The sequence below is a fragment of the Oenanthe melanoleuca genome, chromosome Z (assembly GCF_029582105.1).
Source record: "Oenanthe melanoleuca isolate GR-GAL-2019-014 chromosome Z, OMel1.0, whole genome shotgun sequence".
In the NCBI taxonomy this organism is placed as follows: domain Eukaryota; kingdom Metazoa; phylum Chordata; class Aves; order Passeriformes; family Muscicapidae; genus Oenanthe; species Oenanthe melanoleuca.
In genome coordinates, this window is record NC_079362.1 from 67,425,352 (window position 1) to 67,664,388 (window position 239,037).

Here is a 239,037-nt window from a genome sequence, read left to right on the forward strand (position 1 = left end):
CCTCTGCTCTGCTCTGTGAGACCCACCTGGAGCACTGCAGCCAGAGCTGGGGTCCCTGCACAGGAGGGACAGGGACCTGCTGGAGCCAGCACAGAGGAGACACCAAGATGATCAGAGGGATGGAGCATCTCTGCTGTGGAGACAGGCTGAGAGAGTGGGGGTTGTTCAGCCTGGACAGGAGAAGGCTTCAGGGTGAACCAAATGAGGCCTTCCACTTCATGAAGGGATCCCACAAGGAAAATAGGGAGACTTTGTGCAAGAGCATATAATAACAAAGGAGAATGGCTTCAAACTGAAAGAGAGTAGGCTCATATTAGATATTAGGAAAAAATTCTTTACTGAGGGTGGTGAGGCACTGGCACAGGTTGCCTAGAGAGGCTGTGGATGTCCCATCCCTGGAAGTGTTCAAGGCCAGGCTGGATGGGGGTCTGAGCAACCTGATCTAGTGAAAGGTGTTCCTGCCCATGGCAGGGGAGCTGGAACAGGATGATCTTTAAGACCCCTTTCAACCCAAACCATTATATAAATCTATGATCTGACTCATTGACATTAAAGCAATGTCTGCACAAGATAGTGACAACTAGTGATCTCTGGTTATGTCTGCTTAAAGCCATTGTCACACACAAAGGCTTTCAAATTCTCTTTCTCTTTTTCTGAATATATCTTTTCAGCCACTGAGTTCAAAGCAGGGTCTCACAAAGGCACAGTCACAATCCACGTCAAATGAGCTGTGGTGCTGGGGTTAGGCAGAGATTAACTCCTTAAACCAGCATTATGGCAGAAACCAGTGTGTCATGGGAGGGTGCCTTCACATATGTCAGAAATAACAGCAATAGAAATCTCCCAGTGGTGCCTACAACATGAGACAGAGAGTGGATGCTATTGAAATGAGAGAGGAACAAAATGTCTGCTGTTGAATATTCAGCCTGACCATGTACTCTGAACCCTATTCTATGAAGAGTATTTGCAATAAGGCAGCATTAACTTGCCTTCAAAGACATGACTTAAATCTCTGGAGGGAACTCCCATGTATATTCAGGACAGCTACACAAACTCACTTGCAGAATTTAGAAGTCTCCTACTGAGAAAATATGTCAGCAGATGCTTCCTGACATTTAATGCTAAACATGTTATAATGGGGCTATAAACAGCCTTTCACTCTGAAACATGTGAAGGAATAGCATAAGACCCCGGGGAGGGACAGCTCTGTAGAAATGGGTTTGTTGCTCCTGATTAGGATTCAGACAGCCCTCCGTGGTGCTGTTAGTACTGGGTTGATTTGTTCTAAGGCATGTCGGATGTTTATTGCACAAACAGACTCCCTGGTGCTTTCATCATGATGGAAAATTAAAAATAAGAGGTGTTAAGCAAAGAATGGATACCACAATCTGAGTCTAAGAGCAGCACATGGTCATGTAGTCACTACAACCCACTGCTGTCATGAGAACTTCTGACCAAGGTTTCCATTTTAACTTTTGCTATAGTGTGGTTGTCACCTTCCTGTGAATTTCAAGAAGATTCATGTTCCTACTTCCCTATGGCTGCTGTGAAAATCTCAGTTTCCCAGAAGTTTCTGAGAATACCAGTGACACAACCTTCAAAGCAACAACTTCTAAGGCTTTCAGAAAACTGAGATTTTCAGTCACGGCTGAATAGAAAGAGAAACCTTTAGGCTCTCTGACTAACTAAATGTAGAGAACATTACAAGAAAAGGACACTAAAAGTAATGTGAGGCTTCTGTATAAAATAGCAGCTAGAGAACAGTAACTGAATAAAATCTGTTCCAAATAAAGGTGAAACATAACCTCAGGTAGGGGTCAACAGCCTGTTCAGAGCTGATTTTGTTAGAAGCAAGTAAAGACTTGTGCAAGGTTTCTGCTTGGGTTCAACTCACTTTTTCTGTGATTGGAATTAATATCATTAACATGGTCTGCAATTAACAACATCAATGTAGTTCACAGGCAACATCATTAATGTAACAGGACTTTGAATTTACTGCAGGATCATAAATTAGAATTTGACTCTACATGCAAACAAGCAAACAATCACAACACTGTTAAGCTTGAAATTGTTTAATACACGTGAACTTCTACAATGAGAATATTTAAAAAATTATTGCAAGTGATGGCTGACATATGTCTGGCATCATCCATCCTGAGCTGTTCAGGGAACTCTAAAACATCACAAAATACTTTTATTTAACGTATCCCATATGCAATCACAACGTGTTCATAAAGAACAACATAGTGCATACAGTTTTTATCCCCCACAAAAGCAGACATACCAAAACCCATTATGCCAGAGGAGAAATTTTGGTGAAGGACTTGTAGAGGCTTAATGACTAAAATGTTTATAATAGAACTTAAAGTTAAAACACTCCCTCAGCATGACAGATGAAGCAGAGTACATGAGACTCAGTTTCCCTTTGTGGAACAAGTTACTAAGGGCCATTTTCTGTCCCACTTAAGCCAGAAATGAAGCTAACATACTATGTGCTAACTGAGGACTGGCCAAAGGTTTTGTATTTTCCAGGCCAGGTGGCTGTTTCCATCCTTCAGTATTAGGCAGTCAGTGCCAAGGGCCCTCAGTGAAACTGACCTGCAGCATCCACCATATGAGAATGCATCCCACTGCTCAAATTTCCCAAGTTTGCTTTACTGAAAACCTCATGCAGATTTTGGCTTTTCATTATTTGATGTGTCCCAAGAGGTGCTTGAAGATGCCAAGATTCTGGAATAGGTTTGGGGAGGAAAAACTAGGCAGGAATTATATTTTTCTAAGACTTTTCACTATTCCCATGTTCTGAGTATGTGAAGAGCTTTCCATCTCTTCCTAGGACAATGTGAGTTAAGGCAGTATCACAGACATACCTAAAAGCTTCTGTTTAACCCAGCAATATTATTTAGGCTTCTGAAAAATGTCATCTGACAAGTAAGAGCAAGAGAAATAATTGCAACATTGACAAATCCAAGCAAAGTTTAAACCATCAAGGGAATAAATTAAATAATGATGTTACCTTTTTAGTGTAGTTTCCCCTTTTCCCTACATGTTTTTGGAGTGCCTGAGTATGTTCCTTGCATGCTGGGAATGTCAAATGTTGAGACATGCAAATTCAAAACCACTGTGAAGACGTCTCTGATATCCCCCAGCTACAGAAACAAACTTTTGGTTTAGGTTTGCAAAATCATCAAACTTCCTGCTCTCTCCCATCTCCTCTGAAGAAAAGATAAATGCTGGCTGTAATAGGTGCCCTACTTACCTAAGGCTTTGATCTCTCTCAGCTCTCTGCTGGCAGATTTCTGGAGGAGCCCCGGCGTACGTGAATTTGCAGCGCAGGAGCCGCTGTGCTTTCCCAGAGAGCTGGTTCAGCACCGCATCTGCAAGACTTCAAAGGAGAGGGGAAAGTTATTTTTCTACTTATCTCTCCAATTTCCCTCTCCGCTGCCTCTGGACACTGTCAGTCCTGGGAGATCATAGAATGGCTTGGGTTGGATGTGACGTTTTTTGGGACATGCTGAACTCCAATGAGTCATATCCAAGGAGAAATCCGCTTGTGAGATGCTTTGGGGGATTTTTTTATTTCCTTACAGGAGTCAGAATGTGAAATAATGCCACTAGATATACTGCCCTTTGCTTCAGACACACAAACACACGTTTATGTGTTATCTTTCACTTTTAAACAGCTACCTGAACCAGTAGGTGACTAAGCCAGCACTCTCCTGCAATCTCATGGGAAAGGTGCTCAGACCTTGGCAAAGCATGGACAATATTCTGAGGGCTTGGATTCCTGCCCCCTTATTTAACTACAGTGACCAGTTCACAGAGATTATGTCTGTTGGTCACCTGGGAGCCTTTCCAGGTCTCCAGACATAAATCATGGCTGCACACCAGCTCCTGCCCTGCTGGGTATTGCACACAGCTCCAATCTCTCACCATCCTGAAAAACTGTGGATACTTCACGCCTGGAAATGTTCAAGGCCAGACTGGATGGGGCTCTGAGCAACCTGGTCTAGTGGCAGGTGTCCCTGGCCATGGCAGGGGGGTGGAACAAGATGGTTTTAAGGCCCCTTCCAACCCAAACTGGCCTGTGATTCTGTGATGACAGAGCTGCCCTTCCCGTTGTGCCTTCAGTTCTGGTGGTTGGTTTCATGCCCAGCATTCAACACAGGGATACACGGTGTGATTGCACAGCCTTTGGCACCACTGCAGGCTGCCATGAAGAGACAGAAGAGCCAGCTTGCCTGACCGAGTGAAAAAAATTACCCAAAGTTTGTACTATTCTTCTGTTAAAATAGCACTTTATGCTAGCTTAACAATTACTATTTTACCAATGATTATATTTATGTAGCAACATTCTGTCATTTTATTTTTCACAGACTATCGTGACTTCTCATGATTTCTATCATGTCTCATGAGTCTTTGTTCCAAGTTCTTTATTAATGAACTCATTGTGATGTACTGGAGCAATGCCCCTGCCAGACCTGGGTCCAAAGGAAAGCAATACAACTAACCTGGCAGGGAGAAGCCTGTGGCTGGCTGGAGTGGCAGTGGGCCAGCAAAACCACAGCACTCTCAGGATCTCATCTTTGTGTGTCTGCACAGCCCTGGATTGTGCAGTATCAGCCTGCCCAGGGTAGGATCCTAAGAGAGGCAGAACCTCTCTTAGGACCAGAAATGAAAGCAAAATTTCTGCTGTAGGAGGTTTTGATTCCCAGATTTGTAGACTACTGACTTTTTTTTTTTTTTTTGTGGGGGGCGGGGGTGGCGGGGAACACTTGAAAAAAAAAAAGGGAAATGAAATAGTTTCTGCCCAGGTTTCCTACTCTCCAGAACTCTCTAGTCAAGTCAGATGCTCTGAGGTACAGGCTGGGTGTAGATGAGAAAGTGGTAAGAGCCCAAACTACAAATTGACAAAAATACCCCAGTTCTCAGAGGGCTGACCTGATCTTTACAGGCAGCAGGATTAATTGAGAGGCCCCCACAGGCAGGGCCTTTTCATGGAGAGAGCTTCACCTGGGACAGTAAGGCAGCTTGTCTCCAGCCTGACTTGAAGACAAGCTGGGTGGAAGCCCCCTGCATCTCCAGTCAGCACGACCTGAAAGAACACTTCTGCTTGATCACAAATCCATTAACCTGTATGATCCTGGGAATTTGAGTGAGATGCCCAAGTCTGGTTCCAACAGGGATCAGAGGGAGGGAGCATGGCCAAGGCATTTTGGAATTTGATACCTCCTCTGTCATTGCCAGGGGTGGGGAAAAGGGACACTCACTTCCAGGAAGAAGGATGCTCCTTTCCAACAGGGAGAAAGCCTTGGGTGGTGGGGAACACACAGTTGCTATTTTGCCATGGGCTTTCCATGTAAATAGCTTCTTTGTGTTTTGTGTTTTCAGCTGGACAGGGAGTGGAAGTGAGTGGTAGTGGGTTTCTTGTTGTGTGGGTTGTTATTTTTTTTTTATTTGTTTGGTTTTGTTTGGGGTTCTGCCATTTGTTTGTTTGTTTGTTTGTTTGTTTGTTTGTTTGAAATAGGACTATTAAATTGTGGAATACCATTTCTAAACCATGACATGCAGCAAACAAACATTACAGAAAAGGGAACTTCAAGGTGCCTATGGGGGAGTATGTAAAATCAACTCTGGTGCTTAAAGGAAAGGTAGGAGAAAGAAACCTGAATTTAGTTTTAGCTTATTTCTAACCAGCTGTTCAGTGAGATGGAGATGGGTGGGATACTGGCTAATCCTTCCAGGAGGTTTCTGAAGTACCAAAATACATGGCCTGGCAATGTTACCTCATGGCATTTCTTTCTTTGTTCTGGACCAGTTGGGCCCATTTGGGTTCATTCCAACAATTTCCAGCATGCTCTGGAAAACATGGAGAAAGACAGCACCAGTTAAACTCTCCCACTTGTTTGCTCTGAACACCTGACCTCCTGCCACAAGTGTATAATAAAGAAAGAACCAGTGTCCCAATATCTCAAACCAAGTAAATGAGTATTAGAAAATTAAAACTCCCAAACCATTAACTAACAGGGCAAAACACCAAAAGCTGATCTCAATTTCTCAGAGTTTTAGCAGCAAGATAAAGAGTATTTTTCTGGGAGAGTTGTCAAGTGTGTCCAAAGGCACTGAGCTCAATACAGAGTTCACTGGTGGTGCACTATGGCCAGGGCAGTGCAGCAGCAGAGGTGAAATGACCTGCTGGTCCTTCCCTGGCTCTGATTTTATGGACATTATATAGAGAATCACAGAATGGTTTGGGTTGGAAGAGACCCTAAAGATCATCTCATTCCAATTCCCCTGCTGTGGACAAGGATGCCACACACTAGGCCAGGCCTTGAACATCTCCAGGGATGGACATCCTGCAGTCACCACTGCTTTGGTGAATATAAAGGAGAGCCTGCAGTGACTTGGGCAGATGTTGCAGTGGTAAATGATGAGAGAACTGCTGGGCTCTTCTCTTACAGGAGTTGGTGGCCTTTATTAAAACTCATGCTAGCAGCACTTTCTGCCAAGTCCCACTTCTGTGTCAGTGCCCTCAAACCACATGACAAGACTCAGGAAACCCACAGCATGGGCAAAACTGGCTGCAGCATCATTAACTCTTGGTTTACTGGTGCTCATGAAGGTGGTGCTCTGCAGGACAGATGTGAACTCTTGCCAAGGAGAGCAGTTACTGCTTTGACACCAGACAGACACTGGAGACTGAGATGTATCCTGGCAAAAAATAAACCCCATTTCTTTATTTGCCATTTCACCATCCCACGCTGTGCAGGGAAATCTAAAGGTGGATGTCCTCAAGTCACATTACCTTCTTGTCCCTATTTCCCATTAGCTCAAACCTCATACATATCAGGTAAAAATTTTGAAATCTCAGCAAAATGGCAGATTGCTACAGTTAGTCCAGATGGCATGGAAGAATACTGCTGACTTTTTAAAGTCAAAATCAAAAGATTGAACACAGGTACAACTCACCTTGGCTATCTGGACAAGAAAAAATGATGTGACATACAAGATAAAGCCAGTAAATAACTAGTCAAGGGCAGAGAGGAAAAAGACTTCTCAAGAAAATGTATCAGGCTCCAAATTGTTTATTAGAAAAGCATTTGTTGACATTAGTGCAATTATGAAATTTAAGGGTTGCATATTGTTTTTATTGTGGTAGGGACCAAATCTGACTAGGGAGGGGTGATCTCCAAGTGCCATCATGTCAATAATCAGATGGCTGCTGGGAAGAGTGGCTTGTACCTGCTGGCTTATGGGAATTGTGCTTTTACTAGCACAGGAATTTAAGAACTGTTTGAGCATACGAGGTTGTGATCTGACCCAGTGGGAGGGGTTTGGTTTGTTAACCTGGGGTTGGCACACTTGTGTTTTCCCTTTTTCAAGAGTGCTCCCCCTCAAAAAAAGTCACAGGGCTACAAATCTGTGAGGCAAAACTCCTTCTGACAGAGATTTTGCTTTAATTTCTTTCATAACTTGTCTCTTTCAGATTTGATAATGTGCAGCATTCACATGGTGACTGAAGCCTTCACAGCCTCCTTCACTTGGGGCATAATGGCAGGAGTTTAGCTCATTTGGGCTCCAGTTGAAAGAACAAGGTATTGTTTTTCTTGCTTCCAGTGTCAAGGCTGGAATACAGCTCCCCTCTGCAGAGAAATGTGCAAGGGCTGCTCTGCAGTGCTATCAGCTGTTGTCAGCAAAGGGTGGCTGGCAGGAACCAGCTGTAATGCAGTAGCTTCATACCCAGCACTGGCCACAGTTTCCCACTTCTGCTCATGGCTTTTTTGCTACTTCCAGTGGGGAGAGGAAAGGCAAGGAGGAAAATGCCCCAAAAATTTCACATCTGCAGCACGTGGCATTGAGGTTATTGTAAAAGGCTGTGTGGGTTTGTTGGAAAATGTTTTAAAAGTGAGCAAGGAACTTTCTTGAAACACGGAGGGTATTTATGTCTTCAAACTACACTCACACACGCACACAAATAGGCACACACAGGGGAATAAGCTATTGCTGCTGCCAAGCTTTGAGAGAAAACCTTGGTTTCTATTGTGTTTTTATTGCATCTGTGATGGTCATCCTCAGAAACTTCCTCCTTTGATGAAACTGATGACCTAGGCTTGACTCCAGGCACATGAAAATAATTCCAAATAAGGACCTGCAGCCTGACAAGCTGCTGTGCTCCAGAGAAGGATAAACTGACCGTGTTTATCAGCAACTTGAATTAAAGGAGGCATTTTGACTTCATCACCCCTTCCAGCTGCCAAAGCCATACACCTCTCTGCACCTCTAGCTGTGATTAGGAAGGAGGCAAATCACTCTAAATTGTATTTTCTTGTTCTGGAGACGCTGACAGACAAGGTTTATGTTCCTCAGTTTGCTGAACACCAGTGGGTCACGAGGGAGCCTTGAGAAAGAGCATCTCAAGGGCAGAGGGCAGTGGGGAAAGAGAAAAAAAGATTCCCAGCAGGCAGTGAGAGTAATTCTCTCTGTGCAGAATTCAGTCAGTTCAGATGCACCTCCCTCTAGGTTCATTCACAGTGTTGGTGTTCTCACATTATAAGAATTATGGAAAATAGATGAAAATCTTTTTGGCTGACAGTTGTCATTACAGGAAAACAGCATCTCAGCAATTGGTGAATAGCTTCTATTAATCATGGCACTACCAGATGTGACAGCTGACAGGTTTTGTCACTACACAGTCACAGAGATGATAAAAGGAGGTGTTATTCTGGGTTTAATTCCAATAAGATGCAAAAATACTAGAAAGAGTAACTTATAAGAGCACTATTGTCTAGTGAATAGTTACCTGTAGTTGATATGCAAAGATAAGTAAAGGGGTTTTATTTCTGAAACAGCAACAAAAGACATCACAAAGCAAAATCAAGTAAATGTAAATAAGATCAGGTTAAAGTCCATCTGACTTAATCCTGCCAAGGAAACAGAGAAAAATATAAAGGTTCTTTGAGGTGCATAGATTGAGAGTACTGAGCACTAGGTACTTTGTCATGGCAGAACTTGGAGCTAATGCCTTTGTCTCAAAGTGAAATAATTACTGGACTGGAAGAAGTCTTTGACAGTTTGTGATGAGTACTGCAGGCCTGTGGACATCCTGAGTGCCTGGAGGTCCAAATGTTATGTGGTATTCATTGAAGCTTCAATATGCTTATATTATTTGTCACATAGTGTTTTATATTGTATTGCAATAATCAATGTTACACTCCCAGACTTCTCCCTGTCACCTGCTGGCTGCCAAAAAACATAGTTCTTCTTTCCCAGAGCAACTGCTCTGATTCTCAGTGTCTTGCAATACACAAAATGTGCAAAGGAATCAGCTCAAGCATCTCACAAACTTGCTGTTGCTCAGTGTTATGCAGGATTGTGGTGATAGAGGTCCCCAGGTGAGACTGACAGATGTCAGCAGAGTCTGGATTAGAGGCACAGCTCACCTGCCTGCTCCTCTGCCCCTCTCTGCCTTGGACACATCTAGGAGAGAGGAATTTGCAAAAGTGGTTGCAGTGCTGTGGTTCTGGTTTGCTCTCTCCTCATAAATCATCATGGTTTCTTGAGATTTTGAGCTTGCTGGTGTGAAGCTGGAGGGTTTCCCTGGAGTTTTGGTGTGAGGCAGTTCCTGGGGACTCTGCTGAGTCTAAATCCCATTTTGTGGTCATGGTGTCTAAGGGACAGGTCTCAATGGGAACCTGGTATTCTTTCTGTCACATGCTCTTGGTCAGGAAGAAGGTGGGCAAGGACAGGCAGATGAAAAAAGTTCAACAAAAGGACTTGGCCTCAGACATCACCCACAGAGAAAGAAACTGCCTGAAACAGAAAACAAGGAAATAGAATACACTGTGTTATGGTCACTAGAAGTTCAGAGGACTCAAATTGCCCTAATCCACAGGAAAGGATCACTTCCATGCTCCACTTCTGGTAACACTGACACGTGAAACTGAAGGCAGAGAGGATCTATTCATCTGTGAAGGTGGAGCTCTTGTGCAAAATATATGCTATATCCAAGTGACTTCTGAATTTGCAGGTGACTTCAGCAGCATTCAAGGCTTTAGAAGTCTTGAAGAACAGTAAAAGGAAGGATGGAAAGAGAATGGAGATGCAATATGGATTTGGCAGAACTAGAATGTGCAGAACCAGCTTAATCCTGGCTCTGATCAGTGATTTCTCAACCCTAACCTGTTTCATTTCTGAAAATTGGCTCCATTATTTCTGAGATGACGTGGGAGAAGTGGCTGCTTGCAGGAATAAATACATGATAGTAAGAGGCATTCAGTGTCATTTGTGAGCCAGCTGAATCTTCCCACACATTGTGGGTGAGCAAACTTAATTTCTAGGTACCTGTCTGAAAGCTCAAATCTAGATGGACTCAAAAAAAAACCCCATTGAATACAATGTGAAATGATGAAAGGACTATGGGGTAGAATAATAGAAATTGGCAAAGAAATATTAGAAGTCCACAAAGGCAGGGACAGATAATGAGAAGTACTTCCTAAAGCTAGAGGAAGGTGATGCTAGAGAGGCTGTACATGAGAGAAACAAAAAGAACTTATGCACATGGGACTGGAAATGGAGAGAACAGCTTATGGGCAAAAACCCAGCTCTTGTCTGATGTAGCAGAACAAAGTCTAGTGAAGAATGACAATGTTATCCAAGCACCAGGAGAATCTGCTGTGATAAAAAACACTGGTGCAAGAACAAATATTTCCACATTGGACATAATCTCAGGCAACAACTGTGAAGATAAAATACCAGAGAAATGAGATCCTGAAAAAAATCCTCTAGCATCCACACTCCTAGTTCAAAAGAGGAGTCTGAGGGATTATACACCACAACCCCCAGGAAGGGCTCAGACCCACAGTGGATGCTCCACCAAGCTCTAGGGAACACTGCCAGCCTTGTCAGGCTGTTGCAGATGTTCACAGAGCCACGTCCAAAGATTTCTCTAGAAGAGAGGAAATGAGAGCATAAGAGCAGAAAAGGAGGAAGATGACAAGTCTGGAGGAAATTCCAAGAACAGCCTGACTTATCCACTGCCACTCCACTGCCTACTCCCTCCCAGATGCCATCCAGAAACTGAATCCCACATTTCAAGTGCTTTCTGCCTTCTCAGTGTCTATGCTAGTCACTCCCAGTCTTCTTATCTCCATCCATCAACTTGCTCATCTCTTCCAGGAAGGCTGATAAACCACCCTTCCCACTCCTGCCCCTGGGTCTCTGCTCTCATCCATCACACACCCAGAAACACAACATCCTTTCCTACATGGACCTTTTATCCTTATGTGCACACAAGCACACATCATGCCTTTCAGCCCAGTTATTTCACTCCTTCAGGAAAGTTTTCTGATGATGTCACAGATCCACAGCTTTGAAGATGATTTCCCACAGATCAAAAAGTCTCTAAAATCCAAAAACCAGGCTTGTTTTCTTTCTCTCTATTCCTCCAAAATTATTTAATATTTAAAAATATTAGAAGTCTAGAAATTAAAGGATTGTCAAAAGATCTCAACCATTCACCAATTCTCATCAGGATAACTTCTTTCTTTCTCAGGCAGACTTCCCAAGTTGAAGCAACCTCCTGAACTTCCCCTTTTGGGATCCTACAAAAGATCTCTGTGTCACTTGGAAGGTCTGGCACCATCTCTGCTTCTCCCAGCAGCCCGACAGCATCCTCTGCTGAAAAGCAAAAGTGTTTTTTGAGCCACTGATCACTGCTCTTAAGATCAGGAGCAAACTCTTACCCTCAAAAGGCTTCCTCCTGGAAGCTGGTCCACATTTTGCATGCTGGATGCTGTTCTGGTCCTCACATTCCTGGTCCTGACTGCTCAGAAATTATCCACTTAAATGGGAAAAGTTCCAAGAAAGACAAAGACTATCACAGGTTTAGGGGAAAAGAAACCAGGACACTTCCACCCCAAAGAGCAATGACTAGGGTGGGATGAGATAGAGATACAGCACTTTAGCAAGATAAGATAGGATAAGATAGAGCACTTCAGCATCTCTTTGAAAAAAATAATGGAGGATATCAAATTAATTAGTTAGAATCAATTTGAAAAATGAAAGAATACAGGTCACATTCTAGAAGAACTTGTAAATCCATGGAGCTACACAAGGAGGAACAGGAAAAGAAAGTTTAGACTTTATTAGAGAGGAATCACAGAGTCAGGAACAGCCCTCTAGTTAAAAATCAGCAGCAGCACAAAGCACACCAGAAGGAGACATCATTAAGTTTATATTGTTCTCACAGTTCTCTGGACAGTAACCACTCCAAGAGGCAAAGTTCCTGGTCTGAAACCAGTCACAGGCCTCCTGAAAAGCTCCTGGGCAAGAACTGTGAGAACATTGGCAGAATTCACCCACATGCTTCCAGCATGCAGCTCTCACCTCCCTCCTGCGCTGCTCTAAGTTGGTGTCACTGCATTCTGCAGATGATTCCTGGATGGGGCAGCAGGTCACTTACCCCTCCCTGTCATCTTTGTCACAGTGCTCTTGGAACAGTCTTTTCCAACTCAAGGCAGCCATTTCCACCCCAGGTATACCAGCATACAGATATTCGTAAAATAAGTATTCTATTTGTTCATTTATTTATTATTACATTTATGATACTTACAGTGTATGTCCTATATCCAGCTGTTATTTTGGGGAATGCTCAGAGTAAAGACATTCATGTGCACACCACAGTATTGTTGCTATAGGTACCAGCAGAAGCCTGAGTGTTTGTAGCTCAGATCTGCAAGGTTTTTTGGGCAGAAAGGAAAATTTCGAATCACAATTACTGTAAACCCAAGAAATGAAGCAAGATGGGCCAACAATTTTTGGCAAACATGTTACAAAACAACGTTTGTGGAAACTGTGGAAATGCTATGATTAAAATCTCTCAAGCTTGGATAGCAAGAAAAGTGCTAGACTGGTGGATGAGCAATACCTTCAGCAGAGTCGTGCTCTGTTGTAAAAGCCAGTCCTCTTGCCCTGCCCAGGTCTCTTCTCCATGGTTACAGGCAGCACTTTTTTCCTTTGAATTGCTCTGTATTGGTCTCTTTCCACTGCAGCACTAGCTGAAGCAATGACAAGCAGGAATTCTGATGAGTGAAAAACCTGTGAACCACCTGACCAGGTACTGAATTGGGGCTTTAAAATCATGCTTTAAACTACACACCTTGCAGGATATGGCAGAGCCAGGACTTTGAGTTGTACTTGAGTTAGCTCAGTTACTCACGTAAGAACTGTAGAACAACAGAATCATTTAAGTTGGAAAAGACCTCTAAGATCATCAGGTCCAATCACTCACCCAGCCTTGCCAACTCCACCATTAAACCATGTCCCCAGGGGCCAAATCTATACATCTTTTAAATACCTACAGGGATGTTCACTCCACCCGTCCCTGGAAAACCTGTTCCAGTGCTTGACAACCCTTTCAGTGACAATTTTTTTTTCTTAGTATCCACCCTAAACGTTCCCTTGTGACAACAAGCCCCTAAATTTGGGGCAACTTGATGCCATTCCCTTGTTACTTGGCAGAAGAGACCAACCCCCCACCTGTCCACTACCCTCCTTTCAGGTCATTGTGGAGAGGTGTAAGGTGCTCCCTGACCCTCCAGGGTAAATACCCCCAGCTCCCTCAGCCACATCTCACAGGATCTGTGCTCCAGACTCTTCCCCAGGTCCACTGCCCTTCTCTGGACTCGCTCCAGCACCCTAGGGTCTTTCCTGTAATAACTGGCCAAATACTCAGCCCAGGATTTGGGTGTGGCCTCCCCAGTGCCCAGCACAGAGGGGCAGTCACTGCGCTGGTCCTGCTGGCCACACCATTGCTGATACACTCAGGATGTCCTTGGCCTTCTTGGCCACCTGGGCACACCCTGGCTCATGTTCAGCTGCTGCTGATCAGCATCCCCAGGGCCTTTCCCTCTCAGCAGCTTTCCAGCCACCCTGCCCAGCCTGGACCTGCAGGGGGTTGCTGTGATCCAGGTACAGGACCCAGAAATCGGCCTTGTTGAACTTGACACCATTGGCCCTGGCCCCATGGATCCAGCCTGTGCAGATCCCCCTGCAGAGCCTTCCTGCCCCCAGCAGATCAGCACTCCCACCCAGCTTGGTGTCATCTGCAAACAGCCTGAGGGTGCTCCCCATCTTCACCCAGATCATCAACAAAGATAAACAGGGCAGGGCTCAGCTCTGACCCCTGGAGACAGCTCTGGTGACCGAGCACCAGCTGGGAGCAGCAACACGAACCATCACTCACCATGACCATCACCCACCATCACCCACCATCACCCACCATCACTTACCATCACTCACCATCACCCACCATCACTCACCATCACCATCACTCACCATCACTCACCATCACCCATCATCACCATCACCCACCATCTCTCACCCTCACTCACCATCACTCACCATCACTTACCATCACTCACCATCACTCACCATCACCCACCATCACTCACCATCACTCACCATCACCCACCATCACTCACCATCACTCACCATCACCCACCATCACCCACCATCACTCACCATCACTCACCATCACCCATCACCCACCATCACCATCACCCACCATCACCCATCACTCACCATCACCCATCACTCACCATCACCCACCATCACTCACCATCACTCACCATCACCCATCACTCACCATCACTCACCATCACTCACCATCACCATCACCCACCATCACCATCACCCACCATCACCATCACCATCACTCACCATCACCCACCATCACTCACCATCACCCATCACCCACCATCACTCACCATCACCCACCATCACCATCACCATCACTCACCATCACCCACCATCTCTCACCATCACCCATCACTCACCATCACCCACCATCACTCACCATCACCATCACTCACCATCACTCACCATCACTCACCATTACTCACCATCACTCACCATCATCCATCACTCACCATCACCCACCATCACTCACCATCACCCACCATCACCCACCATCACTCACCATCACCATCACCCACCATCACTCACCATCACTCACCATCACCCACCATCACTCACCATCACCCACCATCACTCACCATCACTCACCATCACCCACCATCACTCACCATCACCCACCATCACCATCACTCACCATCACCCACCATCACCATCACTCACCATCACCCACCATCACTCACCATCACTCACCATCACCCACCATCTCTCACCATCACCCCTGGCCTTGCCCACCCAGTCCCTTTCCCCCATGAACACTGCAGCCATGAGCAGCCAGTCTTTCTCAGGAGCTGCTGTGGGAAATGGTGTCAAAGGCTTTGCTGAACTCCAAGCAGACACATTCCCAGCCCTTCCCTCTCCCCCCACCTGGTCACCTTGTCACAGGAGGAGGTCAGTGGGTCAAGCAGGACCTTCCTTTCACAAATCCCTGGTTTCCTGCATGTGTCCATGATGGCACTCAGGATATCTGCTCCATCACCTTCCATGGCCCTGAGGTCAGGCTGCCAGGCCTGCTGCTCCCTGGATCTTTCTTTTGGCCCTGCTGGTAGATGGGTGTTGTTTTGCCAACCTCCAGTCAGCTGGAACCTCCCTGGTGAGCCAGGGCTCCTGGTAAATGATGGAACAGGTCTGGTAGCACTTCCACCAGCTCCCTCCATGCCCCTGGGTAGATCCCACTCACCTGTGTGCATCCCAGTGGTGCAGCAGTCACTGACCATTTCCCTTTGGATCACAGGGGCTTCATTCTGCTCCCACCCCTGAATTCCAGATCACAGGGCTGTGTGCCCTGACAACAATGGTGTTACTATTACAGACTGAGCCACAGAAGACATACAGCACCTCAGCCTTTCTTGGCCTTTGTTGCTGTTTCCCACCACGCCCAGTATAGGATGGAGCTTGCCCTTAGCCATCCTTTTGTTGCTGATGTATTTATAGAAACTGTTTTACATGGCAGCAGCCAGATTAAGTTCTAGGTGGGCTCTTTCAATGTTCTCCCTGCATAATCCCAGAATTACAAGTCCTTGTTGTCATCCCACATTGGCCCTTCTTCCAGAGGTCATGAAACTTCCCTTTCTTCTCCAAGTTCCAGCCCAAACTCTCGTTCAGCCAGGCTGGTCTTCTTCACTGCTGGCTCATCTTTTGGCATGTGGGGATGCCCTACTCCTGTGCCTTGTGCCTTCAGATTTACTTCTTGCAGAATATCCTATGTTCCCCAACTCCTTTGCTCTTCAGGACTGCCTCCCAAGTGACTCTGTTGCTAAGCACATGCTAACCAAGGAAAAAATGGCATCTCAGATCACAGAAATTCAGAGACCCATGTTATCATGAAATATGAGTCTCTGAGTTATCTGACCTTGTCTACTGGAAATTGGCAGAATCCCCAAAAAATGAGGAGGGGGAGTAGTTTACTTGACATCAAGAAGGCTTATTCTTTCATCTCTTGTGCACACCATCTACAGAGTATTAATGTTCATAAGAGACTGAAATTTAGGAATCAAGTTATTATTATTATTATTTTTCTTCATCTGTTATCTGCAAAGTATCCAACTGCCTTGTCTGAGTCTTTCCATTCAGCACCTTCAGGAGACTACCCTGAATACAAAGGAAATGTGACTTAAAGGCCAGACAGGAGAAAAAAAAGTAAATAAGCTATTTTTTATGCTTTTCCGTGATGTCTCACAGTATTATCAGAAGCCAAGGACTTCAGGGAAAGATGTCCCAGACAGAGGCACCGTGGAGGAGGGGGGAACTGTCTGACTCATACTCCTTGCTAGGCATCTAAAGCACTAAAGAAATCTATGTACTAAACCTGAATAACTTTCAAAGATGCAGCAGTGGTACTCCCTCCATGATTTAGGAAACCCAATCACAGTTACACTCCAACAGACAAGTCTAAATGCTGCTAAAAGAGTTTATTAAAGACCATACTAACAGTTCTCATAACAATGGCACGTACAATGATTCAAAATCATGACAAATAGTGTGGAGTTTTGAAGAGCATTATTGTAACACAACATGGACAAGAACAAAGCAGATGTGCTGTCTCAGAACTCTACAAGCAGGCCCATGAAATACAGGAGTCACATCATACAGCTACACAAGTGTCAGAGAAAATAGAAAGAAAAAAAAAGTCATTCAATATGCAGTCCTTGAATTTATTGACAGTATTACAGTACTTTATGGGCAAGGACTGGCTTGTTCCAGCTGCACTTTCCAGAGCACAAGGGCAGCTGGAAAAGCAAAAATATCCCCAATAAAAACCCTCCAACAAACATGCCTCAGGTGCAATCACCACTCCAGACCTTCCTGCTTATAAATTTTCAGTCAGAAATTCTGACCTCCCTGCAATTACTTTGCTCAGGACAGTGTTTTGTTTTTTAAGAAAACAAAAGCAGGATGCTTCTTTAAGACAGTGCAAAAAATATTTCAATGGTATCATCAATGGTATTGTAAGATAAATGACAATCAGCATGGATCAACCACAGCACGGCCAACAGCATCTCCAAGATCAGAAGCAAGTGGACGTGCTGCCCCTTGACCAGCACTCCAGGCTGAGGGCTTGCAGAGGGGAGGTGTGTTCCTCTCTCCCAAGCAACCCAAAGTTTCTGGGCTCATAGTGAGGAATGGTCTTAGCTACTCCAGGGTAATAAAATGCTACAGAAAGCCTGCAATATTAAACTATCCAATCCTCTGTCAAACACTAACAAAAGAATATTGAAGTGGAAAAAGCACATAGCAGCCATGTGATTGGTAATGGCTCTAACTCTACGGCTCTAACGCTGACTCCACCCCGACCGTGTGGGCCACGGCAGCCCGAGCGTGCCCTGCGGAGCTGAGCAGCTTGCATCACCCCACGGCCAGCAGGACTCCCAGCAGCACGTGGGGATTCCATATTCTCCGAGACACACCAGCTAATTACAGCTGCAGCCTGCTCCTGCTGCGCTGCCTTTGCAGCTTTTGGCTACGTGATCTCCGGCCCCACCCTGGGCTCGTGGCCCTGGCCTGGCCCGTGCCCACAGCACATCCTGGACATACATTCATTTGGTGTGCATCCTCAGAGCCATCTGCAACCTCTTCTTCGAGCAGATGTTGAGGTGTCTGTATATCACGTTGGCATAATCTGTGTCAGAAGATCCCCAGGCAGCTCCACAGTATGTGAATTCAATGAGAGTATAACTGTGCTTTGTCAACCCCCCCACAAATCATCTCCTCCCAATTTCCACACAGTTGTGTTTGCATCGTAGTGTGATTACGCAGAACCTTTTTAATGCCTGCCAAGTTCAGAGGATAAAATCACAGTGCTGCATATCAACAAAACCCAGCAATTCCAGCCTCCAATATAAAATAATTTATATACATAAAGCAGAATTTACATGTTAAATAAGAAGAGATTGTCTCATTCTCTACGGTGTCTTACCCAGCTACTAAAAAATAAATAATTCACATCAGATTGATGGATTTTTTCCTATACAGCACACGTGCGCTATCGGAGCTGACAAAGACAACATGAAAAAAACCTTTTGCAATTAATAAAAGAATTGTTGAACACTTGCACATATTGGCACAAGGCAGAAGAGGAAAGGGAACATTACACAGCTCAGCTCAGGTGCCTTCTTCTGTGGAGCGGGACTCAGATTTCAGCTTCACAAACTCCTTGGCAACTTCATCATTGGTTCTCTGAGAGAGAATCCTCAGGATTGTGAGTCCAGTCTCATCCATGTGAATCCTGCGCCCGAGGGGGCACCAGCAAGCACAGCTTCCTTTGTCTGCTATGTCTCTGAGCTGCATCACTGCTATCCCCAGAACCCGGTCCTCCCGGGCAAAGCAGTAATCCTTCACACAGACTTGGAGCTCGTAGGCATCGGGGCCATCTTCATTCCCCAGGATGCTGAAAAACACACACCAGTTCACTTACAGTGTCTGGAGTCAAAAGCAAAGGTGCCAGCCAACAGCTGACTGGAGAGCCCTGACACATCACAGAGAACCCCTCTCTACAGAAAAGCCTGGTCAGAAAGAGAGAAGTAAAATCTACAGCATGTGGTCATTTTTGCCAGTTTATAGCAGATAAAGAAAACCTGGTTGTGAAGAAAGAAAAACAAGCAACCCCTTTCAAGCTGCCTTTGCATCTTGTGTGCGTTTGTGTGTGTGTTAAACTGTGAAATGAGAGGAGCGGGAAACATTAAAGCCATGCTAATAGATTTTCAACTCAGATGACTTTAAACATTTCTGCTTCTGCTAAGGGTGGCTTCATTTCAGAATCACTATTTTAATTAGATGAAGTCTTTGTTAAAGATTCAGGACCTTCCATTAATGTGAAAGCTAATAAAAATAAATCCCCAACCCTTCTGATGTTTCTAAAAGTAAAATAATAAAAGGAACAAAATCTCTTCACTTAGAGGAAGCCTGCCTTTCCTCAAAGAATGAAACAATGAAACACTCCCTTCTCTCCTTCTCCCCCAGATGTTTACAGCCTTTTGCTGGTCAGTTCTCCTCATCTCATTTTTACATGTACAGCTGAGAGAGCTCAATCCTGCAGCTCCCTCTGTTAAGCCTCCTAAGAAGTAATACGTCCTTCTAATAGTGAAAGAAAATGAAATAAGAAGAGATCAATACTCGATGCTGAGAAACACAGCAATTTTAGCAGTGCAACTTGCTACCAATTCCAAGGGCTGTATCCTTGGAAACGAGTTCCGAAAGCATGTCCCAGAGGTCAAGTTGGGATAAGAGCACACATTAAGATTAAGAAATAAATAAAAATGAACTTTTAGCCTCAACTCTACCAATAAAAAATACAAAGTTCATTAAACTGACAGAGCACAGTAAAATGTGTTCATAGGACACACAGAGCATTTCAAAGGTAACCAAAGGACACTGCTGGTATAGAACAAACCTCTGCGCCCCACCCACAGCAAAAACCTCCATAATCCAACTTTTCTGCCAAGACACCAAAGAGAGGACTAAGCTACTGGTTCATGTACTCTTCTTGGCCCTAAGCAGGCTTGATGCCTTAAGTTTTCTGTTCTGCTTGGGTGTGCTTTTCCATTGTGCTTAGGATGATGAAGACAAAATAGTCCAATTTCAGCTATGGACTCAAGGACAGTTTCTTCAAACTCCAGGCCCTAAACATAAACAATATGAAAGGAGGGCAGGCCAGCAAGCAAGGAAGGGGGATGAAACTTTACAATTTGAGACTATTAATTGGATGGTTGATTCCTGTATGCAAATGGACTAAAGTCTATAAAGACGTGAGATCATATGAGCAAGCCCTCTTTTAATTCCATCTTGGAGCCATCCTGGCAGGGGCCACATTGTGGCACTGGTACTGCCAGGGTGTGGTCTTTGAAGGCCTTTCAATAAATATCCATTTCATACCCCTTTTATACCCCTGTGTAGTCTCTGTTCCAGCTCCTCAAGGCATCAGGCTGTCTGGGGACACTGGAAAACCCTATCTGCCCCTCTGCATCTGCACTTGCCATGCCAGAACCTCAGGATAATTTTTACACTTACAAATGAAAGGTTTCATTGTATTTTGGAGCCCAGTTGTTGCTCTTTGACTTGGTTGTGAACTTCCTCTTCTTGTCACTCTGGTGGGGCCCAATCATGGTGATTTCAACAAATGGACGGAACATGCCAGACGTCTGCCACTTCAGATCGTTGGCTGCCACAACTGGAAAAGAGAATCACAACCTGGTTTACAGCAAATACTCATTTGTACTCATTGCTCTGGATATCCTGCAGCTCTGCCCTGCTTTTAACTTCTTGTTTCTAACTCAAAACGTGACAGTGTCACAACACACATGGGCAGGACTTTTTTTAGAGTGCAAGAATAAGCTTTTTTGATCTAGTTTAACTTCTGTGAAGGGAATTTAATGTTTGGGACAGTATGTAACTTCTGCCATACAGACTGTCAAGAAATAAGCCCAAGAAAACAGGCATTCCTCCAGCTCGGGGCAGGCTGCCCTGACGGTTCCATGCTTACACTACCATTATGTGTGGGATAAAACAAAAAAACAGGGCATTTTGGAGGCCAATATTAAGGTCTATGTTGAAAAGGAAAATGGGACTGCAGGTAAGAAAAACAAAGCTCATGAGCTGCGGGTGGTTCCAGGACCCAGAATTATTAGCTTTTAATTCTCATTCTGCAGGTCATTGCAGGGAACAGACTGAAGCAGAGGAAATAGCTCTGAAAATCAGCTTTTGCACTTCAGTGTAGATTTAACCAGAAGAGAGGCCTGAAGAACTGTTTATATAAATCTTCAGAGGAAATTGAAGTAGTTAAGTATTCAAGCAAAGGAGATGAAGGAGGAAAAGGAACCCTGTGATGAATCACTGCTTTGGCTATATCCAGAGTGGCTGTTCAGGGACCAGTGTCACCTTCAGGATGGGGGAGAGGAGCCTCTGAACTCTCACTGGCTCTGTGATCTCTGGGTGTACACTGAGCAGTTTCGCAAGATCAGCCTGCCCCGTTCTCTGCAGCACAGACTAAACTGTGGCGCCTGGGAGAGCCATCATCTGATTTTTGTTTACTTGCATGCACCGCTGCCAATAAACAACTGGGCTGTGCACTGCCATGTCACTGCCTGGACAAGCTCATTTGCTGCTTCTCTACGTGTCCCTGATGTGAGACAGAGAAAACTGCTCTGGCCTGAGATCCCACGAGCTAGCACAGAAATATCCTGGCTGCCAGCTGGAGATGGCCCCGGCCAGCCTGAGCAGCAGCACGTGCTTTGCTGTACCTTTCACCGTGACCTTGTGCTCCCCAGTTCCTGGGTGGGTGTACAGGTCGATCTGGATGGACACTTCTCCCACAGGATCATCCACACCGGAGCCTGTTGGAAGAAAATGGACAGACCCCCATGCACACATGGATTACTGGTCACTGGTGCAAGGCTTTATGGCCTCAGGAGGACAATGTGGTGTTTTCACAGCACACCTCCCAGAGCCAGACTTTCAGTCAGCACCCAGAATGTCACAGTAGTGCAAGATAACATCAGGCTCACATGCCTAACACACATAAACACCAACACTTCTTCCATTCCATCAAAGATTGCATCCTGTTAAAAACCACCAGTGAAGATCTTTAAAGAATTAAAAAGACCTAATGCTCAACAGTGGACCTCCACAGGGAGCAAGGATTTTTCAGAGGTTCCTGCCAAGCTACTGTGAATACATGCAGGCATTCCAGTGGTGGGCATTGGCATTCCTGTCTGCTCAGGAAAGAAGGGAGGCCAAAAACAACCAACAACAAAAGAAAAAGGAGGCGAGGACATTACACAACAGAGGAAATATAGGGGAAAAAATACATAGGTATTAGTGATTTGCACAGAGCTACAGTGCAGTCTCACCCTCCAATGACCTTTTGCATGTTGTATATCATCTAAAAGTTGTCATCCTGACTCTTTATCTGCTTCCCTTTCGAGGATGATGAGAACCCCTTCTTTGTTGTGCATCAAAAATGATGAGAGAGAAGCACTCTTATTTTGCATATATTGCATATATATTTTGGAAATAACCAAATTTGCATACTTATTTACATTTATCAATTACCCACAGAGAAAACAAGATGGAACTTCTTAAGAAAAAGACAATATGTTTGTAAAAGAGGGAGATCTCATGAACCTTATAATTCATATATTATGATTTTTTTCAACTTTTTAACTTTTGATCATAATTCTCATCATGTAATATGTGGAAATTACATTTATCTGAGTAATTAAGATGTCATGTAAATTACAGAAAATGACTACTCTGCTAAATGAAAATCAAGTTTTCATAAGAGAGTGAGATTGATTTTACTTTCTCTTTGATAACTGCCTGACCTCAGATTGACAATTAGCAATGCTGTTGTAATTGAGATACTCAATTACCCTCTAGGTATCTATGAACAGCAGTTATTTTGTCAAATTTGAGGGTAAGATACATGTGAGGGAAGGTGAAAAACTGGCCTGTTTGAAATTCTAGATAAGGAGACTGAAGGATATCATTACACAAACATTTTGATTAGACTGATCTAACATGTCAACTTTCACAACAATGGTCTGCAGGCAGCAGAAACACTAATTTAAAAACCAAGAGGTTGAGTGCCAACCTGTGCAATTCTCTGAGGAAAATTACATGCCACAGAACTGTAGGCAGTGAAACTCACAGTAATATACCAGTAAAAGTGTCTGAGCAACCAAAACAGAACCTCATAATATTACCTCAGGGCAGGGTCTCATTCTTGACCTGAGTACATTAAACAATCTTTATGCTGCAACAAATATGGTCTTGGTACTGTTTCCTCCCCCCTTAGAAGGGCAATTCTGTTTTGGTTTTTTTTTTTTTTTTTTCTGTATATAAGCACAGAGTTTTAAAATTGGTAGGCTTAATTATTGATCTGATCCATCTGAGGGTGTGGGTCTGTCACAGTGTTGGCATTTTCCACAGGAACAGGCAGAATTACCAACAGTGTGTAATGGCCATGTGCACAGAAACATCAGCCACCAAACATTCAGATCTTTATTAATCTTTAGTGTAACTAGATGGTTATAAAGGAGATGCTGATGCCTCAAAAGAATGAGAGCAAATCACCCCAATATCTTTGAAGAAGACAAAACTCATATTACAGCTTTTTTCCTACCTTCATTCTTGTCTTTTCATATAAAAATCTTGTTCTATGAACTGAAATTTTCATAGGCAAAAAACTGCTCTAAAGATGGCCAACAAAAAATATTCTGAGCATGTATAACTGGATGCATACACACACGTGTACATTTAGTGACAAGCAGATTTAATTCTTGACATGAAAGCCTCATTGGTATTGCAATGCTGAAAGGTGAAACTGCAGAACTGAGCTCGTGCAATGGGTTATAGATGCGTTTCACCTGAGATAATAAAACAACTTTGGACAGCAACGAAAAATTAAGAGATGAAACACTGCAAGACTTAATGTTCAGGGGTCTCCTGGGCAACCAGACCTTTAGATAACCCCCTCTTTCAAGCCAGATGGTTCAAGCTTGGCCATAACCTTGAGTGCATATCCAACATTCCCATGTATTACAGTAGCCCTTCTCAGCAGACCACACACATGCAAGCCCAGGACTTGAAACACACACCCCATGGTAAAGGGCAGGGGAACAAATCTGCAGTATCTCCCAAAAATCAGTCCATTTTCAAGACAGCTTTCACATCCCATGAATAAATCTCAAGCTTGCAACAGGCTCTCAGGCAAGGTACAGACTTCTAAACCACACAACCTGTGGCTCAGTCTGTGGGACGAAAGCATTCGGTGGAAGCTCACTTCTACAAGGGAACTACAGGGAATAGGACTCTGGAAAAGGTTTCTGAGCATGGGCAAGATGACTTCAAAAGCAAGGCAGCTGGGTAATGTTGTTATGGTAACAACATTAATCTTGAACATACCCTTATCAGGAAGAATGTCCTCATTAGCGGTAAACCTTATACCTTTCCCATCATGCACTGAGACATGAATTCAAAAGGCAAGAAAGCAAGCAGGATAAAGAGAGAAGAGTATGAATTACAACACAATTAGCAATGTCACTTAAACACAAGGCAAATATTCTAGCTCTTAACACACAAAATATCCTCCTAGGTCTTCTGCACCAGGATTTGGAGAGCGAGGCTGTCTGCAAGTAAGGCATAGTCTGGGTTAAAACAGAATTTGTGCTGACATAAATAAACTGCAGCCCTGACCCAAACTTGCAGAGCAAACATTTAGCAGCATAGTGACACAGAATTCTACTCAGTAATGAAATGAAAGCAAGTAGGTACCTCACAAACTGGAAGGTGCAACCCCTGAGCAGAAAAGTAAGAGAAACAAACAGCATTTAAATTATACTGCATAAAGCCATGTCCTCCCATGAGCTTGTGGCACTCGTGCAAATGGAAACCTCAGTGACAGAGCTCTGGTAAGCAGATGTCAGCTGTAAATAGTGGTGCTGTCGCTTCTGCCCCTCCAAATTGTGTGCAGCTCTCCAAACCCATCTACGAGCTGTGGTTAATGAGAAGGGTAAGCAAGTAATATCCTTCTTGAGACCCAGTCCTGGGAGGGAGTCACAGGATCACAGAATATGCAGAGTTGGAAGTGATCCACAAGGGTCATTGAGTCCAACTGCTGGCCCTGCAAAGGACCATCATAAGAGTCACAGCTTCTACCTGAGTGCACTGTCCAAACACATCTTGAACTCTGTCAGGCTTGGTGCTGTGACCACTTCCCTGGGAAGCCTGTTCCAGTGTCCAGCCACCCTCTGGGGAAGAACCTTTTCCTGATATCCAACCTAAACCTCCCCTGACACAACTTCAGGCTGTTCCCTCAGGTCCTGTTACTGGTCAGCAAAGAGAAGAGATCAGAGTCATGACTTTCTCAGAGACATCCCAACACTGATTCTGCAGATGCTAGATGGCATAGCTCAAGTCTTTCATTCCCCAGTCAGGGTCCAAAATTATCAAGCCTACTAATGCACAAATACTGATTTGGACTAGTGGCCTAGCACACAAAGTACTTGTTCCCTACAGTGGCTTGGACTAAGCCACAAAGAAATGTCCTCAGTCAGCTTAGAGATTTAATTGATGACCTTGTAACTTGTGCATATGATGTCCTAAACCAGAGCTTTACTATTCCTAAGATTCTTAAAAAATACATAAATAAAAAATACATAAATACCCATGCACCTACTTCAGTGGTAGTCCCTTATATTCCTGCTTCTGAGAGGTAATGATAATGTTCCATTATCTTTGTGTTTCAGTTAAATACTTGCCCCCAGTGAAGTTTCACAATCAAATAATGCATTGCATTAAGCTACTTTCTCATTTCAGCTTTAAATTTGTCACTTTCGTGACTTCAATGAACTTTTCTTTTTGATTTTAAGTACTTCTGACAGTAATATGGATTGCAGAGTATCAGTGTTGCACACTTTCTTGTATTTTAGCTCAGCATGACAATTTAACAGTATCCACATAAAAAACTAGCTTCAATTAATTCATAGTTTGGATATATAATGGGAAATATGTACGCATAACACCAAAGATCGTAAACACTCAAGACTGCACTCAAGTTCCTTAATAAAAACGTGGCTTGTGAGAGTGATGGCAACAGCCAGGTTCCTGGAGTGCCTAGTGGATGTAGGAGTCTTTGACCTATCTGGCCACTGGATGTCATCATTGCTCTGCTGGGACACAGCTTCCCAAAGGTTCTCTCAAAGGTACTGATTTTTTATTTAATTTCAGTGTTTAAATGCAGTACGTTTCAACAAAAGGAAGATTAGACTGTGCTGCTATAGGCAGGGATCACAGAATCACAGAGCCATGACAGCTGGAAGAGACCTGCGAGGCCATCTAGTTCCACTGTTAATCTAGCACCACCAAAATCATCCCTAAGTTGTCCCCAAATGCTACATTCAATGTCTCTTGTACACTTCTAGAGATAGCATACTTATCCACCACCTCCCTGGGCAACTTATTCCAACGTCCAGCCACCTTTTCAATGAAAAAAAATATTTTAGTATCTAACCTGAACCTCCCCAGGCACAACTTCATGCCATCTTCTCTCATCTTTTCACCTGAGACATGACAAAAAAGACCAACTTGCACCTCACAACCTCCTTTCAGGTAGTTTCGGTCCCCTCTGAGCCTCCTCTTCTGATGATTCAATCCACTAAAACTAAACCAAACCAAACCTCCTTAGAAACATTTGACCAGCAAATTTGCTCACAAATCTCTGAACTCTACATTGCTACGGCAATGTCAGTATCAAGCAGACTCATTTGCACACAAGGGCAAGTAAGTGAGCTAGGGAGGGCTTTCCCCTTGATCCTGGGCTTGGTGTGATGACATGCTGGCGGAGTTAGCACAGTCTGTAGGGTTACCAGCTCTCCTGGGCTTAGAAGGATTGAAAGAAAAAGGATCCCATGCAAAAAGACTGCAGAAAGATATGCCATGGAGTTGTATGACTTCACTGCTGGATTGAAGTAACTTAATGCAAGGCTTTTAATTAAACAGCCTGAAAAAACAAAAACACCAGTTTTTGTTTAGACTCAACCTTTGGTAGCATCTGTCTCCTCTTACTGAGAATAGTCACATTCACAGTCAACCAGTGAAGGTCCTTGACTAGAGACTAAATTATTATGTACAATAATATGGAGATGTTCACATGAAAGCAGTGAAATTACCTGTTTACCCCTCCAAATTCAATGAAATAGCACTGCTAAAGACTGTAAGGCTTCTCAGAGAGTCACCAAGACCCATCCCAGCTTATTAATAAGTTGTGTTGATCTGTAATCATCTGGCTCCCACATGCCCTGTCCTGGCTGCAGACAAAACAGTGCATTTGTTGCTCTCCTGAGAGACTTCTCCCTTTGCAGCCTGTAGCTCTGTGACTCATCACATCCCTGTCACTCATCCTTAGTCAGGCCACATGGGCTGTGACAGCAGCTGGCCTGTGACACAAGCACTGACTGGTTTCTGCAGTGGTGTCTTGCTGAAATGGTGCCTCACACCACCACATAAGCCTCAGTACAGTAACTTCAAATTTTGCTGAAGCCACCCACCCACATTCATTCATGAAACGTGACTGGTGAGGACTGCAGAAAAAAAAAGACCACAAACACCCCAGGCCTTATGTTTCACATATTTCTGCTCTCTCCAAATGTAGTCATGGAGTGGCAAATAACCCCCTTTCCCTCTTTCCCAGTTTCAAAAGCTCTGAACTGTCACACTTTCAGAAATGTTACTGCCAAAAGCGCTCTACAAACAGGCAGTATAAGGGAGCAAAATCATAAGCAGAGCCAAGAGCTCCATTGAACTCTGCCAACACAAAAGAATCTTACCCTGAGCTGTCTGAGACTGGACAAATGTTTTGATGAGAGTGTCCGTGGTCTGAGTGTAGAGGGAGAGAGCGTATCGAAGTGACTGTAGGTCTGGACTCTTCTCCAAGAAGGTTTTCTTCAGACCATTCCCACCAGCATGGAAATATTGCTTAGAGTAAAAAGAAACAGGAAAGGTATTGAGCAAGAATTGCAACCAGCAACCAATATGTATGTGCAGTTGTGTGTACAGATAGGAAACAGCTTCAATACTGGAAAGTCAGCTCTCAGACCAGCTGATACTAGCTGCTCATAGCATTCCTCTTCCAAAGAACTTAAGTATGAATAGGTTGCCTCCCAGCACACCAGTCCCTTAACCTCTTCAGGTGTACACAAACATGGCAGCATTCTCTTAGAGCCCTTATCACTGTGACAACAGGCACAAACTCCTGCCATCTCCTGAACCAGGACAGGCACTGTCCTTCCAAAGAGGATTTGAGGATGGAGTTGGGAACAGCAGAAACAGAATAGGAATCACTTACTTTGATTGTATCCAGTGCCAGGTCCAGAACAGCACACTGCTTTGGAGTGAGGCTCCTGGTTTCTTCTCTCACCATATGATCCTGCAAACAACCATTGTATTTGACATGAGTGTGCTGTCAGAAGCTAAAGGAAAAGGAGTCCCCAGTATCACCAGTTTCTCTGGATTCATGCTGTATCTATGTGGCGGCAGCATTAATTCAGCTGTTCAAGGAATGTTTAATGGAGTCTCAGAGTCATTTATTACAGCTTAACTTGGAAATAAACTAATTTTCTCTCTTTCTTGCAGGCACATAAGACATAAATAAGGAAAGAACTGGACAAAGGTAAGTGACAATTTAAAATCACAGTTTGTCTCTCAAGAAAACCCAAACAGAAGCCTGCCTGCGACCACTGTCATTCTAGAAAAGCCACAACAAAACTCTCCAAATACCACTTAAATCAAGAACTCTGAGAACCAGGCGTTAGTCAAAGTTGTTATATGTGTGTTGTTTGTGGATTTTTTTAACTCTTCCAACTACAAAGGTCACTAATTCATTCCATCATTTGTATAAAAGAAGAAAAACAAAAGAAAGTAAGTTTGCTAAAAGAAGACATTGTTCCCATTAAGACCCACCAACTCTAACAGCAAAAAGCTAGTAATCACTTGGGAAAGAATTCCCTTTTCTGCAGTGGAAGCACATTCTTGTTAGACTCCTGGCTGACTAGAAGGATGTGCCATCCCTTGGCATTTCACTAAGCTCCTTCTTTCTGATGCTTAGTCTAGGTCTCAGGGGAAAACAGCGTATTCTAGGAAGTCAAAGCTTTGCACAAACCTATATTCTACCTGAGCAGCTGGAGGGTCAGGCCAGTTACTTCAGGTTGGCTTCTAAAGCATTCATAAAAAAGATGCAGGCAAATCAGGCAAAGACTCTTTATCCCTACTTTAAACATGCCATAGACCCCCTAGCCACTTCCCAGGAGACACATCTGCTAAACTGCCTCTCTGTAAAGCACACCTAGTGTGTGGCACCGTGTGTATGTACTTCACAGGGACAGACCTGCTGGCTATCTGGCAGCTTGCTGATTCTTCACACTGCCTGATGCTGTCCCCCATTCATTATCCACTGCAATCCATCTCCTGCCTGATGGAGACAGGGCTCTCTGTAGTCTAGGGGCAGCACAAGGCATTTGCCACACTCTCACAGGCATCTGGCTATCAACTTTACAGCCTTGAACTGCACACAAGATGCCTCTCACGTTGTCAGTTTCTCATACAAGTTCACACCCTGCTTTCTTGAGCAGCAGAGATGTGCCTCAACATGCCTCTTCCCCCACAAAGGATGTCCCTGGTCCGGGGACTGTGTGCAGGGCACAGCACTTGGTGAGCTGCAGTGTGCCTTATGTTGTGATATACTGCCCTGAGGGGAGCAATAGCTCTCCTCCTTCTTCTTTCTGAGCTGGGGGTAATTAAATTGAAGATGATGTGGCTTCACACTTCAGTACACAGAGACATCAGTACACAGAGGGTAAAGCGTTCTTTTCTCTGTCTGACAGACAGATTAAGTTCAAAATCAGCCAGAGCCCAAGGCCATGTTCATGGGAGAGGCCAGTTTAGTCAGGGTAGCTGTGCTCCCAAGGCAGAGCTACTTTCACATCTGCTAAAATTACTTTCTAGGTGTGCCTGCCAGATCGCCCCAACTGCCACAGAAACCAGGTGGTCAGCACTTTTCTCTCTAACACCTACAGAGCTCATTCAGCCCCACTGAGAGGCCACCCCGTCCGTGCCCATGCTGTCAATGCACAGCAACACATCACTGCTTTCTCTGAGTTTCCCAGTGTCATTTTCTTCAACACATAATGTAAAAATAACCCAGAGACTGGACTGATAATACTTGCACCTACTCAGAGAGGAGCCCACGACTGTCATTCCTGTGCATACCTGCCCTCTGCAAATCCCACACTGTTCCTATAAAGAACTGTGCACACTGCTACCTTGCACTTCCCAGATTGTCAGCCAGGAGCAAGAAACAAATATTTACATCAAATAATTACGCAAGTTCAAGCAGAAGAAGTAAAAGAATAAAAGACCACAATGCCAAACAACCCAACAAACTTTTCCTGATCTCTCAGACTCATCCTTGTATTCTCCACAGGTATTTTCAGAAGAAATTCTGTGGTCAGAGCCTGGCTGTTAACTCTGGGCAGTGCAAGGGAGAGGAGACAGCTGCTCCCTGCTCCAGTTGCTGGCTATTCAGCAAACTGAGCAGAAAGAGCTTGATAATAAGTGGGAGGCAGATATGTGGCACCAAGGAGCCAGGTTTATGGTTGGCTTTCTGAGAATTTTAAAATACACTGTGAAATTGATTTGTCATCAGGACGAGAGCCTGTGCTTGTCAGGTCTGTCAGTCTCAGTTTTCAGCTGAGTTATCTGATTCACTAGGGCTCTGTTCTCCCTGTTCTATTTAAGACTAATAAAGCTTAAAATCCATCCCATAATTTTCTCAGGCTTTTAGAGGAACTGAAAAATGCAGAGGAGGGCGAGGTCTGAAGAACCATGCCTTCCCTGTTAGCCTGTGTGTGCCTACAAAAACAAAAGGACAAAAAAATATCCACCATTCTTACACAGACTCCAACAATTTATACTCTTGTAACACTCCTATTCTACTGGGAATTTTTGGACACAATGTCATTTCCTTTATGGTCTCCAAAATTCAGGTGCTTTCACACTTGAGCATGGCTCTCTTGTGACATATAAAATCCTATGTACCTGTACTGCTGCAGTTCTATATGCAGATATGCAAATAAAGGCTTAAACACATACCAGGGCTTGCCTGATTTGCATGATTACGTGCATTTCTAAAAATGCAGTCCAGAGTCACCAAAGTTAAGCTTTACAGTAACGGAAGATGGGTTGCTGCTGAGGCACAGCCTTCACCTGAGCAATGCAAATGGAAACCAGCAAAGCTTCCAACCCTGGCAAAAGACACCCTATATATGCTTAGAAATTCCAGTTGTGAGAAAATACGGAACTAGTAGAAGACAACAGTGAATTTCAGTGGCCATGCCCAAGAATGCAAGCAAGCCACAGGAACTCACAGAGTGTCCTTGTGACCTGGGGGAAGAAGGAGCAATTTCAGAGCTCTGCCCTCAGACACCAGCAGTACATGTAAAAGGCAGGGATGGTTTCTTGTCCACCACATGATGAGTCCTTGCTGATGCTTTTGCAAGAGAAAGGCGAAACTCACAGGAAAGAGGAGACACATTTAGATGCTGTGGTTCAGCTGCCACTCCCCCAGGCTGGCTACAAAGCTCCTTTCTCCCTATTTTTCTCATGGAAGCACAGGAAGCAGGGAAGGAGATGCAATCCTCATGAGCCACCATGTCACCAGGGATGACAGCCTGACCGTGGGAGTGCATGAGGCCATCACTCAGCACAAGTGACAGCTATTCCCCCGGGAAGCCACACTTGGAGGTTTATGCTAGGTGACTATTAACTGCTATGTACCAGATTCAAAATGTAGCTGGACAACAGGTGCACATCTAATGACACACCTTCATGCCCTGATCACTTGCTAGGACTGCTAATAAGCACTGCCTTAAATGAGCTGTGTACTGGCCACAAAAACATGTTTGGAAAATGTATTTGGTGGGCAAGGGACATAGGTATATGAAGACAGCATTATTAGTGTGCAAGACAAAAGCAGAAAACTACAGGAAGGGACAAATACATTTTGAAACTACAGTAATCACATAGGAGAATGCCCATTGCACTGGGAAGATTTCCCTGATCATGCTCTGACACAGAGTTCAGGTCCAGCTCCAGCCCCCTTGCAGCAGACGGTGCACTGTGACACTTCAAATTCAGACCTCCTCCTCTTGCACAATACTGGTCTCGTAGCACAAGTGCCACCACAGCACAGTGCAATCTGAGTGCTGTAAGGCGTCACTATTTCCACACCATTCCTGTCGTGATGAGTGAATTAGTGCTTGATTCGCTTATGATGAGGTGGCGTGCACTTCGTAATGCTCATGTCATGCACTGTCACGTCATGCACTGTCAAAACACATCAACAGAACCTTCATGCTAAATGCCAGCTTGCCTGTGAAGGGAGCCCACGCAGAAGGAATTTACAGACACAGGCTCTCTTCCATAAGCAACAGTTATTTTTTTAACAGTCCACGTAATTCATCCACAGCTAACACAAGTGTCTTTCCAACCATTAGGGACTCCCTTTTATAAATGGGGATACGGAGGAGCTGATGAGATATTGAGAAATCTACTTACTTTTTTTCATTTTCAATCAATGTACCAGACTTATCACCATGTACACAGAAGAGAAAAACTACTTTGATGATTAAACGCACAGTAAGATTTAATGTTAAGCACTATGCTAATGTTAGTAGAATGCATTTAAAAGCACATTTCATGCATTTAAAGGCATTTCTCTACAACTGCATTCAGCGACAAACCACTGGAAGCACAAGACATGCTATGCACTACCACACTTCCATGCTTACACACAGGGACATTAATGCAAGCCATGCAGGACAATACCTTCAACTTTGACAAGTGTCCCAGTTCCTTAGCAGCACTGAAAATCAACTGTGTGCCCTATGGTTGCAGAAGTGAGAAAAGAAAGGAGGGGGGAAAAAAAGATTATAAACAAGTTCCACTTTTTTTTTTTTTTTTTTTGAGCAGGTCAAGTCAGTTCACAGCAGCTATACGTAATCAACCCAAGGTCAGGTGCAACAACTGGACTTCTTGCCAGTTTATTACGTAGTACAAACCCTGGCATTTCTGTGGATACCACACCAAGAGCTATTTCAGAGCACAATCTTTTGCTAACCAGCTCACTCTTGTTTACAGCAGCCTCTCACTTATACAGGATAAACCTTCAAATGGATTGCACAGGGTTGGGGTGAAGCCCATATCCAAACACTTCTTTAGATTTCACATGAAGACCACAAAGACTGGCCACAGCAAAAGATCACACAATCCCAAGATGATGAGAATCTCTCCATAGAGCTAGGGTCCAGTCATCATGGTGGGGGTAAGCACAGATCAGATCATAAATAAAACTAGAGCTCAGCTGTTCAGGGGTGAGAGATTGCCCGAGTCTAGTGAATACTACAGCATCACCTCCAAATGCCCTAGAGCTTGGCCAATGGCTCTTCCCCCACTGTGCCTTACTGAAGCTGTATAACCAATGAAGAAACATAAAGGGAAGATGAACTCCAGTGACAGGAAACCTTGCTTCAAGGCACTTCACCACTCTCACTGTAAAAAATGTCTTCCTTTTACCTAGCCTAAATCTACCCTCTTTTGGTTTAAAAGCATGCTAGCTACTTGATACCTAGGTACCACCTGGTTATTTAGGCATTTGGAAAATAAATGTTAACAACTAAAATGTGTTTCAACTAGCTCAGGCTGCTCAGAGCCCTATCTAACCTGGCCTTGAATGTTTCTAGAGATGGGGTATGTTGTATAAAGACTGTTGGTTTCACGAATTAAAGGTCTCCAGTAAATCAAATTCTCCTTCCCTCTCCACTACTACACTTTCTTATCTTAACAGACTTTAACCCTCCCACTGAACTACAACACCATTGACCACGCTCCACCTCAAAATACCCCAAACTGTAATGAAGCAAGATGTACACCCAGAATTATTATATTGCCCTTTTCCCCTTCCAATGTCACTCAGTTTTCCTTTGCTGCCCTCCCTGGTACTTGTTCATTACCCTTTAGGTCAGTACTCTGTGGAACAAGAACTATCCCAAACAGAGATTTGCAGAGAAGATCCTGGCAACTGGCTACTGCTGCAAAGGTCACAGCTGAAATAATTTTTTTTTTCTTAAAAGATAAAAATGAACATCAGCCCCTCTAAAAGGCTGCCCTCAGTGAAAAGTCTCTATACCTGTTGCCTGGGGTAGCAGAAGAAAAACAGGCAGCTTATAGATATAACACTGGAAAACTCGACACCTGCCCTAGGGCAACTGGACACACTCTGCTCATTACAACAGAAGCCCAGAACTGAATTTTTAAGGTGAGGAGGCATTTTATTCATATGTTCCAGCTTTGGAAAATTTCTTCAAGCTGAAAGACACTGTGCCTGAAACCACAGATCACCTCTGATTTGCTCTACTTGTAACCACCAGCTAACCCTCAGTGTTCCTCAGCCTTTTATGTTTGTTGAATACAAACGGACACAGAATGAACATTATTGATTTTGTAGCTAAACAGAAGCTCTTGATAAATGATTAAATTTACAACTTTTGGCAGGGGTGGAGGGGAAAGTGCAGGCAAGCACAACAAATCTCTAAAGGAAAGCTCCTGAAACAAGACTAAGAGCTTGCCTTGCTGTCAGTACCAATGGGTAGTGTTGAAGAGCACAGCTCTCTAATCTGAAACAGCACGAATTTCCATGTATTTCCAGCAAGGAGAGCTGAACATGGCTGCACACCAGCAGCAACAGAGAGATTTCACTATGGACCATGCCAAATAACCAACCAGAATTCAAGTTTTCACCAGCCTCTGCTACCCAAAAGATGTGTCTGCTGTTCTGTACAGTCTGCCATGAAATTCTGTTGACTTATGGGTCTTAAAAGTTAAGATTTTCGAGTCCATTGACCAAGCAGGAAACAGAAAACCAAAACATTTTTATAACTGGAACTTTGAAAAAGGGAGCAATCTCAAAACATAGTGATATCAACCTTTCTTAACTCAGTATTTTCAGCATTCACTGGACACTTTTTTTAATATACATTTGAAAACATCATTAACCAGCCCAGGCACGAAGTCTTCAAGTCTTCTCAGGCTTCTAAGGAGGGTAGGTCAGTAACACTGAGCAATAGCCAGTGACTGGATACGCTTCATGGAACAAAGCTGCTCAGATAACTCCCAGTTCCTGCATGCTAAGAAAATCCTTGTCAATCAGTGACAATCTCTGCCAATGAGTCTGCAAGGAGAAATTATTTTGCTGTTACACTGAGCTTGTCATCAATGCTGTCATCAACATCTAATAAAATCTGGACAGCTCCTTCCTCTGCCAAATGGCATTCTTGTAAACAAGATGCAATACTCCTCAGAAAAGTTATTTACGCATGGAAAACACACCACAAAGCTCTATGGACAGCACTTATTCCAGCTGTGCCAGAGAGTGAGAACAACTGAACTTAAATTATCAAGTAGCTTTGAGAAAAGCTGCCCACAATGGAATTGATTAAAATGTCAAGGATAGAATATGAGGACAAATTAAATCCTTATAATGAATCATGCCTAGCTCTGCGGCAAACACAGCTGGAAAGGGGATGTGCCTTCATGCTGGTTTTTCTGGCTCTTCTGTAATGTTAGTTTTACTTTTCTAAACTCTTCAGAAACAAGAAACACACCTACACTCTACAACACAGAGATTCTAAATTCCTTGTTAATGGTCTGATGCTTTTGTGTCTCTTCAGTGAAAGCATGTAGAGAAGGATCATCAGCTGCCTCCAGTCTAATTGTTGAAAGCCAACAGAACTGCACTGATTTATACTCCCAAGTGACTCAAACCCTTAAAGCTTAACTGTTCTACTGCTCAGCTCACAAAGTTAGGAAACAAATGTCTACAGCAAGTTTTTTTTATTCCAATCCTTCTTTGGAAACCATATTATATGCAATGCTCATTTATCTAGGACATAATAGTGAAAGGAAGTTTCATCTCCCATTGTACATTTATTTCCCGTATTTTTTAAATTCCTATGTTCAACAATGAGATTTGAAAATTTAACAGCATTTAAGTTCATTTTAAAAATGCTACTGTAACTGTTATGTTAGTGTTTGCTACACATAGATACACACAGATGAACACATAGAAAAACACATTAGATAAAACTAATATTTAGTTGTGGTGTATTAAACCACAAAACTGGACAAAATAAACTTAAAAGTGGGGATGAAAAGAGGAAAATAACTACTTGTCAGTACAGAGAACTAGGCACATATGCAGTTCACAGACCATAATTTTATTCAAGGCTAAGAAAGCTTTTTCTCCTCATCACAGAGGCAGCCTTGAACTTTCCTGCTCCAAGCTAGCACCAGGGAGAGGATTCATTTAAACTAACAGAGGTTAAGAAAGATCTCAGAAAACCTCTTAAAGCCTCACTCTCCTCCACCAGAGTAGATCTGGAGCAGCTCAGGCAGATGAGCCTGAAAAACAGACAGACTAAAAGTCAAATGCAAATTCTGTCCTCAGCTTAAAGAAAATTTTGTTCACATTCTGGACTATATTCTCATTTAGCGAAGAGAAGTCTGACAAGTAGAAAAAAGCACAGCAGGAGCAAGCACAAATGGAACCTCATGTGAATGGCTGCAGTGTACTGTGTGAAACAAATAAAGGAGAGGCTCCAGAGGAATCACCTGAGTGCAAACTAAGCACTTCTCTCATCTGACTAGTCACTGATGGCATGGTACAGTTTCACTGTAAGCAGTTGAGACAGAAATGTATAACTAATCCATTAATATCACCCAGTGTTATGCACTAAACCCCAAAATACAGATTCCCAGAGTGTATATCCACTCAACCAAGACAGAAGGTGTTTAATTACATGCTGGATCTTAAAATTAGTGAGGTGTGAATTACTCGGTGAGTTACTGGAAATCATGTTGTTGCTAATCTCACAAGCCACAGGCAGAGAGTGCTCAGAGAAGTTGAAGTCACCCATCTGAAAGTCATGAAGGAGCCACAGATCAGGTCATCAGAGTGGGAGGTTGCAAAATTGCCCTATCCCCTCACAGTGATAACAGCTTCTCATCTGAGCCCCACACAGCAGAATCTTCCAGAAGCCAATATAAGTAGAATTGTTAAGTCTGGAGAGGAGTATTTAAGCACTGAGCACTGGCAGGGTCACACCAGTGACAGGCAAGGCAAACTGCAGGGTGACAGGAACCTTCTCCCCAAGTACACTTTCCACAATCTCCATCAAAAAGACTCTTGCACCTTCAGTGGTTTTGCAGAAAGAAGATAAAACATTCCATAAAAAAGATTCTTTTCTACCACAAACATCTCCTACTTTTTAAGGGTTGCACATGAGTTTTAGGACAGAAATCCCCATCAGTGGCCCTTCAAACACAGAGAGGGACAGCTAGGGCTAGGGCTTTCTGCTGGGGAGAAAAGTGTGTTACAGTGCCCAAAGCTATTTGTGTCTGATGTGCTTAAAAAAAAAAAACACACAAAAAAACCAAAAAAAAAAAAAAAAAACAAAACAAAAAAAACCCCAAAACACAAAAAAAACCAAAAAAACAAAAAAAAACAAAAAAAATAACAAAACCACAAAAAAATAACCAACCCAAAAAAAACAAAACAAAAAAAAAAAAACAAACCAACCAACAACAACAACAAAAAAAACAAACCAAAACAAAAAAACCCAAAACAACAAAAAAAACCATGATGGCAAGGCAAATTTGATATGAGCGGCTTGGCAAAGAAGTAGAATAGCAAAGAGAAAGTACTGCTTCCACTCATGCTGGCAGCTCCATATTTTGCCTTGCCTTGCCCTGCTAGCCTTCACTGCTGGGAATGATGAAAATCTGGTGGTGATGGAATAAATTGCTGTGCCCCAGAGAACATGAAAGCAGCTCTTCGTTCTTGCAGCTCATCCAACCTCACCACCAGCTCCCTGCTCAAGAACTGAAGACAAGGCCATTTTAATAATTCCATTGTTCATAACCATCCTCATTTTCAGTTTAGACTGGTTCAGCCTTCTTGCTACCATACAACTAATTAGACACCAAAAAAAAATCCAGCTATGAACATTTTGCATTATCTCAGACATGAAAGTATATGCTTCAATTTGCTTCTCAATTTGAAACTGAAATGATGGCCACAAGAAACTATGAAAAAAACTTTAAGTGGCTCTTAGCACATCCTGCAGGTTGGAAGAATTGGCTGATCAGAGTTATTGCCTCCTTCATGATACAAGTACTGAATCACTCTCCTACTCTGCCTTTGAAATCCAAAACCAGCAAGTATAAAGCTCAAACAGCCCTTTCTTAGCTCTCTCTGAGGCCCTTGATCTCACTGATTCCATTCCAAATGGATCATGCTAATGCTGTTCCTACATGAGGATTTTTGCACCTGTCCCCAAAGACTCCTTTTTAAAAGCAATTCAACCAAGACAAAGAAATTTCATCTCCCTAAACTTATTTTCTTTTCCTTCTTTATAAATCATAAAAGCAAGCAGAAATGATTACTCCAAATCTGAGCTTGGAGAAAGCAGTCTTTAAGAAATTACAGCTCATGCTGATTTCATGGGTGTAGGTATGACAGCGCACTTCATCCCAATAGTTTTATTTAAAATCATCATCATCAAGGCCACAGACATGGGCCTTTTCTCTCAGAGAAAGAAATACCTATAAAAGAGGCAGGTTTGCATCACTTCCCTGGACAATGCTACCCAAGAAACCCAATCCAAATATGTGAGAGAACTGAATAGTGAAAAACACTATTGTTCTACCCACCATTGGGAAAAAATGTAAGGCTGCATAACTGAGCTACAGACTGCAAGCTCACTCTGACAGCAAAATGGAAAGTAGTTCTGGATCATTTGTAAATAATGAGGTTACAGTCCAAACTTCACACTGCCTCCAACTGAGTGTCATCCCCCAGAGCAGCTGGGCATGCATGACTGACATTTAATCAGTTTCTCTGGTTTCTCAGAACTGGGGAGGAGTTAATCTTCCATTGTTAAGAGCATCACTACATTCACGATACACATTCATCCAGCATGTCCACACAGCTGAACAATTTTACAAAAGACTGCCTTTGAAGGAAAACTATCTGGACTTGCTTCCAACTCCCCAGCATGACAGATAGAGAAATCCTGCCAGCCAATGCTGGTGTTAAAGCCTTTTGTAGGGGGTAAAACAGGGGATGGGTGATTAAAAATCAAGCTCAAATCAACCACATCTACATAGAGAGACACTCTGGCTAATAGATAATAGGGCAAAAATGGTTACAGGTCATAACCAAAGGCCATGAAGCCTAACTGTTCCATAGTTCCCATGTACACAGACAGCTCTCCTTAGAGGATTGCAAAACACTAACCAGTGTAAACTGATATACTAGACAGAAACTCCTTTTGGATAATGGATTTTGAATTGTGTTTTTTTTCTAGAGCGTGCTCTGTATCTTGCAACCCTACCATAAATAGGGATGCTCTCTTTCTTTACCAAGTTACAGACATTACAGGCAGGCTACATGCAGACAAATTTACCTGGATGGATGACTCACTAGGTCAGTGGATGAGTTACACAGGCAATGGCAACACTTTCTGGTATGAGTCAGGAAGGATAAAATGCTTTACCGTATGGTCTGTAAGAGGAGGCAGCACAATCAACTTCTCCATGGTGTTCATTACCACCCTCCAGAGCTCTTTCAGCACCCGTTTCAACACTGTCTTTTCACACACTGTTGCAAACAATGTCAGGCTGCAGGGAGAGAGCAAGAGCTGAGTAAGTTCAAAGAGCACAATATGCAGCGAAAAAGGAGCTGCATGTGGAAGATTCAGTGCCCTATCCAAAGCAGCTTGTCATAACAATCGCTTTAAGGGTAAAAACCCTTTTCTAAAGCATAGCCTGTGCTCACCCTTGGAGTTTTAGCACTTAAACACTGGCCAAAATTAATGACTGACATTTCTGATCTCAATAATTTCTGTTTATTGACCTGGGGATTATAGAAGGTGTCACTTGGTGACAGGCTATTTGGAATAATACATTTAATCCAAATAAGACCAGGTACCATTGATCCCTTTAAGAAGATGTATTTGGTTTATAGAGTACATTAAAAAAAATTATAGCTATAGAATAATAGATTTTAAGCTTCAAGGGGTTACTATAATGGTTTTTGATGAATAGTAAATTAATGCTTCCCGGTGTGTTGTGCAGAAATTCCTGCACAGCTTCTGAAAGCTGCTGAAGTACCTAACTCTTTCACCTTAAAAACCACCCCAAAAATATTTACTGGACAACTCCATGTTTTGTTGTGATTGCATTCACCAATCACCTGCCACATGTTTATCTGCTCTAACACAAGGAGCTTTATTTCTTCTCCTAGGTTTTCTTCCTTTATTATTGTATAAGCTATAAAAAAGGCCAAGAAACACTAGAATCTTCTTTGAAACATTTGTTGAATTTCAGCATTTACTGATCCCACTGTGAGAGCTACAGTGAACTCTGTGGCCAGCAGCACTCAGCCACCTGACTCTTCATCATGTAACATCCTCTCCCAGCTTCCCTTCTTCCCACATTTGGTTACACAGTAAATGAACAAAACCAAACAGGGACAGGACTGATGTGGGTGGAATGCAGGAGGCATTAAAAAAATACTTTCCTCCTGTAAAGGAGGGAAGAAAATAATCCAAGCATGGATTATCATAATCAAAGTTACTTGCTCCACAGCTGGATGGCAAGCCTGTAGCATACCACATTCCCAAAGGTACAAAGTAATATGGCTTTTCAGGATTTATGAAGGCATTCATGGAAAATGACCAAATGAGAAGGCTCCTAGATGCAGTGACTTCTGCACAGTACTTAGTGCACAGTGATCCAAAAGAAAGATGGGATAATCAACACTAAGAGCAATCAAACCCCTTATGTTTTACACTTGTAAAGCTTCCCATGTCTTGCAGCATTTATTATGAAAGTTGCTGGCCATCCTTTATTAAATGAAGAACTGATGTGCATCAGCATTAAGTTTAACTTGTACACAGATTAAAAACTATTTCTCTTTGCTGTTCAAGACTTGGCTTGAACATTTAACTGTTCTTGTCCTGTTCTTGTCAGGTGAATCATGCTGCATGGTACTAATGCAACAGTTAATTAAAGCAATGGATCAACCACATGCACATCCCATGGTTCAGAAGCTTATTTGCTAGTCAGAACAGCAGCAGCAAGTGTGACTAGAACACACATTTGACAGGATGTGATACTGAGTAGAATATGCATCAAGTACAAAAGCATTGTTTGTGATACGCTTTCTAATTGACTACAGTAAAATCTCGAGGAAAAAAATATGGCTAGAAAGTTTACAATTTCAGTCTTTTTCACTACTTGATCAGAAGTGTGTTTTGCTGATTGCTATAATTGCCAGAGGTAAGGAGAAGAACTGAGCGTGCTTTTGCACTGAATAAAGGCTCAAGAGCCCATCCATGGCTTGTGAGAGGCAGGTATGAGAAGAAAAGCTATTAATTCTTCTTGAAAATGTCGAGACTGGAAATCTCAGTGACAATCCACGAACATGAAGCTATTTTCCCCTCTGCCTCATTCTTGTTCCAATCCAATGAACTATACGTGTAGTATATATTTGAACACTTTCTTACTTTCCATCCAGGAAGTCCATCAGTGGCCTCAGGACATTATCTGCATCTTGTGCAACTGTGTTTCTGGCATTAGCAGCAGAATTTGCTGTCCCTTTCACTTGACAGAGGATATCAGACATTTGCTTGACACACTCATCAATCCGAGTCTGAAAGCTGCACAGATAGGAGAGAGGCAAAAACAATACTATCAGTGGCAGAAATACAAGGTAAAAAACTTCAAGTTCACTCAGTTCCACACTTTTCTTTCATGAGACTTGCTGCTCTTTTCTTTAGTGTATTTGTTACCAAAGGGCATGCTCTCCGGTTCCTTATGCCCACCACCCACACACAGCTGATCACCTCTGAACACAAGACAGGAGCATGTTTGAGAGGACTTTGCTCATTCATCTTGCAGCAAGAAATGATCCTTTCCTGACTTCAAGAAATGCTGTTATTCTTGGCTCAAAGCACCCTGCTGTACCCTTTGCTTTCTCCATCACAGAGACTGGGATATCACATGGAGCAATGACACAATGCATGCCCCACTCTGAGCACCCAGGAGTCCATCAGCAGAAAACCAGTTATGACCCATCACAGCTTAAGTCTTTAAAATAACAGAGAGAGCCTGAAGGCAGGCACCAGCTTAAACCAGTCCACTGCCATACAGTCCATGCCAAGTGTCAAATTGGGATGTGGGGCTCAGCTGTGCAAAGTGCAGTCTCCCTGTAATGAAGTGACACATAAGGCATTAAAGAACAATTACTTTTCCACCTCTTCCTGCTAAGAGGAGATTCAAAATTAAATAATGCAGTGATTAAAAATTATGAATAGATCAGCAGAGTTGACAACTAATCAATTCAGCAAATAAAGGAAAATGCTTTGACATTTAAAAGAACAGTTACTAACAACAAGCACTACAAGTGACATTTAACTATCCATTAATGGCACAGAGGTTTGGAACTAGGAAGAGAAGCCAGTGTTAGGAGCTAGGGTAAAGATTTAAGACAAGGTATGAAAGTTTGGAAGCAGCTTTACGTCTGCATCTGAACTTTTATGTGCAAGCCACCGGGACACCTGTGGGTCCAGAGTGAGTGTCCCATGGCTCTCACCTTCCTTCTCCACCTGGCCACCTTTCCTGCTCTGCCACCTATATCCTCATGGTCCTTCTTGCTCAATTCTAGCCTGCCTCTCACTGGACAATTCCAGAGCTGTCTCCCACCTGCCCTACTTCTAGCAGAAAGAGTCCTGCAGCACTCAGTCGTGGCTGCAATGTCAGCTTAATCAGAGACCTAAGCCTCATCAAATCAAAGAACATGAAAAATTTCCTGTGCCATTAGTAATCCCTGTTCCGGCATAGGCCAATCCCACCCCACAGCTCTCCCATCACTTCATCAGTTGCAGGACGTTGCTTCAAGATGCTTTAAACTCCCCAGGTCAAGGATGGAAAATAACAATGCCTTCATAGATGAAAAGTAATATGAGTCAAAATGGTTGCCAATTTTATAAAAAATAATAGATCAGTTACTGTGGCAACAGGTTCATCTGAAACTGAAGTTTGTGTAGATGCACAGCTTAACAGGAGCCCTTGCAGTAGCAAGCTAAAAAATAACTTCACCTATGCTGTCAGATAGTGCCTGCTGCTCCCTAGTTCCTCCAGGAATTCCTTCCTTCACTCCTACAGCCTCTAAGAACAAAATAGTAGCTAGACTTGCATGAAGAATAAAGCCTTCCAAGAGTTATCTGCTCTCAAAGTAGAAAATGCTTCTGTGTCCAGACAAAATCCTCTCTCAGCACAAGGATAGTGAGGCTCTCTGGACGTGCGCTGCCTTCTCATCAAATGCAATTAATCTCACACAGATGAAAAAGAGTTAAGATCTGCAGTGTCAGGTGTGCACAGAGGTGAAAGAACAACTGTTTACAGACTGCACAGAATATTGTGGATATCTGCCTTATCTCCTAAATTTATATCCTTTAAGAGATCATGCTTATATAGTAAACTGTAGCTCTGCTTTTTACTCCCTAAAACTGTTAAGAAATAAATAAAGCACCTCAGACATCTGACTGGCTGGATCTCTGGCTGGTTCATCTCTTTAAAACACTCACCAGTATGTATGCTGACATTAGAAAATCTCTTTAGATCATATTATCATTCGTCAAGATTGTCCCCTAATTGTTTTGTAGCAATGAGACCATGGAGACAATATTCAGATAAAAAAATTCACCTCCCTAGTCACTGTTTCTCAGTCACTCTCTGTCTAATTATGAATCTACTGATTCCATTCAGTTACAGTTTGAGTCTTTCCATTTATTTCTGTAGCATCCATTACTGGCCATGGGAACTGCACACTTATCTCCCTGCTTAGCTTTGTGTGCTGAAATCCAGTCTTTGACAAATTTCACTATGATCTTTTAGCCATAAGAATTGCAAACCTGTCAGCCCTGGGAGTACAAGTTGGTACAATTTGCTCTGCCTTGCCCATGTTCAAGCTACACTACAGTTCATGCCTGCATTAATCTTGTTATGCAGCACAACATGAAATGAATGGGGTTTCTAATGAGAAATGGTTGTTTTCAAAGATCACTCAGGAGCTGTGTATTTTTAGATTTCAAAGATCACTCAGGAGCTGTGTGTTTTTAGATTTCACTTAATTGACATGCTCTATAGCTCGCTACAAAAGTCTTGTGAAGTTGAGTACATTTTTATCCTCAGGTAAATGATAACATGATTTGCAATAAAACATAATTGCCATCAATTACTCTGGCAATACTTTAAAGAGCTCCTTGAAACACTAGATAACATTTGCAGAAGCCTTAGAACAAGTCTATCTCAAATTCTAAACCTGTTTCCTTCTTATTTCAGTATTCATTTAACAATCAGAAATCAGTCAGCTGTTTCATACATTTAGAGCAGAATGTTTAAACAAGAATGTTGCTTCATAAACGCTAAGCTGCAAACTGCTTTTTGAGCAGTAAAGGAGCAGGCAATTCTGTTACTGACAAGCACTACTTACTGAAAAAAAAATAAATCACTCTGTGTAATTCAAATACATTTCACAGTTGAGAGATCTCCGTGTTACATTTCCAAGCAGAGAAATACAGAAGAGAAAGACTTTCTCACTTCTTTAGATGGTCTCTGTATCTGAAAGGCCATGAATTTGGGACAATAAGAAAAATATAATGCAGTTCACAGGAGTTTCTTTTCATTTGTAACCTGACTAAATGAGATTAGACAAAAGAAAAGAATGCTTCAAGGACAAGGACCTAACAGTACTGACCTGTTACCAAACACTGCACTGAGCTCATCCAAAACATTGTTCAGCTTCACCTGGAGCTCTTTGAGATGGTCACTTGCTTCTGCATCCAACTGTGGATGAAAAGAAGAACATTTAGTTTGAACCCAGAGGGCAGTCTGCTGTCCTTTGCAGTGCTTCTCTTCACTGTTGAGGCTACACTTAATAAGCAGGTGAACTATCCCCACTGGACTCTGCCAGGTAGGATGTTCTCCTCCACTGCCTGCTGCTGCTGCTACAGAAGCTGTGAAATCATCAGCAGGTATTTGCCTAAAAAGCAGCAAGTAATTTCCCCAGACTCCTATACCCTTTAATATCCTTCCTGATGTTTGTGAAGTTGAGGAAGAAAGGGAATGTGAACTCCCTGTGTCCAAGAGTGCATCTAGGCAGAGAAGCCATCAAGTACTGCACTTTACAGATCATTTCATCCCTCTGAGTCTAGAAGGACACAGGATTTTTCAGACTGGCTGCATTTCATGCATGATCTTAAGAGAGGCTGTTTCACCTTGCACCCTGCTGTCAAGTATTTCAATTGAAGATTGACCCAGTCACTGCTCTCAGCAGGTTGAATCCCACATGTTTTGAAAATCTCACCAAAATATCATGGCAGGAGCTGTTGTGCACTTTTGTTGATCATTTTTGGAAAGTAAAATTTTAGCTACTGGTATTGAGCAAACATAGCTCTACTCTCACATGGAACCAGACAGCTTTTAGTATACAAGTGTTCAGAGAAAAACAAAAAACAGGTTCTCCAAGCACTACATGAATGCTGTTGACATCTTGGCAGATACTGTAAGGAAGTGCTTCCTCCATTATTATCAGTCAAAAGGTAAGAATTGTTTCTAAATTGAACATGATTTACAGTGTCTTGTATTCCAGCTGCCGTCACCCCTCCAGCATCAAAAGAGCCACTTCTGAGCAGCATACCTGTGTGTACAAATAGCAACACAGGATGAATGCTTTGGGATCATTTGCTCATAAAAAGTAACTTGTAAAACAGATTTGCCTGTGTATGCAGGCAGGCAAGATGTTTGCAAAACAAAAAGCTTCCTCTAAGGCAGACTATCTCTTCAGGAATGTAATGAGCCAGGTACCATTAACCGTGGTTAAAAATCAGTTTAGATTTTTATGGTATATCCATCTATACAGGATTTGAATATGATGGGAGTTCCCACCTCTAAAATCAGTGCTGAAGCCCTCTTCATATTGCTTCAGCATCTGTCAGAGAAAGCCAAGCCTCAGGGGATTTGGAATCTGATCTGCTCATTTTCCTGTTGTAAGCTGGCATGGAAAATTGACTCTATTAAGCATTTGAACCTGTACTAATGAAACTTCTGGATAAGAATTTTAAAAGTAATTAAAGTAAGAGCCAACAACCAAGCAAACGATGATTACTTAGGCCTTGTAACTTTAGGCATTGCTGCCTCTGATTATTTTCCCCTTATTAAAGTAAATTTCTTTTCCTATTATCTTTGTAACACTCTTGCTCTGTGACGGCAGAAGGAAGCTAATGTCATGCCAATCAGCATTCATTCTAGCCAAGCTTGTAGGTAACAAAATAAAAACAGCATTTGGTGGTGGTGGTTTCTCTTGCCCCTGCATTAATCCTTTCCTCCTACTACGTAAAGGCACAATGAGTCAGAAGCTGCCTGATTTGCTCTCTGATATTAATGGCATCAAACTGCCCTCTGATTTCAGCCATTTCTGACCAGTTCATGATTCATCAAAACACTTCAACTAACTGCTTTTTCCAGTCATGAAAAAAAAAAAAAAGAAAAAGCAACCAAAAAACCCCCAGAAGAATTTGGCACAAGACAATTATTCTTTATGATTTACTTATACTTCTTTATAAGCTATCAGATGCCCAGCCTAGAGGATGTGTGAGGTCCAGATCAACAACATGTTGCCCTGGTTCATGAACTGTGCAATCAATGATTTATTTTACTGTGAGGTGGCCTGGAGAGCTCACTGGTTACCTCTAAGCTTTCACTCACTGTTGTATTTTAGTGCAAATGGATTTTCCTCCTAGTAGATGCACTGTTGTCCCAGTACTGTGAGACACCTGACACAATGTTTTGCCAAGGGGATGAGCTCCATTATCTGTTGTAAAGAACTCTCATTCTTCCAGAACACCAGCTCACAGTTCTCTGGGTACAACTGGCAAGACAGCTGCCTGGATTTAACTTTGAGGTGCCCAGCCTCATCCTCAGGAAGCCAAACTCTGGTAGTAAGCATTCTGGTTCAGCATCCACAAAGTCCCCTGTCATGCTAGAAAAGCTGTTCTTTTCTGAGCAACTGCTACTAGGGAACAAGGACTCCACATAACACATTACTTATGGTTAATGCTTAGGCATTGGCCTGCTTTGGCTCAAAAGCAAAGTTTGGGGAATTATCTGAGTGTGATAGAAGTTCATTAGCAAGGTGCTGGTAGGTGTGTACTGCTGTTTCCCACACATAAATCACACATCAGTTACAGAGACTGCAGCATGTGGTATTAACTACAAACTTGGCCAATGTGGTGAAGCACTGATAAGAGTGCTCAACTGAACCCACAACAGTGTTGCTGTTGCTGCTCAGTAAATGAATTTTAAGCATATCAGCTATCACTGATAGCAGGAAATGCTGCTTGGACTGCATGATAAATCTGGCTGGTATAGCAGAAAACAGGATTAGGCAGCTGGGTCACTGCCACATGTCACATCCACACCATTTTTCTCAGCAGGCTCATGATCTCCATTCTGTGGGCGTATGACAGATAATTTGGAGGAAGAATGAAAAGTTCTCTGTGCAAAACATGGGACAGGAGCCACAGTGAGGTGGCTTCTGATCTCTGAGCAAGTATTTCAATTCCAGTGGAAATACTGGCGCAGCCATAGTTCTGTGTCTGAGGCTAAATGTGTGATGCTGAAACTGAGGTGAAAAGACGGAAAAGCTAATCCCGTATTTAAATTTCAGGAGAGAAATCAAGTCTCTGTTAATTTTCTGAAAATATCTGGGACTTGGCTTTTGAGAGAATCTGGGCCTCAAAGCCTCATCTGAACCCACTTAGGGTTGGAACCTCAAGTCCTCTGCTAATCTGAATGGTGGCATTTAAACTGAACTGCTATCAACTTGAATTTAGGATGATCTTTTTCTTCTTTCCTCATGCAAGAAACAGAACCCCTGAGCCTAAGAATTTGCAGTGATGGGCTTCCAAGTTTTCCAGGAGACATAATTAGTTCTTTGGTTTCCACACACTGGTGAAGCGTGAGTGGCCAGAACTGGAAGACTTCTCTGTAGGTGGTGTAGGTGGAGAGACATGACTCTTGCCTTCTAGAAAGCTGAAGATGTTAATCAATTCCCATCTATAAAAGGCAGAGACTTTGTGAAATCATCAGGTCTGATTTGGCATATCAGCAGCTAAAGAATTATGCCCTGCTAACATATTCTAGCTTTAGAAAAGTTACGGAGTTCATCTGACTCCAGTTTGAAGCTGCTGATTTTTTGTCCTGCCTCCCTCCATCAACCCCTGGGAACTCAGCAGATTCAACCCCTCCCTTTAGGGACATGCACTGAATTTTCAGGCATCTCCCCCACTTTCTTATAGGATTCAAGGGTAAGAAACATGGAGCACTGAATCCAAACAATAGCTGTCAACTTCTCAAATACTAGGACAGCCTTAGCTACGGCATGTGGGATGCTTAAGTGGAGCAAACACTAGATATCACAAATCCTTTGAGAATATTCCTATTTAAGTCTTGGCTGCTTCTAAGCTGTCCTGCAATTTGTTATTCAGGTGGCCAATTTAGGATTTAAAATGTAGGCTAACCTTGGTTAAGCATGAAGAGGAAAGCTTCCTGAAGATTTAATAATGAAGATTAGCTGGAAACCAAAGGCATTAAAATTGTATGACAATATGCTGCTACACAGCAGCTAATTCCCTGTGTTCCCCAGGCAGTGCTTGTCTCTGATACTCACCTCACAACTTCCTCACAACAACCTAACAACAGGGTATACTCCCTCTCCCTTGGGGTAAAAGGTGTAGAAATGTTTTAAACTAGTCTTTCACACTACATCTAGATTCCAGCAGTGTGCAATGCAGTATAACACCTTTTAATTCCACTGCCATAAGTTCATTACTCATGAAAAGATAAGCAAAATAATAGACAGCAGGCTGAAGTCTTTTGGAAAACCACTGAGGTGGGCAGAAAATGCAAGCCATGTTAGGTTTATTAGGTAAAGTATGAATAATTAAATAAAAGGGGCCAAGTTCAGGCAAACACTAGCACTGAATGTGTGTAGCCCATCCCAGCAGAGAGCTAATCTCTGCTCTGCTGGTGCAGAGGAGATCATTCAGAGGAATTAAAGGTTTTTAAAGGTATTCATGACCCAGTTTTTATCCAGGAGTCATCTTTCACTATTCATTATGCTTTTAATGCTATCTGCCACCTCATAAACACTGCTTTTCCAAACCATACTTTAGGGATGTCTGAGAATGCTCCTGAGTCATGAAGCTGTTTTCATCCCATGACATCAATACACTTCAGAAGGGAAATAAAAGTATTAATCATAATTCCTAAAACTTATTTTAGGTACTGTTCTCTGTGTATGCACGTGTGCTTACGAATTTGTGTGTGTATATATATCTATTTGCTCTGACCCAAGGGAATCCCTCCAAACAGAGCTCTCTAAAGCTCTGCTGCTGCCCTTATTGTTTCTGACTAGTAATGTTCAGAGACCACATGATGTCAACACATTAAGCCCAAAGATGTTGGGCAATTTTTGCCCTGTTTTGAGTACTACAGTCCAGAAAAGAATAAGGAAAGTGAGGGGAAAAGGTACCGTAACTCACTGGGGGCAGTGGGTGGAGGAGAGAGTAGAGAAAGGTACTAAACCCAGGAGTTCAATCTCGATAAATAATATTGGGCAAGAACTTCTGTTCCATATTACGCCACTACACTGTGGGGTGACTTCATCTCCCTCGCTGCAAAAGGGAATAAGTGACCTGAACTTCCCTAGGGATCTGCTCTGGACAAACACCACATAGCAGCAGTATTTCAGAGCTTCCCAGAGTTGTGCAGTGCTACAGCTGCAGATCGAGATGGATCTGGGAATCAGAAGCAGATGAAGATGCAAGCACACAGTAACTGAGACCAGTCACACATGGCACAAGTAACCTGTCACAGGAACAATGGAATATTTGGTACCTGGCTCTCAAGAACAACTCTGAGAACTCAAGAAGTTGAACAGTTCAAGACCAGGGCATACCATTATGCTAGTTTCTTACTCTCCCAAGGAAGTTCTTTTTTGGATAGAGTAGTCAGGATAATGCTTATTTTTGTGCAAGCTACTGTGTCATGGATAGATGACCATAGAATAGAACTGCCACAGAAAGTAAGAACTGTCCTTCCTGAAGGAGGATAGAACCCACAGATGTATTTATTTCCAGTAACTTCTGTTGTCAAAACTGTTGTCTAACCTATTGATACCCAATTGTCATGTTCAATCTGCAGCCAAAAGACTATTAAAACTAGGACAAAAACCTTGTTCAGTCTAGCAAAACAGAGAACCTGGCAGTTTTCGAGTCAAGAAGCGATGTACTACACAGTCACCAAGCGGGAAACCCCTGGGGACAGCAGATAATGCAGGCACCTAACAGAACATGATTTATTTCTGGTGATCAGTGGCAGCCCCATGAAGTGCAATAAGCACCATTTGAAAAGAAAATAAAAAAAAAACCCACTTCCAAAAACCAGCTTCCTAGTGTGTTTGCCACATTTCTTCCTGTTTTACTCCTTGCTGTCTGGGTTTCTCTCCCCTTCCAGTCTTTTGGTTGCACAGTACAGGGGAAATAGCAGGTTAATTACCCCCTTTTTACCTTATTTACACGTCGTGTGGAAGATTTTAAAGGGCAGAATGCAGAGAAGAGATCTAGTCTAGCGAAAGTGGCCAACAATCTCAAGAAACACTTTTTTTTCTCCATTTATTTAATACAGTATCAGGAGATATTTTCAATTTTATATATAGGGAAACCATACTTAATGGCTACCACTACAGAAAGTAGTAGTAAATTGATTCCTTAAGGGAAATTAAATCACAAGCATTAAACTTTTATAAGCCACTTCACAGAAATTTCATTGCAAGTTTGTTTTTTCCCAAAAATGAACGTTTAGCTACTGCTGCCATTACAGCAGGAAGCATATAATGCTAGTTCTTGAGGCAGGACTCTGAAATCAGGAGTACTGAGGTGACCTCTGAAAGAATGACAACAAATTTCCTTGCCTCATGGGGCAAATCTATTTGTTGAGATTTTTGCCACTTCACAGAATTCCGCCACTGAGCACAAGAAAGATTTAGAAAAGCAGTACAGGCAAAAACTGAGCTGTCCATCAGCAAAGCTGACTTTCCTCTTGCCACACAGGTCATAGCACAGATTCTATCACAACACAACCAAAAAAAATGCACTTGAAAATAATTTTTCCTAACATCAGCATCAGCAGGCTTTTCTCCATCTTCTTGAATCTTGAAAAGCAATGAAAAAAGAAGAGAAAAAAAAAGATACATATATTACATCGGCACAAAAACAGTGACCTGGATGAGAAAAACATTATTTCTGTAACAATTACCATGTCATAACAAATGGTCATCTCTGAATATACCTCAAAACATGAGTAGAGAACTCATGTGCATGTCTGTAATGTATTAGATATTGGACATTTCACACTAAAGGCACTGTCCCACATTTATATGCCATATAAAATGATTCAGTGTCCACCAGCCACACCGATGTGAGCAAAACAGGAAAACTTTTCTTTCCTTTCCTACACCATTCTGTGCTCCAAAACATTTTCCCCTGCATTTGATGACAGATTTAGCTGGGAAGCCTTCAGTCATGGCTGTCTCTCCACACTTACAGTGCCAAGTGTCACAAGGCACTCCTCACGACTGCAGTCTTCAAGAACCAATATGATGCAAACAGCCCAGCAACAATAGTGCAGAAAGAATGAGGAGTAACACCCAGTCTTTGAGCTTTCTTACCTCTTTACCACCCATGGCTTCAAACATCTTCTCCAGCTGCACCCGCAGTTGTTGGATGTTGTTCATCAGGATGCAGGGCTGAAGAGACAAAAGCAGGTGACTTTTACTGCTCAGGACGCCAACACACTGTCACCAGTGGGAGACCTTGTGCCTCAACACCCTTCCCTAAGTACCACCAGATCCAACATTACATAGAAGGCAGGATATGCTCAGATTTCAGCACTCAAATATTAAAAAAAATATTTAAAAATCCATTTTTCTCCAGCTTGAAATGGTATGGTCAGTTCCCTGCTGCAGAATACCCAGATGAACAGATCTCTCTAAGTACCAGATCTACAGAGCAATCTGTGCCCACTTTTATTATTTTAAATCAAACAACACAGGCCATGTGGTTTCAAGGAGACCTGACAGCCTCCAAACCCTGCATACTATCTTCAGGAAGCTGTTTTCATTTTAGGTCCAAGCCAGAATTTAAACTTCAAAAGCATCCAAATGATGATAAAAACAACACTGAAAATATTTACATCACCACCATGGTCAGGTGCAATGTGAGACTGGTTTCATCAGGGCAATTACATGATTCTTTCGGGGAAAAGAGAATCTCAGCATAACTTACCAGTTTTTCCTTGGAACAATAGGACTCAAAGCTCTTGGAGAGTATGTCAGCATACTGCATCAGCACTTTCCCAATAGTCTGTGAAGACAAGATGTGAGCACTGTTACTTGTCCTCTACCACTGCAGAAGAACTCCAGGAAGCAGAACACAAAAAATCATCCTGTCTTACACCCCACTAAGAAAAGATAGACATCTGGATGCTGGGGGTATTACCTTAGCAAATCTCCTGTTATAGTGGGCAACAATGACAGGGTCTGGGCACTCCAGCTTCTTAATGATCTCAAAGCTCTGGTTGAGCTGGGTGAACACATCCACCACTGAGCAAGAGAAGAGAGCGTGCTCAGATGTTTGCTGGAACTAAAACAGAAGTACAAAGAGTCATTGTCAAATGAAAGATCTGAAATATACCCACCCATGGGCGTTTCCATCATCACATTGAAGCAGGGTGACTTTACCAAAACCTACATATTCCTCAGAATTAGCCAAAAACTCTTCAAAAGGCCTAGAGGAGATAAATAGCCTTTTTTGGTTGGATTATAAATTTACTGTCCTTCATTAGCTATGATCATGACAAGCACCAGGGAAATGTACCATGATGTTGAGATCCTTAATGTAATGCATGGTTTGCCTGTCAGTTAATGAGGGAAGGAGAGTAAAGAGCTATTTTAATTTTTTTTTTTAGATTTAGCTTTTAAACAGAATGTTGCATGAATATCACAGACTACAGTGCCAACAGTCACTGAATAACAGGAAAGCTCTTCTCTCCATTGGCAATACTCAGCAAATTAAGAGTAAGATTTGTCTGTCAGTGGATTAAGGTCACATTCTCATTGCATGACTAAGTACATGCAAAGTGCCTCAATTTTCAATTTCAATTACTTCTCCCAAATGGAGACAGTCAAGAGAGCGCCAAGCCACTGGCTGACAGATTAACAGCAGCAGAACAGACAAAAAAGAATGATATGCACCTTGCTATTAAGAAGTTCCCTGTGACCTGTAAAGTACTAAAATAAATGAGTTTCTCACTTGTTTAGCAAGTGAAAAGGACCACATCCTCCATTTGTAAGACAACTGAATTTATAGTGCTTTATTTAGTTCTGTGCACTGAATGATGTAACACCAAGTCATGCACTCAGAGTGACCTACATACCCCATCTTTTTTATCTCTCTCCAGAGCACCATGCAGGAAATCTAAGGAAACATCTTCATTTTCGTCCAGCCATTGCATCACAAACTGCTCAAACCACCTGCAGGGGAGCAAAGACAGCAAGTCACAGCAGGAAAAGGAGGACCTCAACCCTAGCAAGCCTTGTGAAAGCTGTCAGATGTCTGAATGCTGCTGTCCTTGTGTGCAGCCCAAGTTCCCAAACATACCTGCACCTCTACACAAGCTAACAGTGCCAGTACCATCACTTGGGCTGGTTCTGACCCGTTTTTGTCCTTCTTCCTGTCTTTTCTTGGTACCTTCCCCTTTACCCCGCATTGAGAGCCACCTTTAACTTCGCTTCACCTCAAAACACTTTGTCTTTTTTTCTCCCTTCCATCCACGTGCCATGGAGCACAAGGAAGACCTCTACACCCACAGGCACCTGTCCTGTTGCTCACTTGGGTATACCAAACAGGCAATGTGAAAATAGGCAAGCTGAGAAGCAGCTTCAGTGATGGGATCTGACAGCTGGTCCCTCTGTCCTCTGCTCCAAGGGACATACACAGTACAAAAGGGGGCGTGTGTGTTTTTCTTGTGTTTAAGCAGTAACAAAGCCCTTACAGCCTTATTTAAATGTCTATCTAGAGTTTGTTGTATGCAAGTGCCAACACAGCACAGCTGAAGCAAATCTTAATTTCAAATATTACTAAACAGCATTCACAAACAGGAGAAATTATTGTCCACGTGTAATTTAGTCCATACAAAAGATTATTATTACATGAGCTTAACAGAGTACAGCCTTCTCTACACAGACAGCTGTGTTCATAGAGATTGTGCTAATTGTGGGCTGAGTTTGCAAAGAACATGAAAGCATGTGCCAGACATGAGAGGGAGATCAAGAGCAAATTCGCAGGCAGAGCATACTAGATAGCCTTAAATAATCTCTACACTTTGAAATATAAAGCACATCAATGCTAATATTGGAAATTGTAACTGACACAGCGCTAAAATGCCAACAGCAACCTGTCTATGCAGCCCTATTTATTATAGACAGCAAGAGTGGAATACTGTCAAAGACATATGGACTTCCTGTATTCTGGAAAAATTCCTTTTGAATGGCACTTCAGGCTCCTAAAAGTCAGCATATGTTGGAGTCTGCTGCAAGTTTCTCAAGATTTCAACGTTTTCTTTTAAACTGCAATAGTGTATTTTAAACAGCTTAAGCCTTAGAAAGGAACTCAGGCAGTTTACAAGGAAGTAACTATACATCTTCCACCTGTTTCACAGCTCCCAGGCTGTGAGTTGCTGACTGCTGCACATGTCACAGGTCAGTGTGCAGGGAAGATTACTTGTTTGTGCCAGAAGCCACAGTTTTCACTCTCAGAAGGAGAGCAACTTCCTGATTATCATTCATCCTTAGTTACTGCACCACATTCACAAGAAAGGGCCATTTGCTGTTGAGAACACTGCCCATTTTTATGGATACCATATGTTGCTACACAAAATCAAGCGTCAAGGTATACCTAACTGTCTTGCCAAATTGTCTAAGCAAAGGTGGCAGAGAAAATGGTACTGTTGGGTGGGTGGGAGTGGTGTATTTGCCCCGTCCCCCCCGCCCCAATAAAAAAAAAGCATTACCTTCAGGAGGAGGTTTACTATGAATATTGAATAAACCACTTAGATCAGGAAATTCTGTAAAATTCTGCAAAGCCAGCCTCAATTTTGTCCTCTGGTTGACAGAAAATTCTGAGACATGCAAATAATTTATAAATACTCCAGTCCAGGTATACATTCAGAGCCAAACTATGTTTTGAGCTGTAACACAAACCTAGAACTATCTTAGCCCAAATACCTCTTACAATATTTTACTATCAGTCAGGTCTTGGGCTGCTGAGCAAGTCAGAGTAGACTCTAAGGACTACGAAGGCAACATAGCCACAGCAATATGCAAAATTATGTAGTACAAAAATGAATAACAATAATGTGATTCCATGCAGAAATAGCTTCAAAATGTTGTTATACGGTAAATATCTTCTCCCTCATCTGCTTCAATTATTGGCCAGGAAGCAAACGCTGTAATGACTCACACACCAGCACACACGGCAGTGGCTCACAGTGCTGCTTCAGAGACATTCTGTGCTCACAGGGGTCAGCACAGCCTGGCTCCAGATGGCACAGCCAAACTCACCAAACAAGGTCTGCACAGAGTACACTTCATTCCTACCTGCTGGAAAAAGCAGCGGCGCTTCACGACTAAATATAAGTTCACCTCTGTTGGCTGCACAACAGTGAGGCAACACAAAAGGCTACCACTTCAGCTTGGCCATGAGCCTGGCTCCCTCAGGGTCATACTCTGCAGGTGAATTAATCTTGTTCATTTGCTGTGGTTATCTAAGGAACAATCTCTGTGCCTTGGCAAAAGCCAAGGCAAGAAGGCAGGCAGGGTTCCAACGAGTAAAAGAATAAACACTGTGTATGATGAAGAGAGCCAGAATAAGTCGACAGGATCTCAAAGGAAGGAGTATCTTTCTCCACCAGAGAGGAGGTAGGCTCCAGTACAGCTACAATGCTACCTGTATGCTAAGATCAGTATTTAAACAAAGCATAGAACATGTATATACACACCTAAAAAGCTGGAGTTTTTCAGGAACTGACACCTCACAGCTTTTAGCTGGCAGAGAAGTTTTGAAGATTCACTCCCAGTTACATAGTTACTTCCATTTCAGAAAATGTTTCTGAGTTTCAGAAAATAAAGGGAGTACAAAATTCAGCTTCAAGACTTTGGACTCTGCACTTTGTTCAGTCATATCTCAAGGCTACCAGGAACGTGGCTTCTCAGAGTTTATAATCTGGAAGAGTGAATTTGTGGATAGCCTTTTTCCTGACAAGCAGACAGACAGCCCAACCATTGCCTGGACAGCAGGAATTTAGTTTCATCTAACGAGTTTACCAATGTGCAAACCTGATGTGTGGAGTCCTTTGTTTAAATAAGTTTTGAGGCTAAAAATACTTGTGATGAAACAAATCAAAAGACAACTCATATCAAGGGGATATTTTGTGACAGGTGAAGGTTACGGTTGAGATAAACATCACCTGTGTCTGACAATGTGGCTATTGTACTGAAATAGGAAGGTGAAGTAACAAAGCCAGTGGCTGCAAATGCACATGAGCACTAAAGCTGTACACAAAGGCCAGCAGAGCAGAACAGACCGAAGAACAAAACCCAACATCATTATCCTGATTACACAGGAGAAAAAGAGAGATTAAGAACATCTGATGGCTTGCATGAAACTGCCCTGACTCAGAGGCACAGCAAAAAGAATGGGGCTTCTGAGACTGTCACTCCAGCACCCTGCTCACTGAGCATCTCATGCCTCTTGCTGACCTGATTTCTTAATCAGGCCCACAGCCCACACCGAGCAATTATGCCCAACTGGCTCAAGTCTGATTAGTATGCAGCTAGCACCAGGCTTGAGGGACTGCATGCACAACAGAATGGCAAAAGAATTCAAAGTGCCAAACTAGAAACACAGTCCAGGAAAAACGTGTTTGTCAAGAGGGGCTAAGGGCTGCATTTAGACAGCACAGAACAGTCACGTATGGGTGGGAACAGCAGTGTGGTGTGACACAATTCTGAGGGTGCCTGCAGACCAGCCAGTGACCCACTGGGAGCACCACCAGTCAGCAAAATCTCTGAATAAAAGAAAAAAAAAAAGGTTGCTGCCAACAAAGCACATGAGAGCAGCAGCACAGCCTGGAAGGCAATGCATGGCAAGGTCTAGATGAAACATCAATATTTAAGGCCAAGTGTTACATTTAGACACCAATTGTCTGGAAAGAGGTGAGTAAACCTTACTTACAAGGAAAGCTAGGAACAAACAAGAACCAGCGGAAGACCATAAAGAAGCATGAGCAAAGCATTTTACTCTTGGAAAGCAGGAACAATTTATTCTCTAATAAACTGCAGCCTACAACAAGCTCAAACTGAAGCAAGAAAGATTTGGGGGGGGTGAAAAGGAGTGTATGTTAAATCCCCAAAACCCGGTGGAGGAGTAACAGCAAAGCACAAAAGTAGCAGTCTCACAGTGTTATCTCCTGGTTGCTCAAACACCCTTTTGGTCTCACACACCTTCTCACAACCTTTTGGTCTCACACACCTTCTCACAATCTTTTGGTCTCACACACCTGCTCACAACCTTTTGGTCTCATACACCTTCTCCAGGTCTATTGCTGCTCTTTTAAAGTTAGGAATTGCAAATAATTGCTTAGATCTCAAGAGCAACAGCTTATCTGATATTTCCAACTAAGCCACCCAGTCTTACTAAGAAAGAGAAAACATTATCTTTACTTACAACTCCTGTGGTGTGTGTCTGCATATGACATCCATGTACAGTATATATACATAAAGCCTATCTGTAGGCACACATCTTCTATTCAAGAACTGCCCACACTGCAGGCACAGAGTAGCTTAAAGTCTGTCTATGCCATTGCTAAGCTTTGGAAATGTTGGGAGATAGTGTACAATAATGGATTGAGTCAGGTGAGGGGAACACCAGAGAGGACACACATGCACATAAACACAGAAAACTGGGAGGTAAGAAATGATGTATCTTGAAAGAGGCCACAGGAGGCTACCCTACTGCCAAGGCAACAAAAGGAAGCAGATAGTGGGGATTTACTACAGGAGACACAGAACACTCACGCTGGATATTCAGGCACTTTTCCCTTGAAGGCAGGCAAATCACGAACGTATTCGTTGTACAGCCACTTCACTTTGAAGTGTAAATTCATATAGTCCGCACTTTTACACAGCCTGTGCTTCTCATGCTCTGTAAAGTAAGGGAAAAAAAAGCAGTTAGGTCTGAATTCACCCCCGTCACCACACCAGGCATGGGAAGGACTTATGAAGCATGTCTGCAGAATGCAGGGGTTGAGAATGAAGCATCTACAGACTCGCAAAATCTTCACAACACAGGATTTTGGCAGCAGGCAAGAGTTCTTGGAGGTTGGGACCATTGGGGCTCTGGAGTATTTTTCTGTAGCTCTAATTAATACTTCCATTTGTTGAACTTTTTTTGTTGTCAAAGCAATAAAAGCAGAGCAATCTCTTCATGGCCTTTTCATTTAACATATCACAGTTGAGACTCCATCTTTGCAGGGGCAAAATCAAGGCAAACAAATCTGTTCATTCTTGGATATAAACAAAGGCAATACCAACATGTTACACTGCATTCCCTGTGAGACAAGAGTAGAAAGCACCAAGACTCTGACAGTGTCACTCAAGCAAGATCAAACAAGCTACACAGGAACTGGAGCCTTTCCTGCTCCCGCTTGGCAAAATTAGTGTTTCTCTTCCCCAAACAGGGTCTGCTGCTGAGCCGCTCCCTCCTGCCAGGTTTCTTTATGTTTTTGTGCCTAGGCAATGATGAGAAAATGCAATTTCTCCCTGTACAATGCCCATACCTTCACAACAGAACTCTTTCCACACACCTACACCACTAAAGCACTGGCCATAATCAGACATATGCTCCTGCAGAGATCATCTCCACAGACCACTGCTCCCCTTCCTCATCAGGAGAAATTATGGTCCATGCCTTCACTCTCAAGGCCCTTCACAGCCTATGTCCATACTACCATCTTTCAGCAACTGACTCCCACCTCTGATCAACCCACAATTATGTATTTAAAAGACTTGCTAAATTCTCCCAAAAAAAGCTCAACACTTTCTCCCAAGCTACCACTCATATGCTTATGCAGGCAGATCCTTCTACTGCACTGCTTTTCTTCAAAATCTTCCTTGAAGAGATTAAAACTGATTCCTTTTTCATGATATGAGGACTTAGCAGCTGGCTTTTGCCTGCACTGTGACCCTGCATCATCAGGTGATAAATCCTGCACTCCTGCTCCCAGTGCCTCCTTTTTTCCCAGTGCATCTCTTTCTTCTGCCACAGCAGGAATACACTTCGTGCCAAGCTTTTTGTTCACTCTAGCATTACAGCAAGCTGCTAGTCCTTGACTACAATGTGAGATACTATACTAAAACATACATGATTTTGGCTTAGTATCAGGTTTTCATCCCAGTATTTGACTTTAGACTCTTCCTTCTACCTTTAATATGGAAACCTCCTCACTGATCTAATTTTCCAAGGGTATCACTGCTCATGTGCAGACAGCTTTCAGCTGTGTTAAAAAGAGGGAATATTTTTCTCAACTTTGAATGGCTTATTAGCTGATAGGCATGCTTATCTTACAACATTATCTACTTTCAGGTAAAAGTGAATTCTTGCAATTAATTCAAAACATTGAGAAACTTCCACATCTCTCCTGAACCTTCATCAACATGCACAAGAATAAAGTCCAAATCAAGTGCGAATCATCCAACTGAAAACACAAAATCCAGAGTAATCTTCATGCAAAATTTTTCCATAAACCTTGTCAACTGTCAAGCAGTTGAATGTTCCAGTGGTTCGCTGGCAAGCTTTTGAACAGTGTAATACACATTTCCTTCTTGTTCATGTGCCACAGACCCACACAGATACAATCTCAAAAACGAAAAAAACAAAAAACAAAACAAAAAACAAACAAACAAAAAAACCCCAAACAAACAAACAAAAAAAGAAAAAGAATGAAAGAAAAAAGGAGAAACCCAATCTTTGTTTTAAAGAGATTAAAATGCCCCATATCTGAGAAACATAATCCTCAGAGGTCATGGTTCAATGGACAAATTACACGTACTATGGTCCATTTCACTCTACAGGGAACTGTGTAAAGTCCATTCCTGTTTTACATTAATAACCTCATATCCTTCTTGAGCACTAAGAAAGCAGGAGTACACTCAGTGTCTGAACTGCTGACCCTCTGCTATCCCTCAAGCAACAGCAGAAGAAAATGAGAACTCCCTCTGCAGATCTGAAACTGGAAACAAACAGAGCAATAACTGTGCCTGCTCTGCTCCCTGTGAGTGAGGAAACCGATGGACAATTATAACTTCATTAACTCAGACGTGTGCTGCCGCCAGCTGCTGCTCTCGCATGTGGAAAATGCTGCTCCTGCCAAGGAAAGGTCTGACTTGGATGTAAAAAGGACTTTAATCAGATTTAGCTCCTCAAAACTAAACAATGCACTAAAAGCAAGCATTCCAAGCCTCTTCCTGTTTTCTAGGACATCTAAAATACATCTAAGTTGCAGAAGAAGAAGATTCAAAGCAGCCACAGAAGTATTAACCCAGTGCAGCTACTAGGACTACCTGGCCATCTAGACACTAAAGGAGACACTTGACACTAAGGGATAAAACACAAGAAAATAAAAGAAAGGAGAGGTCTTACCGCCATAAAAGAGAACTTTACGTATTCGAAAGAAAGGAGGGGCTTGTGACAGAGAAAAGACAAGAATGAACAGCTCAAACATTCTGGACAATAAAGAAAGCCAATGAAGACCCAAACCCCCCTCCATCCCCAGCTTGCACCATCTGCCCTTCCCTCTTCAATGGACCCCACATAGTTTTGATCAGTTGCTTCCCTTCTAAGTGGACATGTTTAAGACCACTTGAAGGTGACATGGAAACACATCTGTCAGAGGCATACATTGAAAACCCATTTTAGAAAAAGTAAAGTGAAGATCCTGGCAGCCATCAGTCTTAGAACATTCCTATTTTGCTTTATAACCTGCTGGCTTTTAAGGAGTTCAGCAGCAGCAGTAGCAGCAGAATAGCATACAGATATTGCGCAGCAACTGCTGCATTTTATCCTGAAAAGACCACAGAGTTCTGTAAGTCTCCCACACTTCCTTAGCAGATTTCAGCTGCAAACAGCCTCCTACAGAGAAAACCTTTTGAAGTCACCAAGGCCATATTATTAAGACATTAATAGGGAGCTGCTACCTAGCAGCACACTCTATAGTATTATGTCCAGTTGTCCTTTTCAGACAGAAAACAGGACTTCTACCACACTCTTCAATCACAGGTTTTTTTATTTCATTGTTATTTTCATGGGTTAACTTTCCAGCAAATTATGCCAAATTTTTGTAAAGAAACTCTCAAAGGTACCACGGCTGTTGAAGTGTCAACACTTTAGATAGCTGGCATCTGTGTGTGCCTCTGATCCTCTTCTCCTTATTAGAAGTGAGAAAGTGGCAGAATGATTTATTTCAATCCTGCCTGCCAATTCTACTCAGTCTCTTTTCCTATCAGAAATGTTTCCAATTTGCAGCTCTCCTAATACTGATGTGTCCAAACTAAGGTGAAATTCTGCTGTCAAGGATGACGTTGATTTTCTATTACTGTCTTTTCAGGTGCTCCTAGCAAAGGAAGAGCAGAAGCCTCTTCGCTCGGGGTCTTTGTGCTTTCTGGGTGACAGAGGTTTCAGGGTGCACAGCGACAAAACTACTAACTACAGGCAGTGTGCTAACAGAGAGGCAATCCAGCTGCTTGAGCACCAGGCAGTGTCCCAGGGCTGGAGCCTATTGTATGGCTTGGAAAATCACCCTCTACCCTACCGTGACTCCAGGGACATGCATATATGATCTGTTTTACTCTTGGGCTGATGGGGTACAAGGGACACTTCTCAAAGACACAACAAACAGGGAAGTGCTGGATCTGCTGTGCCTGGTGCCTTGAGTACTCACTATTTTGAGGGAGAGAGAAAACAAGTGGGGTAGATTCTGGAGCTTGTGCTGTGTCTCAGACACTGAATCTCTTTTGACAAAGGCGTAAGATCCAGCAGTCAAACACTGCTGCCGTGACTACTGCTACCAGCTGCTGATTTATACAGAGAATAGTGTTTCATTTTTATAATTCAACACTTTACACAATAGCAATCTAGCTCTTCAGAAGGTGCCCAAAGGACACATTGCTGCAGCATCTATAGGATGGCATGAATTCCGGATCTGAAGCCCTTAACATTCTAGGTATAAATTAGGATTTATGCATTATCCTGAACAGGTTACACAGTGTATATGGGGGTAAGCTCCAGCTGGGAGAGGCATGATGGGGAAAAAGGAAAACAACTCAGGCACTGCTTTCCAGTTGAGAGAAGCCATTTCCCACTTATACCTCCCAATGCTCTTCCACACTGCCTACTGGAGAGCAATGTGCAACCATCAGGCTGGAAGAAAGGAGGAGGCAGTTTCACACAGCCAGGTCTAAACTCTTTCTACTCCAAAGTCTCCTTACAGCACATGCCCTCCATTTCTATGGTAGCAGTATGGTCTTTCAAGTCTTCTTTGCAGGTCTGTTTATTGGTGGCATAAAAATTAGAGAACACTAAAGCTACTGTTACACATTACATCCAAAGTGCTAAAACTATGGGTAACAGATGAAAGTCTTTGTCTACTCACAGCTACAAGCTCCATCAAGGAGCATGAACTTACCACTTGGTGAGGTGAATGAGCTCATGTTATCCAGAACTTAGGAACAGAAGGGAAAACACCAAGAAGAAAATTAGGGGCAAGTATTACACTCTGTGCTCATGTGCACATATCTCAAAAAAATAGATCAACTTTTGTTGCAGAGAGCTCCTGATCTCAGAGCAGACAAGAAATGTACCAAGGGATTATGTCACAAACTGGGAAAAGGAATATGAAACTCTTGGTGCAGGTTAACTGGTAGAAAAACCAGCAACTGAACCTGAGAAATGACAGAGCCAAGAGCTGAGGCTGGCAAATCTAATTATCATCCTACACATCATTTAATCAGTTTCCTTTAATCCCTTTTTCCCTAGTTTAAAAAAAAAAATGCAGTGAGCTAACACAATCATCTGTATTTAAAATATATGTAGTAAGGCCCGCAATTGAATTATTGTAGAGCTTGTTCTAAAGGTTATCTTCACAAGTTTCTGGAGAGCAAAGTAGTGTGAGGAATCACACTTGCCTCAAATAGAATTCTGCACCCTAAGCATTTCTTGAATATATATTTGGAAGAGACACATCCTAACACAGATTCTATCACTACTCAACCCTCCTGCAGAACTTCAACAGTTAGACTGCAAATAAATAACCAGACAGTTTTTACATTTTTGTTCAAAATGCAAAATCCCTGTCCACCAGCTGCATTTGTATCAACTTTTGCCACCAAAAAATATTTTGAAGAATATTTTGCTCTTTTCAGCAAGTATTTACTACGCACTGAGGAACTCATGGGTGATACCAATGCTTGTCTTAAGAAGCTCACAAGCGACCAGAAGGATGTCTGGAAAAGGTAAAATAAGCCCAGAGTCATCAGTGGGGACATGGTATGAGACATGAACAGAGAAAACATGGGAGACCAAGCTAATCTGGGCACCGGCAATCAAATAAAGCAAAAAAAAAAAAATAAATTATTCATGTCTTCTTTGACAGTCACCTGCAACTTTTTTACAGCAGGATGCAACAGGGAACAGGAGTCTTAGGAAGATGAGCAACTAGATCTGGAGACACGCAACTCTCACTGCTGCAGATAAATGAGGAAGATAGGGTGCTTCTAACATGCAGGAGAGCAAATTGATTACAAATTCTCAAAGGAGACCACACAGGAGTAGAAAGAACCATAGAGTGGGTTGGAAGAGACTATAGAGATCATCTCACTTCAACTCCCCTGTGACAGGCAGGGACACCTTCCACTTAGACCAGGCTGCTCCAAGCCCCATGCAGCCTGTCCTTGAACACTGCCAGGGATGGGGCATCCACAGCTTCTCCGGGCAATCTGTGTCAGTGCCTCACCACCCTCACAGGGAAGAATTTTTTCCTAATGCCTAATTTCAACCTATTCTCTGTCAGTTTGAAGCCATTTCCCCTTGTCCTGTCACTACACACTCTTGTAAAAAGCCCCTCTTCATTGTTCCCATGAGGTACCCCAGTGAGGTCACCCCAAAGGCTGAACACAATTCTTTCAGTCTTTCTTCATAGAAGAGGTGCTCCATCCCTCCTGCATAAATAAGGACAAAATTGAAAGGGGAGCTAAAGTGGTTTGCAGGAGCAAACAGTTTTTAGGGAAAGAGTACGTGAAATGATCACCATTGTGTTATCTCTAACACATGATCAAGCAGTGACAATCACTATAAAAGAGACTCTGCAACATAGTTAGTAGGTCATAGTCCTTCTTCCCGGTGTCTGTTCTTACATGAGCTTGACCTCACAAGACAAAGGCACTTTGGGGTACAAGCATACCAAAAAAGTTCCTAACACAGAACTGAGAACATTTCATCCAGCCCTGCAGTGTATCAGATTCAAGCCTACACTTGGCAAAGAGTGTCCCCCCACAGCACAGTCTCGACATTTGTTGCACTGGCAAAGATTAATAAAATAAATGGAATCAATCTTTTTCACATACAGAGCAACCCCACAGACCGTTTCCAACAAACAAAATACAGGCAGCTCTCTTTCTGGCAGCATTTTTCTTTCCTAACAATCTGAAGAGTCTAACTGGCTGTCACTCCTGTAAGGGAGTTCAGACCAAAACGGGGACAAGTGGATGAAGCAAAATTTTGTGAGTGGCCAAAAGCAGTAGCTTGACTTGGGTGTGGAATATAAATACAGCTAGCATGCCACAAGACAGCACTGGCACTTCACTTTTATCCCAGTCTCACCTTATGAATGATCATAAAACCCAACCCTGCAAGAGACAGTGGGAGTTGGATGCTCTCTGAAATTTGCGAAAAGTTGGTGAGATTGTGAAAATCAGTGTATAGAACTAAAACTGAGCTAAAAAACCAATCATCAGACATTTGGTCTGGACATTTGCTGGGTTCTGCATGCCTAACTAATTTTCAGAAACAGTAAAATTTCTGCCTTACTAGAAGGTGGAACTATGCAAAGACAAATTCAAAATGAAGATGCCTGCAGCAGGAATTGTTCTAACAGCATCTTTCTGCCAATGGGTTAGACAGGGAACTAGAGCCATGGCACAACCCAGAGCCCACCAATTTCTCCAATCCTTTCTATGACAGTACAATGGAGTATGAAGCTGATGCTGACTTTTGATCCAAGCCATCATAACTTCCATGCCAAAGGGAACTTCTGATGTCAAACCAACTGGAATGTCAATAAACAACCAGCAATACAGCCTCACATGGAGGTATACAGCTCATGCAGATCTCAGCCTCACTTCTGACCCATAAACCAACCGTGCACAAACAAACAAATCACTAGAAATCCCTGCTCCAATCAATGATGCTACTCATGAGTTTAAGCCTCATTTTCACCAAATGGATGGAGAACAGGAGACCAGAAGTAAGTCAGCTAACAGCAGTGAGACACTGTCTTACCTTCCATGGCATATTTCATATCCTGGGCAAAAAGACTCCACATCACCTCTGCGCTGATCTTCCCAACTGCAAGCTCCTGAGGAAACCTGAGGGGACATTTGGAAAAGGCTTTGGCATGTGTCAAAGCAAAGGGCACTTCTTTATTTAGCTCTGAGCTACACTACAAGGTGAAAAGCTCAGCGTTACAGATGCTTCCTTCACCCTAGGTAAAGGACCACGTGAAAATCAGAGATCATGGACTGTACTTTGTGGCACAGATTAAGTAAACGCAAAAATTCATTTCAACTCAAAAAGAGGTCCTGCACGTCTTTCCTAGAAGAGGGGCACAGAGACATTCTGGGAATGTGCTATCAATGCACCTTTCTCCCCTTCCCTGTCCATTTTTTTCTTTCTCGTTTTTGAGGGTTATTAGGCTGACAGACAATTGCTTATCATGTTAGATCAATGATGATTAGGGTACATTCCAGGTCTTTGTGTGCAGTACCTTGTAGGACCTCTGTCTCTCTCTGCCCTGTGAGACTGTAGGAGGGGTATTCACCAGGTAAACAGACCCATTTCAGGGTCCTTTCAGGGCTATGTAAACTCCACCCAATGCAATCTCCCAGTGCTGCACACCACATTCCTAAACCACAGTATAAGGCACCACAGCACTACTGTGTGGGAGTCTTTGTATGCATTAATGTGCACCCCTGAACTGCTCAACAGAAAAAACCAAAAGATCTCTCACCCCAGTTTCAGGTGCCTCCCTGAGTTCAGGATTGTAATAATCAGGGTGTTTGTGCTCGAACGCCATCGTAACTGAACCTTTTGAAACTCTTCCATCCCAATCAAAAAGTTATTTATATAGACAGAGACAGATAAGACAGAAAGACAGACAGACAAGATAAGTACTTCTATAAATGCACAAGTGACAGAAGAGATAGAAAGCAGTTTAAGAAATACAGCAGAGCACACACAGACTAGCATAAGCCATATGTGACATGAAGGATTCTTACTGATTCAGGACTGGGGTATAAGAATTCTTGTCCTCTTCTATGATGGAAACTATCAAAGTGATGAGCTTGGGCCAGAAATCAAGGTTTCTGATGCTGGGGCCCTGTTCCTCGGCAGGAAGGTCCTGAGTTTTGTTCTGAGAAGGAAGCCATTGGAAAACAAGCATAAAATGTAAGGGCAAAGAAAAAGCTGGAAAATGCAGATCACCATGCAAACTCCAAGCACACCTGTGGAACCTTTCTTCCAAAGAGCTTTAAATTATTAATGACTGCTGGCAACTTGTCTGATCTAATGCGAAACACAGTAACGTGCCAACTGGTAGCTAACTGGTGGCATCAAACCCAACTAATCTCTGTTTTGTCATCTACCATGCCAGGAGCAGGCCAGGCTCCAGCAGAGCTGCTGAGACATCATTTTCCCTAACCCTATTTCAAATACTTGCTCTTTAGGCACCTGGTTGGTGACATGTTGACATGTTGTGTGTGCATCACTACAGAGAGGCCACTGGAGCTCTCACACACTTGAGAAGAGTTTGTGTCTAGAGGTACCTCCTAAACCCAGTGCAGGATACTGGGTGCCTGAAAACAAGGAAAAATCTCACTGCTTGAGGTTTACATATGCTAATGACAGCTTCCCTGATCAGTCTACATTTGCTGTAATTTGCTTTTGCTCACTCAAAGCTACATCAAACCTTCCCTTCACAAATAACTGCTGAGGCTGGCAAAACACATCGTAATTAGTTAGTGTAAAACAATTATCATCCTTCCCCTTACTAATTAGTGCTCATTAATTGATTACAAATTTTGTGCATTCGGAAGATAACAAGTCACGCCACTTTGTTTGTGCTGGTTTTTTGAATCAATTAGTGCTCTTGTTATTATCTTAAAAAATCAGAAAATTTGGATTTCTGCCTGCTTATCAGCTACTCACAGGATCTGTCTGGTACTCCCGACTGTACAGCTCATGACAGTTGTTGAAAATGTACTCATAGGTGGAGTTGAGGCAAGCTTTTACACAGTCTTTCACCACCTGGCTAGCTCGGGGTGGACTCTGCAGCTCTTGGACCTGGCAGGGGGACAACAAAGAGCACAGTTCATAAATCAAACATGGAAATGACACATTACAATTTTGGAAACCCCTCAGGGCTTGGTGGATCTGCTTCCAGCAACTTGTGACCTGAAACCACAAATGGGTCACACTCCTCAGGCATAAAAAAACACTTATCTCCCTACAGTGACAACACTTATCTCCCTACAGGACCATTTGAAGCTTAAAAGAGATCTCGATGTGCCAAGGAAGATTCCCCAGAACAGACAGATCATGTGGCTTGATACGTGTATCACCTGAGCCAAACACACAATTTCTGCTGAATTTATAGGACTTTGTTACAAAAGCCTGCAGGCAATCATCCCCAACATTGGAAGAACATGCAACAGACCAGCAAAATAGTTTACATCTGATCTGTAAAGTCTTGCCAAAGACTCTCGTCTGCCTTCAACTACAAAAAAACTCCATTAAGTACATCTTTCATCAAAGCTTTATTGAATTTTAAAGCAATTAGAATCCTTATGGACATGCCAACTGATACACCTTCTCCTCTTGCAATTGCAGCTGTTTTCATTGTTTTCATTTTCATTTCATTATTTCAATGCTACATTGTTTTATAAAAATGCTGCAGAGGTACTTTAAACAGACAGGTAATAGTCACCCTGCAAACAGAACTATAACCTGACAGTTTTGATATTTTCAGTACCTCTAAACTTTTCAGAGTATTCCTATAAATCCAGCTTCCAATACAGACAGACTGTCTGAATGAATGTTCTTAAAATAAAGTTATCAATCACCATTTACACTAGGGCTTAGGAGTAAAATTTTAAGCACTTCCTTAAGTAGCTCAAATTACCAATTTGCTATTTTTTTTTAATAAGATAAAAATTTTTAAGTGACACATACTAACCAACAATAATAGGTTGTAATATTTTTAAAAAGTTTAGAAGCCAAAAATTAGGAAAATAAAATAATCTCATTACACAGTGCTAGGACAATAAACTGAACTATGAAACCAGCACATTAGCATTCATAACAACCCTCCTGGATCTCTATTGAGAGAGAGTATCCCACTTTAGTATCTCATCCTCCACAAGAGAAACTCTAAAATATTTACTAGATAGTGAAAATCCTTCCTAATGTTATTAAAAAAGCAAATTATCTTCCTAAAACTAGACAATTTCCTTTATTCTTCCTCCTCCACTCTTTTTTTCTTTTTACTTTTTCATGTTTTTGTGAGAGAGGGTGGGGGAGGGTTGTGCCATCCTTCTGACTGAAGAATAATAGGGGAAAAGCAATTTACATCTTCATAATGCAAAATACAGAGAAGTAAAGGCAAAATGTGGATATTTATACATGGTCAGCAGATTATTTCCATTTACCTTAAGTGTCTAAAACACAACAACATGAAACAATGGTTTGAAAACAGGAAATCAACCCCTGGGGGGAAAAAACTGCAGAGATGCAACTCCCATCCCTACCCATATCCCTACCTTCATCCTGAAAAAAGTGATGCTGGTCAGCAAATCCACTGTAGACTTCAGGTCCTGCAGCCGTTCACGGCTGCTGGCTGGGAAGTTATTCTGTTGACAGAAAAGGGAAATCCTGTTGGAAAGCACAGTCAGATCCATGCAAGGCTTCAAGCATGTGCTAAATAAGGAAACTGTCTTGGAAACACTTCCTGCTCAAGAAGCTTGTACCAGTCAAAACAATGCTCAATAAATAAGGCCTTTTTGCTGCAGAAGCTTATCTATTTGCTTAATTAAATAGCTTCTCATAAAAATGTAAAGAATGTGGATGCCAGGAGACTGACAGCCCTAGGTGGCAGGAATGGTGTCCTTGGCTGCAGAAGGAGCAGGCAGGGAACAGTTTCACCACTGGCAGCCCCGGCCTTTTGTCTGAGGTTATGTGAGCCCTTTCCATTCTGCACTCAATGCTTGGTTTTTTGGCATCTCTTCTGAGATATCAAGGGGTGTGGCATATTCAACACCTCTCCAGAGACATAAACAAGACCAAGAAGGAAAAATTAGCACTGCTCCCATAAGACGGTGCTGGAACCAGCCAGAACCCTGTGAGATGCCAAATGTAAATACATATGCAGAATGCAGCTAGCTTTGCTTCTTCCACAAAACTCTTCTCTTTCTGACCTCAGGCACTGGGCCCTTTCCTACATTCCCACTGTCTCCTGTGGACCTGTGTCCTTTAACAGCATTCCTATTCCTCAGCAAGTTCTTACATTCAAGCTGATGTGATTGGTTTTGCTGCAAGTAAAACAGCAGGGGCAATCTTCTCTTCACATTTGCACGTTCAAAAATGATTAGATATGAAGGTGAAAAGGGCAGAAGGGAACAGTTTTCACTTTTTACTGAGGACCTGCAGAAAAATATGCTGTCTCTTGACAGTGGTAATTGAGTATTACTGCAGTTCAGCTAACCACTGCAGGCAATTTGATGCTTTTTGCAGTCATTTGTAGATGGTCCTTCTGAGACAACTCTCCTTTTAAGAGTTAAGCTGTCCACATATGGGCTCTCTGGAACTCAGAGTACTTATCTAAATCAAAGACTTCCATGGGTCAAGACCTAAATACAAACCATTTGATGAATATAAATTTCCATCTCCTGTCTGGAAAGTTGCAAACTAACACCTTTTCTTTCAGAACTTAACCTGCCCCTTAGGGGCCTTAAAATAATTACTAAATGCTCTCATAATGCTTCAGCCATATCTCTAAATATAATGGCACCTAAATTATTTAAACTACACAAATCTTTGCTGGTCTTTAATGTATGATCGTTCTTGTTTGTGCACATTTCAGCTGCATTAGCCACCAAAAAGCAGCTTTTACTGAAAACCAAGCAAACAAAAACGGCAGCACTGCTACAGATTCCTATTGTCATGGGTTGATAATTTTCTCTCTGCTACTCTGTGGATCAGTTGGCTCTACTTAGACCTTCTCTTTCTAGTAATGTAGCTTTAGAACAGCTCTTCACACAATATTCCTTTTATCTTCTTTTTCACCTTGCCCCTTTTCCTTTTTGTTTTGTCTTCCTAATGCATCTCTCTTAATCTGCTTGTGTTTTTCTCCTCTGTATGTTTTTCCATGTGTCAGGAAAATGCTAAAATCAGAGGTGGATAATAAATAAAATCAAAGCTCACATTTTGCCAGCATTTTCAAGATTTTCAAGGAATTAGTCACTGAGTTAAATAATATAGCAAGGAATTTAAGGGAAAAAACCCAGCCAAGTCACATTATAAGACAACATTGACTCAGGAGGGGTAAAGAAACAAAGTGGAAGGTTTATGAAGCCTGTTGGACCAATGCTAACATATTCATCTCTTCATAATCTGCTGAAGTGGGGGGATCTGAAACCTGACCATACATCATGATTGAAGTTTGCCAAACCTAAAATAAGTGACAACATGGTCCTCTAAAATATTTCTGTCATAATAGGGGACAACAAGTCTATTTTCCCTTTTAATTGATACCCAAAGCAGCGGATAAGAGTAATCCAAATTATTTAATCCAATCCAACTTGGATTGGAAACCTCCAGGAAAGTATCAGAGATGAGCACCGTTCACAATGCTCAAATTATTTCAGAAATCTTGAGGAAGTTACAATGGAAGAAAAAAACAAGGTCTAAATTCTATCCATGAGGAAAACAAAACAGTACATTTGAGCAACAAGCTTGTCATGACAATTCCTTAGACACAAACTATATAAGAAGTTAAAAATGTAAGAGAAATCCAAAGGGTGTTTTTCCCTTCTGCACACCAGAATACCTGAAAGGATTCTGTTTATTCCCACTCACCCTGTACATTGAGAGATCAATCCGAAGTGAATTATGAAGCTGATCCAGAAGCTTCACAAATCGTTCTTTCTGTTGAGCAGAAAACACCAATAAACATTCACATATCACCACTGTCCAATCCATGTTCAGAGTAAGCAGCAAAATATCAGGTAATTGGTGTAAGATCTCATGAAAACAGGAGAAAGTAGTATGGATATATGGCATTGTGCAAAGAGCATTTTCTTTCTGTTCTTGGATTTACTTTTAAACTGTAATTATTTCTAAAGTCTGTGAAACATCAGAATTGTCAGACAAAACACTCCATTACCACTCTTAAGTACAGGCAGAACAGAACCATTCTGACTTTCCATCTGAAATTTACACCAAACTTGTATTTGAGGGAAAATATTTATTCAGAGATGAATAAATTACAGGCAGAAAAGGGTCTATTTCAGAGCAATGATACAGCTCTATGATCTTATCTAGATAAGTGACAAGTACTACAGGCTTCTTATGACATAACTTCTAAAGGTCAGGTCTCTCCACTGAATTGTGATTTGGCATTGTGAACACCTCCTCAATCTATTAATAAATTCTCAATCTGATGGGAAGCATAAGCTTTTTCAAATACTTTTCCAGCATGCTCAACTCCACAACTTACATACAAAACATTTTAACCATTAACGGGATAAGACTTCTTTTGTTGGTGGCGCTTTTTTTTTCTTACAGCAGCTGCTGTTTTTAAAAACAAAGTTCTGAAAATACCAGATCACACGGTATATTTTACCAAAAGCACCAACATGCAGAGTTAGTATTGTTTGCTCATTCCATACCATCTGTGCTCCATTATAATGTGAACACACAAAGAATAAACATCACAATACGTTACACTGATTGATATCTGAAATGTGTGATGATGAAGACAATAAACCCATGCTCTTTGTCTGGTGTAAAAGAGTTCCAACTCCTCACAAATTTAATGTTCCTTAAACAGAACAATTTATTTGCTGAAGGGGAGAAGCACCGTAGGCAAATTAAAGAAGTCCAATTGCAACATCACTAAACGTGCAAACCTACCCCAAAATTGGAGGCTGAAAAGCGGTCCGAAGCAGACACATTTGTGGAGGCAGTGGTGTGTGCATAATAAGCATTGATATTGGCAAGTAAGGTGCTCATCACAGCTGGCACGCCTGGGCACATGTATTTAGAGGAGAGACATGCAAAATGCCTGCAAAAGGACAGTGATGTTAAGCCATTCTGGTCTCTTTTGTGCAGTTTGACTTTACCCCTTTAATAGACTCTTTTGCTGGCGGGCACCATGAACAGATGGAAGTTACATTTCATCACTTTATGGAACTTCATCTCTGAGTTTTTATTCAGAAGGACGCCATCTAGGCAACAGCTCAAAACAAAGAGAAATCCCTTCACTGCCGCCATTTCCAGATCATAAAACAGTTTCTCAACCATTTGTGGCTGGCAGTACGTGACTTCATCTTGCCCTGGGTCCTGATGCCAATTCCTAGAACCAAGCCTGACACCAGGAAATTGACACGATTTGCTGCTGCTTGAGGCAGACACAGGTTCTGAGGTGAATGAAGTGTCATGAGGCAGCAGCAGCTGGAAAGCATTAATGCCCAGTCAGAGTACACACTAGTATTTCTGTGCTGCACTGATATGTGATTCCCTATGGCTAACCCCTTCAGCCTGCAAGGAGTGTGCACACTAATTTGAATTTTCCCATTCCCTCATTAAATGCAAGGAACCCTCCTCCAGGAAATCTCAAAATTATGCTAGGAGAATCCAGGCTTGTGAAATGATTAAAAAAAACTTAAAAAAATCTGTTAGACCTAAAAAAAAAATAATTCAGAGCTTAAGAGGTCTTCTATCATGGGAAATGGCAAGTAAAATTCATTCCAAGAGGCAAAAAAGATGAGCCATTTTTATGCAGAAATACCCACTGAGTTCCCAGATTAGATCTTTCTCCCTGAAGGACTCAGAATCACAGAATAGTTTGGGTTGGAGGAGACCTTTAAAGGTCATCTAGTCCAACCTCTGCAGTGATCAGGGACATCTTCAACCACACCAGGTTGCTCAAAATCCCACTCAACATTACCTTGAACACTTCCAGGGATAGGACATCCACCATCTCTCTGGGCAGCCTGTTTCACCACCCTCCCTGTATAAGACTTTGTCCTTTTATCTATCCCAAATCTAACCTCTTCAAGTTTAAAACCACACTTCTTACATGGTACTTACGTACCAATTGGTCATTTAGGCACTGGGTAAATATAAGCACATGAAATGGCTTTGTTCAGCATTAAGAAGAGAAGCTATGGAGAGCGGGGATCTAAAAAGCAAGGCAGTAGACCTTCATCCTTGGAAATTTTTCACATCCCTGAGCAGCCCAGTCCAACTTTCAAGTTAGCCTTGGTATATGCAGTCACTAGATCTCCAGAGAAACCTGCCAATTCTTTTCCATTCTGGCTTAAACCAATAGGCAGGAAAGCTGCTTGCAAGGTGACGTAAGTATAGTTCATAACTCATCTAAGGACTCATAACCCAAAACTTTCAGCTTCTAATGTGAAAAAGTTCACTGTTGTCTGCTGCATTTTATATTATATTTGAAATAAGAAATGAGCTAAGCATAGCAATACTAGTCTTTAAGAAAGAATGACTAATCCCAAATCCAAGTAAAAGTATAGTGACAAGGAAAAGGTTCTTTGAAGATACAAAACTGCATAAGCCTAGCTCCAAAGAAGACAAATCAGTGGCACCATTACTCTAACTTTCTGTAAGTGCTTTCAGCAGCAACTGGAAAATTAGTCACTTCAAAGGACTGTAACACTTGCCACAACAGACATACAGGACAAGTGCTTCCACAAAACCTCATCCCTTCCTGTATCATCAGAAATCTTCAGTGGGAACCTTGAGCAGAACCTTTTTAACAGAAGAGATTTGAGAGTCTCAGAACAGAAATGGCAGACAATAATTTCTAAACTTTGAGGACACCAGTGATGCAAAGACAGGAAGTCTCTTCCCATTCACAGTGAGCCCCATAAGGATCAGCTGTCACTGCCAAGCTTTCCATTATCAATATACTTAATCTGCTAAACAGTGAGAGTTACATCAATTAATTACAGCATTAGTTAATTATCTGCACTAAGGAACACAGGAAATGCATCTTACGTCATGGCCTGGTATATTGACTCAATGCCATAACGCATTGCAAATTCATCCACGATCTCTTGGGCTGTCTCATCAAAATACACCTTCCATGCATCATCTCCTTTGGCATCAGGGATCTTCACCACCCCATTCCCTTGCACATCTGTGAGATGGTGAAAGAGGTTCTGAAAAACAAAACAGGAACAAGTTTGTATGTGAGGCTGCTGAAGCTGCTAAGTAAGGTTCATGAAGAGCGTGGAACTGCTGAGGTGGTGGCACTAACACAAATTTCTTTGTTCTCCTCCTCTTTTTTCTCCCTGTCCACTCTGTATTGTCTGGTTTATCTTCTTTTCTTCTTGAAAGAATCTCATAGCTGAATTTTTCACATGCATACCTATGACTTTACCCAGTAGACAATGTGAATGATGCAGAAGAGTGCTTCAGTGCACTGAAAGCATACTCTAATTAGTTTTCCTGAAACCTACGCATTTCTGTCCTCAGAATGAAAATGCCTTAATATGGACAAGCTATTTAAACTAGCTGACGTTACAGTTCTGTATCAGCTTTGTAATTATTACATGGAACAGTCCAAACAGATTTCTTTTCCTGAAAAGGATACCCCTAAGATCACCCCTAACAACTAGATACTTTCATTATTATTCAACATAACCTTTCACTTTATCTAGTGCAGTTTTCAGCTATCATTGCTATGCAGAAATTGCACATTCAGCTCAGTGGGTTTCTCAGTAATCCTCAAATTCATGTCACTTAGAGATTCATCAGCCTTTCAGACAGCTGGCTCCCTACAGTAAGCAATGCAAAAGTCTAATGATCTCATTAGTAGGTAGAGGACTGTGCTTTACAGTACTATTTTTCCTGATTATATTATTCTTGCTGCAAATCATCTTCATTTTAAAATACACAAAAGAAAAAAAGGTGATAGTTAAGAAGATACCTATTTGCAAAAAAATGAACAGCAAGTGATCACGCATGTTCAAAGGATGAAACCAAAACAGCTTACTAAATAGTAGCCATCACTGAAATAAAAAAAACCCAACAAATATGTACTGAAGGATACAACACAGCCTACTAAAGAAGACTGCTTTCTGAGCTTTGTATTCATCTTACAGAGAGCTCCCTGGTAAGGCCAGAAGACACCAGAAGGCTCATCCAGCTCAGTGCCTGGGTAAATATGCTGTTCCTGTAGATGATCATTCCTCTCTGTGATACAACTGTCCTTCTCTGTGCTTAACCTTCACTGACCTCAGGATATTCTTGTATACAGGGCTCTGACTACTCTTCCTTTTTCAGGCACTTTTGAGACTGACCCTGCTGCCTGCCTTTTCTTTGACACAGATAGACTGAGCATCTCTCCAAGACAGGGTTTTCCCTTTAGTTTTTCTCACAAGTCTTCTTTGGATTTCTCCCAACTTCTGCAGCACTGCCTGTCCATCTCAGTCCACCCTGAGACAGGTCAGTACTCAGAAACCTCAGCTTAATCTTCTGCTCCCCATCAGTTTTTCGTAACTATCACTGCAGAAGCACAGAAGAATTTAGACCACCAATACCTGCATCAATCAACAGCCCAAGACAAGCCTCCTCAATCAGAATTTAGTCATAATGCCTCCTCTAAAGAAGGAGGTACAGTACACATTGAAAACATCACTCAAGAAAATTCAGAGGTTTCTCCACCTTAAACTCATCATGGGGTCTGAGTGGAACCAAAGCCTGATGACTGCTTGACAGTAGCACAGCTGTGACAGTGGGACAGACTGAGCCAGCCAGTCCCCAGTGTGGGAGAGACAGCTTAGAGCTGCCTTTGCCTCCTTGACAAATGTGTGTTTGATGAGTCAGTGTATTACCGGGCCTGCATGGCAGCAAAAATAAAGCTCACCCAGGGCAAAGAGGCACATTTCAAGGAAATAAAGGTGAGAAAACTGCTTTTTCAATAGTAAGAATGAACAGATGTTCCCACTTCTTACCTCATGAAGGCAAGTGTACTGAACATGATATGGAGCCACTTTCTCCTCGCCTTTGATCTCCACACTGATTTGCAGGCGAATAGCCCCGGACACTGCAGACTTATCTGTTCGCTTCTCTGGAAGGCAAAACCATCAGCAATTATATGCACTGTTCATGATCAGAGCACAGCCATCTCAGGGTGACAGCACTGGCAAAAGAAACTGATGGAATCTCAGGCTGAGTCACCAGAGAGAAAACTTTTTCTTTCAAATCATTGAATAATACTAAGTAGATATCAGCAAAACGACTGCCATGATACACCCTCAATATGACACATTTAATTAGAACTATGTACATTTTTAAACATAAGGCTGCCTTTTTGCCAGCAAATGTGCTACAGGGTCTTGGATTCAGTCAGCTGAACTAGAACCACCAAGGACAGATTCCTTTCCTGAGAACAGGGCTGACTGATGTGGAATTTGCCCCTAACTTCACCACAGCCCTGAACTCCCGGGAACTGCTGGAGGATTTTGGATCTCCTAGGAGATGACAGCTCCACAGTGCCTGTCAACTCAGCACCATCTGGTTGCTTGCTGGCACTTTCTACAACAGTTACTGGATAAGGTCTCAACAACTTGCCAGCTCAGTGCAGTGCACCTGATACTCTTACAGACTGGTAAAACACTTGTGTTGATACCAAAAAAAGGAATGCAGGACAGCATGCCTCCAGCAGAGGTGGAATAGAGTCTTACTCTGAGAATTTCTCCCATTGTACTTTTCAATGGCTGACAGAGAAAAACCATCAACTTTCTGAAACGTTACACACCATTTTAACTGGGATCAGCTTTGCAGCTGCTCTGCAGCAGCATCATTTGCCCTTGAAACCACGTAAACTTTCCTTCCCTTTCTTGCAAATTGCCTACATGCACCAAATGCTCTCAAACATTCCCAAACCAACACATGACACATTTTCAGTCCCAAGGCCCTGCTCACCAAGGTTGTACCACACATCCATTTCCCCGCTCAGAGTGCGGACTTCAATGATTGTTTGCCCCAGGAAATCATCTGACTCGCGCTTCAGCCTCTGCTTGACACGAGACTTGATGTCATCATCTTCATCCCACACTCGCACCTTGATCCGGTCAGAGGAATTATGGCACTCACTGCAAACAAGAGAAAATGTAATTTTAAGAGGGCACAATGCAGCCAACATTATTTGCTACATGCTCTGTATTCCTCTTGACCCATTCCTCCAACATCAGAGAGATGTATTAGCAAAGTGTAAACAATGTGCATTTATTCAAAAGTAGAGTGTCTGATATGAACCACATAACAACTTGTTGGTGCACACTAAATGCTCCTGTGACATGGCAGACACTGCACTCCAAATGCATGCTGAATGACCACCCTGCCCTGATCTCAGCCACCAGTGTCTGACTTCCCAAGTGGCTGTGGCTCTGCTGCTTGCCCTCACTCTCAGCAGCTGCTCACAGAACCTGGGAATTCTTTTTACAGCTGTTGGTTTTGCTGTAAAGCCCACAGAAACCTGGGGATAGCTAGGTTGGTTAATGCTAGCATACACCCCCACCAAAAATGACAATCAGCATCTAACTGGTTTCAACAGCTCTCTCCATCAACGACCTCTTATTCAGCTGTAGGCTATAAGGGCTACCTGCCTTTATGCAGTTTCTAGGTTAGCACAGTGAAGACCTGTGATGAACATCCTTTGTTCTGGTTTGTAACAAAGGATAAATAGCTCAGGTGGAGGTAGATCTCTTACTTCAAGACAGTCACAAAGCAGTAGTGTATCAATGCAGAATATATTACAATCAGATGACATACCACACTGCCTGAGGGGAACGGGTGTGATGCAGTAGTTAAAGCATTGGTATTTAATTACTATAATTGATTCTGCCTATTATTCCCAGCTTAGACTGATACTTTGTGCTCTGGGCAGATCAATAAGGACATTTCCATTAAAAGAAACAGTTTACTGTTTGATGAATCAGCACCCTCCAGTTTAATGCACATACAGGATTTACAGGTGTCTGTTACACCTCTTTTTCAGGTGTTTCAGATACTTTTTGTAGATCCAAACAGGCTCTTGGATGTCAGAAGTGGGTAGAACTGTATTATAACAGCTCTGCTCATTTACAGAGCATGCAATAAAGCAATTTGAATGCTCACATGAGACCATGACAAGGGTGATTACTCACCATAACCACTACAAATGTCTACCCTCAAGCAAATAAAACCTATGAAAACAGGCAACTGCTGCTGAAGGCCTGTTTTCCAGCCTTTTTAACATTAACATGCTGCATCTGTTGCTAAGCAACAGGGAGAATGAAGAAATGGGTCACAAGAGCTCTGCTAAGCCTGGTCAATAGGATGTGGCAGTGGCTGGTTATGAGCATGCTCTCTGCCAAGAAACCATTTGGGCTCTTATTGCCACCATTGTGATTCGGGACAACATTTAACAGACATCCATGCAGCTCCCACTGATTTTTCCAGTAGAGAGGAATAGCTGGGAATTATATAGACCAGGTTAGAAGCAATTCCATTCAGCTCAAATCAGAGGCAGAACACATGGCTGCTCCCTGTCTTTGCTGTGCAATCAATCTGTATTTAAGAGTTCAGAATAAAAGAGGTTCAATATTTGTCTCCCATCTTCACTCTCCTCTCCCTCCTCCTTTACTTCAAGAATGTCTTCCAAACAAAACCATGCAAACAAGCATTCACAAGAAGGGAATGGTTGGAATTGCTGCCCTTTGTAGCTCTCAAATTTATCTGAGTGCTTTGCCATGTCTGCCAGCAATACAGCCTAAGCATGTAAAAGAAATCCTCTGTTCCTGACACGGTGCACTGCTGTACAGCCTGGCAGTATTGTAGAGGCTCAGTGTTCAGAAATGCACAGCTGCCTCAAAACACAACTGGCACACAGAGCCATTTACCAAGCATCAGTAAGTTAACTCCTGACTTCTTCAGACATCACCTTCGGGCTGATGGGTCTTTGCTAGGACCACTTTGGTCTTCTTTCTTTGCTTCCAATGGTCTTTCCTTAAGGAAAACATTCACTGTTCAAACATAAATCTAACTTATGCAGTCCCACACACATCATCTCTCACTCCTGAGGTGGCTGGCTATCATCCTTCACTCAAAGACAGCAGCATCATCTCACTCACTGCAACATCCTACAGGAAGCCTTCTGATAGCATTTACTGAGCTACAAAAGCTTCTATTTTACCACACCCTTTTTTGTTGTTTTTAAGAGACTGCTCAACTTGCTTTCTTTGCGCGGGTCCCATGGCAGAGAGGAGTGAGCTTTATCACTTGCTCACTGCAGCTGAAAGCCTTGAGCTGGTGGATTACCATCAAACATCTAAGTCTGTAGAACCACAGTTCTTGATCTGGTGAAGCAACACAATTGTGTCAAAACCAGTTCACTTTTCAGTGAGCACCCCAAAACGGAATAATGAACACTGGAATACTTGGGCTTGCTGATGCGTAAGAATTTTCTAACTAATGAGAAACAGCTTCCAATTTGTGACAGTGACACGACTCCGTAGGACTGTGGCTAACAAGCTCTGCTGCTAGAAGCTCTCCCCCTCATTAAAACAGGAGCTGGCACATTTCTAAAGAGGCCTGCCCCACTTCTTGCTATGTTTTTATGAAGCTTGATTTCACCGTGTGCACACATGTGTCTGTCCACCCTCCCACAGCTGAGCTCCAACAGCTTTTCCAAAGACGATGCAGAGAAAAGAAATATTCTGTGACCCTGCCAAAAGGAAGAAATTACCAAATACTTTCAGATCCATTTCAGAGACCAAGAGACTTGAAATCAGGTTTGCTATGTACATGGCATAAACCCTTTATTTTTTATCCATATTGTCTCAGTGTTTGGAGTGGTGCCACTTTTATAAAAGAACTTACTTTTACACTTCAAGCTACCAAATGAAGTAACATTTTCCAGAAACAGCATACAAAATCTAAAAGAAAAACTAAGAGCAGAGTTTTTTTCCATTAAGATTTTCTCCCTGAAGCCAGTCGTTGCTGCACTGGAAGCAGCTGAGCCTGTTTCTGCTGACTTGCTCACTATCCCACTCTCTAACTCCATCTATTTTGCCACATTCCCCTTTAGTCTTACACAGCGCTGAAGCCCCAGCACCCACACACGTCCCCTGCACTGTCAATATTTGAGTCTCTTCCCATGCCCAGCTGAGGGGAAGCACAAGAGCACACGAAGCTGTGGTTAATTCTGGTCTGCTCACACAGTGACATGCCCACACACACAGTAATTAGTATATTGGTGGCTAAACAGAACAAGCAACTGTTGAATTTACACTGTAGTTCCTCCCACAATGAAGTTAGAAATTTGTATCCCTCCAATCTAGCTCGAACTTCTGAAAAAAAAAGTAGGAATTGATTCTTAGCTCTGAGACCTCTGCCCATCTGTAAAGGCTGGGCCAGATGGGCTTTGATGATATGACGTTAGGGATGTGGGACAGGTCATTGGCTATGCCTCATCTCCTTCAAAATGTGGCGAGAAAGAAAAAGGAGAAGTGTCCAAAAATGACCAGAATACTACTTCTGAGCCAATGATTCATCATTTGAAACAAAAACCACATCAGCATTTGTGCTGAATTTGCTCATTTCACCCTGTATAGTTAACAGGCTAATAAAGACAAAACACAACACTAGATTTAAACAAGAACAGACAAAGAAAGTAAAGGACCAAAGGAAGCAACAACATTTTCCAGATTTTAAAGTAGGTCAGTCGAGCCCAGAATTGAGTAGTTTTATTGTATTTTTGTATTGAACCAAAAATATTTATGGTTCAAAGAGTCTAGTGAATCTCTGTGTGTCCAATATTCCTTTCTGCTGACACAGTTCTCAAGAAGGACCTGTAAAGTTCCACAGTCCATTGCAGGGGACATTTCATACAATGGTAGAGAAAGAGAAAGAAAGAAAGTGTAGAGCTGCTTGCAGAAATTATGGATGAGAGAACAGGAGGCAGAAAAATGCAATGGAGATTTTAGGACCTGTGATCCTCAAATGCTCTACAGTTCTGCTTCTGTAGAGCAAAGCCAAAGAAAAAGAAGTGATTTTGTGGAAAATTAGAAAGGAAGGATTAGTTGTAGCAACCAGTAAGAGAAAGACCCACAAACATACAGAGGAGGAGCAGAAAAAAAGATGTTTGGGGAAATGGTGCAGCTGAAAAAGCTGGAGGATTCCAACGGGTTCAAATGAAATGTCAAAACATTGCAGGGTCCAATTGTCAGCTCAGTTGTGGCCAACTGCAGTGGGAATGGAAGGCAAAAAAACATCTCAGAAGAGGCTCATTTTTAAATGATGGCAAGACTCCTCTTTTAGGAAGAAAAAAAGGACAGTGGAGAAAACACCGAAGGCAAAGTCAGAGTGGAAAGAGAACGAAGGAAAATCCTCAGTACTTTATAAGTTAAGCACGACAGCACAATAATATGCCCTCTGAGTCCACTGTTGCTGTCTAAGAACAAAGAAATGAGTTTTCACTTCTTACTAGCATGAAGTTCTTTTCTTAGGAGAACAAGTGCAATCATTTGCTGTTACCCAATGTTACAACACCAACTGACAAATTAATGGTGCAGCTGTTCTAACTACAAAGAGCAGATAAAGTGATTCTGCATTTTACATCACTAACTACATTAACTCAGCTTTCCAACTGGTGCTTGCCACGAGGGCATCAGGTCTGCACTCAGATTCAAGTCCCACGTTGGTAACTGAGCAGAGAAACAAGTGAGATTTACCAGAGTGCCAGTATCTGCAGTACCTGGGAGATTAAAGAAACTGAGACAAATTGGATGGTCCCTGCCACAGAGCAAAGGGAGTCTCAGGGGGGAGAGCTACAATGGTTATAAACAGTGATCTCAGAAGAGAAGTCTAAAATACAGCTCTGGAACAGCACACAGAATCACAGAGATAACTGAGATGTTGACCTTGATAACACAGTCAGCAGCTAAAAGGAAAACTGCATAGCCAAGCAGAAGCCTTTGAGTAACTAGCCAGTGGTTAGTTGAGCACCATCCTGAAGGATTAACAGGTATGTATATCATGTAGGCTCTGCAGGTCCCAGTAATATACTTGCTGTCTACTAGCACAAGGCCCTGTATTCATTTTAACTCGGTTATTCTTCTGCAGTGAGAAAGAATAAACATGCCTCCTGCAACCTGTTCAGTGACAATGTAATCTGCTCCAGGCAATGACTTCACACCCACCATTCAAGCTTCAGACACAGCTGTACTCAGACCATACAACTTCAAGGGGATATTACTGTAAAATGAACAAGTAATTTTGCACCTACGCCAGGAAGAACAGTAACATTTAGTGTTCACAGTCTTTAAAGACTATGGCATTCCCTGAACAAAAGATATGGACAAGCAGCCTCCAAACAACCCCAGAGCTCTCCCTTTAAAACTGAAATTGCCCTGTGGTCAGGTTTATCTCCTAAGCACTGTCTGCTATTGTAACCCATGCAAATGCATGCTCAGTTTCAACCTTCACAGAAAAAAAAGATTCCAGGAACCCTGTAATTTCCACTGACAGTCTAAAACATGTCTAAATGGGGAATTACTGTCTTGCTCTAATTGTACTGAATATGGCAAAAATAGCTTCCTTCTAATATTACTGGACTGCTTCATAAGGAAACGAGAGTTATGCAGACTTGTTATGAAAGCTTCTATGTTCTAACAGGTTTTGTGAAAAAATGACAGCTAGATGGAGAAGAGAAACCCACACCAGCTGCTGTCCCTGGAAAGCCTGCATCCAGCTGGCTCTCATGTACCAACCACTACAGACAACTTGGAACCCAGCTGCAGGCAGGACACACACTACCTTCTGTCCACACAGAGCTAAGGGCCAGGAAAGAGAGCTGAGGGCACAGGGGATAAAAGTACACAGCAAATGGAGGAGGACATCTGTAAGCCTGCTCATCACAACTAGAGGAAAGAAATTGGGATTTACTGCAGGAGGGAAGGGGATGTAAACCCAAGAGAAGTAGGATTTCCTTTAGTGCATGTTCACAGAACACTGTGCTGCAGCAGTGGCTGGAGTCCCCCAGTTCCTGCTGCCAAGAACCACATATGCAGAGCCTGCATCAAGCCTGCAATACTTTGAACAGAGCAGAAAAATCAACACCTTGTGTTTTCAAAGGTTTTCAAATGCTGATGAAATATAAAAAAATCTCTTCATAACAACCTATTTCCTAAAGCTATAGATGTAAATATACAAAGAGAGAATTTTCAGAAAGAAACAGCCTGCAAATCTCTTGCTCAGGCAACATGAATACACTGCAAGAACTGGTGATTAATCTAAGCAAATGCCTACACTTACACAGGCTAGTAATGACCTAAAAAGCACTTATAATGGAAACCCAAAACATTTTCAACCTTGCCTTTTCTAAAAGTTGATTCTAAATCTGGACTTTACAATTGGGTCAAACCTACCACATAGTTTTTTTCTGAAAATATATAGAAAATTAACAAAGCCATTTTTAGGGAGAGAAATTTAAGTTTATATACTTTTCTATCTATCACCGTAAATAAGCACAACCCCCCCTATTTAAAATAAGCTACCAGCGAGACAAAAATTTTCAAACTTATTTAAGCTGCTTTTAATAAACTTTACTGAGCTTGTAGAAAGAATTGTATCACTCATCTGTACAATGTGTGCCTCTTCTTTCATGCCATGGTTATAATATCAGTGCTACAATTCTAATGACTGATGCACACTGATGTCTGGCTCCACATTCAACCTTTGAAAACAAACTGGAATTGTGATCATATGGAAGGCACTAGGCACCAACTGAACATCAGCTGCAAACAAGTCCACCAAACCAGCAATGGTGACACACACATTAGCAACTGATCTGACCTCTCTACTTAGACACCTTGCTCATTTTGAACTGTTTAACCCTTTTGAGCACCAAAGCTTTCATATGTCTACTGTAAGGCTTTCACAGTAACTACCAGCACACCTTTCTCTCACTATACGAAATTAGCCTCATTCTAAGAATCAAAGATACCTCCCCATCCAACCCTTTAAAAAATTTGACAATCTCTTGATTGACCTGACAATCTCTTCTAAAAATGACTGGTATGTAATGGGTATTTTGGGCCTGAATGTGTTGATTTAAATTTCCATTTGATTATGGATTAGAATATTTTAGAACTTCAAGAGCTGTAAGCTGCAAAAAGATCCATAAATGCAAAATAGAAACATGAGTGTGCAGAAAACCAGAGCTGCAAACACTTCTAAATTACTCCTCATCCAGCAGAAGGGGAGCTGTGATTCCTACTAATGAAACAACACACTGATTGCAGTTCTGAATGCTCTCCAACCATCAGTGTGGACACTGTGCTCATTCCCTTCACCTCCTCGTGCTGCTCCAAGGCAAGGAAGGCAACCACCACAGAAAAGACAGAAAGCCGCATCAACTCTAATGCCCAAGAGCATGTTATCTGCTGAATCACAGACATGGCGATTAAGTCTAAACAGTGTCACTGTTGAAACAGTGGCATTTATCACACTCTGTTATCTATCTTTAAACAGAGTATTTGCTGAAGCTCCTAAAATTAGAAGGGAGCACACTGCAAACACCATGGTAACTGCTTGGCATGGTAAATCAAGGTCCTTAAGGCTCCCACACAGACTTGCTGCTATTGTGACTACATTTACCCAAACGGCACCTAAGCATTCTTACTACTTACCAAGCAGAAATGTTACCTTGGATTAAACTAAGAATAAAGCCATGGGCTTACTCACTCAAAATAGCAGTAGGATTTTTCTGACGTTAATGAGTAGCTCAAAACTGCTTAAAAATAATTTTGTTTCTACTGTACATTGTAAAAATAAAAGCTGGATTGATAGGAAACTGATTCTAAAACGCAAACAAATCGCACTTTGCAGAGAGAGGCGCCCCCCCCCCCCCCCAAGCAGTTTAAGAAAGAACAGGGAGGAAAAGAAAGGAAGGAGAGAGATAGTACAATTGAAGACCTTAAATATTAAAAGAAATAAAGATTGTTGATGTTGAATGAGATCATCCAGAATCTTCAGAAAACAGTTGTTGTATTTCATGTCTCCATTCTGGTTTATAACATCTTCAATGACAAATTGAGGGTATTGATTACTTATTCAATAAAAGCAGGATGGAAATGCACATTTTGAATGTAGCTGTTATCGTCAGAATTTTGCCTTCAGTCTTTGCATTCAATTCAGATCTCAATACATTGGTCATCTTGTAGGTCTCTCATATCAGTAACTCCTTTGAGTTACTGTTACATCGATGTTCCAAAACTGAAAGAAGAGGCTTCTGGTGTCACAGACCACTCAAAACTAACTGCCTTTAAATTGAGTTGCCAAACAACAGTAGCAGATGCCAGAAATAGGTCACAGAAGTTTCCTTAGTCTTTTACACAAGTTTTACTCTCATGTTACAAGGAATTTTTTTAGCCAGGAAAAATAGCTGCTGATTTAAATATTTTTCTTTCTCTTTAGCATTCGCTAGGAACATCAGTATAGAAGTGTTCATAAAGCAGACAATTTGCATATACACAAGGAAGACAGATGGGATAAATAGGTGCGCACTACCTACATTGTTAAAGATGTCAACCCTCCACACACACACAATGCTGAGCAAAAATAGAACCATCCCAAATTACAGCTGATGTGGGAATGCATACTGAGAGAGAAGACACAAATGTCAAAGCACAGATCATACAAGCAGGTGACATGGAGCTGAGAGTCCTTGTCAGAGCACTTACAAGTAAAACTTCTCTTCCCATACAGGGTTCAGATTCCCAAAGATTGTTTTTGTCCTCTTCTTTGTTTTACCCACTTGAACAGTTACATATGGATCACTGGAACCCGTCTTGTCTTTGGCCTGCAGACCCTGAGCACACACCACTGAAAGGAAAAGAGAAGGGTTACCACCACCCTGCAACAAGATAACGTGTCTGACCACCACGTGAAGCAGCAGCTCATAATGGCCAGAGAAACAGGAATATCCCTCATGACAACATTTCTGATGAGCCTCAGCTCATGGTGCACTGCAGTGCCCGCAACAGGGCTATCTGCACCTGCTAGCTGTATGTCCACTCAGCAGAAAGACACAGAGGTTACAGAAGCCCTTCCTCTCTGTCCTAATTTCACACCAACTCTCTTACTTGAGGCTCCCATGTGAGACCAAGAGAGCCCGTGACTCTCCCACTCACCAGTGATCGTGATCTTTGCTGACCATTTTGAGGTACCATCAAGCACACTCTGTTTCACTGTCTTCATCTGCTGAGCATGTGTCATTTTGCTCTCACAAAACACATCTCTGATCAAGTCAAAGATCTCAGGCTTGTTCCGCTCCCGGATCTTCATGCGATCCTTCATGGCCATGATGAAATTCTGGGTCCGGTCTTCAGCTCCATGCTTCGAGCTCTTCTCTGCTGCTCCTGTGCACCAGAAAATACACAATGCTCATCAGGAACAAACACACACAGAATCATGTCTCACTGAATCTGGACAGAGGGGATCGAAGATTCAAGTTATTCTTCACATGATGATACTGAAATTTATACTTCATCCCCCCTGTTCCAACATACACAGAGAACCTGGACCATTTGGAGGCAGACATAGCAGTTAATCTGGGGTCAGACTGCCCTCCCAACATGAGGTTGATTTAATATCCTTACAGCTGAGAAACACCCAGGAATGAGGTTCTTAAACTACTAGCAAGCATCAGCATGGCCTCTGCTATCATCACCTTGCTATGAATAAATAAATCCTTGCTTAGGCAAGTGCTAAGAAGAGGACATAGAACTCCATTACAAACAGTACCAATGAGCTTGCCTCAGTGATGCACTTTAGCACCACAGAAGTTCAGATGGATCCAAACTGTCGGCATTTTCTACCCACGTGTATCACAAAGCTCCCTGCTGAGCTCAGAATCACTGCAAACCTATGTCTCCTTCTGCCTGGAACCATCCTGCTTGGATGAGACATCAAGCTGCAGAAACAGGGAGTGCCTCTCTGGATGCCACTCTATTTTATCAGTTCACACAGAGACAACTCAAATAATCACTTTCTAGAACTGCACAGGTATATTAACTATAATAAATCCCTATAAGATAACAAACTCAATAGCTCAAAACTTGGGCTATTATAAGCATGCAGTGCTACCACAGTGTACAGCAGCTGGAAACACAAGAGCCAGGCACATAGTCTATAACTGCAGAGGCAGTAAACTCCATCTGACAAAAGAGAAGCCTCTGGTCGCTTGCATACCTCTTAAAAAAATTCAAAGTTCATATAATTATGAGATAAGACTACTCCCACCACCAAATACTTCCTATTCAATTCTGACAATCATTTTTACTGTCAAAATTTAAAAACTGACTGCTATGTCAGATGTGAGACATGCATCAATAAAAGCACCAATGTGAGCTAACAGGGCAGATAACTCAGGTGTGAAATGAAAAGCAGAAACTCAGGATTGCACACAGTCTCTCTGTACACTGTCTGCAGCAATTTCAAATTATGATCTTAAGTTAGATTAAGTTAAACCAGCACAAAAGTCCTCATTCAATCATACCCTTTCTGTTTAATGCAATATACTTCTGTTTGTTTTTCTTCTCCAGGATAGTTTAATTAAAGTAAGCTTAGTTCTAGGAAAAATGTCCCCATTCAGGTATTCACAAAATATTAAATTACCTTAAAAATATGTATTAAAGCAGGTGCAAGGTGTGTGTAAAGGAGGCATCAATCACCAAGACACATGAAACTGTTTTCTTCCAGAAGTGGACAAATATGATATCTGAAGTACCCTTGCTATAGGGAATTACAGTTTTGTGTAAGAAACTGTTTCAACAAGTAGTGACTAAATATGAAAAATGCCCTTTCAACACATACACAGACACAGGAGCCCAGCAGCACACAAACAAAGAGAATAAAACCAGTTTGCAATAGACTGTAACCACCGAAGTGTCAGTTCATTAAGGACACTGTATACCAAGGCATGTTATTAAAGACCTGGGTGTGAAAGAAGCTATAATTTTACATTACCTGAGTACTTTTCCATTTTTCTTGCTAGAGGCTTGATGTTCAGCATTTCATTTAGTACAATAAAAAGTACATGCCCCAGAGTTTCCTGTTGTTGGCTTAAGATGAAATGAAATCAAAAATACTGGAATTAATTACACAATCCCCGCTGTTTCTACTCACCAGTGATGCACCTAGCATTTATTAAAGGAATATGAAACTGAAATGATACCAGGGGCTATGCTTTGAACTTCAGATAAGAAGTGCTATTCAGCTTTAACAGAACTAGGTCTACTGAGGATGGAGATGGACTCTATGCCATATATGCAGAACTACAGAAAATTACTGGGAAATTGGGAAAGGCCAAACTGAACAATTTGTCTTCTCTAGCTGGAATTCTGAGATCTGTCATCATCCAAATAAATCAACTCTGCCCTGATCTTTCTCACTTCAAGGAAATTAAGAACCAAATTAACACTCTCCTTAATGGAAGCATTGCAGGACCATCAAATGAGGCTTTAAAATGCAAATTCGGACAAATGGAGGAATTCTTATTAAAAAAATGTTTAACATTCCCATAATCTCCAGAGACCCTGCACAGTAGATTTATCCCTCTGGAAGCCTAGCAGCAGTCCAGGGCACCCAGGGTTGCAGGATATTCAAGCCATGACACACAGAGCCCTACAGCCCTCGAGTCACCTCCTGCCTTGTGACTCCAGAGGAAACCCTCCAACTCCATCCACACTGCTTCCCCACTATGCCTAGACAGTTTGCCCAGGCAGCTCCACTGTTCCTTCCCTAGAAAATATCTCCCTCTGCCTGCAGAAACTGTGCCTGAACTGCAGGGCAAAAGCCTGAATCAGACACATACCATATTTAACAATACAGACTAACAACAGACAATGTCTGTTCTGCTGTCTCAACAATACACACTTTCCTAATTCTGACACCTGCTTCTTGGTACAAAACCAAGAGGGATTCTACACCAACCATCAGGAGGCTAATTAACAATGATGTGTGTGTTTTAGATGCAAAATATGTCACTGTACTGAATGGCAGAGAGTGCTTTTTCTGCTCTTGGACTGGGATTGTGTTTCTTTAAGCTGCAAAGAGGTTTTTTGTCAGTGGATCAGCTTTTCAAATCCTGTGAATGGCAACAGAAAGGCATTGGAATATGGAAGTAATGTGTACAGGTTCTGGCTTTCCTTCTTCCTCTCTAGGACTGAATTATTATTCAATTTATGACTGGAAACAGAAAGCAAATATATCTATATTGGGAATTGTATTGATACAGCTATTAGTAAACTACCAGTGCTGTTATTCTATGCTTTAAGAATTCATGAGAGCAGCACAGTCAGGATAGAAGGCAGCTGTTCAGTAGGCGGATAATGCTTAGAAATTATATATTCCTGAAACTTAAAATAGATATTCAAGTTTCAAATAAAGGTATCCTTCTTCCTTCTGTGCAAATATTTTCCTACACAGGACTCTGGGAGCAAACAACTGTTCATCACCATGGTATCTAACCATCATTCAACTCAGAAGCCAAGATGATTAGCACACGACTTAATTGGTCTGACTAATCCCCCACTCACTGACTTGGTCTCAGAACTGCAGCCTCTGAACTCAAGAGTACAATGCACACAAGTTTCTCATCCAAAAAGCAACAATCACACCTGCCTCGCAGTCCTGAGTCAAAATGCATCGAGCAAAAAAGCTAGCCCTGAACTGTACCTCTGAAGGGTCTCTTACCAGGCTCTTGATCACATAATGTCCTTCCTTTCCACCCTCTTGGTAATTACTTCTCTGCATTTGTTTCTTGGTCTCCTACACATCCAGCCCCAGATTTACTCCTTCTTTGATACCAGAATTGCCCAACCCACTGTAATTCAGTCACTACTACACCAATGCTCAAGGCAAGAGATAAAAGCTCAGTTTCCAAAAGCTTTACATGCCATAGAGATGTTAAGAACATCCTTATATCCACTCTCAGTCAAGTAAGAAAAGAAAGGTACCCATTCAGCAAAGATTTCTACTACTTCCAAGAATAACAGATGGCTACAAAGAGAGCACTGTCCCTTGAGCAGGTATTTATAAGCTTCTGATAAAAAGTTAAGTGCCCTATCAACAGAATAATAACTTCTAAATACCTACAAAACTACAAACCAGGAGGCTGCAGTACACATGCTACAACTGATTCTAGGTTATTGCACTTCAGACACCACCAATTCATGGAACAGCCCTGCTGAAGCAGTCTGCAAATGGGTTTTGATTCAAATTGCAACAAAGCATTGCTGAATTTTTCACCAGTGCAGTCCCACACAGATGATAAATTTGTTGAGTGTATCAGATAGTAAATTTCTTCAAAACATAGACACAAAGAAAAATACCCTCAGAAGAGATAACCAAACTTAATTCTAAAAGACTTGGAGAATTATTTTCCCCAGAAAGGTATGAAGGATGGAAAATGGATAAACAGCACATTCTAAATCTAAGGAATAAACCCCCAGGTATCTACCCAAAATTTTAAGGCATAAACAATGGAAAAGTATTTGTGACCAGCCTGAACATTCATTTGACTCCAGTGCAACATTTTCTGGAAGACTTACACAGATTGAAGTGAATATATATCCTGAGGCATCAAGGTATAATCAATAGAATTGTATTTGCTACCAGTCTGAAAATTCATTTTACTCCACAGTTACACTTTCTGGAAGCCCTAAACAGACATAAGTGAAGATATGTCCTGAGAATGTTTTGGGCTTTTTGCCGACAGCAACAATAAAGCTTCTGTTAGGAAAAAATCCCTCCTGAGTTCAATATACAAGAAAGTTCAGTCTTGAATTTATGGGAACTCTAAACTGTTGTTTGTCACCCAGACACCCTGTTTCTCATTCCTCAAGCACAGACCATGTTCTTCAAACATAAGAATAAAAAGAAATTTAACTTCTCCATTTTCTTCTGGCTTGTTGGGTTCCAGTTAGAAGAATTTTAACATGAACACACCAAAGCAAAGAACACAGTTGCCTGAAATTGCCTTCTGATACATTTCTAGTATTAATAACAGTTGTTTACCCATTCCAGAGGGACACTCATCCCCTTCTCCAACTCCCACCCTTCTCCTCTGTCTTTTCTACCTTTTCATCACACCATTACCATCTCCAGCTTCCTCTACATCTTACTCCAGCTAATGACATCTTCCATATTCAGAGTGGGTAACCTTGCAGACTGCTCAGTCTCTCTTCCTTGATTCTGGACACAAGTAACTCAGTAAATGAAATTTTTGTTTGGTTGGCTTTTACCTTTCTACACACTTCACACATTTTAAGCCTGTTGTACTGTCAGTTGTTTCCTCTCTGTTTCTGTAACTCGGCATGATGAAGTAGCCTGAGTTTACACTTTGAAACAAAATGTGAAAACATCTGCAACCCCCTGAATAAAATAACAAGTTCATACTTAATGCTTTGCCATATATGAGAAGCAATTTTCAGTTGTTTCTTCTTTCTATGGAAAAACACACAGTATTGCCATCATCACATCCCACAGCCCACTGCATAAGATTATGTAATTATAACTAGAGTCCAGAAAACTTTCCCCCATGGTTATTCTTCAGAGTCTCAGCTCTAGAGACACCCTGTTCTCGGAGAGTCTGAATCATTTAAGTTCTCTCCTACTTCTGCCTTTAATTTTCTCACAATAAATTCAGCCCTTCTCTTTTGTAAACAATAAGCTTAAAAAGATCATCTTTCTCCCTGTGGTCTATCTCCCTCTTCCCCAACATGGTGAAAGCATAAAAACGACTAAAACAATTCACAGAGCCACTGCTCCCAGCTATGAAACAGAATCTACTGCCCAGAAAGGCTTTAAGACATGGATATCAGTAAACTGTAAGAGTAAGCTGGAGCTGCAGCAGGTGCACTGCATGCAGATGTCCTACACCTCTGCCCTGGGCTCCACAACATTCCTTTAGAAACAATCTATTAGGACAGACCTAGTATAGCTATTTTTATTTTTTTGAAATGGCATGATTCCTGCCCTCCTGTTCCAGACTGACAAGTCTCTCTTTTGAAAGATTAACAATCTTGTATCATCCTCTCTCAAGACATTCTCATATTTCTCCCATTACTATTGAACCCTCTCCAGTACCCACTCCTATCTTCATGTTCCTCCTCCTTATGAATCCTCCCTTCCTGAGCAAGAATAGCCACAAACCTCTTCTGCAGGAACATACTCCCTCTTAGTCATTAGCTATTTCTTTAATACAGAGGTTTTTCTCTGTTGTTTGCAACTTCAGGACCACTGCTCTGTAGAACAGCTTTGTGCCTGTTTCATCTCCAGTGCTGGTGCAAACCTAATCCTCCTCACTTCTCCACAGATTTCTCCCTTTCTGAGATATCACAACTCCCTTGCAACATTACAGCATCATGGGTATGCATCTGAATCAAGCCTGGATGCTTTGAGCTTTTCCCCTCAAATAGTGAAAATTGCCAGTAAGCAGAGAGTTCTGGTGAAGTACAGAAATAAAAAGGTTATTCTCAGGAAGTGATCCTGTGCATCAATCAGACTGTGACAGAAAACTGAGCTATGACCAAACTATATTCTCCTGGACCAAATGCAACACCACAGATCTTTGCTTATTCACAGAAAGGTCTCAAAAAGCCAAGGTGCCAATGATGAAACGCTTCAAATCCTATAAACTCAATTCCCAACCCTCAAAGACAAATCTAGAACCACTAAGCAGCTGGGGAACAGAGGTGTTTGGCCAGGATCATATGTCTCACAAATAGGCCATTGCAAATAGCCCTAGACCTAACTATGACAAATTTAAGACTCTTCACACATCAAAAATACAAGTATAAACAATATCCATTTGGAGTGTTAAGAAGAGTCTTAAGAAAAAGCAAATTACCTATGATTCACTGGTTTCCCTTCCTGAATCACTTAGCTCGGCTTTCCCAAACTACAGCCTAAGGTAGATCCAAGATCTGACTTTTTATATTCCTAGAATTGCTGAGAGGAATTTGTAATAGGTTCCTTCATACTTCACAAACTTTTCTGATTCCTTAGAATTAGTCCATCAGGCTACAATGACAAGAAAAGTAAGAGTGAACAGAAACAGCCACACCTTCCTACTCAACACTTAACACACATAGAAGAAATTTCTATTCTATTTAGACTGAAATATTCTGCTCTCAAGAGGAATATAAATTTGACACTAAATAAGAAATGGTATTTCAAGCAATAAAAACAACTCAACTAAGGCAGATGCCTAAATTAATAATTTTTCTCTTTTTTCCTCTTTAACCAAATTCCTTTTAAATTTCTCCGTTGTTTGTATAAGGTGTCCTTTATCCTGAAAAGTTACAGAGTTCCTTGAAGAAATGACTTAGTTTTTTACACCAACAAAATAATCAGAAATTCTAGTAGGAAGATGAAATAGCACGTATACTCAAACAACACCTTTGTATCTGACTCACCATCTCTGCTAACTCCGCTCTAAGTCTCTAAAGTGGTTCAGCAAGGCAGGCCTATTGTTGAAAAGGCAAAATGCCTTCCCAAGGCTCCTGCCTTGGGATAATCCAGGCTAAATCCTAGGACTCTATATCCTGAGCAGGAACCCAGAGTTGCTCTAAAAAGCTTAAAACAGTAGCACAGGCTGACTAGATGAAACAAGCAACCTGACTGCAATACCAGAGAAGGGAGGACAGAACAAAATATCAGAATATTCAGCCTCATTCCCTATTCATCCAACCCACACTTCAATGCAGGATATGCTGGCAAATACACAACCTGAGCTGACACAAAGAGAGCAAGCAAAGCAAAAAACCAAACCAATAAACAAAAAAAATCAACCAAAACCAACAAACAGACGTGAAAGACTAAAGAATAAAAAGTTCTTTTAAAGGACATCAAGCACAATGCTGCAAAGTTCTTCTGCACCAGTGGAGCTGCCTGTGCCCAAGGAGGTGGGTTTAGCCCAATGGCACCTTTTCAGAAAACGCACAATCACTGCAGCTTCACTGATCTCTGAAACACCAGCAGTACATTTAGGAAGGCTCTGGGAGCCAGAGCCTTTCTGGAACAGCTACACTCCACTGGCCCCTACTCACTTTGCAGGCAGTCAGCATTGAGCAAGTCTTGGCACTTCTCGTGGCACTTGACCCCGCACTCCCCGCAGCGCATTCCCTGCCGTGCGATGCCCCACAGCAGCCCCTCACACTCGTAGCAGTAGGTAGGAGTTGTGGCTGTCCACACTTCAAAGTTGTGTGGGGTTGTACAAGAGATGGGGTAAATTAAGGCTTGCAAGGTCTTCTTATAGACATGGGATTTCTGAAAGGCAAGAGCACATGTAAACCAATATCAGGAAGGTGACTGAGCCTACTTTTGCTGGTTTACACAAGAGTTTTACAGGAAAAGGCATGACCAGTGCAATAAAGCTACGCATCTGAGGTGGGAAAATGCATCTGATTTTTGCATGCAGTGTCAAAGGACACCCCTCCACATTCCAAAAATGTCTCCCCCCGGAATTAAAAAAATTGGAAGATTAATGTTTGTGGACGGGAAATATCTTGACTAAAGCAAGCACTGTCCCTTATGGTAGATAGCATAGAAGGAAATGGTAGGATTACTGAGATCAGGAAGTGTTTGGACAACCATCAAGGCAGATGATGTCTCTTGGGGTGTTCCACCAGGAGTTGAATTCAATGATTCTGATGGGTGGCTTTCCAACTCAGCATATTCTGTGATTCTGTGTTTCTACATTTCTCAGGATTGCATTGGTACATTAAATATTATTTTTACATGTTTAGTTTCTTTAAACAAATGATACAAGAAGCTTTGCATCTATATTTTTAGACATCTGTGAGGCTGGCTCTGAATCTCAGAGAGCCAAATCCCTTTAATTTGCTTACTAAGAACTAACAGAAGTCAAGTAACCCTCCCACTTACCAGCTCTTCATCTTTGAGAGATGTTCTAGTAGCCATTGCTGAGGTAATTCCAGCTTTTCGGGACTGAACCAGTGACTAGGGAGGAAGAAAGTTTGTTATTCACCACCAACATTTACAAGTGCAATGGCATTAAATGCCCAGAGATGTGAACAAGGGGACTCTCTCATGCCAGACACCAAATCAGCAATCTACTGCATTTAAGTAGGCTTCTTAAATGAGTGCTCACATCTCAGAGAAGTCAAACATATACTCTGAAAGGTCTTCAAATTGTTTCCATCTGTCCATAATCAGTCTCATTATAGCAAATTTCTATTTGTTTCTCTGAAAGAATTGAAACCTGGGTTCGCATCTTCACTTTTGCATTCTGGTAGCAACAGTAGCCCTTCTAATGTCTGAGGTCACTACAACAGACTCACTTTTCTAGATCTAACTTCATTCATCCAAAAGGAGATTATTTAATCAGCTTTACAAAACATACAGCACCCCAAAATGTGACAGTAAAGAAGTGGCAAGTAACAAGGATAAAGGAAAGAGGAGTGAGTTGGGAGTAAAGGTTTGAATGTGATGGTGTATCACATTCATCAGCCATCACTGAACACAATGAACTGCATTTAACCCTCAAAGAACTTCCTTTCACATCATGGAAACACTGCTCTGCAGCTGTGGACAGCACAGGGCATTGTCTTTGCAGCACCTCACAGTGGCATAAAAGGGATTTCTGCAGCCACTTCAGTAACATGAAACAGAGAAGGATATTTAAAGATAGCAGCATTTGCTCTGAAATCATCCAACTCTATCAGTTTTGTACCATTTATGTTCTGCTTTATGCTGTTTCAAGAGAAACTGAAAAAGTTCATTCCAACAGTGATGGAGCAGGACAGAGTGCTGGATACGCATTCACTGCAATACTGCAGGTACAAAACAAAAAGCAAAGAAGTAGAGAGGGAAATAACATAAAGTAAGGGGATTTTTTTCTGGTGAAAACTTGATGGATAGTCTTCACCTCCACTTACCATGGCCTGTGAAGAGAGAGAATGAATGCATTCAAGGGAAGTAACACAAGTTAATGCCATTATTGCAAAGATTTAAGATACAAGCAGTTAGCTAGACACATACCAAGCTGCCCATGCATAAACTGGCAGACAAAATTGTATGCATTTTTCACATGAATTACAGGATATAGAAACTTTGGTCTTTCAGCTGTTACAGCATTTCTTTCAAGTATGAAATCACTACGTGTACTGAATACAACCTACAGAAAACCATTTGTCCTGCAGAAGCCTTATTTCACCATATCATACAAGCATATGAAAGTTGTCCTCATTACTCACTTGGTTCTCATGCTTCCTCAGTGCAGAAGTCTACTGGCAATATTGCAAATAGCTTTTAAAATCCAAGCACATATGCTCGTTTATCTATCCTCTAAAATTCCAGCCTTTTGGTAAGCTGCCAAACCTCACATGGACATTATAACTTTCCCTAAGGTATGTGATATTCAGCAAAACATTTTAAAATTATGTAGGTCTAAAAACAATCAAATATTTTGTGTAAAATAAAAAGGATAAAGAACATGAAAAATACCCTGATTCTGTCAAATGAATGAAATTGTCTACAAAACCATAGCTTCTCACTGAGATTTCTCAAGCAGTACTCCTAACCCTTTAGCATAAGAATTAATTTAACAAAATGCTTGAGCTTCTTGAAGTGACAATGAATGTGCCCATATATCAAGAAAGTAAAGCCAGCTGGGTAAATGCTGTGTGGCAGAAGAGAAACAAACAAATCTCTTACCAGATCACTGACAAGTGGAATTGGCTTTTTTTTGCGCAGATCAGGCATGCTATCGATGCCATAGAGACCACCTGCAGGCCTGGAAATTCAGGAGGAAGGAAAAAATAACCTAATTAATTTAGGGTTGGGAGGGGTGAAGAGGGGGATGCTTTACTGGAGGAAGAAAAACAGCCAGAAGATTATACTTAAAGTGTAAAGTTAATGCTAAAAACGATTAAGTGTTTATCTTCAGACACAACAATCCAGATGTTCCTGCCTGGTGTTGGTGATTAGGAAGGAGCATGTCAAAGACGATCAGCACAGGGGCTGGATGCTGCTACCTGTTTTCAGATTCTAGTGTAGAACGCACTTAATACTGGCCCTTAAGGTCCATCTAATTATTAGGAGAAACCTGACACTGGAGAAGAAATATATTATTTTTAATTCCATAAAAGAGACCATTCACGGTGCTCAGCATTTCAAGGCACGCAGATCTGTACACACAAGAGATGGCATTTGCTGGCAGAAGTGGCAATGGAGCAAAAGGGTGATTCCCCCAGCAACAGTCATGGCCTGATGAAATAAAACACTCTAACCTACTTCCCTCCAGATGAGACCAGCCTGGATAATTGTACCTGGATCCTGCCACTTACTGGTAATACCACATGGATGCAACCCTGTACTTGAAGATGGTCTACTAACCCAGATTAAAGACCCCCAGTAAATGCATCCATCTCTAAGGACTTTAGATAATGCTTTTCCCTAAAGCTGGAAACTGAGCACACATCTCTCTGCTGTGGCTTCCTCCTTGCAATGAACACCCAGCCCAGCAGGCAAAATCTGCAGCACCTCTCAATGTCTGTCTCACCCTCCTCATTTCCACTCTGCTCTCAGGCCTTGCTGACACTAAGAATTTTATTCCTGAGGTCTTCTTGATTACAGAGACTGCAAAGGAACCCTCTGCCTCTCCATCTTTAGCCATTTGTCTTCACTCCCTGCCACTCTGGCTTACACGTTCTGGTATTTGTGTGACAATCTGGCTGACAATTACAGCCTGGTTATTTTGTTGATTTGGTACAATATACCCAGTCAAAATGCTCTGCAGGAAAATTACAAGAAAAAGGAGTATGAGACAAACAGTTTTTACAGCCATAAAAAACTACCTTTCAAAATAATCTAGAAAATCAAACTGCCATTACAAATTCGCACATGCCATGCAAATTGTGAGGTTGATAAATGAGAAGAGGCAGCCTGCAGCCATTAGAGAGCAGGGCCTACTCAAGCCCCCTTAAATACAGCTAAAGGCAAAAAAAAACCCAAACAAAAAAATATCCAGCATGACCGAACCTATACTATAGCTTATGGATGGACAAGGATGTCACAACACAGCCTAGCATGAGGTTGTGACAAAGAGGAAAACAGTCCATTATTACAGAAACATGTGACAGAATTGTAAGAGTAAAATTGACTTTTTTGATGAGGCGTAGGAGGGTGACGTGTCCAAGCCATGGCTGAGCTGACAGCTGCTGCTGGCTGAACAAGCCTGGTGGGGAGGTGAGCAGTCATGTGGAACTGCAAGAGTTGTGTCAGTTCCACAGTTTTCCAGCAGTGCAGTTTTCCTACACTGGAAATCCTCACCGCGAGGCTATAATAATTTCCAATAAGGAATTCCAGGAAAACTTTTTGGCCAAGTCCTGCTACAAAAATCCTTTCTGACTTATTACAGAAAAATCTCATCTACTTCAAGAAGTACGAAATATGTTTATATTGCCACATTTGTCTGCTGCCTTTATGTTACAAAACCTTTCCGATACTGGTGATACTGTTTTGGAGTAAAATAGGTGTCATGATAAACTACTCAGAGGATGCAAAAAATCCCAAGATTACTTAAACCACAACACAGCTTTATTGATAGATAAGCTCTGCGTCAAGGATTGGTGTAAATCCCTTGAATTATGAAAGCATATATAAAATCGAAAGGAAGAGTGTATAACCTGAAAAGATTCAATAAAATGATCACAAGTAAAACTCAAGAGTTAATGCTCCTGCTAATAGCTTTTTCCTACATGATTTCAAATTTTTTCTCTAATTTAACTGAAAGGAAACTGTGATACTCTGACATTTCCCAGGAAAGAAGAAGAACATTAAAATTGCATGCTTTATAAATTCAAGATGAGCCTATATAGATTATTGTGCTTGAGTAACACGTCTAGTTACAACTTGGTTTGTTGCAAAGTACTTTTGATAGATTGAGGTTTATGAGAGAACCAGTGGTAAGCCAGGATGACAAACATATTTGAAAGATGCTTGTATTTGTCACTGAAGAGAGGTGTCCTAGCACCTACATAGTTACACCCAGATGACCTGCTTTTAGTTTGTTAATATTTATTTTAAGAATTCAACAATTCCTAATTTTCAAAAGTGTTGTGTTTTCAGCTATCTCAGTCCCTTTATTCAAGCACAACTGCTACCTCACTTAATAAAATTTGTGTTTGTACAGACAGAAGAATTGACAGTGCCTCAAATATCACAGTTTAGTGTCATATGTAATAGGGTAACTCTCTTCTGCAGTGGATGTAATATTTATAGCATTATTATGGAGAGCTGTATTGAGGAATGAATAGCATTTCTGTATGAGAAGATAATTTGCACTAATAAATGGAAGATATAGATATGAGATACTACACCCAGAGATTGATCCATAATACCAATTGTACCTTTTTTTTTGAAGTGATATCTCCAAAGCCAGTGATAACAGACAGGGAGTGCCTGCTGCATTATACTGTAAATGAAAATTTCTTGAAGCATGTGTTCATCTTTTAATACAACTTGTACTACACAGAGGCTTCCACTAAATATTGACAATCTAAGCAAGCTATGGTTTGCAATGCCAGAGGATGAGTACTTTCTTCAAAGGACACCACAACTCTAATCTTTCCATTGAAAAAAACAACATAAATGCTTTATTATACTTTGAGGCTAATAAGCCAAAATGCGGCTAAGGGTGGAATTAAACGTTTACGATTCATAATCACCTTCTCTGGGAAACCCTTGCATGGGATGAGTGAGTCTGACAAACTTTTGTCAAAACTACATTAGCCAGACTGTTTAGTTGCATCTTGCATTGAAAAGAAAAAGAATTACAGACTAGAGCAAACAACACCATAAATTGACAACACATGTTTAAGTAATTCAGGACTTGTAGGTGTATTCACCTTTCAGGCTAGGAAATAATTTGGTGTGCATGAACCAATAAACCAAGTACATTGTCTCCTTGCTAAAGCAGGAGAAGGTGCTGTTTACAGTTACAATAAATCACTGCCTCCTGCTCCTGCAAATTGCCAATTCTCCAGCAGCCCCCTCACTAAGTCTCAGGTTCCTTGGGAAAAGCAGGGGGTTGCTAGGCAGCTCCAGGCATCCGCAGGTGACGCTTCATGGGAATATCAACACCACAGAACAATGTCTCCAAAAGCAGAAAACCATATAATGAAGCCTCCAATTTAACTTCATGTTTTACTAGGGAAGCTTCCTTCAGTAGTATGAGAATTAACTTAAGCGTGGAGCAAGCCAACATCTGGCTGAGATTTCAGGACAAATCTTGCTGCTGCTGACTGACAGCTCCTAATGGGTGCCCCACCACCAAACCAAATCACCCTGCTTATGTGCCAGGCACATAACCTGCAAAACGTGTCACTGTCTTTTCCCTGCCAGAGGATCCCAGGGAAGCTGCCATGCTGGCACCTATTACCACAGCATGTTGTGCTGAAATTACAATCAGAATTTGTCTGCTTCATTTGCTGCAAGTAGCGTGCTGTGGAGAGAACGCATGACCTGCTCACTCTCATCTGTACCAAACAGGCATGATGAGAAATGCTTTAAAATACAAATTGCAATAACAGTAGAGCAGTTTGCTCTACTACAAGGAATCGTTGCAAATACAGAAAACTTCCCCAAACCTTTCTTCTTCTTTTAAGTGCAAAAGACATAGTACTCTTTCAGAGCTACTCTTTTTCCTCTCTGCTGCCACCAATGACTGATCCAGGACAAAGGATTTCATCCAGATCACTCTGAGGTGCCATAAGCACTTGCCACCAACACATTATAGATTATACATTTGCAACTACAGCCTTGATCTTAACCACAGGTCTGAAAGAACTGCACATCCCACCTCCAGCTGCTTAAGAAGAGACTGAAATACAGCAGCAACCTGGCCTTCAGTGAGGTTTGGTCACTTGATTATTTCATCAAAAACATGCTATTTTTATTTAGACTGAACTGCAGACCTCTAAAGTGTACCCTAATTATAAAGACAGGGATAAAAGATCTCAAAATACCACTTACCCTCCTTTAAGCCAGGGTGGTTTTGATGGATCAGCCTCATCTTGGCCCTGAAGTGGGAGAAGGATAAAAAAAACAACATGAAATAGTTTCCAGAAACACCAGAAAAAGTATTTGTATTGTGTTCTGCAGAAAGGGTAACAGACCACACTGCATGCAGGCAAATGCATACAGAAACTCGTTCAAGCACCTCCAGTGACCAAGATGCCAGGGTAAGTCATACAGACACAGACAGATGATGCAATTTCATTGAACAGCAAAGGACTGGAATCTGAAGAGCCTGTTCAGTGCAACTCGTCATTCAAAAGGCAATCTTGAAGACAAACCTTTTATTTTTTTTCAACTCCAGTTATTGAAGAGGTCCTGCTACTACAGGTCACCACTTAACATGAATGTGGTCATAATGAAGATGTTATAAATTAAAAGCCCTTGTATGAAATGCACAAATGACAGACTAACATGAACCTCTGTACAAACATTTGTGAGCTTTGCTCATGCCCAAATGCAAAGACTCTTCAGTCTCCTAAGCAGAGAAGTCCCATTTCAGCTTCACCCATTTATTTGAAAGTATTTGATTTTTAACAGGCATGAAACAAGGGCCACCACCTGCAGGTCAACTGGGATCCCACAGTGTGATGGAAAACACCACAGACTGCAAATGTGGGGATTCATATTTATAAATTCAAACCATGTTCTTATGATCATATTTAGACTACATTTATAGAGTGATGTTCTGTTTCTCTGAAGATCTTGAGTGGACTAATTAGAAGTGATAAGTATTTGAACACTTGCAATGTACCTGGAAGAAACAATAGGTTCTGGATAAGGGTAAAATAGTTACCTGTAACTGGAAACCTCTTTGTTTCAGCTCACAGGTCATATGTTCTCCTGCACTCCCTGAAAGAAATGCTGCTTTCACACAGGACTAAGCAGGTCACGATGCTAATAGCTAAAACTCCAACCTCCGATAACCACATTTGCCAAGAGAAAAAGGAGGTTGCAACCTGCACACATTGAAAAAGAAAGTATTTCCAGCCATGGAACTTAAAACCTGAGAGTCAACAAAGTAAAGGAGTTTGAGTCAGGAAATAAGATCCAACTTTATGCAAGATAAAAGAACACAGCCCCAGATGAAAGTTCTTTTCTCTTTTCATTTTATTTTCCTAACCTTTGCTCTGTGTGAGCTGTGCAACCCCACATTGTTCACAGGTGACAAAGACTCCCAAAGAAGAGCAGGAATAACCAAGGAAAAGGAGCTCTCTTTGAGGTATCAACTTGAACCGAAGAAAATGTCCAAACTTCATATTTTTGAGTCCTACAAACTAGGGAATTTCCAGATATGAAGACTACATGTTAGTAATGTTTATTATTTTATATTTAAACAGGGTGACCATTATGATGTTATCCATAATGGAATGCACAGAATCAGACAGGCCTGCAGAGCAGAAAGGGGTCCAGACCCACATTCCAGTATCATGCACATTTCCCCACAGCTGCAGCAGCACACCAGGCTCCAACAAGCTTTGCAACCAAAACCCCTCAGCCTGAAATCTGTATTTTTTCCAGAGGGATCTGGACCAATTACTGGTCAAGAGAGATTTCATGAAATAAATACAACCAGATCCTTCTGAGCACACATCTCTACCTTTGCACGTGAACAAGTGTTCAGAGTGTGGTTAGAAAGCCAACACCAAAATGGACAAAGGTTTCATACTGGACTGAGCTTGACACCGATGGCTCAGCTGTGCTGAGTGACAGAGAATGGCAAACACAAACGTGGCAACATTGACTGGAAGGAGGAGTCAGTAATAATTTTCAATCATTTTATGTGAGAATGAAATATAAGTTTAATAATATAATATAATATAATAATAATAATAATATAATATAATATAATATAATATAATATAATATAATATAATATAATATAATATAATATAATATAATATAATATAATATAATATAATAATAATAATAATATAATAATATATAATATAATAATATAAGACCATAAGACAGCGTATTCACTGCAGACTGGAGAGCATAAGAGCATCAAGAATCTGGGAAAAAGGGAGAAGGAAAGATACAGAGAAAGCTGTTACCTAGATAAGCAATTTTCTATAGGCAGCCACGAGCCAACAGAGAATAGCCAGTAATGTAGATGTGGGGAGGGCAGAAACTATGATCAGGAAACAAACCTACATCATGTTCCAGATGTGTGATGTGCAAAGTAAAATTTGCCAGGAGTTCCAGATATTAAAATAAATGAACAAAATTGTAATTCATTTTTACCAAGACTTTCAGACATGCAAATAAAAACAAAAGGCAGAGCTTCTCTAGGGTCAAGATTGAAAATCATCTGGGCATAACAGCACAAAACAAAAGAAAGAGCTTTCAGGAAGTGGCAATATTGATGCAGGGCCAAAGCAGGTGATGGCTGTGTGAAAGCAGGAGTTATCACCTGCTGAAAGCAAAGTAAAGAGCTAATTTGCTCCAGGCAGCCTTCTCTCTGAGAAAATGCCAAGAGAATCAGCACCTGACATCCATCAAATAAGGGCTGATGCCTTGAGACTGTAGAAGAGCCAGTGAAGTACCCACAGTTAGAGTGTGTGTGTGTGGAGGAGGGAAATGTGATCCAGATTAGTGTAGGACCATTACTGGCTTCAAAAGTTTGAAAGGGTTCTGAGCAAACATGAAGGAAATAATTAAGTTGGAGGCTATTGAAAAACAGGAATAAATATAACAGAGGCACAACCAATTTTGCAAACATTCTGGTTCTGTTTCACAAAGCAACTATTTTTCTCTAACCATAAAATGAATTATGAACTGAGTTTTAATTTTAAAAAACCCTTTTGAAGCAGTGCCATGTGACGTTAATAAAGGCCAGATAAGCTGAGGAGGAGGAAGGAGGTTTCAGGTGGATAAACAAGTAACTGTAACTGAGCCAGCCATGGACAACGCAATAAGGAAGCTAGTGGGAGTAAGTAGGATCTGCTGATAAAATCTGGAAACGACAAACCCAGGAGAATTATTGACACTGAACCCATAGGTCCAGTAGAAAGAACTGACAGCAGTAAATACTGAAACAATGGAGGATTAAACATGGAAAAAATGGCAAGGTAGAAGTCCCAAAGGCTGCCATGAATTTGACTGCAAACAAGGCGTTCCTCAGTGGAGAAAAGTATGAAACAATGGATTTAAGTTCTAGTCATCACACTGACCATATGACTCTGTGATACAGCCAGGTAGAAAGAGAACATAATCCATAAAATATGCCCAATGAAATGTCTCCACAGAAGTAAAAGCATAAATACCTTTGTACTATGTTGGCAAGATTCCTTCAGAAAAGCATATGAAATCTTTTTATTCTGCATCAAAGTTAAAAAAAAATCAGAAAGGAAAATGGCAAAAGCAGCTGGAGGATGCAAACACAATCCTATAAGGAGGAGAACAAAAGATCTTGCTTACTCCGGCTAAAAGAACTTTTTCTGTGTTTGTTCAGCAGCCAGGTGAATGGGAGAACTGCAGCTGAACAGAGGATGAAAATTCAAAAGGTGTCTCACGACACCTTCTGTAGAAGCCTTTCAAAAGGAGAAGCAGACACCAAACCACAACAGTTCTGGATAATGAAATTGGGAGGTTTATATAAAAGGAAATGCCATAATATCACACAATGGCAGTCACTATGAAGTCCTCTGAAGTCCCTTCTTGTACTGACACATGTAGTCAAAGAACAAGAGGCTGTATTAGCTACATATACTGGCATGAGGGTTTGTGACACCTCCAGCAATATCAGCTAAACGAAGTGATCCACAGTTTGCACCCCTCTTAGGAGTAGGAAGTCTTCACATATTCCTCCTCACTTAAAGAAAGCAAACACCAATATTGTCCATCCAGATGTATTTGCTGCAGGTGGGGAGTTTCCAACTCTCCAGAGGCAGCACTCCTGTGTGCCAGGACACAGCAGGGCTCCAGCAGCTGCCCTGGGCTTGTCACTAGCCGTGGGTTTCCTCAGGTTCAGCCCAGGGCAGCAGCCTGAGCTGCAGAGAACCTGGGCAAGCAGCAGAAACAACAAGCAGGTGAGAAGAGCACAGCAACAACTGTGAGAGTTTTTTAGCACTGTCCTTCCCAAGGATAAATGGGAAGGCAAAGGGAAAGCAGACACATTTAACACCCTGTCATCCATCCACATGCTGCATGTCACAGAAAGTGTTTTGCTGGCTTATGGCCTTCTTTGCACAGCTCTGTCACTCAATCTTTACTTGAAAGCAGCCACATTAGACTGAATCTGAATTAATTTTTTTTTTTGATCACCAGTAAGCACATAGGGGAGTGCTGAAACAATGAAGAAACAAATATGTACATAAAACAGGCCAACACATCATTTTTTAAAATTTATTTTTTAGATTTCTGATGCCGGTGGATGATACTCTCAAATGGGGAAGTGCTTGTAACTCCTAGCACTGCAGTATATTCACTCACAGTAAAGCATATCATAACCAGCTGCTGAAAGGTCTTCTCCAAGTAATTAAAGTTTCTTACAAAGCAAGAACCAGTTAGAAAAACAATGTCAGCGACAGAGTGGCATAAATTTAAGGCCCTGGATTAAACAAGGCAACAGACATGATCACTTAAAGCAAAGTATTCAGTCATAGGGAAGGCAGTGTTTGGTGAAGCCTAAAAAGGAAATAACAGGAATTTTGCGTATTCAGAAAAAGCAGCAGCTTGGCTTAAAAATAACTTGAGAAGTTACTTAATAAAGATGCAATTTTAAAATTTTTCAAATTCTCTCATACACAAGAAGATACTTCAATGGACGAACAAACAATTATGCACTGCTCTAGAAGTGAAAGTCCATAAAATGGACAGAGGGGCAAAAAAAGAAATAAAACAAGAAATCACGAAGTCTGGAGCAGCACAAGGGAAAGGAAGAACATCCACAAATCTCCATCTAAATCTAGCTCTCCACATAAAAGGTTTCCTAAGAGTGTAATTTTCCATCCACATTTAAGTATTATATCTGGCACATTATCCTCTTAAAATATAAAACAGATGTAAAACATGTAAAGCTGCTTTATTTAAACAGATAAAAAAATCAATAATGACTTCTTATTTGTTTTGAAAATCACCCTAACTTGTTTTCAAATACCATGTTTCATCATTAAACCTCAAAACCTTCAGTTAGATACAGGTTAATCTCAATCAGGCTAAAACAAAGAGCAACTGTTTCACTGACTAAATTAAACTTCTGGTCATGCTTAATTAGAGCATTTCTTCAGTGGTATTAACAGAGTCAGACTGAACTAAATCTTCCCAATTAAACAAGTCAGTCTCGTGGTTCAATGTCTTCATTCACTCAAGTATGCTGCATTTTACGTGGAATCCAAAACTTCAACAAGCCAAGGGATTACTTTAAATTCATTCTGTATTCTGCAACAGCATCCATTTAATTAAGGGCTGAAGAGCCCCAAAGGAAGTTCCTTCCAACTGATGTATCATCCAGTACCACTCTTCCAGCTGTCAGATGAACAGTTTAAAGGAGATTACAGTGGTTTTGTACCAAAGCCAAAAGGGGACTGAATTTAACACCGGTATTTGACACCAGGTATCTCTGCTTTCCTGAAAAAGCATTAATTGACAGATATTTACCAGTAAGAAGGAAACAAAACTTCTAATATATGAGCCAATAAAGCTTAGGAACACAAATTCATCAGACTCAAGGGATGACATTCTGCGTTGAGGCCCAAAATCCATGCAAGGTTCAGCTTCTCCTGGAAGCCAGTTTTGCCTCATTTATACAGCTGCAGGAGAGAGGGAAGCACAGCAGGCACTGAATACACATAGCAGAGAGTCATGAAAATAAAACAGCTGAGAAGCCAAAAGCCAGTAATTTCTCTACGTGAGATACTGTTGCTAGCACAACTGTTGACAAAGCACACAGCAGTCAACAAGATAATTCTGCAGATCCTCCCAGGAGGAAAGAGCTACTGTTGCCCACAGGATAATGGGCAGAGAGGTAGCCAGTCCACGACTAGAAAGACAGTAAGTGTATGTATTAAGGAAAAAGTTCTGCCCTTCCCATGGGGCACAGGGCCCTGCTCAAAGCAAAGTGACCACCTAAAAAGGCATGGGGCCTGCAACAGACATCTTTCAGCACCCAGGTTTGATTAAGCTCACTACTACAGCCCACAAACATACTTTTGACTTCTAATGGATGAAAGTGGACGAGCCAGACAGAGATGAAATGAAATAATATAACCGAAGAAAAATTAGGAAATACTTGGTTTAAACAAGATTCATAAAGAGGAAGACTGGAAAATACAAGATGAACAACCTGTCCCCTGCTAACGCGGTGCCTGTGCACATCACACACACCCCACAGAGCACCCAAGAGAGGAGATCACTCCAAGCATTCATCTTTTGCCCTTTGTACAAGGTCATAGGCACTGAACAGACTCTTAACTCACACACAGTGTTAACAATGACTCAGATAACCATGATATGCTAAACAATCCCAGCGCCTCAGCAGAAGCAAGTGGCTACAGGAAGACGAGACATGCACACACAGGGATTTCAGAAAGAGATGCTGGTTACAAGGGACAACATGTACAACCTGGAGCTCTCCTCTACCTCCTTCTGCAAAGAAAGAAAAAAAAAAAAAAGAAGAAGGAGAGGAACAAAAGTTAGTAGACCAGATTTCTGCCATGAGTTCTGTAAAATGATTTTTACAGAAATTGGGATAAAGGTTTGCCACAAGTTGATAATACATTTGTGCAGCAGTTTTCCCATGTGCTTCCTGGGAGATGCACAGACAATTAATCTCTAACAGACAACCACAAGTGAAACTCATTAAATTTCATCCATAACTGCACATGAATTGAAACATATGCTTTCAAGAGCTCTTTTTAGAGTTACTGTTCCTATTTCATTAACTGAAGAATTTTAAATAATCTTAACGCAGAATTGGAGCCCCTGTTTATCATACAGAAAAAACCCCAATATTTATTATAAGGAGTAACAAATTTGTTCTCCTCTTCCCCAGACTGCATCCACTGCCTGCATCCCTGCATCTGAAACATCTCCCCTGCTCCCTTCCTCACTCCCTGTACATTTTGCCCAGTATGAGGAAACTGGCAGCTCCCACGGAACACATTTTGCTTTTGCAAATATCATAATGCAGAGAGATATTTTCTGAGTTTATACATCTAGGCAATTTTCCTCTGAGAAAAAAAAAAAAAAAACAAAATCCAGAAGCCTCCTACACTAAATCTCATGTTTATGGATAGGCAATTTCAAGGCTAGTAAAGTTATATGAGAATCATACTCAAAACTTCCGGTACAGACATGATATTTTTTAAGTCTTCCAATCAGATAATTCTCTATCTGCACAGAAGAATCCTATTACTCATTTGTGTATGAAAGATGGAGAGGAAAGAATATCTTCATGGCAACAGGAGACACTCAAATTGGTTTAAAAGCAAAAATAGTTTTTGAAGTTACTGTCTATATGGGTGTAATTACAGACATGCAATCAACTAAGACAGGAAAATAGAGAAGCTATTTTAACTCAATCGCTAAGGAGAAGTCAAATTACTTCAGCAAACGAAGTGCTGGATTGTACCTAAAATAAAAATCCCATTTTCCACCTTAAGACATGCCTGCATGGGATGCTCATTAGGGAAGAAAGCCTCTAGTCCACCCTGCAGGCTTTCCTTTTGGAGCTAATGGAGAAGACATCACAAGCAGCAGGATGCTGCAACCACCGGTGTGGCTCAAGTGCTGTGTTTTGGCATTCTGCCCTGCACAGACCAGCTGACCTGGAGAAACTGAGGAAACCTGGGGTCCCTTCCAGACCCAGATGTAGATGTATTTTGTTGAGCATTGACCCTTCTGACTGTTCTCCTCTGAAGTAATTTTTTATACCTTATTCCTGCCTGTCCTGTTCAATTAAGCGAAACCATCTCACCTAGACAGACACAGTTCCACTTCACGTTCCTTTGGTTTTGTCCATTTTAACAATCACCCCAAGCCCTCCCAACACAAGCCAAATCTCTCCTGACTTGGTCCCTGGGGTGGTTTCAGTGTGTCTCAGGGAGATCCAGGCATCCCTCACTCCTGGGTTTTTAATACCCTTGCATTTGAACTCTATTCCTTCCTGGCCTCTTCTGTGGAGTCCTGAAGTGCAGAAGATACGGGAGGCCTGGACTCGTGTCCCCTCTCAGGTCTGCTGTGGCTCTCAGTCACGTGGAGCAGGGAAACCCTGCTTTTAGCCCCCGGCTGGAAAACACTGAGGACAGATGGAGTCTCTGGCAATGCAACAGCTCAACAGTAGCAAGCTACCAGTGAGCATATGCAAACTAAACATTTTTCAAAAGTGTATTCACTCCACTCATTTGAGGTTGATTTTCCACAGAAAATTCCTTGACACAGGCTACCACTGCCAAATTTTAAGACCTCAGGGCACTAGAGCTTCTCAAATATAGGTCAAACTTATTTTTGTACAAACAAAAGCAATAAATCTTGCATCAGACTAATGTTTGGACATTTTAAAAAACAAAAAAAAAAAAAGCTCACAAAATACCATTTTGGCTTAAAATCCATATACATCTTTGATTTCTGAGCCCCATCAGTTTAAAGCTGTTAGGGACACTTTCAGGCCAAATGTAAAATTTGGCAAAGCTCTGAGTAACTGCAGATACAGATTTAAAACCTTGTGTCTCACTACAGCATGTGCACTCACAGCTTCACCAATAGTGACTAACTTGGCTAAACCCTGATCACAGAATTCTTTCACCACTTCACTTTTGAGCAGACACCTTAAATCTCATAAAATCTCTAGCATTTCAAGGCTTTACTTTAAACTAATTCAAACTATCCTCATCTTCACTTCCACTAGTTTTTTGCTTTTTTTAAATTTAAACTTTAATGTCTTCCTCAGATTTTCAGGAGGTTTTTAATTTGTTTTCTTTTGATTTCCAATTAAACACAACAATTACTTATATGCATCTGCCAAGTTCCAAGTTCTTCCGGTAATTTGCATCTGTGTTCAACTATAAATAATTTAAACCTTTATGCCAGTGCATCATCTCTGATTCACCAAAACAAGCATTTACCAACACCTTCAAACTTCTCTTCCATTCCTTTGCTGGAGGCTGCTGCCAAACACATTTAAGAAAATACCTTGAACTGAACTTTTGAGCAAATGTGAGGTTCACGTTCAGAGCCAAAAAATAGCTGCAGATCTGGGTTTTCAGTGGACCTTATCAGGGAACTGAAAAAGCTATTAGCAACAAATTACATTTTTAAAGTAAGACACAAATACTCATCTACAGCTGAGAAAAAAAGCAAATCAACAACATTTCATTACATTCCAGGTATGATGCTTTTTCCAAATGAAGAAAATAAAATCTTGGCTCAAACCTGAGAACATTGAAACAGGACATAAAACTGCAGCTTCTCTTTCTTGCAAAATGTATGCCAAAACAACACTATTTCTGAGAGTCACAGAATCACAGAATATTTGTGTTGGAAGAGACCTCAAAGATCATTTGGTTCCAACTCTTTCCCTGTCTAGCTGTCAGGGTCTGACCTTCTTTTCTTCTTGGCATCTCTGGGGTTTTTTTCCCCAAGGTCTTGATTTTCTTATCCTTCATCTACTTTTTTCCACTACCTTTGACTCCTCCTGTCTCTAAGAGCACATTTCCTACATTGTGACTTCATCACACACTTATTTTTATGGCTTCAACTGCCAAATCTACCTTATAGATATACCTTTATGGGAGTGGCACACAAGTGCCACGAACTTTTTGTCATTGGATCATGTTCAGGAGAACTGAATTGAGGTTGAGAAATTCCAAGTCACCCTGGAACCAGATCTAAGGTACAAAGCTCAGCTCTGTTCATCCTCCTCAATTGCTTTGACTACTTCTTCTCTTGTGAACATGCCTGTGCTGCTCAAACTCCACTGAGATGAGCAGCCTCCTCTCACATTCAGAAACAGGCTGTTTCAGTACTTCTGCTGTACTGTGGCACATGCTAATCCAAACCACTGTCTGTTCCCTCAGGTTCTAAAATAAGGACATATGTCCAGGACTTAAGCACCACACAAACATCACAAAAAAAAAAAAACTATCTGTGCCAAGCCCACTAACAAATCCCAGTGTTTCCTTCATTAAAAACTTACTGTTTGAGCCCCTCTATACTAAAGACCTTGTATGAAATAAGAAAGCAGAGAGCTGATTACCAGCTTTATGATCTTTGTAACTGAGAAGATGACTGGTACAGAAATCAAATATAGGTTGACAGATTGCTTCTTCACAATGAAAGCAGAGTCACTGAAAAAGTACTCCTTCATTAGATGACTCCTTTAGTGGGGAGAGGAGCACCTGACCATTCTGGTTGCACATGCAGGGGGAGGGGTGGAGCTGCCTGAGGGAAAGCAGCCCCAGGCCGGGAACGGAGGGGCTGTCCCGTCTCTGGGGGCCTCCCCTGTGAGCTGCGGGGACCAATCGGAGAGCTGGTTTGGTGATGGACAGCTCGCGAAACCAATTGAAAGTTATTTCGCGTTCACAAATCACAGTGCATGGGGCTGGCTAACTCTCTTTCGGCTTCCAGCCTCCGGAGGTGCGGTGCCTCTGGCTGGGGCCCTGGCCCGGCTCCAGGCTCTGCCGGGGGCCTGGCTCGGCACCCCGGCCCCGGCTTGGTGGGGGGCCCGGCCTGGCCTGGCCGCAAGGTCCCGGCCCCAGGCCCCGGCTCCCGACATCATGGCTCCGGGCGGCCCCGGCTCGGCGGGGCTCGGCTCTGCTCGACTCTTCGTGTGACATGGCCGAGCCGGGGGCAGCCGCCAAAGGCTCTCCCTTCCCCCTCCCCACACCGATCTGAGAGAAGAGGCCTCCAGCTCCCCACTTGGCTCCTTTACGATCTGGATACAATTTTAATTCTTTTTATGCCTGGATAAGATTCTCGATCTCCTGAGTTCCCCTGAATGAGAAGCATGGAGTCTACAGAAGTCAGCGGAATGAAGAAAGTTCCTGATGGGAAGAGATTGAAAAGATGCAGCTGATGAGTAGCTGAAAACCTTTTTTGTGGGGCTGTAAGGGGAATGTGACTACACTAAAATTCCTTTAAACTGTGAAATATACTTGGGGAGGTTTGGTTGCTTGAGAAGAAGACTTTTTGCCTTGGGGAAATGGAGCTCTCTGTTTTGGGACTGGAATATGAACAGAGACATTTGATGGAGATGAAGAGAATTTTGTTTTTCAGCAATCTGCCTTTAAAAGTAGTAACCCATGTGTGCATCATAACCCATAGCACAGATCTGGAAAGACTGTGAAAAATGGGAGGAAGTCATAGTCTGCAGTATTTCCCGGGTGGATGCAGACTGTAAAGGTGAAGACACCCCCTAAGCCTAAACCAAAAAAGAAACCTTTCTCTCTAAAGTGAACTGAAATGATTATTTAAGTAGATAACTGACTGAAGTATTCTCTGTATGATGTTGTTAAGGAATGTGGAATGAGGGGAGGAGGGAATAATCTAGAAATCTTACTCTGAATAGTTTTTGTGTTATTAATAAATCTCTTCTTATATCCTTTTAAGTTTTCAGCCTGCATTGTCTTTATTCCTAAATCCTATCTCTAAAATAAATTAAATATATTAAAATTGGCAAAACCCAAGCCACACTGTGACACCAGCTTTCATGAGTGCAAGAAGAGTGAACAGAGTATTTGATACAAGGAAGTTCACAAGTGAAGATTCCAAGCTGTATTTAAAATAACTTCCATTCTTGAACCAAAGCCTCTTCCCTTAACTGTATAGTGACTTGGCAGAGATGACACTGGGAAGGCTTTCTCACTGCCTGGAGAGGAAGGGGGAAGATGGACCTACACTTCCACTTTGGTTCAGTTCTACCAAATTGAATCTGTCAAAACATGTCCCATCAAAAGATGTCAGTCAGCTCTATCTCCCACATCCTCAGGAAATGGTTTAGGAACTGCTCCACCACAGATCACATCTGCTGTGGTCATACATTTCAAATTATGCACTGGAAATAAGGGATGTTGTTCCTCAGAAACAAAATTCCATCTTATGGGCAAGCTATTATAATTATTACTATTTATTATTTTTAAAAGTCTCTACTAGGATAACATCTAGCAGTGATTAAACACAGAACTCCCACTTTGTGACAGAGTCACTTAAAGTCTAGATCCACTCAACTCACAAAACTGCAGATCTGGCTACTTATAGCTCAAATGCACACTTTGTTATCACATGTTTTAGCTATTATATTTAACAAGAAACCAAGTCACGAATTATGACGAAAGACCTTAACACCTGCTATTTTGAAGAAGCACTGCAAATCTCCCTCTCTCAAAGAAGAAAAAAAGGTGAAGCTTGCTAACTAGCATTTCAGTGTGTTACACAGTAAATTTTAGAGAGTTTTGTCAGTACTGTTGTAGAGTGCATGTACTGGTCTTTATAACTATTTGCTCACAACTTTTAATAAACTCACAGAATGTTCACAGTTCACCCACAGAATGAAGTGTTGGCCTCTGGCTGCACAAATACCAGATTTTGACATGTCCTTAAAAACATTTTTTTTCATTTTACCTGAATTTGTCTCCTCAGCAGAAATCCAGTTTCCTTCCTGTGCTAATTCTTTTAAGAGTCTCCTACGCATTTGTCTCTTTTCCCTCAGCACATTTTTGAAATTGTTGATGCATTTGTTCAGGTAGATGGTCTCTGCGCACACCTTGTCAAGGCTCATGGGCCTGCACTCCTTTGCTGGCTCAGGTGGATGGTTCGCATCTTCTCCAAGCTCCCCAGGAGGTAACTGCTGCCCAGCAGGGATTGCACAGTCAGATGATGGCATCACACTGGAAACGGGATGCTCATGCGAAACAGAGGAAAGACTGGAAGGAGCAACCTGCATCTGAGCAGATGCTTCACTGTTGACATTTGCGTTTGCCTGGCTCTCAGAGGACTGACTAGGAGGGGTTTCTGCAAAGTAGTCAGAGCTGCCACCCATACCTGAACTGGTCAGCATAAGCGTGTTGTCATCATCCATCTGTAAGCCACTATCATTTTCCAAAAGGATCTCAGAATCACTTGTCTCCAGTTTATGGAACACCACCTGCAGAGCAGACCTGAAGTGGTGAATAGCTTTCCCAAGCTTATTAGTGTAAAACTTCATGTCTACAAGATCAATGTTGTCCCGGGAGTGGTCAAGGAAATACTGGGAATTTTCCAGGACATCCCTGAAGACCTGATCAGTTGGATCTTGATCATTCAGGTCCATTTGGATCATATCTTTCAAGCTGTCACTACTGTCAGCCATTTCATCTGTTATATGATCATAGCTAATGGTTGTCACCCCACTAGAAACATCTTCTCTTTGAACATCACCTTTCTCTGCACTGGTAAGTTTGCAAGAGTTATCATAGTCAGTTTCAATTTCTTCTGTGGTTATCCCCTCATCTTTTTCTAGAAGAGAAGAAGAATTCTCAGTGACGCTTTTAGTGTCAAGCCTCTGCTCACTACCATTACTTGAAGCACACATCTGGCTTGCATGGCCCGAAGAGTCAGATGAGCAGCAGTGATTTCCATCACCTGACTTAGGTGAAACGATCACCTCTGGAGGTTCAGCAAGGGCCTGGCAAATGTCCCTGTCATCTGAAGGCTGCTCACTGCAGCTTATTGTTTGTGCTTCCTTTCCAGTTTCAGGTATCAAGGTGTCTTTCTTGGTTGAGGCTGACTTCTGCACAGAATCAAGTCTCTCCCCTGCACACTGTGCTTTCCTACTCGTGCTTTTATACTTAACCTGGCATGAGTCTGTCTGAAGGTGCCCAATTGCATCAGTTCTCTGAGCTCCATCAGGATTCATCAAGTTCTGATTATTTTTCTTGAAGCCAGACTGCAAAGAGACTGAGTCTGTTTTCTGGCCCCTCTGGCCATTCTGCTGCTTTTGCTCCTCACTGGTAGCAACTCGGACCCCTGAGCTCTGCAGAAGGATAGACTTCTGTAAAATAAAGTCTCTCTGTTCACAACTAACAAGTTTCACAACTGCTGGTCTCGGCATTAATGGCTTGCCTGTACCAATATCTGACCTATAAGCATCTTTTATATACTTACTGCACTGAATACCATTGAAACAGTGATATTCAGACAAAAAGCTGCAGATTAGCTCTACTGTGTTTTCACCATCTTTCTCTGGGATGCCATAAAAATACAACACTGGTTCTTCCTTTTGTACTTCCCTTCTCGGCTCTCGAGCATGCGTACCCTGGGTTTTGCCACCAGAGCCACCTTGCAGGCCTTCTATCTCACTCAAAACTGTGTCCACACAGCTGGAGACTTCATCCACAGAGCCTTTTATCAAGGTGAGGTGCTGGCGGAGCTCTGCAATCTCTGTCTGGATTCGACTTATTCCCTGTAGCTCTTTAACAATGTAATCAACCACATCAGCTGACCGGTCTCTTGATTGCCTTCTTCGACTCTTGTATGCAATGGTCTTTTCCTGAGGAAAGCACCCTTGCCTTTCAGCTGCATCTCTCCAGCTCATGGTAATGCTCAGGGAAGAAAGGTCCTGCCCCTCAGACACTCTGCCCTTTATTTCAGAAGAGGTCTGAGTGATACCATCAGAAGAACTCCCCTGCAAGTCCTTCTTGTTCTGCTGAACTGAACATGGTATTTTTACATAGCCACCCCAGTTCAGTTCCACCTCACCAACACACACTTCACTCATTCCCTTGGAATCATGTCCTCCATCCTGACAAAAGTCCCCTCCAGCCATGGAAAATTCAGTGCTTGGAGAGCTCCTCTTGATTCCACAAACAAACATGTCCGATTCAATCTCCACCGGGGAGAGCTGGCAGCGATGTGCATGGTTTGAATTATCATCTCCTGGGCCTTGGAGAAGCCTCTTCATTTTGTCCCGCAGAAACAAATGGAGTTTTTGCTTCCGGAATTGCCTCCTGCCCTGCAGTTTTACAACAGGTTTTCTGTGCAGAAGTGAAATTTCATTTTCTTGCTTTTTCAATCTACTTCTAGCAAACATCATCAGCTGCACCTGTGTTTCTCATAGTGCTACAAGCTGCACAAGCACACATCAATCACTTCCCAATGCACAACTTGCATCCAGTTTTTATTCTGTCATGAGGCAGCTACCAAAAGAGGGGAAAAAAACATTACAGTTTGGTTCAGATAGAAATATCCGAGGTAACTTAAGCAGAATAATAATAAAACCCCAAAAACCTAAAACAGCATACACATAAAATCAGACAGAAAGAGAATGTGCTATTTAAAGTGTACAGACATTGTCTTCATTTTGGCCACCTCCCCAGATCAGGTTCTTCGTGGAATAAGTGTTCCTCACTCCCTCTTCTATTCAAGAGAGTGGGAAAAAAAAAAGGTCACATTCAAAGAGCAATTCTGTGGTCATTTTTCTACCAGGTTTGTGAATACCCTCAAGCTTGAGCTTCTGGCAATTGTGCACTGTGTGGCTTAATTACCCCCCAAATACAGAATTCTGACATTAGAAATTCTATCCTTGCACATTTCCTCTCTTTCAAGTTCACAATCTTCATCCTTTCTTTCTTCAAACCAAAGCAGAAATCTAATTTAACTTGGCGCAGTACCAGCTAACCCACAGGAATTGCACAAAGTGATGTAAAGTGGCAAGAAGACTGGATGACAGATTTTAGGAGTAAAACCTTTCTGCTATTTTAGTATTTTCATCTTAATATTTTGCTATGAAGCAGTAAAAAAAAAAAAAAAAAAAAAAAATCCAAAAAACGAACCAAACAAAAAAAACCTCAAAGCTTGCAAGCTCCAAGCTAACCTGCAGTTAAATATGCCACACTCAGCATATGCACAAACAGGCTGAGCTGACAGCATGAAGCTTCTGCATGTCACTTCTACTCCAGCTCTGGAGATTTTGCAGTTGATTATTTTCCCCAATTTAAATCCTCGCTGTAATGAGCAAAACAAAAACAAAATACTGTATAATGTTAACTACTTTAAACTTCCACGTGCTTTTACTGCCATACTTACTAAGCAATATACAATCAGCTTTCTCCTCCAGAGAGTAGGACACAAAAGAGACCCACACAGGATCCTCCTGGAGGCAAGGTGACTGGAGAACACAAGTGTATTTGATGATTCAGTTTGGACTTGCTGCCCAAAGCACATATTCTCTCTCATATTCTTATTTTATTTAAGGCCTATGGTAACTGTCTTTCATTTTTATTGTTTCACTTTGTGGGCAGGAAGGGAGAGAGTGTTTTTTGATCTGGAGGAAGCAGCATTGTAAATACCAATCTCTATAATAAGAGCTTACAAAAGAGGTTGCATCTGTGCTTCAGGTTTAAGTCCCATCATCAAGCATCTCAGCTGAACTTCCACACCAAAGGCAATACCTGCCCTTTTTTAGGCTAAACGAATTCTCTGTGAGATTGATTGTCAGCTTCTTTAAAGACAGCAAGTTTTAATTTTCTGGAATCTTCAGGCCACTGGTCCAGAAAAATCAGTTGGGATTATCTGGGCTTTTTTTTTTCATTTAACTGTTTCCTCATATAACAGGGCTGACATACGGAATATATTTTCAGACCCTTCTTCCACCACTTACACAGTTTAGCCACTTTCACTTGAGTGGGTAACTGATGCTTAACATCAAAAAACCACTTCTATATCAGTTGTAAGAAGTGAAACCTTGGAGAGCAAGCAATTGGATTCAATGGCAGCCAAGAAAAAGAGCTCTACAGTTGTGGGTCCCTATACATGTTGCTTGAGGGAAGCACACAGAAATTCTCATTTCAAATATTATCTAGTATATTGAACTCCAAGTTCTAGGAGAAAAGCCTACATATGCTTGTGCAAAGTTTCCCTCAGAAAGCTCAGTCTTTATCATGTTTCCTTCTGTATGCAGCTTTCAAGGCACCAGAGGGGCATAATGATCACTTTAGTTTAAAAAAAAAAAATCAATTCAAGACAGAACTCGCTCTCACTTCCTTTATCTGCTACAACACTCAAGAGAAGCAGTTTTTTTACAGAAATCACTTTTTCCTGCTGAATACTTACTTGCAAGATTGCAGCCATTCCAAAGCTGGTAGCTCAGTGCAAACAATACAATGCTGTCATTTTTACTTATATATAGTAATTGTGGCATATGTATATATGAATATATAGGTATATATGCATATACATATATATATATACACACACACACACAAGAATATCTACTTCATTGCAGATTTTCAAAAGCACATCTTTGATTTCATCAAATACTAGCAGTACCTTTCCATCTTTCCCCACAGAGGACAGAAACTGTTTCCTCCAAAGCTGGGAAGAAGGCCAAAGCTGAACACGTGGACAGCAGCTCTGGCTCAGAGGGAAGCCTTCCCACCTCTCTCTACAGTGGGTGGAAATGAAAGGAAATCACTGTTTGCCACCAAAGATCAAATCATTGCCCACTGAGTGGAATGCCAAGAATCAAATAAGAGAATCGCCCTCTTTGTCCCTCTCCCACAGGCTTCCTCCCTCCATTCCCCACCCCAAACCCACGCTCAGACCTGAAGCTCTGAGCATTCACTCATTCTGTGGGCTGGCCCCAAAGTGACTCTGCACCTCCTGCCACGTTCTTTCCTCCTCCTCTCCACCCAGGGCTATGTACAGGCTCCTGTCCCCTTCCACGCTCCAGACTAGGTGCTCTGCAACTTGTCTTCTATAAAGATCCCTTATTTCTCTCGTGCTAGAGCCATGCTTTTTTATAGCACAGACATGTGAAGTGACAATAAAAGTTAATGCAGGTTCACCCAGGAAAAAAATCCAAAGCCTACTCTAGATGCAAATCCTTACTGAAGTCTTTTTCTCTTCCAGGATCAATCCAGCAGTCACATTAACACATAACAAGAAATCAAGTCTTTAAGGAAATAATATTTGGATCCTAGTGTCCTGCCAGATGCTGCAAGCCTTCACTGATTACACAAGGTTTGCTCTGACTGCCTTGTTAGCAGGCATTTCCTTCCAGGAGAACTCCATGCTCAGTTCAGTGCAGCTATCTCTGGATATGCAGGAGAATAAAATGCACAGGCACCACCATTTCTACGTTCACCAACTTCTCAAAACAGAGCCAGGTTCAAGCTCAACACAAGGAATACATTGCTGCTTTACTTGGGGGTGTTTGGGTTATTCTGCCATTCCCATGAAGACAAAACTGACATTTTAGGATTTTGGAGAGAGGAAACGTGAGCTACCACAAACACTGCAACATCTCATTACCTTGTCACTGGACACACTTCTGAAATAGCCTTTTAATACATAAACAACAGATATTTTTCCTCCTGACATACAGATTTGCCATGACAACAGTAGCAAAAGCATGTCATGCCAGCATCCATGAATGAGAAAAAAAGAAGGTGAGAAAGCCTGTGAAGGAATAAAATGCAATTATGTTATCTCTGCTCATCAGCTGGGGATCAGCCATGTTTTATGCTTACAGCATAAAACAGAGAGCCAGGCTCTCACCAGGGGGAGGAGAAGTGACTGCAACCCCCTCTAAGCACCATCTTCAGTTTTGTGAGACATTGGACTGGCATGGTTCAAAACAAAGGCAGCATTGTGTGCCTTCATCACTGCCCCACGCTGCAGTGGGCTGGCTGCAGTCTGGTGGAAGAAAAGGAGGCGAGAGCACAAAAACCTGCTAAAATGAGGTATGTTTATCTTATAGAATCATAGAATTTTTTAAGTTGGAAAAGATCTTTAAGATCATCAAATCCAACAATTTATCCAGCATTGCCAGGGCCAGCACTAAACCATATACCTGAGTGCCACATCTATACATCTTTGAAAAATCTCCAGGGATAGTGACTCCACCACTCCCATGGATGGCTCACCCTTATGTCTGACACACCTTGTCTGGTTTTCATCACACAAAGGTTAATACTGAGGCACTTTCAGCCCACAAACTCGTATGAGGAGGTGCTGGTACCCCAGGGTAGATGAGATGTTCAAGGAACCCAGCAAAGAGATATAAAAACAATTAACTATGATCAGAAAAACATTTCACAGCAGCCTCTCTGGCTGTTGACTCATGCTACTGAGTGATATCTTTTTGATTAGATTATATGTGCAGTATTGTCCACACAAAGTGGTATTGCATTACCTGCACTAGCAATTACACTAGGAAAAGAAATACTAAATAAAATGCCTGATAAATGGTCTTGCTACTTTATAAAGTGTCATTTAAACGTGAAGAATATTAATAACTAAAATGCAGGACATAGTGGGGAAAAAGATTTTGGCATTTAAAAGAGAAAGAAATCATGGCTAAGGCTGCCATAGCAACATCGCCCCAGCACTCAGCATGCTGAAACATTGACTCTTCCTGAGAATATTACAGCATTTTTAAACACAATAATTGCTGAAAGAATCCTAACAAGGATTGACAGAGATATGAAGGGTTATCTTCAGTTTTGATGTTTAACATCTGGAGATAAGCCTGCAATTTTCTAATTAATATCATTAGATTTAATTTTGGGTTTGATCATACCTGAACATGGCATTATTGCTTTGCTGCTGAGAATGTGTCTTTCTTCAAACCTTCTTCTGATAATTAACAAAAATTCTAACTTTTGAGTCCTGGCACGGATGATCAGAACAAAAAAGTACTAAGCTGGGCAAAAGTCAGCAGAGCTGGAGAACAAAACACACTGTTGAGAAGCACCACCTCAGGACATTTAGGCTGAAAGTAAGGTGCAAAAGAGACACATGGAACTCCACAGTGGATTGAAGAGGAAATACATTCATGCCAGTGAAAGGACAGTAGTCAAAAGAGGATGACAATAATTTTACATAAAATAGTGTGAGGAGAAGAACTATTACTCAGTCCCTTGGTAACCCCTTCACAGTCCCTCTGCTGCCAAGTCTCAATGCTTTCCGTTCAGGAATTACTGCACTAGCTGCAAAACTACATCCCAGCCCTATCTGTAGAACCTTCTTAAGTTTTTAAACACTTCCAAATATATTTTACAGGTTGTACCTTTACCTGTACTTGTCTTTCAATACAGCTAAGCAGAAACTATGACAAAACACTTCAATGCAGGTATCAATGATAGCCAGCCTTCACACCTGATATATTACAGGAAAAAAAAAGAACACTTAAAACCTTTCTGGAGCAGTTTGATAGAAGTGACAAAAGGCCAGGTGAGGTCAATCAGCCAGCCTCAGGGCGGAAAACTGATCCAGGGAACACCGCATGAAACACAGCTCTGCACCTCCCACATCACAGTAATTTCTCATCTTTTACATAAGGCCAGTTGACCAAGGAAAAAAAACCACATCTGAATAATATTTTGCCATACCAGCAAGTTATCAGGGTAGCTGTTAAGTAAAGGAACAGTAAAAATCACTATGAGGGTAAAACACCCACTGAAGTGCTGTGGGTTCATGGCATTCACCAATGTAAAAACTCCTGTTGCAAAACAGAATAAAATTAAACTAATGTAAAGGAAGAGAATCACTGTGTAGTAGGCAGAGGAGATAGCACTTCCTGCTTAACTCCTTAATATCCTCTACAAACTTAGGGGACACCCCAGAAGTAAAGTGTGTCTCAGCTTTCTGTAAAATGGGGACCAATGTATGTCATCCACAGAGCATCCCTTCTGTGAGCACAGATGGAGAGGGACTGAGACATCCAGGCTTCAAGTCCAGCTGCCTTGGGAACCCCTGGAGGGCATCTCAGCACCAGGCAGCCCTTCCATTCTTCAGTGCCTCAACATGCTCATTCCCTCTGTATCCTTCTCTCCCAACTTTTCCTGCAGGCTGGAGGCAGCAGTGCCTGGCACAGCGATAACAGCCTGCAGTAACAAATGAGGTCTGTCACCACCTGGCAGCCAGGAAAAGGCAGCATCCAGAGACAGAAATAGGGCTGTCCCCAAGCACAGAGGGGGAAGCACAGGCTGCAAGCTGCCGACCATGTCAGTGCAAAGGCTCATGCCTGGTAGGCAGCAAGCTAACTCTGAGGCGCCCACCTAGTTCTGAGACAGCCCTGTGCTGAGGAAAAGGCAAAAGGGATAACTAACTACTGAAAATAGACATCACAGCTGCTTCTGTCTGTCTTATGTAAAAGTTACTTCACTCCTTTCCAGCAAATACAAAATCAGAGCAGCAGCTATCAGCAGTTTAAGAGCAAATGGGGAAATAATTAAGTTCAGCTTAATTATTCCAATGTATTAATTGAGTATTTCCAAAGCATGGGGGTTTTGTACACAGCTGAATCAATCAGTAGATGGCTCACCCATGACAACAAAAAGCATTAATTGTTCATTAAAGCAGATTTATCCCAAATCAGGATCCTATGAATAAAGCATTATATGGAACACATGGGCCAGGATCAAGGAGCAGCTTCTTCTTTAAAGGAAACAGCTCCAAGAACTGCAACAAAATTATCAGGGCATGCTGACAAGTTAGCTGGCCATGGGATGAAAACTCTAGAAATGTCTGCCAGACTTTGAGAAAAGGTTTCTGATTATTCAGCTATCTCTAAGCAGAAAGGAAACAGACAACACTGGCACAAACACAGTACCTCTGGCTTAAGTAAGATTTGCATGCACAGTTAAGAAAATGCTGAATGACGCTAAGAGCTTTGCCTAGACTAAGAGAAACAGAAGGTACTGTACCTCTCCTCTACTTGCCACCCAACTTACAGCCCAGTGCTGAACTACTCCTGAACCAATAGTGTGAACTCTCCAAGTCCTGCATTTCTGACAAGAACCACCATGAACCACTCATCATTAAGGATTTTCTCAAAACTCTGATGACTCATGGAGGTTATCTAGAGCTGTTTTTCAGGTGACAGTGTCTCAGCTCACAGGAACATTCAGGCAGGGGAGGGACAGGCAGCACTCACCAGTACAGAGTGATGAATTAGGAGACCCAACTTATCAGGGCAGGCAGAGCACAGCCCTGGTACAGACTGGTTCTACACAATCTTACTCACTGATTCTGACTTGTTCTGCACTCCCTTAGCACAGACACTTGACAGTGTTCAGCCAGGCTAGGTGAAGGTACCATATGCAGCAAATGGAATAAATAGGGTTTTACAGCTCATGATATTGAAACATAGCACGTGGCAACTAAAATCTTCCTGGGCTAAAACTGCAGCTTTACTTCTATAAGCTCTCTCCTTTTCATCTCAGGGACTGAGGACCTTAGCATTCTGTATTAAGTCCTTAAGTTTGTCCCCAGAAGGCTTGCTCCATTAGCAAAAGAAACCTGCCCATATAAATGGAATGAAAACTGAAAAGATATCTGAAAACAGTCACACCACCTGCTCTGATTCACGAGCTTGTACAGCATCCTCATAGCTCCTGCATGCCAGTCATTCCATCTCATCAACTCACAAGCTTCTCAGCACAAGAAATCAGGCCAATGACAAATACTCTGTGTTAAAAAAACCCCTTTCTTAAGTGACATTCAAGGAAGAATCAAACTAGTAATTTAATTACTTGCTTCTCAAATGATCAAATTTAAATTACCCCCAAGCTCCTTTCCCTTTAACTCTTCTTCTCATAGTGATTTTGATGTCAAATTCCAGCTGAGATATAAACCCTCCTAACCGAGAAGTATGAGAAGTAAACAGACACAACCTCAATTACACCAGTCATAAGAAATCTACAATTAGTGTCTAATGGGTAAAAACAAAACCTAAGAAACAGAGCATACAAATGAACATACCAAGAGTAAATTGTTTTCACAAAGCACATTTTAAAATCCAGTCAGCTTCCAATGGAGCTATTGTATTGCTAAAGTAAACACACACACACACGCACACAGAGAGCCCACTCTAAAAATAAAGAGCAATTCTCTCCTTGGTTGCTGCCTACTTGCAGTTTATACCCAGGCACTTAATTTGTTCCAATCTTTCACTTACCTTGCCGCTTCAAAATAAAACAAAAGGTTAAAATGTAAAGGAAATCTACAGAATTAATAGAAAACTACAGAATACAACAGCTTGTTCTCATAGAAAATACAGGTCCTGAAGGATTCCTAATGTTGTTAAAGGTTCACCAGATAATGAACTTTCACTATGGAGATTATCAACATATTGTTGGTGTCCCATCTGAGGTATCAGGGAAAGCAACGTTAAAGGCACCGAGAGTTTCCTGTTCCACATCAGCACTAGGATAAGAAATCATGTGAAGTTGAAGGCATGTTGAAGGGAATAAAAAAAAGCAAACAGCTACTAAAAATCCAAAAAGCAAAAGCCAGCAGAAGCTAATGATTGCAAAAGCTAAAAATGCAGAAATCCTTTTGGTTTCCAGGAGCATCCCTCAACAGAAATTCTTCAGTTCCCCACCACAGTGCATCTTTTCCCTTTCTCAAGCTGTACCAAGTACAGTTAAAAACTTCATGCTTCTCTTCAGATGTGACTCAACAGAAAATATTGTACTTCAGAGGCAGAGAGAAAGCTGTGCAGCTACTTTACTCCTCCTCGTCAGCTGCCTACTGCCTAGCTCCTCACACACGCAGCCTCCCCGCTTCACTCCTCGCCTCAAAATGATTCTCCACTTTATTATCCATTCAGAAGGAAATACGAACTGATGGAGCCAATCTGACTAAAGACAAAACGCACTCCTTTGGCATTACGAGAGCAGGCAGCGCAGCGCAGCGAGTGGATCTCTGCTGGAAAAGCGCTCTGCCGTCCTGCGGGACTGTGGAGAAGGGGGGCTGGGGGAAAAGCCCAGAACTCAACATAATTAACCAGCTCCAAGAAGATTTTTTGCCCAGTTCTGAGACGAACGTTTATTTTTATCACTCCTGTTCACCCCCCCGACTAACCCACAAGATTCAGCTATGCCCTTGCTGAAATGAATCCAGTTTCCAAGGAAGACTAGTACCAGCTCTGCTACAAGTGTGGGGGATTGAACACCCGTTGATCTCTCATTTCCCAAAAATAAAAGTCACATTGTTACATAAAAGAATGACTGCAGAAGTGTTGTGCACAGAATCAGATCCACTCACGTTGTACTGACACTTCTTTCCTGGGAGTGAGCAGCAGCAGGCACTCATCCTGCAAGAAGTGCCTGAATTACAGGCAGCAATTATCTGCCCCACAGCCTGCTCCCAAGGCATACAACTAACTGCCACTAAGAAAACCTCGCTGGCCAGTTAATCCATGTCCACATCCCCCATACCACAAACGTTCCTTCATGCTGTCCCCCCTCTTCGTGCACCCAGCACGAACACCCACCTCCTTCCCGGATACTGTTTCTCTGCCTCTAGCATCAAAGGCACTGTGTGAGTGCTGGTGTTGCTCAAGAACAACTCACTGCATCTTTCAAAACAGTGTTTTTTCACAGTGTGGGGTGGGATTTTGAAGAGGCCTATATGACTTAGCTGTGGAAATGCCACTATCCTCCCATCTGTTCAAACACCTCCCACCTCCTCGTGAGCCAGCCTTGTTGTCAATGATACTTCCCCTTCAATATCTTACCTACACCAATATCAACTTTAATTCACCACTTCTTCCTCAAGCATCACCGTGCTCCCCTCACCACCGTGGATATTCTCCTGGCACCTTCAACCCTCTCCATCCCAGCAGCTTGCTGTAGCACCAGCGGGTAACAGCCAGGTTAGTGTCCCACTTCATTTATTTGTTTTGGGAACAAGTTTCACATACAGTTTCACCTTATCTCAACAGCACCACTGGTGAACTGTATCCTTGTTCTTTCCATGGGCAGCCACAGCACTGCCCCTTTCAGCTAGGCACAGAAATCATGCCACCAGCCTCCTTCCAGATCCTCTGTGAGGCTGCTGTTCCTCATGGTCACTCATACTCTCTGGCCCCCAGAACACCCTCTCATTTTTGCTCTTTTCTTTGTTGCAGGGCAGAGAGTATAGGTCAGATTTTGAGAAGTGATTTAGCTCTAAAGGATTTTAAGAGTTTGAACCTGAGTATCTCATTATATGTTTGCATTCTGCCAGGAAAGCAGGATTCCTGCCCAACTGAGAGCACTGAGTGTGACTGCAATAGGAATGATTCTACAAAACAGAGCAATCACAGCCCCTGAGCTCAGAGTCAAAGCTCTGCATCAAATTCATCCACATAAGGATGAAGACTGCCCAGCTGAGAAAATAAAATGCAATCCAGGATTTGAATGGCACTTAGAATCTCCAAAGCTCTGCCTATAAGTAAAATGAGAAAGATCTTGAGAGAGGACTCTTAGATAGCAATAGTTTAAAAACAAAATAGTAGGTATCCATCAGACACTTTTTTATTTATATTAACACTCTACAGAACCGGAAGTATTCACTAGACAGCATCACAGGCTTTTAAATGCTTCACTCTTTCCAAAGATCCCACTGCAAGTGAAGCCAAGTCATCTTGCCATCACTGCCTCTCTCTCTCCCATCTTTTTCTTCCTCGGTCTTTGCCCATCCCTGCAGCCATCAGCAACAGACAGTAACATATATCAAGGTCAAAAATGTACCAGAGTCAAACACAATGCTCCAGCCACAGTTCCTGAGACACAAAGAGCCCGTGCAAATTTCCAAACTGCCACATAAAATCCCAATATTCCCACAGCTGTCTTACAGGAACAGGAGAGAAAAACACATGGAAAAAGTGAACAAATCTCATTAGACAGACTTAGGGGACATTACTAAAGGAGGTGATGAAGAATGAAGTGCTGAGAAATGTCACTGACCTTAGCACAGCTCACAATGTGGCTAAAAATGATAAAAAACCAGGTGCCCTCAGAACAAAGGAATATGACACCTTTCAAATATTTAAAACCCCTTACCTAATGCACAGGATATTGAGACAGACTCTGTTTTTCAGATTTTTTTTTCTGAAATAATGAAGATAATTTAATGAGTAAAATAGACATGACTTGCACATAAAAAATTCTGTGAGAAAGTGTATGCTTTACCTTAAGGCTCAGTGAACTGAGTTATTTGCCTTCTACTAGAGAAATAAACTTCCGCTTAAAAATTTAAATACTTCTTACTGCAATTTTTTAATTCACCAGCAGATTTTAATTTTAGGTTGAGCCAGCAGGGAATTATTAAAACTGATAAAGCCTGGCTTAGCTATGTAGGCCAAATGCTTTGATGTCTGCGAGGTATACATTACCCTTTCTTCTTTTTTAATCCTCATTATCTATTTCATTTCAACTTCCCGTAAAGTACTGAATTACTGATAAAATTGTAAAAAGTAAGCAATTCCTTCATGAGCACGAGTGGATTAACCAAAGGAAAACGAGCACTCCTCAAGCACAGGTCCTGCTCCTCCCTCTCACACACTTACGCCCCTTCTCCCTGCAGGAAGACAAGCAAGAACATTTCTACTTGGTCTGGGGCAGTAGAAAAATTAGCGGCTATGGAAATTAAAGGATAAAAATGTTACACAGAGATGAAACAAAGAAACACGGTGGGGGGAAGTCAAGAGAGAAAAGTCTCCGGAGAAAGGCTTGTCTGGAACTGCAGGGAAAAATGCCCAACTCATTCTTAGGTTTAATTCATCTCACAAATAGTGTTGGACATCTCTGAGCCAAGAGCTCTCTAAAACAATTTTTTTTATTTCACTGGGAAATATATAAGAACCATCTGTCCCAGGTGACACTGCCTGCTGCATCTCCCTAAAGACAGAGTTCTCAGTAAGGCAGATTGAGAGTGCTGCACTACCTCACAAGCTCAAATACACAGTGTAATGTTTATCAATTTATTCAGCAGTGAAAACATGCTATTTATTATCTTCTTCAAAGCCACAAGAAGATTAAATCAATCAGCAGTCTAAAGACGAAGTGTTAATGAAAAAGCAGTGACCTCCTGCTGTTTGGCAGCTGTCCTCAATGAATACCAGCTCTGAGGAGCTGTGCACCACACAACCCAAGCAGTGTTGCTGAGACACGAGACTGTGTACTCTCAGGCATTTTAAACTGCCCTGTCAATGATGCTGCTGTCCTTACAGCAGCTCCAGAACACATTAATGAAACATATACTTAAGATGTTCTTGTCAGATTAAAGAAAAAACTTAAGAAAATACCATTCAGAGCACTAACTTTCTTTTCCCTCTATGAAAGGCTAAGGGCAACATACAAACTTGGAAGGGAAGAAAGGCACAGGTACCTCCCACAGCACCATAAGTACTATGGAAACTGATAATGGCCTGAAATTACATTGAAAGATTTTTTAAAAAATCAAGGAGATAATCTTTCCCAAAGTTTCCGAAGTTCTCACCCTTTGAGAAGTTTTTTTCTTCTCACACAAGTTGAATTATTTTCTTTATAGAAAGACAGTGAGAATGGCACTAGCTCAATGAAAAAATGCTACAGATCAGAGATATTAGGACTTTTTATGGTCCAAAGACAGACAACCTCAATTCATTTGTTGCGAATGACTGAGACCAAAACACTGACAGATTCATCTCTATCGGAAAGATGTTTACTCTCCACATATTAACACCATCCAGCTGTAAAGACATCTGCAGAACTCTGAAATATCAACATATCTGAACAAATAGAAGGAAAGACTTTCACAAGAATGTATTAAGATCCAAAGAGTAGGATTTTTATGAGGTTAATGGAAAAAAAGAATTAACATACCAGTAATATTTTTTAAGAGCCACAAACCTTATACCTTCAGAGATTGGCAGGGCTATCAGATTATCAAGCAGGGAATAATTAGAGACCTTTAAGTTGCCTGCAGTGCTTTCTCCCATCCCTGTCCCTCCCTCCCTTGATCACACCAGTCAAAAGATTCCTCCAGAGGCTGAACAGATCTAGTCTCTTAAGATGCAAAGTCCTTAAAAAAAAGTCATAAAGTTAAAAACCCTCATATTATTAACCCCTATTTAATTCCTTTATAGCCATCACTGTTACTCACAATGGCAACGCCTTTCCTCAGAGATGTGAGGCAGCCTTTAAATGCAGGTGGCTAAACCTGCTCATCACTTTCTTGTTTTAATGAAGATGTTTGTACTTTTGATTTTGGGATTCAAAAAAACCAAACACTATCAGCTTTGCACACTTCACAGGAAAGGCTATTTCATTCCTCATTCAGTAGGCTCCAACCACTCTGGGGCACAAACAAGCCTTGGCTCCCAGACACCACGCTCCCTTCAGAAGCCGCTGCCGAGACAACGCCAACCCCGCTCATCACAGCCCACACCAGCCTTCAAAATCAGGGTGATGAGGCTTTAAAAGCAGAGCTGTCTCAGGTGACAGGCTGTGGGAAGCATGTTGTCTCCCTGTGCCCCGGCAACAACAGACATAAAACCTTCTTTAATGTACTCCTGAAAACATCAGGATAACCCCAGAGCTCTTGTCCTGGGCTTTGGCTGCCCATCTGAAAGCACAGAAGCCATTGTCTACCTGAATGGTCATTCTCCACTTTTAATTATGAAATACAATTAGAAGATGGACTCTTGAAAAAATGATGGTGCCTTCTGCAACTCAGATAACTTGAAAATTTTAACTAGCTGGGTGCCCCCATTCTGGAACCAGCTATTACCAACTATTATGCTGGTTTTTAGACTGGAGTCAGCTTAAATACCCTAAGTCAATAGGCAGCGAGGAAGCATTTACAGCAGAGAAAACTCTCCCTCTGCTGCCTCCTCCTTCAAATTGCATGTCTCTCTCTCCTAACAGCATCCAAAACGTAAGGACTTGATATCTTACAAAATTGGAAAATTACAATCAATGCCTCAATTGCACATCTAATTAAATAATCAGCATCCCTAAAATGTAAAGGCATCTGGGCACAGACATGTGCTGTGGGTAGAAAAACCTGTAATTATACTCTCAGTTGGAGCTGAAATTGCTTTTCTGATCAAGAAACGTGGGAAGGAAAGGTTGCAGATGACATGAAACGTAGACCTCAAGTAGACATAATAGCTTTCCAAAGTGAAATGGTAGAGGCAAGCCAAGGGAAGTAAGCTATTCAGCATTTCTATTGTAAATATAGATAATGAAATAACAGACTTTACTTGCAGCAGTAGAAAGCTATGTTAGACATCTGGAAAAGCTTTTAATCAGCAGTGAGCATAGATTATCAAGGGAAGCTAAAAAATCCCTATCCCAGAAAGTTTTAACAAGTAGAAGAGAACACATTTTTAAGGGATGCTTTTGAAGAAGATAGATAGTCTAGCTAATCTCTTCACATCTCAGTTTTATTGCTCTTTATCCTTCAGAGCCTATCTGAGGTAGGAAATTACAAGGTAACACATATAGCTGGCTAAGAGGCGTGAGGGTGCACTACTCCCCACAGATGATGATCTGCAGGACAACCCTCCTTCCCACAGCACAACAGCTTAGTTCAGGCACTGCAGAGCCCATTTTTCCTACCCAAGCCTGACAGTGAGAACATGGAAACTGTCTCTCACAGAGCTGTCCATGCATTCTGCAAGGTCAGTCCAACAGAGAGCGATTTGGCTGAAGGAAGTAAATGTCTTGATTCTACTAGGTAGCATTTTGTATGAACATCCACAATTCTTTCTCTGGTTGAATGTAAATCCATTTCTCAGCTAGAAGAGGGTGTCCTTCTGCTCACTGAACAAGAAACTATTTAATATTGTTTCCTTGGTGTTACTCAAAGCAGGACGACATGCTTTATTCATTATATCACAGCCAGACCCTACCATTACTTGCAGTTACATCATCATTACATGCAGTGAGCTAAGGGGCACTCCTCATCATATTACTAAAGTAATTCAAGTCTAATTAGTGTTTTGACAGTATACCTGTGAAGTTAAGAAGTCCCCATTACAACTTAGAACAAGAGCAGCATCAGGTCAAGAGCTTCTTGGCTGAACATTCGTCTCGGACAACAAACCCCAGATTTCTCAAAGTAATTAAGCTGGGAGCATATCAAGCACTAAAAAGTCTGGCTTTCCAGCTGCTTCACTTATTGCTCTGATAACTCATTTCCAGAATCTTATATCATATAACCCGAATTCATGAATCTTAGAGAAAGGCAATGGAAAAATAATTTCAAAAGCCACAGTGGCTTGTCCACCATCATGTAATAAAATGGCAGGGGAATAACAACTAAAAATCCTACAAAGCAATGTCCAGCTACTCTGCTAGCAGGTTGTGTCCTCTATCAGCACTTTTCGTCTCATATGCCCCAACTTTCAAAAAGTAGGGAGAAAACATTTTTTACTATTCTACCTTCACCTTTATGTCTTCTGGCTTAAGTAATATGCTTTTCTCTTGATGGGAATAATTCTGTGTAATATTTATATAATTTTGAGTGTATATATATATATATATATAAAATATTTACATTCCCTCCAGAAGGCAGTACTTGATTAATGAACCCAAATGCCCCTCAAATACTTGCTATGAACCCCATATAAGCCTCTGCCAGTCTCTGAGGACACCATTAACACAGACACTGAACGATAAAGAAAGAACTGCCACATCAGGGGTCTGACAAAGCCAACTCCAGCAACTGACCCCATATTAATAAACTCAGACACACTTTTCACACCTCCAGTAAAGGCACTTGACAGGCTCACATTGGGCCTGAATTAAGGGGCTCTGGAAATCCAGTCAGCCTGCTCTGTTAACTGGGAGGGGCAGAGGAAGAAATTTAATGCAAAAACAAAATAAAAATGCCAGGACTAAGAAAGACTCTGCAAGAGGATGAAAACTGCACTACAAACCAGGCTTTGATAACACAGCTGACCTCTGTAAAGTCACTGAGAGGTCAATTAATCCCTCTGGCAAAAGTCATGTGATGGAGGGGCAAGCACAGCTGGACCAAAACATACTAAGATACTGGTATGGTGGGGTTATTCCAATAGCTGCTGCCATTGTTCAGTGTCCCCAGGTCACTGAAACTATTCCACCCTCCCACAGAAATGGGTGTAAAGGCACAATTAAAAAGGGATGATTCTGGCAGCTGTGAACAGTTGTATATTAACAAGCTATTACTTACTACTGCGAGCTAAAAATAGAGTGATGTAATTTGGACGAGTAACATGTATCCACGTCACAAAATATGGAGAGTTGTACTCGCTTTAAATTGAGTTCCTTAAATTAGACATAACCAAATTCAGAGTGAATACACCAGCCAATCCATAGGTATTTGTGTAGACAAAACTGGATCCCTCAAGTACCCGTTACGTGAGATACCACAAAAAAACTTGCAGGAATTTCAATCTGCTGCACTAACATAATACACTGAATAAAAATAGAAAAATATAAATAAATTGCATGAAAATTTAGCACTCTCAGATTCTCAATAACAGTTTCTCAAAAATGTGTTTGTTATCTTAAAATACAAGGTGAATATTGACTCATTAACAAAAATAAAACCCAGATGGAGACATGGTTAAAATAAACTGATCTTTCACATATAGCAATTTCTATTTGTACTTCAAATATTCTTGTATGCAAAAACATAAAGTATTAACCAAAGTGAGGCTAAATGAATTGAGTCTTGAACTGATTTATCTAAATTCACTCTTAGATGGACAGATCTATTATATCCTTTTTAGTGCATGTCCCTGATTTGGTGTCTATTGCTTTTCAAGGTCTCCTATAAAGTAATTTTCAAGTGCTAGCTTTTAAAAATCTTTTAATGACTATGAGTTCAACTGCAATTTAGTGCCTAAGTAAGAAATTGAAATCCCATGGGGAATTTATAAATCTGATTTAAGAACAAACCTGTTTACAAACTGTACCACATTTTCTGAACCACTTGACATTTTGTCAGAAAACAGAATTGTATCTATAACAGGTTCATTACCAGGCATGAGTCACTAAGAATACCCATTCTTCAAGAAACTCCTCAAGCAGTCTAGCATCCTTAATATCTGCTGTGGAACTCTATGGAAAAGCCAACATGGGCTGCAACATGATTTTCACAATTTCACTTCTGTGAGAGCTTCTAAGTAGCAAATACCTCTCCTACACACCTCTGGTTCTGTTTAGAAACCCACAAGGTCCTGCAATGTGGCAGCTTGACAGCAAAGGCAGGCAGGTGGGCAGAGTGAACACGGGGAGGCCACACCATGAGGAACAGTGACGGAGGCTGTGGTTCCATGGACATTTCTGACAGCCTACTTAGAGGCTGTCTGGATGATGAAGCCCCTATTCTTTGCTCCCACTGGCAACTGTCATATAATAGCATTCATAAAAAGACCTGGTTTTAGATTAATTAGAAAGGGCAAAGAAACCACTTTGGAAGCTGTTCACTAACAATTAGAAAAATCACTTTCTGATTTCTAGCCTGGGTTTGTTCCTATGCCCTTCTGTTCTTGTGCCAACACTAACCTTTCACTTAAATAGCTGTGAACTTGCCCATATTTACTCCCATGCTCTATTACATGGCAGCAACATCTGCTCTCAGCTTCCAGTCTATTAAGCTGAGCCATACTTGTTTGGTCTCATCTCACACAACCTCAGCACCTTCCCACCCTGGGCTGCCTTGATGGCCTTTCTCTAACTTGTATTCTCTAATGTTTGCAATAGTCCCCATTTTCTCCAAATCACTTGATGGTTTCCTACATATCATATTAGAAATAGTACAGAAATACAGACAGAAGAGACCTATTGTCTACCTTGTTTGCCACAGTGTAGCATGGAGCACAAAGCAATTAATTTTACTAATTTCTCATTTGCCAGCAGTAAGGTTTTCTTTTTGTAACTATTTCTACAGCTCAACTAGTGAGGGCAGACTAAATGAATTTACAGTTACCCAGAACAGCCCTGTCTTCTCTTACTGATCCAATGCATAAACACAGCTTAAACAAGATCCTCTTGTTTTGAGCACATACTCCCATAGTCCAGAGGGCAGCACCACTGCTCACCTGCTACTACATCATTCTGCAAACCTGAAGGCAAAAACCACCCAGTCAGCAAGAGACTCCCTGTCTAGAGCACCCCAGTAAATTGGCACTCAGATTTACCTCAGCCCTTCCAGCATCTGGTACCTGCACACTTGAGCAACAGCTGAGAATCTCAAGCTACATTTGGGATTTCACCCCAGCTTTATGCCTAAATTATCTTTAGTTTTACAGCACATGAAGGATAGAGCTGTCAACAACCTCAGGAAATTCTTCCTGCGTAATAGATATTGATACACTGATGTTCTCAAGTGCCTTTCAGCAGAGGAGGTGTGTTACAAACTCAGCTCACAGACTGCCAGAAAAGGCTGCAGGCCTTTTCTTACAGATCCAAAAGCCAAGGAGAGGAAGAACTGGTCCCAGCTCTACCACCTCCAGATTTCAAATTAAACCAATTGGGAACCACCGAAAAGCCTTTTTGAAAGGGTCAGTCATTAACCATCAAAGCGATAGAAATGAACCCACAGTTTGACCCAAATCCGGCTCATTTGATTAAGTCCTCCACAATGTCATGAAACTGTCCAGATTAAATATAAGCAATATGTGTGTGTCTATCATATGGCTTAAAAATCCCATCTGAATGCTGAGAAATGATTCTGGATGCAAAGAAAGTTCTTGTTAACTCAATAAGAGTTAACTCAGGAAGAAGTACATCCTAATAGGCAGCATTTATTTGCTGCATCACAAAAACTGCTTGAATTCTATGCAGAAAACAAAGATGCTACTCTGTTCCCAGCTGACACACCTGAAGGACAGGATGCCATCCAGAAAGATCTGGACAAGCTTGAGGAGTGGCTCATGGGAACATAATGAGGTTAAACAAGATCAAGTGCTGGTGCTGCACCTGAGTCAGATCAACCCCAGTATCAGCACAGGCTGGGCATGAACAGCCCCAGCCCAGCCCTGCCCAGAAGGACTTGGGGGTGCTGTGGGTGAGAGGCTGGACATGCCCCAGCCATGGCACTCACAGCCCAGAGAGCCAAACGTGTCCTGGGCTGCATCCAGAGCCCCGTGGGCAGCAGGGCAGGGAGGGGATTCTGCCCCTCTGCTCTGCTCTGTGAGACCCACCTGGAGCACTGCAGCCAGAGCTGGGGTCCCTGCACAGGAGGGACAGGGACCTGCTGCAGTGAGCACAGAGGAGACACAAAGATGATCACCGGGATGGAGCATGGCTGAGAGAGCTGGGATTGTACAGCCTGGAAAAGAGAAAGTTCCAGAGTGATCTGATTGTGGCCTTCTAGTACCTGAACAGAGCCCACAAGGAAGATGGAGAAGGACAATTCACAGCGACAGAACAAAGAAAAATGGTTTCAAACTGAAAGAGAATAGGTTTAGATTAGATATTGGGAAGAAATTCTTCACTGTGAGTGTGGTGAGGCACTGGCACAGGATGTCCATCCCTGGCAAAGTTCAAGGTCAGGCTGATGGGGCTTTGAGCAACCTGGTCTATTGGAAGGTGTCCCTGGCCATGGCAGGGGGGTTGCACTTAGATCATCTTTAATGCAAGCCATCTTATGATTCTATGATTTGATTTTACACACTATGTACATACTATGAGCATACATACTATGCACCATGCAGAACTGGAGTACTGACATCTTCAGGCATTCTATTATGCAATATTAACAGCTTTTTGACTTACGAATATTGCTTTTACAATGGGGAGAGGGGAACAAAGCAATCACCTTACTTCAATATGGATGCACGGTACTAGAAGAATTCAGTTACACTACCTGTACTTGACTCCAAAAATTGGCTCAGAAGCATGCAAGGCAAGGCTGCCCTACATCTAAACAAGTTGTGTAATGACACAGCTTGGAAAACAAGAAACAACTGAGAGAAAAGCAATACTAAAACAAAAAATTGGAAAGTCCTAGCCCATTTTTTCTGACCTTCTGGCTTTTCCTACGGAGTTATGTTATTATTCAATGCATTTGCTAACATTGTATGAATAGTTATTGCTTTGTTTAGGATGCTCTCAGTGCTGGTTAACTCATCTTTTCTTCAACTCTTGTGCTTTGTAAGCTGAAGCCCATTGCTATCTCTCTGGTGCAGCATTTCTTGTACAGATTGCTTCAGTAATACACAGAACTGGGAAATATCCCCTCCTCCCACACAGATCCTTAAAAATAAGAGTGTGAAGTCTGGCTCTCCCAACAGCCAGTGCTATTTTTAAGGGCTGCGTATGTGGCAGGTAGGAGTCCCCCCACCCACCTCTCCCATTGCACCCCTATTTTGAGCAGAGGCAACTGGTTTACTCCAGTGTCAGATGAAACTCTCACAATTATTCCTGATAAGCACCACGCACAAGTGTCATGGACACCAGAGGTTTCTGAGCCCCATTCCAAATCAGACCTCTATCAGCAGAATTACTGCTGTAATTCTGTTTGTCATTATATTCCCAAAACAAGGTGCAAAGAGGGGAGCTTTTGCATAAGGTGGCAATGGTTGTCTCAGCTCCATTTCTAGTGTTCTTCTATGGCATTTAGTATATACTACTTAGAGGACTTGGTTCATTTTTCATACAAATCTGAGTTTCATTTTTACTGAAAGCTTCACCACTGCAGCACGTCCTGAGAAAACACAATCACTTGGCCAGGAAGGTTTTTGGAAGAGTCTTGGTACCAATGTGAATGCAAGCTGGGGAGCATCAGACAAGAGAAAAGAGCCTACTGTAGTTTACCCCATTTTAGAGGGATGAGCTACTATGTGCACACAGATAGTTCCTTCAGCCCGCCACACCCAGGTCACTTCTGGACATACCCACCACAGAAACTGCTGTGACCTGATAGCTTGTGAGAAATGTTGCCAGAAAAAAAAGACAGAAATCATGGATACACAGACTTACCAAGAATCTAGGAGACAAGACAAAAGTCATCTATCCACATCGCCAGTGTACTGCTGCCACCCACATCTTGCTCTCTGATCAGCAGAGGTTATCTTGCATGGGGAGGAAGAAAGGTGACCAAGGTACCTCTTCCTTCAGAAAACACCAGCTTGTCACACAAAATTCACTTTACAGGACCACAACAAATTTGAATATTTCTCTGGTCTAAGATGTCCAAACAGTTGAGGGAGTGGAGTCACTCCCTGAAGGAGAGTTACATCTTTGCAGTCAATGCACCTTTCTAAAACATGGCAAACCTAGGTTAGAATCTCAGAGTCACTCACTACTGAGATCAGGAACAAGAGTCCTATTCCTCCCTTATTCTATACATACATACTTAAAAAAAAAAAAATAGCTATAATGACACTCTGTTTGCAACCAGCATCGTCATTATGACCTTAGAGAAGCAAAGAGTTCAGCCAGACTGAACATAATGTGCACAAAGAAAGAGATGTACCTGATTGTGGAGCACACCATGTTGGTAAACTATACCCCAGATGCTGCACAAACACTTTCTCTTTCCTTTTTAAGGATATAAAATGGAATAAACTTTGGAAGAAAAGCAAACTAATCTTGGACTCCCATTTAAAGGCTTCAAAACAATTTCAACTTACAGATATGTACAGTTTACAGCACAACTTTAGAGAAGCAAAATCCCCTGAATTTGTTTGGTTTTTTTCTAACCAGCAACAAGAAGATATGGAGAAAACTGAAGGGGACTGATGCCCAACATGCCAAGGGATACAGATCAACAGAGATGAGTATCAATATATTGATATGTTCAGAGAAGTCTGCAGAATGTCCTGTTAGTAACTGAGCAGGCTCCAAGCTGCTGTGGTCATCATGGAAAACACTGCACATTGCTTCACAAGAGAGCATTTGTCTTAACTACTCTACAACGGGAAAGGCTGCTGATCCTTTCCACTGGAGGTAAGGTTATCAAACAGTTGCTCAAAAATCACAACAGCAGATAATAAAGGCACAACATTATTTTCTGGTGTGTACATACAAATAATTACTACTTTGCTCTAATATTATGTTCATTGTAAAGCACATTAAAAATTACAGCAGGTCTCAGGGAAACTCAGAAAGGATAAATAAAAATGGCTTTTATCCCAAACAGATATGAATATGCAGGTATTTTGTTTAAGACAATTGGAGAAGAAAGAAGCTTTCCCTCGTTTGAGTATAGCCTGTCAGCTGAATGGTTCCTGACAGAGAAGCAACAATGGGCACAAGTTCTTCAAAGACCAGGGAACCACCCCAGAGTAAAAGCTGCCTCAGAAAGGGCACAAAGGACTTTGGAGAGCCTCACAAGACTTGCCAGCCTGCAAACTCAGATGCAACAGAGAGAGCCAAGTCTCCACTACTTTTTTATCTCAATGCTTTCTACATAACTGTTGTTGTGCAATCCCTAAGAGATCTAAAAGCTGCATTTGCAGAAAGGATTTGACTACCATAGCCACCTTACACCAGACAGTCTGCAGTATTGCTGGCAGCAACCCTCAGATCTTGCCTGACCAACAGGATCTCCACCTGAGGGTAGGAAGGGCAAATTCAGGACCACGAGAATGTTCTACAGATCCTCACCAACACCGAACCCTACGACACCTGAGCACAAATATTGATATTTTGGTGGAGGTTAAGATAAGCTCTATAGATTATTAGATAGAGAAGAAGGAAGATACTTAATTGAAGACATACTTTTTCTGCATCAAGAGAAGTTTCTAGTAACTCTCTGTTGGAGTCACAGTGCTTCAGTTTGCTTCTTTGCCACTGTGTGGGAGGCTTTGAAAATGCAGAGCTTACTCATCTTCACGGGACTGATAAAGAGACACCTAGGCAACAAAGCTTAAGGGAAATAAAATGCCAAAAGCAACTTATTGCATGGACTGCAAAATCCATGAGAGATGGAAAGGGACAGCTTCCAGTCTTTTGCTGACTGGCTCAAAGCAGTTTGTTCTCCACTAACCAATGGGCTGATGCACTGGTTTTACTGATCAGAGGGCCTGGGTTCAATATGGGGGTTGATTTCAATCACAAAGAGACAGGACGAAAATTTACAATCAAAGTTGTAACCAAAACTGGCACCAGACCCTGCTGGTCTCTTCATCATGAGTTCAAGTGCAGCAAGGACTCCTTAGGGCATCCCAGTATTGCTTATGAAGGGAATAGTGGTGCTTTGCACCAACAGCTTGCTTTCTCAAAATTGAAATAGAGCTTCACACTACAAAATCAGCAACACAGCACACTCCCAGGACCAGCTTTTAAAACTGAGACACTCATGGTTCTTAAATATTTGCAAGGGTTTGATCAGAGGTGAAGCTATAGAGCATGGGAAAATCAGACTAAGGATATGACTGGGTACCTGTAACACTAAAGGAATACCCCCTTTAGTCCCCATTACTGCAAGTGATCATAATATTACAGGAAACTACTGTCATGAACTACATCTGCCATCTCAGTATGTGATCTGACTAGGTATCAGTCAAAAAGAAGAGACTAGTGACATTTAACGGGGAAAGACAAAGGTTAAATCAAAATAATTGGTATAAAATGGCATTATTAAAAAAAAAAAGGAGGAAACACTGCTCCTGTTACTTTGGTTTTGACACAAAAGCAAAGATTGATGTATTTAATATGCTGACATAAAAGAGGAAAATTATGCATAAGACTTTTTCCCCCCTCAACAAATTCAGTGTAAGTGGAGAAAATCCCAGATTCCATACCCTCTTCTAATATTTAAATATACTTGAAAGAGTTGGTAAGACAGGTAATTTGATGATTTGACTGAATTTCTGCTCTTCTCTGGTCTGCCAATTCTTCTGTCATACAAAAGTCAGATTCAAATTTGTATAATTTTAGAAGTCACACAGCTGCGTCCCTAGCTGGAGGCAATTTCAGTTACTGAGGGCTTCAAGTTGAAGATGTAATAGCTATGTGTTTGTACTTCTTCTCGAAAAGAAGCTCCCACTGAGGGACTGCAGCAGATGAGCTATCAATTAATCCCTCTTTGTAGTCCAAGTTCTAAGTGTGAAGGTGAGGATTACTGAGTCATTCCTTGCAGGGCTGAAAACCCTAGTTGATTCTGGCATAATTAAGTTTCCTCTTCACAGAGAAAGAGAACAAGAGAAACAGCAGAAGTGAAGAACAAAACGTACGTGCATGCTACAACAAAGTTTTTTTAACATGCACAATTACAAATTCCTGTGCCATTTTGTAACTGTCAAGTCTTAATTAAAATACATTTTTCTGACTCATGGTCAGAATGTAGGATGCATGTACATTATTCACATGAATATTAATCTTTTCCCAGGTAGGAGGCTGAATTGTCAGAGGATTTATAATCACATCACATACGGAAACTTTTTGGGTGTCTTTTTCTTTTTTGGACTTTTTCTTTATTCTTTCAAATTTCAGTCAGCTCACTAATAAAGGGTTGCAAGAATCATTTCAGTAGCTATGTGATAGGAGTCCAGCCCCCCAGATCTGTGAGGTGGAGCTCTGTGTGTATTCATTAATTGTTACAGCACACGGAGAAAAAGGAACACAGAAATGTGCTGGAGACCTCTCTTATGAACACTAAGGACATAACCACCTGCTCTGAAGTGCTGGAACAAAGGAGAGTCCTCTTGAAAGCTCCTAGGTAATGACAGAAGATGGAAAGGTGTTAATACAGTGACCAGAGAAATGAGACATGATCTTTTCTAGCTACCAAGGTAAGCTACCTGCTTAGACTATCACCACAGGGACCTTTAAAATTCTGATCCTCATCTGAACGTCTGTCTTTGTATCACTGACCTTCAAACAAAATCTATGAACAAGCTGATGACTCAACATGCACAGAAAGCAACTAGCAGAGATGCTCTTCTAGATTTGAGCATAAGTGAGATGCATATCAAGCATATTTGAGATGCAAAAGCATCTGAGGAAACTGTGAGAGACACCATGATATCTTAGAAGGAAAGGAATTAGACAAGCTGGAAAACATTGCATGATTCAAGAACAGAAACTAATAAAAACGCAGAAAGTCAGTGTCTAGAGCTCAAGAGAAAGAGGCATAAAGGCCCAGGGAGTTCAGGAAGCTGTTAACAGCTAATGAAACAGCATTACCATCAGAACCTGCCTCAGTGGAGAAACCTCCTGCCCCCTAGGAGGGCTTGAACTCTCTTCCTAAGGAAGTTTTTAAGGACAAAATTATTGCACAGGAAAGGAATCAAAAGGCTGAAGCGCAAAATTAAATATCTAGCAATGAACACACAATATGAGAAATGAAGGATGGATGCCATTTATTGAAAGACAGAGGTATCATCAGATGGCAGTAAGAAGGCTGGAAATTTGATGCCTTAATTGCTTCAGGTCTTCAGTGGAAGGGACAAGCACAGTCAGGCAGCTGACAGAATTAATACTGGACTGTAAGGGGGGGGTTAAAGGAAAAAAGGTTAGAAAGTTATAAAAAAGAGGCTGCAGTAAAGAAAAAAAAATTGAAAAAAATAACCACCTTATCTGGTAAGTCAGACAGATGGCTCTGACAAATGTTTATCCTTAGGTTCTAGGCTGCAACACTGATAATCACTAAGAACTTGAGAAACAAGCAAAATGAAGATTTGAAAAAGGCAAAGCAAGTATTTATGCTTTAAAAATAGTAAGAGAAAGCCTTGTCTAATTATAAAAGCACTAACTTCACACACACACACACACACATACACACACACACACACACACACACCAGTTCCCTGAGGACTGAAGACTGGAACAAATAATCAAATTACTTGCAAATCTTCTAGAACATGAAAAGGAGAGAAATAACTGTGAGCATGGTATCATCAAGAGTAGAACTGTGTCAAATGCATTTAACTTCATTCTGTGACAAGCTAAATTATTCCAAGGGGTAGAAAGAGAATAATAGACATTTTATACCCTGTAATCTGGATGAAGCTGTTAAAATAGATGCAAACATTCTGGTAAAAAAATTATAATCATGGTAGCCAAATTCAATTAATGTATCAAGCAAGATCCCTCAGGCAACTCTGGTAGCACACAGGCCATCAGCTTTGGTACCAGAGACTTTCGTCACAGACAACTTGAATGATTTGTTCGTGTAAAAGGCAAGGAAGAAACAGACAACAAAGTGCTTACAAAATGAAAAAAAAAAGCCAAATTCTGTAAAAACAAGTGCAAAGCCATATTCAGCTGTAATCCAACACAAAGATAGGCTATGCAATGACAGACAAAATCCTTTTTCAGAAGGAACCTCAGCTCTGGAAAGTGTAAAAGGCTAACTTTGCATCAGTGGTAGCCTGTGATAAAAAAAGCACCATCACAGCAGGACAGCCAGTATATCTTGAGATATCGGGACCACTGGCAGGAGAACAAAGTCTGGGTTGCTCTATAGTGCACATAAGCAGGCTCTCAGGTGGATTTCTACATTCAGCTTTGGACATTGCACTTCAGGGAAAACAAAGAAATGAGTAGGAAAAAGAATTAAAAAAAAAAAAAAAAAGGCAGGCTGATGGAAGAGTGCCTAAAAATCCTGGCAAAAAAAGACCAAAAGAAAGAGGGTCATCTAGTTAATGCAAGAAGAGCAAGTGGGGATTTGTCCTGTTTTTGCAGTAGCCCTATACTGTTCCAATATTCCTTGTCCTAATCATGAGACATGGATTTATATGGAACAAGAGAGACCTGGAGCAGAGGTAAGGAAAAGTCTTTGCATAGAAAAGGCAACAAAGCCCCAAAGAAGGCTCCTGGAAAGCTTAATTCCTACATTTTTTGGTTCAAAGGAATTTTTTATCAACCGTTGTCAGTAGTGGTCAAGGCAAAGCAAATAATGACATTTCGCTATCAAAACTAAACTACAGTTTCAGTACAATCATCTCAAAAAAGCATGTCATCCTTTCAATCCAGCAGAATCACAAAATGATGCTGAACCACCTCATGGACCTTCTACCCTCTCAGAAAAAGAGAGAGACCCATGGATAGGTGCTGTTGAATCTCTTGTCCCATTCACGCATTTGTTTTTCATATGACACAGAACTACACTGTTTTGTTTGCATATGCTGCAAAATCACAGCAGAAGCTCCTTTCTTTTTAAATACCAGTGATGTTCTTCACTTTCCACGTCATACTAAGGGTTTTGATCCAAATCCTCTCTGCTCAGAAGTCATTTTTACATGAAAAACCATTTAAAATCCAGATAAGACAAGAGAAAAATTATTTTGCTTCCCCAGATGCAAAGCAACAACAACCAGTTCTCAAAAATTTGGATAAAATCCACAAGAGAAAACCCTGATTGTGACAGATACTGTAAAATCTCTTTAGAAAAACAAGACAAGTCATCTCTAGAAGAAAGAGTACTTCTAAGTAAAATATATTAACTCTGCACTTGGGGTAGCAGGCAAATTCTAGGGAACATGAACACCATATGTTATCTTTCTGTGGGCATACAGATGGATAAAACCAAAAGAATTTTCTTTAAAATCCAACCTTTTTGGTTCTGAAACACTGTTTTCTAAAACAAGAGTGTTTATACTGTTATAGAAAATGTCACAACCTTTTCCTTTTGACTTCCCAAATCAAGACTATTTATTTTTAAATTTTACTTTCACGAGATGGAAATACCAAGGCTTACTATACACCCACTTTCAATAAGTATATATAAAAATATTTGATGCAAAGTTTCCCAAGGAACATTTTTGCACGACAAATAATACCGATAACTCCTACTAAACGAACAAGCTATCCTCAAGTTGCCTTGAGAAAAAGTCTCCATTTCAAACAATTTAGAATAAACCATTTAAGTCCTAGGCACCATTATTATTAACAAATTCAGAGCTACTTTCTCAGCTTCTGATATAGTTCCACATATTAAAAACGTGATATTAAAAACGTCTGGTAGAATCAGAGAGCTCTAAAACCACCACAACATGCTGCAGTCCTGCATTGGATAAAATTGTTGCCTGCAAAACATCAAGAGGTGCAGTGAAGAAGAAGTGAAACCTTGAGCCACAGCAGCTCAGAAAAGGAGCAAAGCAATACACCATCCTACCTGTTGAAGCTGCAGTCGGACTTTGCTAATGGCTCTAATCCAATGGGCTCTTGCTGGAGGAAATGGTGGTGGCCCGATGTCACCCTGGTAGCTTGAAAGCAAGAAACAGGAAATCACTGCGTGAAAGACATTTATCTGTAGCACTAAAGATTCAAGCACATAATTCAATTACAGCTTCAGCTCTGATGGAACAACAGGCTCCAGTCAGCACAGCTGTTCATGTGCCCTGGGAAGTGAGAGGCTCAAGCAGAGGTTTCCTTAAACTCAGGAGCCACCCTGGAAACTGAGGAGCTGTACACAATCCAAACCCAGGAGGAAGATGATGTTTCTGCAAAAGAGGAAAGCAGTCTATGACCCCAGACCAAGCCAGTGCAACACAATGGTATCCTAATTATGGACACAAAGAGGTGGATGGAAGACTCCATTCAGTTCCGTTCTAGCTACTGTCCCTTCCTACTCCTCCTGCTACAAATTTATAGCCCCCTCTTTACTGGAAACACTGGCAACAGGACTTAGTCCTGAGCTTCTGCTGTGCATTGAACCTCTGTCACTCCACTCTTTCCTACAGCTTTTCAAGAGGACGTGCAGGTCTGTCAGGAATGCTCCACCTCAGTGCCCCACAGCACATCTTGCAATCCCTGACCTTGTGATACCTTGGGTTTTTGGTTGCATTCCCGTTTTTGGATGTTGCTGAGGTGTAAATCACAAAAACAAGCACCTTTTCCTGCCTGCAAAGCACCCACCCCACACTACTGACTGTATAAAACATCCCCATAGGTAAGACCAACATCCATGCTACAGGTCTTGCTCAGATGCAGCTCTAGAGATCCACACTCAGAGCTCAGTTCCATGCCTGCTCCATGGAGACAGGAGAGCACTGCCTGAGGGTGGAGAGAAAGGGAGCCAGTGAGGCAGGAGCATCCAAGTTAGATGCCTAAATTAGCCTGAAATAGACTATGTGAATAACCTTTCCTGTGAACAAATATAGGCCAGCCATTCTGGGACAAGACTCCTGCTGCTCTGTAAGGAAAAGAGGAAAGTGAATCAGAGTTTAAAAACAGTTTAACACTTTTCTTGTCTTGTTTTCCTCTTTTCATCTTTAGTGTAAGGCTTGCCTACACATGAACTCCTGTGGTTAATTCTATCATCCAAGAACGGTGACACCAGCTGTACCCCCCAAGAGTACAGACAGGAAGATATCTCCCCATGGATCTAACTGAATCAGATTTTAAAAATTCCCTCTTTCTTATGAAAGTAAAACCACATCCAGGGGCTGCAATGACTTGATTACCTCAAGGAAAAATGTCACTCCCAAATTTAAGTAGTGAAATTTGAAATTTCTGTAAAACCTATGCAAAACCCAGTACTCCACTCCCCCAAACTTAGATGAAATACTTTTGAAGCCTGTTTTCAATACTGTTGACAGCTTGGAAAGCCAAAGCACAAGGACAAGAAAAGCTGCCACAGTGAGTCAGAACAACATGTCTATTCATGCTGTAATTCTCTACAACCTACAACTACATAAACACTAACTCTAATGGTGGTAGTCTGCTACACAAGAATGGAACTAGTGAAGCTCTAACCATGAAAACACGTAATCCTTGACTGCTCAAGCATAAACTTGATCCCACATGAGCAATGGAAGCAGCTATTTTGGGGCCAGAGTACGCTCATCAAACCAGAAACAGAAAATCCAGCAAATGAGCTCCAAGGTGGTATTCCCCTCTATATCCAAAAAAACTCCACAGTTTTAGCAAGTGTTCCTCTTTGCACACATAGCTTCAGTGTAGCCAATGTCTCATAAGTAACTGGTCCTCTGCAACAGATGTTTCATGGATAAGGAACATCAACTCAGCTGTCAGAAAAGGCTGAAAGAATAATGTACATAATTTGCCCTGGGAAACAGCAAATAGAAGAATCCTCTTTGAACTAGCTAAAAATAAATTGGCAATAGTTTCACCTACCTCATTTGGACTCCTGCATCAACATCCTTGGGTTTCTCAAGTTCCAGAGGTAACTTAGCTGCAGAATGGTCTGCAGGTTTTTCCTCAGTTTTGCAGACCTTCTCCTCCTCCCCTTTGCCATGAGGCTCCTCTTGCTCCTTGAGCCACGCCTGACTGTCCTTCTGGTAGCTGCTTGAACTGTGGTAAGAGTGATTCGACTGCCTTTCCTGGTGATCATCTTCCTGTTCAGAGCCATGGGCACTTTCATGGGAATGTTCCAGCTCACTGAGGTGAGAACTTTCCTGGCTGACATTGCAAGAGGAGCCGTATCTACTACTGCCAGCAGGACTATGAGAGAATAAGGAAGTCCATCAGAAAAAAACAGTGGCTTGGAAAAACACAAAACAACATGCACATGTAAAAAAACTGAGCAGGATACTAAATATTATTGAAAGGGCATAGAGTCATGCTATGAAGTCATACTTAACTATTATATTCTTATGATTATTATGTAAATATAGACTTATGAACCTCAAACGTTTGGAAGGCAGTAGAAATACTTCACACACACTCTACTAGCATATAAACCATATGTAGTTCTTTTGTATATATAAATATATATACATACACTCATATATGCTCTGTATATTGGTCTTTCTTGCACCAACTACTGCTTTACCTTACAAAAGCTAGAAACTGCAGTGAAGATATTCTAATAACCAGACAGGAATACGAATGGAAACATAGCAATTCAGAGTGAAAGTGTTTCTGTCTTCTGCAGTTTTGCTGCAGCTGGGATCTTTATCATGTCTATTTAAAATGACTACTGTGAAGAACAAAGTTAACTTTAATATATTAAAAGTTTATAATTAAATATGTTGCAGTCAAGATTAAGACTGTCAAGACCTTCAACATACAACCCTTTACAAAAGTGGAGCAATTTTCCAAATCAAAGCCACATGTCTCACTCCAGTAGAGCTTTCTCAATAATCTCAATAATCTGTTTTACATAAAAACCCCAGCATCACAGAGGTGTGACCTCTGTGGTTCAATACACCACTTTCAGGACTGAATTCCTAGAATATTCAAATAAAGTACAGAAAAAGGAAATTTTTCATGCAGTCAGGAAAACTATGGCAAAGAATTAAGCAACAATCATATTCTTCTCTTGCAGTCTTAGAAGAATTTGGAGTCAGGAAGTTCTGTGAGTAGAGAGTTGCAGCTGTATGATCAGAGGAACAAGTTTCCCTTATTTTACACAGAATTGTATATATACTTAAATATTAGCAGGTCTCTGTTTTGATTTTTAAGGGTAATTGTAACTTAGCACATGCACAGGACTGAATACACTCATTAAATACTGATACCTTCCTCCAGGGACTTTCATAACTGCATGAAATAAATGTTGCACCGATTTAGGAAGACCAGGCATTAGAATACCTTCACTGATACTTCTCAAAGTGTTTTAATATATTCAATAATGTGAAGTGAGACTAAGTAGTTCTATAATATATAGAAGTATAATGTATATAGTAAATTAAATTTCTCTCTAAAATTTAAAACCTTTACCTTGCATTTTGAGAACAAAATGTTCCTCCCTACCAATACATTCTACCTGTCACTTTTTCTTAGCAAATACAATATTATTACAGCTAAACAAGAAAGCATAGTGAACTGTACGCAGCAGAATTAACACACAGAGACTATAACTTCTGAGAAGCAAATGAAATTAGCACTAAAAACATCTCATTCAGTGGGACACAATAAAATAACATAGGAAATTCAATTACACTTACAGGAAAGGAGTGGAAAAAGGTGAGGAATGGTCTAAAGGCCTGTAGGTAACTAGTGACTGCAGTTTGCCATATTGTCTGTGACAGCCACCAGAGATACCACAAACACTGACAACAGGCAGGGGACTGGGACTGAGCTACAAACATCAGACACCAAGGCCACTCTCTACTGCTGCAGCATTGCATTATAAATGGTCAAATCCCATTTATTATGCCTCATTTGTAACTAGCCTTTTCTCATTCAGCTGCTCCACACTATGCAGATCTGCAGCCAGCGTGTCAGGATGCAGTACTGCTCCATCAGGAGCAGAATCAAGCCCAGATTCTCTCTCCTCAGGCTTGTCTGGCACATGCTCCTCTGCCTGATCTTCTTTCTGCATTTCACCTGAAATCACATTCTGCTGATCTTCTGACTCTTTGTCAAGCTTCTCTCTCAGCTCTTCATTGGACACATCATCAACAGTACTTGCACCAGATGGCTCTTTAGAATGTTCATTGTCTACAGCATCAGGCTGCTTTGAAGACAACTTCATTTCTATATTTGTGTCAGTCACTTGATCAGAGACTGCAGATTTTGAGTTTTCTTCTGAACTGACTGTTCCTAACACCTTGTCATCTGGTTTTGACAAAGCCTGTGGTGGTACATGTGGTTCCTTTTTGGCAGAGGCCTCCTTGATATCTTTTTGCCAAGGAAAGGAGAAATCCAGCTTTTTCCCAAATACTGCTCCTTGGGCACTCTCTGGCTTACTCACCTTTTCTTCACTACCTCCTTCAAACAGAGACATAGAGAGTTTCTTAAAACTGGACACCAGGCCCTCATCTGCTCCTGCTCTATTAGCAGAAGGTGGCTGCTGGGAGAAAAACGACCCAAAAGGTTTTCCACTATCAGAAGATGACATAAAGCCGAATTTTGGCAAACTGGGTATGTTTGGTATTTCAAAGACAGGTTTACTAGTGCTTGTATCTGGAGCAGCATTATTAGCTTTACCCTGTTTATTCAAGTCAGTTTTGGAAGCAATCCCTTCTGCAGGCACCTCATCAATTGTTAAATGTTTTTCCTGTTCAGTACTTTGCTCTTCTACCTCACTTGTCTTCTCCTCATCCAACTCAGGCAGATGAACACTGGGCTCATCAGCTGGAGCTGTGGGCTTGCTATCATCACTACTGATCAAGTCCTGCTGATCAGTACCAGCATTGGCCTGATCCCCTGTAACAGCAGGCTCTGACTGAAGCGCAGCACTTTCATCTAACTGGGAAAGATTTGTGTCTGCCCTGTCAGTTTGGGCTTCCATTTCCAGTGCAAGCTTATCAGTAGAGCCAGTGAGAAGGATGTCAGTGGCTGCCTTGTCTGCAGGAGCAGCTTCTTCCTCTGCTACACCTGAAGGCTTCATATCTGATTGGAAAGTACCTACATCAGCCTGGTTTACAGCCTCAGCCTGCACTGTATCAACTGCACCACTGAGATCAGACGGGCATGGCTGTGTATCTACCACCTCAGAGGGCTGTGCTTCATTATCCTGCTGCAGCACCTCAAGGGCTTCATTCTCACTAGAGACTCCTGCTTCTGGAGTGGCCCTCAAAGGTTCTTCCTTAGAGGTTTCCAAGCTCTTCTCTTCAGTTTCTGTTTTCATAGGAGACTCTTTTGAGGAGTTCTCTTCTGCTGAAGCAGGTACTGCATCCTTCTTCACAGAGTTAGAGACATCACTTTTAGACTCTCTGCCTGCAGCTGTATTTTCTGGCTCCCTAGAGGCTTTTGCTGGAACAGACCCAGTGACATCTTTCACACCAGTGCTTTGAGGTTTAGGGGTAGATTTTGGAGGCATCTCTTTTGGAGATTCTTTTGGACCTTTGAAGATGCCAAATATGTCATTTGTAAACGCTGGTGCTGGGCCACTTGGGAGGGATGAGAAACCAAAGAAAGAGGAGCTCTTCTTCTGTGCAGGTGGAGGTGCAGTAGCTTGAGGTTGAGAAAAGAAACCAGAAAATGTTTTAGGTGGTTTCATTTTTGTCATGAAACTTGAAAACATTTCAACTGAAGAATCCAGAACTGATTTATCACTCTCAGGTTCCTTTGGTTTGCTTTGCAAATTAGGTGCCTCTGGCATTTTAGGAGGAACATGTGGCTGTTGTGCCCTTTGTAATCTGTCAGTTTGTGCAGGTACTTTTTGTTCTGGCAACTCATTCTGTACACGTACTTCTTCAGAGATCACTTCATTTTTCATGTCATTCATACTATTTAAATCATTGAGACCCTGGAAATCCATCTTATCACCTGAGGCCATGCTATGATCAACCTTTGCAGAAGTTTGCTCTTTGGAAGAATAAGGCTCTTCATCAGTAGGAAGTGCAATAATATCCATTTTCTCCATTTTATCCAAAGTACTGTCTTCTGCCCTTGGGGAAATACCTTGTTGATCCTGAGAACCCTCCTGCACAGTGGGAGTCTGAAGGCAAGGACCAGAAGCAGGCAAATTGGTTACTGCAGTGTCCTTGGTCTGTGGAATATTTTCTAAGCCACTCTCTTCAGTGGCCTGTGGAATCTTTTCTAAGCCACTCTCTTCAGTGGCCTGTGGAATATTTTCTAAGCCACTCTCTTCAGTGGCCTGTAGAATCTTTTCTAAGCCACTCTCTTCAGTGGCCTGTGGAATCTTTTCTAAGCCTCTCTCTTCAGTGGCCTGTGGAATCTTTTCTAAGCCACTTTCTCCACTAGTCTGTGAAAGCTTTTCTAAACCACTATCTTCAGCTACTGCAGCAATACTTTGTATATTTTCCATAGCCAGCTTTTCTGATTTATTTTCTGGGATCATGAGGTCATTAGAAATCTGTTTGCCAGTCACTGCTGCAATAATATCATCAACTTCTTTTTTACTGTCTACATCTTGTTGCCTGGTAGAACTGCTGGTTTTGATACCAGAGTCAGTGGAAACACTTTGCTTCATACGTGGTTTAATGTTCACTGTTTTAGCTGGTTTTGTATTACTCTCCTGTCCAGGAGCAGTTGGTGGCTTAGAGTTCACTGGTTTAGCTGTTTTTTCCTGTCCTGGAGTAGTTTGTGGCTTTTCATCCAAAAAGGATGTCAAATTGAAGAAGCTAAAACTAGTACTTCGAGGTGCACTCTTATCAGGAGCTGGACCACTGGAGAAGAAGGAGGGCAGATGAAACAGCCCCTCTGTTTCTTGCTGCTTCCCACTAGCAGGAGCAGCAGTAGGTGCTGAAGGCTTTGGCTCATCTGATCCAGTGAAGAAGGAGAATATGCTCTTACTGGCTTGCTGGGATTTCGGAGCAGTGATATCAGAGAAGCTGAATGGCAAACTGAAACCCAACTCTTTGGGCGTCTGGTCTGGCTTTGGTTTTGCCCGGTTAGCTGTGTCTCCTACATGACCTCCCTGTTGCTTTGGTGTGGCCCTGGGTGTGCTGCTCTGCTGCCCAGCTGGCTGGCCCACCTGGCTTCCTCTAGGAGCTACACTCACTGGCTTCTGTGAAACATTTCCAGGAGGCACTTTTTTACTTTCAGGAGACTCCTCCACAGCTTCTTTGCTCTGTTGTTCCTCTTGCACCCTGGGGCTAGGAGAGACCTGCTTGTCCATGCCTTCTGTTTTCACCTCTTCCTTGGAGGAGGACAGACATGGCATACTGGCACTCTGAAGACCCCCAGACTTTTCAGGTTTCTGCCTTGGCTCAGACACAGTTCTGCTGTTGGGTTTTGGCAGAGTCGTAGTACTTGAGGTTGGTTGAGAAGACACAGGCTCCACTTTGAAGAGATCTCCGAGAGATCCAAATAAAGATGAGATGCTGGAGGTTTCCTTCTGTTCTGGCTGTTTCACCTCTTCTGGTTTATTACTTTGCTTCTTCTCCAGTTCTGGTGATGGCTGTGGCGCTTTGCTTACTTGTGTTTTAAAGAAATCAAAAAATCCAGAAGATTGGGGTTTGTTGACAGTTGAGGTTGCAGGAGAATCTTCTCCAAGACTGAACAATTTCAGAGCACTTTTAAATAATGTCTCCTCAGGCTCAGTGGCTGGTTGGCTCTGAGCTGGCTGTGGCTGACTTGGCTCATTAATGGCTGCATGCCTTTCAAGACGCTTGGAGGCTGGTGTTGCTTTAACAGCTCTCTCTTCTCGTGCAGGCCTGCCATCCGTGGCAGTTTGGCTCAGTATAGAAGGAGATCTTGTTAATCCCGGTTTTTTAACATGGATGTTTTCAGTCTGGTGTAATTCTGGCTTTTCAGTTCTAGTAGCCTCCAAATTAAGTTCTGATGAAGTATTTCTTCTTGGTTCTGATGTAACAGGAAACTTCTGCCCCACTTGTTCTTCATCCAATTTTTTATTTGGTGTAAGTGATAAAACATCAGTCTTATTTTCAGATGATAATGACTGTGTGTCCGCTTTCTTTGAGGCAGAATCTTCTGATGTCTCAGAGCCAGGGCTTGCAGACTTTCCAATTAGTCCACCCAAAGCAGAAAATAAGGAGCTAACTTTGTTCACTGGTGTCTTCTTATCTTCCTCCATCTTTTTTGCTTCTGTTACTCTTTCAGTGGATGCTGCAGTTTCTTCAGCTTTAGGAGTGGACTGAAAGAGCTGGAATCCAAAGAATCCTGATGACCCACTCCCCGAAGTTGTCACTGGGACAGCCTTATCAACTTCCTTGGTGTGGATTTCCTTACTCAGAGATTTACTGAAAGCTGCCCTGGAATGTGTTCTGAGATCAAGGGTTAATGGAGGCTCCTCTGAATGATTTGGGGTTTCCTTCTCAGGTCTGAAATCTACTTTGAGTTTTTGAAGTTTATAACCTGAAAAGTCTAAAGGCTGTTCTCTCTGATAATAAATAGACTCCTCAAACATTTGTGAAAAAGTTTCCAAATTCATATTCATTAGCTGATCGCTCCTCTGCAAAGCTACTGACAAATCCAAGGGTTTATTTGTTGTATAATCATCTAGACTCTCTTCTTCTGCAAACCAAAACAGCTCATCTTCATTGCCGAGAGGGACTTTAAAACCACAAACAGCAATTGTGCTGTCTTCCAGCACAGCACTTGAAATGGAATCCATCTGGAAATTATAATCCCAGCCGTCCATGTAGGAGTAAGTTTCAGGAGCACACACATAGACATACTGTCCAGTGGGATCAGTGAGCAGGGAATACACATACTGGTTGTCACTGTACATGTAGTATCCACAATCACCATCTTCTGACGGCCACCACACACCCTGCTCAAGCATCATTATCCACTCCTGATACTCCCGGCTATAGGATGAGTACATTAAGCCTTCATCCATACTCAAAGTCTCTTGGTCAATTAGTGTCCACATTGTTCCATCACAGCCAGAGGAGTAGCTCAAATCCATAGGCAACTCTTCAAATGAGTAACTGCTGTCTCTTTCAAACGGTGGAAAGTTATTGACACTTTCATTGAGAGAATTAGCAGTCCATGCATCGTTTTCTTCCAAACAAATGTCTTGAAACATTAACTGATCAAATGATTCATACGACATTGCACTTAAATCTAGACTCTGTCCATCAAAATTGGCGTTAGCCTGCCAATCCATCACATTTGCATTCCCGTCCTTTTTACAAAGATTCACTACCACATCACTTTCAGGCCAGTCCAAAAACTGAGGGGGCAGAACAGGGTTCTGGTTTAAGACATAGTAAACTGGTACTGCTATCCCATGGGTGTCATATTCCCACTCAAAGCTAGAATGACTCCTTGTTTCCTGATAAGCTGAGTACTGCTCCATACGGTTATAGCTTTTATTAGTCAAATTGAGAGATTCATTTGATCCTTTGTTTAAAGGAGTTGGAAGAACTTTAGATTCTGCATTCTGCTGAGGAATATGCCTAGTATTTACAGGCTTTCCAGATAAATCCTGTACTTTGGCTTGCAGATTTAGGGCCTCAGGGAGCACAGGATGCCCACCATGGGGAGCATGAGGCTCAGTTGTTTCATTCACTCTTGCACTGGATGGGTGGTCAGCAGTGGAAGATTCCACTGTTTTCACATTATCCTGCTTCTCCTTAGGTTTTGGCAGCAGACTTTTTAAGAAGCTGGAAGCCTCCTGCTTTTCTCCAGTGTTGCTTTGACTGTCAGAAGCCATTCCTGAATTACTGGGTTTTGTCTCCAAGCTAGAATCCTCACCTTTATCAAAAAGCTTCATGAAGCCCAGAGAACTTGGTTTTGCCTTCTCTTGCTTACATTCAGACAAGTTTTCACTTGAAGCAAATCTAAGTAAGCCAGAAAATAATCCAGGAGAAGTGCTTTTTTGGCTATCACTCTCGCTTTTAGCAGTTGAGTCTTGATTATTTGCTGTGTTTTCATTTGAAGAAATGTGAAGAAAACCAGAAAGGAAACCTGGTGTGTGCTTCTTCTGAGTCTCATCTGCACTTGGAGCTTCCGGCCCTTTGGCTAAAGACGTGGATTCAACTGAGCCTCTGCTTAAGTCTGCTGCATTTACTCCTTCTTTCATCAGTCCTCCTTTTACATTTCTAGGTTCTTCTTGAGCACTCTTAGCTTTCTGATGCTCTTCTTTGGCCTTAAGGGTAGCAGAGGCACTAGCCTGGTGTTTTTCTTTGTTTACATGGAGAGTAGATAGGTTTTCCTTATTTATGTTTCTCCTTTCTAAAAGTTCCTCTTTACTGTCTGATAAATTTGAAACTGAGCTAGATTTTATTGGAACAGCATTTCCTGAATTACTGTTTCTGCCTTCAGGCAAAGAACTGCCACTAGACCCCTGATGACTTTTTTGGTCCTGTGTAGGTGCTAGATTTTCTGCAGAAGAAAATTTAAATAATGATGACATAAAGCCTCCCTTCTCATTCCTCTGTTCCTGCTTTGCTGAAGAGCCCAGCCCACTGATAAAAGGAAGTTTTCCAGTGAAAGGAAATGAGTGCTCTTCCTTTGATGAACTATTTTGTCTTATATCTTCCTCAGACTTAAGGTCTTTAAAATGTCCAGACGTACTTTCTTTCTTTCCTTGCTCAGGAGAAGGAAGTAACAATTGACTGAAAGACTTTTTGAGTGGGCTAAAAAAGCCTTCAGATGCTGTACCCTGATCTTGAGGCTGTGACTTAGGTTCCACATTACCTCTGTTTTGGTTGTTTGCCAGTCCATGCCCTGCAGGATGCTGATACTCTGAGTGCTTTGCAGGAGGCTGCTCCCTAGCAGTGGGCGCACCCTCTAGCAAAGTGGCACTTGGCTGACTTGTAACAGGATGCAAATCTGGTTGCTTCTGCGGCACATCTGGCTGCTTGGGACCTAAGAGACCATCAAGATTGGCTTTCAGACTGAAGGAACTGACTGAGTTTGTGAGCCTGCCAAAGATTGAAGACACAGAAGTGCTACTCGCATTTACCTCTGCCTCACTTCTAGTCTCACTTTTCTGTGCCTCTGGAGCAGCGCTGCTGGTCCTGGCTGATGTCTGTCCAGATGGTGTCTCGCTCCTTTTTGCCTCCTCAACTTTCACAGCATGGCTGTCCTTGGTCTGCTCCTCTTTTGTGACTTCTTGTTTTGGCACTTCCTTCTCAGAGAAGATCTTTAAAGGATTAAACATGCTTATAACTGAATTCACAACTGAATGCTGGCTCTGCTGGCTGTCAGCAGAATTTCCTTGTGTTTGCTGGGGAGGATGTGGTCCAGAAGCCTTACTGTCTGTCTCAGTTGTTTCTGGCTTATTGTTGCTTGTGTTCTGGGCTCTTTTATCACTGCTTACCTGGGATGGTAGCAAAGACTGAATGGAGAATTTAGTGTCAGATTTACCATCTGCTGCCCCTCCAGGAGCAGAACTCTCACTTTTACCCTTAGTAGTAAATACATTCAGGATTCCACCTTCCGATGAGTTTTTGTTTTCTGTACTCTCTGGAGTGGAAGACACAAGTTTTTCAACAGAGGCTGTGAGCTGCTTTGTGCTTGACCCCACTTTCTCCGTGAAAGAGCTGAACAGGGAACTCACTGTATTTTTCACATCTGACAAGTCCGGAAGAGATTCAGATTTGCTTTTGCTACTCTCCTCTGCAGCAAGATGTTTGGTCTGCTCAGACTTTTGAGCTTCTGCTGAATTATCAGCATTATCCTGCTTCAGTAGCACATTCTCAACATTTTTTTTTGTTTCTGGCAATGTACCAAATTTGCTGATTTCTTCCTCCTTTTCAGCCAAGTATTCAGAGACTGATTCTACCAGACATTGAAGTTCATCCATTGTGTCTATGTACTCCTCATTGGGCTCTTCAACAGGCGACAGTGCTAAGTCTTGCACAGGATGATCACATTTGCTCTCTTTAGTTTTGTGTTTTTTATCAGAGCTAGCTTTTAACTGGGAGCCCATATTTGCAGGGAAATCAGCAGCTATGTTTCTCAAATGGCTGATGTCAGAATCATACCATCTTTTTGAAAGTGTAGCCAGTTCCCCCATTTCATCATCTGAAACAGGTGAGTACTCGAACTCATCAGAAGCGCTGCTGTCAAATTCCTCAAGGACATTGACAGGCACAAAAGTGTTCTCTAGCATCCTTATGTGTTTGATGTCCTCAGTATTACTCAGGTGAAGTGAGTCCTCATGGTTCATCCCCTGCTTGTTAGGCAACTTGCCACTTTTAACCATTAACCCATTTTTGTATGGACGCAGGACTGGATAAGCACGCAACCCCTTACCATCAGAGTTACTGGTATATTTTCCAACTCTGTCGTATACTGGGAAATCATCAATGGGCTCAGAAATAGCTGCCACACCATTGAAATAAACTGTTTTCTCCCCAGGAAACTGCAGACCTCCGTTACTCTGCAGGCTTATTCGTCCTCTGTCTTCAAAATTGTATCGCAGCTTCTTTTTCCTTCTTCTATCAATTGTGTCATATTCCTGAGGATATCTAGGGACATCTACAGAACCTGACTCCAGACACACATTTTGGCAGCACCTCGATCTTTCACAATGATTTAAATTTTCTCTTTTTGAAAGAGTTTTCATCTTTTTCATATTTTTCTCATGCCAATTTCTAGTTTTATGACTTTTTTCTAAGAAATCCTCTATTAGCAGTTTTCCTAGCTCTTCATAGTTACTCTCCTGTTCTTCTTCTCCATCTTCAGTGTCAAACGGAATGATCCTGACTCTTTCATTTCTAGCTAGGGATCCTTGTCTAAGATGAGAAATAAAGGGAGTGGGAGGGAAAGGAAGAGAGGCAGCAAAAAAATAGGAAGGGAAAAAACAACAGTTTTAAAAAAAGCTGTAGGAAGGACAGAAAAAATAGTAATGGAAAAAACATGCATTAAATAAACGAAAATAAAAATCAGAAACATTCAGAAATAACAAAATTGAAAACCTGCCAATCTACCACAATTACACTTCAATCAAATAGTCAAGAAAAGTAGCATGGGTTGTGAGATTGCATCAGTTATGTCTGCACAAAATTTAGAAATGCCTTTTTGAGGGAGAACAGCTTTTTGCGATCAAGTGAGGGCACACAGCCTTGGCTGTACCAGTACTCTGCTGTTGCTTTTTTAGGCATGCTGAAAAGAAGTCACTTATTGCAGCAACAGGACTACTTTGAGATGCAGTGCCCACGCGCACCACTTCACTACGCTGTGCCTGCATTTCGGTCGCTCTGGGCTGCAGACTTTGTTTCAGCAGCATTCATAAACCCTCCATCTCCCAGGGGTGGCAACAGAGCAGAGGTTCCATTTGGAGACTTAGGAGTCACTGGACTCCAGGCAAGCAGGGACGGGGGACAAAATGCAAAGTGTGGGCACAAGCAACAAGAGGAGTTTCAGCTATTTCACCACTCGTCTTTGCTGGGAGAGGTCTTGCTGAGCAAATGGCCTCAAGGTGCCCCTACCAATACAAAATTAAGATTCTCAGAGCTGTCACTGGACCAGAAGGCAAAACAAAACACTCATGCTGGATATTAGCCCATCATAAGCCTCAGATGCTTTTCAGGATCTGTACCTTCCATTTATAATGCATCTGAACAGATCCAGCAATTTATACTTGTGGGAGAATGGATTAAGCTGTGAAACAATCTGATGCTTCCTAGAAATCCAAGTAAATGACCCTTGGGATTTTGGGATTAATTCTTATCCCTTGGTCAGTAGGATTATCTCAGCTGTTCAACAGCCCTAAGGGTAGCAGCAAGGAAACCTCTTCTTGATTTAAACCTCACAAGGACAGCTTCCGACAATCTACATAAAAACAAACTGTAAAAACATCAAAATGATCACCTGAAAGATGCAGCTTTGCCCCATATCACCCATTACTGAGAACTAAGGAGTAAAAGGGCATGTGTGTCCCTGACCCTGTAGTGCCAGAGAAGGGAAAAGACAGAGAGCACAAAGGCACTTTATGGATACTGCTAATCAAAGAATCTTCACCATGAGAGCTGAATGGAGCATGCCAACATAGGATATAGATGGGAGAGCCCTGAAAGAGAGATGGCTCATTGCATTTGCTACTGCTGCTTTAATGCTGCATTTCCAACAGTATCAGCTAACTTACACTAATTGGAAAGATGCTCATTACTTTAAATGAGTCGTGTTATACACAGTTTAGAACACTTACTATACTTCTTGTTCACTATTTTATGCTGGTAATTGAAATAATTTTCTTCTAAAAGATTCCCAGGGCCACCGTAGTTACTGGATCAAGCCCTTCCAAAACTCAGCTGAAGGCAATGGGAGCTACATGAATGTCTGAAGAGCCATTATCTGTAAATGGTAAACCAAAAAAAATTGACTAATTTAGGCATAAAGAAAATTACTTTTCTAATTGAGCTTCTTTCCCTGTATGTGTTTTCTCTGCTCTTTTACAAAGCATCCCTTTTATAAGAAATAAGAAAAAGACATCAGCCCAGCATTTAACTACTACAGATCTAAAAAATAGCTGAGGCAAACATCGAGTATCAGCTGAAATGTACAAAAGGAAGACTTCAAAGCAGCAATAGTGGGGAGACAGGCAGAGAGGTGCAAAGAAGGTAACCCACTCATCTGACGGACCCAGAGACTCAGATGTGGACTCTGGGTCAGTGCAGCCTCTCACAATGGAACCTATGCTCTCATACTGAGCAAGACTAGGGAGGTATGGAAGACAAACAGTTAAAGAAAATGAGCTTTGCAAAGAAAAGTTAATGCTTAAACAAAAAAAAAAAAAAAACAGAAATAAAAAATCCACCAAAAAACAAAACAAACAAACAAAAAAAACCCACCAAAAAAGAAAACCAAACAAAAAAACCCCACCAAAAAAAAAAAAAAAAAAAAAAAAAAAAAAAAAACAAAATCAAAATCAAAAAATGGAGGAAAAGACATCTGAGACATCTGCTCTTCTGAAGCCAAACTGGTTGCTGGCAGCAAAACACACTCCAAGGACAAATAACAATACTGCTTATCATCCTTAAGAAAAGGTTAGAAGAAAATACATTACTTCTATCAAAGGAATACGATCACATGTAACAGCAAATAAAGAGAAGCAGAACTATTTCATCCAAACTCAATTATTGTAAGAAAAAAACCCGGGTGTTAGAACAGACAGTTTCAACTGAGGCGTTTTGGTACTGACAACCTTTTGCCCAGTTCAAGACAGGTTTTAGCAGGTTCTTGTCTGGTTCTTCTGGGTCTGCCCAGGAAAGCCTCCTACAAGCCCTCATTTTCACAGCAACCATCAGCTGCACTCTGCCAGAATGCTCATTTCATCAGGTGACTGCCTGGTACACAAAACTGAGAGCTGCTAGGAACAAAAGTCAAATACAATTTGTTCCTGCAATACTCAGTTACAACTTTGTTTTGAAAATATTTAAGACCTACCCATGTGCTTCTTTTCAGCCAGCTTCTTAGAAATACCTTTCTGGTAAGTAAGAGAATCCCACGTAGCTTCTTTGGAAAGCTTATTTGCATATTTTATGTTCTAAGATTATACACATAGCCAAGAATCTTGCTGGGCATGTGGAAAATGCACATGGGAACAGGAATGCTCAGATTACCATCAAGGATTTGCATTTCTGGACTGAAAGTGATTTTTGACCACAGCAAACTACAAAGCTCATGGTTTTAAAGTAAATTTTATTAGTCCAGATCGTTTTACATCAAAACCTCAAGTAAATCAGGGGAAAAAAAGGAATATATTCCAGCTTGGTATTCTCAAAGAATTCAAACCAGCAGTGGTTCTTTGAAAGGTCTTACAAACACATTTGTCTTTTAGATACAGATAGAAATTCACATACACACTGACTCCAAGTGAAAAACTACCTGTATTGCCAAAACTACTCCATGAAATCATATATCTCCAAAAATATGCCGCCACCACTGGCTTCCCCTGACTGGGGAACTTAACTGTTCAGCTCAGCTCCTCCAGAAAGAAAAAGGCTCATCTTCTTAGATCATCAGCAATTTTACCACTGCAAGCCAGCAGCACAGACTCACATGGGAAAGGGAATAACTTGCTTATATAGAAGACATTTAATGAACAAGGAATAGAGCACTAGGAATGACGCATCACACTGCAGTAAATGCATTTTGTTGGCACATTTGCTTCTATTCTTGAAACCTCGGTAACAGTAGCAACATTAGATGTTACCATTAAACTTTACCCTTTACCATTAATGATCATAGATCAAGAAGGGCAAAACTTAAGCCTCAGCCACCCAAGGCAATAACTGAATTTAGGTTCAGGCTTCAGAAAACAAGAACATTTGCGCCAAGGGAGATAAGGTAGACCAAATCAGTTATAATACAAATAAAACTCTGCACCTCTGACAGTGCTTAAGTAGCTGCCTCTTCCTTCCTCACCAAAGGCAGAAGCAGCAGCTTAGCCTGTTCTACAGAACCATTCTTATCAACCTGACCAGCACTGCCCAGAATCTTCTGCTTTCACCTTGCACAACTAGCTCTAGCACACAGCCAATGATCCTGGTAAAGGAGTGCTGCAATACTCAATATTTCAACAAGTTAAAAACACTTCTGAAACTACTGATTTATGGTAAAAAAAAAAAATTCAGAGTACACACTTTTGTACAGCTGAAAGTAAATCTAAAGAGAAAGCACACCATTCAACAGTGTTATATGATAACAGGAACAGAAGGAGAAAACCAACAACTTATCTGTTACAGACTTTCTTCTTGAATACATTGTTTTGGCAGATCTAATAGAACTGGAGCTAATCCAGAAGAGAAAATAAATCTGCATCAAGAAAGAAGCTCCCAAGAAGATAAATCTGCTGGAATGTGTTTCACTGGCTTGGGAGGCATACCTATCCCACAGTACCAGAACAAGCAACTACCCACTACTCTAGCCTTTAGAGAATAAGGGGAAAGTACAATCAAGAGTATATGACCTAAAGTTGAGTGTCTCTTTTAAAGGTAACTCCCTAAACTGGCAGGTCTTATGTAACACATACCCTCACGTGTTTTCCCTGGTTCACAGCAGAATCCCAGTGTGAATGACACTCGTAACACCTTCCTATCAGAAGACTTTTAGAGCCCTTGATCCACCCTCCCCTGCCAGCACGGTACCTTCATGGTCTGCAGTGGAAAAACAATGGGGAAGGGAGAGCTCCCCATAAGACAGCACTCACCTGACGGCCACATGCTCCCGATAATCCAGATCGTAACTCTGGAGGGAGTTGGCACAGGAGTCCCGCAGCACTCCCTGCTGCTGCAGGCGAGCTGGGCCCGTGAACTGGTGCACGGAGGCGTTGGGCTGCGCGGTGCTGTGGTACGGACGGGGGATGCTGCTGCTCGTCTCGCTGCGGTAGTCGCTGTCCCGGTCATCCACGGCACTGTCAGCATCTTCAAAGGCTAAGAGACAAAAGCAGTTTAAGGGCACAGCTCTCTCAAGTTGCCTTGCTGGGACAATGGAGCCCGTTTAGTTTTGGAAGAATGACAAAAAGCACTATTTCTGCTGTGGCTGTATCTCCATCTGGGAACTGGCCATAACCTCCAGTTCTCTCAAATGTGCACCAAGGAACTGCAGTGATCAGATCCATACCCTCCTTTCCCCCTTCCTATTACACATTATTTTTCTTTAGTCATTACTAAAAAGTATATTAAAACATCTTTATTGAAAACAAAAGAAACCTTCATATACAAAACAATAACCAAACAACAACAACAAAAACCCCCAGCACCAAAAATTTCAGGTACTTTGCTGCTGCCAAAATGAACTTTTATATATTGGAAAAGAAAAAAAACACAAATCCAAAAATATTTCTTCGTGGAAAGGAGCTCTTTCTGAAAAACTTTCAACCTTTAAACTGTGATACTGTCCTTTCTTCTCAGCATTCCTAACCAGAACTTTGTGGTTCTGGATTTTTATGCAATTTTTTTTCTTCCTTTTTTTAAGTATTAGTTTAAGTTAAGAGAAATTAATGGAAAGTACCAGTAGGAAAATCAGAAGAACTGGGAGAGCAGTTCTGTTTATAAATAATTATACTACTGCTTACAGGCAAAAACTGATACACTTAACACATACAGGTAAACTAGATCAAGCATAGTACTTAACACTAATAATAACCTTTACAAAGGAAAAAGCTCCTTTCCAGTGAGTCCCTCTCCCTGCAGAAACAGATTGATAACCCTTCAGGAAAGGAGAATGCCAAGTTTTAGTGAGGTAGGATATCAAAAATATATGACTGTGTATGGCTGTGCAGGATGCAAGGTTATCTTGGCAAGCTTAAAGTGAAATACACACACCATAAGGCAGTGGAGTGCACCATTAACATGCTTGAAACAAAAGAAAATAAGGATCAGCCATTATTCATTCTCTCTGCCACCAAGTCTGTCTAAAAAGGACAATCAAATTAAAGCCCTCACTGGTAGGTTATCCAATGGTGTGTGTCCTACACAGTCATTCATCATGAGGCTGAACAATAAAGTGAAAGTGCTCTTTATATGCTTAAAGAACTCTGCATTCAACTGCTGAAAATCCAAGCAGATGGAATGCAGCACCAGGGAGCCCCTTTTTCCTCCACGGGTGCTTCCCATAACTCTGACTCAATCTCCATTTCTTTAATCTGAGGTAAAACTTGTTCTTGATCATCTTTCTATTCACAACATACTAAGATTAGCACTCTAAAGTGGATAGAAGACGAGAAAAGAACAGCAGCAGTAAATATCTGCAAAATACGGGTCACCTGAAAAAGCCCTGCTCTACACTCCTAAATGGAACCAATTCAATTTGATTGTCCGCACCAAAAACAGAGTTAAGCCTCCTGCTTTTTAGTAGTTTAAATGCTGCAGGGTTCTTGTCAGTCTCCAGTCAATTGAACAGAAATGAATAGCAATCATATGCTGCTGTATTCAGCTTTATTAAAAGCACAGTGTCCATCAATTTAATCACAGAACAGTGCTTAGGAAAAATATTCAAAATTCACTACACAAAAATTATTTAATATGCCAAAACCTCACCAAGGAGCACCAAACTTCCAGCGTGTGGAGCAAGAGCCTATCTATTTGCCAATCACAAGGTTCACACTGACCTCACAAGAATAATAAACTATTACTCAGCTGAGCAATGTCATCGTTATTGCTCAACACTTGAGCCATTGCCACCTAATGAACAATAATTACTTCTAATGGGACAGAAAACACACTGCTCCAAAGAGTCTTTTAATGCCTCACTTTGCTGTTCAGCTAATTTCTTCGTCCCATCAGATGTAACTGTCATTTTTAAGGTAAAGCCTAAGGAACTCTGGTATGATGGAAAGCTTTTTGGGTGTGGCTCCATAATAATCACAGCATTTGTAGAAGCTGAAAGCAGCCTAACCTCAGCCTAACCTGAGACACAGGTGGAGGATGTGGTAAAAATCACTAGACCAACAGCTTTTTTTTCTGCTAACCACAAATATATAACAAAAAATACAAATCATCTGGGTGAAAAAAACCTGAATCCAGTGACTTACTAATACTGGGAGTGCAAAGACACAGTTACGTTTATTAGGAAGCTGAACACTGCAACGCTGACCAGCTGATAAGCTCAGAGAATTCCAAATGAATCAAACTGTTGCAGAAACACTATCAGAATTTGTTAACCAGTCATAGCATCTCACCTCTGCCTTATCAAATGAAGATATCCCACATAAATGACAGTATCTCTAAGCAACATCCTAAAATAGCAGATAGTGTAAATGTTATCAAACATTTACAGCATATACATTTATAAAAGCTGACACCAGAATTTCTCAGAGCTCTTACTGGCTTTTAGCAGAAGGAAGTACCTTTGAGGTCATGACACAAAATGCCTTCCTGAGGCATGTTTAAAGGATACAAAGCTCCATGAGGCACGAACGTGTTTTTTCTCCAATGTACACCCCATGAACCTAACAGCATTCACAGATGTTAATACCAGACAGAAATCCTCAACTGAGTCATAAATAACAGCCAACTCAAAAAGCTCTTAGTCATGCTGAACTGCAACTACCCTATGAGCAATCTCACTTTATTTAACAGAAGTGTTCTCAAACTAAGACATTGCTCAGCCTGATTAAAGGCATCAAAACCTGGTCCATATGTGGCTTATAGCACACATTTCCTTTGCAAGAAAGTATTCTCTGAAATGCCAACATACAGTGATCATCCCATTCATTAGCATATTTGATGCTTAAATTGTAATTAAGAGACTGACAAGAACTTGCAGAAGTGGCTTTGGGGATGCAGTGCCCCTTCAAATGGAGGCATTACAGCCCATGTTTCAGCAAATATGCCTCACAAACATACATGGTGTCATAAATTCAAGTACTGTTTTCTTCAAAGAGGTGATAAAACAGGTCTTCTGTAAGTGAAGTTGGAGCTTAGCCCCAGTCTCAGAAGATCAGTTAAACTGGTTAAATTGGTAACAAGACACATAACCATAAACATAAAAACACAGTAATTTTTTTACCCCAGTTTGAGAAATTTCACATACATATGCCAAAGAGCTGTCAAGGGATGAAAACTGTTTCTTTGTCACTGGACCCACTGTGTAGAGAGCTGTGGGTAAAGCTGAAGGGCAGGGCAGAAGCATGCTGTTCGTGTTTCATTATTGAATATTCATGCATATAGGCAGCAAAAGAAGAAAACCCACTGGGGCAGTCACATCACACAGTAGGATTTTACAGTGGGGAAAATCATGGAAGGAGATACCTTCTGTGACTGTTATACCTTCCCCTAATTCTTGCCTCCAGAAATTATAACATGACTGCTGCACAGTAGAACACAGAGCTTTTAGTATCTCAAAACCACTTTGACAGTCCTGCTATGCCAGCTCAATGAGTCCCCTTTTGCCTCAGGCAGCTTTCTTTAAATAAAACTTCTGTACAGGAAAGAAAAGCTAGCAGCAAAACCATTACAGGTGGCAGATGAATCCACATGAAGAAATGGTTTTGCAGGTTCAAGACACAGTAGGAGCTCCTCTCAAAACATATTAAGTTGAAATTGTCTCCTGCTTTTCTACAACAGTGTCATCAGCCTCTGGGAGCTGACATCCAGTCCCTTATGCTTAGTTATCCTCTATAAACTTGAGCAAAATCTTGGACAAAGCAAAACCCTCATTAGTTCTCCAAAACAAGAGCTCAGCTTTTCACAGCTTTTGTCTATTTTAATAATGGTAGAAGAATATAAAGTGCACTAACTGAAGGAATAACTTCCAGATCAGCAAAAGTCTCTACCAGCTCCCCATCAAGGGCCTTGAAATTAATTCACCTTCCTCACCTGTCATCTATTTGAATTTCTTTTCATCATAGCTACCAACAGTTTCTTTCCTTAAGTCTCAGATCCCACTACATCATCATCTACTGAACCATTGGTCACTTCTGACAAATACACTTTCTAAAATACAATAACCAAAATGCATACTAACTTAAAGAGGACTACTGAAGTAAGAAGTAAGAAAACATATCTCAAAAGGACACAAGGGTGTTTTTTGAGGCTCTTCTATATCTTTTTATGCTAAAACTGCCTAGGTTTTGAGAAATTATTTAAACGCAACTTTGCAGGTCATTAGTTCATCATATTGCTCTCACTGCTTAAAAATACATTAGAAATTTGCATATTTTAAGACATGTTTGCAACACTAAGTCTTCAGTTTAAGAGCTTTCATGATCCTGTTTTTCTCACTTGAAAATACACTGCTGCTGAAACACCCAACAGCAAAGAACAGAACTGACAGGCTGAAGTGCAAAGACTCCCTTAAACATCTACCCTACTTCTTCAAGTCTTTCCCTTTCCTAAAAGGAAACTAGGTCAGCAGTACAAGATGACTCTATTCTAAAAGCACGCTCTGCCCAACTAACAAAGGTCTGGGCTACAGCACTCCTCTTGCACAAAGCTCTCATCAGGAAAAAGTCTTCCAGCTACCAACATGCTGTTTCTGTTGCTTCCTTCACAGCTGCTGTTTAAATGTTAAAGTTAGAAGTGTGTTTTTCATTATATTGTCAAGCTAATGGAGTTCACTTGGAAACACCAATAACACCAATAATACAAGCCTGACTGTAAAGATGCTAAAATGATTTCAAAGAGGACAGCACAGCAAGGAAGACAGAAAGGGAGAGCGGGACAAAGGGAGGGAGCCTCATATACAAATATCTTTTAAAACAAAACCACCACACATTGACTCCCCAGATAAACAGGAGAAATACACATACACAGCTCTCCTAGACCTCTCACTGACTTAAACACCCCATTTCCCTCCCAAATATCCAAAGTGGAAAATAAAGCAATTTAGGACACTGTACTTTTTTTCAGTAGTCTAAAAATGTTAATTAGTTACCTCTTGGTTATCCTATCCCACCTCTAAGAATAAACAATTGAGACATCCAGTACTGAACACAAGCGAGTGGGTCAACACTGCCAATGCACAAAGAACTTATGTTTGATCAAAGACAGGAAAACAAGGAACTGTCACTGGTGTGTAACAGTAATTTCTTCATTCAGATTTACTCCCTTTTGTAGTACTTGGAATATATTTCCACCATATCTTCTTAGTAAGACAATGACTACAGATTCCCTTGGGTTTTTCCACTACTTCAAACATTGATTTGGGCTTACACGGGTACAAAAATCAACACAAAAGACATACACAAGCAAAAAAACTAGAATCACCTTTACAGGAAAAGAATAATAGTCCAAATCCACCACCATGTCCTCAAATTCCAGTAGAAGGCACAAGCAACTCATTTTAAAACAAGACCAAAACAAAGCTAAAAAGTGAAAAAAGGAACAGCCATCCATCCACACAAATATGAAGACTAAGTGAAAGTAAAAGAAAATACAAAAGAACAGATTTTCTATATGCATGAATACTTCCACTTTTCCTTGTGCTGGAGCATGCTGCATCACTATACAATCAGAAAGCTTGCAAGAAATCAAACTGTTACGTACTCAGCTGCTCTCCCCATCCGAAATAACTCCAGTTGCCTGCATGTAACACAAATGGCAGAAAATAGGAATGGAAAAAGAAAGCTTAGAAAAAACAAACCACAAGCATACTTTTCATGTATTTAAAATACCTTATATATTGTGAGCTTGAAAATATAAGGGATTTTTTTTCTTTATAACTACAACATTAAGTTTATGTCAGGGCTCAAGTCCTTTATAAGTTGCTTTATAAGACATTCTGAAAACTAAGATCATTATAAGCTCTTGGAATTGATATGCAATCACGCATTTACTAACACAAATAGACAAAATACTTATCATCAGTCAACCTAGCAAGAGCAGTTAAACACTGTTATTCCCTATTACACTCAAATATCTCAGAAACCAGAGTCCAGTTCAGAGTAGTATCTTATTCCAGGCTAAACTCTGCAATTCAAGTGGCAAAGGTCACTTCACATTTCCATTTCTGCCCCCTTTGCAGAACCCCCTTTCCAGTGGTGAGAGCATCGCTTAAATAATACCAGAATGAAAAACTGTGTGCATGTAAATAGTGTGAAGAGTACTTTGTTAGGCAGATATACACACTGGTAAAAAGCTTAAGGGCTCTCATAACATCCTAAGGCAAACACCCATGAAGTTAATTCTGCAAGAGTAAGCAAACCTTTCCATGTTAAAACTGAAGGTGAAAACAAATTCATGCTAAAGCTGCACAGCAAATTCAGTAAGACATTAAAGTTTTTACTTATCAGCACCCATATTGTCACCCCAGGGTCATACTCAGTACCACGGAGGCAACAAACCAGCACATACAGCCTCAAAGCACTTCAGAATCATGCACACAACTTGCATTCCAAGAAATGCTTCAGAACCAGCATTTCTAGAAGACAGTGTAAAAAACACTTTAAAAAGTTACATTTACAGGAGTGTTGATGCATCAAGTGTGGCAGACAATAAACAAATTCATCACATGTAGACAGCAAACAAGCAAGAGCTTTCTGTCCTGGCTACCATCTCTAGCTACCAGCCAGGCACACAGATGTATCAAAGCTACAACCAGATTCTCCTTTCTTTTCAGAAAAAAAAGGTCTACAAAGCAACACAGTCCCTCAGATACACATTAGTACTTCAAGGTCCCTGGATTAGGCTCTGACAAACACATGCATGGTGCTTTGCACAGGCACAGGTATTGCTCAGGTTCAAGTGGCACTTTTATATATGGTAGAATTTTAGTAAGCAGGCCATTACCTTTGGCTTCCTATAGTAGTAGTTAGAAAGAAAAAAAGCAGCACATATATGTTTGCTTTGGTCATTAAAGGAAGCAGCCCTGACTAAGTGGAACAAATTGAGTCACAATTTTTATAGTGCTGATTCAGAAAGAATCACTGGTATAATGCTGAACACATGCAGTTACCATACAGTATAAAAGGTTTATTCCCCTCCTGTGTACAGAAATTTTTACTTACTGAATTTAACAAGAGAAGCAAACTGAAGTCCATCAAGTCAAGCACCAACAACCTACACCCTGAGACAAGACAAACGCCACTCAGCAGAGTGACAATGCACCTGTGCCAGGTGCACTGCTGAGATTAAGATGTTTCCAAACGCATCAGAAACCTGCCAGGATCCACCCAACATTTTCTGCCATGGCCCTGACCCCTGGGCTATCACCTCAGGCTTGTTTTTCACAACAACAAAAAACCTAAATACCAGCTCTGACAGAGGTCTGAGTGCTATTTCAGAGGGTAAGGAGAAGAAAAATAGGAACGCACAACCAAGCTGGCAAAGAAAACAAAAGTAAAAGACATGGCAAAGAAATGAAAAGGGGGACAAGCAGGACAAAGGGTAGAGAAACCAGAGGCAGGGAGAGCAGAGAGAATAGAGAGGGACACAGGAAAAGGGTGTGAGGAAAACAAGCTCTGCACTGTGCTGTAACCAAGAGTTCCCATTAAAGTCAATTTCCTATTAATGTAGAAGTGGAACAACAGCTTAAGTGTATCTCATTCCCAAAAAATCTCAAAACACTAACACAAGCTAACCTAACACATCCTTCCTACTAAATGTCTGTATCTCAGGTGAACAATAAAAGGCAAAGGAAGGAACATTTAAACATCTGCAGCTTCTATTAGCATCAAAGATCCAGAAAAAATCTGTAGTGACACAGCATTATTGCAGTCAGGCTACATACTAGCGAAATGCATGTCACTATTCACAAATGAGTGCACATGTAAAACCCCAGAGCAAATGGGGAAGAAACACCAGAAGATAACTATAAATTTCCAAAGCAGGTATGCAGATCAGAAAAACCACAGAGGAAATGGAGCTTATCTGTCCTTTGTTTCACAAAGATAAAAATCCCAGACTGCCAGCTTCTGCACAAGCCACTGCACTCAAAATGCATGGAGACAATGACTGACCTCTGAAAGCAGCTGAGAATGTTGCTAATCTCTATTTCCTTGACAGAAAAAGGTCTGATGGTTGGCACAACACTACTCATCATCTGAAACTGCAACAAGGAGAAAGCCGCCATGTGCTAAGACAACCCTCACGGATGCAAAGTCTGTCCTTGAGGGAGAAGCATTACCACCTCCCATAGATTAAAAAGTCTTTAAATTGACTATGGTGACCTTGAACCAGTGACCTACCTGTCCACCTCACTGCTACCAAGTTTCTTATGAACAGCATGAAAATCCCAAAGACTTTACATGCTCAAGGCAAATAGCAGTCAATGCCAAGCAGGGCAGGGCAGGGAGAGGAGCAGCTGCCCTTAGACAGCAGCTCCTTGCCCTGCACATTTTCTCACAGTGAGAAGCTTGGTTTGCCTGACTAGGGTATGCCACAGCTATAGACTGGGAAAAGCAATGCTGCAGGAGCAAAGAGAAAAGGATGCAGTAACAGAGAGTAAGGGATTTTCAGCCAGAAGCTCAAAACTCCGGTTTTGTTTGTTTTTACTAACACCCACTTCACTTTTTTGGAAAAAAATGAATTTATTAAAGATTCAACACATATGCTGCTTCATTTAAGATTCAGGAGCTAACAGTATATATCTCAGTCCTTCAGCATAATCGCAGAAGACCTGGGCTGACAGTCTTGATATTTTGAAGGTTAATGAAAACAGAATTTCTTTTTAGCCTTTTCAAGTTGCTTTTCTGCTTCATAAAAGTACATGATTTGTTAAGAAAAAATCCCTTCCAGATCACCTTTGGGAACAAATTTAAACCTGTACAGACTAAAAACACCAAGAAGTCCAGACAGACAGAAAATGGAAAGTTGTCATTCCAAAACCATACAACAACATACAACAACAGTGGAATACATGATACAGACAAGTCAGTCTAGTCACTCCATGTGTTCTTAAACACTAACAGTGTGTCTTGGTTATCACATTATTTTGTATTTGTAAGTTTCAGTACTAAAAAATGAGGCTTCATATAAACCTTCAATTAAGGACTAAGCAATGCCAGCAGCCTGGTGCCTTGGAAGCTAAAACATTTTTGTCATTAACACATTTTATAAAGCACATCTAAGTTCCCACTGTTAGCTGAATATAACATATGCTTGTTCTGTGCCTCAGTTATGCAACTATTCAAAGAGGAACTCCTCCTCCCCACTTCACAGTGTCAAGCCTGGATCAGCAGGGACACTCTAAAAAAGCAGAAAATTCCAAGTTTTTAATGCCATCTAATTTGACTGCCTGTGTGCCATTTTGTTTCATTTCTGTTTACAAGTCTCTGAGATTGGTTGGGACCTACTATCCTTGTGAGAACATTATCATTCGCTGCTGACCACTGCATTTACTCCTCCTGTTATAGCCCATGCTTAGCATAAACAGAAAGCATTTAATTAAGTTTATAAAAGCAAACTGAACTCCAGATATTATATTTGGTTCTGATAAAGTACCAAATGCAGAATGTTCTGGTCAGTTCTTTCTTCTGTGTTTAAGAGATCTCCTTTTCCCATGGTTAATATCCTCAACACAGTGAGAACAGATCTCAGATTACATAAAAATCTACATTTTTCCTGTGTTCAATGTACTTCCCAAAACTAAACAGGTGGTATTTTAGTGGAATAAGCTTCTAAAATAGAAAACATACATTGAATAGCTTTTTAGAAGCTTTTTTTTCTTAACAAGTACCACCATCTCCAGCTCAGTTTTGGAACACTCCAGAGGAGGGCTAAGGCCTCTGCATAAAAGAAGATAAGAAAGTAAAAGAGGCAAATGAGCTAAAAGGATCTGACAGAGACAAGGACAAATATTGGAGTGCTCCCCTTGCTCCCCAGTTCACCCCGTTCCACTTATGCTGAAATTTTTGAGTATTTTATTTCACTAAACAAAATGGCCCTTCTGGCCACCTTTATTTTGGCTAAACAAAATCAGATCGAGATCTGAGAATTTAAACAGGGCTTGGATCACCACCATATCATCAAGAGTACCCACTAAGTTATTACAAGTTTGTGCAACTCATCAGTAACCATAGTAAAAAGGCTCAGGCAGAGTGCCACCTAATTTTATCTTCAATGGAAAATTGCAACATTTCTACCACTGCACTGATGCCTAACACGGCTGCTTTGTCTACAAATTTCCAGGCTACCAAGTCACACAGACTATTTGGCTAAGAGATTTAAACACAGTTAGAGACAAAAGATTTATATACCCCTTTCTGAGACATAATTTTGGACTATAGTTGATCACCTAACATGACATATATGCACAATAGCAAAGAGGAATATCATGTTCTACAGCAGAAGAGATAAAAGATTTGGTGCCTTTTTGCCTTCTGATTTTTAATCTTGGACTTTAGGTACAAGCCTCACTGCTGGAGGACACATATTTATGGCTTGTGCATAAAGCTGGGGGAATAATTTTTCAATCAGTTTAAAAACTTTAATGTAAAAAAAGTTTATATTGCACTGTCATAACAAAAATCAAATTTATTTGCTCTTATTCCTATGATATTAAATGATGACTAATTAAGTTTAAAGTCCTTAAAAAATGCACTAGTAAAAAAAAAATTAAACAGCTTTCATGAAGAGCACAAATTATGAAAGCTAGAGTGCTTAAATGAACATTTGCTTTGTCTGACCACTGCTTATAGAGACATTTGTCAGTATGGGCAGTGTTCAGCATTTCAGAAAGAAGTTTGTATCTGGAGTTTATTTAAAAGTAAAAGTTTTATTTCCTTCTCACCACCTTTCAGAATGCAGCCCATACTTTAGGAAAACAACAAGTAAAAAACCATATTTAGAGGATCAGCAGCAAAATCAAAGCCCTAGAGCACTCTAGAGTTCAACAGTACATCAAACTTTGTTACTGTATAATCTCCTAATATAGCCAGTATTTTTATTTTTAAATTCCAAATGCCTTAAACATATCCAGTTCTAAAGGAGCAGCTTTATCCTGAAATTGCAGGCAGATATTTTAGAGTAAAATCTTCAATCTGTGTTCCTTTTGGCAGATCTATCATGCCTTCAGCCAGCCCAGACAGTGTGGGCCACAAAGCCACAAGGAAACAAGCATCCTTAGCAGATTCATCCTAAACACAGAGAAACAAACAGGAGCTGCCAGTCACCCAGAAGCAGAGAGGCCAAGGATCTAGCTTTCCCAGCCCATCAGTAAACTACCACAAAAAAACTCATACAATGTTCCCCTTGTACGGATTAATGCAGTTTTTCCTTGTCCTAGCTTAAATAAATAAATAAAGCCATTCATGTGTGCTGTTTCAAATTACACTTACACTGAACAGTCTTTTGAGCTGTAACTGCACTGTAGCCAGAAGTTCTACTCTCACCAGAGCACAACTATACAACGACTGCAGCACTATCTTCAGTGTCACCTACCCTTAAGCAGGGTAAAATAACCAACGACTTCTTCCTTACCCTTCCCAACCTAGGGATGCTGTAGGTGGCTGCTGACCTCTGTTGTTTAAGTGAAGAATCAAGCTGGTAACCAGAAAAAATCAGCAAGAATCTTGATATATGGCTTTGGTATACACACCTTTACAACAAGCAGGACAGTGTCAACTCCCAGCATTCTCAAGACAACTCTGCTGCCTGACCCTCCACTATCACAGATCATGCACCTCTGTGAACAATTAGGAGTGGCAAGTTCTGGCCTGTTTAAGGGTTTTGATGCTGCCTGGCCTTGAGAGACTGGTAGGGCAGATCATTTTTTTCTTATATACTACTACCAAAGAAGAAAATAAGCAAATTCTCTGCCTTTTACTGCCACAGTCAGTTCTCCCCACAGCAGGGCTGGATATCCCGAGCCCAGTGGCACATTAATGGCAGCAGAAAATGCTGCATCTACATTACAGCACAAATAAAAAACAGTGTTTATGGGCTTGCTGGGGAGTAAGGGGCAGGGAAGGCAATCATCTCGCTGTTAAACCGAAAAAACTCCCCATCGGTGCCATGGAAAGCATCATCATTTCAGGATTAGTCAGTCTGTTCAAGGGAGTGAACCAGCTTCCCACTGTATCAGTGGAATTTGAGCTCTCAAAAAGAAAACCAGTGAGCATCAGGAATGAAACACTTCAGAGTCAGCCTTTGTGGTACCTTTAAAATAGCAGTGCATGCAGAGATATTAGAAGAATTTTGCAAAACCAGATTTCTTCAAATATCAGTGGCAAAGAAAGGTCACCACAACGAACTGATCTGGCATCAAATGACATCCATTCCTATAATGTGTATAAAATATTTTGCCAGATTTTAAGTAGATAAAAAGCTGCTTATGCATCTAAAACAACTGTAGCATATTTCCCTGCATGCATGTGCATACACACATATTCCAAAGAGCATTAACACAAGTAATCTTGTTTTTTTCTCTCTCATCTTATGGCAGACCAAGCACAGGCTGGCTTTGGTTGTTTTTACTGGTAGAGCAGTATGTGAGAAGCTATTGCTTCTTTTGTTGCCAGTACAAACCTACACCCAGAGCCAAGCAAAAAATTTACCTTCTTCTGATAAAAAGATGCACAACAAAACCTACAATAAAACATACACACCAAAACAAAACCAACAAACAAAAAAACCCAGAAGAACACACACAAAAAGCTCCCCCAAAAAATCCAAAATAAATCAAAACACACAAACCAACCAACCAAAAAAAATTCAACAACAAAAAAACACCACACAACAAAACGTCAGCACTCACCATAGCCCTGGTAACCAGGGATTTCAGAGAGAAAAGGACTAAAGGAAATGGAACAAAAACTCTGAAGCAGAAAAGGGAGAATAAAGCATTCTCAGAAAGATTATCAGTCACTGCTAAAAAGACAGACATAACTGGTCAATTCAGTGGCACTCAGGTTATCTTTCCTTTGAATCATACTGAACAAACCTGCCCTCTTCCAGATTTGTAATCTCCCTGACAAATGGTGTAGGGCACTATATACAGCAGCTGATATTAACCAAATCTGCCAAATTGATTCTGCAAAGATGCAAAGTATCTTTCTCATCCCAGTTTGCACTGTAACTGATCCAAATCAGAGCTGCATTTAAAATACTCACAGTGTGAGTCATTTGTGGATTGTAATGGACTTCTATGCGTCCAGAAATTATCTTGAGCATACAAGGAAAACATATCTGTAACTCCTCACAATAAATAACTTAGAGCGTACTGACTCAATGCCAAAGTAATCAAATAGTATGTTTTCAATCTGCATAATTTAAAGTGAATTTCCAGACAACAAAACGTTGCTTTCTTTTCAATTTACATTTAATTTCAAGCTGTGGGTAAAAGCCAATATGGAGATGCTGCAGTTTTCTAACACGACGTATCAAAACATTAATAATTATGACTACATTTAATAGGCAAACAAAACTGGATGCATGGACAGTGCTTTGCTTATTGCTTGGGATCACTGAAAGTTAAATCAGCTGGAAGCACATGATCTTTCTGGGGCAGGAGGAATATATAGGGAAGCACAGCAGTTGGGAGTTAAAAATTAAATGGTTAAATACAATGAAGGAAAGAGGCAGGAAGTGCCAAAATCAGCAGGGCTTAGAAAAGACTGTATATGCAGCAGAACCACCTGCCTCATTCAAGAATAGGTAGGAAGCCCAAATCCCACATTACTTCAGAAATTATGGGTCAGAGTCTTCTAAGAACAAAACAGCATTTGAGACTCTGAAATGGGGGCCTGAAAACTGAATAATCTCTGGAAAAATTAGAGCTCCCAGTGTGGGCTGAGATTTCCCATGGCACCATGCCAAGGTAGAGCCCATATACATGTCCAGGAACAAAAACCAACCCTCAGATCAGAGGTTGGCTTTCAGAAGGGGTCACCTCTCCTCTCTCACATCCTGCCCCATCCATCTCCCCTTCTCTACTCAGGGGAGATAACAGGACAAGCTGCATCCCTGCAGGAAGTGGGACACCACCACGAGAAAAACTGGTTTGGAAAAGGTAAAAGATGTGTGGAAACTACAGATGCAGAAGAGGGCAAAAGCGTTATCTAATTTTAACATGCAAGGACATGAATTTTCCTAATTAATGAACCTGATCCTGCCTGCTGGAGTAGGACTTTCTCTAGCCAGACCAAGGATGTCAAAATGGTCTTCTGAGAGCTACCAGAGTGACTAAGAGGACACCAGTGGCATGTGCAGATATGTTCAATTAATTTTTTAAGTGCAAGCTACATGAAATGTTTTGCAGAACTTTTGCTCTGTAGTGCATCAGGCTTCTAGATAATTTTGTGTTTTTTTGAAGGACTGGGAAAACATTCCATGGAGTAAAACCCACCCACACCAAGCATGTTTTCTTCTTCCTTCTAAATAAATACTTAGTCTGCTATCCAGCAAACTGTGTCCTGCTCCCAACAGTGACCATACCTTATCTGGGACATCTAGATGATGAAAAGGAAAAATGATGTGATGAAAAATTGGGTAAGTCTTAAAACTGTTCTTGAGGATGTTTTTATTATATCTAAAAATACATCTGTCAATTACTTACCCACAATGTAAGAACATTCCATATTGAATACATTTAATGTTGTGAAGGACACCCACCCTGCTCCTGTGTAAAAAAGGCTGAGCTCCTGTGTCACATGCACAGGTCAGGTCAGCTTTCAATAGAGATACAATCTGTGCATGCTCTGTGTTAAACTCTTGAGTCTCAAAGGACTGTGCTGTACTGAGGCAAGCTGACAACTCTTATGCACAAGTTGATGCAGGCAGAGTTCATTTTTCAAAAGCACCTGTATATTAAATGTCTATTTTGTATTTTTTCCATGTAAATAGATATTCATAGACATCAGATACTTGCAGGCAGTAAACAAGCCAAAGTACATGCAGTGCCATCAGCTTTATTGAAAATTCTTAAATACATTAACAACAAACTGCTATGAAATGTTTAACATCCATTCTAATGAGTGCTTCAATCCCATTAATGATTATATTAATTCCTATGTGACATTAATTGTGCAAACCACGGGGCCTTCAACTGAATATTGCAAAAGGTCACTTTCCAGCAAGATGCAGGCTGTTAACAGGCAGCACAACAAAGGTGACTGTAGTGCTGCTTCTCATTGTGTCTGTCTGCAAGAGCCCAGTTGGTTCTCCAGGGGAGAAACCAGCTACAGGGGGATGTAAAAGCACCCTGCTGTGGAACAGGTGCAGCTATTTTCCCCACAGAGAAGCATTCCCTCTAATTTACCCATACATCTCAATACTTAGGAGATTCAATCAAACCAGCCTCCCTCAAACAAAAGCAAAGCCCAGGGCACAGAGCCAGGAAAGTAATTTCAGCAAATAACACATTCATTTCTTGGACACTTCATACAGCAGACAGTTTTTCTTTGACTTTGACATTACGGGTTCTGCATACAATGTTAGCATGATTTAATCAAATATTAGTTTTTCCAAAAATGTTTCTTATTTATAGGCTTAACACCATCAATTGCACCCTTCTGACCATTTAAAATACAAAACAAAAAACATACACAAAAAAAAAACCCACAACACCCCCCAAAAACCAGTACAACACCAGAACAACAACAGCAACAACAAAAGAAAAAAACTGAACAAAAAAAAAAAAAATCCCACTTTATTCTTTACATATTTTTTTTTCCTTTTCAAAATGGGAGGACACATTCAGTGTTGCTCAGAATGAACTATAATGAAAGTATTACTGGAATACTTTGATATAGAGCTGTACATGTTCTAGCTACACAGCACAATCAGATTTCCTAGGCAATTGGTTAATATCTAGAGTCGGTTGAAGATACTTTTAAGATAACATAACAATAGTACATAGAAAAATTAATTCTACTCAAAAAAGGTAAACAGTAATTAGCATTTTCTAATGTTATCAGTTTTGCAGAGATCCTATAATCAGCCTAATGGATAAACAGCCTGCAATGTGTAATACGGACATCTTAAAGGATTTGAAGTAGAGGATAAAAGATTGGTTTAAATTATGAGACTTGAATTTTATTAATGTTGCTGCCAAAAGCAGATAACACATTCACAAGAGACATCACTAAGCTTTCATCTATTGTATGTTAAAAGCAGTGTCTCAGAAATCTAATTTTGCAGATCATCAGATACAGTAAGTGCTATGTTATTTTTTCATCCATGTTTTCAGAAGCATAAAAAATGCAAGACAAGATAAGCAGAAATTAGTAAAAATATTTTTTCCATCCATCATCGCAGCATTAAAGTAATATTGAAGAAATTAGACATCAAGCACACAAACTTCTGGTGCATTTTAAAAGGCTACCAGTAGTACTTGTCTCAGTTTATTTTCTCCCTCTTAGAAGTTCATAAAATAGTAATAGAAATTATATTTAACACAGGAAGTTTTAGCATAACATAGCTTAATACAGTCACATGAAAAAATAGAGCATTTTCTTAATGGTATAAATATTATAAGGGCCTGACAATCTTAATGACTTTGAACATATTTTCTGTTCCTATTGCACACAGGGACAGCAGCAAGTGCAAGACTCAAGGCCTGATTTCACCTCCTGCCATCAGAAGCTGCAGAGCAATATTCTGAGGTGCACAGCATTTCATAACTGCACAGAAATTTAAGTACTTCTAATAAGAAAATGTTGTTCAGATTTACCATCACTTGACATCTAACCACAAAAGGAAATCGAGAACATTGAAAGAGGAAAAAATATTGAGAAGAAATACTCTAACTTACAACACTGGGAGGCAGCACTGGGCAATGGTTTCTTCTGGACTTCCTCCTGAAAGGAATACTAAAGGGAGGAAAAAAAAATAGGAAGGAATATAGATAGATAAGAAAGCAAATGGTAACTTTAGGGCAGCATGCCACACATAAGACAAAATCAAAGTACAATATCTATTAACATAATATCTGTTATATATTCTCTATTATATCTGTATTTAAACACACTCCCAGAAGGGTCCTCTTTTTTCATGCCAAAATCACGTTACAAAGTACTTCTGTTTAAGATGAAGTCTGCTTTAGAACAAGCATAGGCTCTATTACCAATTCTGAGACCTCCAACTAGACACTGAAAAGACCTGATTCTCCACACCACTATGTGAGTGTGACAGGGAGCTCCAAACTGGGAATAAGCCTGTTTAAATTTAGGCACTCCAGAACAGCTTCAAGAGTTCAAAACTCATGTGGGCTCACAGCAACTCTGGAATAGGAGATGGCAGCAATAAGGTAATTAATGTGCCTGGCAAGGCAAGAATACAATGTTTGCCCAGCCAACACTTGCAGACTCTCCTGTGATCCACTTTACATCCAAAGTGAAGAATTTTTCATCTCATTTAATACTGAATTAGAGAACACAGAGGTATTTCAATTAGCAGCTTTGACTTTTTACAAAGCTGTTTGTTACAGCATCAAAGCGCTCCCTAGGGGAATGCCAGTGGTTGTATTTTGTTATTCTCTTCTATCTTGTATTACATAAAAATATGAGAAAATTAGGACAACTGACCAAAATAATGAGAACAGTCTTTGCTAGGAAAAAAACATCTGACAACAAAGGAAGTGGCAAACTTAGCAAGCTGGTGCTGCAGCCTGTGCAAAACAGAGCCGCCAGACAGCCTCTCCTTGGATTTGGTAGGGATTAATGACCAGTTCTGTGCTTGGAAGGTGACAACCTGCAGACTTCCTCTGTGGTTATCTTCCAATCTGTGCTATTTAAAATGCACAAGGGATCCTGAAAGGTGGTTAGTCTTATCATCAGCAAACTGCCAACCCACTGAGTTAATCAGGACTATGAAAACAAGAACTGCCGGATCTCACAGCACTGACTGGTTGACAGAGTGGTGAAAGGAAGTCTGCTGATGAGCAATTTCAGTAGCACAGGACAGCAGTGGGTTCTGAATTATTATCCTCACAGATCCCAGAATGGCAGCAGTTTGCTCTTTTTAAGGCATCAGCCCGACGGCTATCAGGAGTCCCAAAATGAAAACAGAATATTAAGTGTTTGCACGAAGAGAGGCTGGAAAGCATTTCTATGAACTCCAAATGTACCTGTTACTTCAATATTCCTGTGCAGCTTTAGTGTGTTCATTCATCATCTCAAACAGAGATAGCTGAACTTAAAGAAGACAAAGGCACAAAGTTGTCTTGTGCTAAAAAACACTGGGCAGACAAGGATTGTGTAGCCCAAAAGGTGAGGTCTGTAAAGCTGAGTGGCAGGGACTGGATGCATGCAGATCAGTCATTTAATTTTTCCAAACAAACCTGCCTCTAGCTGGTTTCTCAAATACTGGGTTTATTTGCTCAGAGCAATTAAGACATTTCTTCAGGCAATGCACGATTAAAGTGCTGAATTCCTTTGCGAAAACATAACTGACCTGAGTGCATTTAAAGGGCAACTGGTACCCACAAAAGAGAAATCCATTGAGTGGTGTTCAACACAAGGATACAGCCTGTGGCTCTGGAAGTTCCTGAGCTACAAGTTACTGCCAACTAGGGGAATATGCAAGGAAGATCTCTTCGCCATTCCGGGTGGCTGGCGAATGTGGAGAACTTTATAAGAACCATATGAGGTCAGGTCCTGCACAGGCTTTTTCTCTTTGATCACAGGGAACATCCATAATAAATCTGAGACCATTAGACCATAAATACAGATATATTACTTTGTTATTGGTATTTGATAAGAGCATGCAGTTAGCAAACAGATGCATGGCACTGCAGGGAAAGAGGAGACTCAGAAAGCCCAGGATATCTTTCAGCAAGTACCAGCTCAGGGAAGCACTAGAGGGCACCTGTGCCTCGCTGAAGTACCTGAACTGCTGCTCCAGCCCACGGGAGCAGGGAGGCACCACAGCAGCATCACGGACAGGACAACTCACAGACTGTGCTTTTCACTGATTCTTAGAGGCTTTCAAACTTCTAGAGAGGCAGGAGAGGCTGCCCTAAATTCTTTAAGTTTTTTAACCACCCAAATATAGTGTCTGTCCTCAGTCAAAAATAAAATCCACCTCATTTTCCTTCATCTGCACAGTAAACCAAATCACTCATATAATGAACAGAAAAAAATAGATGAAGGATTCCAGAACAAAAATCTCTTGAAGTCATCGCACTGTCAGAGTATTTGGCAAGTTATCTTGCTATAGAAACTCTTGCTATGGAAAGAGACCTGTCAAAGAGGTTTCACCAGCACCATATTCTTATTCAGTGACATTCACATCAACACCAGTATTCAGGTTTTCTAAATACTTCATTTCTGGTACAGGCATTAACGTTAAGATTAAATCTTATAATGCAAACAGTATGAAATCTAAGTAAAATTTTATTCATGCAACAGCCTTTCTTAGAAATAAAAAAGTAATTTCTATTTTATAGCTGCTTAACCAAGTACACTCTAGAACCAGGAAACCAAAGCCACAGCTACCACGTATTCTAATACAAGATTTATAAAAATTGAGCAGTTAGCAACTGCATTAAGACAAAAGCCAACAGTCCACAGTTCAAATAAAGATTCAGTATCTTGCTTTGTCTTCTTCAGAGAAACTGTCAACTACAAAAAAGTCCTTTTTGACTTGATTTCACAAAAAGAACTTACCATAGCCTGTTAAAAATGGTTTCACTCTCTGCTCAGGTAAGCACAGTGTTGCCTTTCCTTTGAACATATTCACATCAACAAAACATTATTCAGGCACTTCAAGCATGCAGAAAAATATTCCACTCCTTAACACTTAACAGTACACTTGAGAAAAGAGTTCTGTAAGCAGTTAATGGAAGACTTGTAAATTATCAACTTTTAGTAGTTACCCTAATCACAGGAATCTAATACAAAGAATAAAAGCTAGTAATAAGATATTCAGGGCTACATTATACTTTCAATTTAGATATTTACCTCATCATCTCCCAGTGAATTTATTTGTTCTAATTTTCTCGTCCAGTATCTGGCCTCTTCTTCAGGGATATCTAAGTCAAAAGAGTAAGTCACACCACCTTATTAACCAGGCAACTTTGCATCCATCACCATTAGTATTAAAAATCACACACAAAAAACCCACATGTGATTTTTGAAGAGATGGGACTGTCTGATATTAGCACTCAGATGGAAAATAAACATTGCAAATAGTAGCACAGTTCAAGGGCTTACCATGCTTTCTTGTTTAAAGCTGATAACCAAATGCACACTTACACAAAGGTAGGAAAGAGAAAGACAGAGTAGTTCACATTCAATTCAAATATTAGTTTGATGGAGAGCCATTTCACAATTTTAATACACTTGCTTATGTTTGCTAACATGTGTGATAACACATAACAAGAGCCTCTTCTGGATGCTTTTTTATAACCCCAGCAGAAAAAGGACTGCCTTTGAACAGTTCATCTTATGCACAACAATAGCACACCTCCTGGTGCAACACAAACTAGGTACCAAAAAGTAGTCTCTTATCTCTTTGCCAGCAATAAACCAAATATTTTGAGCGACTAAACAGTGCTATGAGCAGTCATATTCACATGAAAGCACATTCTTCCTTTTACACCACTGCAGCTTCATTGTGAAATGAATCACATTTTTACCATCTAAAAGAGTTACCAAGCAAGAATCAAGCATTATCACTTTTATTGTGGTAACCATTTTCTATTTCACACTTTGAAGTAATATAGTGTCCTCATGGAACACTAACTTCTGCCACTCAAAATTTCACCTTTCAAAGCACATGCTCGGAGATGCAGATAACCTGCTGTAAAAAGCTTAACACAAAATTATTTAGGGATGGAGTGGTGTGAAAACACTGGAAAAGGGAAAAAAAAAATTTGGATTTGTTTTGTTTGGGTTTTTTTCTAGCCACTCAACATCCTTAAATGCAGCAGCTTCTGAAATCTGGCTATTTATGGCCTGGAATTGCAGAAACTTCAAAGCTCATAGAGGAAGGAAATGGAGGGAGTGCTCCAGCTAACACCACCAGCCCTGCAAGCTGAAAGGAAAACAGTGCTATACCAGTACAGCTGGTTTTCCCATCTCCTGTAACTCTTTACATTTTCAGGTGGCCTCAGGAGCCAAGAATTTTGTTTTTCTGCAATGAACTGTACTCCATGTATACCACCATAATGATATGCTAAATTATGCATCAGCAAGAATGTGAGAAGCAGGACAGGGTGGCCTCCTGATGAAAACGTGATTCTAAAAGTTACATCAACTCTCACTCCTTACAGAAAAAAAGAATAAGATTTATTGGCAGGTGAGCATTCCATTGGAACTACGTTGCTTTCAGAAAGGACCAAGTACTGCATTCTTGTACTTTTAGAGAGTATTTGTTCTACATGCATCCCCTCTCAGCCAAGCAAACCATCATCTTACAAAGGCAACAAGCCCAAAACACTGCAGATAACAGAACACAAATCCCTGTTAACAGGTTCATGCCAGATTTAGTGGAATTACAAGTTTCAGCAGTAGATATTTCCTTGGACTATGAACTCATGTCCACATCTCTGTAACAGAAAAACCACTGATTTTTTTATGCAACTAGCCTCACCCATATAAGGTGTTAAAATACTCCCTAGTTGAGAAAGTTTTGAGGAAGTTTAGTATCTGACTCCCAAAAAACCTGCACTAAGCAGAAAAAAAGACAAACCATTTCTCCTTGCTTTGAGGGAGACCAGAGTGATTTATTTTAACCAAAACACACAAAGCCAGCTGCTCTTTCTAATGCACAGTACATAACTTTGTTGTTACAACCTATCAGAAAATAAGGTAAGAGAAACATGAGAAACTCTTCCTCAACTATAAGAGCTGTAGAAACACATACGTGTTTTTGATCATCAGGGCTGAGGATCACAACTGCACAGATTTATTACTCTCTGCTCAAATCAGGGCTGGCATTCAAAGTAAATCTGGACAGAACTGATCTAGAAAGAAGGCATCAGTGAACTGAATGGCTATCAGCATCCAACCTGATAAGGTTTAGGAGGACAAACTCCAACAATGGTATGAAACAACCCAAAAATTATAGCAAAGCCCATGGAATTGTTTTGGAAAGGCATCGCTTCTCTAAGAGGTGAAAAAAACCTCATGAAATAAGGACTAAAAGTCAGAGCCCAAACAACTCAAATTTGGAGCATGAAATCAAGATTAAAGAGACTGAGGAGGGGTGAAGCAAAGACTACCAGCAGCACTGCAGAAATTGAGGATGTCTCAGAGTGGGCCTCAATGCTTTCCCATAAGGAGCAACACCTGTCTCTTGGATTTACTGTTTCCATCTTACGGCCCAGAAGCCCATTTCATAAACAGAGCTGTCAGCTTTTTACTGCAGGATTGCTGCCTCTACTGAACCAGCTTCTTATGCGAATCAGAGATAAAAATCAGCCACTGTCCAGATAACAGCTACTTAATGACATCTTTCTGATCTCAGAGAAATTCTTGTCATCAATACTAGTATCAGTAAAATTACTGTACAGCAAACTTTAAACAGGAAGCAACTGGTCTATGATCTTGAGTCAAGTTACCTGATCAAAAGAAATCCCAGTGAGATAGAATTTTTGATTTCTTGAGAAAGCTTCTGTTGTGTTTTGCCTCAGTCAGCAGTTTTGTTGAAGCTGCTTCTCTGGAATGCAGAGAGTGGAAATCCCTAGCAGAGATCACAGACTGCTTCCAGCCACATCCACTGGCCAGCTCCTGCATACTGTTCAGCTTTTGACTACAGTGGAAATTACTCCACTACATTAACTTCTGCTTAAAAAATAAAAAGATGAACTGGTCCAGAGAGAGCCCACCTGATTCCATCTCAGGACTCCACTGACATCATGCTTGGTGAACACAAGGAGCAAGGCCATATGTCAGTGAAACCAAATTGCTGAAAAGCAATGGAGAGGAGATGGGCAGGTAGATTCAATAGTTTTTGGTGCTTATTAATCTGAAAACAACACAGAAACACTGCAAGCTTTAATGCCCTTGGTCTTACTGCCATCCTGGAAGCCAAACCCCATGTTCTCCGAGCTCCTGGTTTTCTGGCTTGAATGTGCAGGGTCCATAAGCAGGCACACGCATGCCAATGGCTGGGGTGGGGAATGAGCAACTCTCACAGCATCACTTAGGACTGAAGGCTCCAAGTTGAGCTGATGTGGGATTCCTGGACACATGAGCAGAGATGTGGGTGGAGGTCCCAGGTGAGGCTGCTTAGAGCAAGTAACTTATGGGTACACAGCAGTACAGTGACTTGTCAGAGTGAGGAAGGAAATAAGAGGATAATTTCGTGCATCCATACTGACTACTTCACTCAGTTAAACATCTCAGGAAGTTAAATACGACAGCATTCCTGCTTAGAGATATAGAGATCTCTGAGAGATCTTGATCATAAGATCAAGAGATCTCTCTCTTGGCAATGACCAGGCACTTCAGCACTAAAGCTTTTCCTCTCATGTTTGTTGGCCCTTGCTTTGAACCTTGCTCACCTTGTTCCTTCTGAGTTTTTCCAAGGTAGCAAATCCTGGGCTGGGGCAAAACTCATCTTGGCAAGAGTGAGAACAAGTGCTGAAAGCAAAAGTGATACCCCCTCTCCCCCCACTTTCCTACAAGTGTTCACTGGCTTTCCCTCTTCTCAGCCCAAATTTAGTCCCTTTTCTAATGTATGACAATCTTCGTAAGTTCTCACTGAAATTACTTTGCTAAGCTGAGTTTTTCTTTCTGTTCCATTCCCAAGACTCTAAAATAACAAAGCACATTTACCCTATCTCATGGTTAGATGCAGATCAGCATGCTCCAACCCTGGGAGTGTTGAGAACACTAAAAGCATCTTCATTCCAATTATGAATTAGAAAATGTTTGGCACAGAACCAAACTGCTACAGTTTGGGAGCCAAAAGCATTTTTGAGTACTGCATCCTGTGAGGGATTTGCACAGTCACTGCACTTCTAAATAAGGGGGCCAGAGTAAAATTGCTATCAAGCAGAACAATTTTACACTTGAAAAGCAGCATCCTGGAAAGTCTATTCCAACACACACTCACTGCATCAAAACAATGATAGCAAGATTGTCTTCTCCCTACCAGAAAATTTTCTAAACCAACCAAAGGAAAGCTGTATCCCTCCCCTGTCAGTCTTGTTCCAAAGAGGAAACAGATATGATCAGAGGAGAAAGTGGCTCCAGCCTGTCTCTGCTAACAACCACTTTGTGCCATGAAGAAGGCATTTTTAACAGACTACCAAGCGCAAAAACACTTCTCACCCTACAGGTTAATATAATGCCTCACATTTCCCACCCTCACTCTTTGTTACATTTCCGTAGCAGAGGATTTGCAGTCGTTCTGTTTCTGTGAGACTGAACATTCAAGAGCATGGGGCTGGCAGAGAGGTTCATATGGCAGCCTGGTCCCCAGCACTGCAGTGCATCATGCAGAGATATTCAACACAGAAGAGCCCACAGAGCTGCTCTCCCCTGCACAGCATGTGCTGATGTCACACTAACTGACCACAAGGCAAGAGCTGTGTCTGGAATATGCAATGGGACATGCAGGGGACATACACAGGCCACTATCAGTGTTCTTTGTCCCATTACAAATCCAGCCATTGACAAAGTTTAACTCCTGGCATGACCTCACAGAAGCTTATCTTCCATCACCAGAAGCAGAGACTAAACTCCCACCAGCCTTTGCTAGGAGATGACTGCTTCCCAACTCCAAGCCTGGTAAATACTTGAGAACATTTATATTAAAAAAAACTTTAAATCCTCCAAGCTGCCTTCAACACATACTACCACTGTCATCATCAGCACATTTTACACTTTTTCAGCTTTAGTGGCTTCCAGTCTCCAGAGTACCAGCAGAAGAGATACCAGGAAGGAAGAATCTTGAATGTATCAGATGGAAGCAGAAACAGCAAATGAATCCAGGATAAATATAGCTCAAATAACAAACCAGTTTCTAAACCTCTTTGCATATACAATCAAGTTTTACATCAAGGACTTCAGCTCTTCTGATCTTCAAATTCATTTATTCTCTTTTACAAATCCCTAAAAACCTCTCAAGCCCCACCTAAATATAATGAAATATTTAAAATATGTCGAATAACCTGGGGTACTGTACTGTGTGTTCACCTAAATGAGACGGCAGCCAGAAATGATAGAAAAAGCACAGAAGCACAGCCAAACAGGAGAACACACAGTTTTTTCAAAGCTGCTATCCCAGGCAGCAGTGTTTTACCCAACCTGAAAGGCAGCACAAGCTGTACATGAGCCCACACATCACTCTGGTTCCCATGCATCTACAATAGCCAGGAGATCTTCACCTGGGAAACAAAACACGATACACAATGTTCCTAAGTGTCTCTCCAAACCTGCTGTTATTAAAATCTTGCCTCTATGGCCCAGCTGCTTACTTAAGAACTTCCACAGCACATCAGTGATGCATTTACTTCCCTGTGTAGGGATAAAGCAGTAGTTCCCAACTCATATCACAGAGAATCTTAATGTGTAGGGCACTAAGAATCCACTGGAGTATATGACATGGGTAGGGGCCACTGTCTAGAGGAGTATGACACACCCCTAGTGCCTCCTGCTTTTCAACCTGCTTCTGACCTTGCCATGGCACCCCAGACTGAATGGAGATCAAAGCAAACACTGCAGCACTTTTCTACAGAAAAGCAGCTTTTGAAGAGCTAACTCATGCACCCATTTTTTCCTGGACTTTATGAAAACCTGGATAGGCAGCCAATTTTTCACACCCTAGAACAAAAACCACTCAACACAACATGTGGAATCCCTGTTATTTCAGTATTTGGCATGGTAAGCAAAGAAATAAGTAATAGGTGTGCTTTAAATGATCTATGGTGTCAAAAACAGAAGAATCACAAAAATCTTTTAACTTACTTACTGGTCTGCATGAAATTCTACTTCTTCAAATGTGAAAACTTAAAATAGTATAAATTACCGCCAAAAAAACCAAAGAAAAACTCCTCTGACTATAGTACTAGGGAAAAAACACATTATAACCTGAAATACTTTGATTTCTAAAATTCAGATGTTCCAACACGTCTACATGGAGTCCGTTTCCTTATACTTGAAAAAAATAGCTCAAAATACAGTCTGTAACATGAATGGCAGAAGAAAGCAAATTCTCTTTTGGACACTCTCAATTCAAAGGGAGACATCAGAACTTCATTTCCTTTTAAAGCAGTGACAGTTACAAGTGTGTCAGAATGAATGCAGATGAGAAGGAAGTGGCTACAAGCCTTGCCTTCAGCTCTGTATGCTTGTTCTGCCCCTCCCAGAAGCCTCAACACTTGTACCAAAGCACCAAGATTTCTGGTGAGGTGAAACAGGCTTGTTCCTGCTCTTGCATAAAAAGTATCTTCAGTAATACACATCCCATGGACAGCAGCCATGGAACACCAGGATATTTCCATGGGGAAGAGGGATGGTTCCTGACCAACATCAGACAGCTGTCAGGACAGCTCAGGTGCCAGGTACTCTTCCCCTTTGCACACTGGACTGTAGTTAAAGAGCAGTGCCATCAACAGGGGACTGTGCAAACCATCCAGGGGACTGTGCAGTCACAGCAGTGCACTCACAGCACAATACACAATTTGTATTGACTGTCCAGCTGCAGTGCCAAGGCCTGCATCCTCCCCTGCACCAGGGAGCAGAGTATGAGACCCACAGATGTCCTAACTTCTTCCCACAATAGATAGACAATCCTGACAGGTGCTGACCAAATGCCAGTGCCTACACAAATGCTCTGCCCCTGCTTAGAGCACAATACAAATTGCTCACAGTGACTAGGGCTTTGAAGCAAAAAAGGATGCAACAGGCAGAGGGGGTGGGATGAACCTTGCAATGACAAAACACTTCAGTGCTCTGAAGTGCATGAAAAAAAAAATAGCACAAACCCCAAAAACATAATCCCTCTTCTTGATCCTGAGCATCAGCTAAGAGCTGGAAAGAGAAGTTATGTAAGCCTAGGAAGCATTCTGGCTAGGGCCTTACTTTTGGGGTTTATTTGGTTTGGGGTTGGTTTTTGTTTGCTTAAGTAAAATAAAATTTAAAAATTACCTACAACTTTACTTGAGATCAACTTTACTTTGCTCCAATTAGCTGCTTTTCCATATTCTGTATTTTTCAACCATAATTAATTGCCAGAAAGGCAGTTCTTACAAAATTAAGTTATTTATATACTCCACTAATGATAATGTTCAGGAGCACTAAGCATTAATGTTTCACTAACTGAACTGCACAGGTCTAAGAAGGCTACAAGCATTCACCAAAGAATTGCTCTAACAACACACTTGACCTCTTCTAGAGCCAAATTTTTCTAGATTCAAAGAAGCAAATGCTCCCTGCTCAGGAAGAAAATGTGTGACTACACAATCCTAAAACACTATTAGAAGAAAAAAAACTGCTGCTAGTCTAAATATTCCAGCACCCAGAGACTTTCAAATATTTCATACTTATTCAGATCCTCTTAAAAAGAAGTCAAACAAAAAATTAATACCAGTCACATAACCTCTACTGAACTACATTGACTGAACTGAGAATGAACACAATTTGATTATAGAACTTAAGTTGTTCCCATTTTCTTTGCACTGTCAGCATCCTGGGTAAGTTATGGAAATGCACTTACCAAAAGGTAATTCAAATCTTGTGTCCAGCAAAATTTTATGAGGAGTTGGGTTTTTTGTTCCACAGATTTCATCATGTTTCATTACAACTTCTGCCTCCAGTGTAGACCACTCCCCAGGACCTTCCTGTGAATCAAAGGCTGTAGGTGAACGAACATTCAAGTCTGAAGAAATTTATGCACCAACTCTCACACTCTTCCTAAAACAGTCCAAAAACAGCTCTACAACATTATCAACCCTACTTTAACATCAAATTACATCCATTCAGCACGCACTGGATTTTTCTTCCAAACTGGATTTCTCCAAATCTCAGAGGCATCTACCAGAGCAAGCAGCAAAAAGAAGCGCTGCCCTCTCAGTGGAACTGCAAAGGTAGACCCTCAAAGCCAGGACTGAGGAGTGTCTGGACAGCAAGAGGAATTGAGCACCAGCCAGACCTCATAGCCACACTGCAGGGCATCCCCACTCTTTTTCTTTTATGGAAAATATAATCTATCTCTCCCTCCTCAAATTCAATAATCTTCTAAGTAAATACCCTAAAATTTGAGTTAAAAATGCTTCACGGCAACAACTGCCAAACTCAGAATTTAGGGCAGTTACAGACATTGGGAATCCCACCTCCTACTTTTGTTCATATAAATTAGCACAAAGTACACTTAACACTACAACCAGAAGCCCTAGAAGATAGCACAGATGTGCTCTAAGCAGTGAGTCCTTAAGACTTCACACACTTGTGTTCCTTAACAGACTGGGCCCTAGTTCTTGAGTCCACACAAGTGAAATGACACCAAAGAGCCCTACGTAAGCTCAATTGTGATCTCACTACAAAATCAAAACCAATGTGATGAGACAGCCCTCTCTGCTCATTCAGCCTTCCTGACTTTGCAAGTGGAAGTTTTGCTGAGGAGCTCAATCTGGGCTGCACCAGGCCAGATCAGTAATGCATTAATTATCAACACTGGAGCAAATAGAGGTTTTCTGTCATCTTAACCTCATCGGATTGGTGAATGGCTTTCAGAGCAATCCACACGGTCCCAACCAGGGTGTCCCATATCAGTCCTTTGTTCCATACTTCCACAATCAGGCCCAGGTCCAGCCGACTGATCTCACTGCAAGAAAAGTAAAGGCAGCACAGATGAGAAAAAAAGCAGAATACAATCTAATTTTGTTTCATGTTCTGCATTTCTACCATAATTATACCAGTGAACCATTTCCACAGAGCTGAGTCAAGCTACAGAACTCCTGGAAGTTCTGTGTGACTGAGGCAGTTCATACTCGGAGGGAACACCAGTTTCTATTAACTCACAATTTAATACTAATTACACAAAGAGTGCAAACCAGAACCCTGAACTATGTCATGCGTGAATTGCCAGTAGGGAACTCATCTCTGCAGCTATTTACACAGGAGGAGGAAGTGTACCTTGGACCAAAACCTAGAGGTGAGCTGTTCTTTATCATCAGGCACCCCATTTCTAACAAAGTGAGTATCTCCCTTGGCAACACAAGTGTACTCTGGCAGGTGCAAACATGCCAATACTTACCTGTGAGTGGAGGTCACCCTAGCCAAAAGTAACAGTCCCACACTCAGCATAGCTGCATCAGCAGCACTACTTATTGAACAGGACTGTGTGGCACCAATTCTACTCTAGTACCAGCTACTTCCACATGACCACTGAGTGACAGGTTCTTAGAAATACTGATTTGAAGGTTTTCACAGACATCTTTACCCCCATTAACAAAAGAAGGCATCTCAAATTAGCTTCTTCTCAATGTTTTACAGCATTTATGCCTGACTTCTGCATGCTGATTTATAAGATGTCTACTTCAGAACAGCGTAACACATACACAGCAGCATACACTGGTAAAAACAATAAAGCAGAGAAGAATCCTGAGCTGTCTGTTGATATCACAGCTGTCTCACACTTACCATGAAGAAACCCATAATTTTTCAAGTTCAGGGCTTCCCTTTATCGCAGCTGTTAATCCCCAAAAGTAGTCATCTTAGATTGTCAGTGCTGCTCAAACATATCAATGTTACAGCTATCAAGGAAATTTAAAAGCATGTTACTGTCTTATTTCTACAGACTGCCATCATGGCCAAAATAAGAAAGAATTGCTGCAAATCCAAGCATCCACTTGAACTTTGCCTCCTTCTTGCAACTAAAAGAGAATATTAAATCTACAAGGTTCAAGACAAACCAAACAGTTACAGTAAAGTATATAAATGTGTATTTTAAATCCAAGTGCTTCTGTTCTTGTTTGAGACACAGGAATTGAGGTTAGGAGCATCCAGACTTGAGTGGCTCAGTCTGGAATAGTTCAAAATCAAAATAGTTCAAGGCTATTACACAGCCTTCCATGAGTTTATTGCTAGCATCTCGTAATAGAGTCTACAGCATCCTCTGTTCTGACAGGGTTACTTAGTATGGCCAACAGCTGTACCAGCACCTGCCCTCACTCTGCTTGATATTCATCTGACTGCAGGCTGATGATGACTGACTGACTGCTGGCTTGAACAGTGTGATGCTAGGAAGCAAAGGGAAGGGAAGGGAAGGAAGATATGCTCTGCTTTCAGTTAAAGGGACACTGATCATGACACACCCAATGGGCGCCTATACAGATCTCCAAAGGACAGGTCACCAGGTAAGAATAATAAATAAAAAGTATTTCTGTACAGTGGCTTTGATTGCCTTTGTGTCTCCCTTTCTCCACCTTCTGGTTAGATGCAGAACAGCTTCTAAGAACAAAAGAGCTGAGACTGAAATTTGGTGTCACTCCCTTTCAACACACACAAAGGATTTAAATAAAGGCATTTTTCACAATTTCAACACCAATTTAATCAGTGGGCACTCTCACTCGAGGTGTTTCCTGCAGATATGCAGTAAATATGCAGTTCTTTCAAAGCTCCTTCAAAATTCGAAGATGCTCCCAAGGAATACATTGAAGTGCTTCACTGGTCTGGTAAACAGCCAAATCTCAAACAACCCTAGAGCCCCAAATTCTGCAGTGCTTTGTCTCACAAGGAGTTTGGAAGCAAAACCAAGAAACACAGACAGGAAGCATTTTTTTGCTTGTGGTCTGTTCTTCTACTATGCCTCATGAAAAAGGTAAACACAGCACAGACAGTAAAAGCAGCCTTCCCTTGGGGAAAAAGTGCTGTGCTCAAAATCCTTTTCCAACTTCAGAAAGAGAATAAGCAAACTAGAGAACAGCAGTATTGGAATACCAGCACTATTTCTCTTAGGACAACTTAATGTACACAGGATCATGCAAAACACCTTCGTTCCCACATTTAATATTTCTGTTATGAGGAGACATCAGAACTACTGTAGAGTTGCCTGGCTAAAGCAGGGACAATAATGGCAAGGTAGTTCAGCTAATATTCTGCTTCCATATTCCCTAGCAACTAATTATGGAGCGTCTCAGTGACCTTACAGCATGCTAACTAAGCTCCCAGCTGATACCAGAGTGCAGCTCCAGGAGCTCTTGAGCAGAGGCAGGAGGAGCAACCACAAGAGCCTTCATCCAACACATTCATGTGCATTCTTAAATCACAGCTGAGAAGCCTCTTCTGTAGATGGCTGTGTTTAAAGCCAGCTCTTGCCCACAGGATGAGCACAAATTACAGGCAGAAAGAGTTACTAGTTTGAGTATGGGCATGTGACTTGGAGGATAGGTTCAATTCCTTGTCCCAGACTTACCCAATTCTGAATGTCTGACATCAGTGACAGCCTTGGCCTCTGTCTGACCAAGAGCTGCAGAGCTGAGCAGATGCTGGTGTACAGGAATGTGTGTGTTTCACCAGATACCAAAGGACAGGTTCCAAACTCTCTGGGCAGGAGAACATACCTCTTGCTCTACTTCAAAAGCAGAGTACCAGCAAACAAGGGAGGTGGGAGCACAGCTATGATGAAAATTCTGTACTGACCCAGGTGACCTCCTTAACCTGAGGCAACAACCTCCCACTTTCAGTGGAGAAGGAACAAACTGCCCCGGATTAGGAAACATATTTACAAAATTCCGTGGCGGGGTCTCTCAATACAGATACTATGTAAACACCTCAAACCCACTCGGAAACAGCAGCACTAGCTTTAACACTACAAAATGAATACAGTATCATTTCCCCCATTGACCAAATTTAGTTTAATTTGCCTTACAAAGCTATAGAAACAGAAGCAGATGCACTATAATCAATAAATCATTCACCTGCCAGAAAAAACCCCACCATTCTAAAAGATACTGGGAAGTCCTTGGCTACATGTCACATTTATGAGAATCAAACCAAATCAGAAGTGCCAACTGCATCAGAAGCCCTGGAAAAGCTGGAATTAACTGGTTCTGCTGTTTATGAAGCAGCTCCCAGCTGAGGTAACCAGAATCACCTTGCAGAGGCTCTAAGTGCACTAACACCACCTCTTAATCTCCAGCCATGGACACCCATACCCTCTTCCCACACCCAGGAGCTCCATTTAAGCTCAGCTAAGGGCCTTTAGTCCTTGGCTAAGCTATGCTGTAGGTGTTTGTGTGTCTCAAGCTTACAGGCACAGCTGTGCACACGGTGGCCAAGGACAACATCAATCCCAAACACAACTCACACAGTAACTCCACAGCTCAACCTCACACCTGGCCTCTCACTACAGACCTGGCTGGCAATTGCCAGGCCATGACACCAGCAGACACAATCTCCCAACACACATCCTCCACCACAGGCCAATGAGTACAACAGGACAGAAACTTCAGGCTGTCACCAGGCTTGTCCATTTTACCTATCCAAATATTCTGATTCATACATATATTAGCAGCTCTGAATGAATATAGGGCTGTGTAAGGACTCAACCATGAGCACCCCATGCTGTGCACCACCATACTTACAACATAAAATCCTGCTCCCAGCAGGGCTGGTCACCTCGCACGGCCACCGTCGTGCTCTTCACATTTTGCACTTTCAAGGTCACGTATGTATTGAATTTATCTGGGGAATGAGACACAAAATGTTATCTCCATTGTCATACCCTTTCATCACATGACCTGCAACACTGCAATGTTTTCAGATCATACAGTGCACCCAGAGAGACCTCAGATGAAAAGCCCCTATGGGAAGATATCACTGAGTTTAAGTTGCCAAATGTTCAAGCTGTTTTCCACCTGCATCAAATTTTCAATCACAGCTTTTTTAGAAATCCAAGCACAAATGAACAAAAACACACTACTATTCACTTGCAGTAAGACAGGGACAAGCAGTGTAAAATCCTACAGAACACAGACACTTAGTACAATGCTGCTCCTGAAATGCAGACAAGAGAAGAAGAGACAGTCTGAAGGAACAGGACCCATTATAAGTACCAAGCAGTGTGAAAAACAAATTTGCAAAACATACAAGCAAGAGGTTAGGTTGATCATATCATCTCTTTCCTTCTGACCCAACTGCTCTCCTACTCCCAACTCAGTTTTGCACCCATGAGTCCACAAAGAACTTTACAGGCCAGTCAGGGGCAGAAGAAAAATACAGATTTATTAGTAAGTGTGCTGAAACTGACCTGACCTAGGAAAACCACAACATACTCACATCTAGACAAGACAGATTCTCTCTAGGTGTTTTATTTTTTGTTTTAAATCTGAAGAAAAATCCTGGAAGAACTTTTTTCCTAGTTTCTGCTATCTCTTTGCTAATAAAACCAGAAGTAGCAAAGCACAGAATCATTCAAACTTTGAATACCAGCATCCAAGAATGAACAAACTCCCTTTAAGAGGAGTTACCACCTCAGCCTATCAGTTTCAATCAGCCTGGAACAAGACATGCTAAGTACCCAGAAATCAGTGTACGTATTTTAATACTTTGATGCTCTGCTGCATATATTCCCAGCGTTTAATCTCAATCAAGTCAATTTTAATACTGTCAGAATTTCACATGGAAAGCAAAGATACAACAGCCACCATGGCTTTACAAAGGGGAAATAATGGCTGACAAATCTGATGTTCTGCTAAGGCTACAGCACTGGTGGATGGGGCAAAGTAACTGACATTGTCTGCCTGGATTTGTGCAAAGCATTTGACACTGTCCTGCACAACATCCTTGTCTTTAAATCAGAGAGCCATGGATTGGATGGGTGGAGCACTCTGTGGACAAAGAACTGGCTGGCTGGCCACAGCCTAAGACTTGTGGTCAGTGATTCATTGTCCACCTGGTGACCAGTGACAAGTGGTGTCCCTCAGGGGTCAGAACTGGGGCTGATACTGTTCATTATCTTTGTCAGTGACAAGGGCAGTGGGATTGAAGGCATCCTCAGGAAATTCACTGATGACACCTAGCTGTGTGGTGCAGTCAGGCTCTGGAGGGAAGGGACACCATCCAGAGGGACCTGAATGAAGAAGTGGGACTATACAAACCTCCTGAAGTTGGTTGATGAAGCCAGCAGTGTGAGCTTTAGTTAGATATTAGGAAGAAATTCGTTACTGTGAAGATGTTGAGACACAGGCACAGGTTGCCCAAGGAAGTTGTAGATGCCCAATCCTTGTAGTGTTTGAGGCCAGGTCACATAAGGCACTGGGAAACCTGCTCTAGTGGAAGGCATGAAACATGGTATGAAACTAAATGATTATTTAGGTCCCTTCCAAATCCTTAACAATGTTCTCCTGCCATAACCTGAAGACAGCTACATCCAAACAATAAAACTGAATAGATTATGAATACAGTTGTGCAACTGTTTCAGATCTAAACACCTCAGTAGGTGTTATTCCATAAGTTTTTATTTATAAGCATTTTATATAAGTGCTTATTCTTTTGTAAACTGTACATCAAATTTCAACTGATGAATCTATTTGCTTGCTAAGGGATTCCTTGCTAGCTTCTGAACCACAGTGAAAAGAAGTTGCCCAGACTGTAAATTCTGGGTGTCACCATCTGTTTGTTTTTGTTTTATTATGCAGACACAAAACCTAGAGGATGGGAATTTAATTCCAAGCACAGCCATCATGGACTGTCATATAAGAGAATGATTCGCTTCTGCAGTTCCATCCAGTAATCCCAGTCAGGATTAAAACCACAGACTCACACACCAGTTCTGCTTAGTGGACATTTTTAGACCCTGTTTTGAATAGGGACAGAGGCAGAGGCAGTATGAATGAAAGTGGGTGGGAAAGGGTAACAGTGAAAGAACACATTTCTTCATTCATCACTGTTCAGGTCAGGTTGAGCAGATAGAGGTTTTTTACCACTGTGACACCAGGTCACAGCCTCAAGTTTTCTAGTACTCAAACTGCCTGGATTCTCAAGGTAAATTAGGTCACTCCTAAGGAGAATATGAAGGAGCTGAGATGAGGCGGAGGAAAACTGGAGGGAGCAGCATGAATAGCAATGAGAGAGCAGGGGTCCCCACTGCTGCAAACAAGCAGTAGAACATGACTTACCTGGTGGTCCATGGAGTTTAGCTTTTTTTACTGTAAAGAGAAAAAAGGAAAATAATAAAATAAGAGGCTGTCAGTGATTTTGTCCTGCTACAATTTTCTTTGAGTTAGAGCATCACAGTCCATCATATTAACTGGACAACATCCCCTGCACAGTCCTGGTAGCTGGAAATTCACACTCAGTCAAACAGATCTGGTGACAAAAACTCCTTTGTACCCCATGGCACCTCTCTAAAGTGATGCATTTAATAAAAAACAATCACAGGCTTAATGTCTGGAAAGCAGAATGATATGTCTAAGGCAAAGCAATCTCAACATCAGTCCTTTGCAACCAGAAGTTACTGCTGCTTAGCAAGATATCATTTCATACCACCCCACTTACAAAGTTACCTACAAACACTGCAGAAGAAATAAAGATTTCCTTACAAACAAAGAAATTCTCCTAACACTGTATAGCAGACTACAAATTGAAAATAATCAAGCCTGAATAGCAGCTCAGTAAGTAGCTCCATACTATGACATTGTCAATTAAATCAAATAAGCCAAACAAACAGCAGTGTAAACTCAAATGTCATTTTTACAAGCTCTACTCTGTTAATTTAATTCCAGGATAGTATTTATATATAAAAATAGAATTGTTAAAACATAAAACAGTATTGGCTCTTATCTTGCCAGATGGGGAAGGTCCATGTCTACCTAGGGGAGATGTTGTTTACATTTCCCTTTTGCAAGCTCATATCCTCACTAGAATTGCTAAGTGTAAGCACTAAGAGAAGACATCTCTATGCTCCAGCTAGTTTTCTCAGTGGAAAACTAACACTAAGAAGAAAACATATTTAACAAGCTAGGAAGCAAGATATATCAGAGAGCAAAAATACTTAAAAGCTGGTGCAGTGAAATTTCCTCCAGAAAACAGAGCTGCCAATACTTATTAGAGGCTCACAGTGCCCACCTTTCAAGATAAAAGTTCTGAAAAGAAATATTAAAACTTTTTTTTTTTAAATGCCTTGACATCATTACACTCACAGCTGCAACAGAGTGTGATGACAGTCTTGGTATTTGAGAAATTCTCCTTTGTGAGCATTTACAGCCCAGGTAGATGCCCCGCATAAAGAAAAATGCTGCACCAGGTACATTATGAACAGTTACTGTTAAAAGGGCTGCAGCTTTCACCTAGACTGACACGGCCCACAAGCCTTTAGGTCCAAAACAAATTGGTTCATTTTCTCCCAGATTCAGGGCCTGAAGCATTCCTGATGCTGAAACCTAATAGCACAAGCAACACACAATAGTGTGGGCCAGTGTTCTTGACTGAAAGTACAGATTCCTTTAAATCTCCAAATCAGACTGTTTAACCACTGAGAAACACGTGGGACAATCTACCCACTTTATAGGTTCCTTTGCATACCCCACAAAAGCAGGTATTTCATGAAATACAGCCCTGGAGTGGGCAGGCACCAGCTTATCTCTGAACCTCCCTGCTCCCCTCCTTGCAAGAGGCAGGAGACAAAGAAACAAGTGCATGTGCTTGGGGAAAAAAGGCAAAGGCAGGCAGGGGTCACACGGGAAGCTTCAGCTGGCCTCTCCCTGTTTGTAACAAGCTCCACTACTGTTAGCAGGGAAGCAGAAGCAACCCCAGTGTAGAAATTTAGTATTATGTACTAAAAAAGCAGCTGGAGTGGGCCACTGGCTCCTGAACACAGAGAAGAGAAGCAGCCTCTGCAGCAGCAATATGCAAACTAAGAGAGATGCCATTTATACACTGCTCTAAATATTCAGATGTTCCTTTGACAGAAGGCAGAAAAAACCCTACAGCTGAGAGGGGTGCCTGTGTACAGCTTCACCAAGAGCTGTCCTGGGGATATCCCGGGGAAGCAGCCAGACCAAACAAAGATCACAAGCCTGCTACAGACCCACATGGCAAAAAGTGAACCCTTAGCAACTCCCAGGAATGAGCACCATGCCTCTAGACAAGTGCATGTAAAAAATTACACCTTCAGCTGCAGAAATATAACTTACAAGAGCTGAATCACAAACTTGGGAGTCTGATCTCAACAGTGATTCTTTTGCTCTATCTGCAAGCCTGCACAGCATGTCCAAAAATTTCCAAAAACTTGGACATGTTTTTATTTTGTTAGCCCCAGGGGAAAGCACTTCCTAGGGGTGTGCAGAAAACATTGCAAAGGTGCAGCTACCAGAACATCTCCCAGGACTGTCTGGGATAGTGCAGGATTCCTCACACAAGAGCTCAAATTTCTGTGAGTTCCAAGCTGGAATGGGTCGCTAAGCACTGCTAAGGCCCAGCCTGTTTGTCAGCCCAGGGAGTTTGCACGTCAGATGCATTGCACCTGAATACCATGCACCATGCCACGAAGGAGCACAGCTTTCCAAAGGAATACTAATAAGGAAACTTCTGTACCCATACCTGCTCCTTCCCTCTGGTTAGATCTCCTCTATGCCAAGCTCTCAAGGAAGGACTCAAAGTTGAGCTCCGAAGCTCTATGGAAACCTGATACATTAATTACTCAGCATTACAGTGAAGGCTGAAAAGTCATTTGTACATGATACAGCATGAAAGGAAGCAATGTGTAACAGTACATTTTTATAATATAAAATCTTATTTTTATAATACAAAATCTGCATCACAAAAATGAAATTGGTCTCTAGAGCACACAGCAACACCAGGTTCTAGAGGTACAGTTGATCCTGCATTGCTACAAAGCAAAATCCTAAGCATATTGGAAGCTAATGGTCTAGACAAGGTATTTCCTGACTCACTCCCAGTTATCCCACAGTACTCCTGGTCTCCAGGAAAGGAGCATTTTTAAGCTAGCTGGAGATGTCAAATTCTGTTCAGTTTCAAATGGCTTCTCTCAGCAAACTGGGCAGCAGAAAGTCCATCCATTCAGACACAAACATCAAACTATGCAGATCCTATGCCACAGCACAAAACAAGCAGGACACCAGGGAGGGAATGAAAATAGTAGAAAACAAGAAAGGAAGGAAAGACCTAGTGCTTTGCACTGCTGTGTGCAAGCACTTCATGAAAAGAGATGCACAGAGATGCACCTGCCCTCCCTGCACACAGAGATTCATTTAATCTTCAAGAAAGACTCAAGCATATGAGATACAGCTGCTCCATGAAGTTACTAGAAAGCAGACAAAACTTGATGTAAACATTAAATTCATCCAGAGATTTTTTCTTCCCTCTGAGTGTCCCACACCATTTTGGCATTACTCTAACCAAGACACAAAAAAGAAATTTACTTGAAGTCTTGTTGCAGCTTACCAGAAAAAAAAGGAAAAAAAAAAAGCCACAAGAAGATTCCAGATGCTCTACAGCTATCACTTTCAAAGGACTGGAGGGTCAGATAAACTCCTGAAGACTAGGAAAGAAAAACACAAGCCAGAAATTGCAAAAAATTTCCAGAATCATTGTGGGAGGATGAAAAAACAATAGCAGAGTGTACACCAGAGTATTCTTAAACTCAGTTCTAAGGAGAAAGCCTTGTTATCCACATATTTTTCAAACAGTCTGAATGATTTTTTTTTTTTCCTGAACGGGTGCTACATACACCAGTGAGATAATTAAAATTAAGCATGCCAAATTACTACCAGGCTCAGAAAACACTCTGCTCAAACCTCCTAAGCAGGCACATGGTCATATTCAGTTAAAGGGAACCCAAGTGTTCTGAACACCTGCACATCCCAGATCACCTTTAACACTTGGTTGCAAATGAGAGGAATGCAACACAGGGAGTGCCTGAGCAGATGGCCAAAAGATTACAGTCTAACTAAATCCAGCACATGACTTACCAACCAGTCACTCCCCATACTAGAACGAAACCTACATCCCTTCGCAGGGGACAATAAAGTGCCGTGGAGGGGCTGTGGAAGAAATTAGAAGAATGGAAGGGCGCAGTTTTAATTACCACTTTTATAAAGAAATGCAATGCTGAAAGCAGAGCATTCAAAATGCATTTTCCTGATCAGCTACTTGATAAATAGCTTCCTCCTCCCTGTGAAACACAAATGCAGCATTAATGTGTTTTCGAGAGCGCTCCAGCTTCTACCATAACTTTCCCTAGCTGAACAGCGGAATCAATACATATTTCCATTTCACTCTGCTTTTCTCACCTTTTCCAGGTGCTCAAACTTCAGTGTACAGTGACATGCAGCACTAGGTGCAAAGGTTGCTTAAACAACAGAAATAAGAGACCACAGACCAAGCTGCTGATACTACCCAAGACTAAACCAACACACCAAATTCACACCCATGCGCCCTCCAGCAGGCAGGCAGAAGGGAGGGAAACCCTCCTGTGAGGGATGCTATTGTTAGGCAGTGCTCCTGCCCTTCACTTTCTATAACTCAGCCTTTGGAAACAATTTTGCTGCCTGAACCCTGCACCAACAGCTATAGCGCATGTACCACATGGCAGAGCCAGAAAATCAACACCTCCTACTCACTCCTTGGAAGTTATTGATAAAATCCACGACAGGCTGGTAAGTGGCTCAAGACTGGCACTTTTAACAAGGACTGCTCTGTCCCTGGAGATCCCACCCTGACAAACAAGGACTTCTCACAGAATCATAGAGCAGTCAGGTTGGAAGGGAACAGAGTGGGTCATCTGGTCCAACCTCCCCACTCAAGCAGGGAGATCCCAGAGCACACAGCACAGGATTGTGTCCAGAGGGTTCTTGAATATCTCCAAGGAAGGAGACTCCACCACCTCTTTTCCCTCCCGTGGACATCAAAAGATGCACAGCCTATGCGCACACTCATGTTCCACCTGAGGGTGAGGAACCCTTTTCTTTCCCACTACTTGAACACAAAAGGTCCTCCAGCCTGGAGGAAGCAGAGGCCATGAAGTGACCTCACCTGTGATTGGAACTTGGTCACTGATTGTTTCACACGATCCCTATTAAAGCCCAGCAGCATCATTTATGACACTAACTGCAATTGTCATAGCAGAACAATAGTACTGGCTGTGCCATGAAACTCTCCTCCTCTCTTCATAACTCCTAAGTAAGGAAAAGCTGGATAAAACAGCCATTTAGTGGTTTTCCAAGCCTGCTACAAAGATTCAATGTGACACAGCCACCTTGATATTTCCAGCCTGAGACAGGTGTAAGAATAAAGGCTCCATAGCATTCTCATATATTTAGCGTTAAACTATGTTCAGAAGGAAGAGATTTCCCTGAACTAGCTCGGAGGAAGAATAATTGCACAGGAGGCCCCAGGGACCCAGGATTCAGCAGCACCTCAACAGCTTCTGCTGTAACTGCAGAGCCCAGAGCAGGGTCTCCAACTTCTCCCAGCAGAACCCTGCAGAGCTGGGGTGGTTACTGCAGACAAGGCTCCTGCAGCCTCAGGGGACACTGAGACACACTGAGAGATGTGACCTAAGTCACTTTCATTACTTTATACTTTGTTTTTCTGTCAGGCAAAACAAACCGCTGGTTTACATATAAACATTGTTCCACTCAAGCAGGGAAGTGAGTGCTTCATGCCCCAGTATTCTCTTTGAGAATAATGTGATGGAACCACAGTGGGTACCTTCATGGACCAATAGTCCTAAAAGCCGACACTGAATTCACAGTACACAGGGGATAACATTCTGTTACTGCTTAATGTAACAGAAAGGAGGGCTGGGCTGATCAGAGAACTGTTCTGTTGCCAGAAGGAAGAACCACTCTGCTCAGTAACTGGCAGAGAGCAGGAAAATAGCGTAGATTTTCAACAGTGTCCAAAGAACTAGGGTTGCTTCTAAGTCAGAATTTTTGTGACTTAGTACTTGAAACAGTCCTTCAAAAAATCCATTACCTCTTTGATTGAGACAACTGTGGGGGAACTTAGACAGCCAAGTTTACCTCAACTGAACCGAGAGATCGATCTGTTTTAATAAGAAGTTCGGAATAAATGGAATAGACGTGATACAGGTCCATTAATTTTTAATAGTTCATAGAAATGAAAAAAAAAAAAAAAAAAGCCCAACATACCACAAAGCACTTACATATTGCATTTTCCAATCATGTAGCAAAGAGCTTTCTTCAATTTGACCACTCTGAATGCCCACGGGACAGATTGACTTGCCCTTCCCAAGCCCTTGGGAGCCACATCAAACAAAGCGAAGATACATTCCCTTCAGCAACCAGCCATTACTCACATTACTCTAGAATTCTTCTCAGGAAGGGGGTGGGCAAAAAAAGAGTTTTTAATCTGTAGTCTGTGATAGCAAATTGATCTACCCAAGAGATTTCTGTATTGCCAGATGTCTTGAAAATGAATTAGAATCCTTCCTAATTCACGTGAATTAGCATCTTCCTGCTCAGATGATCTGCAAATTCATTACCCTGTCCAGAGGCACACAAATCTAGTACGTTTATTTGATTTACAATACAATTTCCAACAAACAGCTTTCTACCAGCCACTCCACCCTTCCTGCCCACTGGACAGTGACTGATAGCCACTGGGACATGTGACCGCTTCCAGGGTTTTCCAAACCTCTGTGATAAGAAGACACATACTCAGTATTCCCATTCAAGGTTCAGCACCATTTCATAGAGGATTTCCAGGCACTACATAATGTACACATCCCAGTGACTCCCATACAAACCTCACTAGATGCTCCCCTGTTCCTCTGTAAATTCTCTGGCCAGTTAAGATCCAGGGCACGCATGCACACAAGAGTCACAACCTGCAGGAAGATAGCAGCCCACTTGCTCCCCTCCATAGTCCAGATACACCACAACTTGGGGCTCACAGCTAAAACCCAAGGGGATATTGCTACCTGTTTCTTGTTGTTGGCACCAACATTTGTTTCTTGCCAGAACTTTCACTTTTATAGGATGAATTTCGGTGAGCAAAGGATTGAAACTTAAGCAGAAAATGCCTAGCTTTCATATGTAAAAACTATATATTACAGTCAAGTCTCTGTTACTGCCATAGCCCACGAACATCAGAGCAACACAGCACAGTGACTGGATACCTGGACTATCCCCAGTATTTCATGCACATAAACTTGGGAAATGATGGCAAATCAACACAAACCTGACCAAACCCACAGTTAATACACTGTGCTGATCCAGTTATAAAATGAAAAATATATACAACTATTTTGCTCAACCATCCAGTCTGATCCCCTCAGTGAAGCAGGTCATCTGATACCTCCTGTAAATACTGTCACTTTTCAACTCAGCTTTTGCATAAAACTTAGTAAATGTGTACAGCACAGCTCAGCTTGCATTATAGCTTCATAGAATTCACTTCTTCCATCCATACCAAAGTTACTAGATAATGCAAACAGAACAAATTTTAAAACTGTGTAGGAAACCCTTTCTGGCATTTGCAAATACTCCCCATATTATCACAGTATACCTGGAGGAGTAGATAAACTTTGCAAATCCTTTGGCAAGAGCTGTTTAGCTGTGCAGTTATTTTATAATAAAAGTCAGTCCTTATCAGCAAAAGAAGCCTTCTTTTAAAAGCTTCTACTTCTCTAAAAGGTATTTCATGTGACAGAAGGGTTAACAATTTACTTTCTATTCTGGTTTAATGTAATAGGCAGTTAATGCAAGTAGACTTCTAAACACTTTCAATGACAAAACAGATTTAGACAGTTAAGAGACACATCTGGGTCTTGTTTACAGGTTAATCTGTTACCAGATCTGATTTGACACACTGACTTAACATCACACAGGTTTTGAACTTCCTGAACTGAAGGGTTTTGTATGCATTCTTGTTTCTTGCATAGCTCAAGAACTCACCTGCCCGAAATACACCTTGAACTATTTCACCAAGAAGAATTCACGCGCGAGGAAAACATTACTGAAATTTACAAAAAAAAACCAACAATAGTGCTGCAGAAGGTATATGGATTGCAATTGTGAACAGTTTTGGACAGAAAAATGAAATGTATCCCAAACACAAACTGAATTTTGTGAGGGAACTACAGAATAGGAAGAATGGAATTTAAACTATGTATGCAACTTATAGACGGCAACTGTGACAGAAGACTAAATTCAGAAGAAAAATTAAAGAGGTTTGAAACTGATTCCTTCCTTAATGCAGACATTAGATCGCTCTTCTAAATTCTTACACCAGCTTTTCTCATGAAAGTAGTATCAGGATGCAAGATCAGGCTCTTTTTTGTTGCTTTGAAAACAATATTTGAAGTAGAGCAACTAGGACAGGGTTCACAAAGAGGAAGGGAGGGAGGAGATTCACAAAACATCAGGTCCCAAAACCTAGAAGTACTCTCATCTCTGACTTTTGAGTAAATATATTGATTTTACTAAAAAGCCAGCACAGAACAGAAAGCACACTGCCAAAATATATACAGTACACCATGACCATTCAGAATGGCAAAAGAAATCCAGCATTTTAAAACATGCAGATCATTTTATCCAAAAAAGCCTCAGGAGATCATAACAATAAAATGCTTAAAACATTGATAAGCTATTTGGTAAACCGCAGCTCAAATCTTTATTACATTAAACATCAGCACTTAGTGGAACTTCTGCTTTGCAATAGAAGCTGCAAGAAGTTTACTTACAGCTGATCCCAGGAAACGCTTCCTGAAAGGCAGTAGGAAGCATTCAATTGATTTCAGATAAACAGTAGCTGAAATAAGCTTGACATTATTGTTTTTTCTGTCCAGGAGAGGGGAAAATAAAAGTGTATTCATGAACCATACAGCCAAGAAAGCTAGAATCAGATGCTGGAAGAAGTAAAGAAACTAGGAATGCAGGTCTTGAACTTTACAATCTCCTGAAACAAATCTCTAGTGTCAGTGAATCCAGAGCATCAACGGCCCATTAAATATTTTTCAGTTTTTACATTAAATACACTTGGAACCAGAAAAAGTGCAGAACCTTTTATAACCAGGCAGCTTGTGAAGTGAAAACACTGAGCAGGAGAGAGAAGGAGGAGGTGGCAGTTGAGGAGTGGAATTCCCAATACCAGAACACTCTTCCAGAATTTCCCATCACTGCAGGTGCTCCTCCAGACTGAGTGTATTTAACCTCCTTTCTCCTGCTTGCAGGTCCCCCAGTTCAGCTGGCTGGCAGGTAGTCTCAGGACGCTTCTGCAGCCAGCACAAAGCAGACTAACCCCCTAAGTTCAAGTCATCTTCCAGTTAAGTCATCTTTTTGTGCATCAGTGTGTGTAATTATAACAATAATCAAGAATCATAAGCCATCTTCTGTTCGCTTTGAGACTTGCTGAAACAACAGCCTCCCAGTGCCCAGATAAAAATCTTTCCTCTACACAATGCATCTCATTACCATCTTTAAAGGCTGTGCAGAAAGTGTTTGCTCCAGCTCTCAAGGGCCCCACAGTCAGTGCTGGAGCACAAGGGGCCTCCAAGCCTGCACACTGCTCTGCAGAGAGCCCTTTACCTCATTACTTATCTTTTCAACTTCTCTGGAAACAGTCATGATCTCAGTGCAAACTAACAAGTTAGTTCTAGCAAGGCAAGAGTCAACATCATCAGATGTGTGGAGCACATTCAGAATTGTGCTTCGCTCCTTCATAATCTTCCCACAGATCTACCTTTCACTTTGCTCCTAGCTGTGCCAAAGGCCTGAGCTCTCTGACACAGTGAAGCATTCAAACTACCTTCAGATGGTTTTCTTCACCAAGAAAAGGTTCTGCAGTGCCAGTCCTATTTCTCCACAAAGAACTACAACCAAATAACACAAGAATATTCACCAGCAAGGTGCCACAGAGACCCTTTTTACTGTCACACAGATATTTGCCTTCTGGTTACTACCTCTCCCCCTACCAGCACCATGACAACGCCAGTCAGATTTGTAACTCATTGCTCCCAAAACATCAGTTGTTTCAGTAAGTCTGACAGTCTCACTGCTCAAATTAGATGCTAGAGTTCTCAAAAACCTCTTTGACGTCAATGACATCTTGCACTTGGGTCCCAAACCAGATGTTTTCTGCCTTGCAAGGGGCTCCTTCCACACCTTCAGCAGGAGTCTGCACTAAACCATACCCTGAGAGAACAAGCCCATTAGCCTCTATCTTATCCATACAAACATCTAGTCAATTCCCAGAAAAGAGCATGACATGGTACAGCAGTACCTGCTCTACAAATTAATATGCCCCTAGGCTTAGGACCCAGAGGTGACATTTTTGAAAGTAGTTTCATACAGTCTGTTCTACCAAACCTCCTCAATCACCAACATCACCAATGCTTAAAGGTGCCAGCAATTTCAGATGAATTCCACTTTGGTATTTCCTCAAAAGCAAAGGGGAATACATGCTTCAGACACCTTATTTCATAGTTTAGCTTTTTTGCTATACATATTAGCTGTCACTTGACAGCAATATCAGATGTTTTACAGTAACAACACAAGCAAACACATCGCTCTGCATCAAGAAGAAAGGGACTATCAAAGCAAGGCAAGATGCTTTGCTATCTGTTTAATACAGCAGAGTCTGGCCTTTAAAAACTGAAGAACCTCCCCATCAATCACAATACACAAAAGAAAATCCTTCAAGTTTCGTGGGGCTTTAAGCAGAGAGCTAAGTACCTGATTACTACCACTACCAGTCCTCAAGGGCAAACACATACACCTTAGCTGACTGAGTAATCCCTCCTAGCTTTGGCCTGACTTAGCACAGGCAGGTGAGCATCACCTCTAACTGATTGGTCTGGATCAGTTATACTTTTCTTGAGAAGTGGGAAAACAAACACAGACTGAAGTTTTGTTATGTGCTTACAAGACAGCTTTTGTCCAAAGTTTGCTCTCCAAGGGGGCTGGGGAAGCAGAGTGTGGTGATAGAGAAACGGATTTGATACTATTTGTGTAACAAAAAGGAAACTTAGGACTCAGCCAACTTTCCTAATTCCAGAGAACAGCTAAATCCATCTATATACATTTACCCTACAAACACTTAAATCAGTTGCTAAAAAGCACAGCTAGGCGAAATCCTTGCAACATCAATTTCTTCCCTTTTTGGCTGATCAACATGGACACACTTCTGAAGATCCACAGAAGTTTCTGCTCAGCAGCTCCTTTGAACTGAGCAGTGAGGACAAGAACAAAATCCCTTATTCAAATCACAGAGATTATGAGAGGTTAATCCTCCTGACGCTGGCAACACAGACAGCTCTGTCAGGCGACCTGGTTCCCCAACCAAGAGGTGAACTAAACAGTAATCCAAGCTGCCACGCCTCTCCAATATTCTCCTGCAGCCTTAATATTATTAGTCAAAAAGCAGCAGCTTGGGTGCAGCATACTAAAGCAAGTTATTGTGTGTCTGACTGCCTCAGAAGATGCATTCTGTTAGATTGTGCTTTGGTCACTCTGTCTTATGGGGCTCCCTACAGGTTACAGATTCCTCCTGTACTTTTAACTGTTTTATGATCGGAAAAGACAGAATCCTACTCCTGAATCTGTGCCTCATCATGGGAAAAAAAAAAAATCCAACAAATCTTACAGAATTTTTAAATATATAAGATATGTACTAATGGGCAGAGTAGTAAAGGAGGCCCCCAATTTTCAGTGACATAATATGCCCTTCTTTCAGATTCTAAAATGTTCAGAAATACATTAAGTTAGTGACAGAAATATATTATTTAAGTTACTGAAGATGCCTTAATTGATCAAGGGAGCAAAACCCACACTACTTAATTTTACACAAAACAGACTGCAACTCACATATGCCTCCAGCTGCCAAAGACTAAGGAAATATGCATAATGAAAGCCATATCCTTGCACCAGAAGGCAGGAAAAGAGACAGACTGATAATGTATCAAGTCTGCTAGGAGCCAGTCTGAGCTGGTAAACTGACTTTGATGACAAAGCAACAGCTCAACTAGTTTTTAATAAAAGCATCAGTGGCAAAAAAAAACCAAAAAAACAAAAAACAAAAAAAACAAACAAAAAAAAAAGCAAATATAAAAATTGTTTTAAAACTACACATATAACAAAAAAACTCTTAACAGTATTTCAGAAACCAGATGAATGGAGAAATTCGTTTCTTCAGATTTGAGGGGGGTGGGTAGGTGTATTTGTTTTGAAAAAAGATACATCTCTCTGCAGAATCATTTCTTCCAAGACACGAAGCACATGCAGCTTCTGCTGAGAAGTTGTACACAGAGGTAAAGCCCACTTAAATTACTGGAATCTTGCTAAAGTTACTAGGTCAAATCACATAGCCAAGGTAACAGCTGCTAGAAGACAAAAGTTCTGTGGTACCAAAGAGGAAAGAGAGGAAATGACAAAACAAAATCACTTGTGTGCTTGTCCTTTGGCGTGTGCTTTTCTCCTGTCAACAAAAGTCACCTGAACAGTCTCCCCAGTGACTCAGGTTTCTACACTCCCTGTTCAGACTTAGTGTAAACAAGATGCACCCTGGAAAAAGAGCTGCTGACTAACCACACCAGTAGTGATTGCCACCTAATCACAGCCTTGGTCTATTTTCTGGTAGTTTCGATTTAAGTTACAGGATTGCAAGCACTCAGCCAGCTGGAACACAGCTACTTGTCAAGCAGGACTGAGAACAAACTTGTCCTGAAAGGCACCGAGATAAAAAAAATTATACTAACAAATAACACTGTTCAACTTCAGAGATCTAGCATATTCACCAAATCAAAAATAAAGCAGCAGCACATTTGTGGTGGATTCAGTAAATTTTTTATTTTTTTTTTCTTAAAGCAAAAACATCCCACCATGCTACAGTAAGTGATAAGCTTCCAGGAAAAGCAGCATCTGTGTTTTCCACAGCAAATAATGAAGTAGGATTAGTCTAGCATGAAAAATATTTTTAACTAAAATATTAATAAAATCCTACTATTATGTTACTTAGTATTTACCTGTCTGGCTTCACAAACCAGAGAAAATATTAATATCTACGAGACAGAAATAAGTTTGACTATGAGAATTAAGAAAGAGTAAAAGAACTTGTCAGGGTATGAGTTATGGTGTAACTGTAATGAGATTCCAGGCAGGAACAGGAGACCTAATAACAAAACACTGTTGGCAAACTATACCTTTGGCAGTCTGATCTTAATCTTTACATTTACAAACTTCTCAGACAATACTGGTTTCTGAAGGACACTCACAAATTGCAAAAACAGGACAGTCACATTGCCATCTAAAGGAGCTGTGCCTCACAAACACATTAGAACTCACCTGCCAATAGTTTTGTTTCAAAAGGGTATGTATACAAAAAACTGAACCATAAGAAGGTCTTACTACTAACAGGGAGTGTGCCCCTCCTGAAAACAATGCTGCTTGCTTGCAAATGGACCTTCATAAAAAATAAGGTGAAAATCCACCAGGTTAAATAAGAACCAAAACCACTAACCAAAATAAACAGCCTTAGGAAAAAATTGAGTAATGTAGGTTATTTTCTTTATTATTAACTTTTATAAATAAGGAAGATGCTACATCAAAATATTACCTTAACATACAGTTTGTCTATAGCAACTAGTTGTCAGAACAGTAACTCACATCACAATGAAGTTAGTGCAGTGAGGATCACAAGACTGGAAGGATCCTTTGGGATCACCAACTTTAATGCTACTTCTCCCAGCACCTGGACCACTTACACCATTCAAAATCATTCCTACCATCCACCCAACACTGTAATTAATGGTATGCATATACCTTCTGTATCTTATGTCAACACTATTCCCCCTCTCCATGTTTTTCCTCATTCCATGTTTAATTTCCTGATGTTTTTAATGAACACAAGTCACAGATCCCATCAGCTTCTGTTTACAAGCATGGTGCAGAGACACAAGGACTCCCTAACATCTCTACTTTCACCAAGTTTCTCATTTCTCAGCAATGCCTCTAAGTGTACAGGTTTTTTTACAGAACATCAACTCATTTTCATTCTCATTCTCCTCAGGGATCATTGAGTCCTTCCTGCATTATATTTATTTGCTTCAAAACTTACTATATAATCAGAATCAGGACTTTTCTTAAGAACAGCTTTAACACACACATTTGTATTCTTTCTTGCCATGACACAACTGGAAGACATCTATGTGCTTCTCCCACTAATCTTAGTAACATTACTAGCTTCTGCTACATACAACTCCTTATACTCTTTACAGGTCTTTCTCTATTCCAATTTTCTTTAAAAAGAAGTCTGCTATAGAATTTGTGAGCTACTACAGAAGTACAAATAGATGCATGCTTTAATCTAGAAACAAGAAGCTAGCCCAGAAAAATCTTCCTCTTGCAAACCCGTCACATTTCATATGATACTCTTCCACGTTTCTTCCACCTGTCTATAATATTTTTATTATTCTCTCCTAGCAGTTTATTTTAAACTTTCTATATTGTCACAGTCCTGCCTGCTTTTGAAGTCAAGATCCATATTTACCCACATTTATCACTCATCTCCTTTATCTTCCTGCCTATACACAGAAACCACGTCTATTCCTCTCCAGTTAGGCAAGGTCACTGCTTGTTTGCAGCTGTAGTGAAAACTTCTGCTGGCAGAGTTCATATTTTAAGTGTTGCATTGTTTCAGCTCTCTGGCATACAGATTATCAGACTCAAATGAAGAATATTAAAATTTTTCCTCCCACCTCTGTGCATCATTTTCAGTTTCATAAGAAACAATTCCTATAGTCCAGGGACCATACCCAGCCCATCTTTATACAACTCCTTGTCCCCATGCACAGAAGTCTGATTCCTCCCCCTCTAGAGGCTGGCTGTTTCCCCTTTTTCTGTGACCAAAGCACCTTCTGTTACCTGTTTTATTACCATTTGCAAGATACCACCCTATCTGCTGAGGTGGAAGTCCCTGCCTTAGCCTTGGACTTCCTGATCCTCAACATACACCTTCCTTTCCGAACTGTTTTTTTTTTGCCCACACCTCTCAGAGGTTCTCTGTTTGCTCAGCATATCCTGACGTAATGAACAGGTGAATCATCAGCTCTGCGGTAATTTCATAGGTGGAGCCTTTTCTGTTATTTGAGATGCTAATATTTACCCCTGTAGCTTCCCTGAATTTCATGCCCTCCTCCAGCCACTTTGCTTCACCAAAAAGCTTCTTCAGCTTCCCTCGAGGCTTGACAATTGCTAACCTACATGTTCATCTGTTTACCTTAACTTAGTTTCAGTTGTGATTATTCAAACCAAGTTCACTTCCATGTCCAGCTTCCCCAAAGCATCTTCTGTGCCTCTCAAAATCATATCTACAGTTCACTCCATTAATTTTTATGGCTTTTGTCATTGTCTAGTATTGAAACTCTCAGATAACACAGCTCCCTGTACCCGAGCCACAGCCAACAGCATATATTCTCTGGTGTGGGAAGTCAGTCTTTCACACAGAGAATAACCAGAAACACTTCGCTCTAACCACATTACGAGATTTTTACCCACATTTTAATCCTGGACTACGTGCAGTAGATCTCTTGTGCTATCACAGCAAAATCTCTTATCAGCTCTTTCCAAAGCAATTTCAGCCCAGCTGGCTCTCTTTTATCCACACTAATGCTGCTTTACAATTTTGCATCACCAAACCACAGTGGAATTTTCCCAGTCACCTCTATTCCTCTACTTTCTAGAGTAGGACAGCCCTTCCAATATCTCTGTTTCCCTCATAATCCCCACTCCTCATGACTCCTACTAACCTTTTGAGGGCTTGTTCTGAGCTCTAAACTTAACAGCCCCCTTCCCACCAATTCAGTCACAAGCTTCCCATTTTGCTTTAAAACACTAATGTGTTTGCACCCTCTGGGAAAACTACCTCACAATTAATTCAAACGTTTTACATTGTTTACTGCATGTAAGTGTAGCACTTGTCTTTCAGGATTGGGCAGCCCTAATTTCAACTGCAGCACCAGCTCTTCCCTGACATCCTATGAGGAAAAAGAAATATCCAATGCCAGCCCCCAGGGCACGTTCACAGGGTTAACTCATATATATTCAAATTTCTGTCACGTGCTACTCTCCTCCAATACAGTCTGAACACGATTCTACATCTTTGATTAAAGTGCCAGGTTTATACAGAACACTAACTTCAAACTCAAGTTTACAATGGAAGTAAAAGGTCTGTCGGTTGAGCACTGTTAAATCAAACTCCTCCCACCTAGCAAAAGTGTAACAACATACTGATTTAACACTGAGATCTAATAGGTCAGGGCATGTCTTGATCTCTTTTTAACCATGGAAAAATATGCAAACACTTGTCATTATAGTGAGATCACTCATAATATAACATCCACTTGCCTCTACTCAAGTAACAGACATTATCAAACTCTGTTTTTCCCAATCCTTAAGTACCGGAAGGGCAAGGAGTACAACTTTCATAATAGCTTCTCCAACCTTAGGAAAGGCACACCAGATTTTGCTGTTCTGATGCTGAAAACCACTTCAGCATAAAAAGCAAAAATTCATCACGTATGATAATAAAGCAGCCTAGAACCATAGAAAATCCTTAATCAATTTTAGTTCAGAATCTGATCTTTTTCTGCTAGACTCTAGGCTGTTATATTTAAAAATACTATGTACTACAGAGGGTCATATTAGATGATAACAACAATCCATTCTGGCCTTATAACTATGGAGTTTCTAAGCAGTTAATCTCATCAGAAAATCTCTTCTAAAATGGAGCATACACAGACTCCACTTACTTAATTTGATAGACAAAATCTAATAAAATTGTGCACATGCAGCAAGTTAGACCAGGTAGAACGGCTGAGATAAAAGTACTGTTTCATGTCCATTTTTCCCTCCCTATCAATCTATATCCGTATTGCATACCAAATTCAAGCCACACACTACAAGTTCAGGTTCAGATCAGGAGCTCAGGGTTGAGGGATATTTGACTTCACTAACCTATGAAATGGCATTATGATTTTGGTTAAGTTAGAAACCCCAAAAACAAAGGCAATCTCAGCTTTCTAGTAATTTATGACCTCTCTGACTCTCAAAGACGAGTCACATGAAGTGTGAAGAGGCCAAACAATCTCCCGAAGAACACCACCTGCTTGCCTTTAAAGAAATCCTACGACGAAGAATAATGCATGAAATCTGGAAGGGGAACAAAAGAGGAACAATGATTTTCTACAATATGTGTAATAGTTTACTCAGCAGACAAATTCCTTCCTCACACAAAGCTGACAAACTACCTTGGCACCCTGTGCCTGGTACTCCTGGCCCTATAGGGAGAAACAATTACTAAAGATTTCCACAACCAAGGGTTTTTAGCTCTCCAGTGTGTAGCTGAAGCCATAACACTCCACAAGGACTCTGTTTTCAAAGGACTGAGGCTGTTAGAAAATAAGAGTATGTGATAACTATAAGTGAAAAATCACAGGTGCTGAAAATCTGAAGTCCCTGGACATTTTCTGAAAATCTGCTCTGAAGTTTATACAAGTCTTTAGAAAAGGAAATTCTCTCAAATAGGTTTCTGTCTAGAAATTCAGTATTTACATATTCATGTTTATGTTGATTATCGTACGTGACGAATTTCTGCCTTTCATGCTGAAGTGGTTTACTAACTTTAGTATCAGAACAGCCAAAGTTGGTGCACCTTTCCTTAGGCTGGAGAAGCTATTATGGAAGTTGTATTCCTTGCCCTTCTGGTAGTTAAGGATTAGGAAAACTGGAGTTTGGTAATGATGCTGGACAAAAGCCCTACACACCCTTCAGAACAGGTTCCAGGTGACGCAGGTCCTTCACAGTTCCCTTAGCCTTATCCAAGCATACCTGAATTCCTGGCACGCAGACTGCAGCATTGTGCTGCCACAACAGCTCAGAAAAGTGAAGGCTTTCATGGACCTTCACTTCTGGAACACTTAGTTCCAGATCCAAAACCATTTCAGCACAGGCCAACAAAGACAACAGCAGGTTGGTTATATGGTGCAGATTTTGTCTGAACAGCGCAGCAACCCTGAAGTGAAGGGACAAAGCATGTTATTCTGATTTTTTAATGATGCTTTTAAGCTGAGTATTACAACATTGGCCTAAGCAGAGAAAATAACAGTGTGCCAATACTCAAAAGCATAATTCTTCAGCTATTTTATACGTAATAATTAGGTCTCTAAGGTGGAAATGCTGGAGTATGTTTAGCAGAGCATTTAGGTTGTAAAGATTTAAGAGAGTTAAGTCACAAGAGCTTTAAATAATAAGGTTAAAACCAGTATTCCTTAAAGGGACACGGTCAAGGCTTGAAGCCAAATTTCTTTTCAAACCTGCCAACAGTTTTAGTATAGAGATTATCTCGAACAAGACACCTCCTCCTTATCCTTCCTCAGACAAGACATCCCAGTCCAATTCACTTTCCGTTTATACAGTATATTCAACTGCAAGGAAGAGCATCAAGAAACTGAGGTCAGCACAAAATTGTTGAAATACTTTGTTTTCAAATGCTCCAACTCCCCAGATGCAGGCAATCCAAAAGGCAACAAAATCAAGATTTTTAATTCCTTTAATACAGTTCCTAACCCGCGCACCCTGTCCAGCAATCTTAAGATTTTTACACATTTAATGTGGCCACCAAAAGTCAATCCTACAAACAAAGCAGGCAACATTTTTTCATACCTGACACTGCCCCTGTTTAATTTTCTCTCAGCACAGGGTTTCCATGAACTGAACCTCTCTCAGTACATGCTTCCAGGTCAATGCATGGACCCACCTCCCACCCCAACTTGTCTGACGAAAGAATGAACATGCATTCGAGAGCAGTATGCCAGAGTGATCATAAACTAAATCACAACCATTAGTGGAGGCATTCCCTTTCACTTCTGGGATGCCCACATCTAGCTGTCAGAAAGGCAGCATACCTGCCATTACAGTGCTGTGATTCCTTGCTACTTTACACAACAGGAAACCAGGCCATGATATGGTGCTTAGTTATGTTAAACCAACACCAGTCAAAAGAATTCCTCAGCTGAGGACTTCTCATCTGACTTGGTCCTCTAGCCACAGCTGGTCTCTTGCACTCCACACTACGCAGGAAGGGAAAACGCTGCTAGGATCTGTAGGTATTCAACATTTTTGAAGTGTAATTATTCAATTATTCAAAGTTGATAATGGGGAAAAGGACAGTAAGAAATCTGTTTTGAAAGTCTGGTGAAAGAGTTAGATGTCTCAGCTATTTACATTTGCATCTTTTCATGAAATCATCAACCAGAGATTTCTCAGTTTAACTTTCTTTTAAAATCTGGATTAAATTTGAAGCTTTCTTCCCAGCCGAACTAGACATATAGATGCACATAATGTATTTCATAATGTATTTAGCTGAAATCTGTTCATCAGAGAAGACAGCATTACTCATATGAAGACAGTTAAACAGAGAAATGCTGAAGAGCTCATACGCCTGCCAGTACTTCTTCAGCTCTTTCAAAACTTGCAAACAGAATTCCAACTCAACAACTGTTAAGCAGTAGAACAACTGTTTTGTATCAGCACTTCAATTTTCTTCTATTAAACAATTATTTAATAGTTATCTGCAGTAGCTGTGATCAAATAAAATACAATATGGGCTATCCAAAAACAATCCCTAAAAATGCACAAGGGACATTTCAGAGGGAGTTAATTTCATAAAGTTGAGAGTTACTAATACCAGCTGACTGAGGAGAATAAATACGAACCAAAACTGCCATAATCAGCTTTAGGAATTATTTTTAAGGTGTTTTCCCGGGGACCAAAAAGCCACTACTCCTCAAGCAAGAAGGACAGCTGAATTCCACTCCACCTCAAAGAGCTATAAAGCCATGGTAAAATACAAGAAATAAGCTCTATTGACACAGGTTGTGTGGCCCAAGATGTAAGACGTAAGAAGTAAAATTGCAGGGAAAAGCAATAAAGTTAAACTTAACAAAATATCTGAATAGAGACAAAACACCAACAAGGATATTGGCTTCCCAAAACTGCTAATGGTGAAAAAGTATTAAGCATCCCATAAACATTCACCCCATGCTGCGGAAGAAGCAAGCACCTGTGAGATCAGGTACCTTCCAGCCCATGGCAAGTGAAGATGTTAAATACTCAATGTGCAGGTAATAAAAATCAGAAGGCCTAGAAAACTGCAACTTGCATGTCACTGAAGTAGCCTGTAGCCCAGTGACCTTTGTTTTAAATGCATCCAGAGAGATTAGAAAACAGGCTTTGAGAAGAGCAGAGTATGACACCCACGGTGATACTCAGGGCACACCTGTACTAGGTCAGGTACCTACAGATCACTGAGCACTCCAGACAAATGTCTGAAATGTGTAAGGAGTTAAAGTTCTGGAAAAAAAAAGATGCCTACTATTCAGCACCACCTTGGAAAGCCTGATCCAAACTGTACACACATGGAATTTTCTGAGACATCCAAGTTATGTGGGGTAGAACAGGGTCTCAATAAAGTGTAAAATGACACAGTATCGTGGGTATCCAGCAAAACAGTAATAGATAAGAGGCTGGCCATGATCAGTGATACTTCCCGTTCCAAATGCCTGCCATATTTCACTCCTTCTGAACTGGGTATTTGCCATTTACACAAAACCAAGCAGGACACAGAAGCCAGTCAAAAGGCAAATAATAAAAGCAGAATTATGCACAGCAGCCTGGTCAGGTATAAGGAGGGCCTAAGAGAAAAGAAAATCCTGAAATCCTGCTAAATGCAAAGAGAGCTGATCCAAACACCCAGGATATACCTAAGGAATAAGAACCTGTATCACAGAAAGCATCTGCCAAATTTTACAGGTGACAGTATACAAGCAAAACACTTCTTCAGCAAAGCTCTTGGCAAACATAGCTAAAGCAGGCACAGATAAGCACACATCAACAATACGAGTAAAGCAGATTTTAGTTCTCTATTTAACAATGATGAGATCAACACAACAATATTATATGCATATCTTCACTACTATACAAACTTTAGAAGCATGGTTAGAAAGTAAAGGTGGCAAAGAAAAGCAAATTCAAGTGCTAAAGAGAAACCTTTTAAACTCCTGACTACAGAAATCGTCCTGTCAAACAAAAAGCAACAACATCAAACTGCTTACAGTACACTTCCACACCAAGAAAATGCCAGGTATTAACCAGTAAGCTCTAATTTAAGAAAGAGGCAGAGCTAGGGAAGACCCCACACACACTTTCAGAGCAGCTCCAAAAATATCTCCAAGACCACACAGAAAAAGCAACACAGGGACAGCTTTTACTGTGTGATTAAAGTATTCTTCAAAACACCCAGTAAAATTTGATCACAAGGCACAAAAAAAATACACAGGAAGAAATTTCAAAGTAAATTTATAGGAAGATGATTTGCCATCAGACATACACATTTCACATGCATTCAAGTCAAGTATTTGAAATAAGGTCCTGGATTTAAAAAGCAGTTTAATTTGCTTGGACCTTCAATGCTGCTGTGTAAGCTACAACTAGATCTTGGACCATTGAAGTTTAAAATTAGGTTCTTTCAGCATTTAGATTAAATGCAGTGCTTTACTGAATATTAAAAGAGTATGCTAATAACAACTTTAACAAGTTAGGCCTGACCGACACTAGACTGAAGGAGTTAGCCCACAGTACATCACGAGAGCAAGAAGGGTGCAGACACCATGCAAATTCAGGAAGCATCTCTGTACCTTTCCTTCATCCCATTGAGAAATATAGGAAGGTTTCAAATAGTTCATAGTTCCCTAAATAGCTAAAAAGTTGATTCCACACTGTTTGTTGAAACTTGCAGTAACAGTGTCCAAAGCTGAAAGAGTGAGGATTTTAAACAGGAAATCAAATTATCACCCATGCATCAAAAGCCAAATAGGGTCTGTACATTTTACTGAACAACAGAATAAGCTAGAAATCTTAAAAGTTCTCTCCATTTACAGCTTTATAAATCTCAAACTTAACTCTCAACACAAAAATGCTCTTTTAGTAGAGAACACTTCTATCTTAGCCCTATTACCCAAATTTCGAACACACTTTATTTTGCTCCAACACTACCTACACTGGTCGCTTCCTGATCAAGGACAACTAGAGAAATGCAGTTCATAATAGTCACACAGAAAATTTTAAATTAATCATTATGTTATCTTAATATCCTACTGTTATAACCTTGCATTTCTGCTACTACTTTTAATGTCCAGTTCTCTTCAAAAAGATGGGTAGGAGTTTTTTTTCAATTCTACAACCATTTCAGAATACTGTCACAACAGAAAGCTGGAAGCACTGCACTCAGTCTTACAGAGAACACTGAGGTAAGTTGAGGCCATTACCTCAATGTAAAAATCCTTTAAAGAGAAGCTCCTGACACTTGACCACTTGTAGGTGCAGGTATTTCTAAGTACGCCACAAGATTGAACATGTTTTTATTTCTGTTGTAGTTAGCATCCACTTCCATCTTCCTTTGCTCCTTTCACTTGGATATCAACATAGTTCAATTCAGTACACTAGAACTCAAATTTTGCTGGCAGTACAAGGATAGACAGTTAAGTTCTCGCAGTGATATCCCCACACTGCAGCTGTTTTGACAATAATGTCACAAGCTCTTCTAATTCTTCAGAGCAGGCACAAGATAAACATTAGGCACACAAAAAATATCATTCCTAACCTCCAGTGTAATTTCATACAGCAGCCAACCTGAAATTCTAGCATGCAAGAGTTCACCCAAGTTATTCTCTCATGTAACTCTCACACAAATACTCACAAATCTCCCAGATCTGTGTGCCAAATCTCACACAGACACTGTGGATCAGGCCCCAGGATAAAAGCACATTACACAAAAGCACTATGCCATCATGTGACTAAGGCAGGTACTGTGCACAGGGATGAGGGAAGAACCCCACCGCCAACATCCTTGGCATTATAATTATCAGCTGGACCAGGTAGGTCAAGCAGTTTGGAATACAGTGACAGTGAAGACACAGCTTAAGCTGCTATGAAGTGGAGAAAAACTAGAAGAGAACTATCAGTCTTGAGATAGCACGGGCTGGGGACAAAGCAGATTGCAATAAAAGTGAGCAAGTGAAAGGGCATGAAGGATGTGTCAGGACAATGACAAACGGAGCCAGTGACCGGGTGATCCACCCTCAGCAGGATGCTATGACCCCTGCAAGCTGTGCTGAGACAGCAGTTATTCCCATCCCCAAGTCAGGAGACAGTAAAGACCATAAAAAGACATTTTATCTAGTTGAGATGTGAGGTATAATCAACAGTTACAAGAGAAAGCCAAGAAAGTTAACAATGCAAGACTGATGTGAAAAGCTAGACTGCTTCCCCGGGATTAGTTTTATTTAATATGTGCTATTTTCACAAATACAACACTAAATGCAAACTAATAAAGCAAACTATGCCAAGAGAAGATTATCAGACATAATCCAGACGCAGCTGCTCTGAATGGGAGTGTATGCAACCTCTCTTGCACTTAAGCAGTGGAATCAAAACACGAAGAAGTCTCCTAAAAGCCTCAGTCATGTAATATTCAGTATTTCTTTTCTCCTTCACTTCACTTAGACTCAGTGCACATTTTCCTGCTTCAAAAGAATCTCTTAATTTGCTCGTATAACAGCCCATTACCACTGGCTTATTTCACATGTCCCCTGCACAGCTGCAGACAAGCCCAGACTCACAATTCCTCTGAGCTTAGATTTTCTGTCAGGTGCTTCCTATTTCTATGGCAGATACAGCTCAATGATTCTGGAAAAACTAAACAAAACAAACAAAATACAACAAAGAAATAAAGAAAAATGTCACATAACAAAAATAAATACAACAAAAAACAAATCAAAACAAATAAATGAAGGAGGAAAAAAGAAAAAAAGCCCCACACATACAAAAAATTATTTGTTCTCCAAGAAGGTAAAACAAATGTAGCACTCAACATGACATCAAGAAGCCATGTACACTAGCTGGTCTTTCAGGAACAAAGGCAGCACTCAGACATGCTTGGTCACAAACAGTGAGCACTGTTTTAGATTAGTGATTCATTAAAATACTATTAATGTGCATAATTCAAGGGGAGTGGAAAATAAATCAAAAAATTAAAACACTATCTTTCTGACTGCCAGGCTTCTTGTGACACTGACACTTAGGGCTTTTTTCACATTTTCCTTTTTGTGTAAAGCTGCAATCCAGATGCTATTCACAGTGTCCCAATCACCTACATTCATTCCATGGGGGCCTTTTGTTGTCTTTCTTTGTTAGTCTCAGCTCTACACCATCCAGCCCCTACACTACTATGTAGTCTTATATGTGTAGCATTTTGAATAGGAAAAAACCCCAGCTTTTTCAACTTTCTTATTTAAGACAGCTCACTGCTGTCTCAAGAAGTTTAGTTCATTTAAGTGAAAAGGCAAAAGAATCAAGAAAAGTGTCATTTGTTGGGCTTTTTTAAAAGGAGTGACAATTAATAAAGCCGCTTCCTCCTAGCCCTGGTTGCTTTATCTCAGCTCCTGGTATCTGTTTTCTTTTTCAGACTGCTCTACCTCAACATACTTCCATATCATGTTAGGTGGCTGCTACTTGTGAGATCTCATCAACTCATCCTTTTAGTCCAGCCTATTCCAGAAAACATGTTTCTTTATGCTTAGTAAATTGACTACATTCCGCAGTTTTATAATAAAGTTGCTCAGTATCATCTATTTAAATGAATGCTGGTGTCTTCTACTGTCTTCACACAGCAGATGGAAATTGAAGATATATTTTTTCACAGTAACTTCACACACAGCCACCAGCCACCCCAAGTTTCTTCTTTAGTTCTTCACACAACCAAAGAATAAATCAAACACAAGAGTGCATCTTTCCAGATTCCTAAAATGCTTTTGTCCCAAAAACTCTACAGATCAAGAATAAACACCTTGAAAAGAGAAGACACTTTCAGCAACTCCATCATTCAGTTCATGTTCTTTCACTATTCCTCGTGAAGGGTGTGTAAAACACATTTTTAAGACAATCAGCTTCAAGTGGAATCAAATGCACATTTCTTTAAAGGACACTCTGAAAATATCCTGAGGAACCACCAAAAAGAAAAAAAAACAAAACACCTGTAACACATATAAGCATCCTTTGGCTAATGAGACTCAGCTTCAATGAAGAGATTTTGGCAAAACCCTCAAAATGGGCTAGACAAGTCTGAGTTTACACACAAGCGTACAAAAAGCATATTTAAGATAAACTCTGCACTTGTGCACCTCTCCTAAGCCCTTAAACATGTGTTTAATAAAAGGGTTGAAACTTAATTCAGAAATACTCCCAAAACGGCGTTCTCCCCAAAAATAACGCATCTCAAGATGCTCTGCCTGGTATCCTAACACCATCACCGACACAAGGACTTTGACTCAAAAAGGTGACGAACAGCTGGATAAGGGGCTGTTATCAATAAACCCGTGTGTGTGAAAGAAGAGCTGAACTGCCACCAGCGCCAGTTATTTTATCATTCCTGGCAAAGGAGCTGAGAACATTAAAACTACACTTTTAAGCCGCAGGGCACGGCTGCGCTCGGGGACGCCCTGTGACCACGGCGCTCAGTGCAGGGAGACACGTCCCGGTAGCGTGAGCCCTGGCAGATGGTTTCCCCCAGGGATTTCTTCATCATTTTATTTTAGCACAAGGCAGCAAGAAATGGGAAACCGGAGACAGCACTATAATCCACCGCGCAGAGAAAGTGCCGGCTTTCCGCAACCTGTTCAGCGAGGGGACGAGGCTCAATAGCAGGATGAGGAGGTAATTAGGAATGTATGTGAAATAACAATGCACGCTCTAAGGCGAGTATACGGAGTGACAGCAGCCTGCTTCCTGCCCGCGCCGCTCACTGGGCGATTCAACTCGTGTCCGAGCCAACTCCCAAAAGTCAGCCACGGCTCCTCACGGCTCCTCACGGCTCCTCACGGCTCCCGGGGCTCCGCACCTGCTCCTGGACCCGCACCTGCTCCCTCGCCATGCGGCACCTCCCGCCCAGGGGTGCGGGTGGCGGCCCGGGCCGCGGCCGCCCGCGGCTCCGCCGGGAGGCACCGGCACGCCCGTCCCCGCTCCAGGGAGGCTGAAACCCACTTCACCTAGGACAAAGCCGAGCCCTGCCCAGGCGCGTCCCCCCGCTCCGCCGCCCCGCTCACCTCGCACGCAGAGCAGCGACATGGCGGCCCCGGCAGCCGCCCCCGGCTCTCCTCATGCCGCCCCGCGGACACCGGGCGGCGGCGGCGCCTCAGCCGGGGCGGGGCCGTCCCGCCGGGGCAGGGCCGAGTGACGACGGACGCGTCAGGGGAGCCCGCGGCCGGGCGGGCCGGCTGCTCCCCGGGATGGCTGCTTCGCCTCTCTGCTTTCCAGGGTTTTGTTTCACTCCCGAAAGGTGAGGGAACTCGGTGGAGGTGGAACGCCCCGGATGTGTCTTCGCTGGAGGGTTTCACACCTGGCCTGTGCTTGGACAGGCTGTGGTGTGCTAGCGTAAGAATTATGGAATGTTTTGAGTTGAGAGAGACCCTTAGGCGTCATCGAGTCCAGCTCTTGGCCGTGCACAACTCAACCCAAAAATCCCACCATGTGCCTAAGAGCATTGTTCAAATGTTTCCTGAACTCTGTCAGGCTTGGTGCTGTGACCGCTTCCCTGCGGAGCCTGTTCCAGTGCCCGGCCACCCTCTGGGGAAAGAGCTTTATCCCAAAATCCAAGTGAAACGTCTCCTGACACAACTTCAAGCTATTCCCTCAGGTCCTTTCACTGGTCACCTGAGAGAAGAGATCAGTGTCTGCCCTTCTGATTCCCCTCCCAAAGAAGACCTGAACTGCTGGGAGGTCTCCCCTCAGTCTCCTCCAGGATAAACGAAGCCAAGTGACCTCAGCCACTCTTCATATGGCTTCCCCTCAAGGCCCTTCCCTATCTCCACTGCTGATGAAGAAGCTCAGCTGATGATGAAGAATCTCGACTGATGCACAGCAACAGCCGTCTGTATCTGCCCATGTGGAAAAAGCCATAAGCCGACACTTAGGGAAAACCAGGACAGGCAGATGTGATGACTGAGTCCTAAAGTTCTCCCTCAGTACCCTCGCAGCTACAGTGGCCAGCCAGCTCTGAAGGTTTCTAGAACCTGATACGGTAATATCCAATCCCTCTCTCTGCTTATCTAGTGTCTCAGACCCCTCCGAAGTTTGCATCCTCGTCTTCTGATTGACCGACTCACAGGTCAGCTGCCTGTTGCAGAATGAACCTCCTGAGGTGGTTTCCCTTGAGCCCAGTTCTAGCAGTTTTCTCTGATTGCCTCTAATGCTTTTAGTGCTGCTTCATCCCAAACTATAAATAGCCATAACACTGCAGAATGTGCTTCTAGTTCCAAACAGGAGATCCAGCAAATAATTTCTGAAATTGAGACTCAACAGCAAAATGTCGTACAATGCAATTGCTATTCTGTTAATATTTAAAACAACTGCAAAGTCTGCAGAGTGTGAAGGACAAGACTCCTAGCTGAGTGTTTCAAAGATCAGCCAACTTTCCCAAGGTTCACATCTAGACAAGGGAGATTTAATTTCTGCACAGCAGATTTTGCTGCCTTCATGTTTGCTGCCCAGAAGTGCATCAGTGAAGGAAATGTGTCAAAAACATACATATCTCTGAGATACCAAGAGGAACCACTTGTGAGGATAAACTATGATATTCCTGCAAACAATCAACCAGACTGTGTGCTAAGGGTGTTACCAGAGGCAGACTCAAGGGACTGGGAACACTTCCACTTAGCAGTGTGAATGGGAACTGTCAGTGCAGGGAGCTCCAAGTGCCAGCACTGAGACAAGCAGGGAAGAAATCTCCTCTTCTTGCCCCTGAAGTGGCTTCAGTGCTGCTGAAATGCTGTTAGACTCCTCAAAAGCTCTTCTTCGCTTCTCTGTGTGTTAATCAGATACAGCAGCAGCAGCAGACTGTAAGAGCTCCAGCATATCAGACTCTGCATTTTGGCAGTACATTATCCAAGCCTGCCCCACCTGTGAGCTGGGCACCCCACTGCCTTCCCAGTTAACTTGAAGGGAAGTTAGTGTTCAGCTCTGTTAAGTCCATTGTTATTTATCTCCCATGTGTCTCAGATGCCTGTCCTTTTCAGGTCTCTGTTGCTCCTTTGCATTTCTTCAGAGCCTCAGAGCTTTTCATCAGCAAAAGGTGAGCTCAGGGGTCCCTGAGCTGTGCAGATGCCTTTCCTTTCCTCTGTTCTTTGCAACCTTGTTGCAAATAAAATCCTTTGAACTGTGCATAAACTAATTTCTGCCATAACCACACAATCTCATCATGACTGCCCTTCTCCCTTTGCTGGGCCCCATTGCTCTGCCTAGCCTAATTTAAAAATTAAAACATTCGAGGCCATAATTGTCGCAGACTGCGTCACACAGCACCTGGTACAGCAAGTCCCTATCTTGCCCACAGCTTGTAAATGCTACCAGAATAGGGAAATCATCTCATCAAGGGCAGATGAGGTCATATGCATTTTAAAATCATAGTAATGTGTTATTAGCAAGCGTGGCAATTAAGTAAGTGTCTTGTAGCTAGGGTGAGATCTCTTACCACCAATGGTAACAGTGAATGCTGGGATTATCACAGATGTTATGATTTCCCTCCAATTCTGAGATCTAATTAGATGCAAATGTATAAGCAGACTTTTTTCTAATCAAAAGAAATAATTTGTACTTGTGTGTCTGTCCATCCATCCTCTCCTTTCCATCTCAGGAAGAAGAATGAAGTCATTGCTGCAGAACTTTTGCAATGTAGAGTTACCTTCTTCTAAATTATGCTTGCTCTTTGGAATCAACTTCCTTATGTTTTCCCCAATGGATCTTGCTCTGTTACTGTTTCTAGTTCTTCCTCTGGTCATTGTTGTCAAAAATACAAAAAATAGCTTAGTGATAGAAAAGCTACAGTAGAAAAAGGGGAGGAAAAAACCCAAGTTCTGTGCTGTTCTCGAGCTATTAAACATGAGTGATCTTTCCAAGTTCATATCTAAAAATCCACAAAAGGAAATGCTAGGTACACAAACTTAACTAGAAGCAAAGCCCTAAAACCTGTTGCAGCAAAACAGATCTAAATTGTGCAGCTGACAGTGTGTTCTGCTATTACAGGCAGCACACTTCACCAGCAATATACTTTTTTTATTGGAGAGTTCTGCGAATTAAGGAGGAAAAATACAGTGCAGTGAGCACAATGCAGTTACTTCCATACTTTATGAGATTATCTGTCTTCTGAACAACAAAAGTTGTTGATTTTTTTACTCCCTGCAGAGCAAGAGTTCATTTTCTCTGGCTACTCAGACCCCAGCCATTGGTCTCAGTTCACCTGCTGTTGAGTAGGAAAGTAATAAATGGCTGATACTCCAGTCACTACAGCTTGCCAGCTGTTTTATACCTGCCTGTTTGCTGTAGTTTCCCTGTTCAGAGAGCAATACTGTAGTTATATTTGCAGTCTAGATAAACTGTGTTTGCTTCTTCTCTTCTTGCTCTGCATTTTTTGAGTTTTGTATTTATTGCTAGAGAATGGGTCAAGCTGAAAGTTAGTGTGTAGCAAATCCACATAGGCTTTATTTTAAATGAAAAGGTTTAGATCTGTTAAACCATTTTGTCAGTTATGCAACTGACAAAAAAAATCATCTCAGACCTGATTTTTGGGGCTAAGCTCTAAAGATAAGGAAAAAAAAAGCTTTTAATTTACCCTATGACATTTGGCAGAAATTCAGCGCTGAATATAGACTAAGCAGTTGATTGATAGTCTGATATTGGGAGGCAGCCCTCAGATTTATTTGGCTGTAAAATAACAGGCTACTGAAATGGCTTTCACTGGTATTTCTGATCAATTTCTTTATTAATAAAATGTAATATTTGCACAACCACTAGGGGACAACATGATCTTATTCACAACCCTGTGTGATGTTTTATGTGTGTACAGGACACATTTGAATGACGTCTTGAAGTGCACCATTGTCTAGAATGGATTGCAGCCTATAGTCAGTGCACTAGGTAAAAAACACCACAGACATGCACTGAAATATACAGGGACACAGCCTGCCATCCTCTTAATTATACATGAACTATAATGTTGCTTTTAACACTCAAAAATGTTCAAAAGCATTTAAAGGTTGGGGAATGGATAGGATTTCTGCACCTGTTGGGAGAGCAAAGTGGACAGGGCAGCAGCCCTCACCAAACAAGCAGCCAAACTTTGGGCTGCAGGTTGGAACATCCTCTTTCCAGTGTCCCGGTCTTGTTCTTTTCTAAAGATTGATGACATCTGGAAGTGACAGTGGTCTGGCAATTTGAGGTATTAATCAGTGGCTTAATTTTAATTGCCTCTTGAAGCAGAGCCCCTCCAACTGGCCTGCTCAACCCACCACTGTGCCACTGAAGTTCCTGTACTGAGCCTTTCCTTTCAGCATGCTTGGGACCTCTCTGCAGCCATTTTAGCTTTCCTCCCTGCACAGCATGACCACTTGGGTAGGCTTCAGCTTTTGTGCCTTAATTCTCCACACAGAAAATGGGGGTGGTGATAATTCTTTAAGGACAGAGGTACCAAAGGGTGTCCTGATTATAAATACATTAGGGATGATGAGATGCATGGACACTGTCACTGCATAACCATTTAAATTGCACAAAGAGATCTGCCAGCTTTTAGATTACAAATGTGTGTTCAAAAGGCTGGAAAGGCAAGAGGAACCCTTTCATCTCAGGGAAAAAACCCTATACATGAGAGCAGCTTCCATGGGAACTGATCTTTCAATTACAGCTGCTCTGCAGAAGAGCCTTTCAACTGCTCATGGCAGAGTTGATAGAAGTGAACCCATAGTGAATACAATTATCTCGACCATCCCAAATATGGCATTTCTAGTTCATGTTGAGGCAGTTTGTCCTTGAGCAACACAGTAGGATTATACTGATATTACACTCAGAGCTACACACATGTATTATGGGTCTTTGTCTGTCCAAGCAGTGAGCAGCAAAGCCAGCAACATAGGGTCTGTGTGAAGCAGAGGCCCTAAAAGGGATCATTCCCTGGCATCTAACCAAGCATGCTAGGACTGATGCTGTCTGCCAGTGATCCCTCACCTAGCCAGAATGCACAGTGGCACTATTTCTGCTTTCCCAGAAGTAGGTATCACAGAATCACTGAATCGTGAAATCAATTATGTTGGAAAAGACCTCTGAGATCATCAAGTCCGGCCTATGGCCTAACAACATCATACCAACCAAACCATGGCACAACGGCCTTTGTCCAGTCTTTCCTGAAACCTCCAAAGACAGTTACTCCACCACCTCCCTGGGGAGCCCATTCCAGTGTTTAATCTCCTTTTCTGTGAAGAAATTCCTCCAAATGTCCAACCTAAACCTCTTCTCAAAGAGTTTGAGGCTATGTCCTCTCATCCTGTCCCTGGCTGTAGGGAGAAGAGACTGCCCCCCTCACCTGGCTACACCCTCCTTTCAGGTGACTCTCAGAGCAATATCACTCTTATCAGAGAGATAAGGCCACCCTGAGCCTCCTTTTCTCTAGGCTTAACACCCCCAGCTCCCCCATCCACTCCTCCTTGCCTTTCCCAGCTCCAGCTGGACTCACTCCAGCAGCTCAATGTTCCTCCTGAACATTGAGAGACTCAGAATGGGACAGAAGGTATGGTCTCACCTGTGCCAAATACAGAGGCACAATCACTTCCCTGATCCTGGTGTACACACCATTTCTGTTCTAGCATATCCACGACTTTTGAGGTTCCCTGAAAGTCTCTGCCTTAGGCTGAAAAGATCATTCTGATCAGCAGAAATACTGTACTTTGAACAGCATTTCTTCTTGGCTGCTTTTACCTTAACTATCCCCTCTTCAACATGTACCTTTTTGTCTGGCAGTCCAGTAGTGATATGGACACAGGACTGAGGAGACCCCTGGGATCAGAGCCCCTGTTCCTACAGGCACACTGCCCCTTTCGCCGAGCTCTTTCTCCTTTGCAAACAGTTTGGTTATTTGCTATGGCACTTTACAGGAACTATTCCAACATCCCAACATACTTACATTGTTCATCATTCTGCCAGTTTCACCTTCCATTTAAAATAGTGCTTCCATCTTTCTAATATTTAGACATGAGACAGCAACTCCATATTCTAATGGTGCTTTTTCAATTTAAAAAAAGACATTTTTTTTTCCAAGAATTCTTTACATTCCTGACTTCTGATGCTTCTGAAATAATGCTTCTGACTGCATTATTTCTGTTTTGCACCTTTTCAGCTAGAATTAGGACTTCTCAAGTATAAGCACTTATTGTGCATGACTGGTCACATTGGGATAAAACCAATATTGCTGGCCTTGGTGCCACAGATCAGCTACACAGATCTATAAAGTCGTGTGAGATGGTCACCTTCTGATGCTACAGGAATAGGTGACAACATTCTGCTGTACCATACTCCTCTTTGACTGGATTAATGTCTAAGTTGAGCCATGACTTCCCTCTTAAAAGGGAGTCAATAAATATTTTATTTTAAGTAAATCAGATGTTTTCACTTTCCAAGAGGAGCCACTTGTAACTTGGCAGGATGTGAAACCCCCTTACCCCACCTAGGCTTGTTTCCTGCCTTACAGCTGTGTCTTCAGTTATTGTTCTGTTCACATTAGCAGATATTTGAGCAGTACAGAAGGTTATTCTTCAGTGGAGGAGCCTAGGGGAGTAGCTTTTCTCTTGCTTTTGTAGTTTTTATTCTTTGAAGATGAACATTTGCCAGACATAAAAGAGGAGCTATTTGTCAAAGTTGAAATTGTTGGCAAGCACAGCAGAAGGAATCGGCTCTCAGGAAGAAGCACCGTGAGATCACAAAGGGTTCTTCTGCCTGCTTGACTGCCATCACCATCCCAACACCACAGTCAAAAGCCACCGAGGAAAGAGGATCACAGGCATAAAAGTTACCCCTCAGGAATATTGGATATCTTTCACTTTGCAGTGGGGCAGCAGGTATAGATTGTCCTCTCTGGAGTGATATTTTTATTGTAGTGTACCAGCTACCTGAAAACAGCAAGGGCAGAGGAGAACTTTCTACATTAAAACCAAAACTGCCTCGGTAAGACCCATAAAAACACAGGAGGGTATATAACTGTATTTATGTGTAACATGTTTTTTGTCAGAGAATGTTTATTGTTCTTTTGTAAAATTACTTTCTGGAGGAATAAAGTACATAGCAGGGAAAGGCCAACCTCACACAGTTCAGGAGAGCCCCCAGCCCTCTGGAAGAGGCCAAATGACTGACACTTCCTATGCAAACAGGCTGTTTAACCTTCCAGCTAAACTTTTCCATAGTGTTGGAGTTCAAGCAGTGTGCATGTGTACCATGCCTTCCTGCTACCTAAGAAAAAAGGGAAAGCAGGCAGGCAGGCAGGCAGGCAGGCACTCCCTCCTCCAAGCTTCTGGAGCTGCAGTAATGGAGTAAAAGCCCTGTTGTGACACTTTTTGCCACTACCCTCCTCAAAGGGGTGTACAGAAAGCAAGCATTTTGCAGTTCTGTTCTGCCCAGCTCACCAGGAGTCTCTCTAGTTCTCATTTGCACTCCCCTTTTTGTCTCTGTTTCCAAAGGATTTAGAAAAATCATTTTCAAAATAATTTTAAATGCAAAAATAAGAGCAGCTTACCCATTTCATTAAATGCCCATGCAATGTCTAGCACTGTGCTGCTGATTGCTGCAGTGTAAGAAAAGCAATAACAAGCAATTAAGAAATATCTCACTGTCTGTATTACCCCCTCAAAGCTCCTTTTTTAAACGACAAAAAATAAGAATTAAGGACTCTTCAGATTTTACATACCTGTGTCCACAATACAGTGTGCCTGGCAGCTGTGGGGCATGGTTCCCTTAATAACAGAGCAAACTGCAGGTGAAGACAAGTCACAAAACATGCAGTATTACAGCCTGAGAGTCGTTTTATGGACCATAACTCTTTATTACCATGTTTCTGAACTTCACCTTCTGTCTTTGATGACAGGTCTGAGAGGGTGAGTCTTGAAAGAATACTTGAAATAGAAGATCCTCTTGAAATGTTCCCTTCAGAAACACTATGAACAGGATGCATATCATCTGGGGACTGTTTCCAATCTTGAATGAAATAAGTAGATAAAACACAAGTACAAAAGCAAAATTCAAAACTGTAGCTAACAATCCCAAATTTCTTGTGTTTCTTGGTTTCTTGGGCTGGATATTATCATTTTATGTTGCAATAAGAACAGACATCATCCATTGATTCTTTGACCCTCTTCTCAGACATGAGGATAAGAAGAAATAAAATGTAATTAAAAAAAGAGGGAAAATACTGCTCTTCCAACTTTCTTTTTTATCATAAAACAACAAACAAGGTCAATAAGCCTTTGCTATATGCTCATGGAAATCCAGCCCAGCTGGTTACATAAAGTTGCTTAGGAAAATCAGCAAAGGTTGGAGGGAAACAGCCTGGGACAGATAGAGTGTTTAAACATTGGCACTTTGATAAGGTGTCTGCAAGGATCCTGCCACAATCATGGCTTGCCCTGTCAGGAAGCTGTGAAAGCTGAAGGGTGAGCAGTCCCTGATCACTGGATTATAACTGTGGGGTGATGGGGTAGCCCCAGCCTCACTGCAATGCCACTGCAGTATACCATGACAATACAGCCCTCCCTCAAAAACCTGAGAGACTTGTCCTAATCTGAACCCACTCCAAGGGAAGCAGAAGGGGCCACCAACACCCTCAACCCCCATCTCCACTCTGAAAATCACCTGCTTGATTCCAGGGCTGTCATTTCCCTCCCTGCTTCCCTTCCTCTTCTCTTCTCATCTGCCTGAGAAGGGCTCATCTGAAGCTTCTCTCAGAGCCTACAGTCAGAGCATGGATGCAAGAAATACCTTTAACTGGCTTGAGTTTGCCAGGTCTTGCCTTGTGCAAGAAGCTAGTGATTCTCTCTGAGGAAAGGGACACACATAAAAGTAAAACAATGCTGGAGGAAAAGGCAGCAACACAGTAATGCCATTAAGATAAGGTCAGGTGTCACAGTGGAAAGCAGTGTGTTGTAGGAGGGATTGGAGAGCTGCTCAGGTCTAGCCTCCCATCACCTATGGGAAACAAACTTTCCCAGTCTGCTGAGATGCCATTCCCCCTTGCCATCTGTGAAGTTTCTCAAATCTGGGCACTGAAGCCACACAGTCTGTAGTGACAGTGACATCTGTCAATATAATTTGATGGGATCATGGCAGGGATACCCAGCAGAAGGTTAAGCCAGGGTCCACCATCTGAACCAAAAGCTGGCCCTGCCAGTTGATTGTTGGGGTGTCTAAGAGCTGCTGGAAGGCAGAGGTGGCTGTCTAATTTCTAGAAGTACAAGGCTGTGAAGAAGCCTACCTGCAATACAGTTTGCTTAGCCCAGAGTGGTTTTTGGCAGTACCAGGCATACTTTCTGCCCCTCTACAATTTCTACTAAGTATACAGAGCCAAGATCCCAAGTGTGTGCACTCACCAGAGACCCTAAAACACTTTCCTTAGGGTACTGCTCTTAGTGTCAGTATCCTGGCCAAATTCCAGTTGGGTAATTAGACTGTGATTAGGAACCATTTGCATATGCCATTACTCTTCCCTAGGGAGCCTGCCTCTAAATTATTTGATGGTTTTAGGATTTCTAGTCATTATGAAGACTATTTCCATTGCCAGTGGGAGACTAAATGCTGCCAGAGCTTGGGGAATCAGCACAGGCTGTGGAATGAATAGAGAGCAGCCCTTCCCAGAAGGGCTTGGGGGTGCTGTGGGTGCCATGGCACTCACAGCCCAGGGAGCCAAACGTGTCCTGGGCTGCATCCAGAGCCCCGTGGGCAGTAGGGCAGGGAGGGGATTCTGCCCCTCTGCTCTGCTCTGTGAGACCCACCTGGAGCACTGCAGCCAGAGCTGGGGTCCCTGCACAGGAGGGACAGGGACCTGCTGGAGCCAGCACAGAGGAGACACAAAGAGGATCAGAGGGATGGAGCATCTCTGCTGTGAGGAAAGGCTGAGAGAGCTGGAATTGTTCAACCTGTAAAAGAAAAGGCTTAGGGGTGACCTTATTGAGGCCTTCAAGAACCGTAAGGGACCCAACAAGAACAATGGAGAGGTATTTTTTACAAGGGCATGCAGTGACAGGATGAAGGGGAATGTCTTCAAATTGAAAGAGGGTGGGTTTAGATTAAATATTAGAAAGAAATTCTTTATTGTGAGGGTGATGAGGCCATGACACAGATCCCCAGAGAAATTATGGATGCCCCATCTCTGGAAGTGTTCAAGGCCAGGTTAGAGGGAGCTCTGAGCAACCTGGTCTGGTGGAAGGTGTTCCAGCCCATAGCAGTGGGGTTGTGTGGATTCTGTGGTTCTGTGAATGGCTTCACTTTGCACAGCTTTCCTCTAGGATGGTGTTGCCTGTGTGTACTGGGTATTGCCTGGGTACTGCCTGTGGTAGTGGGAGTTCTCCTGCCATCTCTCCATTGGGGCGATGCTGATTCAAGCCTGCTCATAAAGCCGAGGTAAGCAGCAAGGCCCCCAACCAGGAAAAGAAACATAATGTCATTGTCATGCTTAGGAGGTAGGAAAGAAACAGATTGTCAGAGTCATTTACATGTACTAGGGATCATTTTGTGGTTTCCAGATTGAAATTCTTAATGAGACTCGTTATAAGTAGCTTGCTTCCAGATGCTGTTTGCTTTCATGTTCAGTGCTACATGCATTAACACAGCAAATTCTGCTTGGAAAATGGTTGCTTGCAACCACACAAATCTAAGAAAAATCAGTGTCCAAAATGCAGGAAAATTTTAGTCAGGTACCATCATTTTTCCCTGCCTTTTTATCCTTAATTGCCAGCCATTTATCTATCATAGAATATTTGCATCATGCAAAAATGCTGATGTCTCACAATGATATCATATAAAGCAATTTTTGCTTCTGTCATAGGATTTTTATCCCTTGTGTGCCTCTACCCGTACCCAGCAGTTCCCCTCTAGTCTGCAGCTCTCATCCAGTTAGCTATCACCTCCTGTTCCCATATGGTGACACTGGTGCTGTATTCTGCATCCAGAAGCTCCTTAAAGCCAAGTGTTGGCTGCCACATCCTCAGGGAAAAGCCCAGTTCCTCAGGCTGATGGCAGCAGGCAGCATCCAAGCATCCAAGCCTGGCTGCAAAAAAAATAAAAACCACTGATATTCTGGATCTAGGATACCCTACAGAGACAACACAGATGTAGAAGAAAAGCATCCCTATCTAAATACACCTTCCCATTAGTCAGACAAGTTTCTCTAGAGGTCTCCCATCAAACTACTGAGCAGCCCAAGCTTTTTTGTGCAAAGATCTGCTAAGACAACACTAAACAGCAATAAAGGGCATGTTTCCCTGCAGGATCTGGAGGTTTGAGTGGCTGGAGGTATCCAGGAGCCTTGTAGGTTGAACCTAATTTTTTTTTCTTGGGGATTGCTTGTAATTTGAGGATTTACCAGAAAACTGCCCAATTCTGGTGTCATTTGCTGGAAGTTTCTCACTATGACTTCACCAATTCCGCGCTGGCAAAGTGAGTTTTCACAGACCAAAGCATATAACTGCAGGATGCTCTGAAGTCAACCCCATAGGCACTAAGTTTTAGTACTAATTACATCTGAATGTGGGGACAGAGGAGCTGGCATCTGTACCATGTCTCATCTTTCTGTAAGGAAGGGCAGAGCTTTTCTGGTGCTTTAGGTGTGTGTTGGGCCATCAGCCAAACCAGGAGCCCCTCCCAACAGCAAGGAAAGGGGGGCTGTGATGCACTCTAGAGTCTTGGCCAAAAGCCAAGCAAGCAGCACAGCTAGGAGCTGGCAGCTCTGTCACAGAATCAAAGCAAGACAAAGGACTTCCCCTCTGCACACAGGGGTTTCTCAAAACTCTTCCTTGCGCCTTATTCCAAAGCCATCAGCTTTGGATGCTCTCAGCCTCATGATTTCTACATTTTTGAGTGCTTCTCAGGTAGCTTTTGCTGTTTGGCAGGTGTGGGGTATGCTAGTGCCTTGACCATGAAGCAAAAGCAGGAGAGCTGGCTTTATCCTGACACTGAGTTTGTGCAAGCCTGTACAATTTTGGATGATACTCTCAGGCATATGTTATGACTCTTGGGGTGTCCTGTGCAGGGCTAAGTGTTGGACTCAATGACCCTTGTGGGTCCCTTCTAACTCAGAATATATAGAGATTCGGTGATTTTGTGAACAGCTCTGTTCCTTGGCAAAGGTCCTGAGAACATTTTCTAGCCCTGTCTTTGTCCTGCTGCAGTCCTGCTGCAAAGTTATAAGGTGAGCAGATGCTTCCTCCTCTCTGATTTGTCACCTCTGTATCATTGACCACACTTTTCTCCAGAGACCCTGTTTTCCATCAAATTCAGTGTTTTGTGTCCTCATTGCTCATTCCCTCAGAGTGTCCTTTGAAGCAGGAATGCCCCTAGGCTTCTGTGACATTCCCTCTGGGTCAGTATTTAACTTTGCAAATGCAGGAGTCTGCAGTCTGAGTGTCTGTCTCTGAGCTCTTTCCATTGCCTCCCTCTTTATAATCCATGCAAACACTTTTTGATAACAGTTCTCTTCACACTGAAGAAAATATTCAAGCCAGGTTAGATGTCCTGAAAATACCTCTTTTTCTCCATTGAGGGTTATGGAAGCCCAGGGTTCTTAGCTCAGAGGAAGACAAATGTCATATGAGATTAATCTAATGCTTTACCTCTGTATATGGGCACCACCTCATACAGCATCATGCTCACAGATTCCTTTTTGTCCCACATGAAGATTTCTATGTCTAAAATAAACCTTGATGTCCTACAATTTTCTCCTCACAGATGAATCCTGTAGCCTCAAGTTCAACTCAGCTAGAGCAGAGCTCTTCATATCCATTAAGTTCTTCCATGGTGGAGTACAGAATTATTATCCTGCCAGTTTGTCAGGCCACAACCAATGTGTCAGCTTCAAACCATGTCCTCCTGACCAAGGTTTTGCAGAGCCTTTCTGCAGAAAAGCACTGCTCTTTCCCCCTTCCCTCACACAAACGAGTCTGTTCAAAATTCTCATCTGAGCTATTCGGAACTTTGTGGCAAAGGATCTTTTCCCTACCAAATGTTGGACCCATCTGGCTGACACAGTCCTAAAGAGAAACCACATGAACCTCCAGCTCCCCCAGTTCTCCACTGCCTGCCTGTCATCTTTGAGGTTTTCAGCATCCCTCCACACTCCTCTTGCAACACTCCCAAAATGTAACCTGACTGGTTAGCTCAGCTATCAGGCACAGATCAGCGTGGCATTGGCTGACATTTTTCTCAATGCCCCTTGGCGTTGTCTGTACCTGCTGCAGTATTTCAGATCACAACCTCTCAAAGCCACATTTGTCCTTTCATTGTGAGCTGGCACAACAGCTGCTGAGGCACGGCCCTTCTGGAGTGGGCTGTTGCTGCAATAGCTCAGACCAGGAGGACTCTTTGTCTGATTAAATCTGAATAGGGATTAGTAGTGGAGGAGGAAAGGGCTGTAACTCTAATTCATTAACATTATCCTCTTTCCTTCCCTCACCCATTCAGCATTAAAGTGGATGCAAGGCCACATTTATGAGAGCTACATGCACCCCTCTGCTTCCCTGTCTGTTTATTCCAGCTGCAGCGAGCAGAGGTGAAAAAGAGCCAGCCCTGTTGGGGCAAGAAGCCAGCTCCTGGAAACAGTTTGTCCCTGTGGAACATGTTTGGAGAGCATAGCCTGGGGTTGGGTACCCCAAAAGTAGCCCAAAGTATGCCTCCCACTGCAGTACAGCTAGAAAAAAAGAGCTATGATCTCTTCCTACCCTGACCCTTGGGCATTCACACTGGAAAGCTTTGCTGATGAGAATTATGCTGTACATGCCTTTTGGCCTCCACAGCCTGAGGACAGTGAATAAAGGACTCACTTAGTGGCATAAGGTGACATGACCTGTCTCTTGAGCGATCATGATCATGTGGTGACCAGTGACAGAACACAAAGGAATGGCTTTAAGTTGTGTTAGGAGGAGTTTTAGGTTGGATATTAGGAAAAGGTTCTTAACACACAGGGTGGCTGGGCACTGGTACAGGCTCCTCAGGGAAACAGTCACAGCACCAAGCCTGTCTGAGTTTAAGAAGCATTTGGACAATACTCCCAGGCATGTAGTGTGACTCTTAGGGATGTCCTGTGCAGGACCAAGAGCTGGACTTGATGATTCTTGTGGGTCCTTGTGGGTCCCAACTCAGCTTATTCTGTGAATCTATTTTTCATCAGTGCTACATCACATATAGGGTGTAATTTTTTTTTCTCTAAACTAAAATCAAACCAGCTCTGCTAGGGGAGCTTTTTATTCAGGCTTTTTTACTTTTCCATATCTAAGTGTGAAAGATATGGAGGTAGGTTGTCCAGGCTGGAAATTTCTTTAGTGAGCCCAAAACCACTTCCCAAACATTGCTGTGACTGCCAGCATGGCTGCAGCATCCTCAGCAGTGTAATGCAAAGCCCATGGGTGTGAGGGCTTTAATCAGCTCCCAGGCCCCTTATGCCTCTCCAGCACTGTGCCAGGGATCTGCATCCTGGCAGGTGCTCCTGGGATGGGGGCAGCCGTGGTGCTTGGAGCCAGAGGCCATGGCTCCTGCCTCCCCCGTGGCCATGACCTCGTTTCTCGAGCACCCGCCTGCGCTGAGCCGGTGAGACTCATCCGAGAGCCCCACGCGGGCAGCTGGCAGGGATTTTTGCATCGTTTAATCTCAATCCTCCAAGAGCCTGGTGAGGGATTGAGTGCATTCACTGAAATGAAGGACAGGCATGAGGGGCAGAGCCAGGCACTGGGAGCTGAACAGACACAGTTTAAGAGCGGTTTGTTTCCTTTGGGTGAGAAAAGCTAAGGCAGAAATATCAGCCAGTGTGGGCATTTCTCTGTCCAGCAAACCAGCTGGAGCCAGCAGCTCCAGTCCTGCCTACGTGCAGAACACTGAAACCTTAGGGAGGGTCCCAGCCCAGTGCAGCAGAGGTGACAGGCCATGAGCAGCTGTGATTTGGGGCAGGTATGCTTGTCCTCTCTGCTATGTGCTGCCCCCTGAGTGCAGCGATGCCCACACTGTGGTGCTGGGTGTGTTTGCACATCTGAGCACACTAAGCAGTTGTCTGCAGGTAGATGCTCAGATGCAATTTTTCTGGATGCTCACAGGTACTCTGGAGTCCAGCAGCTTGCTGGTGCTGCGCAGCCCACCCTGATAATCCTGGCGGCCCCTCCTTCAGACCATAAAATCACAGAATGGATTGGGCCAGAAGGGACCTCATTCCAATCCCCCTGCTATGGTCAGGAACACCTTCCACTAGACCCAGTTACTCAAGTCTCACCCGCAGCTCTATGGGCTCCTTCTGACCTGGTTTCCTCTATAAATATTGATGCAGATGAGCTTAAAATGCACAGAAAGGAAGATCAACTGTCCAGAGAGGCATATTTCTGCCATAGTTTCTACAGAAGCTAGGAGCAGCTCCTACAAAAAAAAAAAAAAAAATTAAAAAAAAAAAGTTTTTTAAGATAAAGGTGCAGCACAGACAGGAAGGGTTGGGGGTGCTCAGCTCTCGGTTTTAGGAAGTCAAGGCTCAGATGATGATGAAAACAAGGCATAAATAGGCCTGGCATGAGATTTGACTGTAAACCCAAAGGAAATGTTAGTGGGTCTCTGAGAAGGCCTGTAACAAGGTCTTTCACATCAACAGCGTTCTCATGTGTCCCCATTACAGATGAGCAAACAAAAATGTGAAAGGATGCACATCAAAACAGAGTCAGTCCAGCAATGCATGCACAAACAGCAGCTTTGGCTGCACCAGCGACATGCATAAACCCCAAAACTGAGATAGGCACCATCATGGAGATCCCCTGAACAATCTCATGTCAGGAACTTCA

General features: G+C 41.7%; 1 protein-coding gene across 5 annotated transcripts; it reads right to left on the reverse strand.

The window, feature by feature from the left end:
- Window positions 1–16,864: 16,864 nt before the first annotated feature.
- Window positions 16,865–223,357, reverse strand: UNC13B (unc-13 homolog B). 5 transcript variants are annotated; one of them, XM_056514072.1, is made up of 39 exons: window positions 223,258–223,357; window positions 197,237–197,266; window positions 194,702–194,801; window positions 190,821–190,938; window positions 189,832–189,955; window positions 182,124–182,194; window positions 178,976–179,033; window positions 162,054–162,276; window positions 146,741–147,067; window positions 144,777–144,867; window positions 102,000–102,046; window positions 97,680–97,758; window positions 95,889–95,963; window positions 95,051–95,270; window positions 87,128–87,355; window positions 86,678–86,819; window positions 77,877–78,046; window positions 76,904–77,019; window positions 74,943–75,106; window positions 72,834–72,984; window positions 71,778–71,846; window positions 69,464–69,553; window positions 67,854–67,988; window positions 66,926–67,059; window positions 65,931–66,016; window positions 58,397–58,523; window positions 53,698–53,794; window positions 52,761–52,904; window positions 52,548–52,625; window positions 51,932–52,009; window positions 44,900–44,988; window positions 41,646–41,798; window positions 39,633–39,756; window positions 32,848–32,904; window positions 28,313–28,393; window positions 27,795–27,942; window positions 21,708–21,800; window positions 20,479–20,638; window positions 16,865–18,859 (listed from the first exon to the last, which is right to left on the reverse strand). In XM_056514072.1, the coding sequence occupies exons 1-39, from the start codon at window positions 223,277–223,279 to the stop codon at window positions 18,574–18,576; spliced, it is 4,785 nt and encodes a 1,594-aa protein (XP_056370047.1). In that variant the 5' UTR covers window positions 223,280–223,357; the 3' UTR covers window positions 16,865–18,573. The 5 variants fall into 5 exon arrangements, with proteins under 5 accessions (XP_056370047.1, XP_056370048.1, XP_056370049.1 ...); XM_056514073.1 differs by lacking the exon at window positions 32,848–32,904; XM_056514074.1 differs by lacking the exon at window positions 21,708–21,800 and having other exon boundaries at window positions 223,258–223,346.
- Between the last annotated feature and the right edge of the window lie 15,680 nt (window positions 223,358–239,037).

Coding starts and splice junctions, on each gene's coding strand:
- UNC13B (XM_056514072.1), bottom strand. CDS start 223,279: ATGTCGCTGCTCTGCGTGCGAG. Junction 66,017..66,925: donor TATACCCCAGTCCTGAATCA/GTAAGAATCCTT, acceptor ATGTCCCCTCAG/GTTTCCTCAGGAGCTTGCAG. Junction 21,801..27,794: donor CCAGTCTCAGACAGCTCAGG/GTAAGATTCTTT, acceptor TTCTTCCAACAG/GCTCCGGTGTGGATGATCCT.